A 288,358-nucleotide genomic window follows, 5' to 3' on the forward strand; every position below is an offset into this window, starting at 1 on the left:
CTCTCTCACACGCTCCTGCTCGTGCTTCCTCCCAGTATCCTGCTTCCCCACTTACCTCAGGGCTTTGGTCTCCTTCTAGTGATCTTCTAGTGAAAGAAGGATTGCTCTTCTGAGAACCTCCTAAGCCTGGACAAATTGAATTCCTAGTAGGGAAGGGTGAACTTGTTTTGTTTAATTTCTTAATGTAACTTGAATGCTGTTGGCTTTGCATTTGGTTTAGAAAGGGACAGAAAAATATCAACTGAAAAACAGTGCCAGGAAAGAGAATTTCAAATTTGCTTTCTCTAATACATATGTAAGGCATATTACAGATTTGTACACACAAATATTCACACTGGAAGTTTAATTACACTGTCATCCACTGTGAGAACAGAAGCGATAGTCTGTGATTAAACTGATCAATCATAACTAACCAAGGTAGCTCAAACTGCTAAAATTCAGAGAACAGTTGATCAAACAAATGTGTAGAAAAAATTCACTGAATACTGTTGAGGTTGAGGAAATAATAATCTGATTGCATATGTTTCATGAGAAGAAGAGAAAACCAAATTAATCAGTAAATGTTGCAACTTCTTGTTGAACTTACAAATTAAGTTCAATTTTACACAACAAGAAGTAATGACAGCCAGTGAGTGGGGAAGGTTCTGATCATTTAAGATCATGTGCTAGGCTTTGTTTTAAGCATTTATTGGTTCTTATATTTAGATTTTCATGAGTGGTTTTTAATGCTCTTTTTTGTCATTTTATTAAAAGCCATCCTCGATCTAACATGAAATACTAAGAAAAACCCCTAGAAAAATGAATATTTCACATTTATATTACAGTAATAACCATTGGTCCCAACTATGATGCTAACTGCTCCACAAACTCACAAGACAGTCCTTGCCTCAAAATGTTTACAGTTTAAGGCTCCAGTCTTGCAACTGGGTCTGTGCAGGTGGAAAAGATCAAAAGTATTCACTAATTTTGGGTGCCCAATTTGAGACACCTAGGGAGGATTTTTTTTTTCAGAGTACTTAGCATTACATAGCACTTCATGTTCAAAGTACAGCACCTATTGACTTCAATTGCAGCTGAGAATGCTCAGCACTTTTGCAAATTAAACCCAGAAATTAAGGAACGAACAATTAATGACCATCCTTGAAGACTTTGGTTCAAGTGAGTTGTCCAGCATCACATAGGAACTCCGGCAGAAACAGGATTAGAATCCAGTTCTTCAGGGCAATATTCAAGTGCTTTACCACGAGACCAGTTGTCCAGTGGTTAGAGCACTAGCCTAGGACTCACAAGGCCTGGGCTCAATTTTCAGATATGCCACAAACTTCTTATGTGGCCTCGGGCAAGTCACTTCTTCTCTAGACCTCCATTGTCTTCTCTAGATCACCCGCGACAATGTTTTTGCCCCATCAGGCACTGGGAGCTCAACCCAGAATTCCAGTTGGAGGCAGAGACTGCGGGAACTGTGGGATAGCTACCCACAGTGCAAAGCTCCAAAAGTTGATGCTAGGCTTGGTACTGTGGACGCACTCCACCGACTTAATGCACTTAGTGGGGACACACACAATCGACTGTATAAAATTGCTTTCTAAAAAATTGACTTCTATAAATTTGACCTAATTTCGTAGTGTAGACATACCCTGAGAGATGGATAGGAGGATGGGAAAGCAAGAAGGGGATACACAGGAGGGAGTATGGAAACAGGTGTGCAGGGGCAGAGCCACAAAAGTGGTGCAACAAGGGGAGGAGTGGAGTGAGGAAGCATTAAGCAACAGGAACAGGAATCAGGACACATTACGAGAAATTGGAACCAAAAATAAAATCCCCGGATTGGTTATTGGGGATGCAGGATAGAGGCAGTCTGTGTTAATAGCTGCATCACTATCCCTTACTCAACAGAACGCACACACATTCTGAGTTAGTGTCCTAACTCATCCCTTCAAGGGATTTGACTCAACAACAATAACAAACCATAAACCTCAGCCTAAATGTCTTCTTTGAGTTTGGCTTTCTCTAAGGCTTCCCTTCAGGACCCCTGTGTTTGCTCCCCAATTGCCTCTGGCCCAAAGAGACATTCCAGCCCCTATTACGCTCTTGATTAAGTTAACTGGGTCCACATGTTAACATGACTCAAAAGTGACTGTCCACATTTTGAATCCCACCCACCTGAAACTGCATGTGAGGGGAAAGAAGAAATACAATCTTCCATATAGGCCAAATGAAATCAAAGCTCTGCAAGAGACTCTGGAGAGTTTACTCCGTTAGCATTTAAAAAGCAGTTCTAATGTTGTGAGAGTATGGCAACTTGACATTCTGACATCGGTGAAGAAATTCAGCATGAGATGTTTACTGGTAAAAAGATGGCTCAAATGACAAAGAGTTTCCTGGCAGCAGGCTGTGCATTAGAGTTAATCAGAATTTACTTTCGTTGATCTTGATTCTAACCAGAGGTAGGCAGGCAAGCAACGTGATGTAGGTACCCTGAAAAATCCCCAACTACACTGCTGGTGCTTGTGCGTTAAGCCGCTTTTCAAGCTGCAGAATGAAACATGCTATGTCTTGTGTATTAGATTAACAGTGAGCATCTGAACATTTTTTACTTTCATTTAAAATATTATCGTTGTTCTGTGGCTTTCCTACTGAGTATATATGCAGTGCATCAGCACCTTGGGTCCTCATTCTTTCAAGATATTTGTAAAGACATTTCTGACAACCTGTGCAATAGCTCGTACAATTATAAACCAACTCTTGTCTAATCATGCAGTTTACCTAGATGAAAAATTCCTGTAGCTGATTAGTAATCCCAGAATTCACTAATGTAATCTACTGAGATATCCTAGACATGAACATGTGCGCTCTAGCTTTTAAAAGTACATCTATACTTAGCAGGTCTCTGCTGTACCTATGTTTACCTAAAGCCACACCAGAATCCCTCTGACAGATTGATTTGTTATCTGTCACACACACAGGAAGAAGTGATCTGCTTACAAATAATCACACAGGAAAACCACCAGTGACATACATTCATCTTTCAGAAATAGCAAGCGTGGAATCATTACTGGGAAGTTGGATCACCCTGTGGCTACGCACTTCAAAACACAAACCCACATCTCATTGACTTGGAATTTTCCCAGCAGGAAGGCTTAGATTCAAAGAAAGAGGAAAAAAAGAGAAAAATTCTGGTCTATGCAGTTCGAAGCTGTAAAAAACGGTATTTGTGGAACATCCTGCAGTTGTTCTCTTTGAGAATCATTCCCTCATCATATTCTGTAGAATATCACCGGTGTTGGTTCTAAACTGACGTTGCATAAGAGTGGTTGACCTGGCCATCTAGTGCATGGGGCTACCATGTGGGGTCGAAGTTTGACATAGAATCTTATCATAGAATATCAGGGTTGGAAGGGACCTCAGGAGGTCATCTAGTCCAACCCCCTGCTCAAATCTTGATTCTTCACTCCACGCTTAGGCTAGCAGAGGTTGGGAGCATGCCAAGGCAGTGCTCCCTAGGTCAGGGATCAGTGTTCGTCCTGCTCTCCTGGTAGTGCCTACTATTTGCACTGGGACCCTATCCTGAGATTCAGTAGAGGATTTGGGTCTTTTTTCTACCATACTGCATGCCAATGTCACTCGACTGACAAAGGATGAAACTGATGGCATTTCAGCCCTCTCCACTGAGACCAGAAATCTCTTCACGGGGTTTTGCATAGCGTGAGTGCAACAGAGTGGCACTCTATTCTGACTGTGACTTAAGCAAGTGAAATAGCTGCTTTCTCATTACTTCCTGTTGTTAAGACTAGGTATGTCAGTCAATAGACTGCATATAAAGACCAACATTTTCAAACGTGTCCATTTACTTTGGATGCCTAATCTGAGATATTAAGGGCCTGATTTTTTAAAGGGACTGAGTAGTCACAGCTCCTATTGAATTCACTATACCGCTTCACAAGTCATCGTATATTTTGTATGGGTTAAGACACTTCTTAATGTATCATCGGGTGGACAGGGTTTTCAACTCTTCTAATCAGATCTATAACATTAATGTTTGGGACAGCCACCCTTCCTTTGACACCTGTTTGAAATTAAAAGGCTATAAATCATAAAGAATGCTATTGTTACCCCACCTGTTGGTTTTAATTTCAAATGGAACCTCTTTTAAATGTACTGGTTTACTAAATTAAGTGCATTTAATGTTACCTTTGTTTGATTTTCTTCCTCCTTTGGCAGTTTCTAAAACTAATGTGTGTATCAACCTTTCAAGGACAAGAAGATAATCAGGTCAGCCTTCAAGCTGTTATAATTGTTCTGGTCTGTGAAAGAGGAAAAGAAATTGATATGGATGAGTACTATATTTCTTGAAATGGCCCCTTTCTTCCTGTTTAACAATAAATATGCTAGAAAAAGGAAGCTCGTATTACTGTTCAGATGAGTTCCCATTTATTCATCATGAAGATTTTAACGGTGGACAAAATCGCATTCTAGTGATCAGTGCAGTCTGATTTCCTCCTAAAGTTTGCATACAGTTTAAAAGATTAAAGAGAAATGCAATACAATGCAATAATACATTTTTATAAAGAAAAATAATAGGTTTAATTACTACAAAATATGTAATTATGTAATTACTGAATTACCAGGGTAAGTTCAATACTTATGGTAATATGGTTTAAGCTAAATGGACTTTTTGATTGTTGTTATCTGATGTATGAGGATGGGAAATTTACCCCTCTGAGTCCTTTATTGTTGACACCAAACAAATCAGAGCTGAATTTGTCCCCTATCCTTTAAGTGGGTGCAACTCTGAATTTAAAATTTGTAAACAAAAGTCTTTTGTTAAGCTTGATCATGTATTTCACTGGAGTCCAGCTAACACACAGAATGACATTGCATGGTCTTCACAGAAATTCTACACCTTGCTAAGAAAACCTGCCTTTTGAAAGTCTGGAAAAGAACACTTCAGGCATCCATTTAGTTTCCCCATTTCGCTAGAATCTTTCATCATATATTATCAACCCACGCAACATACCAGCCACCCAAACTTAACATTGCCTCCTAAAATTTGCGTATGTAGACACAGTAGTTGGTATAACAAAATTAAATGGTAACTCATCTGAAAATTGATATCTGAGCTGTCTTAAATTGATTGTTAAACAGTAAGAAAGAGGACATTTGAGCAAATATAGTAACCACCCTTATCTAATTCCTCTCCTCATTCATGCATCAGAAACATTAGAAGTACTTTTACAGGAATAAGGGAAACGCAGCCCTAGACATGAGAGCTGTGCATCTCTTGCTGGGTTTTAACAAACGTTCTCCTTGGTTTCAGTTCACATGGTTTCTTGCCTTTTAATTTGTTTTAAGTTTCAGGTTCATTCAAACCCAGTTGTAAAAGGATGACAAATAAGAACAAAGCTGTGTCTTTTTTTTTAAGCTCTCTGCATTGCTTACGGAGTCACAAGATTTGTGAGGTTTTATTTGACCCAGAAGATGTTTGATGTGACGAGCTATCTCCAGTTTGTTATTAAAACAAAACCTAACCAAGTAATTAGCTAGGGCTAGTTGAAAATGTTCAAAATTTGTAATTTTGACAAATTTCATTATCAAAATTTTAACTACCTAAATTTCAATAAAAATTCCATTGTTTTTTTTTTGACCAGCTCTACAATTAAGTTTCAAAAAATCCATGCGTATCTATGTATACCAAAAAGCTTCATGTTGAGATTCTGTTGAAGGGATGTGTGGCCCAAAAGAGAGGTTTTTGTTCAGAACTGCTGGATTCTCTTACAACTTGCAACAGGAAGTCAGCAGAGTTTTGCATGGGTTCAAGTTTTACTGGGCAATGATTCACAGTCCAGTCAGCTATCCCCGAGATACTGGAGCCTTGGGATTTCTGATGCCTTATTGTTCTGTCTTCTTGGCAAATTATGTTAAAATGAAAACATAAAATGAGATGTTGGTTTGGATACACTATGCCTCTTTTCTTTTTTAAGCATCTTAGCTGATTTTAAAGGGCTTAAAAAGGGGCCACTGGTTCCCAACCCCCCCCCCATGTCACTCTCTCCTGAACTTTTTATTTTCTTTCTTTTAGTCTATTGTCAGATTTGCTTGTCCCATCTCTTCCTTTCTTCATAGTATGTGTGATGGTGCTTCTGAGCAAGGGACTTGAAAGTGCTGCCTTAGGAAATCCAAATCCTGTGGAGAAAGGTTGAGAGGTTTCCCCACGCAAAAGGCAAAGGTAGCTGTGGGGATTTCTCCTCCTCTTCCTGCCCTCCAAAGCCCCATGTAGGTGCCTCTCTTCTCTCTGCAGCCGCTGAGATGGAGACCAGTTCCACATGACCAAGAGGGAATGGGGGAGCTAGGGGAACAGCTGAGCCACACATCATGTTGCTTTTCAAATCTGTGGGGGAAAAATGTCACCTCAGCTTCAGAGCAGCAGTGACTCCCACTCTACATTGGGTCTGCTTGTATAGGAATGATACAAGTGGCAATGCCACAAGGCTGGGTGGGAAGACTGGGAGAGGCAGGCTCTCTTCATTATTATGAAAACCTAATTGTGATAGTGGTTGGAAGAGAACTCAGGAGTTCTTGGTTCCCAGGCCTGTGTTTATTCCTTTGGCTGGTGCTGCCTTGATGGTTGGTGTCTCTCCCCCGTCCCCATTACTCCTTCCCCCCTCCCTCTCCCCACAAGTCTAAAAAGGAGTGAAGTCACATCCTGACTAGAATAAGGAAGTACCATTCATCTGATGTGCATTCTGTATATCCTGCACTATTGCATTTAGTTTGGGTAAAGTCAGACAACTGCTCCTAATCTGGATAAATCTGAATTTTAAAATGTTGAAGAGAAAAACTTCCAATGTGTCGGATAAGGAGAAATGTCAAAAACCAAAGGTAAGAGACTGTTATATAATAAAAGAGATACTTAACAGTTTGCAGAGAGGGTACTTTTGATGCTTGAAAGGGTTGAGCATCAGTCACTCATTTAAAAATACCATGTGCAATGGTACAGGCTTTGTAGCATCTATGAAAAGGTTGAACAGGAAAATCTGAAATTAAATAACACATGATCGTGCCTCAGGAGCTTCTAATACACAGACCTGTGCTTCATTACTGTAGTCTCCTGGCTCAGTTTGTATACATTCAGTTTAGTGGCTTCAGTTTACGGAATCTTCAGTACAGAACAGCCATTCACACCGTAAAGGGACAGAGAAAAATGTGGAGATGTCTGCTCAGAAGATTCCTGCTAGTGTTTGCCTAGTGGTGTTTGCCTGCTGAGGTGTTGCTGCTATTTTGACAATAGTCCCCTCTTCAACCTGTGATAAACCAATGATCTAGCAGGAAAATGTGTGCCAACGGTGAGGAGGGGTGACGGATTAGCAGGTGTGTTATTTTTTTCCCATTTAAACACAATTGCTGTTTCAGAATACTAAAGAAGGAGACAGCCCTTGGCAAACAATCTTTTAGTCAGCTGCACTTTGCTGGAAATGTTTATACTTTCAGCCTGAAAAAATATGCTAAGTCAATGATAGTAGGTGACATTGTTCAACTTCTGCAGTCTGAAGTTGGAGGAGGGAGAGTAAAGGCACTTGTAGGATGTATGGGAATGTCCTGAGCTAGGAATTGAGCTTCAATTCCTGCCATTGGGTGCACCCTGGCCCTTCCCAAAGTAAAAAATAAAATATCTTCAGAAATACTTAACTTACCCCATGGGCTCAGGAATCACTGGCAGATATGAAACATGAGACAAAATCTGAAATATCTACCCTTTACTTCAATTTGGTGGTGTCAAAATTTTAGCAAAGGGCCCCTGTGAGCCAGGGTGGCCAGACAGCAAGTGTGAAAAATCAGGCTGAGGTGGGGGGTAATAGGTGCCTATATAAGGACAAAGCCCCAAATATCAGGACTATCCCTATAAAATCAGTACACCTGGTCACCCTACTGCAAGCCCCGGCCAACATCTCACTGGTCTCAGCAGGATGCCCACTAACATGTAGAACTAACTCCCCATGGCATGGGAATATGCCTCAGCTTGTAACTCTCAGTCCTAAAAGATCACTGAAGACACTTGCTCATCAGAAGCATTTTCTGTTTTAATCACTGTTGGCCTTTCTGTGAGACACCCCCGGTTCTGTGGTCTGATTTAGGGACCATTGAGGTAAAGGAGAGTCTTTCCATGGATTTCAGTGAGCTCTGGATCAAGCCCTTCTTGATTCACATTTTGTTTCTATAGTTATATATTTTATGCTGTTAAATTATTGTGATGCATTTTATAGGCAGTGAATTAAAATAATGAACAGCTAGTTTTAAATAAATGGCACATGACTAAAAATAAAAAATGAGCATAAGAGAATCAGTTCCTTCTCATTTGTGGATGGTTTTGGTTTTCTTCTCAGAGATATTCATTAAGGGCCAAACATGACACCTTTTACTCCTGTGGAATGGTAACTTTCTGAACAAATAGTCCCATTGATTTCATTGGAGCTTTAATGAGAATGAAGAGCCCATACCTTTAATTTCATTTTATTCTCCAAATCAAATGAATTTTATATTCTCATTTATACCAGAAGCTCGGTAATACCTAGTATAATTGTACTGTTCGTATGTATCACTTTGTCTGTGATAGTATGTAGTTCTAGAACTTCAGCCTGAAAACAGCTTGCTTGTTCTGGGTAAATCAGTCTGTATCCTTTTCTCATCACATTGGCACTCTGTTCTGGATGCATTTCACCCATCTCACACTCACTTTGGACTCTGATTACACCAGCTGCAAGGCAGAGAAGAATTAGGCCCCGTTGTGTGAATGTCTCTCAATGGGAGCATTTTTCTGAGCATCTGAGGATCATAGTATTAAGAATGGAAAAAGAACATACTAACTCTAAACCATTGTTTGTCATAGTGCATTTTGTAACTCTAAGCAAGAAAGTTACCTAATTTATTCAGTGAGCAGTTGGGAAATGTACAGCACGCAGAGCAATGGCTTATGACAAAATCTACAAAATTTCATAACCGATTTCCCTGGATAGCTTCCTGGTTACCATGCTTTACCCAGTCAGCAGTCTCTATCTGTTTATGCACATTACAGCCAGTCACTTTTGTCATCATTTACTTTTGCACATTAATTTACAAAATTTCCATTACAATTCCCTTTTCAAATCTTTATTTTAATACAAATGTATCATGCATGTGGGGTCCATGAATAATGTCTAATATATGGTATAGACTGAGATTGTTGAAGGGAAATCATGTGAGGATGGGGTTGGAAAGCCTTTTCTAAACAGTCAGCTGCTCCTGCACTTGGCTAATAGAGGTGGTTGGCCAAGCAAGTGCTCCATAGAGACTCTGGCAGCTGGCCCCCAACTTGTAGTGAGATGTACATCAGAAACAGATTGATAGAGCCAGAAGAGTTCCCAGAAGTCACCTACTACAGGACAGGCCTAACAAAGAAAATAACAGAACACCACTAGCCATCACCTTCAGCCCCCAACTAAAACCCCTCCAACGCATTATTAAGGATCTACAACCTATCCTGAAGGATGACCCAACACTCTCACAAATCTTGGGAGACAGGCCAGTCCTTGCCTACAGACAGCCCCCCCAACCTGAAGCAAATACTCACCAGCAACCACATACCACACAACAGAACCACTAATCCAGGAACCTATCCTTGCAACAAAGCCCGTTGCCAACTGTGCCCACATATCTATTCAGGGGACGCCATCACAGGGCCTAATAACATCAGCCACACTATCAGAGGCTCGTTCACCTACACATCCACCAATGTGATATATGCCATCATCATGTGCCAGCAATGCCCCTCTGCCATGTACATTGGTCAAACTGGACAGTCTCTACGTAAAAGAATAAATGGACACAAATCAGATGTCAAGAATTATAACATTCATAAACCAGTCAGAGAACACTTCAATCTCTCTGGTCACGCGATTACAGACGTGAAAGTTGCTATATTACAACAAAAAAACTTCAAATCCAGACTCCAGCGAGAAACTGTTGAATTGGAATTCATTTGCAAATTGGATACAATTAACTTAGGCTTGAATAGAGACTGGGAGTGGCTAAGTCATTATGCAAGGTAACCTATTTCCCCTTGTTTTTTCCTACCCCCCTCCCCCCCAGACATTCTTGTAAACCCTGGATTTGTGCTGGAAATGGCCCACCTTGATTATCATACACATTGTAAGGAGAGTGATCACTTTAGATAAGCTATTACCAGCAGGAGAGTGGGGTGGGGGGAGGTATTTTTTCATGCTTTGTGTGTATATAAAAAGATCTTCTACACTTTCCACAGTATGCATCTGATGAAGTGAGCTGTAGCTCACGAAAGCTTATGCTCAAATAAATTGGTTAGTCTCCAAGGTGCCACAAGTACTCCTTTTCTTTTTGCGAATACAGACTAACACGGCTGCTACTCTGAAACCTATCAGGGTGTGTGTGTGGATAAGTGTTCACTATGAAAATGGTGATATTTCCTATTTGATAGCAATTAGGGTTGCTGTTCTCTGGGTTGTATAGAGGGGGTGCCTGTAGTACTGAAGCAACTTTAATTACCTTCCTACAGTCATAGGCCAGTGGTTTGAGCATTGGCCTGCTAAACCCAGGGTTGTGAGTTCAATCCTTGAGGGGGCCATTTGGGATCTGGGGCAAAAATTGGGGATTGGTCCTGCTTTGAGCAGGGGGTTGGAGTAGATGACCTCCTGAGGTCCCTTCCAACCCTGATATTCTATGATTCTATGAATAGCAAGCACTGTGTGTGTGTGTGTGTGTGTACATAATACACCCAGTCTATATATTCTATGTAATGTGAATGAACAGTAATGTTTTGAGCCAAAACTTCTCATATCTGGTCTCAAAGCTAAATGTTTTCTTTGAAAGTTTAAGAAAAACTTCTTCTCCCTCTTCTGCATTCTGTGACAGTTTTCTGCAAGTCTGCTTAGCAGGGCAATCGAATAGACCAGAGGAAGGGCCAGATCCACAGCTAATGTATATCAGTATAGCTGATGCATATCAATATAGCTGCATTAATATCAGTATAGCTAATGCATATCAGTATAGCTGCATTTACTTCCCTGGAGCTACACCATTATACATCAGCTGAGGACCTGGCCCAGAAACTTGATATTTTCTTCTTTAAAAACTGAAAGCTTAGAAAATTTCAGAATATTGCAGAATACAGAACAGAATGTGGAAGGACCCTACAGTTTGTGAGGTTCATTATATTTTTTTCATGCCCATACATATCTAATTTCTTTCTGTCTAAGTTCTTACATGGCTTCCTATCACTATGGTATCTGAGTCCATAATTAGAAGTGCATCTATCAAGACATATTTCTCTTACTCCCCACCCCCTTCTAGTCAGTGGGGACTGGACTTTGTTTATTTTGTGTTGCTGTTGTTCTAAAATGTCACATTGTGGGCAGGTTAAGGCAAAGAAAAATGGTGGTTTGCATTTAGCTTTGAAAGCTTTGAGCTCTGTGGTCAAACTGATCTCTCTGCGAGTAAACTTCATGGGCTAGTTGTAGAGACAGCTCTGTCTCCTCTCCACACAAGTTTCAGCTACTGCCACAAAAGAGATTAATTTTAGGGCAGCTAGTGAGGAGGTGAGTGGATGCTCTTTACAGAATGTGTTTCAGTGACACAGTTACAGGTTTACATAAACTCTCCCACCAGCAACCCCTCTGCCTGTCCCTGGACAGGGAGAAAGTGCGTGGTATCACAAAGGGCTTTGTTTAGAGCCTGGACCCTGAAGTCAACAGGAGTCTTTCCACTGACCTCAGTGGGCTTTTGATCACTTCCTTTAAACTCTGCTATAATCTTAGTAGGCACCAACTGTCTGTGCTCTGAAGTGATTTTTCAGTCATTTAGAATAATAATTTTGATTCCCACCCCTCCCCACCCACAGACCCACTCTCTGCCAAACCTTGAAAAGGGGCTATTCACATGCAACTGGTCAGACTTCAGCTGTGTTTGCTATCCTGGTGCAGGGGAAGGAAGGATAATTTCATCAGAATGCTTCTTCAGGACCTCACATTCCAATGCCATGCACCTTGTGCAGTCTCATATACTTGTGCAACATGAGCATAAAATGCTAGCAGTGTTATTAGGCAGTCTTTTACATCCACTCTGTACTTGCTTTGCCCAGGTGTACATGACAGCACAAGGGGAAGATAGTGTGTATTCTGTACTGTAACATAGCTTATAAAGTGCACAGAACTGTAGATCATAACTAGTCCATCTCTTGTTTCTGCTTCTGAAATTTATACAGTTAGGTAGAGAATGAAGGGATTCCTCTTGCTTCCATTCCAATCTGAAGCAAGCCTTACCTTATACCCTTTCCTTTGGACTTGGCGGAAACAAGTTTTGTCTTATATATTTATTTAGGATTACAGCTGCTCTAGCTTTATGTTAAAGCTAGAAGACATTTTGTTGTTTCATTCTGTTTTCAAATATGCTTCACCTCCATGGTGCATGAACCTCCACCTATACAAGGTGTGAGACCATACAGAATCATGAAGAGTATAGTTTCCCTGTTTATCTCAACATTTGTTCAAACTGCTTAATAAAGTCCCTCTGTGAGCTTCTTTGCAGGAAACACCGATATTATTAATTTTCAGAGCTCAAAAGGTACATATGAAATAACATGGCCAATCTGATGTGAGCTAAAATATTTCACCGTAAAGCTATTGTACTCTAGCACTATATCATGCCAATAGTTTCCTTCTTATACATTTTGTTGAAATTCTGGCCCAAGTGTAGTCAATGCCAGATATTTCAATGGGATCAGGATTTCATCCTTTATATGTGTTCTTGATGTAGAGAGTGATGCTGCAAACACTTACATAAATAAATTTGCCCACAGGAGTGGACTCATTACTCACATGACTAGTCCCATAGAAGCTGAAATATTTATTTGCATAAGTGTTTGCAGGATCATGCCTGTAGTGTGGGCAGATGTTAAGCAAGCTTCCAGGTGCTGCTTTTTCTCCTATGGGGATTTGAGCAGCACTCTGTAAGGGGAATACTGATGAGAGAAAAGAAAACCCAAAATAAAGGTGCAATAAGTCTTAGCACCCAGAATAATTCAAGTCATAATTAGAACTTCATAGATTCATAGATACTAAGGTCAGAAGGAACCATTATGATCATCTAGTCTGACCTCCTGCACAACGCAGGCCACAGAATCTCACCCACCTACTCCTGCGAAAAACCTCTCACCTATGTCTGAGCTATTGAATCTGTAGACTAAGGTCTGCAGTGTAGAGATTGTTCAGAGTTAATGAATATTAACTAGGGTTTATCCTTGAGTAGTCGAAGCTCAGCTTTTTAATGTTGGTTCAAAGATATAGCCTGATATGGTTGTGGAAATAGCAAGTTTTTATATGTTTTTTTCCAAAATTTCGAGTGCATAAATGAGCCCCTGCTCATGTCACGGATGCCAATTTTCACAACCATGACTGAAGTGGTGTTCGTTTTAATTTGCATTTCATTCTAACAGTGATGAGAGGTGATGAACTGATGATAAGCTGTTTTTGCCACAGTACCTGCTATGCAAATTTATGCTTGTAGGCAAAAGGGACACACAGTTCTGCCATTAAAGGTCTTTCCTGTGTTCCCTCTTGTGGAAAGACTTTGTCAAAATACATTTGAACTCTGTAAAGTAACCAGAAATTGAGGATATCTGGGATGTAATTTTAAAGATTTGGTTTATAGTGGAAATACCTGTAGGCCTTATCAAAAGAGGCTCATGTAAAAAGTATGTTAGAAATAATGAAACGTATAAGTGTGCCTACAAAAGATTGCAGGTGACATTTCAGAGGGATATTTCCTATTTCTCTCAGGCTTTATAAAACCTAGAACAAGCTTAGAGGGAACCATTGGTGATTTTTTTTCTTGCTTGCATGGAAGGCTCCACAGCCAAAACCCTACTACTTTTATCTCTAATTTTTGTCAGTTATTGGTATAAGTACCATTTTTTCACTGCCAAGAGAGCTTTTTTTTTTTGCCTTTCATCAGAGGAATATTTAGCAAGTTGTTTTCCGTGATGTTTGTCCAGGAGCAAGATGGGCTTTGAAACCCTGAGGTGCTACTCTCTCCCCAAAGGGTAAGACTCTGATCCTATGATGAGATAATAAGGCCCCAGTATATCCAACATCCCCATATGGATGCTCCAGTCAGAATTTAGGTGTGTTGAATGTTCATGTCACATGCCTGGATGCTCTAAAAGGGCCATATTTGAAAACTGGGTTCTCCATCAGACATACACATGTGCACACACTCATAAGCACAGGGGGGCAGATACTCAGCTGATGTAAAAGAGCTTGCTTTACTGAAGTCAATGGATGTACACCAGCTAAAGATCTGCCCCAATATCTGTTTTTCTTTCATTAATTGTATAGAGCATTTGACTAATTGCAATACTGTATTTTCAGGTAACACCAGATGCCTCTGAACCAAATGTGAATAAGGTGTCTGATTCCTGTAAAGTAATTACTTGAAAAAGGATTGTCTGTTTTGGGGAAGCAGTTGTGGCTTACAGTTTTTTGTATATGACAGCACTCTGCCAGTAATCTGTGTCAGAATATTCATAGTTCAGTTATCAGACCTGAAGTAATTGATGGCCAAGTTTAAGCAAGCATGGAATGGTATGAATGAATTAGCCAAAGACACCATCCATTATTGTACATACTGATTTGTCATCATGAGCTGATAAAAATGTTTCATGACTATACTGTGCATTGTCTCTCTGCATTGGATCTGCCCTCTTCAAGTCCAGAAGAGAAACTAGTGTGCGATAAGTAGTGTAACTCATATTCTGCTGTGCAGAGCTTGCTAGCACACAAGATGTTTTTCGTTTGCATTTGCTAGCTAGAAGTGAGTTAATTAAGATACTTCATTTTGGGCTCTGAATCCCCACGGACTAGGGGGAGAGTCTCCATGTGACTAATAGTGTTAATCCTCCTATATAATTGACTCAAGTGGTATGAAACCCACTCCTGGGACTGTGACAGATTGTTTGGACTGGAATGACAGGTGAAACCAGTGGTAGCAAGTTGAATGGTTCTGGTCGCTCTGTCCTCACATCATCTCCTTAACTGTGTTTTCTGAAAGTGGAGCGAAGAAGAGGAGGAAAGGACAGTGGGGCTGCTTTGGCTACTAATAGCAGTATTTTTGTTTTTATCAAACTGGCAACATCAGCATTTTTGCTGTGGACCAAGACATAGATGAGCTGATGTACATTCTCAAGGTTGTGTCAACAACACAGCAAAAAGTCTCTGAACAATTGGTAGTACAAAAATGAGTGAAGGCTATAGAAATACATGGCGGGGGGGGGGGTGGGGGGGTGTTATAAGAGGTGGAAGGTTTATCACCAGATGCCAGATTGTCTCTCAGAGGGGCAACCTGGAATATTTCCCATTTCATTTACCTTTTCTCTTTCTTCATCTCTTCTTCCCTTCTAGAAGGATTATTATGAGTCTTCCTCCTCCTAAGATTGATCACTAAAGTTCAGAGTCTAGCAAAAATGCTGGAGATTTAAAGTTTCTGCTGTCACCAATGCTGCTGCTCTAGATGCTTATATTATTATACATAATATACCCCATCCTGCCAATTCTGTAGCTTTTGTTATCTCTGCATATTTCCTTGGTTTGTTCCATGGATGGGGAGAAAGAGGAAAGGGTGGTTGAATACAATATAATTTGACGATAAGAAGGGCTGGCCTCTGGCCTTCACACATCATTCTCATTTGAATTGAAATGAAATATTTTTTTAAAAAGATCAGTTACCATTCTCTGACTAAACACCACTCCTAATATGTAGAACAGCTCCTTAGGGTGGGGTGTTGAGTCAGAGCCCACTCCTCTCCTCTAGCAGTGAATCTCCACTGCTGGGCGGAGTGTCACACCCAACATGGCACAGCCAGCCCAGCCCTCACTCTACGCTGAAGAAGAAATATGGAGGGACCTCCTGATGCCATACAGCATCACGTCACCTTTATGGAGAAGCCAAGCAACCCACCGCCTTTTCTTTCCAATCATGCCTGAGTCGCATTCTCATCTTCATGAGAATAACAAGGCAGTCCCACTCTCCCGTCCCGCACTGGTCTCACTTACAGCTTCATGAGATGACTGGATGGCCTGGTACCTATCTGGTGCTGCAGGAAGCAGCAATTCCCTCTATTGGGTCTTGCTGATCTCATTTAAAAGGTGTTCCAGGATTTATGCTTTGGAATACTGAATGGTAGAGTGAGATGATCCCAGAATATGGAATTCTATGTTGGATTTTTTTCTTTGAGGATTTCTTTTGCTTTCCTGAGCCTGAAAGATTATTGTAGGAGTGCCACCCGACAGAATGGTCATTGTTAAATGAAGGGAAAACTACAAACGAGACTGTTCCCTTTTCATTATGTTTGAGACAGAGATTATCACAGACAGTTATCCTGGGTAGTGAGATGAAGAAATCAACTTCACTTAGCAACAAAAAAAGTAAATGTGTGAAGCTGAGATGACAGGATGGTTGAGAGAGCTGAAGGAACTTGCTGGGTCAACTTCCTGCTGCTTTGCACCATATGTAGCCAGCTGCACCTGTGGAAAGTGGGTGTTAAGCTTTATCACTCCTGAATTGCATCCACTCTCCGCTGCTGAGCTGTTTCATTATGCAAAAGAGTGTTGCTCGCTGGCTCTGAGAGATGATGTGTAAGGTAGAAAGGGGTGTAGCTGAGAGCCAAAAGGAGAAACAGTTAACAAAAATCTATACTGAACTGAGTGATTCAGAGCCTGGGTAAAGCTGGTGAAAGTGGCTAACTATTGCAACCATAAGGGGGGCTCTAATCACAAGTGCAAAGCTGGACTTTGCTGACATCCCCTAATGAGACATGCTCTTCTTCAAGCTCTCATCTCTGTAATTACTTCTTTTGTACAAGATTATTGCCTGTCGCACAGACAATGGCCTGTTTACCTGTTTGCCTGTGTGCAATATTGGAAGACCATGGATGCAGCATACAAAAGTCACATAAGACTTGTGCAGACAGCAGATGTGAATGAGGAGAAAAAGAGACAATGCAGCTGAGCAAATTATTGGTTAGTAAATCAGTGTCCCCCCACACCCAGCTAGTGCGTGGCAAGAGTGTGCAAGGGTCTTGCCAGGCGAATACCTGAGCGCTGCACTAACACATGCTTTCGGGAACTTCGCAGTGTCTGTGCCGTGTGAGAGATTTCTCAGAGGGGCATTGGTTCTCTGCAGATTGCCCAGCAAGTGCTTTTGTAGCTGCTCTGCTCATTTTCACAAACAGACAAATAAGATCCTTTCTGCCCTCATGTTACACACCAAATTCCCTGAGCAGCAGTGACAGGATCGTCAGTTCAAGGCTTACAAGACCCCTGTGAGTGGCTGCAGCGGAGGTGAGAGACTGAACAGGAGTGTGTACAGTTACTAGACTCATATCTTTGGCTCCACCCATTGCCCAAAAGAGCTCCTGTGTGTATCTGCGCAGTTCTGGTGTAAAAACTACTGGAGAGAATCAGGATGGTGTAACGAATTCAATTAGACTAGACTTCCTCGTGAGACTGCAGCTGTAGTACTTAGTCTATTACAAGCTGCCCAGAATCAAACCTATTGCATCTTTCATGCCAAGAAATGTTCCTAGGCAGTGCTAAATGACTAGGATGCTATTAGCTGGATGTTCTTTCTGAGCCTACTTAATGATCCAAAGCCTAACATGTACTCTATGAACTCCAGTTCCCAACGATCAGTTTTCAAAGTCCAAAGCCTGTGACCACGTGCATACAAGTACCACATACAATTAGTGTATCACTGAACCCTGTGCCATTACAATGAAACATAATCTGGTCTTCACTGTACAGTAGTCAAATATTAGCCTTCAGTAACAAAGTGTAGTCTTTTTTTTTCTTTTTTCTTTTTTTGGTTTGTTTCATCATTTTCATAGGTAAAATAATGAAAATTGATTGCCATATAGATTTGCGATAACTCTAACATTAACAGTGACTGATAATAAATATTGGTTCAAATCCTGCCCTCAAACCCATAAAAGTGGTTTCAGCTACTGTTGCTAAAGATTTATTAATAAAATTGTACTCAGTAAGTTTGAGTGGATATAATCAAAGAACAAATTTGTTGGTTGGATATATTTCAATATATCTTATCCTTCAGTTGTTTTAGGCTCTGATCTTTAAAGGAGCTCCATCCAAGCCCTGGGGTCTGATTGTGTAATGTTTTCTGCAGGATCGGGCCCTTCATTAGCCGTGACTAAAGTCTTTTGTTTGATTATGCTTAACAGTTACTTTTTGTGTCTCAATAAACAGGTTCTAATTACAGTTATTTATCATAACAGACTACTAACAAGTTTCCATTAATGCATAAGTTTCAAAACATACTATCAACAAATCAATTAACTTGGTATTCTCCTATACATTAAGTACCTTTACAGATTTACAATCTGCTTTAACAGCCAGCAGTGAACTAGAAACAGAGATCCAATAATATCTGAAATAAATTTCCCCACCTTGTCCCCAAAGGTTGAAAGATCCCTGGATTCAAATAGACAAAGCCCTTAATCCTAGATTTTTTTTTTCCAAGCACCAGTCTGCAACATCAGCACAAACTGCAACATCAGCACAGTGCTAGTGGCTTCCAAAATGTCTCCTCCAAAGATCCTAAGAAAAGATTTACTCATTCTTTGCTCATTCTTTACTCATTTAGGATCACGTATTGTATATTTGCCCCACGTAAAACTGTCACTCTCTTACTTTAAAAAAAAAGTTTAGGTTCAAGAATTCTGGTGGAGTTAGAGGCTGTCTGAGATGGGAATGTTTATAAGCTCTATGATATTAACTGCAGCACTCAACCTCAGGTGACATAAAGCATGCAAAAAAGAACTTTCTGTCAGTTTTATTATTTCTAAAAAGGTTCCCCTTGAAGGAGAAGAGTGACCTTGCTCTGCTGAGCTGACATATGCCACTGAATTAATAGCTAAGCTTTGCTGTAGGGAAGCTTGCAGAAACATTACAACTCCAGTGGCTGAGTTTGCTGTGAACATTAATCAGGTGAACCAAAATGATGCTTCAAACACTCATTTAAAAGTAATAAAAACTCTTCTTTTTTTTAACTTCCTTAGAATTAGCTTATTGGTCATTACTTGTGGTCAAGGATATTGCTGCAGTAAAACCTAGCTGATTGGTTTTAAAAGTTTCTTCACTCTTCTAAAACTGAGCAAGCTTGGAGGACAGTCGCCTCTGACAGCGATGACTTGGGGTTACTATTTAATACCAATCCCCACTGGAAGCTTTAGCGGACGGAATTTTTTTCTTGCAGCTTCCTTCACCATTAAACTATGTTTTGATAATAAGGGATGTAAAAGCCTGATTGTGTTCTCAGTAAAGTCAATGGAGTTTTGCTACTGGCTGCGTTGGGAGAAGGATCAAGCCAATTTGTCCTGTGCATGAGTGATGTATAAAGTGTGCAAGGAGGTAATTAGGGGTAGCATGCAAAGTGGGGGGAATAAGTTGCTCTGGCCCTCCACCACTCTTGAAAGCATCAAGAAATGATGTCACATATGTAGTATCATTCTGAGGCACAGTTTTACTCACCTCTTCCTGTTGTGTAGAGATATATAGGTATTTAATGCCTCTAGTCTCAAAGGGCTCAATCCTAAAAACACTTAAGCGTGTGTGTAATTTTACTAACATGAGAAGTTGCATTGTAGGACCAGGGCCTAGATATGTTTTACATAAAACATTTTTTATGTTTTACATAAAACAATCCCACTAGAGACTATATTTATTTATATTTATCCCACTAAATAAGTTTAGGGAGGGTTTGAAAACCCAACAAGCTGGTTCTTTTAATATGTGAGGATATTTGAATTGCTCTGGATCGGGAGGGGAGGGGGGGGGGAGGAACTCACAGGAAAGAAGGAAGTTCATATTTAAGGATTAGGGACCAAAACCCAGATCCTCAAAGGTATTTAGGTGCCTAACTCCCCAGTGGCTTCTAATTCCCAATGGGAATTAGATACCTAAATAACCTTTGAGGATCTGGGAACTTAGGCACCAATACCTTCAAGGATCTGAGCCGAAATCTGAAGTTCTTACCAAGTGTTTAACCAGTCTTTACTCAGGCAACATGTTCCTTGACTTCAGGAGACAATTTTGCAGAGGAAGGGGTTCAGGACCTGTCCCTGGATGTTTTTTGCACATGTCTAAATGAAGGGCGAAAAGGGTAATGGTGAGGTAGATGTGCCCATCATGGCAAGTCCTGAGCTGTCAGTTTCATAGCTCCTGTGAGTTGGTCACACATCCTTAACCTTCCTTTAATGACATTTTCCTTTTTGTGTTTTTGTGTGCTATTCAGAATAGTTTTTTAATGAAACAGCGGAGAAAGAATTGTCAGAATTCCATAATTATTGCAAATACATGGGGGTGCACTGCATGTACAGTCTCAGCCAGACTGCCAGGTGTGCTCAGCAGATATAAGCGCCTGTTTTTCTGGATGGGAGCTGTGTGGTGCTATGTACTTTTCAAAATCTGCCTGTAGCCGTGCTACTTCTGAGATAATGTTGCTACAACAATGAGTGTTTTCTGGCCTCACAGATCTGTTATAACTTGTTTAAAACATTTTTTGCAAGGTGAAATTTGCTATTAGTTTAGTCTTTCCCATGTGCTTGGCATTAGCCTGTAGGAAGATGGACCCCAATCCTGCAAGCTCTTATGCCCCTGCTTAACTTTAGAAACATAAGAATCCCTGTTGAGTGAATGGAGTTGTTCACATGCATGTAGTAGTTGCAGGACCAAAGTCAAAGACCAGTGATACTCAGACTGAGGCTTGGGAGCCACAAGTGGCGCTTTAATGTCTCTCCTGCAGCTCTTTGGATCTATGATATTAAAACACTGTGTGGTTTAATTATTAACACATCTAAGTTATTAACCAATCAGGATGCTTTTACTATGTTATTAACCAGTTGTAGAATACTCAATCAGTCATTTTGTTGTGAGAATATATATTTATATATAGTAAATGAAACAATAAATGTACACTACTATGGCTCTTTTAAATAATGTTGATCGCTAGTTTGGCTCCTGAGCCACTGAGGTCTGAGTATAGACTCTAAACAACTGAAAAACAAAGTTTTTAATAGAAACTCTGACAACAGTGCTACCAGGTGCTACAAGTTTCACTGAACATTTTGGTGAAGGCTCTAGAGGTTTATGTGGGTGTTAGATAGACATGCTAATATAACAGCTGTTCAACATTTGCTTTAAAGAGCGATGTTTGCTGAGCTGTAGACGTGTTAAATATAATTAACACACAAATTTATACAGCTGTTTATTTTCTAGTGATTTTTCCATCATTAAAGTTAGTGTTTGCCCTGATGTTTCACAATGACAGCTTTGTTGAACAACCTCTGTCTTTCTTCCCCTCAGCCTGCCACCCCCATGTGATCTCTGAATACGAGAGCATACTGACAGAGTCTTATAGAGTAATTTTTAAACCAGTTAAAATGCCATTTCAGTAGCTTGCCCCATCTGAGTTAGCAAGAACAAGCTGTGTCATTTTTGTTGCTTTGCCTGGCAGGGTGCAAGATTTCACCATCTTTTGTTTTTTAAATGGACTAGAAAGTTATATTAATAATCAGATATTCTATATATGTAATTCATGTGTAAATGGATCAAATCCCTGAAGTATGGTGGGCCTTATGTTGCCTCTCTTAGCTCTTCTTTATACTTCTGATGGTTTCTGAATCAGATGTTCAAATTCTTATACTTTATACAGAAGTGAGAAACGTCTTCATACAGAACAGCCCTAAACTTAAAATATGGTATCTTGCTTTCAGGCCAGTTAAAAAAACATTTCCTGTGATCTATTAAAGAATGAAGATGGGCGGGCTAATAGTCATCTCTAGCTCTCTGTTTCATCTCCATAGTGACTGACACTGGATCCCTTCTTCTGAGGGACTAGAAGTATCATGGAATGGATGTATTCAGCCCCAACCTATGTAGGTGAACCTTGCCCAGCTCTACTTATCTCCATTGACCAAGCAGACATATTCTATCCTTTTGGATCTTCAAGTGGCTTCTTTCTCGGCAGTGAGGAAAGAACAGGGACAATCTAGAAACACATTACAAAGGAATAATCCTTAGTGGGGGGTGAAGAGAAAAAGAAAAGAGAGAAAATATTGGGCCAGATCCTCAGCTGATGTAAATCAGTGTAGTTTGCTTGAAATCACTAATCATGCTGATTTCCACCAGCTGAGAATCTGGCCCCATTATCTGAAGTACGAACAGCCTGTCAAAGACCTGCAACAGTTACCTTAAGCAATTTATAGCTATACAGTATAAACTGTAGACAGGGGCCAAGTGAAAACTGGAGCTGAAAATGAGTGGAGGAATTTCAAACAGGGCGACATTTACCCCTGTGCAGAGAGCCAGGATGAAGCCTCTGCACCACTTAACTCCCACTTAAACACTATATTGAAAGGAACTTTGGTGATGCACAGAGATTGCGCTGGCATTCTATACTCGGGGCTGCTACTCAGCAGGAAGAAACTGTGAATGTCCGTTGGAGCTATGACCGGTTTGAATTTCACCCATAATGACTATTTACCAAGGCAACCACCACCACTTGTGGCACATAGGCTAGTTTTTGAGATACAGAAGACTCTGACTAATTTGTCATAAGAACTACCTGCTTTGTACTCTAATTAGGAAATATATAGTTTATGATAGGAAGACACAGTATCCCATAGATTTTAGTGTCTGTTGTTTTCCATTTGCACGCCAATCATTTTGGTTTGTTTTCTATTCTTTGCCCTTCTTTTAACCTTCATTGAAGATTTTAAGAATAGCTCGCAGGGAAGGAAAAATGTGATTAAAATAAAAATAAATGTCTTTTCACCTCTTTAAAAGGATTATTTAAAGAATCCCAAATTTCTGGGAATGAAAGGAGCAGCGGAAGATGGAAGAGTCATTAAAAACAATTTGATATGTTTTCCTTTTCGCTTTATGTTTATTGGATACTCGAGCGCAAATGGAACGCAAGTCAGCAATGTTCCTTGGTGAATCTAAATAAATGATACAGGACCATTTGATCAGTCCTTCTGTGGAAAAATAAGGGTGTTTTTTCACATGCCTGCATTAGATTTCATTGTGCAAATTCACATTTGCTTAATGCACCCATCAGTAACTCCTGTGTGAATCCAGCCAGCAAAATCACTTAGTTTTATAAGATACTGGTATCAAAAATCAATGACATATTTTCATCTAGTAGATTTGCATTTGCTTTAAGAGCTTCCCTTAACCTGGAAATGAGGCCTACAGATTATGACTATGCCTTCACAAAATAGGTGTTCCCTGACACTAATGTGGTGACTGACAATACCAAAAGTAATAGCCTGTTCCCCTCCTAGCCCAGGGCTCCTAAATCTGCTTTTCTTTATCGGTATAATGGGGTTGAATACATTTTAAAAAGTGGTAGCTATTGATTACTTAATGGAAAAAGTTAGTATGGGAGAATTGCTGAAGCAGCCCTATTTAGTGCTCTTCTGTGCAACAAGACCATTATCTGGAATGGTGGAAATCATCCTGTAATCCTTATTAATATTTAATAGCTCTGAAGTAACACTGAAGTATACTACACAATAGCCTAAGGCGTCTGTCCAGATAGGATATAAGGTTGTTTCAAGGCTCTAAAAAGACTAACTGATTTCCCTGTGCTCAAGCTGTTTATGAGTAAGAGCAACAATAAACCCTTTTCCTCTGTTCTTTTTTAGACTATCTGAAGCACATCAGCACTTTAATATACAGTTGTTCCTAGTAGGCATCTTGAAATGATGGAATGCTACAGAAAGGTCACTGTATGTTTAGAGATCACTGCATGAGAATGTTTTATATTTTCCCAATATTGTTGTGAATCCCAACCTCCCTCTTTCCATCCCTCCCACTCTGCTGAGGGGCATATTTGGCAAGGCTGAGAAGTCAGTGAAAGGTGTTAATCCTGTCTAATAGACCCATAATCCTTGGGGCTATGTTTTATATCATACTATTGAGCTAACTCCTTGTCATATGCCAGGATATTGTTGATCTAGTAAATATAGAAGTTATTTCTGGGAGCTTTAAATAAAATTAAACTTCACAGACTAAACTGTCCTTTACCCAATTCTTAGTAGTTTTCTCCAACAGATTTTCTGATGGATTACAAGCAATTAAGATACACCACAAATAAAAAATAAATACCCTTTTTAAAATGACAAAGTCAGCAGTTGAGTGAATGAATATATTCAAATATATTTCATGTAATAATTTTGTAAACCAAGCTAATTCCAGAACAATCAAAATGAAATAAATAAAAATAACCTAAAAAACAAGATGATATCAGGATAGAAGACTCAACAAATATATGCCACAGAATGCCTTCTGGGCACTAGAACCCTATTATAAACCGAGGATCAGTAAGAGACCAACCTCACATTACTGGTAGGGGTCACTCTGGCTGTAAACTTTTCACTGAAACAATATTTTGGTGAGGAAAAAAAACATCTTTTTTGAAAATTTCCACCAAAACACAGATTGTTTTCTGACCAACTCCAAAAAGAAGTAGTGTGTATGTGTTTGGGGAAGAGAGGATTGGGCTATCAGGGAATTTTTAATCTGAATTGTGTAAAGGGTGATCCTGATATTTTTTTTTCTTTAGAAAAAAATGGAGATTTTAAGACCTTCTGTTTTCCCATGGTTTTCCACTGTTACCGCTCTCCCCTCCCCTCGTCAACTATTTTCAGTTTAAAAGTGACTATGTGAGAGAGAGAAGGGAGCTAAAATGGATAGTGACCCCATGATTTATGAGCAGGGACAGAATAAGATGGGGTCTTTCCTAGATGGAAATACCCAGGAGAGGTATATGTGTACACAGGGTAGTTGGTATAATTCTGATGAGCGCCATCCTTATGATCACAGTTGCTGACGCTGAATGTCAACTTGTCACCCTGTACAACAGTCAGGAGTATGACAGTTTTACTGATGAGACTCTTAGAGGGCTAACTATACCCAGAAAAAGAGAATATACAAATACAGAGAAGTAAACTGCAGCTCAGTAATTATGGGTAGAAAATGTACAGATCTGTATCATCACTCAGAAAATGACCATAAGGTTAAATTGTTACGCAGATCTCAACTCCAACAGAGTTGAATGCCATAAGAGCTTCAAATCCCCTGCTTTTAAGAACACTTCATGAAAGGACATGAGTGGTGTTCAGATAACACAGAAATGGGCATGATATCCGGACATACGCAGCAAGGGTTAGTTCATCTGTCTAGTTCTTGTAAGGCACCCACCACCGTAGTATACGAGTACTTCACAAACATATGAATTTATCCTCATGGTAGCATTATCCCCATTTTATAAATCAAGCACTGTGGCATGACGAAAATAAGGATAGTATTTTCAAAGTCCTTTTCAAAAGGATGGTATTTTCAAATTCTGCTCCTTCTGAAGTAAATGAGAATTTTCCCATTAACTTCATGTAAGCTGAGTTATACCAGTGTGGCGGAGGCAAAGCAAAGCTTTTGACATGCCAGTTCTTCACACTTGTGCCAGTGGTACAAATTAGCGCAGCCCCCTTGGCTGCTGCAATGCCATGGCCAAGCAATACAGGCTTCGGGAGCTGCAACAGCTCCCTGATATCAACCCATCCCTGTACTGAGCAGAGCTCTGGCACAGGAGGGAAGTGAGTCCATGTGCGTTTAAAAATTGGGCTCCTAACTGAAAGGCTATTTTTGAAAAATGTGGATCTTACTGATTACTCTGTTTGTTTCACTTGGTTTCATAATGTTCCCGCACAGAAATAAGCTTCAAGTTCTTTATTCAGAACTCTCTCTAAAGGGCCAATCCAATTCCCAGTGAAGTCAGTGAGAAGCTTTCCACTGACTCCAGTGGGAACTGAATCTAGCCCAAACTAAAGAGCCTTGAACAGTCTTCAGCTGTGGTTCCCAGTAGGAAGGATAAACTGTATAAAGTTAATTGAACAGCTACAGTAATAGAACTGGCATTCTCCAAAGCACCTACATTGTTTAATACTCAATGTAAATGGCCTGCTTGGGATCTCCCTTACCCCAAGTGTAAATGACGATAACTCACTGAAGTCAATGTAAACTACGGATGTGAAACTGGTGTATGTGAGCTCCTATAATCATATGCATAACCTAATTCCATGCATTGTTAACAGTGTCTTTGATTCAGATTGCTTTGTCTCCAGATATACACTCATACTTTGTCCCTGTAGGCTGTGTCTGTCTCTACTTAAAAATAGCATATTATGTTCCATTCATAGGCAAAGAAATTTTAACATAAGAGATTGTATTTGTATTTGTCTTAATAATGAAAAAGAATATTGTCAATGGGCTCAATTTTTTTTGTTTATTTTGTCTTATAGCGCACAAGTAGTTTTGGAAACTTTGACCGTTTTAGGCACCATTCAGTATCAAAGCCAGATGATTCAGTTGAGGTTTGTATGTTGCAATAATCTACTTCTGTTACTCCCTCTCCCTGTGACTGTTGTGGAATATACTAGGGTTCAGTGGTGTAAAACATGCATTGGTGCACACTTGCTCACATGCGTGCTCCTGTTGAAATCAATGGGAACTACTTGTGTGACCGAGGGCTTAGCAACAAGAGTAAGGTTTGCACAATCAAGCCTTTAATATTTGGGTAGTGCAAAGGACAGGGTCATTTCTGTTTAAAAAAAAGAAAGGGCAGCAAGAACTCAGGAAAACCTACACTTCAGAGGGCTGCTTCCACAATAGTGGCCTTATGATAGCAGCCTGGAGATATGGCTTTCTGTCTTCAAGCGTGTTAGGTAAATTCCCACCACTCTCATTTGGATCAGGGACAATAAATAAGGTAAGCATAAATTGGTACAGCATTTTCTATCTCCCATTTGTGAGCACTTAAGTGAAGTGCAAGCCTGTGATGTACATACAATTCCCCAGACAGTTCTAAAGCTAGAAGAACTGCTAATAATAACTTGCATGCACCTTACCTGAGTCCAAAATATCTCTCTGCAGTCTCTCATTCCATTACATCGATTTTATTTTCATGAGTAATAATTGTTTTGGGTTTTTTTAAATTTCCAATTAGATATGTGAAGTGGAGACTGTAAGTGACATTGGAGATCTGGAACAAAATAAAATGGCAAGTAATGGAGGAAGTCTGGGAAAGAAGATGCGGGCCATTTCCCTAACCATGAAGAAAAAGATGGGTAAAAAGTACATCAAGGCACTCTCTGAGGACATGGTAACTGTGGTTCAAAAAATCTTTGGATTTGTATGATCAATTACATTAGAAATGTTGTGTGTGTTTGTTTCATTGTTTTTAGGTAGCATGTTATGAACTGGCATTGATGTACCAGAGTTCAAGTGTATATAACTTAGTGACACATATTGAATTAAAACAGTAGTTACCTCAATTATATATCAATTCTTTCCCTCCCCGCCTTTCCTCCCCTGTGTACGCATATTCTCTCTCACACTCACGGACACACGCGTGCACACAATTTCACCCACCTGGGGTCCTGGATAGAGATGAGAGTTTTATACGATTGGGAAAGGGGAGATTTTGCTTTGCCAACAGTGAAAAGATTGTGTGCACATCCATCCATGAATATGGCCATTCAAGTGAGGGGAAAGCTCCTTAAACACGCCCCACTAACTGTCCATCTGTATACGGACCAGGAAAAATCTGATCCAAAATGAGGTACATAGAAATTACCATACTGACTCAGATCAGTGGTCCATTTAGTCTTGTATCCTGTCTCTGACCAAGGCCAATACTAGATGCTTCAGAAGAATTCTCACAGTGGACATTTATGGAATAATCTGCAAGCAGGAATTCTTCTTAACCCCTGTCAGGCTTATGTCCTGAAACATGAGGGTTTATATCCCTCAGACATTTTTATCTTATCTAATGTAACTGCAGATATTCTTATTATATAAAAGAATAAATGCAAAATCATTTTTGAATCTAACTAAACCTTGTTTTTCCTTATCTTGTGGCAGTGAGTTCCACATTTTAATGACATACTGTGCATTTAAAATGTATTTCCTTTGATTAGTTTTATATTTGAGTCTCATTTTCATTAGGTGAACAGTTTGTTTTTGTATTATGAGAAAGGATAAACAGAAGTGCCACATTTATTTCTGTGTAGTTAAATCAATTCTTCATACAAAAGAAACAGATGACATATGTACCATACAATCTTCTTTTCCCCTGTAACTAATATCATTCAGTGCTTCTCCACTGATTAACTAGTGCAGGGTACAATAGAATGGTGTAACTAGCATTCTCCCTGCTGGAAACCAATCATCCTTGATTTCTATGATTTGTGTAACGTGCATCTGCATGGGAAGAGGAAGTGAGTTTCTCGAGATTAGTCCCAAACCAGGGACCCTGAGCCCACTCCACAAATGTGCTATCACCTTTGCTCCACTCTATGAGCCAAATAACGTACGTTTAACATTTTCCCTAGTTTGATGCAATATCCCAGAGGGCATATGACATCCAGGTTACATCAACATGTCACGCTAAGTTCACACTATAATGCAATACTGTAAAGAACCAGCTTCCTTTGGAAATCATCATTGTTCCATTTCGCTATTACGTCTGCTTTAAATTAAGCGGTGACTGAAGCATGGGTCATACTTTCTAATCTTTGCAAACTCTATAAGCTATGCTTTGAGAGGTAGCATTTAATAATATAACCTCTAAGGTCCAGTACCCAGGCCTTAGATGATTTTGTGAGGGAAATGGGCCTATGTTAATTTTGTAAACGCAGCATTTTTGTTATGAGACTTGAGCAGCCAACTCAGGGAGTGAGGTAGCTGATCATCCACATTCCCATCTGGAAGGTTGGCTCTGGAAAACCCTGACCTTGGTTCTAGCTGCAGTAGGCCAGTAGAGTCCAGGGTCTGGGAAAGCTCTTTGCAAGACACAGCAGTTGCAGCTAATGGTTCCCTTCCTGCTCCTATGGGCTTCCTGAGTATGTGGAAGAGGCAGCCTATTTGAATTTGGCCTCCGATGATTTTGTATTTGCCGCCCGAACTTCTAAAATTAGCAAAGATAACTTAAAAAACATGAAAGGTGAAAAACTTTGGGGTAGATTCTGGCCTCTGCTCTGGTGAGGCAAAACAGCCAGAAAGTCTCTTTTCTGGCTATCTAGGGTTTCCCCTTGATAAGTTTCAGATGGATGTAAATGTCATTGTGCCAGATTCACTACTGTTGTAGTTCCACAGAGATCAGGGATGAATTTAGCCGGCTGTCCTTTTCTGGAGGGCAGTCACTGGGGAAATTGAGCCACAGAGAGGGTAAGTGACATGTCGATGGTCACAGGGTGAGGAAGTTGTGGAGCTGGGAATTGAACCCTGAATTCCTGATTCCCAGCCCCATGGTGTAACCACGAAAAGTGCTTCCTCCCTTGTAAGGGTTGGTAGTGAAAGAAGCTTTCTTAAACTGCAAGTGTAATCATATTTTTTTTAAATCATTGTGGACGGGCAAAGTAAATGTGCACAAGATATTGCATGTCAGCTGTTCATGTAAAATCTATTTCACTGCATCTAACCACTGATTTTTATTGCTGAAGAATGAAGAAGGAAAAGAAGGCTACTCGCATAGTGACCCTGGGGATGGCACACACACGGAGAAGGTCTGCTTAAAAGCCAGTGACTCCATGGACAGTCTCTATAGTTTGAATAGTGGCCAGAGCTCTTCTAGTAAGTACAAAAAATCATAGTCCTGTTCAGTCTCTTTCTTTATTATTTATTATTGAATACACCTCGAGTTGTTGGCCCTGGGGAACAGAAATTTGATAACGCAAGGATCTTCATTCTACCAGACAAAGCTACAAGAAGATCCAATGGCTGGATGTTAAAGCTGGACAAATTCAGATTGGAAGTAATGTGCAGTTTTTTAACCTTGAGATTAATTAACCATTGGAACAATTTGCCAAGACTTTTTCTGGATTCTTCACTGGCAATTTTTAAATCAGGATGTTTTTCTGAAAGATCTGCTCTAGCTCAAACAGGAGTTGATTCAGGGAAGTCATACAGCTTGTGTTATACAGGAGGTAAGAGGTACATTAGTACAGTGGTTCCTTCTGGCTTTACCATCTGTGAATCAGAGTTTGCCCATTTGAGTAATTAGAGCCAAAATTTAACCCCACAATAATTAAACTTGAGCTTTTCAACAAGCCTGACATCCTGCCTATTGATACAACAGTCTTAAATGTCAGAGGTGGCCCTAGGCATGTCGCTGCCATGGCCCCAGCACCTGTGGAGTGGTGTTTGCAGGGTCACCAACATACGAGCCTTCTCTTAGGCTGGCTGGGAACCCACTGCCCCCAGTCTGCAGATGGGTTGGCCAAAAGGGGGTACCCAGCCTGACTCTGCTGCTCTGGAGGAGGTGGGAGAACCCAGCCAACACAAAGGCAGCAGAGGACCAAGGTCTGCCTCCTTCCCAACCCACCAAAAATCTGCTACTCCCCCCACCAGGTAGCATAAGCTGGAGGTTTGGGGAGGCATATGACTCTCCAGTGGGCCATGGGGTTCCTGTGTGGCAGCCTCCTGTAGGAGGCTATCTGATGCCATGCTGTAAGCAAACTGCTCCCCAAGGATTCCGAACTGTACATGATGATGTTGCATTGATGTCACTGCATATATAATATGATCTGAGTGGGTTCCGTAGACATAGGCCATTTGTACTTAGTGGTTAGTCTGGCTCTGGGTTGTAGCTGTGCACTTGAACAACCACATCAAGTCAAATAATTTTTATGGTCGTTTTCTCTGATGTGATTTTTGCAAATTATATGGGAGTTTACTTCCACATACTGCTGCTCTTATCTAAAAACATACTTGGATGGGATTTGGCAGAACTTGCTTCAATTTGCCTGACTTACTCTACTGATGTTTTTATTACTCAACTTGGATAAAATGACAGGTAGAAATGTAGATAAGATTACAATTTCCCGCTGTAATGCAGGTGGGTTGAGGTCCTAGTTTATAATATAATGAAATAAAGTAGTTTCTGCAGTATTTGTTTCAGTTTCTCTGAATAAACAGGACAAGTTCAGCAGATATAATTCCCTACGTTGCAGTTTTAAAATACACATTATTAATCTGCAGAGGTAATATTTCAACAAGCTTATAAGTAAAATGAGTAGTCTATTAGCATCAGCATCATAAAGGATTATTGCACAGAATAAATTAAAGATCTCCAACTTATTTTGTTTAGCCTTTCATAGTATGTTTGATTATTGAATATATTTTTCTTGGAATGTGTTAAAACTTTCTGAGTACAGTCTTTTAATTCTGTGCTTTGCATATTGGCCTCTCAATTTCTATACAAAATTGAATATCCAGTAATTCAAGGAAGGGGATTTAAATCTTCATTCTCATCTCCATTAGGTGGAGTGACTAGCTGTTCAGATGGAACCAGCAACAGGGACAGCTTTAGACTTGATGATGAAGTCCCTTACACTGGACCATTCTGTGGACGAGCCAAAGTACACACTGACTTCACACCGAGTCCTTATGATAATGACTCTCTCAAAATCAAGGTGAGACCGTCATCAAAATTGCTTTGTGCAGTAGAGATATCTGAGACATTTATTAGGTACGGGGTCTGTTCATTCATTTCTGACTTTTAAGGTATATGGCACTTTAAAACAGACACAGTCATTTTTGCAATACCTTTGTGCAGGGCTAGTTCATACAGAGTTGTCAAACCTACTATTGCAGGGACCCTGAGTCATGGGACTCCATCCTACCAAGAACCAGTTGAAATGTCAGCGTGTGATGTACTCCTCATACTCCAGCCCCATTTGGTGTGGAATAAGTGCTGCTTCACACTGACTGAGAGCTCTGTGGTGATAGTCTCCTGGGAAATCAGGATGATTCTTTAGCTTTCCAGGCTTAGCTGGCTCACAGGCTCACAGGCTCAGCCCTCATCCTCTTACACAGGAAACCTCCATCCTAAACCTCCTCCCGTAAACCACTTCAGAAGCACATACTCAAGCTATGGAAATATGCCACATTGCATTTCTCCCAATCCAGAGGGTATGGCAGAGATGTTTGCAGCAAGTGAAGCTGGAGAAGGTTGCACAATGAGCTTTTGCATTGAGGTGGGCAGAACAACAGAATAGTATTACAAGGAGCCCACGCTTTACTTGACAAGGTGCTGTCCACCTACCATCTCTTCCAAAGCCTCCCTTCTCTCCACATTCTCAGTCATTGTTCACAATGCCACCATCTTCCCAGTCATTCAGATCTCTAATCCAAGCCACATTTTTGAGTTTGCCCCCTCATCCAGGGTGTATCCAGATCTAGATTCTGTCCATTTAAAATACTGCTCCCAAAATCATCTTTCTTGATTGTTGCTTTGATTGTTACCCCTGTAAGCTACTCTCCTTCTCCCCTGCATCAAATATAAGCTTCCTTCTGTCACCTTTAAACCACCACATGACATAGTCCTGCCCAGTTTATCTGTTACTCTATTGTATCCTCAACCTCTGCCTTTACTTGGTGATTGTTTTCACCACCAGTTAGTTCATTACTTCCCCAACCACCTAAGTGTTTTTTTTCCCCTTCAAATCAGCTATTTGGCGATCAAATGGCATAACATGAGGTCATGTACATTTTTCACTTTTAAGACAGCTTGTTTTAAAGTTGTGAGCTGTCTGCTGCTTGGGGCTGAAAACTTGTGAGTACAGGCCACAGAATTTCAGCACTGTTCAATCAAAACACAAACCCTAGTTCTGAGTTGGCTTTGAACCTCAGGCTGAACCTAATCTGGATCCAGATCCAAACCCCTTCCCAATATGTAGAAATTAGACCTTTCCAAAAACATAGTGTTTTCTTTTCCTGGGGCTGGGGGTAAACATTTCCATAGCTTTCATTTCATGTGGTTTCATACTTCTGAGTTTAGTGGTCAAACAAACTCAAAACCTGGTGAAACCCTGAACTTTGCATGATTGCAAAGCAAAACTATAATTTGGCTGAAATTTACTCAAAATGTTTGCAGAATTTATAACACACATTGTAATAAATTGGGTCTCAATTTCAAGTTTGTAACAAAATCTCCAAACCCCAGATGGATCTGGAGATTTGCTGCATATGCTTTGCAAACCACTGTTTGAAATACTGTGGTAAATTCTTATTTTAAGACAAAATTATGCATATATATAATTTAACAATTAAGGTCTAGATTGTGTATTTACAAACTGCCCAGAATAAAGGAGTTTGCTCCTGGGACAGTGCATAGTTACGCTGTCCCAGGAGCAAACTGGGAAGAGAATTGTTACTCTAAGAGTATGTTTTTACTGAAGAGTTAGCTTGGGTGATCAGCACCTGAGTAAGCCTAGCCCAGGTGTGAGAGCCCTGACTGCAAAGGCTTATCTTTGTTACCGAGCCCTCACCGTTTCTCACTTGCTTATTGTTGTCTGGAGCATATCCCATGTTTTGTTTTGGGGTTTTTTTTTGTGCCAAGGTGTTCTGTGATTCTTTTTTATCAGTTGTGGGAGAACTTGTCTACCCTCTGGGGGAACTGTGGGAAAGGCATTGGAGGCCTATCAGCACTTGAGTGATTTAGCCTGAATCCTTGCCGCAAAGTGGGTGGGTTCCAGCTCAAGTTAAAGCAGAGCCTGGGTTCCAACCCCCACACAAAGATTTGTAAGCTAGTCTGGCTTAAAGCACTCCAGGTCAAGTTAGAGGTTTTTCTGTGTGAATGGTTTGGGGGCAGGGTAGGAACCTGGGCTAAAACCTGGGTAAGAGTCCAGGTTAACTGTGTAGAGGAGATATACCCTATGAATGCCCCCTTGCTCCTTGCCAAGACTCCACCCATTCTCTGTCCCTTCCTGCCCACTGTTGGCCCATCTGCATAGGAAGGAAAATAGTAGCTCCACGGAGGCCACTTCCCATCCCATATGTGCATTGTATTGCCCACACAAGCAAGAAAGGGGTCCTTTCTGCCCCCTATTCCTCTGCAAGAGTTCGTAGGGCCAGGGCCAATCTTGCCACGCATTACTCTGCAATTGTTTTCTGAAATTTTGTAAAGCAAGAAGTATTCCCTAGTTGTGGAAGGAGAGTTTCTTCACTCTCGTTAATACTCCTGAGCATTGAAGTTGCTTCTGCTTGATGTCTGTTCTTGCTCCATTGAGGTAACAGGTTACATATCACAAATCATCTTCCTCAGATGTGGTGTGCCTTTTTTTTCTCTAGAAAGGAGACATTATAGACATCATCTGCAAAACTCCCATGGGTATGTGGACAGGCATGCTGAATAACAAGGTGGGAAACTTCAAATTCATTTACGTCGATATTATTTTGGAAGCGGAAACTACACCTAGGAAGATAAAGGTGCACAGAGGGAGCAAAAGGGCCAAACCTAAAACTCTGCAGGAACTTTTGGAACGGGTCCATCTTCAGGTCAGCAAACACATTTCCAGTTTTGCGTGGAGTGTTTTGTTTCTGTGCACTTGCTCTTATTTTTACATCACAGCCAGGGCCAAAATGGCAGGCTCCAGCAGCTCAGGAAATATCTTATCAGTAGCCCAGAAGATGCTACTTCCTTCCATTACCCAACTGGTGGGTATGTGGATGTGAGGGTGGTTGTTGGCAAAATGAGGCATGAGAGTGAATTAATCCTTCATTTAATATGCCTTTTTCTTAGTTGGTAAGGTCCTTGGGGAAGAGGCAGTCTTTTTTTGGTATAGATGTGTAGTGTGCCTAGTCCAATGGGCCTCAATTTCTGGTGGGGTGTCTAGGTATTACTGCAATACAAATGATAAATAAGAATAATCACAACAATGTTATAGCACTGGTATTTGTGTGGGAATGAATCACTTCTCTCTGCAGGAATACACACACACTTAGACACTGGGACAACACACACACAGTTGAGGGCACCAGGAGTAACAATGCATTAGTCCTACAGCCATCTACGTGGTTCTCTGCATGCTCCCTCTGGCTGGCACCAGTGTAAACAAAATACCCAGCCTGCTTATGGAGCTTTGGATTTGCTCATCTCATCTTTACATGGAAGTGACACTATGTGCTGTAGCCTTGCTGTCTTTGTGCTCTCACTTTTACACAACAAATTGCTCATCAGAAGTTTTCTTTGAATTAACACACAATCATTTTGCTGCTAAATTTCCCAGCCTGTAAAAGCACATTACCGAAAAAGAATCCCTTTGTGTACTTACCTTTTGGTTTATAACAGACTGGTACTTCATCTTCTTTATGACTGGAAAATGTTTTCTGGCTGGACTCAAATTGTTTTCTGGATACATAAAATTTGAATGCTGCTTCTTAGGCTGTTTTATCAATGGAATAATTATTGTGACTCAGACATAAAATAATAATGACGGTATTTATATGACACTGCTATTTCAAAGCAGTTTGCAAACCCTAATTAATCCTCAAAACTTCCTACTGCATGTTAGTGATGTAAATATTATTGGGTCAAATGTATCCCTCACATCTGAATTTGGCCACTGATCTTCATTTTACAGATCAGGAACTTGAGATGCAGAGAGGTTGTGAATGGCCCAAGGTCACAGCCTGAGATGGCAGTGAGTTGAGACTAGAACACAGAAGCTCCTGGTTCCATCTCTAGACTTCGTTTACTCTTATAAAAGGAGAGGAAAAATATGCTCAGAAAGTATGTTACATTAAAATTAAAAAGGGGACACAAGCTACAAAGGTCAGACCCAAATCCAAACATTTACAAAGTTTAGGGGTGAATGAATCTGGAGTTTTGGTTTCTCCTATTTTGGTTTGTCCTGTTTGGGCCAGGCACTGAAATTTGGGGGAATTGGAATGAAGGGGTTTGGTTCAAGTCCATCTCAATGGAAACTCTCTCTCAGTGTCTTGAAATATTATTTTTCCCCCTGACCTGTTATTGAATCATATTCTTGGTTCTGTGTCAGTGTTGCCCTTCCAGGCAATCCAACTTTAATTTAACAATAACTAATTAGAAAATATAAAGGACAATAATGCACTTAATTTCATTCTGTGACCTTTAGAATGGCTTATTTTATGCAGTAGACACTAAGCAATGCCTGTTATGGGTATGCGCTGCAGTTTCCAGCAGTCCACTGACGAAAATGGAAAACCTTTAGTTTCCAACAGGAACACCACACAAAGACTTCTATGAAACAATTCTCATGTTCCTCAAGTTAACATGGGAATGTTACAGACACTGGGCCAGATCCTCAGGTGCTGTAAATCAGATTCAATGGAGATATTCTGATTTACACCAGCTGAGGATCTGGCCCTCTGGATAGCAGTAGATTAAACAATGTTGCAGTTCAGCTACATAAACCCAATCTGAATGTAAAGTATTAGTATATCTGAGGTACACTGAGACACATTGCAGGGTGTCTCATGTTAGGGGCAGGACAAGGGCGGGAACACTAACTTGACAGCTCTCTTTAATACAAGCCCAGAGGCAATGTTACTGATTGAGAGACTTGGTGCTCCAGGAGTCATGATGACTTTTGTCTGCACTTCCGCCAAAAAAATGAAAAAGAGAAATTGTGGTTATATCTCTAACTGAACCTGCTAATTGCTTACTAAAGGAATTGTTTGCTTTTCCTTTTGTAGGAATACTCATCAACCCTCTTGCTAAATGGTTATGAGACTTTGGAGGATTTAAAGGAGCTACAGGAGAGCCATTTGATTGAACTAAATATTACAAACCCAGAAGACAGGGCAAGGTTACTCTCTGCAGTTGAGAATCTACAGGACTATGAAAGTAAGTGTGTAAACTTACATTCAATGTTATGTTCTCATTTTAATTGGAAACACAGACACATTTAAAATAATGGTGACTTCTGCTGAGGTCCACAAATTAGATTTTTTCCTCAAATAGGAAAAATTCCTGAAAAATTATCTCAGGTTTATCTCCAATTTAAGTTTGAACAGAGACTGGGAATGGCTCGGTCATTACACTAATTGAATCTATTTTCCCATGTTAAGTATCCTCACACCTTCATGTCAACTGTCCGAAATGGGGCATCTTGATTATCACTTCAAAAGTTTTTTTTCCCCTGCTGATAATAGTTCCTCTTAATTAATTAGCCTCTTACAGTTGGTATGGGTACTTCCACCTTTTCATGTTCTCTGTATGTGTAAATATCTTCTTACTATATGTTCCATTCTATGCATCCGATGAAGTGGATTGTAGCCCACGAAAGCTTAGGCCCAAATAAATTGGTTAGTCTCTAAGGTGCCACAAGTCCTCCTGTTCTTTTTTCTGATACAGACTAACACGGCTGCTACTCTGAAACCAGTACATTTCTAGGTTGCTAACTGATCATGCTGCACATTCTGTATATTTTAGCCTACACATTTTACATCAACAATTAACAAACAAAACAGGAACAGAAAATGCCAAGGTTATATTTTTACAAAGATTTTTTTATTGGTGCAAAGTATGAGTAATTTTAACAGGTTTCTGTAGTCATGAAATACTGTTCCGGTATGGTGTAATTATGATTTACTGTTTTTAATACTGAAGCGATAGCAAGCATTGCAGGCAGCCTTAACTATCTAAACTCTTTAACAGTCAGACATCAGTTAGTCTTTTAATCACTTGATGTTCTTCATGTTCCCATGCCAGCAAAAGTGCAAGGATCAGGGAAGAGTGTCCTTAACCTGACACAGCCTTTTCATATTCTTTTCATTAAACCTTGATTAATTAATCTTTGCCATCCATGTGTGGTCCCTACCCTCTGCCAGCATGGGTTTATGCCATTGTTTTTCAGGCAGAATAGTATACTTGAGGATATTTGTGCAGAAGTTTAACAATTGAAATACTTGTAACTATTCTGTAAATAATAAGTCTTGTAATGTGTTCCTTGTTTCAAGGCTACTGATGATGTTGGAGTATTAGATCCATGGATGACATGAATAATTGCTTCACCTCAGCTGTGAATACATGAGTATTTCAGTTCAGTCAAACACTGTTCTCAAAAAGCAGAATAGTGAATGGGCCTCAATTTAAGCATGTGCTTAATTATAAAGCTTTTATTAAGTCCCAGAGATGTCAATAGGACTTATGTATGATTAACTTTAAGCACACATTCAAGGAAAATGCTTTCCTGAATCAGGAGCATGGTGATGAAGCTGACCTTAACTGATTGCCATAGCACAGTAGTATTTGTCAGCGGATTGATGAGGAGAGAAGTAATGTGCAAGGGTTGACATGACACTCTAAAGTACAAAGATGTTAAAAACTAAAATTGATACAACTGCATAGAGGAATATAAATAAGCCATTCGGTCAAGTAGTTAAAACAAAAGAAGGGGAGCCAAGATGATCTTGGGGTTAAGTCCAGCCTGAGCATCTGACTCAACGTGTGACCTTGGCCAGTTCATTTGACCTCCTTGTGTTTCAGTCAATCCAACTGGAAAATTGGGTTGCAAAAACTGGACACCATTGTTATAACTGAACTTACATATATATGTGGTCATGAGCTGAAATCCTGGCCCCACTGATAGTCAATAGGAATTTTTCTAAAGCATACATTTAATTGTTTTCCTGAATCAGGGTTTTAGATTATAAACTCTTTTATGAAGGGATGTATCCTTTCAATAGTTCTGTAAAGTTCCATGCACATCTACAGACCCACCGAAATAGTGGTAGTAACAATAATTTCCAAGAGCTAACAAGTGGAAAAACCGCATATGCATCACAAATTCATTGTCAAAGACCTAAGGCCTAATATTTCTTCAATACTCTTAGTCTAATCCTATAGTTTAAAATAGCATTAAAACATTGGTTTTTGAACTGTGTGATGCAATAAGGTTATCGGGAGCCTCAAGGTGGGGTGCAGGGCTGGGACCAGCTGGGTGTCTGAACCAGGGCAGGGCAGCAGTGGAGAGAATGCACAGGGAGGGCACAACAAAAAGAAAAAGTTTGGAAAAAGTCTGTATTGGAATACGTGTCAAAATTCTGCATACTTGGACTCCTCTAACCTTATCTTAGACAGCTCTGACTGAAAGCTACATATCTGAAATGAAACAATTTACTGTAGAAAAAATAACACGCCTTCCATTTGTCGATCAGATAGTGAGGCCTGATGAATCTGCAACACTTAACAGTAGTTGATCTTTATCTATTCCTTTTCCTGTACAATGTATCCTTCACTGACATCCAGGTTAACCCCACAGACTTACCTTCAATGATAAAGAGCTTGACAGTGTATCCAGGTGGTTAAGAACAAGTAGGTGTAAAAGTCAAAAGTTAAAAATAAATATAGCTTTTGTTTGTGAAGTAGGAGAACTTGACATTTACCCTGAATCCATATATATTTATAATGCTCAATATTCTGTTGAGGCAGCTTTTGTATTTACTGCATGATAGTCAGAGTAGGCTGAAAATTTTCTATCAATTTTTTTCAGACAAAATTGGCCTGTTTTTCCTGAAGAAAATATTTGTTTTGTTTGAAACTTTCTGTTTTTTCAATGAAAAACAGAAAAATTAATATTTTTATTTTTTTCAGACAACAAACACTGGAACATTTTCTAAATCTTCTTTTTCCACAGAAAATACCATTTTTTTGACCAGCAATAATGATATAGTTGTGACACTGAAGTTCAGTGCTCCACCACTTCAGAGTCCCATTCTGTCTTTGTAGTGATTTAGTTTTTAGCTTATTTATCTCAGATTGATTTTGCTACAGAAAAAGTGTGTGCATATACTCTGCTTTCTAGAAAGTTACAGAGTTTACCCAAGACTACCATATATTCACATCACACAATAATTCAAAAGCCAGAGAAAAAAATGTATACATAGTCCTCTTACAGAAGTTTCAGCTCCTGCCATTTTTGGTCCAAATGTGATATGTCATTGTGACACCATGATGGGAAGACACAAATGCAAAAAAACCCCACAACAGATCCAGTTGTGCACAAGAAGTTATACTATTCAGATGAACATAGTTAAAAAGTCATCTTTAAATGAAAAGGAAACAAATAGGATGACCAAAAAAATGGAATTAAAAAAATCCAGCAATAACGGTCTCTTCCTGCTCACTTTAAGAAAGAAAGAAAGAAAGAAAGAAAGAAAGAAAGAAAGAAAGAAAGAAAGAAAGAAAGAAAAAGACAAAGCTTCCTCTTTCACCTCAATGATGTAAACAGAATTAACACTTTTTTAGGTCACTGCTTGATGGGACAGAGAGATGATTCTACAGAAGCTGATAAAAGCACTTGCAAGTGGTATTATAACTGATCACGGGATTACAGTTGAGGAATAGGAAGACATTCTGAGTTCAGCATCTAAGGAAGGGTTCATACAGTAACTTGCTGAATTCTGTAAGCACACAGTGACCAAGCAGACATGTTTTTTGCTGGCATTGGCTGAAATATAGCATGAGCTAATAGAAAAACTAGGTTAGGCATCACATATTTATCCTCGATTATTGTGATTAACCAATAATAATAATAATTAATAATGCTGATATAACTCCATTTAAGTAACTGGAGGTACTCCAGAAATTAACTTGGCCCAATATATTACCAAAAATTTTCCCTACAAAAAGAGGTGAAATTTCATATGACAAACCATCCTCTGTAAGGTGGGGAGAGGATGAAATAGTAACAGACACTGCCAAATCTGACCAAAGGTGCACCTTTTTAACAGTGAGGGTAGTTAACCATTAATTTTCATAGGGAAATGGTGGATTCTCCATCACTTGAAGTCTTTAAATTAAGAATGGATAGCTTTCTAAAAAGATAATCTGTACCTCAAAAGAGGTTATGGTCTTGATGCAGACGTGTTATGCAGGAGTTTCAGGGTAGATGATTACAATTCGAGCTGGTTGGAGATACTTTGATGGTACCATATTGTGTTAGAATACACAATTCTTTGAAAACTGAAATGCTTTGTGAAATCAGGTTGATTTTGCCAGAACTTTAGTTAGGAGAAAAGAAAAAGAAAAAAGTTCCAACAATGCCAAAGTGTCCAGTTTTTACATTTTTTGGAATGAAATATTGTGATTGTTTTGAAATGACTATCTATGAATCTTCCTTGAATGCCTGCCTTTTCCAGGGAGGGTTTTGCATCCAAAGCCATAATTCTTCCTGGTGCAGCAGCAACGCACACTGTAAATATAATCTGGACCCCAGCCTCCTGGTAGACATACGGTAGATAAGACCATTCTGTAAATGCACATAATCTACTCTACTTCCAATACACAGGATGCATGTTCACTATAAAGCTGTCATCATTAGCAAATGTATTAATTGAGAACAAAACTGATTTTTACATATAAGAATTTCAGAATAACTCTCTTATGACTATTCCTCTTTCCCCTTTTGCTCTCCTGATGGCTTTGTTTGACTTGTATGTAAATGTGCTTTTCTTTGTCTTTGGTCACACCTTACCTAATTTACATCAGAGACACAGACAAGTAGGCAGAACCACATTCCTTGTGTATCTTAATCCTGCTGACACATGTTTAGAACACAATTCTAGCACGTATTGATAAGCCTTTGTACACACCCCATGCATATGCCATGCAATGATTTTAAGACCAGTGTGTTACCAGTTCATATATGATACCTTATATGACAGCTTTTAGATACAGAATGCCAACAGTGTGTTTGGTGTAGTATGTCAGGCCTGATACGAGTTGCTGATAGAGTAGTGAACCACCTCTGTGTCAAATATAAATCAAATTCATGGCATTTTGGTATGTTCAGTGAGATGCCAGGTTGGGATCAGTTGATGTTCTTCCTGTTGAGGCTGTATGTCTTTTTTCTATTCACTGGCAGATTATTCATTATAGCGCAAGTGCTAAATAAGGACAAATGTTTTGAAAGAAAAATTTGCTTCTGTTTAATTTTCAATGGCATGAATGGGGGGATTTTCAACGGCATGAATGGGAGTTGTGTGACTAACTGCCCTTTGTGCCTTTGAAAATCTCTCTCGTCCTTTATTTATGTATGGCCAGATTTTCAGAAATGCTGAGCACCAGCAGCTCTCACTGAAAAGCTATGGTCCAGATTTTTAAAGGTATTTAGTCCTTGCTGCACTCAGCATTGCAAAGCCCAAGTCTCATTTTCAAAAGGGATTTTGAATTTCAATGAGATTTAGGCTCAGTGCCTAAGTCCCATTGAAATCCAAAGTGCCTAAGTCCCTTTTGAAAATGAGACTGAAGTGCCTACCCCAGTTAGGCTTTGCAATGCTGAGTACAGCAACACCTACACATCTTTAAAAATCTGATCCTTATTGCTTTTGAAAAGCTGGCCACTTCATTTTGGTACCAAAATGGGAACTGAGCTCTTTGGCAAATCTGGCCGTCTTTGTGGGCGCTTTTGAAAATCTTGCAGTTGTATGGCATGGTTAACATACCCAGTACTGTAAATAAATACACTAAGGCTTTGTCTGCACTGGCAAGTGAAGAATAAAACTTTTATCATTCAGAGGTGTTAAAAAAACACTCACACCCCAAAAGACAAGAGTTTTGTCGAGGAGAAGCACCGGGATAAACAGCGCTTTGTCGTCAGGAGTGCTCTCCTGCCAACAAAGCTACCACTGCTCGCTGGGGGTGGAAGTTTTTTGTCGGCCGGAGAGTTGTCTCCCACCAACAAACAGCAGCTACACTGCGCATTTGTTAGCGGCACGGCTGTAGTGACACAGCTGTGAGCTAAAAGCTGCGTAGTGTAGACACAGCCTAAATCCAGCGGCTACACTACAGTACACATCAATCACAGAAGGTTGAGGGCACATTGAAAACTGGAACGTTAGATGATACTGAATTGGTCTTTAAAAGGGTTTTGAAAGTGAGGGAAGGGGAAGAGTCAGGCATATAGGCCCCAGCATTGCAATGCACTTTGCACAAGCAGACCCTTGAACCAATACACAGTCCTTTTGTCTTCTTTGGGGTTCAGGTATCCACCTGTGAGCAATGTATTGCAGGATCGTGTTGATGTTGAGTGGGCTACAGTGGCTGTTGACATCCTGTAGCGATAACGATCAATCCTTTGATTTCTAAGGCTTCAATTTCTAACAGATATAAGGTACAGCGCTAATAGATCGGCAGTTTGCCAATTCAGTTTCTGCAGTGCTCCAAGAACAATCTTGTAATCATCTAAGTGTTGGTCGGGGGGGTTCATAACATTTTCATTTTCATTTTTTACAGCTGAACAAGAACATGAAAATGAGCAACAGACCCTGACCTTAAGGCCCGATCTCAGCTTTAACAAGTCAGAGGTAAATGACTGTCCGAGAGACTCTGGATGTTACATCTTATCGGAAAATTCAGATAATGGCAAAGAAGAGCTAGATCCAGAAAACCTATCTGACGTGCTACAGACAATCACCATCACTGAGACCAACTGATATATGTGCTTTTCTGCAGCTTTGCAGACAGGACTATCAGATACGTTAAGCTAACTTGCTAGTATGGCAGCACAATAATAGGTTGCAAATATTCTCAACATCGAAAGCACTCTTAGGGTTTCCAGCTGAAGTACAATATTTTTGACTTTATTCAATATATGGACACTGTGTACCTGAATCTTGGTTGACGAAAATAATGTCCATACTTTCCTTGTTTATTAATTCTTGAACAGTTGACTGAAGGGAAAATAAATAACTGCTATATATATAGATATAGATATAAAATCATTTTCTATTAAAAGAACAGGGAGTTATTTTTAGGCATTGGCACATAGTTCTGGATATGTTATCTTCTGAAACATTCTGAAATATTGTAAATAGTGTACATATTTATTTTAAAAGCTAAATATTAATTATTGTCCTTTTTTATCTTCTGAGGAATGTTTCTCTGATATTTGTACAAAACAGACTTTTCACCAGTACACCAGCATAATAAAAAGGTGATTAGGGTTGATATTCTACAGTACTATGAAAAATACTGGGTCTGACTCACATTTACATTAAAGCTGCTTTACACCACTCTGCTGTGTAATGTGGGCATAAAGGAAATTTCAGCCACTTGAAGGCCTCTTTACATTACCATGGTGCAAAGGGGCCTTAGTGTAAATGAGAATCCGGCCCTCTGTCTTCAGTAGCCTTTAGGAGCGACTTGCAGTTTGAATTTTGTACACATTTATCTTTTTATTACTATTTACAGTCTTTCTAAATATTGTGAAATGAAAGCGAGAGCTATTAGCAATTAACTGATATCCACAACTGAGCTTTCATTATTATTTTTGGTGAAACTCCTTCCTTCTGCGCTTAGCATGAAATTTGTCAGTAGAAATACTTGTTTGTATGCAAAAGCCAATAGCTAATACATTGGTATATATTATCAGTGTACTCCATACAACAGCTAATCATCATTTCCCCATGTATTTTACACTAGAATATACCTTTTATTTGCTTTTCCCCTCTTCTTGAAGTACTTCCTTTGACAATAAACAGAACTATGTGATTGAGACTCTTAAAAACTTTTTAATGTGGACACTAACTTTTCAAAGACTGTATGTTCATAATGGTAACATAATATATGAGACATCTACTGAGTATTTTTTATCATGCATAATCTGTATAAAATTAATGTAGTGACTTCCTCTCTCACCTGTTAGTCACACATTTTCATAAATTATATCTATGTTGAATAGTTTCCACTAGCTTGCTGACATTTTTTTTAAAATCACCCTTCAGAAGAGACCAAGTCTGGAAAGTTTCTCAAAAAGAGAATTTCCGAGGAAGTTATGAACAAGTGAAAATGGGAATTTACAATGAAAACTGTTTTGACAGCCTTCTCTCTACCTGTCACTAAATGCCATAGTGCAATGGGTGTGTTCATGTTGGCCTCAGAACCATAAGGTGTGGTTCTACTCTGAAAAGTTACTTTGTGAACACGGCATTGTGGGATTCCATACTCTCTGTATGTTAATGACTTCCATATCAAATATGCTGTGTTCACAAGGAGCAAGATAGGCTTAGGTTGTGTTTTCTTGTTAACTTCCAGCCCTGCAGACTGGAGCTGGCATCTGTATGTCAGGCTAAGTGGGTTCTCATATAACTACGGAAAAAGGATCTGCAATTAGAACTCACTTAACAAGACTTTGATGATGCATGAGCCAAAATGGAATTTCTTTTAGGGCATCTCTACACAAAAACTTGCACCAGCTTCACTAAATCAGTTTCCTAATGTATTTCTAATGAGTTATTTCAGTAAACATCTGTATACGGACACATACGGTACCGACATGAGCTAAATCAATGGTAGCAACTTTTGTTCCAGAGAAGCATGTTCAGGTGACAGCCAGGTAAGATCTCTAGGATAGCCTATGCGTGAGTGATTAGAGTCCACAAAGGCAGGCATATAGAGTGACACACATGTTCTGTGGGATATCTAATTGTATGGATTTATAGGAAGAGAGAGGACTCGTTTAATCAGTTACAGTGACACAGTTAGGTGTGGCTGTGTGTTTAGCAAAATATCCACCTGCCCGTTTTTTTACAGGAACCAACCCATGCACCAGATTCAGTTGATGGCAAGGGGGGTGGACAGTTATAATTGACAGACTGACTATTAGCCACTCATTAAAAGTGTGGATGTGAACTGTGTGTTTAGCTGTTTGTGTCCCAAACCAGTTAGAAACACAGTCAGTATCTGCCCAAATCGTTGTGTGTGCTGGAAAATGTGTCAAAGTAACTAAATTTATTTAAGCCATTTGCAACTTCCTGTGAAGGCTAAATGATTACATCTCACATTGAGAAATTTCCGCTCGCTCAAGCAATTCTGAGAAAAATGATGAGGAAATTGTACACCACAAAGCTTAAAAAAATCAGGTTACGGGCAACACGCATGTACAGCCTTCTTGCACCTCACAGCAATTCTGTTAATTGCCCTGAGCGTGGATTAAACCAGGAGTCCTTACTCAAGCAATCGCCTATTGGCTTCAATGTTGTCTTGTCTAAATATGGCCTAGGTAAAAAATGAGCTGCCCCAGTGGTAGCAATGTTGAGAAATTTTAAGAAAAGACTCATGTCAACTTGAGGAGGTTCCAAAGGCTGCCAGGAAGGTCGGGGGAGGGGAGCATGCTGCGGAAGCCCTCCCTTTCACTCCTTCGGGGCCGTTTTATGCTCTATTTCACTTATTGACGCCTCTGTGCCTCATAATTGAGGGAGTGTAGGATCCTCAGTCCTAGTCAGACAAAATGGGGAGCTCTACATTTCCCTTCATTGCAGGGTGTGTGGGAAGGAGCAAAACAAAGTAGAAATAGTTGAAGAGGCCCTGGATTTCACAGTGCAGAGTCATGGATGATACCAATGCAGAAGTCAGTGTTACTTTTAGCAGCATTGCCTTCTGCTCATCACTTTCCTCCGATCAAACGGGGAGAGAAGTATTTCACAGTCAGAGGAGTCAACAGAAACAGGACTTCTATGGGAGCTGTGCTTCTTAGGTGAAGGCTGGCCAGTGGCCACACAGCACCATAGGAGGAACCAACGTGTCACATAGAGGCCCTAAAAACCCACAGAGATTGGCCTGCACGACCTTGGAATCTACTCCCTGACTTCTCCTTTTGTTATAAATCTCTTGAAACTCAATGGGCCTGATTTGCCAATGCTTGGTTCCGTGCACATTCAATTAGCCGTGTACAAAGTGGGTGTAAACCACTGTAGGCAGTGTAGGTGACTGCAGAATTCTGATCTAGGAGCATTTTCTTCTGACTTTGCCCAGGTGACTACACAAGGTACAAGATAGAGGAGAGTTTGTAATTCATCGATTCCCTCTCTTTTTTATGAGATGTAATATAAATGATTGGCTTTCAGTGATGTTCCAGAATGGGGCAAAGTTGACATAAAGAGCAAGCTGAGGTTTCCTTTAGTAATGTGTATTCATTTTAAAAAAAAAAGGAGGGGGTGGGGGAGAAGGGTTCCAAACAGGTTGCTGTGGTATTGTAGTCAGACTTGGGGACTGAAATGTAAACAATATTTGTGTATTGTGCAGCTATAATTATTGACTGAAGTGGATTTTGGAGCATGCCTTGTGCCCATGCTTCAAATAAGCACCTTTTCTGGGTGCTGGGAAAACTCAGAAAGAGAGAGAGGTAGTTGCTACACTGAGGAGCTCCTGGGATGTAGGGCTAGGACACCAGACTGAGAGCCAGAAGCTGAGTTCTATTCACAGCTCTGTCCTGGACTTGCTTCGTAACTTTCAACAAACCAGTTAGGGACAAATTTTCAAAAACTCTCTCTACTCTTCTTGCTCAGGTTTTGAGTTATCATTTTTAAATGCTGCTGGCCTGGCCTCAAAAGTGCTGAGTATATGTGCAGTTCCCACAGACTTCAGCTGCACTTGTGAGTTCTCAGCAGACTCTCTGAACATCAGGCACCCAAGCTTTTGAAAGCATAAACATGGTACTCTTCAAGTATGGCGCTCAACAGAACATTATGCTTCAACCCTCTCTGCATTATCTGCCATATCACATGAGAACAGTCCCATACTGGCTCCAAGCACCATCTTAAATGCAGAGAGCTTTTTAAATATCTTCTCCACTAACATTGTACTTTACAGAGCACATGTGTAAATGGGAGGGCAACTCAAAGTTACTCAGGGCAGGACAGGAAAATCAGCTTTCTAGCAAAATGAAAAAAAGGCAAACCAAAGGACTCACGTTCCTTCATACAAATCTCTCCAACACACCACCTTACCATATCCTGAGTTGTCTCTAATGCTTCCCCTGTTTTGGAGGTTAATCACGAGCGTGTTTCCTAGAGCAGATATATTTAGTAAAATGAACAATATCAGGATAGCCTGCTACAGTAAATACCCACTTGGCTTGCTGTATTAATGAAAATTGAATTTATTATTTATTATTTTAGTATTAAATGTCAACAAGCTTTCTGAAGAAGCTAGACTATTAGTGTGACTGATGAAAGTGCTACCGTACGTTAGCACTACAAACATGGCTACACGACATTTAGCCAACTCCTTAGTATTTTCTTTTGCTAAACAGTAACAGTACTGACTTTGCTCAATTGTAATGAACTAAAACATATGATCTGTCATTTTATGAAGGGTTTCTGTCTTTTTCACTGATTATGGATGGAAAGCCATTGTGATTAGATCTGTGAAATAGCAAATGTCTGTCCCTTTGTTGCCTCCCTTCAGCTGATACCAAACTGGAAAGACACTGGTTTTTACTTCCCTAACGCAGCCCAGTTCTCTGAATTTTTTATTTCTGTGTTTGGTTCCATCTGTGTTTTTACAGACGATCCCCATGGTATGTAATACTATTGGGAGTCACAAGATGGAATTAGTACAGATAGTCTTACAATTACACGTAACTAGATATACAGGCAATTAGATGTTAGGAGAATTGCTACTGTTAAATGTGGTGCATTTCTTTCCAGAAACTAACCATATCATCAGTAAAGTTGATCCTCTCTGTCTGAGTCTATGACAGAAATTATATTTTGGATGTAGAACTGCTACCTACAGGGTATATTCATGCAAGGAGACAAAAACCATTACTTGATGTCAAAAAACATTAGAAGGAGAATCTGCATTAGTAGGTAGTAGGGTGGTTAGCGAGGAAGCGGGTTGACTGTCTACCAGTGGAAAGAACCTGTGCTTTTTGCATCCTGACCTGTCAGTCAGACAGCCCACCTATGGGATCGGTGTTGACTCAGGCCCAGATCCTCCAAGTTAGGTTGGTCTCTGCAACGCCATAATTTAATACCATATGCTGGAGAATTCATTTATTGTTGAGGAATTGGCACCGAATTTAGATGGTATTTGCCAAAAAAGCAAACAAATTTACAAGAGATATGAGTCAACAATATAAGATTCTAGATATAACAGAGTTACTGTACCTCATAATTTCAAAAGCAAGTAGAGGGGGTTCATCTAATTAAAACCTATTCAACTGAAAATCCTATTTATATGAAACAGATGTTTGCCCTACCTATAATATCAACAAACTTCACATTAGTAACCAGCAATAAACAACAGAAAGATGCACAATGAACGTCAATTAATACAATATGATTTCAAATAACTTGCACTGTATGTTTATAGCTTTACTTCTATCCTGAGTATCCACTCTAAAGGTCAGTTAACCCCAATTTCTGCTAGCCAGCTTGTACCAGAACAAAAGCAGCATAGGATCCTCTTTTTTTCACCAGCACGTCAGCAATTCCAGCATTTGGTGATGAAGAAATTTTCAGTTATGGATCTTTCCTAAAAGTTTTAGACTGAGGAGGGTCTGGAGAAAGAAGGTACTGGCTGAAATTGCATAGGTATCTCTTGAAATGCCGCTGCATAAATCTTTTGAAAAGGTTTCATTATTCAGCCTAGAATCATATGGATTCAGAACAAGAAAGGGCTGCAGCATGTGTGCCTGAAAGGATAAAATTCATCCTAGTAAAGCTTCAGCTACATACATTAGTCCAAGGCTATATTAGCATGTCTCTTGAAGTAGAAATCCATACTGAAAATGGCCTAGATGTTTTAAACACTCCAGTGGGGTTTTGTCCACCTCCACCACACCCCTTTTTGGCTGCAGAATGTCAATATTTTAAAGTCTGTCAGGTGCTTACATACTCTGTTTAATTAGGAAGACTTTTTACCAATGGTCTGGTGGCTATTGGAAGCACTCTTATGGAATTATGCACACATCACTAACTGAAAGGCCCATCAATGTTTTAGAAAGAATAGAAGCAAAGGCAGTTGGTTGATGTCTAAAGTATTGGTCTTTGGGAGAACACAGTATACCAAGAACTTTAAATGCAGATATTTGTAATTACAATGATCAAAGATGCAGACGAATCTAGGTCCCTTGTGCATAGGTGGAGATTTTGTTTCTTTGGACCTATCTATTTCTACCGGTCATTTTAAAGAGTTCTGCCTATTAGTACCCCTTACCTTGGGCCTGATCTAATGCCCATTAAAATCAATAGAAAAACTCCTGTTGGCTTAAATAGACATTGGATCAGGCCCTTAACCAACTGTTGGCATGTGACAGACTGTTGTTCCAGAATTCTGAAAAGAATGTGGAAAGTGAAGCTAGCAATATGAACCACTTTTATTAGCACAGCTTTGTTCCACAAACATGTTTCTTGTTCCCAAGTGTTTATGATCGTGACACTACTCGGGCAATCCACATGGTTCTTCTCCTTCCCTAGACAGAACAGCTACTTAAAATGGGGTAATAGGGAACTCTCTACCTCCTCCATCTTCAGTGCTCTTTAGGAACTCTGAACCTCATGTAGTCAGTCAGCACTTTCCAGATTTTTAAAGGCATTTAGGTACCGTAAATCCCTGGTGAGATTTTCAAAAGTCCATTGATTTCAATCCCACTAGATGCTGATCTACATCTCTCAATGCCTAAATACCTTTCAAAATCTTGCCCATGGTGCAATTTTCCTGATGCTGCTATTATTTACCCCCACAGAAATATAATACTCAACCCTGAAAAAACCTAGGCACAGACACTCAAAGTAGCCAAAAATATGTATTTATCTGGGGTGAAAGTCAACCCTGTGCAGAGGCTCAGCATGAGGCTTGTGCAACACTTGGGTCCCACTTCAAGCCTGGGCACTGAGTGGTGTATTAGCCTCTGTGTTAGGCCTCACTGTTGCAGTAATTTTCATCCCAACCACTGGCAAATGGACCAGTAGCCAAGTACTAAATGATAATGTATAGCTATCATTGCTCCTTGACTCTTCTTGATTCCTTGTTTAGCCCTTCCAAAGCTTTAATTATCATTGCCCTGCTACTGCAGATCTGAAAATCCAATACTTCTTTCAATTTGTAAGGGGAGATAAAGTAACAAAATAAAGAGCAGTTATTTTCATACCTCAGAGAAATAATCATCAGCTGACCATTGGCATACACAGTTGAAATCCAGCTATCTGGGATGAGTTGTTGTAATTTTCTCTCTTATCGCAGTATTTTTGTTTGTGGTTTTTCTGAGAAGCAAAACAGTTTAAAAGTGTTTTCAGTTGCTAAAAGACCTCTTAAACCATAAAATCATATTCCTGAACCTTGGAGTTATAGTTTCTTCATTATATAGTTGGAAATTAGATTCTTGGCTCCTACTAGCTAGAGATGAATGGCTATTCTGTACACACTGTGCTAGAAATGTCCTGCTGCTAATCCGTTTGTTTAATTTACAAAGGGGAAATCCAGCCTAAAAACTATTGATTTGAGATTTGCTGAGTTGCTGTATTTCCTGAAACAGAAATATATTTAGTATGACTTCTTGCCCATTGAAAAACTTCTCAATGAGACAAGTCTGTCCCCCCACAACAGATAGTAGGTGGAGGCAGGTATACCTAATAAATCATGCCTTTTAGTCTGATAGTACTACAAGAAACATGCCATCTGAGTAAGCCAACTTGGTGTAAGGTAATACCTCCTACAAGGCATCTTGAACATCGGGGTCTTGTGAAACAACATTTTGATTAGCTAAGTGAAAATGAATCACAAGTGTTGCCATAGAGTTATGCTACGATTTTATCCAAAGAACGATCAATTGGTTGCAGAGTGATGAAACATTAAACAAAAAAATCGATTCAAGACATTATATTCTTACAAGATTCCTAGATCCTCCACTCCAGGCCTTATAGTTTCCACAAGACTCATCAGACACAGATGTTAATTACAAGAAAATGTTAATTGAGGGCATTAAATCAAGCATGCACGCTAGATCTGCTATCACAGCGGGAACTTCTTCTCTGAGAACTGACAGAGAAAGATTTTCTTCTCTCTCAAATGGCACAGCAGTATCATCATCCAGCCGCTGGCAAGGTAACCAGTTCCATTTTAAATCTGTCCTGTCTACACCCTGTTGAAGTAATTCGGTTAATTGCAAACATCAGTCTTTGGAGAAATCTTTCATACTGCTTGGATGACTATCCTAGCATTCAAGCAGTGCCGTGGCACACTGCTGCCTGCTAGATCTGGATTAGATGTTATGTGGCAAATAGGCTGCTTAAGCACTGAGCATCTACGAAGCCCACACCATCACCTGGGCTTTTAAATGTCATAAATCACCTACGAAGAATGTATTCCATGCATGAATGGTCGCCAGAGCAGGCAGTGTTGCTATGGGGAGTAACTATCCAGGTTATGAACAGACAATGCAGAGACTATGACATTTTTTTTTCCAAAATATTTTTTCCATGTTAAAAACATTCCACTAACTAGTAAAGGGCAAGGAGAAGTCAGACAAAATATTAACTATATCAACTGAGATTCAGTTCCTCTAGCCCTCATGATATACAGAGTCCCGCATAAATTCCTATTTTTTTACAGAAAAGGTTAACCTCCCACAATTTACTTACTCATGAAATATAAGGTATATAAAAAGAAAAGGAGGACTAGTGGCACCTTACAGACTAACCAATTTATTTGAGCATAAGCTTTCGTGAGCTACGTTGCATCCGATGAAGTGAGCTGTAGCTCACAAAAGCTTATGCTCAAATAAATTGGTTAGTCTCTAAGGTGCCACAAGTACACCTTTTCTTTTTGCGAATACAGACTAACCCGGCTGCTACTCTGAAAGGTGAACAAAGACACTGATCCAAATGATCCAGTATATTAAAAAATGCACTGAGCCAGGAAACGTGCAAAGTTCTGTTATAAATTATTTTTTAAGGGCTGGGATGGTAGGTGTAATCAATGTGCCAAATGGCTATTAACTGGAATAACAGGATTTTGGAGGAACTTTGTAGCTATCTGGGTTGATCTCCAGAAGACAGAGGTGCTGTCCCTCCCACTCAGCCTTATTTATTTATTTATTAAGGATTTATAAAGTAGCCTAGCTAAGAGCTAGGGAGCAGCTGAATAGCGAGCTTGACATGACTTGCTGCAAAGGTAGTAATAATGGAATGGATCAAAATATATCTGGATGGAGAATGGCAGGGAAAAAAATTGTTTGTTGACTTTATAATATATAAAGATGGTTTCTACGATTTTAATTCTTTTTTCTCTGCTTGTTTTGCAGAGATATTTTTAATATAAATATGAAATATTAAGCCCTGGATCTTCTCCTTTTCCTGGAGGACTTAGGCAATACCAGAGGCTTGAACTATGATATTACTGGAGTCTGAAACATAAGACATGCCTCTGGTTATGTGAAGAGCAGTGGGAACATGCTGAGTGTTAGGCCCTGAGAGCTGGCAAGGAGTTCCAAAGCATATGCCTAACTTTACTCACGTGAGTAGTTCTACCGAAGTCAATGGGATGAGTCACATAAGTAAACTTAGGAATGTGCATAAGTCTTTGTAGGATCTGAACCTCAGACTCTGTAACTCAACATTGTTTGTATTTGTCCAGTTTCTACTGCAGTGAAAGACAACATGGCTTTCTTGCTCACTTCCTTGGTTTTGCACCAGTAGTAAAGATGTTAGTCAGCAGATGGTTGCATAGCTCTGGGGAATGTCTTAGTTAATTCGCAGTATGAGGAGCTCATTAATTGCTTCTGGTAGAATCCACAAAATAATGAGCTTTGTCTTGTTTGTTTGTTTTGTTCTACTAAAGTTATTAATGACAAACATAATAGATTTTTTTTTCTTCAACTGAAAGCTAGTTAGGGCCATATTCTCAGCTGGCTTAGGCCTATTGTCTCAGAGTTACACCATCAGAGAATCTAGCCTTTAATCTGCAGGATGTTTCTTCCTAGAGGAATGGTTGCAAGCCCACTGAACTCAGTTTAAATACTTCAATTGAATTCAACGGATTTTGCATGAAGCCCCAGATTATTATGATTTTAACATTAGTTTTAAACCAATTTATTGTCTCCTCTTCCATAATTTCCACTGCAAAGTGGTGACGGGTTCTTGAACTTTATTTATTATAGGATTATGGACAGAACTTTCCCTAGCAAAGCATAGTGTACATTTTTATGAGGAAGTGAAGCTTCGTAATAAGGGAAAAGGGAATCCCTAGACACTACAGAATCACAGCAGGATACAGTCCCTAGACAGTTTAAGTTCCATTTCATCAAAGTACTATGAGGCTTGATCCAGCACTTACTGAAGTGAATGGAAAGTCTCGATCATAGAGTGGGATGGCCTTTTAAAGAAAATGGGCTTTTCCCCAACCTGTGACTAATCAGTTGCCTTCTAGGTGGTAAGATAAGAGGCCGAGAAGCAACTCACTTAAAGGGGAGAATGGGGGGCTCTAAGGTCAGGAAAATGACATGGAGGAAAGGGGTTGCCAATGTACTTAGGGTGATCAGATAGCAAGTGTGAAAAATCCTCGGGGGGGGGGGGCATGGTGTGTATATATATATATATACAAGAACCCCTTTATATATATATATATATATACATACATATGTATATATATGACAAAGCCCCTACTATCGGGATGGTCCCAATAATATAGGACATCTGGTCACCCTAACTGTACTAGCTAGGTGTGGCTGGGGATACCTTCTGTGTAGCTGGCAGCAACCCAAGCCCAAGCCCTCTGAGGCACAGACCTTAGGGGGCAGTAGGTACCAGGACCTGGGTTACCTGTCTTGATTGATGCTGAGCTGTGTTTGAATGATAAATGCACTCCTTGGAAAAGGAAATGAAATATTGCCATCGGTGGGAGCTTCATTGACGCACTGGCTAGCAAGTTGGCTCTCCAATTTACATGAGTGGGGAAACTGAGGCAGAGTCTGGTGATGTGTTTGGGAGACCATGCTACAGTCTTCCATCGATTTCAGCGGAGCTGGATCAAGCTCTATTACCTCAGTTCTTGTTCCCATACTTTGGAGAGGATAACAAAGCTAAAAAAGAAATTAAACCATTGAATCTCCCAGTGTGGGATCATTTACAGTCGATGTCCCCCTATGTCCCCCCAGAAAGGAGCTACATCTGCTATGTGTTTTGATGCTTTCTGCTCAGAGTATATGGAGCTTTTTGCCAAAGTGAGGAAATGTCATGGGATCCTACCCTGTCAAGCACAGAGTGATCTAGTTAAGGTGTCCCCAGGTCAAAGTCAGGAGGCGCTGAGCTGCTTGTCAGACACAATTCCTTGTATATTGTGACATCCATAACCAAAACTGGAGCTTAATCTTCTGTTTCTGGCAGCAGAGAGACTGGCCCTGGGATTGGTGTAATTTCTCTTTCCTTTGCTCAAGCATTTTGAAGTCGGTGGGAGTTTTACCTTTCATAGTACTACATGGGCAGCCCCCAAGCAATAAAAGCTCTTGGCAGAATCTGCTGTATGTGATATAACAATGTGGTACATAATCACTATGTTTAACTTAGCTGATAATTCCCCCTGGGCCTGGCCCCTTCAGGAGATGACTCTTATTTGCTGTTTCAGTAGTTTTAGGGTCTAGAGTTCTGTATGCTTGTCCATTATGTTAAAGGTCCATTAAGTAGCATACTGATGCACTGACTGAACTGGAGAAATATAACAGTACGCGATGTTGGCTGCATTCAGCATGAGCTGTGTAAATAATCGGGGTGGGGAAATTCTTCACATAGCTCGGGAGGTCTGAGGGGGAAAAAGACTAGCCACATCACTGTAGCCAGGGATTCCTCAACACGAGGAAGCCCCGCCGATTGGTATCGCTAGCCCCGATGCAGAGGATGTGTCAGGAGTGAGGAGGAAGGAGATCGAGTGGGGAAGGGCCGTGAGGAGGAGTGCGCAGAGTTCAACGCTTTCTGGCTATGTTCAGCTGCAGATGGCTCCTTTGGGGCTGTTGCAGGTGCCACATGTTAGCACAGCTGCTCTAACCTGCACCAGGGCTGGGAGTCAGACAGAGAATTACAGAGCCATGACCAGCACCCTAACAGCATCCTGAGTCTGCTTCAACAAGCAGAAACTCAGCAAAGCAGCGACTTGGGCACAGTGCTAACAGCCCCCTTTACTGAGTTTGAAGGCTTGGAGGTGGGTGTGGTTTTTCACAGTCTGAGTTCTCCCTAGAAGTCTGCAACTGGGACTTCATGCAGAATTATTTCACTGAGCTGTTCAAGCTAAATGAATTGTCTTGGTGTTCTCATATAGAAGTGCACTTTTCCCGTGCTTTCCTGAGAATCTCAGAGTCCGATTCTGATCCCATTAAAGTCAAAGGGAGCCTTTTAAAGGGCGAGCTTTGGATCTCCCCCCTCCCCCACGAATACTTTAGAAACATGAAGAGTTCCACATAACACTCCTGTAAAATAAAGTATTATTATCCCCATCTTACAAATGAGGCACAGAGAGGCTACATGACTTGCCTAAAGCCACAAAGGAAGTCGATGTCAAGGCTGAGATTAGAACCTGACTCTCAGTTCCCTATTCTAACCTTTGGACCACATACTATGGGCATGGCTACACTTGCAGATGTAGAACTCCCGGAGTTAAACCAGCCCTCAGAGCAGGGAAAGCGCTGCCATGTGTTCACACTGTCAGCTGCAAGCGCACTGGCATGGCCACATTTGCAGCATTTGCAGTGGCATTGGGAGCTGTGCATTATGCAGCTATCCCACAGAGCACCTCTTCCTATTCTGGCGCTATGGCTTGTGGGAAGTGGGGTGGGGGGCGGAGGGTATCCTGGGTCCTGTCGCAATGCCACGTGATGCATCGCTTCACATCCCTGTGCTTCCATCCACATCTGGCGCCATCTTTCAATGGTTTTTATTCTGCACGCTCTGTCTTCCCTTTTGGTCTGCGGGAATGGAGCCCGAACTTGTGAGGAATATACTGATGGGTCTCGCCAGCATGTCGCAAATTGCAGTCGAGTTATTCCTCAAGTTACAAAGTGACAGTGAGGAGTCTGAGGATGATGTTGACATTCATAACGCATATGACATGAGATTGCTTGTGGCATTCATGGACATGCCCACCATAGTGGAATGCTGCTTTTGGGCTTGGGAAACAAGCACTGAGTGGTGGGATCACATCGTCATGCAAATCTGGGATGATAAGCAGTGGCTGCAGAACTTTCGGATGAGAAAAGCCACTTTCATGGGACTGTGTGCTGAGCTCGCCCCGACCCTGAGGCTCAAGGACATGAGATTGAGAGCTGCCCTACTGGTGGAGAAGTGCGTGGCTATTGCAATCTGGAAGCTGGCAACTCCAGACAGCTACTGATCAGTCGCTAACCAGTTTGGACCATTGGAATAGTGTTCATGCAAGTGTGCAGGACCATTTAATCACATCCTGCTCAGAAGAACCATAACTCTGGGCAACGTGCATGACATTGTGGCTGGCTTTGCACAAATGGGTTTCCCTAACTGCGGAGGGGCGATAGATGGGACGTATATTCCAATTCTGGCACCAGCACACCTAGCCTCCCAGTACATAAATCGGAAGGGGTATTTCTCACTGGTTCTCCAGGCACTTGTGGATCACCGTGGGCATTTCATGGACATTAATGCAGGCTGGTCTGGAAAGGTGCATGACACACACATCTTTCAGAATACAGGCCTGTTCAGGAAGCTGGAAACCGGGACTTTCTTCCCAAACCAGAAGATCACCGTAGGGGAAGTTGAAATGCCCACTGTGATCCTTGGAGACCCCGCTTACCCTTTAATGCCATGGCTTATGAAACCTTAAACAGGGAGCCTTGACCACAGCAAGGAGCGGTTCAACAACAGGCTGAGTCAGTTCAGAATGATAGTTGAGTATGCTTTTGGCCATTTAAAGGGCTGCTGGTGCTGCCTGTATGGGAAGTTGAACGTGGCCCTCTGACAACATCCCCACGGTTATAGCCACATGCTGTACCCTCCATAACATTTGTGAAGGGAAGGGTGAAAGTTTCACTCAGGCATGGACCACAGAGGTTCAACACCTGGAGGCTGAATTCAAACAGCCAGAGACCAGGGCTATTAGGGATGCCTTGAGGGAGCAATTCGATGCTGAAAGCCACCAGTAATGTTTGGTGCCCTGCACAGGAGTGAAGTGCAGTGGTTCCAATGCTAGTAGGCATCTGTGTTTGCTACGTATGATGCACTGACTTGCAGTGCCTGTTGCTTTCCTGGGCTACGCTATCTTTTACTTAATGCAATAAAGAATGTTTGCAAAGCCAAAAAATTCATTTATTGAAAAAAACATAACGGCTGGGGAAACAGAAAGGGCATGACACATCTCTGCTGTGTGAGAGGAGGGAAAGGTGTGGGGTGGGGAATGGGACAATCACAGATTTGCGTATGTCCTGTTATCATATTCAGCCTTCCTGTCTAGAGTGCTGTGCAATGAGTGCTGGACTTCAGGCTGTCTAAAATGCATAGTGATGGGGGTTGAGTGCAGTAGGTAAGGGTCGTAGTTTGCAGGGCTGGGTGGTGAAGCTACAGGTGTTGGAGGCAGCTGGTGGCAATAAGAAACTGGATGTTGGGGGAAGTAGGTTGGTGGTGACATGGGGGCAAAAGGGAAAGAGTTTTGGGACAAGGGCTGCCGGGGGGGGAGGGCTGGGGCTGGAGGAGGGGCGCGGATCTGTTCCATCTGCAGTGCTATGAGCGCCTGCATCGAGTCCACTTGGCGCTCCATAATGCTTAGGAGCCACTCCGTAGTTTGTTGTTGGCGAGCCACATTCTCCTGGCAGAGCCTCCTTTCGGTCTCCTGCCACTCCTGTACTTTTTCATTTTTCGTAAGGGACTGCTGCATGACTTCATGCAGAAGGTCCTCCTTGCTTCTTCGTGGGTGCTTCCTGATTCTTTGCAGTCTTTCGGCTGTTGATAACAAGGACGGCTGGGATCTCAAGGTTGCATCTGTAAAGCCAAAATGCAACATTTGACAGAGGCAGCAATGTTCACACTAGACAGAGCAATGATTCGGTCTAACTTAAAGACAAGCACAGTGCACGCTATAGCAAAAAGTGCCCATCCCAAAGCGAGTGCACATAACCCACAAGAGCCCTGAAATGGTGAGTAAGCACAGGGGAAAGGGGGAACTATTGTTTCAGGGCCATACTGTCCTCTGGGGTTCTGTGCATGGGGGAGAGCCAACAGCTGCAGGGGGACACTATACTCAACACTGTTCCCACATTTTCCACAGGATAAGTTTGTCCTGGAAGATATCTCGCTGCTGAGGGTGACCTGGGAAGAAAAGGAGGGTTTCTACTACAATGCGGCTTCTGCTTATGCAGCTTGACTGTGTGCAGCGATGGTCCCCCTGCCCCTCACAGCACAGTGGCGCGGACATGTTAGCCTGACTGGGCAAGAAGCACAGTAGCTCTGCCAAGGAACCTGCACAAGCGGACTGCCCAGCTTCTGCAATAGACCTTCGATGAGATCACTGAGGCCAATTACCGCAATGTGAGAGAGCACTTCAACACCCTATTCTGCATCTAGGCATGCATGCAGCCCTAACCCTTCTTTCTGCAACCCTCCTTGCCCCAAGAGCCTGCACCGAACAAATCCGTTCCCAAAATAAAAGCCGCTTACTGGGCACCTCCTAAGCTGTTTGTTCTTCCACAAGCACCATCCGCTGCGACTGGCTACCTTCCTCCTGGCTTGAAAACAGCTCCTGGCTGCATGCATCTAGGGATGCCAGGCCATATTCTGGCTCTGGATCCCCCTCCTCCTCAGCACCCTCGCTCCCGCTTTCCTCCTTCTCCTGCCTTGGTGAACTCTGGGCTGCCATGGCCTCTGAAGTGTCCATGGTCCTCTTTGGAGTGGAGGTGGGATCGCCTCCAGTATCACGTCCAGCTCTTTGTAGAAATGGCACATCATAGGGGCAGCACCGGAGTGGTGGTTTGCCTCCTGCACTTTGTGGTAGGCATTCCGCAGCTCCTTCACTTTAACTCTGCACTGCACTGTGTCCTGGTCATAGCCCCTTTCCGTCATGTCCCTTGATATCTGCCTGTAGGTATTGTTGCCGGCACAGAGTGCCCGAGGCAAGCAACAGCTGGGTTCGTTGCCCGGTATGCATCACACCAATGACCACAACGGGGTGGAAAGCAGAGAGATTTATTTGGAGCTCCAAATAGGGCGCAGGGAGACTGAGCTGTCTCAAATCCTGCCGCAGTGCAGCAGATTCCAGTATACATTTTATACCTTTGCCTATTTCACTACACAAGCTTATGCAACCAATTACCTGTTGCCCCGTACAATACCGTAGCCAATCAGCTAAAGCAGCCAGTTGCATTTTTCCTCAGTAGCATTGCCCAAGCCTTGCCTTATTTAGTCCTATTTGTTACTGGTTTTTGCTAAACATTTCTGCCTTATCTATCTGTTTCCCAGGCCGAAGCTGGCCTTGGCCGGCGAGCTGTGTGCAAACCTGTCTGTTTGTGTGCTAGCTTCCTCAGAGTTATGCAGGATCACAGAGGGTTCAAGGAGCAAAGGGGCCTTGGTTTATCCGGGCCTAGAGCAGGAGGGCTTCCTCTACACTCGTGATCTTCCACCCTCCCGAGTTACCTAGTGTAGTGCCCAGTGTCCCCAACAGTATCGTAATTCCTACAGCTGGAGCGCAGCTGGGACTGGACAGCTTCCTCCCCCCAAATACTGATGAGATCCAGCACCTCGCCATTGCTCCATACTGGGGATCGCCTGGCGCGTGGAGGCATGGTCACCTGGAAAGATTCACTGAGAGCACTCCACACCTGGCTGAGCAAACACGAAGGGGAATTTCAAAATTCCAGAGAATTTAAAGGGCGGGTCTGATAGTTGGTCACCTGAGGGCAGGGTAGTAGAGTTCAAAGTGATGACCAGAGTGGCTAAAACAGGCATTGTGGGACACTTCATGGAGGCTGATCAGAGAGCATTAATAGACCAGGGCGTCAACACTGGCACCATGGTACTCCAGCCAGGGCCCAGCAAGCTTTATGCTTCTTGTGGAGGTGGATTACCAGGGGAGCTCCAGCCGCGGAGTCCAGGAGCTCTACGTGCCTTGAAAGTGTGGACACTTCAAGAGTTAGGGCGCCCGGGGCTGATTTAATGTGCTCCAACTTGCAAGTGTAGGCAAGGCCTATAAAACCAAAGTCAAACGGCTAAATTCTGCTGCCAGTTACACTTGTGAACGTAGTGGGCCAAACACTACCCTTGATTACACCAATGCAACACCTTTGAACTCAGGGATTTCAAGGAGATTTCACTGATTTAATCAAAGGTAGAATTTTAGCCTAAACTCTTTGGCATTACTAGGTCTAGGCTTCCTCAGCACTGTCTGACAAAGCTTACTCAAAGATTGTTGTACCCTGGTGCTGTACTGTAATACTGCTACTGGAAGGCAAGACTTGTGCAGCAGTGTCAAAAAGCCTGACAGACTGGTAATTCTGGAAACTTGAGGGTACATAGGAAATGATCCCACAGCAAGTCATTCATATCACAGGCTCAAAATAATAACTGCCTTAAAAACAGATTTCTGAATTAAGACAAATACGTCCCACACTGGCTTGGGGGAATAGACAAGAAGAAATGAATGTGAGGGTTTTTTCCCCTCTCTAATTTCTATGAGTCTATTAATTTCTCTCAGTAACATCATGGTTGTAGGTATCCAACTTCTTGCAAACCTTTTTCTCTCATCTGTTTTACTCTCCCTCCACATATCTCAAAGAGCTGCAGCAGACTCAGGAAAATAGATGGCCCAATCACAACTGCTCACATCTCATCAGAGCTTGACTTTAGGTTGACCTTGAGACTGACAAGCCAAAAGGAACACTTGCACAGCTTTGCACTGCTAAACCTGAACTCAGTTAAAAAAAAAACAAAAACAGACACAGACTGGCAAGGGCACAAAGGTTTTTGCTGTAGATATCCAGTCTAAAAGGTGGCACTAGATGGAAAACAACACCTTAATTATAATATGCATTTGGAAACATGAATAGCTTTAGAAAAAAGCCTTAAAAGTTACTGATGTATATACCAGCTTTTTAATCAGAAATGAGACAAATTACTGTGGTTTACTGAGGCTATTTTCTTTTAGATTTTATGTGCTTTTTATTTTAAATGTATAGGAACTGATTCACTGAGGTGCACTGGCCAGCTAAACTGGATTTATGCCTGTTTTGCATCCCTGGAGTGGTACAAAGCAGCCAGAGTGTACTGGAACACCTGTCCTTAAAGTTCTGTGGGTGAACGAATGTCGTTGGAAAGTAAGGGACTAGGATCACTGGCCTGAGCCAGGAATCATGTGGTTAATACAAGCTTTCCTACACTACTACACTACTGTTGTGTCATTGAGTTGTCGCCCCTCTTGTGTAAATCCTGAGCTTTACTTGGGTGGAGCTAGCTGTGTGGCATTTTTGTTACGTGGACAAATAGGGATGAAACTGTCAAGCTCAGTGTCCTGTGTGAATTAAATTCCAGTTGAAATCACACTAAACATTCAAGGGAGGCTTCCAGCTCCTGTTAACTAAGTCACCCAGAGTTTGCACAGTCCTATCCAGTATTGTATATCAGATGAGTGCTGATCTCTATTAACTCCTTACAGCAGGGGTGGCCAACCTGTGGCTCCGGAGGTACATGCGACACTTCGGAAGTTAATATGCAGCTCCTTGTATAGGTACCGACTTCAGGGCTGGAGCTACAGGTGCCAACTTTCCAATGTGCCGGGGGGTGCTCACTGCTCAACCCCTGGCTCTGCCACAGGCCCTGCCCCCACTCCACCCCTTTCTGCCCCCTCCACTGAGCCTGCAGTGCCCTCACTCCACCCCCGAGCCTCCTGCATGCCATGAAACAGCTAATTGGAAGATGTGGGGAGGGAGGGGGAGGCACTGATCAGCGGGGCTGCTGGTGGGTGGGAGGCACTGGGAGCGGGAGCAGAGGGCAGCTGATGGGGGACTGCTGACGTCTTACTATGGCTCTTTGGCAATGTACATTGGTAAATTCTGGCTCCTTCTCAGGCTCAGGTTGTCCACCCCACATTACAGGGAAGCTGTCCGTTGTACAAATTCTGCCTCTTAGGGGCGTCCTGGTTGGCAAGAGAGAGACCAAAGGCTGAATATGCAATGACACTGAAGGTCCCTCCATAGGTACATGGGACAGGGGGTCTATAGTTTATCTGGCCCCTCCCATCAACCCTTTTTTTTTTAATAAGGGAACTAGGATTCTTTTCTTTTCTTTTCTTTTCTTTTCCCAAAAGCTTTACATTAAAAATGTCCTGCACCTCATGGGGTTATAATGGATGATAAGTTGCATATGAGTCAACAGCACTGTGCTCATGCAGAAAAGACAAATGCCACATTCGGTTTTGTTAATGGGAATATCATGTGCTAAACAAGCAAGATAATTATTCTGCTCTATTTAGTTCTGGTTAGGCCTCATTTGGGAAATTGCAATCATTTTTGGGCCCCACATTTTAAAACAGACAGAGAAATTGGAGAGAGTTCAGAGGAGAGCAACAAAAATGATTAAAGAGTTAATAAATAAGACCTCTGAGGAAAGGTTAAGAGAACTGAGCCTGTACAGTCTAGAGGAAAAAGGACTGACGGGAGGCATTACTGTCTACAAATATGTAAAAGGTTTTTATGCAAAGGACATTGGCCAATTATTCTCATTAGTGAACAAGGACAGAACGTGAAGTGATGGGTTTAAGATGCAGCAAGGGGAAATTTAGGTTTAGTATTAGGAAAATGTTATAGCTATTTGAAATGCTAGGCAATGGAACAAGTTAACAGAGAAGGTAGTGGAACTGCCATCACTGGAGATCTACGAGGCTGCGATTAAACACTCAGCTGGCAGGTGTAGTTTAGGAACAATTACATTCAAAATCCTGCTCCAGAGCTGGAGCTGGATCAGATTGCAACACCACCAAATGTAAGGTATATAATGAATAGGCTGCCGCTATTTAATGAGGCTTTGTATGGGTTTGTGCGTGTGTAAAGAACTTTACTTTTGTTCATACTCTATTCTGAAAGAAGCACACTGTGTAGGCACAGTCCCCATCCTTGTCCTAGGTTTACCAAAGCAGCGCCCCATATAAGTGACCACCATCATAAAAAGAAAAGGAGGACTTGTGGCACCTTAGATACTAACCAATTTATTTGAGCATGAGCTTTCGTGAGCTACAGCTCACTTCATCGGATGCATACTGTGGAAACTGCAGAAGAGAAACTGCAGCAGGAGAGTCAGTTTGTGTGTGTGTGGGAGGGGTGAGAAAACCTGGATTTGTGCTGGAAATGGCCCACCTTGATTATCATGCACATTGTAGGGAGAGTGGTCACTTTGGATGAGCTATTACCAGCGGGAGAGTGAGTTTGTGTGTGTATGGGGTGGGGGGGGTGAGAAAACCTGTATTTGTGCTGGAAATGGCCCACCTTGATTATCATGCACATTGTAGGGAGAGTGGTCGCTTTGGATGAGCTATTACCAGCAGGAGAGTGAGTTTGTGGGGGGGGGGGGAGGGTGAGAAAACCTGGATTTGTGCTGGAAATGGCCCAATTTGATGATCACTTTAGATAAGCTATTACCAGCAGGAGAGTGGGGTGGAAGGAGGTATTGTTTCATGGTCTCTGTGTATATATAATGTCTTCTGCAGTTTCCACAGTATGCATCCGATGAAGTGAGCTGTAGCTCACGAAAGCTTATGCTCAAATAAATTGGTTAGTCTCTAAGGTGCCACAAGTACTCCTTTTCTTTTTGCGAATACAGACTAACACGGTTGTTACTCTGAAACCACCATCATAAAAGAGCAGTTTGGAAACTGCTCCAAGCTCCATGCAGACAGACATCTGCATCCACCCAAGTGACTTCAGAATGGCATCCAGTGACTCCGGATCTGGCACCATGTGAGCTTGGGGGGTCTGCCTGCAAGGAGCTCACTCCAGAACTGGGGTCTTGGTTTGTAAACAAAAGAATGCATGGTGAAAGGTACTGGGATCACACTACTGTGGCTCAAACATCCCCCACTGCAGAATCACTACTCTCTCATATTACCAAGAGTAGATCTTCTCCATCCAATGACTGGTTCCGCTGAGATTCAGTAACTTCAAAGGCACAATTGTGGAACTTGAACTGGTGCTAATGGAAGCCCAGGGTCTTCACTCCTAATGCATGCAGCATTTATTATTACAATAATGTATTGTTTTCCTCTCTGGGATATTATTTCTTTGCAGAACTGTGAGGAAAGGGAGAAAATGTTAACTTGGAATGCTCTAGCACTTGTGTATTCACTACCACACCTGCACTGCCCTACCTTTACTTAATAAAAACATCTATATAGTTTGAGCAACTTTACAAGCAACATAAAAAGTGATTGCTGTACATTAAAGGATAATCAGCTACCAATTTTTGTGGGGGATTTTTAAAAATGGCAGTGGTTTCTCTTATTAATACAAATCCAAACAAGAAAGAATAAAAACCCTGGTCCCCTAGAACTCTCAGAGCTAGACCAATGATTTTGAAATTTGGTTCAAGTAACACAATTAGCTTCAGGCAGAGAGTTTATACCATTTAGCCTGGAGCAAATTTTTATGATCAAATTATAAACTCATTTTGGGGAAAATAAACAGTGAGAAGGAGGTTGTTTATAAAGAAAGTGCTAACCCAGCCATATAGCACTGGAAATGGTGATAATGTGGTAAAGGGCATGCACAACCTGCTAATTTGTTAATATACTGTAGTCACTTGGAAACATTCCTCTTCTTGCAGTAGGTCAGTGTTCTGCAAAGATTATCATCACTGAGACAGCTCTTTGCAATATTTTTTGAGGCTATCATAAAAGCAACCAAGAGGCATGTGCTGATAAAAGAACTGATTTGAAATGTCAGCCTCATGGAAAAAGGTGCCAGCAGAGCTGGCTTTCTCAGAGCAAGAGCAATTTCCCCGACCCCCTAAATCCAAGAGGATTAAAACTTGCTTGGCCAAGAAGCAAACCCTAAGGAAAAGAACTCCAAATGGCTGACAGAGCTGAGAAGCTCATAACCATAGCAATAAATTGTGTTACATAGAATTAATTACCTTTTTATTGAAAAACAAAAACAACAACAGACACCTTCACAAAACTGTTTAGAGAACTGAATTTGATGGTCTCTGCTTTTCTTTGGGCTTACAGAATATAGGAATTGCCATACTGGGTCAGCTGACTGGTCCACTTAGGCCATGTCCCTTCTCATGACCAACAGCAGCCACTTCAGAGGAAGGTGCAAGACTCCTGAAGTAGGTAGTTGTGATGGGATATGCACCCCACACCATTCTTGAAGGGGCGAAGGTAGCTCAGAAAGGGGTAATAAGCCTCATAGGCTGCACCTGCGGGGGCAATTTAGGTTTGATTGACATGCACTAATTGAAGATGGAGCCCATCTGGGCAAGAGTATGCAGGGTTTATATAAAGCCAGGCAGTGAGACCCCCCAAAGGGTGCTAGAGTGTGGAAGTTTGCAATTGCTTGTGGGGCCTAGGGTAGTGAGAAGGTGAAAACCTAGGGGAAATAGAAGCCTTAAGATCTTGACCCTGAGGGAAGCAGTTTACCAAGAGAGGTGGTGGAGAAGAAAGCTGCAGAAAGAGGAGTAGGAAGAAGCCCAGGAAAACTACAGCAAGGGTTGAGATGGTGCAGACCTTGGCTGCTGATTGTAGTGTTCCTGGGCTGGAACCTGGAGTAGCAGGGAGGCCTTGATTCCCCTTCCAGCCACTGGCAGAGTGGCACAGTTTTGAATTGGCAAGACTGCCTGGAATGGCACCTGACCTGTGGGTCTGGTGAGACTTTGTTACCCAAAAAGGGGAAAACCGTATAGTGACCCGCCAGAAGGCTAAGCTAGTGAAGAAGTGATTTGACTCCTAGAGAGCAAGAGGGGCCCTGGCATGATCAAGTGACAGAAAGGGATGTCAGATTGCACAGAGGTAATCTCCAGATGCAGCCACAAGCGGGGGCAGTGGTGAGTAGAATTCCTGTTACTATAGTCATGGAATAAGCTGCCCTTAGGGAAAGTTTCTTTCTAACTCCCATTTGTTAGAAGTTGCCCTGAATCAAGAAAGTTTATACTCTTTCCAAAACTCATTTCTATTCTTAATTTTCACTATAATAATGCTGGGTATTCTTGTTATCAATATAAATGGCCAAATCTGTGACACCAATAAAAGTTAATGTATTGTAGTGGGACAGATGTAGACAAATCTTCAGCTTACCAAATTTTGACAGACCCCATTGAGTTGTATTGCTGAAGCCCTTTATTTTGCAGGATAGAAACTGAAATGTAAAAAGAGGGAATGGCAGATGGACATAGGTTGCCTTCATAATAGACGTTCCAGCCATCCTTTCTAGTGTTCGGTCAGCACCAGAAATAGACAATGTATTAAGAACAAATTTAGTACCTTTATTAGTTAAACCCCCATCTACACTAATCATCAGCACTTTGTAGACATGACTTCAGTTTCTGAAACATGCACACATTGGTGGTGGTGAATGGACCATGCAGAAGTGAAATGGATGTACTCAATGAAATGTATTTTCTTTGTTTCTACAACTGTTTATTTTAAATACTTGTAAATATTTAAAGCAATACCCTAAATATATCACTCATCTTGCAACACATTCAGTAGTAAATTATTGTAGCATAAACTAAAAGTTTGTATGCTAATGCAGAAGTCTACATAAAATAGTTACATTTCTATAGCACTATTTTTCCAGAGGATCTTCTTGGACGGGACACATTTAACAAGCAGGAATTTTCACTCACTATTAGGATGAAAGGCAATAGATATTTTAGGCCTCATTCAAAGCCCATTGAAAACAATAAGAAGCAAAGCACTGCACGATAGCTCAGGATATGGTTTATTCACTGGAAACTGCAGGAGGAATTTTAACAAAGCAGAATGTATCCATCCAATTCTGAATTTGATCAGGATGCCATGGGACTTTTCATTGATAAGTAGTCAGGGGCTTGGCTTTAAATCTCAAGCAAAATATACCTCATCTAGCTGCACAGTGCCCCCTGCTATCATGTTTCAGGAACAGATTCAGCGTTGACTATGAGGAAAGAGTGTCACCAACAGTACCTCCTAGGAATTCCTTGAAGACGTACCACTGAAATGCTTGAAACAATGCACATGAAAGTCAATGGAAAAACTCCCACTGACTTCAGTGGAATTTGGATCAGCCCCTAAGTACTGAATCAGCCTGTCCCCACTTGCCTTGTGAGATCTAACAGGAACACAGCACAAAATGGTACAGCTGCATGTAGACAGTGAACTTATAATTCAAAACATGCAATGCTTTATTAGAGAAGACTTAATTGCATAAACTTTATCTGATAGTCTATTTTCTCTAATAGTCTGTTAGGCAATCCTGGGAACAAGAGGCAATGTCCACCTATTGCACCAATGAAAAATTCATTCCAGGGCTGTTCTTTCTTTATAATTGTGTTTAATGTAGAGTACTTGGGTACTATATCAATTTAATATCTGATATGGCCTCTGTCAAGGTATTATATTCTAATCTTACAGGATAATGGACTCCAATCTAATAGGGCTTTTCCATATCTAACTCCTATGATCCTCTGTCCCTTTTGCCATTCAGATGGAACAGTGTCTGCTCAGATGGGAAAGCAGAATGCAATATTCAGACTGAGAACATTTATTTTAGATTACAAAAATAAGACGGCCAGCACATATGGAAAAGCAGAATGGTGGCAAGAACTGGCTGAATCATTCGTGGATAATAAATTATCTAACAAATGTAGCCCTTTTCACGAACAGTCTGTGAATCAAACCTGATTTCTGTGAATGTATTTGCTATTTTTAAATATTTGTTGACTAGCTTAGACTGCAAAGAACCTGCTGGCTCATTACTGGGTTCACCCTCTCCTTCAGAATGAGCTGGTAGGAAGAAAGGATTATTGGCCCACATGTCCTTCTGGGGGGGTGAAAATGCAGTTCAGCATTTAGCTTGTAGAGGGCTCTGTGATACTTATTGAACTGAAAAAAGTATTGACCTCCACAGAAAATCAGCCTTAGAGAAAGAAAATTGTGTGTGAGGGCAAGCCACAGGCTAAATGGAGGCAGATGCATGGGAGCTACCTCTGGAAGGAAGGCAGACTATGAGCTAGGCGGCTGAGTGAGAAGTTGAGAACTGAGCAGGCAAAGGGGCTGTGGCTGGCAGCAACAGAAGAAAAAGGTGGATCAGCCTGCAGGCAGGAGACACCCCCTTGGGGATGTTTTAAATGCGAAGGTTAAAGGTGGTGTACGCTGGTGGCCCTTGTCCAACTGGGGATAGAGAGACAGCCATGCCCAGGTTAGATTTCATTCATTTTCTCCAGGGCTCTGTTTGTTTTTTTTCCCCAGACAAAGCAAGAAAAGCATATAAAAATACTGCCACCAACAGTCTGGTTAGGCCTTCAGACTGGGGTCCCCTGGCTCTGGTAGCTACTGGGTAGGACCCTTTCTGACCCCTGTGGGCCTGCCTGTCAGCTGAGAGTGGGCCAATCATGTGCTGGTCAGCTGATCCCCCAGCACCTGTCTCCTGGGCGTCTCTCTGGGTTAAGGTTGGCTGCTCCTGCCTCTTCCCTGTGGGGCTATTAAAGGAGCAGATGACCCTGTTACTGATGGCTTCATATGTTTGGGTTGAAAGAGGAGGAAGGGATAGGTAATATGGTTTGTTTGTTTAAAAGGGGGGTAGGGCTAGGTAGGTGTATCCTATGTATGATTTTCAAGCTTCAAAATATCAGGAATATCAGGTCTTGACTACCCTGTTTTTCCTCATAGAAGTTCTGAAGGCCAGAGAACGAGGGTGGGATAGTGACATCCTGACCTGCAGCTTTCTTGGCTTCTGACTCCTTCACAGAAAGAGGCTTTCTCCTGTTTGTCATGCATTTGAACTCAAATGCATCAACATAAATAAAGGTTTTTAAACAGGCCTCCAGCTTAGGGGCAAATTAATTCAGATTTCAGCCTACTGTAATGTCATTATCCCAATAGTTCTCCATAGACAACAAAGATATCTGGATTGCCCTTCTCTGGCTTTTAGGGACTGACAATTCAGGAAAAATAAATCAGCAAACTTGCCCCATATTCTCCTTGCCCATGCAAAGAAAGACAAAGCTAACAGATAGAAGGGCATTAAACTACTTAGCTTCAATAGCTGCCTGTAAGAATCAACTCAATGTTATTTATGGATGATCTACCCTAGGAGAGAAAGTTAGACAACATTTGACTATTTGAATCCCTTTCACATAGTATTTGGAATGATCAGGACACGCTAACCTCTTCCTAAATTCAAACTTTGTGTAATCAAGCACAACTATAATGACACAATGAGACACTGAAAACTACTAACTCTGTCTATGCCTTGCATAGTCTAAAACTGTTGTATTCCTTCACATTTTTACAGATTATAATGGGGACTTAGATACACATCTTTCAATTCAAATAATGTAGCATCGCATGACAAGTCTTTATTCACTACTAATTGCTTTTGTTGAGATATATAAGAGAGAGAGATTTGCCACTCTGGAAACTGCTAAACAATATTCCATTTCACTATCTGTATATTTTATGGTATGTCTATACTGCAAGTGATGGTGTGATTGTAGTATGAGTGGTCATACCTATGCTAGCTTCAATGTAGCTAGGAGGGGTACAGCAACACAGATGCATTAGCATGTGCTAGCTGCCCCAGAAACTAGCCCCATAGGGAGTTCATAGTATCTAAATGTTGCCCAGGTTGGTGCTCTTGTGAAAACAGATTACTGTAGCACACACACCTACATATAATTTTAAATCTCTAAAGGAAGCAAAATAGTTTTCCAACCTAGTCATGTCATAAGAGAAATGAGAGCTCAGTCCATGTTCCCAGATCAGGAGGGACATAGAGTGTCGTGAAGGAAGCATGCACAGCAGATGGAGGACAGGCAGCACCTTCTTTGTTGTCTGGTTCCCCTTTCAACAGAGTGAACGAGCAGTATTGATGGGCTTTGAAGGGAGCTTCGTCCAGCCTTCTTTATGGAAGCCGGGAGGGAGGGTCACTGCAATATGGGTGAGGGAGGTACAGACAAAAACGTGGAGGAGAATTGTCAGGCCTACAACTGGGGCTGTGAGCTTCCTCGAGAAGGGGGGAAAACAGAATAGTTGATATACTCCAGTTCTATTCACTTTTTGGGCCTGATCCAAAACTCATTGAACACAAAGGGTGTCTTTCTACTGGTAACAAATGCATGGACACAACACACCTAAAATAAATGCCCAGTGAGTTTATTATTATTTATTACAATCATGCCTAAAATATGCTGGGTATCTTGCAAATACAGAGGAAGGCACAATCCATGCTCTGAAGAACAAGTAAGTGTTTGATTTATGTTTCTTTATTACAAATTTTAAGGAGAAGAATGTCTATTTTTATCCCCATCACTATCGTGTATTAATGATATTGCAGTAGGCCTCAGAGCCTCTAATCATGGGCCAAAGCCCCATTGTGCTAGGCTCTGTATAACCACAGGATGAACAAACAGTCCCTGCCCCCAAAGAGATTATTTGGAAAAAGATTTCTGATAGCAAAGACACAAACATACTGTTATATTTTTAACTGTATCTTCCCTTTGGTGAAAACATTTCAAAGCTTAAACTGTGTTGCTGTGCATTACTGCATATCTTGTAAAATCCACTCCTGTGCTCATGTGGGCATATGCAGTAGCTTATTTTTCAAATAAGCAAGGGTATGCACTTGGATATCTGAAGAGCAGTACTGAGCCAAAAGGACAGGCTGCAAGGAGGTAAAGGTGCAATTCAACTGACCAGTAAACAGCATGATCAATCAGGACAAAGGTAGGAAGTTTGGGTGTGACTTTTATTGTGTTGTGATTGCACGTTAAGAGTTGTTTCTATTTCTGCGGTTAGATTATTTTCAGATGTGTACAGCCTTTCTAAAAAGGCTCAAACTTTGCAGGATCTGTTTTCAACAAACTTTTCTCTAGGCTAAACAAACACTTGCTACTCACATGCCAGTGTATGTGGGAGTGATGCTGAGAAAAGGAGACATGCAGTAGCTCACATTTTTGCTTGTCTTGTAAGAATAAGCTGACTAACGTCGGAATGATTCCATCAGTAGTGTCAGAAAGAGTTTTAAGAACCCTCTCGGCTGTGCAACCTTTAGCACAGGCAATGGCTAATGCAAACTGGATGCCAGATGACTAGAGGTTTCTAGGACAGTAAGAAGCAACTCTAAGGACCTTGACTTATGCTGATGAGTTTGTTTTCATTTTACTGATCGAAATGAGGTTCATACTATCATGATTTTTCTGCACCAACCCAGATGTTTGGTAAACATGGGAGACATTGTAAGGGATGCTGTCTGATGCCATCAGTTTCAAATAATCACACCCAGAGAGAGATAAAAATTAACTGAGTTTATAAAAACCAGCATGGTACTTAAATTTCTTTTTAATTTTTGAATTAGGCATTGATTAACTCAATCCTGCTCCTGAATTATGCTAGATATTCAAATGTAGGGATGCCTCTGACCAGCAGAGACACATGGAGATTGAAGATCAACAGTAAATACTACTATGCTGTGACCTGTATTGTGTCTAAGGCAGTGGTTCCCAAACTTTAACAACTCGTGAACCCCTTTCATGAAAATATCAAATCTTGTGAACCCCCTCCTAAAAATGAATATTTCCAGGGATTTTCTCCCTTACCTGAGCATAAATTATAGAAACAGTGATCTTGGAAATAATTTGTTTATTTATGACATGCTTATTACACACTATTTATTATTACATTATTATTGTTACATTATTAATTTTATTACATTATGCAAATGGCAACACACTTCCAAGATATCACTTTTGTAGCTCATATCACTTCAGTTAAGCCTCCTACATGTTTCATCAAGGAGTACCAGACATGAAACAGAATGAAGGTATTTAAGAAGCCAACTCAAATAAAGAGTTCCTCCCACAAGCATTCGGGTCTTGCGCAGTCCAGGCAAACAACGCACGACTACAACAAAGCTTAAACTTTTCTTCTGCCAAGAAGTCATGGTCATGGGGCTCAGGCTGCCGGCCCCCGCGTGGCTCAGGCTGCCTGTCCTCACGGGGCTCGGGTGGCCAGCCCCGGCACCTGGGGTCCCTAGGGATGGCTCTGTCCACCATTACAGAATTTTTTTCTGAGAACCCCCTGATACATTTTGCAAACACTCAAGGGTTCATGAACCCCAGTTTGGGAACCACTGGTCTAAGGCATAGGTGAAGACACAATTTCCACAGTATAGCAAAGAACAGTGGTTCTTAACCAAGGGTATGCATACCCTTGGGGGTACGCAGAGGTGTTCCAGGGGGTACATCAACTCATCTAGATATTTGCCTAGTTTTATAACTAGCAAAGTTGTTACAAATTAAAATTTCATATGGACAATGACTTGTTCATACTGCTCTATATACTGTACGCTGAAATTTAAGGACAATATTTATATCCCAATCAATTTATTTTACAATTATATGGTAAAAATAAGAAAGTAAGCAAGTTTTTAATAAGTCAGCTATGACACTTTTGTGTTTTTATGTCTGATTTTGTAAGCAAGTAGCTTTTAAATTAGGTGAACTTGGGGGTATGCAAAACAAATCAGACTCCTGAAAGGGGTACAGTAGTCTAGAAAGGTTGAGCACCACAGAAGACTAGCATTAGCATTGATTCTAATCTTTAAGAGTGGCAGAAGGTTGGTCTGGCGGTTGAGATGCTGGTGTGGTGTTCAGCATACATGGGTTCAAGTCTTACCTCTTCCCACAGTCTTCCTGTATGCTCTTGGATGAGTCGCCTTATACCTCAGTTTCCCACCTTTATAAAGAGGGATAATATTTTCTCTCAGCCTTTCTTTCTGGTCTATTTGTCCCTACCCCAAATTGTTTATAACCCAATCTGTTACTATGCATTTGTGCATAGCTTATAAAAAAGGGCCCTCTAAGCACAACTGTAATTGTAGTAAGAAGTTAAAATAATTAATTAAAATACCTTCTCTGTGCTAATGGAAAGACCAAGATCCCTCTCTCTTAAAGGCTAAAAATCCATTCAGTGCACTGCCCATGGACTGTGCTCTAGATACCTCTAGGGAAGATGGTGAGGGAACAGCTGCAAAATAACTCCTCCCCCATCCCATGCTGGGAGTCACAGAAAAAAAAACCCACAACTGATTTTGCCCCTTACCAGAGCCAGGATTTCTTAACCTTGTGAGTGCTGCAAAGCCCATTTCCCACCCGCTTCCGTTAAGGCCTACTGAGGGGAGCATAGATTGAGGTGAATATATTTATGGGCACTCTTTTGTCTGTTTGTTCTTTTTTAAGTGATAGGATAGATGCCCAGAGCACTGGATAAGTGCCTAGAAATCAGTTCTTAGAAAACTGAAGAAACAAATACAATAAACTAAATAAAGGGATGTGTTTTGATTGCACCACTGCAATGTGTGTGGGTCTGACATCTGTATGGATTTCACAGGCACAATTAACAGTATGAATGAGAAATTGCCCTCCTGGAAGACTCCAGTGTTCTTTGTTCATTTGACTTCAGATACTGCAGATCATGAAACCACCAGTCAGATTTTTTCCCTCTCTTGTGCTCTAGATTGTCTTCCCATTGACATCCAGACACTAATAATAAGCAACACTTATCTAGCATTTCACATTTTTCAAAGTGCTTGTACAAACAATACCTAATCCTCACAACACCTCTGTGAGGTAGGGAGGTATTATTATCCCTACTTCTAGAGACGGGGAACTGAGTCAAGGAGAACCTAAGTGACCACAGTAGGAGTCAGAACCAAGATGAAAATTCTGAACCACTAGTCCACATTGCCGCTCACTAAAGTGGGCTTAATCATTTAGTTGAGCTCCTCCATGTGGTGGCTGTCTGTGCATTCTGCACCTTAGCACAACAAGACTTAGACCAGAACCCCAGTAGACAGTTCATAGGCACTAGCTCTATTATTCAGTGTGCGGCGGGATTCTGTGCCACGGCAAACACACACTCAGAATTCATGTCCCCTGCAGATTTTTTTTCTCCGCAGAAAATACATTCTGCCGCAGAGGTGCTGCAGTTATGTCTTTTGCCCACCAATAGCTCATGAAAGCTTATGCTCAGATAAATTGGTTAGTCTCTAAGGTGCCACAAGTACTCCTTTTCTTTTCGCAATAGAGGGCAGTTGCTCACCAGTCATGACAGCCAATATGGAGAGAGCAGAAGCTGCATTCCTCGTAGTGCCTTGCCTATGGGGCCAGATGAGGAAGCACATGTGAGGGAAACAGACAAAGTGGGACATACAAAACTACTGGGGGGATCACAGACTGGGGTTCAGAAGGGCTAATGGGAGGGACAAACTGGGGCAGGGGCTGAATGGGAGTCAGGGTACAGGGCCACATGGGGATGGGGGAAGGGCACGGTGCAATGACACATGGGGACAGGGGCAGATGGCAAGGGGTCAGCAGAGTCTGCATGGGGGAGGCGTCCCAGCTCCCTAACAATTCCCACCCCCCTCCCCAATAAAACCCCACAACTGTTCCATACTTCTCCCAACAACCCTCCAGGTTCACTCCTAGGCTTCTTCCTAGCAATTACTTTCCTCTCCCTCACCTCCTTTGTTACCCTGACTCCCCCAAGCCTTTGCACTGCTTCTGAAAGGGGTGGGAAATACGGTTCTGTGTTGTAGTTTAAATAAATTATTACTCTAAGTTCTGTATTAATATGCCTAGTAAGGAATCAATTTATCAAAAAAAATCTTCTGAATTTTTGTTGTCTGAATTGTTACACATATTTGTTGACAGGTATTTTGAAATCAGTTACCAAAATAATTGAAACTGGAATGATTATATTGAGTTATTTTGACAACAAAAAATATGCAGTATTTTACAGAATTTTAAAATATTGTGCACAAATTTTTTTGGAGCAGAACTTTTTATTTTTTTGGCGCAGAATTGTTTCAGGAGTTGCTCTATAAACTAAGTCAAAATGGAGCCTCCCATTGGCAAAGCCAGTAGGAGCTGTGATAGGCCCATCTATCCAAATAAAGGCTCTTGGCCTCTTCCTTACATAGTAAAGTGACAAGGTGCATATTTAAAGCTCTTCACAGAAGATACAAACAGAGATTTAATTAGAGAATTATGAGATCCACCTATGTGAATTTACTGCCTCGGTGGAATGTTTGCCTTTTATATTTTTATTGGATTATATGGTATTGTTATTTCTACAGTTTTATTTGTGAAAGGGAAATCATGGATTTCATTGTTAACTTTGCGGGGTTCAGTGAAGTGGCTATAAGTTTAAGACAATTAAATATGGATAAAGACTGCAAAAGGTTGTGTGGGTAAACTGCTATTCAGAAATGTCCCCCTTCAAGAAGCTTTAACAATACTGCATTATAGAGACACCTGCTGGACAATGATTGTAATAGCTTCAACTGTCTGAATGCAAATCCTCCCAGATACAGAGACCATTTCCAAAGAGATCTCCTCTGTGTGGATAGTTGCTTTTTGATCAACTAAGCATTCATGGCATCCCTGATTGGGGACAGCCAGCCAAAAGGGGGGAAAATCAGTAAACCATATTTTGGAACTTATAATTACAAAAATTCTGTGCTTAACATAAGACCTTGACCTTGTAAGCCCTCACTCACATAAGGGTAGTGTTACATGAGGGTACAGCTGTGGAAATAACTGATTTTTCCAGCTTGCTGGCTGTACCAACAAATTGGCCGGGGGGGACAGGACACAGAAGATTTAGTTTTAATTTGGGGCTTTTTTATGTTTCTAACTTTTTAAAAATACAATTGAAACATTTCTAAATAAAGTCATTTTGAATTGAAAAATCAAAACCATTGTTTTGATATTTTCGAAACAAGTTTTCAATTTTTCTGGATTTTTTTTTTACCAACACAATTTCTTGAATCTGACACAAATTTTTAAATTATTTTGGTTGACCTAAATCTGAATATTTTGGTCCAAAAAAAAAAATTTCACCAAGAACTGCTCATGGGTATAGTCCAACTGAATGAATAAGGCTACTTTTGTAAATAAGGATTACTCAGGTGACTAAGGTTTTGCAGGATTTGACCCATGTAGTGACTTTAATACAATCTCAATATATTTTCAGTTATAATTTTTACACCTAAATTCAAGGTCACACATTTTTCTAGACAGCTTGAAGCCAAACAGTTTTAACATGAAAACTCAAAAAATTGCTCTTTCCCAATCACATAAAGGAGGATAATTCTCAATGTCTTAACTTGATCAAGGCACTATCAGTGAAGTTCCAGTGTTTCTATATTTTTTAACATAGAATCTTACGGATAGGTGAGAACTTGTTTTTGTCTAGTTTAAAAACAGAGAGATTCCAGGTTTCGGCACCTCAATAAATGGCCTGATTTCTGAGGTGTTTATCTCACACATTTCTTGGTTGGGTTCTCCAGCAGAGATGGGACCAAACTGTGTCTTAACTATCCTCCTGAACCATATGCTACAGCTCTGGATACTATATAGAAATAGCTGGTTAAAGCAGACAGAAACAGGAGGGAGGAGCTCTCACTGCACAAGCCAAGGAGGGAGAGCTATGGAAAAGCACTGCTCCTCCAAACCAAGGAGAGATGGGGGAGCTCTTCCTTTGAAGAGAGGGTGCTGCATTCCCCTGAGTTTCCTCTTCCTTTAACACATGAATATTGCATAGTTCATGAACACAATTAAAATATGGCTGGGTCCCCTTGACAACGGAAGGCTGAACTGTGTTAAACATGTCAGGAGTCTGCAGTATTGTAATGGGGTTCCCACAACATGACAGGTTTTACTACAGAGTCCTGCTCCTCTTTGATGGGAAATTGCTTTAAAGCCAGCTAGTCAGATTTTACATTAATTCTTTTCTTCTTCAAGCCACTTATAGACCAAAACATTTTTTCCACCACCTATCAAAACACAAGGGAAAAAACATTCTCGTCAAAGGAAATTAATCACTGCATAATTCTTGCAAAGGCTTTATATAGACTCCCGCCTGCATGAGTTGTAGCACTAATAAGCATAAATAAGCACTTGGTCATGAATAGGTAAATTATAGGCACAGTATTTCACTCCCACTGACATGTTGTCACAGGCCGGCTGGCCGTTTAAGGGGCCTTGGGTTAACTCAACCTGTGACTAAATTAGCTGCCTCCCAGGAGAGATTGTGAGGCCACAGATGAGCTGATAGCTTGAGGATCACCTAGGCCGCATAAAAGCCAGTAAGAGCTGCAAGACATAAGAAAGCTCTTGTAGCAGTGGGTGTGTGTGAGAAAGAACCTAAATCACATATGAACCTCTGGAGTATAGTCCTGCATTCAGGCTTGCTTTGACTTGACTCGACTTGACTCAGGCCTGTGTGGTGTAATCCTGTAGAGAGTAAATAGGCCACTGCAGGAGACCCTTGGTCAGGGGGGAAGGGGCATGACTGACACGTTAATTTTGTGTTAAATAGCTTTATTTTGGAGGGGGGGAGTTTGGGGAAATGAAGCTCTGAAGAAAAGGGGACTGGAATGCTGTGGCTGGAGAGTGTCCTTTAGTGTGTAGGCTGAGTTAGCTTGCTGATTTACGCTATCCATTTCTAATCCCAAGAATAAAAACAGCAAACACTTACGTCTGAAAAGAAATGTCTTATACACAATTCCCTTTTTCCTCTCCCCGCACCATGCAATGTTTTGTGACAGCCGTTTAGAGGACAAACAAGCACACTCCTGGAACTTTTACAGGAGCGTGGGGTTTCAGACAGGTCCACCTTATTACAACATTTGCTGGGCAGCAATGCTGTAATTATGAATGCAATACATTTTTTTATTGCATTGCCCCTTTTTCATTTTCACTAAAACTCTTTTCCAAAACTCTTATTCTCTACAGAAAGGCGAATGAATAGGTAAAATTATTCCATCTGCTTTTTGAGTGTTGTGAGGGTGGAAAAAATGCTGTAAAAACTCTCAGACCCTTTATTCCCTACCCAATAACTTAACAATGGCTGAGCTTTAAAACTTGGCATTTGAGGAGTCCATGGTAAGGTATTCATCTGTGATATATGAAAAATAATTTGATTGAATAAGCAATTGAAAAATCACATCTGAGCGTATCCAGTGGGTGGCTGCTAGGATTTTTATTTTAAATGGAGATTAATGAGGTATTACACCTTCTCTGACATGACATGGCACATTCTCTCTGGTCATTCTGACAGGCAAAGGACCAGCTGCTTGAGTAGTTTGCATGAGGGAGTTTGTAAATGGTTCACTGAAAAACCCATGTTCCATTATATCAGGAACAGGATGAAATCAACCATTATCATGGGCATGATGACCCATGTTTACACACCAGTAACAAGTAAATTGCTTTATTTGTTGCACATGGGTAGTCAGACCCATGACCTACAAAACTATAAGTAGATTATATCTGAAAGCTATAAATCTAATGTGTTTTATGTACTGGATTTATGAGTGATGAGTTGATGACATGTTGACTTGTGAACTAATGTGAATGGGCCCCCTTCTACCACATACATATGAAATAAAGTTGTGTGTGTGTTTGTGTGTATATGGCCAAACTCTACAAAAAGGAGAAGCTGCCCTTAAAGAGACACAGGAAAACACAAAAATGAGAAGAATCAGGAATGAATGTACATTACACAATGCATATTTGCCCTGTGGAATTCACAGCAGGAAGATATCCTGTTTGCCATAAAAGGTCATTCACTGATGTAATCAGTCAAGGTGAAACTGATCACAGAAGGAGTTAAGATGTCATACAATCACTGCATCCTGAAAGTCGTTAAGGAGGTGGAATGGGTTACCTCACGTTATTAGCCTTATGGATTCATCACCTTCCTATGTGGGGAATAACTTATACTAGTGTAACCAGTCCCCATCAGGGGAATTTACCATTTTTATATCTGTATAGTAGTTAAAGCAGTGTAACTTGTGTGTGTAGACCAGCCCAGTGCACGGTAAGCTCCAAGCAGTCAGTTTCTAAGTGTGAGTGTATGTGCATTGGAGGAGAAGTAGAAGCACTAGAGCTGCTTCAGGACTGGGCAAAGGCGACTGGCCTGGGGTTTCTCCCTATGTGCTTTTTGTTACCATCCGTGTTTCAGAAAACAGCATAAATGTACATTTTATAAATAAACTGAACTATGAACTATTTATTTTATAAATAAATAAATTGAACTTATTCCATGTCATCGGTTTCTGATCCAAATAGGAAAATGACCTAAGCCCCTGAAAATCTGCTGCTACTCACCAGAGAAGCAACATTATCAATAAGTAAATAGTTTAACAAGAAGCAAAATTGGATTTGATTTTGCTTCTTGTTAAACTATTTACTTAATTACTCAAAATTGGACTTGATTTTAACTAACTAGTTTTATTATTTATAGGTCCTGAAAACACAGAATTATATGAATTTCTATTCTCAGCTTTCCTAAACGTGTAGCCCTCAGGGTGGGGGATACAAACTGGAAAACGTGATCTCCACGGAGGCTTGCCACCTGTTCAGGTTTTACCTGGAGCATCCTTCTGGGTTTTCGCAAAAAGGAGTACTTGTGGCACCTTAGAGACTAACTAATTTATTTGAACATAAGCTTTCGTGAACTACAGCTCCCAGCAATGTTTGAAAACCAGGCAAGCAATAAACCAAAAAAACCCACCATTTTATTACCCGCCCTCCCCCCGTTTTATAACCAATCTGATGACGTCAGGGCCTGACCCATGCCTCGCGGCGCGGGTGGCCACAAGAGAGAATTGCTCGCAGTGCCCGGATAGAACGAATGAGACTACCCGCCCCAGCAGACACTGCGAGCCACGTGCCGGACAAGCGCCCTTTCATTGCGCGCATGCGCACTAGGACCGGACGCTGTTTTTGATGACGTTTAAGGCGGGGACGCACCGTCGCTCTCGCGACGGCTGCCGGGAGTTGTCGTTTCTATGGAGTCTGCGGCCCTGCAGCGGCGCTGGGTAGGGGGCGGCGAGCGGACGCCACCTCCCAGGGGGCCGCGCGGGCGGAGCGGGGGTTTCCAAACCTCTCCCTGGCAGAAAGGGAGCGTCAGCAAACGGCCCCGGGTGCGGAAGCCGGGCGGACAAGCGGCAGCTTGGAGCGGGCGGGCCCGAGCGCTGGGGCAATGGCCGGCGAGATGACGATGCTGGGTGAGTGAGCGGGGCTGGGGGCCGGGGGCCGGGGCCGGGGCCTGTGCCAGGGGCGGGGGGAAGAGTCCGGGCCCCCGGGCTCGGGAATGGGCCGCTGTGTGCCCGGGGGAGGTTCGCTGCGGGTCCCCGCTCTCGGCTCCCGCTTGGCCCCAGTGGGCGGCCTCGGGGGGCCTTCGCGGCAGGGAGGCTGGAGGCTGAGCTGCTCTGCCAGCCCCTCGCCTGCGGCCAGCGGTGGGGCTGGGGGGAGCTTGTAGGGCAGCAGCGGGCCCTATGTAGTAACGTGCACAAAGGAGCAGCAGAGTTGATGGACGGAGAGCGGTAAATAGGGGTGTTCCCCCATCTGGAAAAAGATAAATTGGAAAAGGTTCGGAAAAGGGCAACAAAAATGATTAGGTGTATGGAACAGCTGCCATAGGAGGAGAGATTAGTATGACTGGGACTTTTCAGGTTGGAAGAGAGATGACTTAAGGGGGAGATATGGTAGAGGTCTATAAAACCCTGACTGGTGTGGAGAAAGTAAATAAGGAAATATTATTTACTACTTCTCATAACACACGAACTAGAGGCCACCAAAGGAAATTGGTAGACAGCAGGTTTAAAACAAACAAAAGGAAGTATTTTTTCACACAACGTACAGTCAACCTGTGGCTCTCCTTGCCCCAAGACTATAACAGGATTAAAAAAAGAACTAAGTAAATTAATGGAAGATAGGTTCATCAATGGTTGTGGGCAGGGATGTTGTCCCTAGCCTCTGTTTGCCAGAAGCCAGGAATGGTTGATGATTACCTGTTCTGTTCATTCCCTCTGGCGCATCTGGCATTGGCCAGTGTTGGAAGACAAGATACTGGGCTAGATGGGCCTTTGTTCTGACCCAGTACGGCCGTTCTTATGATAACCTTTTCAATCTGTCACAGGTTTGTTGCTGATCTCCTTCCTGGGGATCCATGTGGGGAGCCCAGTCTTAGTGCCTTAATGGTCAATAGATCCTGAACATGGCACGTTATGGGGTTAATAGTAACACTCAGGGTTTGTCTGCCTTTGACAGTTCACATGGATTAAGCTAGGGCAGAGGTGGGCAAATACGGCCCGTGGGCCACATCCGGCCTGGCCTTTGAGCTCCCGGACGGGGAGGCTAGCCCCCGGCCCCTCCCCTGTTGTTCCCCCTCCCCTGCAGCCGCGCCGATGAGCGGGCACTGCTCTGGCCCACCGCTATTGCTGGGCAGCATGGCTTGCGCCCTCCCAGGCTTTCCAATAAGCCTGGCCTGCCGCTCTGAGCGGTATGGTAAGGGAGCAGGGGGAAGGGAGGGTTGGATAAGGGGCAGGAGGTCTTGGGGGACAGTCAGGAGACAGGGAGCAGTTGGATGGGGTGCAGGTTTGGGGGCGGTCAGGAGACAGGGAGGGTTGGATGGGGGCTGGGAGTCCCGGGAGGGGGCGGTCAGGAGACAAGGAGCAGGGGAGGGTTGGATAGGGGGTGGGATCCCCGAGAGTCAGGGGACAAGGAGTGGGGGGGTTGGATGGATTGGGGATTCTGAGAGGGTGGATAGGGGGCAGGGGCCAGGCTATTTGGGGAGGGACAGCCTTTCTTACGTGGCCCTCCATGCTGTTTTGCAACTTCAATGTGGCCCTTGGGCCAAAAAGTTTGCCCACCCCTGAGCTAGGGTGTAAATTTAAAGCACAGTAGCTGTTTCTGGTTACCTTCATGTGTGGATTCTCATTTTGGAAAAAGGATGGCTTGTTCCTGTTTAGTTTAACCCAAGTGGGTAAGTCAGAAACAGTTCTGTGTAGACATGTCCGTAGTCTTAATTCTTGCCTAATCCTGCCGTCAGAGTGCTGACTGGTACAAAAGTCTGTTGTTCTAATTGTATTTTATTTATTTTGCTAAAACCTCTTCCTTATTTCTGATCTGTTACTAGCGCTGAGCTTTCTTTTCATATGTAAATCTTCATGCAACTCTGGCCAGTCAATTCACAGGGATTTGTATGTATTCCTGGTCATGGCCTACATTTGGTTACAGCAGTATGGCTTCAACTTCAAAAGGTTCTCAAAGACTATTTTGTCTCGTGCTTTTGCCTGTGACATGTCAGAGATGTGGGGCACTGAATTTGAACATATCTGCCATAAACTGTCAATATTTTCAAGTCTAGGCATGAAGCTTATCTTCTCAAATTGGCTTTTCCGGATACTTATGCCTGAATCATTTCTGTTTGTGACATATCCATTTGGTACAGGTCTTATACAGAATATCACCCCAAAATCATCCAAACATAGAAAAGAAGCATAACTGTAAAAATAAACAAACACACAATTCCTTTCCCATCTGTCAGAAACACATGTTAACATCATCTTTGCCCATTGATCTTACCTTATTGCTCCTATCTTTAAATCCCTCCACTGATTCCACTTTGTGCAATTTATACAACATACATTTCTTGTTCTTGCATTTGAGCCCAGGCCTTGACCCTACCCAGCTCGCATATTGGGTCTCTTCTCTTATCATGTATCTTGGCTTTGTCAACAGTTTCAGCCTCACCTCTCCCATCTCTATGCCATCTTCCATGCTGCCTTTTATGCTTAAAATAAAGTCCCAATACTAGAACATCAGGCTGTTGCTCTCTGGAAGATATGACTAGTCTTTGACTGACATGGGAAGCTCATGGTTTGTATGTATATTTATATTGACAGTCTTCAAAATAAGCAGGAGAGCGAAATAGAGGGATGTCATTTGAGCCATGGACTAGTAGCCAGGAACTCCTGGGATCTTACTCTGGCTATGTCATTGATTTGTTGTGTGAGCAATTCAGTTAGCCTCTGCTTCGTTTTCAGTATCTGTAATGTAGGGATTATACTTACATACCTCACATAGAAGATGAGTATTTATTATTATTTGTAAATCACTTTGCAACATTATTTTGTTTTTTTGATTTACCATTCCTTTCTTTAAACTTTCACAAATCTTATGTCCTTGTCTGTTACACTTCAGTGGCTAGTAATTTGCCTGAATTGCCAGATGCAAGCTTGCTGCTGACTTCTGAGGAAATGAGACTAAGCACAAAGCAGTTTCACAATGTGATTTCACACTCTAATTTTACATCAGAGTAAATATATACTATATATATACTAAAATATATACTGAGTGGAATCAGTGGAGGGATTTATACACAACAGAGTAATATCATGCTGGCTGAGTGATTCATGGCCGTGAGTGTTACTTCAGGGCAGACTGTCAAAAACAGGGCAGAACACCCCAAACTGGTGGCATGTTCTATAATTAGATTTCATCAACTCAGTAACAAATATGAATTCCTGGGCCACTGTACTAGTCTTACTGTGGAGTGTCAGACCATCCCCTCGGGCTCCCCAGTCTATTTTGCCATCCGCGCAAGCTGGATTTAGTGATAAATGGTCACTTACATAAAAATCACGAAATATTCAGGTTGCTTCCAGTCCCAAGAGACCGGTCAGCTACCCCTCATTATCTACCCTTTGATCTTACACTAAAGACAACACCTGTAGCCAGTCCCATAATAAACTATCTAAAGGCTTATTACCTAGGAAAAAGAAATAAGAAAGTTATTTACAGGTGCTACCAAGCAAGCAAGCATACCATATATGGTTGATAAAGATGACAGGGATAGTAATCTGTCAATTCAGTTTCAGGGCCCTGGAGATCTCTGCTTTAGTTAAGTGTCTCTGACCTAGTGAGAGTTCAAACAGAAAAGAAATGAAAAATTTTCTTGTAACCTTATTTTATCTTTTACATTTGGCCCTACAGTCCATTTGAGAAGCTCCCTTGCATGTAGCATTTCCGAGGTGGGATAGGGCCATTCGCCAATCCTTTGTATTGTGATGTTTCTTAATGGCCTGTTTAATCTTGATAGGTTTTCTTAATATACAGTGGGGGGAAGAGACACACAAGTTTTACTTTATAACCTTGAAAATGTTTGCTCTGAATTTGTGAACGCAGGCACGGGAATTGTGTATTTCCCTACAGAATGGAATACAGATACTACAAGTGAGATTAATACGTGCAGCAATTTACGAGCATTTCATAGTCTAAACACTAAATATATTATAATACTAATACCTGTTTTGAACAAAACCAACATACAGGTGAGCTGGTTTGGCTTCCAGCTACGAGTTTGTCAGTTCTTATGGCCTTGGCAAGAGCTGGCACTCAATTTACCACTGTCACAACTAGTATTATAGCTATGAAGAACTTCCAAATTTGTTTGGATGGATGCTCTGTTACTGTCTTTTTATCGCTCTCACAGGTTCAGCTGTCTTGGCCCTTTTGTTGGCTGGTTACCTGGCACAACAGTATCTACCTATGCCTACACCAAAAGTGATTGGGATTGACCTTGGCACCACTTACTGCTCTGTTGGCGTGTTCCTTCCTGGCACAGGGCAGGTGAAAGTTATTTCAGATGAAAGTGGGCATAACAGCATACCAAGCATAGTGTCATTCACAGACACAGATGTGTACGTGGGATATGATGGCCTAGAACTAGCAGATTCTAATCCACAGAACACGGTATATGATGCCAAAAGATTCATAGGGAAAATCTTCACTCCAGAAGAGCTGAAAAATGAAAGTAGCAGATATCCATTTAAGGTAAACAGCAATCTTTACCAATTGTATCCAAATTACAGTTTTATATATATGGTGTTCAGAGGGAGCAGATCCAATTGCCTTTGTCTGGCAGGTTGATCATCAGGATGCAGAACCCTGAATGTAGCATTTCAGGAACAAAATATGGTCTTTGTGCTGGTGAGATCCAAACATAGAAATTGCAAAAAATTAAAATAAAGATAAAATAATAACATATATTGTACAGGTATTTATTCTTGATTAACTTTGCATTTGGCTGTTATACCTATGTTATTTTTATACCTATGATACTGGACTGTTTTGAGGCATATGAGTTTGAGGCAGAGAGAAGTGGGATGGAACTTGAGCAAAACAACTGGTTTCACAGCAGAAGGAAAAATCTGAGAGAAGAGTATTTGGCAATGGGAGTTGCTCTGTTGGCAAACGCCAAATTTGAATTTACTAGATGTGATGGTTTGTGGATACAGTACATACATGATCCTCTTCTGTTCTGAGCAGGAGGGTACTGAAACATGCAAGAATCTTCTCTCTGAAATGGAGCCTCCCTCTTTATTGAATACATTTATTTTTATTAATTCTAGTTTATACAACAAGAAATGCACTACAGGTAGAGAGTTTCTAGGGTACTAATCCTTTCCCCCCTCCTGTAGTTACTTGAGTATTAGCCTTGTTTTGTCACAACGCACAGAGTAGGACCTTATCTGATGATACTGTATAAGATGTAAACCAAAATAGTGTTTTTCAGTAAACTTCAATTGAATTGTAAACATTATGTAATACACAGCTTTCATAGTTCTCAGTGCATTTTTTTCATGATTATGGATAGCTAGTCTTTTACACTTACAATTTCCCAACTACCTTCAAGCATTCTTACAACTACAATACCGACCTGCTGAAGTGAAGAAACAGATTGACAGAGCCAGAAGAGTACCCAGAAGTCACCTACTACAGCACAGGCCCAACAAAGAAAAGAACAGAATGCCACTAGCCATCACCTTCAGCCCCCAACTAAAACCTCTCCAACGCATCATCAAAGATCTATAACCTATCCTGAAGGACCCATCACTCTCACAGATCTTGGGAGACAGACCAGTCCTTGCTTACAGACAGCCCCCCAACCTGAAGCAAATACTCACAAGCAACCACACACCACACAACAGAACCACAAACCCAGGAACCTAGCCTTGCAACAGAGCCCGTTGCCAGCTGTGTCCACATATCTATTGAGGGGACACCATCATAGGGCCTAATAACATCACCCACACTATCAGAGGCTCGTTCACCTGCACATCTACCAATGTGATATGTGCCAGCAATGCCCCTCTGCCATTTACATTGGTCAAACTGGACCGTCTCTACGTAAAAGAATAAATGGACACAAATCAGACGTCAAGAATTATAACGTTCAAAAACCAGTTGGAGAATGCTCCAATCTCTTTGGTCTCTCGATTACAGACCTAAAAGTTGCAATTCTTCCACAAAAAAAAACAGACTCCAAGGAGAGAATGCTGAACTGGAATTAATTTGCAAACTGGATACAACTAACTTAGGTTTGAATAAAGACTGGGAGTGGATGGGTCATTACACAAAGTAAAACTATTTCCCCACGTTTATTCCCCTCCCCCCCCCCCACAAGTACTCCTTTTCATTGTTTGTCTTTTTTTATGCAGTTCATTTATAATTATAAATGGACCTGAAAGTAGCAGTTCTACAAACCTGTCTTTCAATAATGGTGAAACTAGCACAATAAAATACTTAACAATGCGTACTAAGTCAGGCATCAGAAATCATTCTTTTGTCTCTGCTAATAGTGGGTGCAGGGAGTCTGCATAAAATAAATCTTCAGTGGTACAGTAGCACTCAGCAACTCCTTTGATGTGGACTGAATAAGTACCTATATACATGCGTGTCTGCTGAGACGTCCTGTATAATTTCTGCTTTAGCAGTAGAGTAGACCTAGGGTTTGCCTCAAAAGAACTGTTTTCATTCCTTAGATGTGCTGTTGTGTAGGATTATTAATTCTGATGTTGTGTGACCCAGCTTCTGGATTTTGACTCACTCGTCTATTTTGCCCAAATAGATCAAAGTACTGTAGGCACATTTTCTGGCAACTTGAATGCCTTCATGTCATATATCATTCATAATGGAAGGTAAAGAAAACTGGTTCAGATAGAATGTTTTAGGCTGGCAAAGCCACCACATAGTAGATTCTGGAGTAAGCAGGTATTCTACATATCCAAGTACAGTTTCACACATTCATTTTGTTTAATGAAAGATGGGCTGTGTTTCACACTTGTGGGTTTTGCTGTCTCTCTCTCTCTCCCCTCCCCCCCCCCTCAGATTTTCAGCAACAATGGAGCAGCTGAATTTTCAGTGACAACCAATGAAACATATAATGTCTCACCTGAGTATATTGGCTCTCAACTGCTATTGAAATTAAAGAGGATGGCAGAAGAGTACCTTGGCATGCCAGTTTCTAATGCTGTCGTTTCAGTGCCAGCAGAGTTTGATGAAAGGCAACGGAACTATACTATTAAGGCAGCTAACCTTGCAGGTGATGCATCTTTGTTTCTGGTATTTTCCCCTCTACTCTTTGAATTACCCTGAGGTTTACTCATCTCACTAAGTTGTTTGTGAAATGTAGAATAGCAACAGAGAATCAGTGGCAATCACCAAGAACAGCAGGGAACTCTCAAATGATCTGAAGTGCTGTTGGCTAATGCAAGTACAGATAGCAGTGTGCCCAAGTATCACTAAAGGAAATAGGTTTTTTGGAAATTTTCAATTTGAGAAAATTATACAGGAAACTTCATGGGAATAAATCAGACTCAAAAACAAGATAACAAACCATCCCACCTCACCTCCTCTGAGAAAGCACACTGAGGTAACTGTTCAATCAGTTTTCATTCTGACAGACTGCTCTAAAAGTAAATTTAAGAATGATATTCCAAGTTTATCTTAAAAACAAAAAAATGAAAGCTATGGCAGATGTAGAATTCCCTGTGAACTTCTCTTAAATGTCTTATATTTTACTTCAATCTGAACAAAAATTGACACTATTTAATGGAATATTTTCATAGAGTTTCTGTTTAAACATACAGTAGATTCCACTTAATAGCAACCCAGATATAACAGCTTTGGCTCCCAACAAAATGTTGCTACTAACCAAATCACGTCCCATTGACGTTTCTTTCCTGGTTGCAGCGCAGCAAACCTGCCTGTGGACAGGAGGTAAGGGGCTGTGGCCTGGGAGAGGATAGTATGGGCAGGGCAGTAGCAGAGAGAGAGAGCTGTAGCCAGGATCCTGGCACTACGCAGCATCTCTCCCTGTGCTTTCTGGATTGTGTCCTGCCAGGGAACTGTACCCAGGGGAAGAAACGCTGGGAGATGCTGAGCCTTGGAGAGCAGAGAGAAGAGGTCCTGTGCAGCTCTTTGGCCCCAGATAGAAAGCCCCAACTTTTGCACTGCAGCCCCTTTCTCTACTGCTACCCAGTCTGCAGGAGGTTTGCAGGGCTGCAGTGAGGAGGAGAGGTGCAGCTCAGTGCTTCCTTCTCTGGCTGCAGCCTTTCAAACCTGCCTTCCACTCATTGGCTATTGTTGGACAATGCCAGCTTTTTGCTGGCAACTGGGCTGGGTTACTAATAACTCTGTGTAGTACAATAGATTCCACTCATCAGTTGTGTGGAGAAAATGTTAACTTGTTTTGCTTTTTCAGGGTTGGAGATATTACGGGTAATTAATGAACCTACTGCTGCAGCTATGGCTTATGGTCTCCATAAAGTGGATGTGTTTAATGTTCTGGTAGTGGATTTGGGTGGAGGAACTTTGGATGTCTCATTATTGAATAAACAAGGAGGGATGTTTCTGACACGAGCGATGGCAGGTAAGGATAAGTCACCCTATACTTCAATGGAACATGTTGGTTTTTATTAAGTTAAAAACTAGTTCTATATAATTTCAGTGGATACATGGAAAAAAATCACCTGTAAAGGGATGCTAAATTGACATGCTGAGATTGACATACCTTAGAACTTTAGGTGGCCTACTGGTCCCCTGAATGTTATTTCTACTCTCCATAATTCTAAAATTAGGTTTGCAACTGATTTTAATTAAGAGAAATTCTTCCATTCTTTGGCTGATTTTAACATAAGAAGCTGTGGTCTAGTTTTCTGTCATTGTCACATTTGTGCACAGGTAACCTGAGCATTTGTGCTTTTACAATTACTGTGCCTGGAGCTAGTGGCGTTTCAAAGCATTCTACTACCTCCATCTGTCTGAGTCAAGGGGATTTGCCATATTATTGAAGGGTGCCTTAGAACAGTCCCCTTTTGTGCTACGCTGTAGTTCGGACATTAAGGGGTGGAGAGCTCACACACGGTCAACCCAGAAACAGGTTTTGTAACACAAATATGCCAAACTGATTCATCACTTGGCAAAGAATTCTGGCAGCAATGCTTTGTAAACCTATTTAGTGAACACAAATTGCTTTGCAGATGACCTGGATTCAGACAGATCTGAGGCTGAGTACTATTGTTGATATTCCCGACTCAATGGGCTTTGACATCTGCTGCGCTGTCTAGTGAAAGCAAAAGAGTAATAAATGCAGTCAGCCATTTCAACATGGTTCTGTTGAACAGTATGAACTCCTTTTTTCAGTTGAAATAAAAAGATGGACTGAATATTTATGGGTATTGCACATTCCATTGGAAAACTCAAGAGGCCAATCTTATGAAGAGCAGGCATGGGTATCCGAAAACTGTTGGAAGGATGGTTAAGGTGGAACTAACACATTAGGAGGGAAATTGGGATGAGTGCACTATTCCACTACATACCTATAAAGCCTAGTATAGGATGGGTCCGTTACCAGAGCTTGAAGCTCACTGATCAAAGAGCTGAAATAACTCCTACTGGGAATCAGCGTTTCCACAGGAAGAACTTGACAGAATAGATACCTTATGGCTCAAAAGTAGCCTTTATCGGTGCACATTAATGTCCCTTAGTATATGATTTTAATATGAAGGCTCTAAAATACAATAAGTCCTTAACAAAGTTCAGCTCCAGGAGTTGAGGCAGTAATCCTTCATGAGTTTCATCTTGCTGCTATTAGTGAAAATGTCTAATATGGGCAGAGATGTAGACAGTAACTAAGACTTGGAGTGTGAGTTGGGAATATGGAAAAGATTGACTTGCATAGTATCGCAGCAGGCTGCAAATATTTTCCATTTCAAATTTTACATTCTGCGAACCAAACCCCTTCCTAGTGTTCTCGTGGACTTTTTTTTTTAAAAAAAAGATACTTCCTCTAAAATCCCCAACCTCTTGCTTTTTCATTTATGCATATTGAAACAGAGAACCTGAGACCATTCTTGTCTTGTTTTGTGAATCACATTACAAACAAAATATCCCCAAGTGATTATACTTCTGATTGTGCCATTGACTGTTGGGACTATAGTTGTGAACGTTTCTTTTTCCCAGTCCCATGAGAATGTCCTGCACATGACATAAAGGGCATCTTTGTGCCTTCTGAAATGCTGTGTGTGACCTGATATATTTTTTTATGTCTTAGGTAACAACAAACTTGGAGGACAGGACTTTAATCAGCGATTGCTGCAGTACTTGTATGACCAAATCTATCGAATGTATGGCTCGGTGCCCTCCAGAAAGGAAGAAATACATCGACTTAGACAGGCTGTGGAAGCAGTCAAGTTAAATTTAACTCTACACAAGTCTTCTCCTGTCAGAGTCTCTCTTACTATGCCAGAAAGGAAGGACCTAAAAGCTGTTTCAGAAGGAGAACAGATAAAAAAAAAAAATTTAATTACAGCCAAATCTTCACAAATGGAAGACGGTATGATAAACCTTTTAAGGGATGACCTTTCACACAAACAGAGCCACACTGTGAAAGTTGTCTTTGAAACACAAATCTCAAGAAAACTATTTGAGATGTTGAATGAGGACCTTTTTCAGAAGATCCTTGTGCCCATTGAGCAGGTGTTGAAGGAAGGACATCTACCCAAGACAGAAGTGGATGAGATTGTATTAGTAGGAGGCTCTACACGTATTCCCCGGATACGCAGAGTTATTCAAGAGTTCTTTGGAAAGGAACCCAACACCTCTGTGGATCCTGATTTGGCAGTGGTAATGGGTGTAGCTATCCAAGCTGGGATTGTTGGAGGGTCCTGGCCCCTCCAAGTCAGTGCTGTAGAAATTCCTAATAGGCATTTACGAAAAACTAACTTCAACTGAACTTCATTGTTCTTGTCACATTCCATTATTCACTGTTTCAAAAATCTACTCATGACCATGCATAGACTTACCCAACAAACAGTGAAACTTAGTCTTAGCCATGTAATATATACCTTTTTAATTCTGTTCCATTTAAGTGTTGCTAGACCATTTATTGTGTGCTGGCTCTATCATGTTTTAAAGGTACTAGCAATTCAAAAATAATGGACACACACAACCCACCTCTGCTCCATTGGTTTGTTGTCTGGATGTGGGATGAAAACCTGCTACTGCCAATAAAATGCACACATTTTCTTGCTAAATTTTATTAGCAGACCCTGAAAACTCGAAAGTGGAATGTAATCATGAGCTTGAACCTGTGGTGGAGATCGTATGTACTGTGAGATGAGGTGTAGCAGTATTAATGCAGACAGCTCAAATAATGTTCAGCTTAAATTTATTTATTAAACTGATTCAGTTGAGCACTTCAAAGCACCTTTCTAAATGCAATTTTCCTGTTTTGAATACTGTCTATTTGTCCACTTCACTTAAGATTCTTGTGCTGCTGTTTATAACAGCACAGTGTTATTGCTGAAACTATTTGTGGATTTGTCGTCTCTTTTTAATGTAGACTTACTGCGGTCAAAAAAAATTAAGAATTTTTTTAGCTGTTTCATGCTGTTACGCTGGTGTCTGCTTTAAAATGCATTTTCCTAACGGATTCCTATGATTCAGTTTGTCATCAGCTAGAGAGGCTGCTGTGGTCCCTCTGATGTTTCTCCAGTGGGCAGACACCTGATAATATCATCATTACTGTAGTTCCTGCCATGCAGCCAAAAGATTTTATAAAGCCAATTTTATATTAAATGAAAAAAGCACATTAGGCTCTGGAAGGGTCCCATTCAAGTTCTTCAACCAGTACATCCCTACCATGAAATGCGTTGGTACTCAACTAAGAGAATTGCTACAGCTTCTTTTTATTAACTTTCTCCCTAAAAATAAAATGAATCCCAACTATTTTTACCTGGTGCTTATCATGTTGGTGTCTACATGTTTTCAGGTTCCTGATGCTTGCGCCCACTCTGTGAAGTGAACATGGAGTGATAATTGTGAGGTGTAGTCTGGTAAAGGAAAAACCATACAAGTAGCACAGGAACTGGGATGTAAATGTAGTAATATTGCAGCCTTTTGCTTTTGATAACGGTTTTGACTACTGGTGGGTTAATAAACACAAGGAGCAGAAGTTGACTCCTACAGTCTCAACTGTTGGAGGAAGGTTTTAAAGAAACTTGTCTAATTGTGTTCTTTTTGAAGGGATAAATTGAAATGCTGAATAGCCAAATGAACTCTTTTTTTATATATGTTGTTTTATCCTTAGTCAATGAAGAGGGTATTATCACCTAACTAATAACTAAGCAAAATTTGCTTAACAAATCTGAAATGAGTTGTATTTTAAATATGAGATTTAATAGCAAAATATTTAAAATGAACAGTTATCTGCTACATTTTGAGACTTTTCAGTAATAGGCTTGCACTTAGTAGGGCAGACCCATTCCATCAAAACAGTGTTTTTTAAACTATTCTAAAGTGGCCTTGTCTCTGAATTTGTAAAGTATCTCAGATGATACTGCTGGTAGCTTTTGACCTGTAACCAAGGAAAACCAAGAAGCTTTCTGTATGGAGAAAGAAAAATAGCAGAAATTCTTTGTTCTCAAGGGCCCTCATGCCCTGTGTTTATATGGGTCCTATTGCAACAAGAGGGGGAAATATTTTAATAAGTGGTTGTACAATTACAAAAATTAGCAGGGGTGGGTATGTAATTCTTGAAACTACCTTTTCTTTTTTTTTTTTTTACACGAATGACAAACTTAAAGTTGAAGTCCCTTCAAAGAAATAATGGACAAATATCAGTATGCAGTACAATTCTCTCAAATAATATGCAGATGCTATTTCAGGCCCTTCTTGAGCAAATACTTCTGTGTTTACTTTGCATAGATGCAGAAATCTCTGCAAGAATTAGGGCTTACCCTGCTGTAAGTCTTATTCATAGCTTTTTTTTTTTAAGGGTGTTAGAATTACAATTGGTCTTAAAATGCTAATTTTTGGTACTGTATTTTGGCACAAACCACTGAATTTTAAACAAAACAAAATATTGTACTTTGTATATTTTCCCCAGTGCACAACTTACTATCAAGGTCCTTCATTTAACTAAATGCCACTGTTTGTAGATTGGAGTTCTGTTTTTATGACTAGTCCTGTTTAAATCTTGATGCCTGTAGCCCTATACCACCTAACTTTACTTAGAAGAGTTTATGTAGCTGAGGTTCAAGGGAGTGCAGTCTTGGAAGTGGTGATGCCTCGTCAATATTTTAAAATCTTGTCAGTTTACAGGTTGACATGTATATCATCTGCATTTGGGGAAAATGTCATCCTTCAGAGATACTCATATACAGCCTTTTAAAATATGTTCTTAAATAAAGGTAACTGCATCTGGCCTGACAAACTTTTGTTTCTCTTTCCTTGGGACTTCCTTTTGGTCTGAAGCATTGCTGTTAGAAATGAAGCAGAACTAAGGGCAGGGAGAAGGAAGTGCACCAGTGACCTACAAAAGGTGGTAATATGGGCTAGGAAAGTGAAGGAGCAGCTCTAAACAACTTGATTTATCTGGAATTGTTGTGACCCTTTTTATTAAATCAATAGTGACAAATACGGTCACTAGAAACATACTGTAGAAATTCTGTATGGTGCAGATTTGGGCATTCCACAGACATTGTCCAATGAGGTTTCTAGAAAATGAAATCTAACTTTGCTGGATGTGGCCTCTTAGTAAAAATATTTAACCTTCTCAATATTAACTGCAGGAGTATTTGTCCTCTGGAGCAGTGGTTCTCAACCAGGGATCCAGTGGCTGTGAGCAGGTTCCAGAGGGTCAGCCACCCGTGGCAGGCATTAGACTCACTAGAGCCCTGGGCAGAATGCCAAAGTTTTGCCAGGCAGGACTGCAAGGAATATTGCAGCGCCCTGAGCCCTACCACCTGGGGCTGAAGCCTGAGCAACTTAGCTGTGCGCTGTAGGTCTCCAGGCCATTGTCCAGCTTGCTACTTCTTAACACTGGCCCTGGCTTTTATATACAGAAAAACAGTTGTTGTGCCACGTGTGGGCCGTGGAGTTTTTATAGCATTGTCACAGGGCGGCACAAGTTTCCTTCCCCTTGTTGCTGTGCCGGGGGCTTGGGCTGGCTAAAGAAAGGGTCTCAGATGTCTTTGGCAGGTGCTACACCTGTGTTCTTTTATTTACAGTGGCTGTACAGTCCCAATTCCCCCAACACCTGTCCCCGCTCTGACTCCTCACTGGGTCCTCTGGCCTTTGAGGCTTGTGTCAGCCAGCAAAGACAGAGCTTCAGCCCTCCTATCTTCCTGCCTGGCTCACCTCCTTCCAGAGCTCTTCCCTGGGTTTATAAGCCTTCCCAGTCATCAACCCACCTGGTTCCACTAGGCTCAGCAGATGGCACTGAGCCTGCCCTCAGTAGGGCCTGCAGCTGGGCTCCCTGCTAAGGGTCCTGGCCCATACACCCGGCCACCCTTCAGGAAAGCAGAGCACTCAAAGGTTTTATACCTCTGCCCTTCGACACACCTTCCCCATTTAATGAGCCACCAGGCTCAACCAGCCCTGGCCTCTTCTCAGCCCTTCAAAGGGGGGTTCATTTACCACGGCTGTGGGTTCCTGCGGGTCCTCCCTGGGGTTCTTTAGGTGCTCCCCCCGTCTCTACAGTAGGGGCAGGTCTCCCGCACATGGCCCTTAGCCTAACAAAGTCCACAGTCTGAGTGTTTCCTTGTCGTTGTCGTCCTCCTCCTCCTCCTCCTCCTCCCCCCCCCACCCCCACCCCGGCCCTCGCTCTAGCATGGTTGGGTGCTTAGGTACCCTGACTCCAGGGTCAGCTGCAAGGCTCCAAGTGCCTTGCCTTTCTTGGGCTCACAAGGGCTGCACTCCTGGCCCCCCTGCCGGGGGGGGGGGTCCTTCATTACCTCAAAACCAACATTTGGTGGTTTCTTCCCACTGCTGTCTAGGAGTTGCTACTTTTGGGGGGGGTCTACCAGCCCCCCATCTCCCTTCTCCTCCTTAATCAGGTTCTCCCTCCCACTTCCTCAGGATTTCCCTTCCGACTTCCTGTCTTGCAAGAAGGGAGTCCCCAATCGCTTCCCAGCAGGACTGGGTAGGGTAACCTCTCCACTAATCCTACCTGCTACCACCAGAAGCATCCCTGAACCTCCAGGGGAACTCAGGCTATCTGGTAGCTCCAGGTATCCCCATAGACACACAGAAAGACTACCTTTAGCCCCGGAACCATCCAGCATGTCTTCAGCCTACCCTTACGCACTAGTGAGCAGGTGGAGGCGGAGTCCACCAAACCCTTTCGGGGCTTCCTCCCCACCAACACGGGTATTGTGTTTAAGGGCTGATTTCCTGGTCCCTCCCACCCCCCGGTCCACCCGCCAAAGTCCACCAGCTCACACTCCATTTGAGGGCAGTCCTGTTTTTTTATGGCCAGGGCACCCGCACTGCCAACAGGTCAGCTCACAGCTGCAGGTGGGCCCGGGGTCCGCCCCGCTCTTGGGTGCAGATTCCGGTAGACTCTGTCCAGGTCCTGCTCCCCTAATGGGCTTCACCACCCTTCTGGGTGCCTCCGCTTCAATGTACTCTTCTGTCAGCCAGACTGCATCCACTACGTAGGCCAGCTGATGTCGTCGGACCCAAATGCGTACTGGGTCCAGGAACTCCTGGAGAAATTGATCCAGGATCATTATCTCTTCTGTCTGGGCCGTGGGCCTCAGCTACCTAGTGGCCCAGTCAGTCAACTTCTGGGCAAATGCCCTGGGCCTCAGGCTCTCCATCCAGCAGGATGCCCAAAACTGCTGCCGGTACTTCTCGGTTGAGAGTCCAACCCTGTCCAAGATAGCAGCCTTCACAGTCGCATAGTCTTTGGCTTGGGTCTCTCCCAAAGCCATAAACGGCACATGGGCTTCACCTCCCAGGTATGGGGCTTGCGGCAAGGCCCAACTCAAACTCTCCCAGCCTGCTGCCGTAGCCACCCATTCAAATGTCCCCAGAAAGATGTATGGGGCCCATCTTACAGGGCCCCCGCCCTGCTGTCTTGGTTCTGGCCCTGTTTGCCAGACTCACCACCCGCTGGAGGATCTGCTGTTGGGCCACCGACTGCTCCTTGATGAACTCTTGGAGGGCCTGATTTTTGTCCCCCTGCCACGCCATCAGGGCCTGCCTTTCCATCTGCTGGGACTGCTGCAGCTCCTGCACTGTAGTAACCAGCCATTTCAGGGTCTCCTCCATACGAGCAGCCACTGGTATCGATCGCTAGGAAGAATCCCGGACAAGCCCCCACTTGTCACAGGGCAGCACAAGTTTCCTTCCCCTTGTAGCTGCATCCTGTGGTTGGGCTGGCCAAAGAAAGGGTCTCAGATGTCTTTGGCAGGTGCTCCATCCGTGTTCTTTTATTTACAGTGGCTGTACAGTCCCAATTGTCCTCGCTCCGACCTCTCACTGGGTCCTCTGGCCTTTGAGGCTTGTATCAGCCAGCAAAGACAGAGCCTCAACCCTCCTATCTTCCTGCGCTCTTCCCTGGGTTTATAAGCCTTCCCAGACATCAACCCACCTGGTTCCACTAGGCTGAGCAGATGGCACTGAGCCTGCCCTCAGTAGGGCCTGCAGCTGGGCTCCCTGCTAAGGAGCCTGGCCCATACACTCAGCCACCCTACAGGGAAGCAGGGGGAAGCTGGCTCTTTAGCAGGGCACTCAAAGGTTTTATACCTCTGCCCTACGACAAGCATGTTGGGGGGGAGGTTGAGAATGCCTGATCTGGAGTCTTATTGACACCATGGCACTGCAAATGCATCACTGAGTGACAACTGAGAAAAGCAGACTTTTGGATGACCAATTTGAATGTGTATTAAATTGTATAGCTACTCTAATCAGTATTTAAAAGTTCCCTTTGAATGGCTTGTATTAGGGCGGCAACTAAAGGCATAGAATTAAAATACATATCCAACATTGGGGGGGGGGGGTTAAAGTGAACAGGACTTTTCTTTCTGCTAAACTATCAATGGACTGATGGACATTTAATAGTGCAAAGAATAAAGCTTTAAGGTTAGAATAAAGGTGTTGTAAGGATTTTGATGTCTAAAGGCCAATCTGAACAGAAGATTTTGGGAAGCCTCACAGTAACCTCCTGCTGGGTCCCCCCGTTAAGCCCATCTATCAGAGCTGAATATCAAAAACTACATACACACCAAATATAAAAGCCAATAACAGTTTATTTAATTAAGAGGAAGGGAGGAGAGGGGAATGGATTAACAACTCTGGAGACTTGAGATACCACTTACACACAGTCATACACTTAATGATATAGATAGATGTTTGTTTACGTGGAAGGTGGCAGGATCCAGATGACCGAAGCCAGCGATGGACTGATGAGCTCTGACCGTGGACAGCAAATGGAATGGACAGGTATGTATGTATCCCTATCTTAACTCCCACCCTATCCCGCTTTGTGTCGTCTGTGCGTGTAAGATTGAACTAACTACTCAGACTAGGTCCGTGTATGTCACTCTGCTTTCCCAAATAAAAGCATAAACAAACCCAAACCTATTAGTAAATAGCTATTGCAGGCCAATAGCTACTGCCAAGATGGTACTGCAGTGCGAGGAGAGCTGGACACTTGAACCTCTGACCACTTGAAAGCTCCAGAGACCAAGTGTGTGCCTAGCTCCTCCCCTCACACACTTTTATAGGGAGCTGTTGCCGGGCAAACCTAGTGTCCCGCCTCTGTGATTTCCCACCTTTTCTTGGTACCAAGGAACAAGAACCTGACACAAGATGGAGGTTACCTTGTCCTATTACCAAAATAAAATGACCCTTTAAGTTACAGATTTCAATAATTTGGCAGAAGTAAACAGGGTTTAAAACCAAAATTAACAGTGTATATATCATTAAAGATCCAGGTTTTTACACGGTATCAATTGCATATAATGCTTGTTGCCACATTTTCACAGGCCAATGAGAAATGAATAGTTTGCACCAGTTTTTTTTTATTATTATTATTATTAAACAAAGCATATCTGCGCTGTGGGTACACATGGAAATTGTCTGGACAAGGTTCAATGCTGGTAGTTGGCTGAATGTTGTTTGTGGGTCCACTTCCTATGGAAAATGCAAGTGCTCCTTTTCTCTAAGCAGTAACCGTCTATTGCTGCTGTGCATTGCAGCACTTACACTGAAATGATTCATAGTCTATCTGCGCTGGAGCCAAGGTTGTTTTGTGGGAGGGTGAGGCAGTACAACACAGGTTGGAGGCAGAGATGCTTAACCATAGATGTTAGGTAATACATAATGAGACAAAAAGAAAAAGGAGGACTTGTGGCACCTTAGAGACTAACAAATTTATTTGAGCATAAGCTTTCGTGAGCTACATCGGATGAAGTGAGCTGTAGCTCACGAAAGCTTATGCTCAAATAAATTGGTTAGTCTCTAAGGTGCCACAAGTCCTCCTTTTTCTTTTTGTGGATACAGACTAACATGGCTGCTACTCTGAAAACTGACATAATGAGACAGTTATCACTCTTAAGTTAGTCTCATTAACCCCTTTTCATAAATGTAACTGATGTCCCAAACTAGGAGAATCTGATGTGTTTGGCTCTTCTGTGGTCCTTATTAGCAGCATATGAGCATTTCTCAGATACATGAATGTAGTCACTCATCTTGTAAGACAGAGTATTCTCATCTCACAGATGAGGAAATGACGACACAGAGAGAAACTGAGTTTCTCAAACTTACTAATGAAAAGTTTGGTAGAGCAAGCACTAAAACATATAACTTCTAACTCCAGTCCCTTAACCTCAAGGTAAGCTTTTCTCTTTGTCAAAGCCCTCCATCAGCATTTGGTGACCACCAGAGAGAAGCCTGCCCATGGTAAATCCTCTGCTCTTGTTCAGCATAAGGGAGAGGAAGGAAAGCAAAAATATTAAATGTCCTTCAGAGGAGACACATTGCAGGGCAGTTCCCTTTCAGCACAGTTCCCTTTCCCTTACCTTGTATCAATGATGGTTGGGTCTCTCTCTACAGGAGAGAAATGCCAGCTACAGCATCATATCCTTCCCCTTCCTCAGTCAAGGTCTTTTCTAAAATAAATATTAGGGTGGGGGGTATCTTACTGTTATGAGACTCACACGTGATAGTTTTTCTACTACATTGCCTTCCTCCAGCAATGGACTACTTTTTTCTGTCCTCTGCTCCCTGGGGTCTTGTTAAGCAACATCTCTTACTTGTGATTTATTGCTACAAAAGACAAAAAGGACAAACTTTTTTTTTTTCCCCCAAATTGTTCAGTCTGTCTTTAAGGAATGTTAACTCTGACCTGATATTTTCAAGGGAAATAAACCTTGTACCTTGTAGTGGCTGTACACCTCTTAATAACCCTGAGAAAATAGGTAATGTTCCACTTCGTCCCTAAGTTCTTAGCTTTAGAGAAGCATGGTACTTGTACATCACTTCCAGACTTCATTATTTATTTCTCACTGCAATATTTTCCATCTTATTGTTTGCTCAAACATCTTTGAACATGCTCTTGCAAACTAGCATCACTTGAGTTTAAAAATAATTCTTTCCACCTGGTTCATTTAAGTATGTAGCTTCTTTAGAAGGAAGATAAATTCTATAGAAACAATTGCCTTGTGTTAATATTAACTTCCCTGAGAAGTTAAATGCAAGTGTGTGCTGCAGAAGTGGGCAATTATGAACACCCGTGTTTAAACAGAAGTTTGTATGTTTATTTTTATTTTTTAAAAAGGCACTACCAAGAAAGGAACTAAAGGCCTCTTCCCTCCCTGGTTTCATTCTGTCATACTCAAGTTTCTAAATACCAAATAGGCCAGATTCTTGTAGTTGTCTTAATAGAACTCAGGACTAAATTCAGGTGAATGAAGATGCACCCTCTTGTGCCAGCAGTGAATTAGGCCTACAGCTTGTAGAAGCAGCTGGGTTGAATTATGTCAACACCATCAATGATGTTTTACACACAAATAGCCTGATTGTTCATACGTAAAACAAAAGTCTGGTGCATAACATAGATCTTTTGAAGAAGCTTAATTCTGAGATTATAGCCAGTTGACAATGTCACAAAAAAAAATCTATTTTAAAAGCAGAATCGCTCACCTCATACAGAAGGCAAAGGCTTCAGCATGAAGTCTAATCTCTGTCAAAATTAATTTAGCTTCACCATAGCTACTCTATCCTATCTAATAGTTTGGTGCAAGCTCTAGCATATTAGTATATTTTAGGGAACTGTATTATATACAGCTGGCTATTATTGTCAGGGACAATACTGTACCTTTGAGATAAATTAAAAGTCGCAGGTAATGCCTGGGTCCTTCACTTACCCTTTTTTCCTGGGAGAGGCCCAAGCTACCACCAAAACAATGAAGCTGATGACTCTGCCAACATGACCAGAATGGTTCTACTGGTGGATCTCCAATGGGAAGAACTGATCACTCTTCTCTGCTATTCCTTGTATGGCTGCTGTGACAGGGTGCCCACCTCAATTTGATTACCAGGAGGAAGAGTGTTCAGTGCCTACTTGACCTCCTACAGCATTTATGCTACAGTAATGAAGCTGGGCTGGGGCCCAACGCCTAATCAGGCCCAGGAGAAAAATCAAGGAACTCTGTAAAAGTTGTTCCTCGGGTGGTACTATAGACCTTAAAGAGTACAGTTTTGGATAGAGGCTAGTTTGGTGTTGGACTAGGTGAACACCAATGTGGTCTAGCTCCATCTGTGTGCCTCTCAAGAAAATAAGGCAGGTAGGAGATGGTACATAAGATACAGGTACCCTGCTTCCACAGCTTAGATACCTCAAATGCATGCATAGGTTCTTATGGGGGAAGTAAAATGACTTCTCAAAGCAGAACTGTATCTGCTCCATGAATGTCTGAATTAGCACAAAACACCATTTCATTTTTTTCTTGGGTATTCTTTAGTACGCATTGTATATTCTTATGGAAACTTTCTTCTCTTCCCTATATCTTTTCACCCAGTTTAACCATAAAACAAGGCAACAAATTAGAACCATAACTTACAGTCCTTTATATACAGAAGAATATGCATTGTTAGCATTCCCATTAAATATGAAAGGAGGGTTCTATTGCCACGACTAGCACAAGAAAAGCTTGTACAAATGTGCTTTAAATATAAAATGAATATTTCCCAGAAGGATTTTCCTTTTAAGAATTCTGTCACAATTTGACTTGAGAATGCTCAGTTAGGTGGACAAAAATAAGTACTAATCGTTTAACTTGTCATTTATTTTAGGGTTTTCAAAGGCCATTTAAAAATATCTACCAAATATACCCCTAAAGAATTTTAAAAATATTCATGTACAGATTAAAGTCAGCACTGAACCCCTTATGTTCATAAAATGACAATTCTCAAATGAATTTTCACTAGCTCATTATTTATAACAGAGGATACTGGTTAAATCAGCATTATTTTCTAAATAATTTAAAACATACAAACTGATTCAACCAAAACAAGTGCTGAAGGTTCTGGAGTGTTAAGTAGTGTGGCTCACAAGCATTTATGTAGTCTCCAGATCATTTATTAAAGCAAAAGTCACTGTATGCTATGAAAAGCATAGCTTTATTATTTTGTAGTTCTAGTGAAAAAGTATATAAAATATTTTAAAGAAGGTTGAAGAGTGTGCAATACAGATCATAACAGTAGCAACCATCAGCTTTTATCCTACCACATGTAAGAAGTTTGTAGTGTTAAAACTACACAATTCCCCTAAACTGTGTGATCATTTTATAATTTCAAGGATACAATTAACCACACATCCCTGGAGCATTTCCTGCATTCGGAGTTCAGAATAACCAGCATTCTTGTCTTCACAAAAATAAGTTCATGAGTTATTTGTATCTTGTGTTATCCCAGCCTCAGAGACCATTTTCGAAAAAACTCCTTGCTGAAGTAATAAATTATGTGGGGTATCAAATTCTATAATTCTTCCAGAGCCCAGAACAAGCACTCTGCAATGCAGAAACAAAAAGGTGATGAGGAAAATTGAGCTATTTTTTTCAGCCATACTTTCCACCCCTATGAAGGTGTGGATTAGGTAGATTTCCTTTAATATGGGAAAATCTCTTTGCAGTAGATAACTCAGAGATTCATGAAGCTGTGAACTCCTGCACAAAAAAGTTTTTAGAAAATGAAACTTTGCCTTGTCACCTTAAGTTCTAGAGTGCAATCAACTTACTCTGGTAAATTAAATGGACTTGCTAGTAACTTGTGTTTGCAACTGGGATAAAATGGAGTTAAAAATTAATTCAGTAATTAGAATAGGCGAAACATTGTAGCACAAATATCAGTCTGTTTACTGTCAGTAACTACTACTAATATAAATATATATGTATTTCATGGTACCATAGATTATATGAGGAAAGTGTCAAGCCAGATCAGCTTTCATGCCTACCAACTTTGACAATGTCTAAATGAAACCACATGTTTTTTAAAACAATATTGAAACTTACCTTTCAGAATCCATGATAGTATGCAACCTGTGGGCTACAGTTAATACTGTGCAGTTGTGAAACTCCCTCCGGATGGTGGACTGCACTAGGTTATCGGTTTCCATGTCAACAGAGGCTGTTGCCTCATCTAAGATCAGAATTTTTGTCTTCCGTAGCAAAGCCCGGGCAAGACAGACAAGCTGCCTCTGCCCAACACTGTTAAACACATTTGAAAACGGTGTCATTTCAATAACTTTGCGAAAGCAATGCTGTGTTCCCACCCACAATAAATGCTAGATAATACCTTGATCAGGTTATTTTGTAGAGAGAAAGCAATGAGTAGGATAATTTTTCAATTGTTAGCAAAACCAGATGCTTACAATCTATTTTAGAGCACATCCCTGGTTCCATTTTCCAGATGGATGCATATTTGCATCCAGTTTCCACATTAACTTAATACCCAGTATTATATTCATGTCCTAATTTGGACATGGGATAAGTTTGAAAGAGACTGATACACAGCAGATGATTATTAAATTATGTATTTTACAAGGGTGGGAGTTGGTTCAGGATGAGAGTTTTAAAAACTCTTATGCTATCTTTGGAAGTGGCATGTCCCATTTTTTGCAGATGCATTCCAATGTATTAACTAACTTTCCATTTCTGCTCTGCTTTTTTAAATTTTGGATTGCCACTCTGCTGCTAAAAGCTTATCAAGCATTTATATAAATTTCTCAGATTTTTAGCAGACTGCAATGGCCTGACTCTTACACTCAGAAATTTTCTATCCTATAAAAAGTTGGCATATCTTTGAAATAACAAGGCACTGTAAAGAGAAACTAAACAGCTACTTAACTACACTAAGCAAATAATAGAAGATATAATACAGCGCAAACGATAAGTGTTCTCTTGGTTATATTTTGTTCCCTTTCTTTTTCTTCTTACTTTTTATATTGTTACTTTTCTCTCTGATTTCAGTTATTCTGTTTGTGGCAGTCCTTTCCCTGCCTTGGACTATTTGCTCATTTCTCAAACACCTATAATAGATTTTAAGGCCAGAAAAGACCATCAGATCATCTGGTCTGACCTCTTGTGTAACATGGCCATAAAATTTCACCCAGTTACTATTTAGCTAAGTGCCCACAAATTGCTTTACAAGACAGGTTTCAGAGTAACAGCCGTGTTAGTCTGTATTCGCAAAAAGAAAAGGAGTACTTGTGGCACCTTAGAGACTAACCAATTTATTTGAGCATGAGCTTTCGTGAGCTACAGCTCACTTCATCAGATGCATACCGTGGAAACTGCAGCAGACTTTATATATACACAGAGAATATGAAACAATACCTCCTCCCACCCCACTGTCCTGCTGGTAATAGCTTATCTAAAGTAATCATCAGGTTAGGCCATTTCCAGCACAAATCCAGGTTCTCACCCTCCACCCCCCCACACAAATTCACTCTCCTGCTGGTGATAGTGACAACTCTTTACACAAAGTGCATGATAATCAAGTTAGGCCATTTCCTGCACAAATCCAGGTTCTCTCACTCCCTCACCCCCCTCCAAAAACCCACCCCCATACACACACAAACTCACTCTCCTGCTGGTAATAGCTCATCCAAACTGACCACTCTCCAAGTTTAAATCCAAGTTAAACCAGAACATCTGGGGGGGGGGAGGTGGGTAGGAAAAAACAAGAGGAAATAGGCTACCTTGCATAATGACTTAGCCACTCCCAGTCTCTATTTAAGCCTAAATTAATAGTATCCAATTTGCAAATGAATTCCAATTCAGCAGTTTCTCGCTGGAGTCTGGATTTGAATTTTTTTTGTTTTAAGATAGCGACCTTCATGTCTGTGATTGCGTGACCAGAGAGATTGAAGTGTTCTCCGACTGGTTTATGAATGTTATAATTCTTGACATCTGATTTGTGTCCATTTATTCTTTTACGTAGCGACTGTCCAGTTTGACCAATGTACATGGCAGAGGGGCATTGCTGGCACATGATGGCATAAATCACATTGGTGGATGTGCAGGTGAACGAGCCTCTGATAGTGTGGCTGATGTTATTAGGCCCTCTGATGGTGTCCCCTGAATAGATATGTGGGCACAATTGGCAACGGGCTTTGTTGCAAGGATAAGTTCCTGGGTTAGTGGTTCTGTTGTGTGGTATGTGGTTGTTGGTGAGTATTTGCTTCAGGTTGCGGGGCTGTCTGTAGGCAAGGACTGGCCTGTCTCCCAAGATTTGTGAGAGTGCTGGGTCATCCTTTAGGATAGGTTGTAGATCCTTAATAATGCGTTGGAGGGGTTTTAGTTGGGGGCTGAAGGTGACGGCTAGTGGCGTTCTGTTATTTTCTTTGTTAGGCCTGTCCTGTAGTAGGTAACTTCTGGGAACTCTTCTGGCTCTATCAATCTGTTTCTTTACTTCCGCAGTGGTGTCTCGACTGACTTCCTGAGGAAACTTCAATCCATCGGTGATCTTCCTGATAACACCATCCTGGCCACTATGGATGTAGAAGCCCTCTATACCAACATTCCACACAAAGATGGACTACAAGCCGTCAGGAACACTATCCCCGATAATGTCACGGCAAACCTGGTGGCTGAACTTTGTGACTTTGTCCTTACCCATAACTATTTCACATTTGGGGACAATGTATACCTTCAGATCAGCGGCACTGCTATGGGTACCCGCATGGCCCCACAGTATGCCAACATTTTTATGGCTGATTTAGAACAACGCTTCCTCAGCTCTCGTCCCCTAAAGCCCCTACTCTACTTGCGCTATATTGATGACATCTTCATCATCTGGACCCATGGAAAAGAAGCCCTTGAGGAATTCCACCATGATTTCAACAATTTCCATCCCACCACCAACCTCAGCCTGGTCCAGTCCACACAAGAGATCCACTTCCTGGACACTACAGTGCTAATAAACAATGGTCACATAAACACCACCCTATACCGGAAACCTACTGACCGCTATTCCTACCTGCATGCCTCCAGCTTTCACCCTGACCACACCACACGATCCATTGTCTACAGCCAAGCTCTGCGATACAACCGCATTTGCTCCAACCCCTCAGACAGAGACAAACACCTACAAGATCTCTGTCAAGCTTTCTTACAACTACAATACCCACCTGCGGAAGTAAAGAAACAGATTGATAGAGCCAGAAGAGTTCCCAGAAGTTACCTACTACAGGACAGGCCTAACAAAGAAAATAACAGAACGCCACTAGCCGTCACCTTCAGCCTCCAACTAAAACCCCTCCAACGCATTATTAAGGATCTACAACCTATCCTAAAGGATGACCCAACACTCTCACAAATCTTGGGAGACAGGCCAGTCCTTGCCTACAGACAGCCCCGCAACCTGAAGCAAATACTCACCAACAACCACATACCACACAACAGAACCACTAACCCAGGAACTTATCCTTGCAACAAAGCCCGTTGCCAATTGTGCCCACATATCTATTCAGGGGACACCATCAGAGGGCCTAATAACATCAGCCACACTATCAGAGGCTCGTTCACCTGCACATCCACCAATGTGATTTATGCCATCATGTGCCAGCAATGCCCCTCTGCCATGTACATTGGTCAAACTGGACAGTCTCTACGTAAAAGAATAAATGGACACAAATCAGATGTCAAGAATTATAACATTCATAAACCAGTCGGAGAACTCTTCAATCTCTCTGGTCACGCAATCACAGACATGAAGGTCGCTATCTTAAAACAAAAAAAATTCAAATCCAGACTCCAGCGAGAAACTGCTGAATTGGAATTCATTTGCAAATTGGATACTATTAATTTAGGCTTAAATAGAGACTGGGAGTGGCTAAGTCATTATGCAAGGTAGCCTATTTCCTCTTGTTTTTTCCTACCCACCTCCCCCCCCCCCCCCCCCGATGTTCTGGTTTAACTTGGATTTAAACTTGGAGAGTGGTCAGTTTGGATGAGCTATTACCAGCAGGAGAGTGAGTTTGTATGTGTATGGGGGTGGGTTTTTGGAGGGGGGTGAGGGAGTGAGAGAACCTGGATTTGTGCAGGAAATGGCCTAACTTGATTATCATGCACATTGTGTAAAGAGTTGTCACTTTGGATGGGCTATCACCAGCAGGAGAGTGAATTTGTGTGGGGGGGTGGAGGGTGAGAAAACCTGGATTTGTGCTGGAAATGGCCTAACCTGATGATTACTTTAGATAAGCTATTACCAGCAGGACAGTGGGGTGGGAGGAGGTATTGTTTCATATTCTCTGTGTATATATAAAGTCTGCTGCAGTTTCCACGGTATGCATCTGATGAAGTGAGCTGTAGCTCACGAAAGCTCATGCTCAAATAAATTGGTTAGTCTCTAAGGTGCCACAAGTACTCCTTTTCTTTTTGCTTTACAAGAGTAATTCTATTTAGAATGAGGGAGTCACTTTTGTGACATGGAAAAATATTAGAATACTGTCATGTAGAATGTATTGAAGGAAAATCAAGTTAGCACACCAGAAGAGCTCCCTAGCCAGTAGATATTAAAAATTTTATACCTGAGATTTTCACCACCTTCTGAAATCTCATGAAGGAGTTTCTTTGGGAGTGACTGGACAAAATTCTTTAAGTCACACAACTCCACTGCCTCCCACAGCTCATGATCAGAATATTTTCCAAAGGGATCCAAATTAGATTGAAGGGTCCCAGAGAACAAGACGGGGTCCTAAGAAATAATATAAAATGCCCAAGCAGTAGCATCACAAATCTTAAAAAAACAAAACAATATTTTTCAACAAACAGTCACAGGAATGTTAGGATTTTAATGAAGGTATTCTAGAAATAATACTTTTTAAAAGGCAAATTATAATATTTGAAATCTGAGTGAAAAGGCAAAACTAGCTATGCTCAAATTATTTAACACCACAAAGCCTAAAGGGGAGGGAGAGAGTGGTCTAGTCTATGTCTTTGGTAAATGAAAATACATATTCAAAAATATGTATTAAAAAAGAAGAATGTGTACAGTTAGCAAAGAACATTGTTTGTTTTTTAAAAAATATCTACTAGCTTTCTATAAATATATCCGTAGATACTGTGGGCCAGTTTTTTTAAAGATATTTGGGCACATAAAGAGGCAGATAGGCAAAAGCAGGTAAGTGCTATTGAAAATCCCAGTAGGTGTCTATCTGCATCTTTAGGAACTTAAACCTCTTAAGAATCTGGTTTTGTACTTTTACATGACAAGGATTTAATATTCAATTGAAATCACCTACTATAAGGCTACTTTTGATTTTGCAATATGACCATTATTATTATTTGATTACATCCAAAGCTCTCTTTTCTTGGGGTATACCTGTTAATGAGTAACTTTGGAATTTTCAATATTAGCCATAATTTCAGTAATAATATCCTGATTTATCTTTCCTCTGGTGAATTGGTACAAAATGGGGCCTTTCTTATAGTTACAGTTTCAGCCTTTGGGATTTAGAATTTCTTCACAGATATGCAATAGCTAATGTTTGAATGAAAGACAAGTGTCTATTCGGAAACAGATTTTACCTGTGGAATAATGTTAAGATTGCCACGTAGATCATGTAGTCCAATAGTTGATATATCAATTCCATCTATAATTATTTTGCCTCCGTCTCGCTCTATAATTCTAAACAAGCAATTTGTGAGTGTTGATTTACCAGCTCCTGTTCTTCCTACAATTCCAACCTGGAACAAGATATTAGCTTTAAAAGAAAAACTAATAATGGAGAGTTTAGTAAACTAATGCCTTCAATTTCTTTTTAGTGACTTTAAACACTGTAGATAGATATCATGAGTTATAAAAGAACACTGCCCCTTTGTCCATAGCTCAGTGGTTTAGGTCCCACCTCAGATTTTCCTTAACTCTCTCACGCTTTGGTTGGGAATCATCATCAGGATCCTGACTGTCCAGTTTTCTCGGGGGTAAGAGGGAATTCCCAAAGAAGTGTTTTGTGGTACCCACTCAAAAGCTAACATTCCCATCTGCTGGCATTGCAGCAGCACAGAAATTTAGGGCCAGATTGTGATCCCCTGGCTCACCACAAGAGTAGTTCCTTTGGCCCATGACTTTGTTCATACTGTTTCTGGAGATAGACTAACCTAACTATGGTTGGTGCTCAAACAAGAAATAAAAGGATCTGTGTTAATACTGCCCTCATTAAAAACATAAGTAATAATTTACCATACATAAAAGACAAAAAAGAAAAATAAATGGCTGGAAAACATTTGTTTTCATGCACCTAAAATGGAGAGCAAAAGATTATTAAAAGTCATTTTACCAAAAAATTGGCTGCATAAGTTCCGTGTGAGGCACTCAACACTTGACAGGATTGGTTTCTAATTGGCATTACTAATCAAGCTACACTATAACTTGAAACTAAAGTCTGTCATTTAAAAGCCTTGGTCCAGATCTTCGGCTTCTGTAAATTAGAGGAGTCGTATTCAAGTCAGTTGAGCTACATCAATTTACACCATATGAGCATCTGTCCCCTTGTATCTAATGTTGCTATTAATAAAACTTAGATTAAAATATACTTTTCCCATTGGCTGCGCAAGCATTTAGAAAATAGTTTCACGAATTCTAATAGCTTATTATTTACATACCCAGTAAGAATTATCCTAATTTGGACTCCTTCAGTTATGCTTTTATACATGAAATCTATTGAATGTAGAAAGTTAAGGGGCCAATTAAACTATTTTTGATTATTTCATATTATGTACAATACCTTCTCTTTACTGTGCGTTTGGAAGGAGACATCCTGTAGGGCCAAATCAAGACCTGTTCTATACCGAGCTTGGTAATTAATGAACTCTATTATCCCTTTACTGGGCCATCCCATCGGGGGCCTTTTAGACATTATCCAGGGGGCCTGAAATTAAATTAACATTGTTTTAGTGCACTGTTTTACATTTTTACAAGCCACTTAGAATACTTTATGCAACCCACTTATAGTTTTAAAAATACAAGTAAACACATGATGATTACTCAGACTCAGTCTAATGCACTGAGAAGTCAGACAACTTCTTGGACATCAGGATTTTTAATTAAAAATACTTCACCAAATGCAGAGGCGTTGCATGATCCTCATCAGTAACCAGACTCAGACAAAGATTGCACATATTCATTTAGAGAGCAACCTTGATTATTCTACCAACTCACAGGCCTGAGTTTTGAAAGAGACTCAGGCTTCCAAGGCCCTGGCTATTAATACTTTGTAATACATTCACTATTCTCAGCAAGTACAGCCTGCACCTTTCTAACAACTTTATTCATGTCTGCAATGCCACTTACTTTGAAAAAAATGCATAGGACACACTGTTCAGACTATATCAGGAGTGAACCCATGCTAGTTAAGGTCAGGAATCACTTCGGCTTATTTGGCCCACTATGGGAAGTAGCAGTATTTGAGAATGACTGCCCTGGCTCTTGGAAGTCTGGAGCCCAAACCACTGAAGCCACCATAGAGGAGCTTAGACAGCAGAGAGGAGAGGGACATTCTGTGAAGCCAGCCCTTCTTATACCTCAGCAGGTTTGTTCTCCTCTCATGGAAGCAGAGGGGAACACTCCAGCCTAGAATTGTGATAGGTAACTATTATTCTAGTTACAGTAATTCATCAAATATCCACTTCTACCTTGCAACTTTTGTATCAGCCTAGTAGCAAAGGTTTTGATGATGGCAGATATCTCATGCTCTGTAGTGAATGGAACATACCATGTATCGTTGCACCGCTGTATATTTCTGAATTTCAATCATGGGGTGTGATTGCAACTCATGTAGACATACCCAAAGAGCTGGATTAGCAGTGAAGCCGTGACAGCATGGCTTCTTCATGGGCTGTACAAACTCTCCTGGGTAATTACTCTGGCAACTACCCCGCACTGAAGTCCATGCTGCTGTGACTTCACTGCTCCAGTAGCCAAGCTAGCTAGCTAAACTGTCTCAGGTTCATCTACCTGAGCTGTCATCACACTCCGTGACTGTAGTATAGATATACCCACAGACAAATTCAGATAGTAGTTCATGATGAGACTTACATAAAATAAATCTTAAATCTCTATTTGTTTGTTTCTAACTACAATAGCTACCACAAAGTCTGATGTCAAGAAACTTATTGGTCAACATTAAAAATACAAAACTGTTCTGACCATTAGTGTGAAGAGAAAGTCAAATACATTAGCTCATGAATGTATCACACTTTGAAAATGTACGTATATTATTAATTATAAGACGCCATTTGTATTAGTCATTCAATTTATTTTCTTTTTATCAGTTAGCCACTAGCTTATACACATATATGAAATAGTATCCAAATACTAAGTTTATATTCAGTCTTCTAAAATGCTCACCTCTTTGTCCATTTTTTCATATTCACAAACTCTTTCAATGGAAACTCCATTAGTTTCAATTTCACATGCTTTACGCACCCAAAAATTCAGACTTTGAGTTATCTGAAAAAGATAAGATATATTCATGAGATGGTCTAGGTTTACCTGGTCCTGCCACAGCATAGTGGGCTGGACTTAATGTCTTCTTGAGGCCCCCTTCAACCCTACATTTCTATGATTCATTTCACAGAATGGATTAAAATTGTTTGGTCTTCGTAAACAGCATAATATATTTCAGAAATGTATTATGGATAGTAAGAAACAGTATCAAAACACAATATCAGCTGCTTAGATAGTTCCAGAAGATGCAGAGCACAAGTCAGGAGTTGGTATGCAAAGCTGGCTTTAAGCTTCCACTTTCACTGCATTTATCCCAGTGTTACTCCGAGCACTTCTTCCACCATTTGCTGTGTTAGAAAAACTAGGTCAGGATCAGTGTAGGGTACAGGGCACCCTGGCTATCACCTTTTCCCCAGTAACCAAGCTCCCCTTCTGTGTTACCCTGTCTGAAAGAGGAAGTGTAGGTTTATGAACCTGTGTTGTATGTATACTGTTGCAGTATTCCCTTTACACTGGGACAATCCTCCCTGAGCCGCTTACACAAGTATCTTAGCAGCAAGACAAAAGGAGCTGCAGTGCACCTAGGGATCGGGTCCAGAGTGTCTGCCAAATCACTTCTATCCTTAAGCACTGAGAAGCTATTTTTGCAAGTACTAGTGCTACCTAGTCCAGTATTGGCAAGTTAATGCAGTGGACACTAATTTTATACGTCAATTCTCACAGCTGCCATGTGATGGCTGCTCAGTTACAGCAGTACAAAATTGGTCTATTTTAAACTGTTCTAAGACATTGTACATTATATATCAGCACTAGAAATGAAACTTTAACAAAACTGGTCAGTGACACAACGGGTTAATAAACTAGCCATCCTAGGTTAAATTGTTGTTCTGAGGTAGGAATATTTAATGATGAACCTAAAGGCTTCTTAACAAAAAAAAAAAAAAAAACACAAAAAAACAGCTATACTGAGAGCCCATATTTAACCAAATGTGTATAAGATTAAAAATACAAAAAAAAAATATTAACATTATTGAAAGCTAGTTTGTAATATACCTATCTGCAAAGACCTGAGTTCAGAGCTGTGATCCTCCAGTTAAGATGCCTGCGTTCTGGTGTTAAAGCATACAAGAAATGACATACCCTTTCCTGTGCTGATGCAATCTGTTGCAGGGAAATCACAGAACACTGAATTCAGATCTTAGTAGGTATAAAGTCTTGCGGTAGCCAGTATCATCTTCATGGGTATAGTGATATATGTCTATGGTACTTTACCCCAAAGAACATACATTCTTAATTTTAGACCACAGGATGAGTGAGAGAGAGCGGGAAAGTACACAGGTCATAGGACCAAACTATCAAGATATTGTGGATGTGTGAGTTTTTAAAACTCTTTAAATCATAAGGGTTTATTGTCTCTCTAGCCATTAATCAACATAGGTCTAGCCCTCCTTATTAAAAGGGACATGCTTGTCAAATGTGGTCCCAACTATGCTACTTTTTTTTTCTTTTTTAATAAAATAGGCCAGTAGAAATGTTTCCATTAAATACTTCAATACCAATACAAAACTCATTTTTAAACCAACCTCCTCCTTGCAATGATGGCAACCTAAATATTTCAGCATTATGCTAGTGCACCAGAACTAGAAAGTACGCATCTGAAAACACGAGTGCAATTGACTAGACTACTTCCCTTCTCCAAGCTAGCAAAATACTAAAAGTAAGCCATGCAGTGTAGTAAGTTTAATATTTACAATTCTGTTTCAATATTCCAATGTTTTGTTGTTGCATTTAAACCTATCAATATTTGAATTGTTAATAATACATAAACCTCCACAATTAGAGTAAATTCAAAGAAAAACACATAGTAGTGAGAGTACATTCTGCTCAGTTACATCCATGAGATTAAAAATTGCACAGATGTAACTGTGCAGAATTTGGCCTACTAAATTTTACCCCAATCATTCTTGCCTTCCATATGAAATATTGTAGAAGCATCAAAACTATACCATCACTTACATTCAGTGCATATGATATGGATAAACCCACTGTAGAGGAATTAATTGTATTTCCAGCCAGCACTGCAAACAAGGCAGCAAAGAAAACCATCAGGTTTCCTAAAAACTCAAGCCTGACAGCCAACCACCTGTAGTCAATGTAGCCAGGGAAAAAAAAAAAAGGATTTATCTAAAGAAATTTTATTATGGAACACTGATATAGTAAAATATCAACAATTATCTCTTATAGCACCTTTCATCAACATGCTTTACAAAGAAGGTAAGTATCATTATCTCCATTTTACAGATGGGGAAACTGAGGCACAGAGCAGGTAAGTGACTTGCCCAAGATTACCCAATAGGCCAGTGGCAGAGCTGGAACAGTCCAGTGCTCTGTCAGCTAGGCCAGACTTCTCCCCAATCCATATAAATAGACAGCAACTCCATAAGTAAGGCAGTTTATAATTCTCCTCTTCCAGCAGCTGTTAGTAGACTTCATTGTTGTAGAATATTCTCATCTCAGAGCAAGCATATCTATCTCCTATAAATTAATTGGATTCTTGCACACAGAGGACGACATACCCTATTGCTTAGATACAAACCAGGAAGCCAGTACTAAGAGTGCTGAACAAGTTACAGTGCTTACACACATTTTAGGATTATTTTAATCTCTTAACGAGCCTGCTAAATACAAAGCTTATTATTTTAGCCACTGATCTAAACAGGATCAGGATTTGGCCCACTGTGCATAACTTCTATAAATTCTAGATCGTTAATACAGTACCTGTTTGAGATAACATTGTTGTAAAAGCAAACCAAGTTCTCATTCACCACATCTTTGTTTTGTCTAATGAATCTTTCTTGGTGTCCAAATGCTCGGATTGTAGAAAGTCCTAAGAGAGTTTCACTGAAGTGGGAGATCACAGGAGAATGTGATGCCCCAGCTAATCGTCGGATTTGTCGTGAACTAGCTATGTAGTATCGCTAAGGAAACAACACATACAAAAGAGGCAGATTCTAAGTTACTATAAGGGTTGGAAAAAAAGTTTCACACAGCTTTGAAACTTCAAGTACAATTTGTGGATTATTTTCATATCATAATAAAAAAAGTCAAACAATTTTAGCACAAAACTTTTCAAAAATTTCTCTTTAATTCATAGGGGTGGACAGTGTCTGTGCCTTATTGTAATAACCAGGCATGTAAACTACTGGGAGGGCTAGCAGTAAGAGTAGTGTCATTTCCAAAATTGCCATCACTCCTGTTGCAACATACACCCTCTAAAGAGATGAACTAAGTTTTACACTGGAATTTCCTGACTTATGTTCAAATGAAGGCCCCACCTTAAGTTTCATCAGTATAATTATGTATATTCTCAAATCTTGATCGCCTCTCTGCTCCCTCATTTATATCTATTAGCATATACATTATGCTACATTATGAACATGTCTGACATCAACAGAGCCTGGAGCGGAGATAGGGAAGCCGATGTTTCAAAGGACAGTTTTTCTGACACATTAAAACGACAGTTGAAATTTAGTTAAGGGATTTCTCTAAGTTCCTGTTCCTCAATGCTATAATTCATATCTGTGCTATGTATTTTCTTGAAGCAAGCTACAAATATCTGCATGTGTTGTCCCAGGATAGCACACACCCTACTTCAGTTTTTGCTTTGACTCTCTGTCTTTCCATATCACATGCCCATTCTTTTGTCATACAACTTTATTGGTTTTCTTAGAGGGACTACAATATAATATCTTACAAGAGAAAAAAAGATGGGCAGGAAAGAATGGAAGTCACTAAAAAATACAGGCATTACCATGGTGGATAAAAATCAAGGATTTAAAAAAAAATCGTGTTTTTTTTAATTTAAATTGTTTTTTCTTGAAAATGCTTTTTGAGGAAAAAACCTATCTAAAGATAGTTTTAATTAAAATACATGATAGCTCAAAGATATCTCGTCATGGAACAGGGATTATAAATTCTAATTCTATAGTATGAGACAATATATTCATGTAATGTTTAAGAAAAGTTTTGTAAATGAGTTCCAATAGTTCATGGATTAGGGACCCAATCTTATGGGTTCCAGGGGCTTCTGTATAGATTATTTAGGTTAATCTTTCTATCTACCCAATGGGACTCAGGGCTAAGTCTAGAAGATACCATCACAGATGCTTAGTTTTGCAGTTCTCAAACTGTGTATTTGTGTCTCCAGAGATAACATGCTTGTTAACAGCAAAAATGTTTTAAAATAAATAAATAAATATATAGATGTGAGAAATAACGGACCTCAACCCTATTGTCCCTCTGCAAATTTGTATACACAGAGTTAGTCCCTTACCTCTCTCTAAATGTGCAAAGTTTCATAAAGATCAATGAACAGAAGATTGCTGGGGGCAGAATAGAGCCTTCATTGATTTGAGATCTACTATACCATTCTCTCACTAGAGGGAAAACCTATAATGGCAGCAGGCCATAAAAGAGACCCAGTTTGGGTCTCATCTATCTCTGAGTTGTGAAGAATATGTATTAAGGTTGTAACAACCAACAAGAATGCACTTTTATATAGACATCCATGATTAAATCGAGTCTTCCTGACTAGTGATTTAAATCAAATCCACCCTGGGCATTACTGTAGGAAACAGTCAAAATGTATTTGACTACTCTGTATACTTGAGAGAAGCCGGAGGATATTTTTAGGAGTCAGCTTTAAAAAGTGTGTGTGTGGGCAGGGAGGCAAAGATTTGGGTGGCAGAATACTAAAATATAAGTTTCTTAGGTTTCTACTTTGACTTTTCAGGCAAGATTTGAAATTTACACCCAATTGTTTTAAACAATGCTTAATGATGATTTTGTTTTAGTCTCTCTCTCTCTCACACGGAAAATACATATCTCTTATTGTAAAAATTTAAGCAACTTACTTGGATAATAAAATACAGGTATCCAAGGGGAATAACTACCAGTATGAAGAGAGGTGAAGCAGATATGATTACTAGAATGGTTCCAATAACATCTAGTGTACAGTTTAACCAGGTCCGTAAATAGTAATGGAAGCGTAGATCAATGATAAACATGTCCTGTGATATTACACACAAAAATTAGTTTTAATGTCTCCTTACTAAAACTGTAGACATTTCTCAAGAAACTGTCCTTAGACTCTGAACTCCAACAACCCAAATCCTTTTACTGCAGCAAAAATTGTTGGGGGAAAAGTTCTGGTGACATATGACAGACTAATTTAACATATTGTAGTCTGTCTATTACTACAAATAGATAGAATTACTCCCCTTTTCCCATCTGAACTTTGTTCAGTAGATGTTAGAGGCTTGTTGCTAAAATACCAGACTGTTCCATAGTTGGTGAGTATGCTCTAAAGCTTAACGCGCTAAACTGAACTGCCACAGACAAATTCATAGTGGCAGCTATTGCTGCTTTCCCCTCTCAAAATACTATTAGGCAAGAGAAGGCATACAAGACTGGGAACCAGAAACCATGAATTCAACTCTCAACTTTTCTATTCACTCCTGTTATTTCTGTTCCTTTTATAATCTGTATTATTAATCAAGGCCTCATAACCCACTGAGAGGTTATAAAAGCTGGGAGCAAAACCCTGATTCTCAAAAGGCAGATCCAAGTCTCATTTACTTAGCCACACTGCCTCTCAGAAAGAAGCTACCAAATCTAAGTACATGGTTATGATGTCTGTTTCAGTGCAATATGCATCCTCCTTGGGTCCAGTCCACAGAAGATAGCAGCCTACCAGTAATTGCACATCATCCTTTAGCTCAAGTAGCAGATGTATATGGGCAGTGCTGAAGCTTGTGGGTTCAAACTATGTTTATGAGAGGAACGGGCAGCATTATAGTTATATGAAATAGAATTCTTTTGTTTTTAAAAAAATGTAAGATGTTATATACAAAAAAGAAAAATTACAAATGTTAAGGTTGCAAAGTCATGCACTCAAAAGTTAAGAAAGGTCATTCCCTGAGCACTGTCCATTCTGTGCATTGAAAGAGGTATTGGGTGGGGGTTGGGGGGATCCTAACTTTGAGAGCTTGAATTTCACACCTTAGTGTTCATTCAACATAGTTTGTCTGTAATCTTTTATATCAAGTAGCAATGCATTAGCAAGATATAAAAATTATAATCTTTTAATATCAGTGGGACATTTCACTTCATATTCTTTATGAAAATATGCTTATGATATGAATGACATAACTGAGATATACTTTATGCCAGATGGCACATGTAAGATATAATTGGAAAAGTTATGATTTACTGAATGTGATTATCCAATTTGTATGCCAGTATCATTTCTGTATCTGAAGTTAGGAATATTAACTATGTATCTGTATTTCAAAATGCGTTACTTTGGGTGTCACCCCCAACCAGCCCTTCAGGTACAACAATGGAAAAGCCAGACAGGGCTAATGGGCCATTAGCAGAGACAATGAACTGTGAAAGAGCTTAGTGTTCCTGTGGATGCTCCAGACAGCCTATGAGTAATGGTTGCCACAGCCCTGCAGAGACATGAGGCTGAGTCACCTGGTACTGGACCCACCCCTTGTAATGCCAGTGTTCTTCCACTTGGAGACAAAGGGTTCCCGCCATACACAAGAGCTATATAAGGCAGGGGAGTGACATCATCATGTTTCTTCTCTGCCTCCGCACCCAGAGAGACACTGAAAAATGCCTGGAAGCAAGAACTAAACTTGGGGGAGAAGGGTTAAGCCTAAGCTGAAAGGGCATCTAGCTTGTGGGTAATAATATCTGAAGTCTCAAGCTACAGACCAGTGTAGCTACCTTTCAAGACTTTATCTAATCTGCCTACAACAATATCTAGGGTGAGAAATTACTCTTTGTAACCAATTTCTTTAGTGAAACAAGCTTAGCTTGTGTGTTTTGTTTTATTTTCTTAGTAATCTGCTTTGTTCTGTCTGTTATCTCTTATATTCACTTAAAATCCACCTTCTGTAGTTAATAAACTTATTTCTCATTTATAATATAACCCAGTTTGTGCAATTCATAACTGAGGGGGGGGATAAGAGGCTGTGCATACCTTCCTCCACAGAGGGAGGAGGAGGATTTCAAAATTTACCTTTGGGTCTGCACTCCAAGGGAGGTGGACACCTGAGTGCTGGGGCAAGTGCCTTAAGATGAGCCTTCCCAGAATTGATCTGAGTGTCTGTTTCATTCTGCAGTTGGGTGTGGCCCTGCCTGTGTGAGTGCTGGAGGAGACTTAACAGCCTGGCTCAGCAAGACAGGTAAAAGGGGTGCCCAGGCTAGCAAAACAGGCGGACTCAGTGGTATCTAAGCACATCAGATGGCATCCTAAGGGGGTAACCTGTCACAACCAGACTGAGCTCAACTCAGCTTAACACCTCAAGTTTGCAGGACTGTGCTCTGAGGTATGCACGCCCAGTGACCATGGGCAATAATATTAAAGGGCTTCAGTTGATAAAAGCTACTGGTGGTTTTTGCAGGAAAGTATTCTGTGGCATTTGTGAAGGCTTCTTTCTATACTGAAACTGATGTCTAGCATCTGGTATTACTCTTTGATTTTTAAAAGCATTAGATGGCATTAAAGTTGTAGTTCTTTGCAGTACATTTTCTAAAAAATGTGGACATGTTTTTCTTTTACCTTTGTGAATCTATTGATGATCTGACCTACTGGATTAGTTTCAAAATACTGGAGGGGAAGGTGCAGCACGTTGGCTAACATGTGATTATGCAATGTCCGAGAAGCACAGAGGGATCCCCGAGTAAGCACATATGCACCATAGCAGACCAGAAGACCTTAAGAATGAATGAATACATAAATAAATAAAATAATGACTGGTGGTTTTTTTCCTCTTCTAAACGGATTACACTTCAGCCTGGTAGGCCCACTATAAAGTTTTGTTTTACGTATTCATCTGTTCACATCTTACCCCTTCATAAGCAAGTCTAGCCTACCATTAGCAAGTGCGTATGATTCCTGTTAACACTAGCTGTGACATGGACACTGACATCTAACCCCACAAAAAATAGTAACACCTCATTAGCTAAAATGTGCACTTGTTCATACAACATTGACTTAGTTCCAAGGACAGCCATTTTACAAATTAGTCTAATCTGCCTTTTCAATAATTCCTTCACTTTACAGCTCCCTAGCTTGATCCTTTCTCCCTGCCACTCCCCTTGACCAAATGTGAAGTGATTCTATTCTGCTGCTATACACACCTCTGATTACAGAATTACCAATATAGTTTGTCTTTGTATTACCCCAATCTCCAGTCTCCATTACAGATTTAACAGAATGTAAAAGAACCCCAGGCAACTAAGCTTTGCAAATACAGAGAAAATAAAGTCTTGTATGCTTAGGCTTACCTTGTATGAATCCCAAAAGCCCATAGATACCCAGTTTGTTGTTTCTTAAGTGTTTCCACTCTGTGTGATCCTTATTTTTTTCTTCTTCTGCTGACCAGGTGCTAAGCCACAGATTTTGTCCTATGGCTACTGCATTTTGTCCCAAGTAAGCTGCTAGGGTTAGCCACACCCATAGCCATCCAAACGCTTGCAGGTATTTCAAAATAACTGACATTGACATCTAAATACAAGAAAAGCACAGGAGTTACTAAAAATGTCACCGTGAAAGACAAATTACAGTAAATGAACTGAATATACTAATTTCTTCAGACATTCATATAAATAATGAAATCTAATAATTTAATCACATGCAGTCATATTTTGGATCTCCAAAAATCTATTTCCCCACTTATAATACAAATTTGTCAGCTGTACAGGGCGGGATACTTTTAATATATGCTACACACAACATTAAAAAGAACATTAAGATTACAAACTCAAGCCTAAAAATGTTAGGAAATGCCAGAATAAAGGTTGCTTAATCACCTATAACTTGCCCCCTTTCTTCAAATGCATCATAGTACAATAATTAATTACATGATCACATACTACTCTTTTCAATAGGACCCTAGTCTCATTCAGGTGCACAGGATCGATGATGCTTACTTAATAAGCAATTATTCATTATTAGTTTTCGCTTCACTAAACAATGTGTGCTGTTGACCTTATTTACTTCATGCTATTCAAACACTGCTCTGAATACAGAATTATGAATTTTTCTCATGGTCTTTCCTATAATGCTCGTCATTACAGTATCTGAGTACTACACAAATATTTATTAATTAATTTTGATGACACTCAGGGCATCATCTCCATTTTACAGACTGAAAGTTGAGGCACAGTAAGATTCAGCTCAAAAGCATCCAATCGTTTTCTGTGCCTAATTTGAGACATCTCAGACCTGATTTTCCAGACTACTTAACATGATTTTCAGAGGCTTATAACTTGACCAAATATGGGCAGATTTTCACAGTGATCGCAAAAAACAAATCCCTGACCCAAAGGCCACCCTCTTGCCAAATTTCAAGCCCTGGCTCCAAAACATGGAGGCATTAGAACTTTTCAAAGAAGGGGTCACCAGAATTATTTTTAACACAGGCAAAACATGTTTTTCTCTAGCGCTGAGCTCAGAAACAGCTGAACTATTTGGCTGAATTTTTCCCAAAATATTCACCTTGAGGCAGGCACCTAGTATGGAAAATTTCAGCCCAAATGGTTAATGTTTGGCAAAGCTAATAACTGAAAACTGAGTCTTATAATGGGCAATGTCAGGAAATCTTAATCGGTGGCGCTACCAGCCCTGCCTATAATTACTTTAATACATTACATGTATATAGAAAACTACAAAGGTAATTTAGCTAATGCTTACACTGCCAGTAGCAACGTTTTCTTTCTTCATTGAGAATGCTTTGGTTTGTTCAAAGGAAGAACTAAAAATAACAATTTTAAATGTATTTTAATCGTAAATATGAAGTTAAACATCAAGAAAAACACATACACAGAATTAATCTTGAACAAAAAACAGTGAACTTAAAGGTCTGTGAATTCCTCTTCCTTGAAAATGCCACAGCGTATTTCCAAGCCCTTCCTTTTTATCATTAAAATGTTAGCGTATCCAGACACAATAACCACGATTGATGCGGTGTCCTAAGTGCACACAGTGCTTTACAAACTTGCAAATAGATATCCGCCCCTAGGAATTTACTCAGCTATCAAACAGAATACAGAGGCAATCTGATGTACACAAAAAAGCAAACCAAACCAATGTGAGAGAGCAGCATGAGTGCAAAGAAAAAACAAAGCCATATTCTTATGTTGCTTATGAACAGATGGAGACGATGCAAGAAGCCCCTCCCCTAGCCCAGATTTGCACCCAAATCTTGCACTGTGCACTCCCTAAGGCTGGACTAGTTCTAGTATCACATCAATTACCCTCCCCAAATCGGATCCTGGCTGTGTACTACTTGCTTTCAGTACTCACCTGTTTTTCTGCCCCTGGAGCTCTTTTTGAGGCAGAGTATTGCCTTTTTGACTCTCTTTCTTTAAAGAAGACACTATAGTGAAAAAATGGAAAATACTTTTTTTTGAGTCTTTATAGTTTGTTCAGACAGCTGCAATAATTAAGAAGCGAGGAATAAAAAGGAGAGAATGTAGGTGAAGTGGAAGTGGGGCTGCTCTATAACTATGTATGAATACTGTATACTGACCTGGTTATTGGGATGTTTACTGTATGAATATGTTGGTTTAAATTAATAGCAGTATCAGAGTTCAGGGCCAGCTGCACTTTTGACCCCCTCTTTAGCCTGAGTGAACCTTTTCAGGTGACAGACCCGTACCTTCACGTCTCAAAGAATGCAATCCTGCAATTCTTCCACTTTCAGAATAGGTTCCCAGGGTACAACACCCCTGTGTACTAACCCTAGTTACTCAGCAGACCCAGCTGTGTTCAACTACCTACAAGCCTTGTGCACTTCAGGATCCCTGTGACCAGTAGGTGAATACAGTGACTCCGAATAGCCTTTTCAAAACAGAAGTATTGTTTAAGCCCAATAGTAGGAACAAAGCATAAACAGAGAAATGGGGTTTTAACACAACAGATGGTCTACACATATATCTATCTTACCTAAAGGCATAAGTAGGACTATCTTAACCCAGACACCCTAACCTCTGAGGCCTGGGATTTAGTCTGGTCCCCGGCAGATTGCCTCTCCCCTCAGTTCTTCAGGTACTGTCCTTTTATCCACGCCAAAGTTGGGTGGATCCTCTGTCCTGTAGCTGCTAACCGGTCTGTTCAACTCAGCATGGTCAGAGGTAAAATTTGAAAGCAAATAACACCTGCATTGTCCTTTAAGTATCACTGTATGGGACTATCTGAAGCTATTGTCCATTTTCCTGCATATGTGCTGTTGACCCCTTGTAATCATGACAGAAAATGACATAACAATCTAACAGACCATACAATATTAATGAAATATAACAGCAGATCACATATCATTCACAAGCAGGCTGCAGGGAAAACAAGCAGGAAGCAGAACAATGGCATTAGAAAGTTACCTTTCTACCAACACTTAAGAGACGATGCAAGAGCCATTCACTTTGATGTCCTACCTCCCGCCCCCCACTAAGTCAACTGGACTAGTTTGTCAAAAAAGGTCAAACTTGGGAACACATGACTGAACTAGATGGAAAACAACACATTCCTTCAAGCAGGGGGAGACACAGTTAGAGGGAAACAGACTGACACCAAGACCGCAACAGTTACTGGGAACTGGTAAAGTGAGGCCTGCCTACTTGGCAAACCTCTAGGGGTGTGTGTGTGTATATATATATATATATATATATACACACACACACACACACACACACACACACACACACACATATATACACACACACACAGACAGATATAATATATATATATCTGTAATATGTCTGTATATCTATTTGTATATTCTATCTCTGTAATATATAGCAGCTGTTTTTTAAAGTTTGTGTGTTAATTATCTTTACTTACAGTTGTCAGGAGTGTCCCCTTTGAAGTTTGGCAATAATCTCTCTGTTGAATCTGGCCTATTTCATTATGCAAAAACTGATTTGCTTCCATCCCACTATTTTTCATAAATATATGATTACCCATAGAGGCCTTGCTAACCAAAAAACATGTCAATTTACACAGTAGCAGCATCATTTGCAATCTGAGAATACATTGTTTAACTAGTTTCAGAGTAGCAGCCATGTTAGCATAAGCTTTTGTGGGCTACAGCCCACTTCATCGGATGCATAGAATGGAACATATAGTAAGAAGATATATATATATATACACACACATACAGAGAAGGTGGAAGTTGCCATACAAACTGTGAGAAGCTAATTAATTAAGATGAGCTATTATCAGCAGGAGAAAAAAACTTTTGTAGTGATAATCAAGATGGCCCATTTAGACAGTTGACAAGGAGGTGTGAGGATACTTAACATGGGGAAATAGATTCAATATGTGTAACGACCCAGCCACTCCCAGTCTCTATTCAAACCCAAGATAATGGTATCTAGTTTGCATATTAATGCAAGCTCAGTAGTTTCTCCTTGGAGTCTGTTTTTGAGGCTTTTCTGTTGCAATATTGCCACCCTTAAATCTTTTACTACTATACAGAAATAGGAGATACAAAACAAGGAATTGTTTGTTTCTCAGCACTAGAGCAATACATTAAAAAAACCAAACAAACAATAAATTCAGAAATTTTCCATGTGAAATGTTTCCCAGCAACACTGAAAGAGTTGTCAGCTAGATAAAATGTTAAGCCTAAACATCCCTCTGAAAAGTGCAGGACACTTTCTTTGTATATTTGTGAGAGGAAGAGAAATGCTCTCAGGTTGACAATTCCTATGCCATACTTCTCCATAACATGTTCCACAAACTTATGGAAATGGAGGGGAGTTTCTAATGTAACACCATGTAGATTGGTGATGTACCAGCAGGTATTACTGTAATAACTAAAAATGACTATAAAAGTCAGAATTATTGAAGTGTCAGATACACCAAAATGAATCTTTGACTAAAGTCAATTAGGAGTTAACAGGACAAAAAAGCATAGGCAGAAAAATCATGGAACTATGTGGCAGTTTCCTGTTCCAGGAATTACTTATATTCACACAGGGCCTGGTCACAGGAGGGCCTTTAGGTGCCTGAAGTCAATGACTTATTATTCCAATAGTGCCTGAATTTTATTCCAGTTTATAACTTGGAATCTCAGTATCTAGACCTGCCTGCATTCAAACAAGTGATAGAAAGGTGAAAGCTTCTTTTACCAAATCCTTGTGCTATTCAATCCCCTAAAGGAAAAATATTTTCTTAGCAATTGATGTAGAAAGGTAAAACTAGGTTTTTGGAAAACATGGTATATTAAAAAATACTATATGTGCTCACTTTTCATTTGAGGTGTTTCTTCACTTTTATTTTCTGCACTGAAGACTTGAAGGAGCTCAGCAAAGTTAGCTCTTTCTGAGAGCAGCTCTTGGTAGGTCCCCATGTGTGCTATCCTGCCATCTTCCATTACAATTATAACGTCTGTCTGAGGCAGGAGTGTCAGGTTATGGGTCACTAAAATACGCGTCTGAAAAACACAAAACGTTTTATTTTTTACCATATGAAAATGAAGTGTATACTAACAGTACAAGGGAGTTTTTAAAAAAGGAGAGTTGCATATGGAATTGTCTTAGGAATTTATCTAGCTCCTTCTTTAAAGCAACCAAATAGATTTGAAGAAATTGTTACCATTGTTACATATTACAATAAACTAAGTAATGATCAAAGTACACATTATTATACTGCTGTTGCACACATGGTTCTTAAGGCATGTTGTATCAGCCTTACAAATAAAAATACTTTAGAATTAGGAAAGTGCTCATTTTTAATGATAACAGAAGATCATGAAAGCTCGAGTTTCTTGGTAAGAGTCCCTCTAAATACAACCTAGTACCATATCTATGTTGATAGCAGCCTTGTTCATCTTGTTTAGGCATCTGTCACTACTAGTGTTTTCAGTACTGGAACCTCCTTTTTCAGGTGTTTATTACCAATAAAGCAGGTGAAGAAGAGAAGGTTAAGAGGGAAGTAAAAAGAGGAACATCTCCACTTCCACCAATCCATGAATTCCATAGACATCAGCTAGCAGTAAATAATCTGCATAAATCAGTAATATTGTGGAAAGTTACTTTTCACCAAGATATTTGAATCTTTAACAAATTTTAGATGAGAAAACTCCATCCCCTGCCCACTCTTCCTCAGGGATTCCTTTGGTCACCAGAAAACCTTTTTGCCACTAACATTGGATGCAACTTCCTATCAAGTACATTTGGAAGTTGAATCTAGAAAAATTCAAACTGGAAATAAGGTGCAAGTTTTTAATGGGGACAGGTTGTGGTATAACTAACCATTGGAACAACTTCCCAAGGGTTGTGGTGGATTCTCCATCATGAGCAGTTTTTTTAAAAGATATGTTGTAATTCAAATAGGAATTTTGGGGAAGTTCTATGGCCTGTGTCTGATGCAGGATAACTAGATGATCGCAGTGGGTCCTTCTGGCCTTAGAACCTGTGAACCTTCAGCCCCCCTTTCAGGCAGGTGAAGGATCAATGGTGACCACAAGGCCCTTCCTCCCTCCTCACAGATAGAATCCACGGCACTCTTAAAATCTCTGTCAACTAACGAGCAAGGGCCAAGTTGGAAGCCCAAATATTATATGACTCTCTGAGACTGTATGGGTACATCTGTACTGCAATAAAAGACCCTCTTTGGCCGGTCAGCTGACTCGGGCTCAAGGGGCTAAAAAGTGCAGTGAAGACATTCGGGCTCAGGCTGGAGGCCAAGCTCTGAAACCACACAAGGAAGATGGGGCTCAGAGCCTGGGCTCCAGCCCCAGCCCAAACTTCTACACTGTGCTTTTTATCCCTGAGGCCCGCGAGCCTGAGTCAGTTGCCCTGGATGCTGAAACTCGGTGCCACAGGTTTTTTATTGCAGTGTAGTTGTACCCTTTCAGACTTCCAGGTCAGCCCAGGTTAAGTGTTAATTGTGTCTGTGTTCATAAGACTGCTTGATATGATTCAAATAGTATAATCAGCAGGGCTTCTTATTTAACAAGGTGCTCCCTCTTTTTACCATATATAACAAGCCCACTCAGACACGATTCAAGATTTTCAATTTGCCTGTTGTACTATGTGAAGACTGATTTATTTACCTTGTTTTTTAAGAGCCCTGAGGGCCCAATCAGCTTCTCAAAAAGATGCTTTCCAACATGTACATCTACAGCAGACAAGGGGTCATCCAGAAGATATAGGTCAGCATTGCTGTAAACAGCTCTAGCTAGACTCACTCTCTGCTTCTGCCCCACACTTATATTCACTCCCTAGGAAAATAAAAGCATTATTAGATCAAACCAGTCAAAAGAGATACACATGATTTACTAAAAAAGAAAAGGAGTACTTGTGGCACCTTAGAGACTAACAAATTTATTTGAGCATAAGCTTTCGTGAGCTACAGCTCACATCATCGGACGGAAGATACTGTCATTCTCAAGCAGCATGTCTAGCTCCTATCAGTTACACTATACCACTAAGTGAAAATAGACTGTGTAAATCACTTCAAGAGGAGATACCACATATGAAACATATTTGTGGTAGTTTTAATATATGTATATAATTTATTTTCCATTCTTCTTGAAGGTTATAGGGTTAAAAGTAATTGTTTACAGCTTAAAACTGCTGTTGTAAGTCAACCATAGAGCATGAAAGTAGGGACACAGCTTTACTTCAAAAGAGGAACTCTTTGGAAGTGGCTATAAATCCCCTTAGAGTTTTACAAATGTCCACTTAGCTTTATTTGAAAGAGTTTACAATTAAACTTTTCCATTCTGGTTCTCTCACTAACTTCCATACAGGAGCTCTAGCAAACTCCCAAGCTTAGGACTAGAAAAGGATATGGATGTATTTTATACAGTACATCTCCTTTGTGACAAACATACATAACCTTTGAAAAAACAAGAGTGATTTGTGATAGGCGAAGTATCCGCGTGTTTGCGCACAAGCTGGGAAAAGGGGTAGAGAGGGGAGAGCAATATTATGGACAAGGGAGGGGGGTTTTCAGAAGCAACCAGCATTGGCCTAACTCTGTTCCCACTGATTTCATTTGGGGCAGAGTTAGGTCTTTCTAGTATTTTTCATGTTTAATGTCAATTAAACTACGTCTACACTAGAGAGGTTGCAGCGGCACAGCTGTAAGATCTCTCATGTAGTCTCTCTATGCTGACGGGAGAGAGCTCTCCGTTAACACAATTAATCCACCCTCAACATGTGGCAGTAGTTATGTTGGCAGGAGAAGCTCTCCTGCCACCATAGCGCTGTGCACACTAGTGCTTATGCTGGCGTAATTTATGTCACTCAGGGGAGTGGAATATTCACACCACTAAGTGACATAAATTTTGCTGAAGGCAATGTAGTGTAGACATAGCCTTAGCAAACTAAATGCATTTGGAAGACATTGTGAACTACAGCTCAGCTGAGTGACTGCATGTGATTTTTCAAGTTCTCACCCTTTCTCCAATCTCCGTTTGATCCCTATTTGGTAACTGCTCCAAATCTGGTAGTAGAGCGCAGGCTTCCAAAACCCTCTCATAATATGGCCTGTTCAGATCTGAGCCAAAGAGAATATTTTCTTGCAAAATGGAATTCTGCATCCAGGCCTGCTGGGAAACATAAGCCACTGAACCCTAAATAAAGAGAAAAGGCAACACTCTCATTTGGACAGTTCTACATGTGGTAAGATAGCATTTTAAGAACATCTACTGTTCAAATTATATTTCAAAGTAAAGTCATTGGTTATTACTTCTAAAACATTAGCACAGTCAAACTGTTAGAATTCTAAAAAGTCAAATGTTCCAAACCAAGCTGTTGAAGATACTGGCTGAAATACTGTGCATGTTATGAGGGCATGTGCACACTATACTCTGTCACCCTTACACGAATTGAGTAAAATCTTACTCATTGAGTAGCCTCATTGAGAGCAATAGGACTTCTTGCATCCTAAGGTATTACTCAGTGCACTTAAAGGTAGCAAAACTGGACCTGTAGTTAGTACGTGGCAAATATAGGAAGATTATATTTTGGTTTAATTTGCGGTTTTTAATGTAAAGCCAGTTTTGAAGCATTGCTCAATTAGAATAACAAGGTGAAGTACTGCTTAATTCTGGAAACTCCTGTGGTTAGTTACACACTGCCTTTATGCACCACTGATGATCCAGCTAGATAAAAATGTCAACACTAGAAACTAACATGGTTTTATGGGACAGGAGTGATGATTTTAAGAGCTCCTGACTATATGATCATAGTGGATCCTTCTGACTTAAATGCATAAATCTATGAAAATCTATTAATTTTATTAAGAAATATGATGAGATTCATTGACATCATCCTCCACCCAATGAATCCATACTAACTCTTCAGTAGCTTACTCTGTATCAGGAATCGGCAACCTTTGGCATGCGGCTCATCAGGGAAATCCGCTGACGGGCCAGGCTGGTTTGTTTACCTGCCGCATCTGCAGGTTCGGCCGATTGCAGCTCCCACTGGCAGCGGTTCACCGTTCCAGGCCAAAGGGGGCTGCGGGAAGCAGCAGCCCCCACATCCCTCAGCCCACGCCACTTCCTGCAGCCCCCATTGGCCTGGAATGGCGAACCGCAGTCAGTGGGAGCTGCGATAGGCCAAACCTGCGGACGTTGCAGGTAAATAAACCGTCCCGGCCAGCCAGCGGATTTCCCTGATGGGCACGTGCCAAAGGCTGCCAATCCCTGCTCTATATAGTTCCCCGTCCTAAAGAGGCTCCCCATCACTTTTGTTGTTGTTGCTTTTTATTTCCACTAAAATGTACTAAATTGATTCGCTTGCTGTAAATTAGCAAGAGACTTCAGACCCCTCTTTATTTAAACATTAGTGAAAGGCAATATGGTCTAGCGGATTTACATAGGAATGGAAGAAAGGGACTAACAAATTCTAATCTTACTCCAAAGTGACTCAAACTCAGGAGTTACTTGACAACTCTGCATTTATCAGTATTATGGTGATTGGTTAATTTATTTACAGTGTTTGGTATGATAAGTATTATTATTAGTGTGGGCTATGTTGAGAGGTTATCTTTCTGCTTAGCTGTTTTAGCCTAATATAAGCCTCTTTAAATTCTATTTTATTGTGATGGGCACTTGGACAATTTCCTCACTCTGTTCAACCACAGAAAGAGTTTATGCCAAGGGAGCTGTTATCATTGAGAGGGGCAGAATGAACTTCCTTCCATCTCTGTCCACAACTCACTTTCCCCCATTTAAATGTTTTCTCTCCTTTCTATGTGTAAGCCATTGTGAAATGGCTGACTATCTCCTGCAAAACTATATCACTGCTCCAAATGAGTTACGGTTGTATCACTCTTCTAAACCAGCCACTGTAGGATGTGTAGGCTTGATGCATGACCTTAATCCTAAGGATTTTTGCAATAAATAATTATAAATATAAATAATTATAGGTTTATGAAAACTAAATCATATTAGTTTTAGTGTAGGTGGCTGCGAATCAGTTAACTTGACAAGTAACATGAATGCCACCAAGCCATTTTTTCAAAGAATCCAATGGTCAGCATACTAAAAGAAATGCTTCCATTGTCAATATATTTTATTATATTCACAAATAAACCATCCTCTATAAAACAGTCATATTGTAATAATATAACTGTGGATACAAGAAACAAAATCAACTTTACTTTTCTCTGGACTGTTCCTTCAAACTTGTTCATTTCTCCAAGAATAGCAGAAAGGAGAGATGACTTTCCAGATCCAACCTGCCCCACCACAGCAACTAAAGAGCCTTCTGGGATCTTCATGTTCAAACTGGAAACATTTAGGAAGACAAACAACAGTAATCCTCTATAAACACTGTACTGTGTACAGAGAAGAATCCTCTTTAGTGGACACTAAACGGCAAAAATACAGTCTACTCCACTGTGACTGGGGAGGTGAATATTTCAGTTTGGATACCTGTGACTAGAGCATACTCTAGAACCCTGAAAAGCTATGGACTTAAGGAGACTGTAGTGTCTCTCTGCATGTTAAAAATTCACCATATGCTATCAATTGCAGAATCAGGGCAACAGTGCAGTAGGAAGCCACCACACAGTACAAGATTAACAACAGTAAGAGACCATGTAAGTTCCGAAAGGAAAACAAAAACACCCTGTTTGATTTGTAGCTATTTTCACAAATGCTTTCAGGGGGCTCAGTGGTCCAGCTTGTGCAGCTGTGCGGAGGTACTGGGCCATCTTGTGCCTTCATGTCTCTGTTCTGGCTACCTGCATCATGAGTAGCAATGCGGTAGGAGAAGATGGCTCTGGTCACATAGCAGTGCCAGCACCTCAGGAAGCATGCGCTGTTACGGGTTTATTCCATTCCCTGAGTAGTGGGGAGATCCGGAGGGATACTGTGGTCTGGGGAGTCAATCTCCCACCTCGCTGTTCTGGGACATCACAACATGCTGCACCTTGCACTAGGTGGACGGTTATGTCATGATCTATGTAAACTCCGCCTAGCAGAATGTGATGCCTGTACAGATTCTTGTTCAAAGTTACTTCACAAACCTTGATTCTTACTTATTTAAGATTGAAGGTCCAGTCTTCTCCCATCGGAAAGAAGCACCAATAAATCCCACAGCATGATCTGTTGCAATAAAGAGAAATCAACAATAAGTTACAGAGGCAGCCCCTCAGCTGATATTGCTGGTTAATCAATTTGTTTCTGCAGACATTGAATAACAACAACAGAAACAACAACAAAACCCTGCTTACTTCCACTGTAGTTTGTGTTGATGTCTTGAGGGTCAAGGTCTTCAGAATACAGAAAATCCTCTAAACGACCCAGAGAAACCTTTGTCTGTAGAATGCACAAACTTTTATGCTATTTGGTTTTTTAAGCAATACTTCATATATTCTAGATTACACCAAGAAACAAGCATGTCTATTAATTTATTCTGAGATGGGAAATGAACAGAAAATGTTTTCCTTATGTACATTCATAAAGGTAGCTGAAGTTTTAGGCCAGTGGTCCCGAAACTGTGGGGCGCACCCTGTAGGGAGGCACAGAGGAACATTCCAGGAGGCAGTGTGGGACCTGGGCCAGCCCCCAGAGGGAGCGGAGCGGGAGAGCCACCCAGCTCCGCTATGCCCCCATATCTGCTCCAGCCCCACTCCGAGCCTTGGCCCCATGCCCAGCCTCAGCTCCTGGCTGCAGCTCCAGCCCTCTCCCCAGCCTTGGACCCCAGCCAGGGCTCCATTCCCAGCCCCATCTCAGCTGCGGCCCCAGCCTCAGACCCCTTACCCCGTCTATGTTCCTCCTCCCAAGCTGCAGCCCCACTCCCAGCCCCGGCTCTGGCAGGGGCACGGACAGGGTCAAGGAGGGGCGCAACCCTGAAAAGTTTGGAGACCACTGATTTAGGCGGACAGCAGTATTCACTTGAAACACCACACCCTGTTAGACAGCATTGATAATCGTGTCCCAGTGGGAAGTAGGCTCTGCTGACTCATGAAGGTTATGTCTTCACTGACAAAAAAAGGGTGCTTTAGCTATTATTCTACTGGAAAAACATAGTGGAGACAATGCACTTTAGTTTTATTTAAGGTAAATGAAGCGAAGTCAACCACATTGGGGTACAATGCTGACCTGCTAGCTACCAGCATTGGGGTACAATGCTGACCTGCTAGCTACCTTGTGGCAAACACTACGAGTGACTTGTTTCCACGCTCGTTAGTTATCTTGCTGTTTAAAAAACATCTGTGTGTCAGTGGAGACAAAGTCTGAGACAGGTTGTTTGTGGATTAGCTCTCCGGAAGAGAGAGGGAACATTTAGCATATAAACTGAGCAGTCGTAAGGCAGCAGCCACGCTTGGGGAGACTTAGCTCAATTTTGTTACACTACTGCTAATTTCTGGGTTAATAAAACCAAACCCCAGGAAGGGTTGAGTTCTGATTCAGCATAGTTTGTTGCCCATGTCTGACAGCAGGATGGAGAGGGCATCTGCTGACAATGGCCTTGCTACTTTCTTTACAAGAAACTGAACTACATATAGAAACAGTAGATAGAGCACAAGTAGAAATAGGAACAGTACTCATGCCACCTGCTGGTCATTCCTTATAATATGTTAACATACTTCAAAAGATAATGACAGGTTTCAGAGTAACAGCCGTGTTAGTCTGTATTCGCAAAAAGAAAAGGAGTACTTGTGGCACCTTAGAGACTAACCAATTTATTTGAGCATGAGCTTTCGTGAGCTACAGCTCACTTCATCCGATGAAGTGAGCTGTAGCTCACGAAAGCTCATGCTCAAATAAATTGGTTAGTCTCTAAGGTGCCACAAGTACTCCTTTTCTTTTTTCAAAAGATAATGTACTCTGAAACCCCCTCCAATACCAGTGCCTCTCCCACCCCTCAAAGACATGAAAATTTCAACAAAATAAAACTAGAAATAATCAGGTGGCTTAACCTTTATCTTAAAATAGATTAAACCACATGACACCCTGGAGATTAATAAAGGGCCATAAATGTCATCCTTTTTTGACACCTATTTGCATTTGATTTAGATTTTACCTGGGCTACGGCAGAGATCACTGTTGGCAAATCAAACAAAGGCAGTCGCAAAATATTAAACAAAGAAATAGATGTAAAAACTTTAGTTGCAGTTAGGACATTCTCTTGATCCAGCAGAAAATACACTCCAAACGTAGCCAATGAGACCTTTAAAAAAAAAAAAGGAGGGGAGGGGGTGATTATTTTTTCATTACTTTTCTCATCCTGCTTAGTTTTACTTTTCAGTGATTCCTGCTACAAAAATATGATGGTAGCAATTAAGAGCTGGATGTTGACTACAGCTTAATGCAAACTGAAACACAAACTGTGCTACTATTCATGCATTAAAACGAACATACTTCTGTCTTTAGACTAAATACAAGCTCTTATATCTTGTGGTATAAAATTCCATTTCATACTTAAGTTTGTACACACATAATATTCCCATTGGATTTCAGTCTATTTGAAGGTCTCAATAGTCTCCATTTGTTGATTGGCACTTGTATCCCCACTGTCTGCTTTTTCCACAGTATATTGGCACTGTCATTTTAACAAGCAATTGCATGCCTACTGACATAAACAAATGAAGGTGTTTCCGTTAGAATGGGGCAGGAAACAGATTTTTGGTCCTGAATTGGGACAAAAAGTCCATCTCACATATTTATGGACTGACAGTGTGAGGAAACATTCCATTCAGCGCACATGAAACACTGTGTGTCAATTTTGACAATTTTCGTTTTTAAATTTTATTTACTATAATTAGCTTGCATTTCAAAATGAAAAAAGTCATTTTGAACTAAAGAAAAGGACTTTTTTGTTTCAAAAATGTCAAAATGGGAAACTGGCAACTCTGAAATTTTTCCAATTTTTTTCCACAAGAAGTGTCAAAACTGTCCCTCTCCCATGAACAGGTTTTGTTTCAATGAATCGGCATTTTCTGAAGAAAAAGATTTAAGTCGACAAATTCCCAACCAGCTCTAGTTTCAGCCTTACTAGAAGGTCATGAAGGATCACCTAGGTTTTACTATTCCTAAAAACATGTGACATTCTAATAAAGGTCAAATTCTCAGCAGCTGTAAATGGACAAAGCAACTGAAGTCAATGAAGCTGCAGCCAGATATAAAGCAACAAAGAATTTGGACATGTACGTTTTACACGGGTGCTCTGAAAATCAAGTTAACTAACCCAGGCATTTCACACAGAATGGATATATTTTAAAGGCTTATGTTTTGTTAAAGATGATAAAAACGAGAAAAAGATACTTCTCTACTTTTAAAAAAAAAAAGAGGACTTTTGGCACCTTGAGACTAACAAATTTATTTGAGCATAAGCTTTTATGAGCTGTAGCTGTAGCTCACGAAAGCTTATGCTCAAATAAATTTGTTAGTCTCTAAGGTGCCACAAGTACTCCTTTTCGTTTTAGCGGATACAGACTAACACAGCTGCTACTCTGAAACTTCTCTACTTTAGTTTGACAAAACAGGACTTATCCAGGTGAGGATCTGGCCCATACTTTCTCCTATTTATTGAAGTGATTAAGTCTGAAGGGACAAATGCATTCCTAGTGTAACTCCACTGAAACGGAGTTGGGATGAAGTTGGCTAGAAGTCTTGTTATTTTTTTTTGAACAGTTTTAGTTTCTTAAAATTCAGAACCTTACAGTTCAGTGGCAGGGAGGGGAGTGGCAGAGAGGAAGGGAAGGGAAGAGAAGAGAGAGGAGGTTGCTAAAAACAAGGATTAAAAGCATCTTCCAAACTTTAAAAAGCAGAAAGGCATAATGATAACAGAGCTGGTCACCATATGACCACATGATTTTTCAACAGTGTTTACTTATATAATTAAATTGTATCATTTTCTTTCTTCTGCAGGAATTTAGGAAGGGATGAAATATGTTACTGAGGTAAATGCACAAATGTATTATGCAGTAACAGTTGCACTTCTGCAATTATTATTTAGTACTTTACAAATCATGCATCATAACATGGTTGTGATTTATAATACACAAATAAACATCAGTATCCCACTTTTACAAATGAAAAAACTAGCAGAGAAGAGTTAAAAGATTGGCCTAAATCCATACAGTAAACTGGAATTAACCCATGAGTTTCTGACTCCCAGTTATGAATTCAATCTACTAACACATGGTCCCCCAATTTTCCAGCAGATGTAGGCTTTAGCTCAGAAGATCAGGTGTGCTGCAGAAATAAATGTGTTCACTTATGTTGTTTTTGGTACTTTACTATAGCAATTGCTTGTTATGTGTAGAGCCTTACCAAATTCATGGCCATGAAAAATGTGTCGCGGACCATGAAATCTAGTCTCCCCCTGTGAAATCTGGTCTTTTGTGTGTTTTTACCGTATACGATACAGATTTCACATGGGACACCAGAGTTTCTCAAATTGATGGTCCTGACTGAAAACGGAGTGGGTGTCACAAGGTTATTTTAGGAGTTTGTGGTATTGCCACCCTTATGTCTGCACTGCTTTCAGAGCTGGGTGGCTCGAGAGCAGCGGCTGTTTACCAGGTGCCTAGCTCTGAAGGCAGCGCCCTGCCAGCAGCAGCGCAGAAGTTAGGGTGACAAAACCATACCAGGCCACCCTTACTTCTGCACTGCTGCCTTCAGAGCTGGGCAGCCAGAGAGTGGCGGCTGCTGATTGAGGTCCCAGCTCTGCAGGCAGCAGTGCAGAAGTAAAAGTGTTGTACTATGTCATCCTTACTTCTGTGCTGCTACTGGCAGTGGCTCTGCTTTCAGAGCTGGGCATCTGGCCAAGAGCCGCTGCTCTCCGGCCGCCCAGCTCTGAAGACAATGCAGACGTAAGGGTGGCAATAACCCCTACAATAATCTTGCGGAACCCTTCCCTCCCACAACTCCTCTTTTGGGTGAGGACCCCTACAATTACAACACTGAAATTTCAGACTTAAATAGCTGAAATTATTAAATTTACATTTTTTAAAACCCTATCACTGTGAAATTGACCAAAATGGACCGTGAATTTGGTAGGGCCCTAGTTATGTGGCTTCAGAGGAGGGAAAAGAAAAATTCCTATCTGACTTCTGAATATAGCTATGCTATCAGTAGGTGTGGAAGCGTACTAAACAGATTGTGACTTTTGTGAATAACTGCGAGAAGCTTTATTTGCTACGTAGGGAGTTTGATGGGGGAACCTCGAACAGATGCTATCAACTTCAAGGAGTGTGTCAGAGGGAATTTAGCTTCTGTCCTTCTCAAGTATATTATCCAGCACAGCCAGGCTTAAGTTGTCTCTATCTCACTCCGATGTAAGGTATCTTTTTTCACCCACAGAAAGTTATTCTTCTCAGAAGAACTAGAATGTGTACCTCTTTCCCCACCTCCACCCCAATCTTGTTTCCTTTTAAAAATCTGAGCATGGAAAAAAAGCAAAAACTTGTCTTAGATGCTTAATGGGGATATCAACAAGAATCAACGCTATTAAAAAAGAATGTGTGACTGTTCACATTACAGAAGGAGGGTCTTTGGATTAAGACACTGGACTGGACTGAAGAGATCTGGATTTCATTCCTGGCTCTGCCACAGATTTCCTGTATGACCTTGGAAAAGTCACAATCTCTCTATGCCTCAATTCCCCTATGTAAAACGGGTATTATAATAATACTTCCAGACCTCACAGAGATATTGTGGTGATAAATTCATTAATGGTTGTGAGGCTCTCAGATACTCTGGTGAGAGTGATAGCTAGCTACAAAAATGGATATTGTTAAGTAACGCACCATAAAAGGGATACAGGTTAAAGTTAGCATGGAGAAAGTTGTCAGGTACCCAGATGACTTCAGAACATCTATTTCATGTTCTCGTATTTCCACAACCTTCTTCTGATATGAAGGTTCCCATGCATAAAGTTTAAGAATCTAAATACAAATAAACAGAAAATTACATCTTAGTAAATCAACAGCAGTGATTGTTAAAATGAGTTTAAATTCCAAAAATGTATCTGCAAATGTTGAACAATACAAAACTGTAAATATCCAACACTTGCATTTTCCAGTGGATAGCTTCTACAAATGAAATATTGTCCCAGCAAGACCCAATATAACCCAAAATGACATTTGTTATGAAGAATGCTATAGTGTAGTCTCCTTGAGCTCTATACATTTCACTGTGCTCCTGTTTTGGTGGATTACTTATTATTCCAGATTACTACTATCAGCATTCACCCCATGTACATTTTAGTTTATTAAATTTATTCACAGAGGTGCCACCATCTGACTTCATTGTAACCCTCTTCTATCACTTTCTGATGTGGGAAAAAATCAGCTTGGTAAGCTACACGCTTATGTCATTTTTCTGGTGCACAGCATGTAAGACTGATCATCTCCAGGTGGTGTGTCCAGACAATACTGTTATCTGATAAGGAAGTAAATTTAAAGTGTGGCCAAAGGACTCCTAAGGACACCTGAAAACATCCTTTACTATTGTCCAGAACACCAGACAGAAGAATTTACATATACAAGTAGGGCCTAACCCTTTAGCTATGTGGGTAGTTTAATTGAAGCAAGTATGCCCATAGAATCTGGAAAGAAACTCTTAGGATCCATCTACATGAAAGATACTATATAAGGTGGTATTATGAATGAAAAGAACACAAAATGCCCAAGGAAGGAGAGGTTTCAAGCTTTGTATTGGCAAATAGCTACCAGTCCATCATACTAGCACTTTCATGATAAAAATATTCTCTATCTTACTTGCAACCAAGAAGCAACATCTTAAAGAAAGTATTATATACATTTTATAGCAGCACCAATGTCTGTGGTTAGAAATCCACAAAACTTCAGAAAAATGCAGAATGAACTGTGAATAATTTGAAGTACTGGCTACTTCAATATTTAAAAATTGAAGAAGCATAAATGACAAATAGATTTTCAGAAACAAGAACAAATTTGAAAAACTCAATTTTGTTCTTCAAGAAAAGTGAAGTTTAGTGAAGATTTCCAACCATCTAATGACAAACTATCTGTGCTGATTAAAAAATAAAACAAGAGAACATGATCAAAATATCATGGGTAATCTATATTTTATAATCACATCTCTTATTTTAATAATGCTTTAAAAATCCACTTTAAGTAGTTATATAACAGAATATATTTTCCTCTAAATTCTTCTTTCCTACATTATCAGTCGAAAGGTTCAGTGACAAAACCCTAGTTTTCTGAATAACATAGTCGTTCATCTTTATTAGGGAGAGCAATGAAACTCATTAGCTGCTGGTGTTACCTTTATTCCATGCAAGATTTCATTTAGTAGTTTCACTCGCTGATCTGTATTCTTCATTTGGCTTTTCTAGTTTAAAAAAGAGAGAGCAATGCTTACAATTTTTTAAAAAATATCAGAGATTCAAACATATTTTGTGTACTTCAGACAGTGAACACAGCTACTACTCTATTATTCGCAAAAAGAAAAGGAGTACTTGTGGCACCTTAGAGACTAACCAATTTATTTGAGCATAAGCTTTCGTGAGCTACAGCTCACTTCATCGGATGCATACTGTGGAAAGTGTAGAAGATCTTGTTATACACACAAAGCATGAAAAAATACCTCCCCCCACCCCACTCTCCTGCTGGTAATAGCTTATCTAAAGTAACCACTCTCCTTACAATGTGTATGATAATCAAGGTGGGCCATTTCCAGCACAAATCCAGGGTTAAACAAGAATGTTTGATGGGGGGGGAGGGGTAGGAAAAAATGAGGGGAAATAGGTTACCTTGCATAATGACTTAGCCACTCCCAGTCTCTATTCAAGCCTAAGTTAATTGTATCCAATTTGCAAGTGAATTCCAATTCAGCAGTCTCTCTGAATTTCAGCAGTCTCCCTGGATTTGTGCTGGAAATGGCCCACCTTGATTATCATACGCATTGTAAGGAGAGTGGTCACTTTAGATAAGCTATTACCAGCAGGAGAGTGGGGTGGGGGGAGGTATTTTTTCATGCTTTGTGTGTATAAAAAGATCATCTACACTTTCCACAGTATGCATCCTATGAAGTGAGCTGTAGCTCACGAAAGCTTATGCTCAAATAAATTGGTTAGTCTCTAAGGTGCCACAAGTACTCCTTTTCTTTTTGTGAATACAGACTAACACGGCTGTTACTCTGTACTCTATTATTGACTCTCTTGGAAAAAAATTCTTGTACTGTACACGTTACATTGTCAAATGTACTTCACATTTGGTATCTGACATGTATATCATTTTATCATCATATGATAAAAGGATTGGTATGTCCTCTCTAATAGCACTTTTTCTTTAAAAAATATCATCTTGATTTTTTTGTAATACTTCATGCAGCATGATTACAGTAATAACTGCATTTCTTAGATTCTAATTAAAAGCTTCCTAATTAGAGTTTCAGTTCTCAGTGTTCTAGAATTACAAAATAGATTAATCTTAACAATGCTTAAACATCTAAATTATGATTTATAAAAAAAATTGTGATGTTGATTCCTTAAAATCTTGAATAGATTATTCATTATATTTTTCCATGGAGTAGTAACCATTTGCAAATTGACTTTAATAGTCACTCACAAGGAGTCAAATCCTGCTCACCTACCACATGTAAGTAGTCCCAAAAAACTGCTGAAACTATTTCTGTGACAAAAGCAAACAGAATTTGGCCCAGTCTGATTTGTGAGATGTGAAGGAATACTTAGGTTAAAGAGCATATTTTGAAAAAGAAATTCCTTTCCTCTGTTACTGACAACATCTTTGATGACTAAAACCTGAGTTTTTAAAAAAATCCTCTCTTCTTACTACTTATGCTAGATTTAATTTGTGCATTTCACTCAATTTGCACAATGAAAACATGCTAGTCAGTTTCACTTAACACCTTTCACACTCTGGTTATTAGGATACTTAGGCAGAACACTTTGGGTTGCAAACAGTGGCCAAGATCACTGCACTCGCCCTCACTTTTCTCCTTCTCCCTTCACATCACTGACAAGATCTGTATGGTGAGGGGAACTTCTGTGTAAAAATCTGCCCTCCCCTTCCTCCTGGTGGAGGTCAGCTGTGGCACTGTTTTCACAGACACATAGACCAGACCTCTCCACAGGTTCATGGCCCTCACTGCATAAGCAGCTAGAAACAGGGTATGCTGGGGAATACAAATAGCTTCCCTTATAGCCCTGTAAAGTTTCCTTGGAAAAGATAATAGTTTGGGCTGTTTTTATTCTTTCTGTGGATCATGGGCAGCTGTGGCCAAGGGAAGTCCATGATAAAAGGGTGCCAATGGAGCTGTGGTATCAGGGAGCCAGAGAGAGGGGTTGTGGAGGCAGGTTTCAGAGTGGGTCGTGCAGCCTTTTCTGAGTATTGGGGGGGCTAATCTGCCCCCCCACACACACACACCTCAATGGGATGGTGTGAGTCAGAGCATGAAAGTGAAATCTCTGAGAGGATCCTCACAAAGATATCTTTTCCCAGAATTACCTCCTGCACCTTTTACTACAGATCATGGCCAGATCATTTCATCTCTGCTGAGGAAGGTCACTTATTCCACTTCCCAACCCCCACTTAAATTAATTATAGTAATCATGGAAAGGTTTGTAAAAGCTTTTTTGTTAATTAAACCTAGATTTAGGGCCTAAATCAAACGTGTATTATTAATTTAAATGTATTGAATTACTGGCACACTCACTTCTGTGACTAACTCTTCTGGTCAGTATTTCACACTGTAAGCAGAGTGTCTGGTTTGTGGTGTTTATCTTTAGGCATATGATTTTTTTTTTAAGACCTGCTCTTTACTGACAGAAGGGAAGCCATGTAACACCTATGTCAACATCCTCTGCTCCTGGGGATTAACACCCAAAAACGTATGGGCTACCTCTTCTATTTTCTTTTCCTTCTTCACCCCCAAACGAAAACTGTGAACAGGGAAAAGATATAGGCCCAAATCAGTTGCTGACTCAATAGCGCTTCGGGGACTAGATAGCAAGTGTGAAAAATCAGGAAAAAGGGTGGGGGGAAATAGGTGCCTATATAAGACAAAGCCCTGAATATTGGGACTATCCCTATAAAATCGGGACATCTGATCACCCTATTTAGTACTCCACATGGGTGCAGCAGTTGTAGGATTTGGACCTTTGGATTTTTGACTTCCATTTTATTTAATAACAAGCCCCTGAAAACACACCTTACTATTTTGTTGGTATGTTAGTCAGTTTTGTCCTAAAACCAGAAATCCTAACTATTGCCAGAAATTTGCTAACAGTGAGTTGAACAGGATGACTTGTGTGTAAAGTTAAGCACATGCGTAAGTGTTTGTAGGATTATGGCCTATAACACTTCTACAGATACACAAAATCTCTTCGGTTTATTGTTTTTTGTTTATAGATAAAGTTTAGTGATCTAAATATTGATAGATGATATACCAAAAGCTCCCCCTCCAACAAAGGAATCTGGTTATTTTGTGCCTACATTAGTTTTACGTTCTTCTTTAAAAATCAGCTCTTCATTGTAACACCACAATTGTTTCCAGCATTAACATTTAGATTTCTTACCCTCAGCCGTTTCACTTTTGCAGCAACAAAAGCATTTATAGGTATAACCAAGACGAGCACTGCAACACCTGCTAGCACTGATGGGCCCAGTTCTTGCCAGAGAAAGACTATAGCCATCAGGATCTGAAAAGGTGCTGACCATAGAAGGTTGAGGTTTACAGTCAGTTCCATAAGTTGTTGAGCATCTGCTGACATCAAGTTAACAATGTCACCAGTTGTATATTTTCTCCGTGAAGAATTAGCTAAGCTTAAAGCCTGCAACAATAGCAAGAAACCAAAGCGTACGGTCACAAAATGAACTACCTTTCTTAAATATGTACTTTATTTTAAAGGTGTTTTCAAAGACCTGTCTTAGGCATAATAAAGTAACAGCTAAATTGCACTCAATGGATGAGATTCCCCGCACTGCTTTGGCCCCCGCATATGAGCTAAAGGGGCCAGAGTGGCGTAAAGGGGTTTTACAAGCCCTATATGAGGCCGAGAGAATACCCCCCAGTGCAGAAACCAAGGAAGACAGACAGTTACAGGCTGTCTTAGGAGTGCAGCACAGAATCTCACCTAATGTTTGAGGCTAGTTTGAGTCTCCTGAAAGAGGAGGCTGTCTTTTGGACACATTAAATAGAGACAGTGAATTGTTTCAGCCCTTGCATCCTTCAGATTGTGCACAGTAAGTATAAGATGCACTGTGTAGCAACCCATGCACAGTCCTGCCTCATTCATTACACAGTAAATTTAAAAGGGGGAAAAAAGAAAGCATCTTTGCCTCATTTGCTGTGCACTACAGTACAGTAAATACTTTGTAGCTCACAAACTCAACATAGACCAGCTATAGAGATATCTTCTCTCTCTCCAGAAAAGTTCTTGAGCTTTATTAGCACCTAAGCTTCCTTGCGCTGAATGAGACAGGGCCTACTACATGTATTAGCTATGCACACATTTACAGAGTTCATCTAAAACATCAGGTGAAAGTTACTTTTAAAAAAACACAACCGTTCCTAAACTATTGTGCATACTGCAACTTTCAAATTAGCACTGCTGTGCCAAATCAAATCCAATTTTCACTGAAATGCTGAAGATCTCAACTTTTCTCCCCTAGAGAGGAGATTTCATGGCCAAAATTTCAACTTTCTGCTCCCACCACTTCAATGCTAGAGCAATTCAACGAAAAGCTGCATAAGTAGTTTTTCTGTTTTAAAAAGGCTAGGGATGGAGGGGAATTCAGCCTTCTTTTTGCTCAAAAATGGATGAATTATTTTTGTTCAAACTTACACACACACACACACACACACACACACACACACAGCCCTCCGCCTTTACACACAGACCAAGGCTGGAAACTTTCCGGTTTAAAAAAAAAAAAGTGAGTTTCAAAGAACAGTAAGCAAGTGAAAAAGGGGGTAGCTCCCAATCCAGCAACTTGCCCTACCCTAGCAGACCCCTATATCGCCACGGATTCTGCACTGATGCAGAGCTTCCCCCATTTAGTTGTAAGATAGGACTCTTAGAATGGAAACATGCAATTTTAACTTCAGCTGTTGCTAGTGATACAGTTATAGTTCAGGCACCTTTATTAATATTTTCATCAATCTACAACATCTTTGCTTTTGTAGCACTTCTTTTGTCTTTCAAAAGGGAGACATTTGCCCTTTTTGGAGATTAGCGGGTAATGTTAGAAGAAGCAGTTACCTTTCTGTATATCAGCCCAACAGCAGCAGTCTTAATTTTGACAGAGGTGAGCATATTGAAACGCTGGTATAACTGATGGACAAGTGTCTGAAAGACAACCACGACAAGAAGAGCAATGGCATAGCCGTATCCCTTCCAGCGTAAATCAGAGTGATTTTCATACAAAGTTATCATTTCCCTGCAAATGAAGGAATACAATGTTTTAAAATCTGTGCATTAATCAACAATATACATCTGGCAAACGGTTTCAGTAAAACGGATACATTTACAATCTGTGTAGTTATTACATCCACTTTGCACAGGCCAAAATGAGTCTAAAAAGTGCAAGACAGTGGAGAACCAAGATATTCAAAGGTTTCAGAGTAACAGCCGTGGACTTGTGGCACCTTAGAGACTAACCAATTTATTTGAGCATGAGCTTTCGTGAGCTACAGCTCACTTCATCAGATACATACCGTGGAAACTGCAGCAGACTTTATATATACACAGAGAATATGAAACAATACCTCCTCCCACCCCACTGTCCTGCTGGTAATAGCTTATCTAAAGTAATCGTCAGGTTAGGCCATTTCCAGCACAAATCCAGGTTTTCTCACCCTCCACCCCCCCCCACAAATTCACTCTCCTGCTGGTGATAGCCCATCCAAGGTGACAACTCTTTACACAATGTGCATGATAATGAAGTTAGGCCATTTCCTGCACAAATCCAGGTTCTCTCACTCCCTCACCCCCCTCCAGAAACCCACCCCCATACACACACAGACTCACTCTCCTGCTGGTAATAGCTCGTCCAAACTGACCACTCTCCAAGTTTAAATCCAAGTTAAACCAGAACATCTGGGGGGGGGGGGGGGGGGGGGGGGGGAAACAAGAGGAAATAGGCTACCTTGCATAATGACTTAGCCACTCCCAGTCTCTATTTAAGCCTAAATTAATAGTATCCAATTTGCAAATGAATTCCAATTCAGCAGTTTCTCGCTGGAGTCTGGATTTGAAGTTTTTTTGTTTTAAGATAGCGACCTTCATGTCTGTGATTGCGTGACCAGAGAGATTGAAGAGTTCTCCGACTGGTTTATGAATGTTATAATTCTTGACATCTGATTTGTGTCCATTTATTCTTTTACGTAGAGACTGTCCAGTTTGACCAATGTACATGGCAGAGGGGCATTGCTGGCACATGATGGCATAAATCACATTGGTGGATGTGCAGGTGAACGAGCCTCTGATAGTGTGGCTGATGTTATTAGGCCCTCTGATGGTGTCCCCTGAATAGATATGTGGGCACAATTGGCAACGGGCTTTGTTGCAAGGATAAGTTCCTGGGTTAGTGGTTCTGTTGTGTGGTATGTGGTTGTTGGTGAGTATTTGCTTCAGGTTGCGGGGCTGTCTGTAGGCAAGGACTGGCCTGTCTCCCAAGATTTGTGAGAGTGTTGGGTCATCCTTTAGGATAGGTTGTAGATCCTTAATAATGCGTTGGAGGGGTTTTAGTTGGGGGCTGAAGGTGACGGCTAGTGGCGTTCTGTTATTTTCTTTGTTAGGCCTGTCCTGTAGTAGGTAACTTCTGGGTACTCTCATAAAAAACCAACCTTCCACACAAACTTCCTCGTGGCTGGATTTTACTAAAACTAGACAAGCCATTTACAACGCACACTTTGCTTCTCTACAAAAGAAAAAGGACACTAAACTTTCTAAACTACTACATGCTACAAGGGGCCACAGCAATGGTTCCCTCAACCCACCTAGCAATATTGTTAACCTATCCAACTATACTCTCAGCCCAGCAGAAGCAGCTGTTCTATCTCGGGGCCTCTCCTTCTGCCCCTCCACCCCCATGAACATGATACAGTTCTGTGGTGACCTAGAATCCTATTTTCGACGTCTCCGACTCAAGGAATATTTCCAAAATACCTCTGAACAACATACTAATCCACAGAGGTCTCCCTACCAACACTACAGAAAGAAGGATTCTAGGTGGACCCCTCCTGAAGGTCGAAACAGCAGACTGGACTTCTACATAGAGTGCTTCCGCCGACGTGCACGGGCTGAAATTGTGGAAAAGCAGCATCACTTGCCCCATAACCTCAGCCATGCGGAACGCAATGCCATCCACAGCCTCAGAAACAACTCTGACATCATAATCAAAAAGGCTGACAAAGGAGGTGCTGTTGTCATCATGAATAGGTCGGAATATGAACAAGAGGCTGCTCGGCAGCTCTCCAACACGAGTTTCTACAAGCCATTACCCTATGATCCCACTGAGAGTTACCAAAAGCAACTACAGCATATGCTCAAGAAACTTCCTGAAAAAGCACAAGATCAAATCCGCACAGACACACCCCTGGAACCCCGACCTGGGATATTCTATCTACTACCCAAGATCCATAAACCTGGAAATCCTGGGCGCCCCATCATCTCAGGCATTGGCACCCTGACAGCAGGATTGTCTGGCTATGTAGACTCCCTCCTCAGGCCCTACGCTACCAGCACTCCCAGCTACCTTCGAGACACCACTGACTTCCTGAGGAAACTTCAATCCATCGGTGATCTTCCTGATAACACCATCCTGGCCACTATGGATGTAGAAGCCCTCTACACCAACATTCCACACAAAGATGGACTACAAGCCGTCAGGAACACTATCCCCGATAATGTCACGGCTAACCTGGTGGCTGAACTTTGTGACTTTGTCCTTACCCATAACTATTTCACATTTGGGGACAATGTATACCTTCAGATCAGCGGCACTGCTATGGGTACCCGCATGGCCCCACAGTATGCCAACATTTTTATGGCTGATTTAGAACAACGCTTCCTCAGCTCTCGTCCCCTAAAGCCCCTACTCTACTTGCGCTATATTGATGACATCTTCATCATCTGGACCCATGGAAAAGAAGCTCTTGAGGAATTCCACCATGATTTCAACAATTTCCATCCCACCATCAACCTCAGCCTGGTCCAGTCCACACAAGAGATCCACTTCCTGGACACTACAGTGCTAATAAACAATGGTCACATAAACACCACCCTATACCGGAAACCTACTGACCGCTATTCCTACCTGCATGCCTCCAGCTTTCACCCTGACCACACCACACGATCCATCGTCTACAGCCAAGCTCTGCGATACAACCGCATTTGCTCCAACCCCTCAGACAGAGACAAACACCTACAAGATCTCTGTCAAGCTTTCCTACAACTACAATACCCACCTGCGGAAGTAAAGAAACAGATTGATAGAGCCAGAAGAGTTCCCAGAAGTTACCTACTACAGGACAGGCCTAACAAAGAAAATAACAGAACGCCACTAGCCGTCACCTTCAGCCCCCAACTAAAACCCCTCCAACGCATTATTAAGGATCTACAACCTATCCTAAAGGATGACCCAACACTCTCACAAATCTTGGGAGACAGGCCAGTCCTTGCCTACAGACAGCCCCGCAACCTGAAGCAAATACTCACCAACAACCACATACCACACAACAGAACCACTAACCCAGGAACTTATCCTTGCAACAAAGCCCGTTGCCAATTGTGCCTACATATCTATTCAGGGGACACCATCAGAGGGCCTAATAACATCAGCCACACTATCAGAGGCTCGTTCACCTGCACATCCACCAATGTGATTTATGCCATCATGTGCCAGCAATGCCCCTCTGCCATGTACATTGGTCAAACTGGACAGTCTCTACGTAAAAGAATAAATGGACACAAATCAGATGTCAAGAATTATAACATTCATAAACCAGTCGGAGAACACTTCAATCTCTCTGGTCACGCAATCACAGACATGAAGGTCGCTATCTTAAAACAAAAAAACTTCAAATCCAGACTCCAGCGAGAAACTGCTGAATTGGAATTCATTTGCAAATTGGATACTATTAACTTAGGCTTAAATAGAGACTGGGAGTGGCTAAGTCATTATGCAAGGTAGCCTATTTCCTCTTGTTTTTTCCCCCCCCAGATGTTCTGGTTTAACTTGGATTTAAACTTGGAGAGTGGTCAGTTTGGACGAGCTATTACCAGCAGGAGAGTGAGTCTGTGTGTGTATGGGGGTGGGTTTCTGGAGGGGGGTGAGGGAGTGAGAGAACCTGGATTTGTGCAGGAAATGGCCTAACTTCATTATCATGCACATTGTGTAAAGAGTTGTCACCTTGGATGGGCTATCACCAGCAGGAGAGTGAATTTGTGTGGGGGGGTGGAGGGTGAGAAAACCTGGATTTGTGCTGGAAATGGCCTAACCTGACGATTACTTTAGATAAGCTATTACCAGCAGGACAGTGGGGTGGGAGGAGGTATTGTTTCATATTCTCTGTGTATATATAAAGTCTGCTGCAGTTTCCACGGTATGTATCTGATGAAGTGAGCTGTAGCTCACGAAAGCTCATGCTCAAATAAATTGGTTAGTCTCTAAGGTGCCACAAGTACTCCTTTTCTTTTTAAGATATTCAAAATGTGGGGAGGGGAGGCAAGAGAGAGTATTCATCTGTGTGCTGCTTTGCTGCCTTTGAAACAATTCTCAAATGCCACAAAGGGGGACGTTGCTGCTGATTTCACTGGTAATGAAGCACAAATACAGGGTGGTTAAAAAAAGTCTACCATTTTTTGTTAGAAATATAGAATAAAAAAAAATCAGTATTTGCCAAATGAAAAGGGTAAAAAAAAAATATCAGAAGTTAAAATTAAGTTTTGTTACTAGCCTGAAAATAGACTACTACTAACAAGTGACAGAGTAACAGCCATGTTAGTCTGTATTCGCAAAAAGAAAAGGAGTACTTGTGGCATCTTAGAGACTAACCAATTTATTTGAGCATGAGCTTTCGTGAGCTACAGCTCACTTCATCGGATGCATCCGATGAAGTGAGCTGTAGCTCACGAAAGCTCATGCTCAAATAAATTGGTTAGTCTCTAAGGTGCCACAAGTACTCCTTTTCTTTTTACTAACAAGTGAGTGTAATAAACAATGTAGAGTAGTTGACAGTGTCATTCTAACATTTCCTTTCAGACAATTGCAGATGTAGGTCTCAGCAAGGTTTATTTTTAGCAAAAATTGTTCCATAGCTGAGGGTGACAGCCGCAACAGTCTAAAGGTTAACACAATCACTTATGTTCATAAATTCTCTGACAACCAACCAGGTGAACAACCGTGTTAACCACCTTCCCTTTATTGATAAAAATCACTTCCTCCTCTCCCTTGGCAGAGTCATTTTCAGTCTTCAATTAAACCTGAATTGTAGTTATTATAATTTCACTGAACTTCCATGCTTTTGTGGCTGAGACGTAGGTTTTTCTTTTTTGTTCAAGCTGCTCCAGCAAACGAGAAAAATCTACATCTAAGCAACAAAAATCTGGAAATTCAGAGTTTTGACTCTGAATTTAAGCTAACACTTAATATGTACTTTTTGAGTTAGTCTGAGAATTAGCCTTCAATTAGCTTTGCATTTCATTTGTTTTTAGTTCTTGATTCAGATTCTAAATTTTGAAATTCTTAAACACAGATTGCACAGATGGGTTTTGCATTTGTCACAGTTCCTGGGCTAACTGCCCCTCTGATCCTCCTCTAAATACACTCCCCCTCAAGTCCCTAGTAGTTGCCTGCCTCTTAGGATGAACCACACAATTCTCCCACTCTCAGACCAGGCACTGTGCTGCAGTCCCTTGTGTATCAACCATGATTACCTTAGGATTGCCACCTTGATAATATTTAGAAACTGAACACTCCAGCAGGAGTGTCAGAACCTCCCTCACCCCGCCTCTTCCCCCAAGCTCCTGCCCCATCTTTTCCCCTGATGTCCCACCCCCACTCCTCTTTTCCCCTCCCCCAGTCACTCGGTGCTTTTCCCCTCCCACCCCCCACCACCCGGGTCAGGAGGGACTCGCCTGTGAAGCCAGGGCTGGGAGCTGCAGCTGCCTGATGCAGATAGGGGGCCGCCGCAGCTGAGTAAGGGCTGGCGCGGGCAATGACCCAGTGACACCCCACCTCCCCCTCCTGCAATAACTGGACTTTGGGTGTCCAGTCAGTAGATGTGACCAGACACTGTCAGGTTCCCTTTTCTACCAGACTTTCTGGTTGAAAGCCAGACACATGGCCACCCTAGATTGACTCAGTAGGTCTGATGTACGTCCAGACCCTACAATTCTGTTCCTTCCAAGAATAATGACAGTTGCAACCAGACAGCTTTTTTAAAGTGGAGTATTATTTATTAGAACAATAGATTTTTCTCTGAAATGTAATCATAAAAAAAAAAAAAAAAGCCAGTCTACACTCTTGCCTGTCTGTCCCTAAAGCTTAGCACTCCATGGACATGGGGAAAGATCCAACTCTTTCAGATTCCTCCTTAAAGTCTCTGTCACTGTCAGCCTCTCTCCCCTTGGGCAGCACCTGACAATTAACTCTCACTTCCTCTCCAGAGAAGGACTTTGTAACTGGTTTGCAGTTTGTTGTAAAGAGGACACAGGATCATTGAGGGTAACATTTTGCCTCATTGTCTTTCAAATGCCTGGATGTTCTTGTCTGGACAGCCATTGTGTTGCCTTCATGCACAGACCATGCTGAATTTTAACATTTTAAGCATATAATAAACATTCCACTACCTCCAATGTAAGTTAAATCAATTCTGACATTTAAGGAAATTCAAATAAATCCATACTAGTTACACAGTAACTTTACCTCACTGCCCAGGTCACATACAGCATTCATAAAATTGCTACATATCCGTATTCTTAGATCATTACATAGCAGTTCCATGATGGTCACAGCATTTTCACTTCAAGCATTTTTTAAAAAAAAGTTCCAATGACTTCATACCACAACTTGGTATATAACCTGAATTATGAAATTTTAAAAATATGATTCCTTAGCTTGAGCAAATACATTATTAGGGAACACTTACAGTTAATCATGCTAAGGAGTAAAGTACTGTTTATGGAGTAATTGTATCTGCTCTGATTAAGTCATATAGGGGCTGTTTACACAGCTGACCTGAAATCTACTTCAGAGTCAAAACCTTATGACAGGTTTCAGAGTAGCAGCCGTGTTAGTCTGTATCCTCAAAAAGAAAAGGAGTACTTGTGGCACCTTAGAGACTAACAAATTTATTTGAGCATAAACTTTCATGAGCTACAGCTCACTTCACTGGATGCATGCAGTGGAAAATACAGTGGGGAGATTAATATACACAGAGAACATGAAACAAAGGGTATTACCATACACACTGTAAGGAGAGTGATCAGGTAAGGTGAGCTCTTGTCAGCAGGAGAGCGGGGGTGGGGTGTGGGGTAACCTTTTGTAGTGATAATCAAGGTGGGCCATTTCCAGTAGTTGACAAGAACATCTGAGGAACAGTGGGGGGGGGGGGAACATGGAGAAATAGTTTTACTTTGTGTAATGACCCATCCACTCCCAGTCTTTATTCAAGCCTAAGTTAATTGTATCCAGTTTGCAAATTAATTCCAATTCAGCAGTCTCTCATTGGAGTCTGTTTTTGAAGTTCTTTTGTTGAAGAATTGCCACTTCTAGGTCTGTAATCGCGTGACCAGAGAGACTGAAGTGTTCTCCAACTGGTTTTTGAATGTTCTAATTCTTGACGTCTGATTTGTTTGAGGAAAGACTCATGAGCCTCCTTTTGACACATGATGCGTGAAGCTGCTACGTACCGGATGTACATTTTTAAAACATACTTTGGTGATTAAAAGGTTTCCTTCATTTCCTCTTCCTCCCCACAATCCTCTGCATTTTTTAATAAGACATGTACTAGTTTTCTGTAATACAATAATGTTTCAGAGATAGGTTGACAGGCCTGAGTTCAGGGGAAAATTTGGATAACTCCATGAGCCAACTCTCTTTTCTGGTGGTTTCTACCTTGTGTTTCTAGGAAAGGGAAACATTTGCCCCACCTCTCAGTAGATGAACCACTTTGAGTGTATTTGTATTTCCTTACTTTCTTCCTTCCCCCGTTGTGTGGAAAGGGATAATTTGCACCGTGATTTTTTATTTTTTTTTAGCTTTTGTAACTCAGGCTTCCCCCCAACACACACACTTTTAAATATTTCATTGTTTTCTTTAATATAGTAACATCTGATATTTCAATATCAATAGCAACATCATATTAGCCATGTAACACTGCAAAGAGAGAAATGCATCTCTGCTATCAATAGGGTTCATAATTCATAACTAATCCACATTTTCTTTGCCTTATTAGCTCCTGTACTATGATATTATATCAATGCAAGGCAGGAAGGAGCTCCCTAATTGGTAGTATTGATAGAATGCTATTTAGATCTACAGATGTAATAAACAATCAGCCAAATATTTAAGAAAATATGCATGAAGGAAATTACAAATTCAAACTAGAACTGTCAAACTGTGACTATCAATATTTGCATTTCAATACCTTCATGTGAACGGCTGCGTGCAATCTGCTAGGACATGGGCTGAGTGGAATTCAGTCAGAGACTCATTTCTTAATGACCTAACTTCTCAGTTTGTAAATATCAGAAGTATCTTTTGTTTATGTTGGTCACAAACTGGCATTAAAACATCCTTAGAGGAAGTTTGTTAATCCCCCAAAAATCTTATAAAAATATGTAATATGTGGATAATTTTAAGTTACAGAGACCTTTGCTCTAATAAACCTAGCCACTGAAAAGTTGTGTTAGCAGAACTAAATTTCTTGATATTGGGAATTGTTTAGCTTTATTATTATTGCTGTCCTGAACAAAAAATGGAGTACATTAAAAAAAAAAAAACAACTTACTTCATTATCTGTGGACTCATGAAGGCCAGAATATCAGCTGCAACTTTCAGAATGGCAACTTTAATCAATAAAAATCTAAACGTTTGCCACAGAGGGTAAAGCAGAGATGGTTTCTGGAAACTTGCTTTCTCTGATATCATCCCTTTGTCACAAGGAGCCTGTCAATTTACAAAAGAGACACACACAATAAAGACAAAGATTTTAACACAAAAATGCAGAGTGAACATTTCAGTCCCCAGAAAAATCATGGAGCAGGTCCTCAAGGAATCAATCCTGAAGCACTTACATGAGAGGAAAGTGATCAGGAACAGTCAGCATGGATTCACCAAGGGAAGGTCATGCCTGACTAATCTAATCACCTTCTATGATGAGATTACTGGTTCTGTGGATGAAGTGAAAGCAGTGGATGTATTGTATCTTGACTCTAGCAAAGCTTTTGACACGGTCTCCCACAGTATTCTTGTCAGCAAGTTAAAGAAGTATGGGCTGGATGAATGCACTATAAGGTGGGTAGAAAGTTGGCTAGATTGTCGGGCTCAACGGGTAGTGATCAATGGCTCCATGTCTAGTTGGCAGCCGGTGTCAAGTGGAGTGCCCCAGGGGTCGGTCCTGGGGCCGGTTTTGTTCAATATCTTCATAAATGATCTGGAGGATGGTGTGGATTGCACTCTCAGCAAATTTGCGGATGATACTAAACTGGGAGGAGTGGTGGACACGCTGGAGGGCAGGGATAGGATACAGAGGGAGCTAGACAAATTGGAGGATTGGGCCAAAAGAAATCTGATGAGGTTCAATAAGGATAAGTGCAGGGTCCTGCACTTAGGACGGAAGAACCCAATGCACAGCTACAGACTAGGGACCGAATGGCTAGGCAGCAGTTCTGCGGAAAAGGACCTAGGGGTGACAGTGGACGAGAAGCTGGATATGAGTCAGCAGTGTGCCGTTGTTGCCAAGGCCAATGGCATTTTGGGATGTATAAGTAGGGGCATAGCGAGCAGATCGAGGGACGTGATTGTCCCCCTCTATTCGACACTGGTGAGGCCTCATCTGGAGTACTGTGTCCAGTTTTGGGCCCCACACTACAAGAAGGATGTGGATAAATTGGAAAGAGTCCAGCGAAGGGCAACAAAAATGATTAGGGGTCTGGAACACATGACTTATGAGGAGAGGCTGAGGGAACTGGGATTGTTTAGTCTGCAGAAGAGAAGAATGAGGGGGGATTTGATAGCTGCTTTCAACTACCTGAGAGGTGGTTCCAGAGAGGATAGTTCTAGACTATTCTCAGTGGTGGAAGAGGACAGGACAAGGAGCAATGGTCTCAAGTTGCAGTGGGGGAGGTTTAGGTTTGATATTAGGAAAAACTTTTTCACTAGGAGGGTGGTGAAACACTGGAATGCGTTGCCTAGGGAGGTGGTGGAATCTCCTTCCTTAGAAGTTTTTAAGGTCAGGCTTGACAAAGCCCTGGCTGGGATGATTTAATTGGGGATGGGTCCTGCTTTTGAGCAGGGGGTTGGACTAGATGACCTCCTGAGGTCCCTTCAAACCCTGATATTCTATGATTCTATGAGTGTCAACAAAGAGTGTAAATCTACAGCAACGGGCACACCTATAGTGCTGTGGAGCATACTTCTTCCAACTCAGTGAGGGGGAGGGATAGAAATATTTCTGTGCAAAAAGAATTTAGACTATCTAGTAATCCTTTACGAAAGGGGGAATAAGGGTTCTGCAATCATCCTTCAGTATCACAAAAAGGCAATTTATTACCATGGGTAGGCCAACAACAGAAAAAGTCTTCCTCAAAAAATGATAGTTGGAACGTCCAAAAATCTGTTAGACATGTTGGAGGAAGCCTTTTGTACTGTATATAGATCTAGATAAGTAAGTGGCTTTTCAGTGTATCTTTTTGCTTTCCAGTGGGAATTGTAACAACTGCTATATTTAACAGGTTTCAGAGTAGCAGCCGTGTTAGTCTGTATTCGCAAAAAGAAAAGGAGTACTTGTGGCACCTTAGAGACTAACCAATTTATTTGAGCATAAGCTTTTGTGCGTTACAGCTCACTTCATCGGATACATTCCGATGAAGTGAGCTGTAGCTCACGAAAGCTTATGCTCAAATAAATTTGTTTGTCTCTAAGGTGCCACAAGTACTCCTTTTCTTTTTGTTATATTTAAGGTTGCCTAAGAATTTCTATTCTAATGGTGTGATGTTAGTTGCTAAATAGCTTTCTAAATCTTAACCTGGCACACTGCAATTTTCCAAGTTAAGTCTCTAATCAAAAATGAATATTCTTATAAAGTCTGAGCAAAAACAAACCTACCCTTCTTGGGTATTACAAGAGTGAGGGGGTGAAGGCAGAGAGTTCCACAAATCAGCTGGGGTTAGAAAGGTGGCATCCAGAAAAGAAATGGCCCTGTAAGGTCTGAAGCCTTTTGGAACATAACTCTGGGGCACAGCCCCAAGATCAGAGCTGCCAGACCTCAACACCCTGCCGACCATATCATGCGGAAGCCGGAGTCCCCTGATGATCTGATCTTGACTGGCCATCAAGAAAAGTTTGTCTGCCTTATTGGGAATGGTGAGCACTGTATGCTCCTAAGACTCTCAGGACAGAGGATCTTCATATAGACTTCCTAAGGTTATGGCAATCCTGCAGTATAAATCCATAATGTGAAACTTCAAAAAATAAACAAAAAACCCACAAACACCTATCATAAAACAACCCCCCAGGAAATTTCATTAAAACATTACACTGGAGCCTGCTCTACACTGCAGAATCTTACTTATGGTTGTAATACACCGGGCATCTACACATACCAGTGCTTGCAATGGTGCACAAGTGTTGCCAGAACCTTAGACAATTGCTTTTTGCTTAGAGCAGTGATTGTCAACCTTTTTTCATGTGTGGACCCCTAAATTTCAAATGGAGGTGTGGACCCCTTTGGAAATTCAAGCCGTAGTCCACGGACCCTTACCATAGAAGTCAGACTGAAAATTGGTTGAACATAGTTCAACTATAAATGTTGCATGTGCTCAGCACAGCAGTTAATGCAGCTTGAGAAAGGGCGCTGAACTGTGGGCATATATGGTAACGACACCACTTCCGGGCTTCGATCTGTTGGTGGGGGTATTCACATACTTTTGATTGATCAGAACAACAGAATGCCTTTTCTGGGAGCTGAAACATTTTATTTTCATAGTCATCTTTCCCGGACCCCTTTGACACAGTCTGCGGACCTCCAGGGACCCGCAGACCACAGGTTGAAAATCACTGGCTTAGAGCAAGACTCATTACCATTGCTAATGGGAGCTAAACATATACACTGAAGCACTTTTGTCTGGTATTCTGAACTAGTGCACCCATCAAGGGAGGGCAGACTATATGGAAATCTATGGGGTGCTTGTGAAGATATTTGATATAAATCATTGCAAGAATTTAATTAAGTTTTGACAAGGATTTTTCGGGATGCCTAATATAAATTTAGAAAAAGGTAAGGGTTAGTGATGTTACTTATTGCTATCACCGTTACCTTTAATCCTTTTGTTGCCTTTAAGAGTTCCTTCCTCCAATGCTTTTCAAAGTTGGGACATACAGTATATGGAGAGTCACTTTCATTCAATTCAAACAGGTCCTCTCTTTCCAATGGTTTCTTGTAGCCTAAAGTTATTATTCTGAAAGGAAAATACATACTTTAATAAGTGAACTATTACAAGAAACACAAAGTAGCCAAATCAAACAGGAATCCTAACTGAGAAGCTTTATACACATAATATAATACTTATAAATGAGCTCTACATTCACAATAATAAATAATGTATAATATAAAAGGCAAAATTGTGGAACCCACCTACAGTCAACTTGACTATACTGAAACTATAGTTATAGTAAACAAGGGCCCAATCCAAAATCCCCAGACCTGAACACCCTCAATGAGGAAAACCTGCACTTCAGCATTCACCTGTAGTTATGAAGTTAAGGAGAATAAAAATTTCTAGTTATTTCAACAGCAAATCTGGTTAGTGACTGTCCATTTATTATGATAATCTACACAGAAAATACAATGTGGAGTCCTTGTGGCACATTAGAGACTAACAAATTTATTTCGGTATAAGCTTTCGTGGGCTAGAACCCACTTCATCAGATGCATAGAGTGGAAAATACAATAGCAGGTATAAATACACAGCACATGAAAATATGGGAGTTGCCTTACCAAGTGGGAGGTCAGTCTAACGAGACAATTCCATTAACAGTAGGATACCAAGGGAGGAAAAATCACTTTTGTAGTGGTAATGAGAGTGGCCCATTTCAAACAGTTGACAAGAAGGTGTGAGTAACAGTAGGGGGAAATTAGTACAGGGAAAAATTAGGTTTTGTAATGACCCAACCACTCCTAGTCTTTATTCAGGCCTAATTTGATGGTGTCCAGTTTGCAAATTAATTCCAGTTCTGCAGTTTCACATTGGAGTCTGTTTTTCTTTATAATAGGATTCCACCCTACTGTGACTCATCCTTAACCAGGGTACGCAGGGACAAACAGAAACTGGGTTTTAGTATAAGTCTACAATAAGCTTACAATAGATCTTGAGTTGTTTAAATTTGGGGCCATATTATACCCTTTGCTGTTAGAAACAGAAGAGCTAAAATGGATGTAAATAATGGTCATAATCACTCTGAACCCACAGGAATCCCCCCCCCCCAAGAACAATGAAAGGAACCTGTAGGTTTTGGGAGTATGAAAGGAACCTGTAGGTTTTGGGAGGGGGCAGAGCAACCAAATCTGCAAAAATTAATGCTGATGTCAAAGTCAATTAATTTTTTAAGAAAGTTCCAAAAGTTTGGAAAGCAACAGATATGAAACAACCAGATGTCACTGCATAGGTCTACCGGGGTCCCAACATGGCAAGATTAAGGCATACATACTCTAAGTCATTGCTTAGAGTCCCAACCCCTGGAGTCAGGTGGTAAGATCAGAATTTCACCATTCATTTTACAAAAAAAAAAAGGTTCTAGACCTCAGGGATTCAAAGAAAATTTTAAAATGTGACCTGAGTATAATGGTACCTGTCTGACTCAGGAGAGAACCTGAAACAATACCTCTACGAGCAGTGAACTGCCCCACTGGTCTCAATTCCGAATCCTGGTGCTCCCCCAAAAGACAGAGGAGTCCCCTGAAGGGCCCAATGTGGGTTGTGCCTAAAGCCCCAGATTGCCTTAATCTCATTCTGGAAGCATGATGAAATGTTATGAGTTAGTTATATAATAATCAGTTTGAGATTTCCCAGTTCAGATTGCAGAAGCCTAATATTACTTAATCCCTAAGTGTCCTTTACTGGAGAGACAAGGTGGGTGAGGCAATATCTTTTATTGGACCAACTTCTGTTAGTCAGAGACAAGCTTTCAAGCCACACAGAGCTCTTCTTCAGGTCTGGGAAAGGAACTCCTAGCATCACAGCAAAATTGCAAGGTGGAACAGATACAGACAAACAGCTTAAACTCCCTTATAGCTTTCCACACTCTCTGGAACACTCTCACACTAGAATCAACTTCCTGTTCACCATCATCATCTTAAACAATGGAACCATTCAGATAATCATATAAAAGAAACCCACAGACCATCACACCCACCTTCATAGATCCAGTAATCACCCCAAGCACACCAATAAATTTGTTATCTACAGCCAGGCACTCAGACACCACAGTGTTGGATCATATTAAAGAAGTTCTGTATTAAAATCACAAATGAGTTTGATTCCCCATAGTTTAAATTCCAGGGTATTACTAATTAAGAGGTCTCTTGGTTTTTGGTACTGTTTTTCTCCCTCTATGTGTGAAACTTGCAAGCTGCTAATTGCGTTAGTACATTCTAAGACAGAGTCTGTTCTCAAAGCAATTCACAGAGAGAGAGACTCAAAGCAATACTCTAACAACAGAAATAGCATCCAGAGACTCCCCGCCCTTTTGTTGTATTAACAATTGTGATTAAAATAGAGATATGTATGTGGATGGATGCGTGGTGTGGATAATAACTGAATGATCAGGGAGGTGCCAGCCTAAGAATCCAGTGTCCATCGGCTGAAGAAGGCGTCAAGTGGAAATAACCAGAGGACCCCCGGAGGGCAGACTGGAATCCACCCAACAGCCTCAAGAATGGGAGAACCAAAGTGAGCTGTAGCTCACGAAAGCTTATGCTCAAATAAATTGGTTAGTCTCTAAGGTGCACAAGTACTCCTTTTCTTTTTGCGAATACAGACTAACACCGCTGTTACTCTGAAACCTGTCAAAGAACAAGATAACATCTAGCAGCACGGAGCCGTCAGGAATGTGCTATCTGCTGATTGATTCAGCAACAGCATGATGAAGCAATTCCCATAGACTGGCATAGGAAGAAATTCCTATAAAAATAGATTCTAAAAAGTGAGAACTTTGGGGTCTGATTCTGCAAACCAACTTCCAGGAGCATCAGATGAGCATCTGACAAGGCCCTGCTCCCCCCTCATGTCCAGCCACCTGGCCAGTGGCTTGGCATGAGCAACTCTAAGGCTGGTAACTATGATAACAACCTTGCAGAACCTGTGTGTGTGTTTGTATGAATGAATGTGTGAATAAATATGAGATTGAATGGAATGTTATAGCTATAACTAACTGCTTACTATGATTCTTTCTGTATTCACAATAAATGTGGTATTTTGCCTTTTTCTCTTTAATAAGATCCTGCTGGTTTTAATTTATTGGTATAACAACAGAATATGCTCACACGAGAAAGTTACTGATATACACCTTAACACACTTAAAATCGCCTCTGCCAAACAAGGACACTGCACCAGAGGAGTAGATCGCATCATGGAACAGGCCACCCAAATACCCTGAAAGAACCTGCTTCAATACAGAAATAAAACCCCCTCAGATTACACACCCCTAGTCATCACATATCACCCCACACTGGAACCCAGATTGTCTATCATCAAACAACTACAACCCATACTTGATGGGGATCCCATCCTGAAAGAAATCTTTCCTGAATGCCCCCACTTCTGGCTTTCAGATAAACCCCCAACTCAAGCTCATCGTCAAAAGCAAACTCCCCACAGACCAGGACACACCAACTCAAAGCAGCACCAGATGTTGCCAGAACAGCAGATGCAAAACCTACAGACATAGCTCCACTGCTACAATGATCAACACCCCCAATAACACCCCTTTCAAGATCCCGGGATCCTACACATCCCTATCACAACATGCAGTGTACCTCATCCAGCGCACTAAATGCCCCAACAACAACTATGTGGGTGAAACCAGACAATCACTACACTCTCAAATGAACTAACACAGGAAAATGATAAAAGACAAAATCACCACCTCTGGATGAACACTTTTCACAAATTTCAGAGTAACAGCCGTGTTAGTCTGTATTCGCAAAAAGAAAAGGAGTACTTGTGGCACCTTAGAGACTAACCAATTTATTTGAGCATAAGCTTTCGCGATGAAGTGAGCTGTAGCTCATGAAAGCTTATGCTCAAATAAATTAGTTAGTCTCTAAGGTGCCACAAGTACTCCTTTCCTTTTTACTTTTCACAAAGCGACATTTGACCTCTCAGTTCCCATCCTTAAAGGAAAGCTCCACAACACTTTCAAAAGATGAGCCTGGGAGCTTAAATTCATTACTCTGCTAGGCACAAAAAATAATGGACTGATCAGACACGCTGGATTTATGGCTTATTACAGGGTGGCCCAACTGTGGCTCACGAGCCGCATGCAGTTCTTTTACAGTTAAAGTGCGGCTTTCGGAGACCTCCACGCCCCCTCATCCCATTCTCCACCTACCAGGCCCGGGGGGTGGAGGTGGGGGGGCGAGGAGGGAAAGGGGAAGCTCTGGAACTCTGCTTTGCAGTGGAGTGGTGGGGTAGGGGCTTCTGCCCAGTGAGGAGAGGGATGTTGGGGCTTCAGCCCCACAGGGCACACCTGCCGGGGCTTGGGGCTTCAGCAGGAGCAGGGCCAAGTGAGCTGGAAACATGCCAGGGGTGGAGAGGGGGCTCCAGCTTGCTCGGATGGTCCCTGGCAGCTGGGGTGACAGCGGGCTGCCCCCCACCTAGGCTCTGCTGCCAGGGACAGGGGCCGAGTGAGCCAGAATCCCCCCTGTACTTCCCGGCATGTTCGGCTCCTGTCCCTGGCAGCAGAGTCAGGGCAAGGTGTAGGCTGCCACTGCCTCCCAGCCAGGCTCTCTCTGGCAGAAATGGCTCCGTCCCACTCCCCACCTGGCTGCCAGAGAGAGCAGATGAATATGCTGGTGGGGAGATGTAGGGAGAGAAGGACAGCGCTTCCCCCCGCAGGTAACCTGGTGCGGGGGAGACTGTGTCAGCCCTGGACTGGGCACAGGGTGGGAAGTCACTGGGCAGAGGAGACATGTGGGGCGGTCATGTGTCCTCCCTTTTAGATTGTGCCCCACCAGTATGGGGAGGCACAAGTCATCTATGCCCACCTTGTCTCTCTAATATCCTGGGACCAAGAAGGCTGCAACTACACTTTACTGGAGAGTAATACATGATTTATTTAGAACGTTATCTAATAAAACAACATTTTAAATAAGTCTTTTAGAGCTCTCCAATAAGGACACTTAAGTTTAAATAATATTGATTGCAACAAGTTGTGTAGTATTTATGTTACAGAAATCCTAAGGAGCTCCCTCAAGGAGATTATAGCATATATGCGCGTATACAGAGCACATGGATAACCTTTTCCATCACCAAGTTTTGCACAGACAGACAAGAAAACCAAAACCTTAAACAAAATTTGAACCTTTCTATTTTTGAAGAAAGTTGTGACCTTAATATTCATAAGTCAATGTCTGTAATAAAAGTGATGAGTTCTAAATTTTATGCAAATTGTGCAAGAACTGGAAACTTTAACTTGCAACACTACTGTATTCAAGACCATGGATTAAATCCTGGGTCCACTGAAATCAATGACAAAACTCTAACTTTAATGGAGTTAGGTTTTCACCATACAATGTGAAAGTTTGAAAATTAGGCTAAGCAAAAAAGAATCAGATACTAAAGTTTAAGAATATTACAATAGTAATGTAGAACAAAGCAAAAAACAGCTGTTACTTGTAAACTGACTTTAATAATATTTTTAATATTTCTCTTTCTCAGGACTATAGGCTTACACTATACACTTACGTACCTCACTGTTTATTTTGACTGACAGTATTTCCAGACTAAGCACGTGATGTAGAAGAAGTGCTAATAATGAGTAATGGTCAGGAGACAAAACGTGAAATTGCTTGAAATATCCTACAGAATGTTAAATGACAATAGGCAGTCCAACCTGAAGTAGCTGAGCTTTCTGTTCATACGAAGGTATGCTATACCTAAGGAGGAGAGGGGTTTTTAATCACTTGTTTAAATGACATGACTTGGAGGGAAGGAGAGAACATACATTAAAGAAGAATACACAGAAAATTAGTCATAACTGATCAACAGGGTTACTTGACTAATTTTCTGTAGGTCACACCAAAATATTTACTCTGGTAATTGTATTACCACACACAACACTGGGAAACATACATGTGTATTTTCTAATGAAGGGGATCTTGTGCATAGCTCCCACTGACTTAGAGCATTTTATAATTGTTAATTAAAGTGCTAAACATTATCTGTTTGTTATTAGTAAGAATCAGGCAATCTAAAACATTAGTATGTGCCTAGAACTACAGGACCAGTCCATTAGGAAGTAACTGTTAAGAAGTGACTTGTAGGAATTGCAAACTGTGGCTTTAGAACACTGTTTTAATAGCACACTCATTCTGGATTAAAATGCAAGGTTGCATAAAGGGATGGAATGCATGTATGACTTGTGCCTAAACCAACTGAGCATAAGCACTAATAAATAACTTTAATTCTCACCTGCTATACCAGGAATATGTTATCTTACTGAAGAAGGAAGCATTTTCTTCAGGACTGCATTTCTATTAATAAAAATAAACCAAACACAATTCATGTTATTTGAAAGGCAGAGGAAAATGAATCTGTACTTCACATTTTTCCTTAGAAACTTAAGCATTAAGAGATCCATTCTCCCCTGGATCAATGTTAATGTGAGTTAAATTTATATATCTCAGATAATAAACTCCAAGTCCAGTACACAAAGTTGTAACTAAAAATAAATTTTCTTCATATTTAATATTCCAGTGACATAACCTATATTTTCTAGGTAACACAGAAAACCTAGACCTCAATACTAGAATTTACTGCTATGATTTTCTCCTCGTCATGATCAAGTGCCACAACTATCTCCCTTCTCTCTTTAACACAGAAGACACATGGAATGAGAGAGAGGTTTAAGGCTACTTGATTCAATGGGCACAACTCATCTCCAGTGGAAAGTGGATGTAAAATGCTACCATTTTACATTGATCTGGTAGTGGTTTTTTACCCACTTTGCACTGATGTAAACAACTACAGCAACAGTGAATCAGGCCTAACATAAGTAAAACTACCTTAAAATTTCTAAAACTAAAAATTGTTGCCTTACTATTTGGCCAACTGAACTATCAGGGGAAAATAAATTAAACATCATCTAGTAAAAAAAAGGCATTACTCACCAGTTTATCAAATAATAAATGAAATATTTAAGAATCTAACCAGAAATAAATTATATAATTGCTCAGATAAATGTGTACAGATATAGTGTATCCTCCTGGTTAACAAAAAGAAGCTCCAAATTTAGTGTAAAGGCTATATTTAGTTGCAAATCAACATGTTTTAATGGTTACCAACCAATGAGGAAACAACCTTTCTTTAGGAAAATAACTAAAAAATACCAATGCAAAACAAGATTAAAATCAGTTACTTAAATGAAGATTTCTTTCTTGCTGATTTAAATTATGATTAAAATCTGTGAATGGATGTTCATCCCTTGCCTCCCCATTAATTCAAAGGGTGTATGTCGGGACAAGTTTACAGCACTGTCTCAGACTAGTCACTCACATTTTCACTTCCTGACACTGACCCTATTTAAAAGCATTAATCTAAAATCTAATCAATCTAAAAGTACTTTTAGATATTACACCTGTTCCAGAGTTCCTCTGCCAATCTTTCTGCTTTTAGAAGCACATTTTCCTATTTTAGTATTTTTCACTGTATTAAAGCCTCAAAACAATGGGAATCACTATTTTTGCAGTTATAATAATATTTGGTATTACTTTCACTGCTAGTTATTAAAAAAATCTGATTTTTGTTCAGTTTTATTATACAGCTTTACCATCTTGTTACATAGACTGGTTTCCCATTCCTAGCTCATGGAGGTGCTCTTCAATGAGCCAAGTGATATGGTGACTGAGCAACAAGATACATTTTAAGTCCTATGACTTGTTTTGAATTTTTAAAATTAGGGAAATTTTCCAATTTGGAGAATGAGGAGAGGGAAATCTGAAGTGAAGGCACTTTCTGATGATGATGTTGATGATTAAGAAAATGTTTCTTTGCTCATTTTTAATTTGTAGTATATACAGACCCTTAATGGGGTTGACTGAGTCTCCAAAGTTGCAGTCCAATCAAGAAAATCATTGCTCAATTGAAAACTTCTAAAAATATTTTATCCAGAGGCAACAGCACTTTTTACTAAGGATACAGGACATATTTTGAGTGCAGATGTTACCATAACACTAATGATACAGTGTCATCATCAAGGTAGATTGACTTAAATCATAGATTTTAATCATAATTTAAATCAGCAAGAAAGAAATCTTCATTTAAATAACTGATTTTAATCTTGTTTTGCATTGGTATTTTTTAGTTATTTTCCTAAAGAAAGGTTGCTTCTCATTAACCATTAAAACATGTTGATTTGCAACTAAATATAGCCTTTACACTAAATTTGGAGCTTCTTTTTGCTAACCAGGAGGACACACTATACCTATACACATTTATCTGAGCAATTATATAATTTAATTTATTTTTATTTAGATTCTTAAATCTTTCATTTATTATTTGATAAACTGGTGAGTGATGCCTTTTTTTTTTTTTACTGGATGATGTTAATTTTTTTTCCGTATGTGACTTGTGTCAAGCTGGAAATTCAAATTTAATCAGAAATGCACAAAAATGCACCATTTAAAATGTTTCAATTGTTAAATAAAATTACCTTAACTGTGCTGGATAAATAAGAAAAAAGTTTATCACAGTTTATCAAAACATGCTTGCCATTTAAAACTAAATGATTTCTTAAACAATCAAACAAAGTAGTATCTGTAGTCAGTGAATTGAACTGACCACATCCTTCAAGATTTTAGAACCACTAGATCTCATCCTCATGCATTTAGTTTTTATTCAAAGACTGGAAGAGGAAAACAGGCCTTCCATTTTCCCAGTTGGTTTCTTAACTTTTTAAGTGAACTAGTCATTGAACTTAACAGGTTGATTAAAGTGAAATAAGGAAAATGTACTCTTTGCCCCTGAAAATAAAAAAGCAACTGCTGTCAAAAGCTGGTTAGCTTCACAAACTCTGGTTGCAGGTGCTTATCCAGTGACTTACATCATGCCAATGGTTTGGTTTTCTTTACAATTTGGCAGCCAACAGATATTGCTTATTTTTTTAATTTAATTTAAATTATTGTAATGTATTATAATATGTTTTTTAGGCCATAACACATGCATTAATTTCACACCAGTCTCTCACTTTGATCCAAACTACAGCCTGCAAATCCTTGTACATGTGTACCACTCAGGCCCTGATACTGTAATTCTAATCTAAGAGCATAAACTGCTGGTTTTTTTTTTTTTTCATATTAAAATATCAACTCAGGTCCCATTGTGTTAGGCACTGTTCAAATATGTAGTGAGAGACCATCTCTGCCGAAAAGGCTTACAATTATACAGACAACACAGAAAAGGAATAGGAAGGGAAAGATAAGCACAGAAACAAAGCGTCCTCTTGTTGGTTTCTCTTACTCTGAAATCAGTTTACATTCTGTTCATGGAATTTTACTTATTCTAATACTAGCCTGAGGGAGGCACAAAAGAGAATGTAAAGGAGAGGAAAGAAAATGCATAAGACAGGGAGAATCCTAAAAAGAGTGATAGCAGGAAAGATTTACCAAAGTGGAGGAAGCAGGAAGTGCAAGGTTCCTAGCATGTTTTTGTTTTTTTGTTGTTTTTTTTTTAGGGGGCAGGGGTGTAAACCGGGGAGGGATGTTACAAGACCTCCCAAAGAAAGGTGATGTGAGACTCACTTGGAGTTATCCGAGTGAAGGGAGCGAGATGTGCAAGATACCTCGGATAAACAACGGCCAGAAGAAAGGGGATGCGAGACTCACTGGGACCTGACACAGTCCTGACCCCTATTTCCAAGACGGTATATTTACCTAACGTCACATTTTAAAGAGCCCTCAGAAGACTGCCCCTATCCCGCAATCACCTTCCTCCCCCCAAATCCTTTAACTCTTGATTAGGACCTTTTTACTTCCGCGCACTGCCCCTCCCTGGTTTTGCCTCATATAACGACCAGGTTTCCATTAAAAAACAATGGGACCAAGAAGCCCGGGATCCTGCCCCCAGCAGTGATCGCTGGACCGAGCCTCACCAAGCCAGCCATTAGGTGACTTTAGCCTGGGCCAGGCACAGACCTGGTGCAGGCAGCGGGAGCGGCGGGTCTGTGCGCTGGACACGGCTGGCGGGGGAGCGACCGGAGGGGGCCCAGCACAGGCCAGGCGGCCCTAGCACAAGCGCCCCTGTCCGCTGCCACGCCCCATCCCTGCCGGGCTGCACGGGCAGAGCGGGGCTCAAGTCCCCAGCCGGGCTCTCCACGGAACCGCCCCGCCAGTCGCGCCCGGCGGCTGCGGCCGGGACCCCTCGCCAACCCAGCGGGGCCGGGTTACCTTCTGGCTGAGCGGAGGGAGGAGCTCGTAGGAGCCGCCCCCTCGCCCGCGCAGGGCGGCCGGCATGATCCGAGCGCGTCCTGCAGCCCCGCGGGGCGCCTGCCGTCAGGGGCTCCGCAGCCGCTCGGGGTGGCTCTGGATGCGGGGCAGGGCGGTAGCAGCAGCCGCCAGGGCTCGGCTGAGTGACAGCCAAGGGGCACCCAGTGCCGAGGGCAGCTCGGGGAGCCTGGGAGGAGCTGGCCCGTAGGCACCACCCACCTCCGCGTCTTGGCCCCAGCCCAGGCGCAAGGCCGTCGCCGCACTCTGCCCGCAAGAGACGGCAGGGTCGGGTCAAGGGGGTGGGAAGCAACCCCCGCCTGTTCCTGCGTCCCCGGGGCTTAGAGACAGAGGCCAGAGCCCCTTGGAGGGAATGGGAGCGCTGCGCGTCAGCAGCGGGAGCCCCTGCCCAGAGCCGCGTGCTGGCTGACTGCGCGGGGGCGAGCACAGGCAGGGGTTAGGGGCTAACATCCCCCCTGGAGGCTTTTCGAGGTAGCGGTCCCGGCTTGAAGAGCAGGGCTCTCCGGTTGCGTTAAAGAGAAGGCTTCTTTATTGGACGCTGTGGGACACAGGTTAGGCTGGGGCCGGGGTCGCAGCTGACCGCCAGGGAGGGTTTCCTCCTGCTCATGTTGGCCCTTCAGGCTTTCCCAGGGCCTAATTCTGACCTCTTGCTTTTTTGTGTGGACTAGTATCTCATTCCCCAGTCTCACTGGGACTCCTTGCACACTAAGGGACTTACTACTCAAGGTTGGGAAGGGTGGCAGAAGTACGCCTGTAATACCTCTAATGGCTCCTTCAGCGTGTGCTTTGGAGGATCCTCCCCATTCTCCCTCTAAATTTTTTGGGGGCAGGGAGAGATTCACCAGGGACGCTCCTTGGTCCCCTTATCTTTGGGTAATCTAATCAGCAAACATAAATTCCACTACCAGCAGCGTGCTGAAAACTAACAGATCTACCTCTCTACTCCAGGCTGTCTTCTTCTATCCAAACTAAAATCTCAGCTTGTCTCTCATAGCTCCTTGGGGATGCTTAGTGTTCAGCTCAAGCTCAGCATAGCTGAAACAGAGTATTACTTTTTCTGTCAAGCCTTCCCCCATCTTCTTTCTCAATTACTGTAGCCAACACCACCATCCTGTCAGTTACTCAGACCTGTAACCTGGGTGTCATTTTCAACTCAGACCTCGCTCTAGATCCTCACACCCCTGCCACATGTAAAACATCTAAGATACTACCGTTCATCCACACAGCTAAATCACTTGTTCAAGCTTTCATCATCTCCCGTCTTGACCACTGGTGCATTTTCACTGGCCTTGACAAATACAACTTGCCCTACTCATGTCCATTCAGACTGCTGCTGCTGCAAAGATCATTTTCCTAGCCTGTCACTTTGATCATGTCACCCCTCTCTTTGAATCCCTCCACTGGCTCCCCCTTTTGTATCACATCAAACAAGCTGCTTGTCTTCACTTTCCCCACCCTATCATCTCTCATTCACTATCAAGATGACAATCACACCTCCAGTCAGCCCATGATGCCAGCCTATGCTGCTCACTTGTTAAATTTTCTAACATGTATCTTTGTGCTTTCTCTCATGCTGCCCCTTGTGCTTAGGAGAAGCTCCCCATAAACATTGGCAAACCAACCTCCTTGTCCCACTTCCAATTCCTCCCTAGAGCTCTCCTTTGCTACAAAAAACTCGACAATGTTGGAGTGCTGAGACCACTGCCGGTCATGCTGTGCAATATTTTCTCCTTGTACTCCCCATCTGGACTCCCCCATGTGTATTCTCTTGTCTTATACTTAGATTGTAGGCTCTTTGGGTAAAGGACCATCTTTTGTTCTGTTTGTACAACACCTAGCACAATGGGATCCTAATCCATAACTGGAGCTATTAGGCTCGACACTAAAATAAGTAATAATGTATTCCTCCATGCTGGAACCCTTTACTTAACTGCTGCCTGCTGCCACCTGTCACAGAGCATAGGCTGCTCTAAAATGACAGAAAGGGCTTTGATACAGAGACCTTGGGCCCAACTTTCTGATCTTATGAGCAGTATGTGGTTTAAAACCCAAGGGGCTGAAGGTGGGGACAAAGTTGGCCTTATGAGACTTGAGAATAGTTTTATCTCATAAAGCTCTTCAAAATGTTTGCATGCTATTGGCTCTCTGCAAACAAGTAACAATAACAGCATGCTAGCTTGCACACAAATGAACAAGCTGAGTAGTTATGGTCACTAGCTGGTAGTATTGCAGTCTCGGGAGACTGAAGTTACCCAGGCCCAATGCATTAGCTGATTGCAACTCCATTTTTGGAACCACCTGAAAATAAAATAAAGCTGTCCACGATCTTGGTCTTCACAGATATGGATAACTGGAATCTGATCCAAGTTGTGCCCTACTTCAGCTCCAAGCTCTGCCCTTAATCCCCTGCATGTTCCCCTATCTCATTGGATCTCCCTTTAGACCCATCCTTCCATGCCCCCCCCCCCACTCTCCTATCCCATTCCACTTTTAAAAGTTTGAAAATGTAAAGATTTATGGGCATGATTCTCAGTTACACTAAGGCCCTTTTATCCCATCCTGACAATGCAGAAAGGCCAAAGTGGGTGTAAGTTACATTTACACTTCCTTTAAGGTCCTTTTAAGGTCCAGTAACATTCCCAGAGTTATGTAAACAGGTCTTAGTATAAATGAAAATCAGGCCCCTATACCTATAAATATGCATAGATGGTTCATGTTTCCTTAACTAGTGACTTCCTAGATTTTTAGTAATTGTGTTGATGAGAAACATAATTGAGTAAACTTAAATGTAAACCAAGATAATTTTTGGAGTAGGAATTTTTCCAGTCTATGAATTATGACTCAAGACACAACTGTTTAATCTTAAGTAATGTTCTCTCCACTTAACCAAGATAAGTGAAGTTATACTTTGCACACAGTGTTTTGTGCTGGATGCATTGTTTTCCTTATGTGTATACTAAATAAGATATAATGGAAATTTTCTGCTTTACAATACATATAATGCACTGACTCAAACAGTTCTCAAACAGAATTCTTTTCCCTACTTCATTGATTCTAACAATCCTAAATGCAGATTGTGTAGCATACACAGCTCAAGGACACAGAATAGTTGTATTAATTTTCCATTGGGTCTATCTTGTCTGGCAGTGGCATATCTGGTAGTTCTGGTTAAACGGACATTGGCAGGTTACAGGTAGCATCCTTAAAAAACAAGTTTACTTACCGGTGATATATGATAAAATAGAAATATTTACAACTCTCAATTTTCTCTTCATCTATACTGTTTACTCTTTCCATCTCATTCAATTTGGGTACTAGAAATAATCAATTCTAATCAAGTTGAAAATGGTTTCTTTGCATTAATAAAATGTTACACTATTTGCTTCACAAACAATCCAAAGTGATATTTACATCTAAATGAACTGGATCAATTAAAAAGAGAAGATTAAAAAAAAACTAATAGTAATAGAAATATTAACAGTCTACATTGAGCCTAAACTTTTTGTAACAGAAAAATTTCAAAACAAAGTCATCCTTTCCACTCAATAGGATTATAGTATTATTTCTGTTGCCCTTTTCTTGCACAAAACCACAGCACTGTACATTTCTCTTTGTTACTGTAATGAGTTATACTTTGTTGCAAATATAAGCAAGGCAGTGAAAAATAGGAAAATTATTTCTTCTTGCATTATTCTGATTTTTCACAGTTTTGTGACAGTGATGTTTTCCCTTTGTTAAATAGTGGAATCGTTGTCTTCTTTTCATACAATTGCTGTAGTAATTCACTTGTCTTGCTGTTGGGTTAGAAATTAGCATTCCAGTAAAAGATTAAAAGCTACTCACAGAGGCAATAACAACACGTAGGTGACCTTTTGACCCACTGACACAAAGCTTGCATTCCTGATTTTAAAGCAAGCAAATAATATACAGAAAGATAAATTTATGGAAGGGTGACATCCTTTTTGTGGGTGCAAATCACACCCACAAAATGTGCATATAATCTTAATTATTAGTACATATAAGTAATCATGGGCACAAATCACATAGCTACAAGTGAAATGACTCAGATTTCCGCCCCAAATTATTTCGCAAATCTTAACAGTACCAATAACTATGGAAGGCCAGATCTTAGCCCAGCTGAAAATATACCCTTGGTAGGAAAATTAAATCAAAGCAGATTCTGACACCTGAAAAAATCTGTTACCGTTTTTGATACTTTAGCCCAGGGATCGGCAACCTTTGACAGGCGGCCCATCAGGGAAATCCGCTCGCGGGCCGGGACTGTTTGTTTACCTGCAGTGTCTGCAGGTTTGGCCAACTGCAGCTCCCACTGGCCGCGGTTTGCCATTCCAGGCCAAAGGGGGCTGCAGGAAGTGGCGTGGCCCGAGGGATGTGCTGATCATTTATACTTGTCTGATCCCTGCCTTAGTCCAAAATAGAGCTAGGATATGAAATCCTGAATCTTTAATACTGCTCAGCTTGAACAATTCTTGTAAAGCTACCCTACAGATTTCTTACTCCAACTCACATCTGTAATACTCTTGGCTGACTAAAGTTGAAAACTTCATGTATTAGTGGAATAATAGGTGTCATTGCTTCATGAAAAAATAAGGGAAACAAAAGTGCTTTTGTCCTTTATTAGGAAAAGTTCAACTTTTACAATACTTTTCCTATACCTTTTTTAGAAGGATTTCTTCCTCCAAATATGTTAACTGCAATGTCAGGATACTTTATACATACTACATTTCAAAAATAATAGTCATGAATCTTGTGAATCCATTTTTGTAAAGTGCAAAAATGAGAGACGCTCACTCTCAAATAAAAAGAACAAATAAAAGTGCAATTAAAAAAAAACTGAACTCAGTCACACAGTATTAGTGCCTTTTTTTCTTGACTTTACACTTCCGGTATTTTTGGCCATGTTCTCTTTGTTTTTTTCTGTCATTTTCCATGCTACTGTCACTATCACTAGTTTGCTGCTCTCTTTTTCTTTTACAAGCATTTTCATTAGCCAGGTATGATTCACAGTCGCTCAGCTGTGGAGGAACCCACTCAAAAGAGCTTTGCCCAGCTTTAAAATCCTCAACAGGATTCATATAGGGTGGCATGGGCAAAACTGAAGATGGTGGTGGAGTCATCTGATAGTAAGGAAGCTGCTGTTCCATTGGACTGTAAACAGCATACTGCTGTGTTAAAAAATGGCTCATCTGAAAAAACAAAAACTCAGTTATTAGTAGGGCTGTCAAAGGACTAAAAAATCACAATTAATTGAGAGATTAAAAAACAGTTACAATTAATCAGTTTTAATTGCACTGTTAAACAATAGAATACCAATTTAAATTTATTATAAATATTTGTTGTTTTTCCATTTTCAAATATATTGATTTCAATTACTACACAGAATACAAAGTGCACAGTGTTCACGTTATATTATTAGTTTTGATTACATATATTTTCACTGTAAAAAAGGTTAAAAAAAGAGCATGCTTCAACTTGTAGATTGCATTAAGGGGCATACTAATGTTTAGCATATCTGGCATGTAAATACCTTGCAACACTGGCTACAACAATGCCATGTAAATGCCTGGCCTCACTTTTAGGTGACATTGTAAATAAGAAGCAGGCAGCATTATCTCCCATAAATGTAAACAAACTTGTTTGTCTTAGCGATTGGCTGAACAAGAAGTAGGACTGAGTGGACTTGTAGGCTCTACAGTTTTACCTTATTTTGGTTTTGCATGCATTTATGTAAAAATTCTACATTTGTAAGTTGCACTTTCATGATAAAGAGATTAAACTATAGTACTCGTATGAGATGAGCTGAAAAATACTATTTTTCTTTCTTACAGTGCAAATTTTGTAATAAAAAATAATATATAGTGAGCACCGTACCCTTTCAATTCTGTGTTGTAAATGAAATCAGTATATTTGAAAATGTAGAAAAATATCCAAAACCATTTATAATAAATTTAAATTGGTATTCTACTGTTTAACAGTATGATTAAAACTGTGATTAATCGTGACTACTTTTTATCTAGTTAATTTGTTTTGTGTTAATTGCTTGAGTTAACTGCAATAAATTGATAGCCCTGCATATTAGACTAAGTTCTAACAAGACAAATCTTAATTTTGCATGAATCACTGCATCTATAATGAAAATGTTAGCACCATTTTACAACTATAAGTTATTACCTTATATCATGCTTTTCCATCTTCAAAGAGCTACAAAAATATTAAGTAGTTCTATACCTTTGTAGGATACTTTAATATCTCCATTTTACAGACAGGAAAATTAAAGAAAATGTTAGACCCAATGCGTCAGATTCTCTGTTCTAGATAAGCAGGAACAGGGATGGCAATACAAATTATAAGAGTGTGTGTGTGTGTGTGTGCGTGCATGCACATGCTGGGGGAAAGGGCTTGGGGCAGAAAAGTGGTTTTATGTCATCTTTGTGCCTTCCCAAATTCTAACTTTGGCCTTTGACTAAGTTAGGGCATCTCCAGTTTATGCCTGGGGCAGCTGTGACAGCTGGACTGCAGTGATGTTTCATCCACACTCTCCTAGCTATACTTTCAGCACACCTAGTGCTTCTCCAGATGAGACAGGAGAAGTATTCCCTAGTTTAGCAGATCCACTGTCTTTAATATTGGCAGCCTAATTGGACCACAGGGCAACACAGAATCCAGCCCACAATGTTTGCTGCCTAAAGTTGGGCATTAAAATCCATATCCAGGCAGCAAAATAAGCAACCTTATTTTTCAGAAGAATGGGGCTCCCTCAATTTGAGAGAGCCAATGTCAGAGCAGGATTAAAATTTTGGACTGGTAGCCAGGCACTCAAATTCTGATCAGGCTTCCATTTTAATGTGTTACACAAGCACCATGTCAGAAAACAAAATATCCAATTTTTATACTCCCTGGTATGCTAAGAATTTGTAACTTCCATCCAGACATACCTCTGTTATTTGGACATGGCGACTAGAAATTCAGAAACTATACTCTTTAATACATGAATTCTGTTGTCTTTCATTTCACACAAGTCATTTTGTTTTAATGGAAGGATCAACTATTAACCATATTTGTAACATTTAAGAAAACTTACCATCTTTTGAAAGACTGAATATTCCTGAGATAAACTATTGTTCATTGGAAAAGGAGTAATGGGAAATGGAGGACTGCCATAAGGCTCTTGATTCCTGTGAAAACAATCATAAATACATGAAGACGACTCTTATCAAAGATTCCTTTTTAAAAAAAAAAATCAATTATCTGAATTTTGGGGATATCACATGCAGCCGACTAGATGGATGATATGTTAAAACAGGAGTTTATTCAGCTTTTAACAGCTGAAGCTCCATGACAAAATTGTGTCAACTAAAGGAACTAGAAGAGAGGATTCAGCAAAGGACTGTTCCTGAAGCCCTGTTCTCAAAGTCAACTGAAGTCCATGGAAAGACTTACATAGACTCTAAAGGACATTGGATCAAGCCCTGAGAGCTTAATTTCCCTTAACAGTTCTGCCAGAGTTTTAAACAAAAGTGTTGAATACCTAGGCTGCATTTTCAGAGGTAAGCTCCACTATGATGATTTATGTTTTTATATTCTTATGTCATTTGTACATGTACACAAACTTGATGGGGTTTTAAAATTATTTCCATTATCACTAATTGCTTTTTTCTAAAAAATGTAGTTCTAGAGCAGGGATGGGCAAACTTTTTGGCCCGAGGGCCACATCGGGTGCCGCTGCCCCCATTCGCCCCCTCCCACTTACTGCCCCCCCCCCCCCGGGATCCCACCCCTTATCCAACACCCCCTGCCCCGACAGGTCCCCCGGGACTCCCACGGCCTATCCAACCCCCCTGTTCCCCGTCCCCAGACCACCCCAGAACTTCCACCCCATCCAACCGCCCCCTGCTCCCAGTCCCCTGACTGCCCCCCAGGACTCCCTACCCATCCTCCCACCAGCCCGCGCGCGCCACCCCCTTAGCATGCCGCTCAGAGCGGCAGGAGCTTGCAGCCCCGCTGCCCACGTGGCGGCATGGCTGTGGGAACAGCACGGGAGGGTCCAGGGACTAGCCTCCCGGGCCAGCATGGTCCCGTGGGCCAGATGTGACCCGCGGGCCATAGTTTGCCCACCTCTGTTCTAGAGGTTTTTTTTGTGGGGGGGAAAAATGCTCTGAAATAATTTTACATTTATACTTTCTTGTGAAAGAAACAAGGCATGTAAAATTCATTCTGTCTGGTTATTTTGGATTGACATAGTATCCATTCTAAACACCCAAATGTTTAAAGTAATAGGATCCAGGCCCAACCACCGTGATCTAAAAACCAAGCTTGCTGACCTGCGACTAGGCAGAGGTAACATGGTCCCCAACAGCTTGACTAGCTAGCAGGAATGGAGTCAAAATACACTACAACTGTTTATATATGTGGTATATACATACTGATCTCAGATTCTAGTATGGATTACAACTTTTAAAATACCAGATGTTTCATACCAAAAGGCCCCCACCCCTAATATAATACAGTAGAACCTCAGAGTTAACAAACACCTTGGAATGGAGGCTCTTTGTAACTTTGAAATGTTTGTAACTCAGAACAAAACATTATGGTTGTTCTTTCAAAAGTTTACAACTGAACATTGACTTAATAGAGCTTTACTATGCAGAATAAAAATGGTTCTTTTCCTTTTTTTTTTTTTTTTTTTAGTAGTTTACGTTTAACACAGTACTGTACTGTATTTGTTGTTGTTTCTGATGCTGCCTGATTGTGTACTTCCAGTTCCAAATGAGATGTGTGGTTGACTGGTCAGTTCGTAACTCTGGTATACGTAACTCTGAGATTCTACTGTAGAACCATTCAGGGTCTGGCACAGAATCAGAGAGACTGATCAATCCCAGGCACAGCAACATATACTGTATGTGTGGGGCCAAAAATAATATATTATGACCATCATTTTACAGGGTGAAATTTACTCTATTAGGTATTTGTTTCCTTGAAATACTTATAAAATGATCCTGGGTATTAAAGTGTCTCTTGCTTTACTTCTATAAAGGCCTACTGCTGTTTCCACATACTACAATGTAAGTAGGATTGGGCCCTCAGTACTTTAAAAATACATGTGGGGTTTTTTTTGGTGAAAGCTAATTCAACTACTTCTTCTCACCCACTGATTGTATTATCCCACTAGGCAGATTTCAATTAAGTGTTAAATAAAATTTTAATTAAAATAATGCAATATCTTGAACATTTTGCAATGATATTTTTACAGATGTTCTCCATTACCTATATGTTGGTGAATATATGTCAACCCAGTTCTCAGAACCTTGACTAGGGCTGTTTAACTCTGGTGAGTGGGAACTCCCTGTAAACAAAATAAAAATGGTAACATTTATTCTGTTTCATATGAAGACTATTACCTTAACTGGTTAAAAATAAATAAACTGTCCTAAATCAGTTGTGGGAGACACAAAGTTGGGTATATTTTTTTATACCAAGCACTTGTAGATGTAAGACACCATTCTACAGCAGGTTAAAGTTCCAGAGCCTGATTGTGACCGCATGAAAACATTAGCTGAATATTCATGTGACCCCACTTATTACAGTGGAGTTACTTCTGATTTAACAGTGGTTTAACGGAAAGCAGAACCTGGCCCACTTTGTTGTAGAAGGTATTTTCTTAACTCATGGGTAAGTTTTTCAAAAGTGGCTAGGAGACTCAGGAGCTTAAGTCCCTTTTCAAAAGAGATGTAGGCACTTAGAAGCCTAAATCTCATTGAAAGTCAATGGGACTTAAGCTCCTAAAGCACTCAGGCACTTTTTGAAAATGTTAACTTATGCCAACAGAACTCTTTTGATCTAGGACTCCTATTTTGAATGTAATTTTTTTTTATCCCATTAGTTTCAACAGACTAGAAATCCTATAGCTTTTATTTAGTATACAACATAAATTATTACCATAGTATATTTACATAATCCCAAAATGTTTAAATAATATTAAGGATTTGACTTAAAGGGACACACTTTCAACAAGTAAGATTCACTTTTTCTTCTCTTCACTTTTTGTAAATACTCTTGGTACAAGAGCTTGAAAATTAGATTTCTCTAACTAGTATTTCACTTTCTTTTTGCCAAATGTTTATTTTCTCTTTCCTGTGCTCTTTGTGGGGCTAAACAAATATTTTGTTTAATTTACAGTCAACTTCACCACAGTTTTCAGAATAGTTTTACTGTAGTACTAAAGAGCCTGGACATTCTGCTCTTAAAGTGGACTGTGTTGGTTGTTTCTTTTTGGTGACTCACTCAGAAGATGACTCAGTGACAGATTTTGAGTTTTCTAGAAAGAAATATAACATGCAGAACATTCTCTGTAACAAATTTTAATGGATTGATTAATTTTGGAAATAAACTGCTGGAAAGTGTTCTTTTCATCTTAAAAAAGTACAATCTGAAATGTCATTCTTAACTCATCACTGGGGTAGTTCTCGGACTGAGACTGAGGGGATATGGAGATCAAATCCTGATCTCACAGAAGTCAATGGCAAACTTCATTGGGACCAATCCAAGTACCCATGCACCGATGAAAAAATATGGGAAGAGGGTAGGAAGGAGAAATCACACCTAGTACATCTAGTACAGTACTTCAGCACACTTTTCTTGTTGGTTAGTCTGGCAGGCCATTATTGAGATATAAAGAAAATTAATAACACATTATAATTATATATCACATATATAGTTATATTTCACTGTGATATTAAAAGGAAATTATCATTTTCTATTTTGAAAGCACTTACCTATGTATCTTACTGCATTCTCCCTCCAAATTATTAAATTTGTCAATTTGAATGTCAAGTTTATTTTCTACCATTTATGATAGACTGACTTTCCATTCACAATTAATTGTATCTGACAGAATTAAGTAATAAATTATTTTACTGTGTAAAATACTTTTATATTCTGTATGATTAAATGACCAGCAAAGACTGTATCTACATTAGCAAACTTCATAGCTGTAACACACCAATGGTGCAACTTCACTAATGGTAAGGAACAGTATATGCTGTAGTGTCAACAGGATGCCCGGGCTAATACTTCAATATTTGTTTTGTCAATGTTTAAACTGAAATTCTTTTCAGACATGTTAGTGGAATCTACTAGTCACAAGTTTTACAAAAGTTTGAGTTTTATTTTCTTAAACACAGAATTAAAATTTGAACCCAATTTGACAGTACCCTTTTAATCACATTATTTTCCATCTCAAAAAAAAAAAAAAAAAAAGTAAAAACAAGCACATGCAAGCAGTCCACACATCCCTTTTTTGCCTCAGAAAAAAACTTGGCATGCAAACATGATTAAATACTCTACTGTAAACATTCTCAGCCAAGTTCTGCGTTCAGTTACACTGGTGCAAATTCAGGGTGATTCTACTGTCTCCAGATTTACATTGGTGTGATCAGAATTTTTTGCCATCTTGTTGTCCTCTCTGATACCTTACAAGTTATGTTCTGACTCCCTGGCCTTCTTTCCTTAATAAACTTAAAAACACAAATATTTTATCTCTTGCTATATGAATATGGACAATTTCTTCCTAAGAGAACAGATTGTGCTTTGTTCACTTGTAAACCACTTCTCAAAAAGACTACAACAAATCAAGAATTTGCATGTCGCACAGCTACTAAATCCATTCTACAATGACAGAGCAGAGCTAGAATTTCACATTAAAGGAAAACTAAAGTTGTTAATTCAATAGTTTGGGACTTACTAAACCTACCAAATCGATACTGTACTTTAATTGGTCTTCCATATAAACGGATTCCATTCAGCAGAGCTATAGCATAAGGCACTGATTCTGTGTGTTTAAAGCAGACAAATCCAAAAGACTTGGGTTTTCCTTCTTTGTCTTTACATATTGTCACATTGGTTAATGGTCCAGCCTGCAAGAAACTTACATTATTTTCTCATAAATCCTTAGTAGAGATTAGCTTTTAATTCTGTTTTGAATTTTTATTTCATTCATGAATATTTATTAATGGTCAGACCTAAACAATATGCAAGCATGTGCTATTTAAGATTCCCTACATCAGTCCGACTATGCACATCATTTTTTACTGACTGCATCCATACAGCTCCAGACCTGGGGCTCTTGCAAGTAAAGGTCAGCTATGCACCTGTTTGAAGGTAACAAAACATCTAATTGATGTGTGCTTATCACTGGTCCTGATCACCCCACTCACACTTTCTCTATCTTTTTAAATTATAAATTATTTGTGGCAGAAACACCAGCTTGCATAATCCAAATAGAAACATTTGGGTGCTGCTAGTGCAATTCAAATAGTGAGTAATACCAGCTACATATAACTAGGTACCCATCCATGTTGGAGCTTGCATAAGTTCAGGTAACAAGTAGCATTATTCAGTTTCGATCAGCTACTTAAAAAAAAAAAAAAAGACTGTGGTAGCAATAGCAAAGTTGGGTATGTGGCTCCACTGTTATCTGTAATTAAAACAATAGAAAAAAAAATCAGTTTTCACTGGAACATTGCCTACCTGTCATCACAAATATGTAACAAAGAAAAACCAGGGACACTGACAACCATTAGGGATACACTGTAGCTTATTAAGCATGAGGCCCACATGTCTCCATAGAGAAGGGATCCACCTCTGTGCCATTTGTTTCAGTAGTGGGTAAGCATATTTTTTTTAGAAGAACCAAGTTCAAAGTGATCATGCTTCAAGAAATGCTGATTATTGCACTTCAAATAAGTAGTAGTTTTCATAATACAGCATCCAAGACAATTGGCCTTCAGTACAAAAGAGAAGAATGAACTAGTATTTTAGTCACTGAATCAGCATTTCCTCCTCAGATATGCTTCACTTCTGAAATGTGATTTGGCAGAATGAGAGGAAATGGCAAGAGGAGCCCTCCTACCACAAACCAGGAATGCTTAAGAGTGGTCACACTACAGTTGGCTCATTTGTAGCAGGGACACATACGTAATTCCATTGCTCTCTTGGATTGGTAAAATTTCTGTTCAGTTCACTAGGTGGGGTCATGAAGCAACTAACTGGATGTCCAAATTATTGTTGTACAGCCACTAGACTTTTGGTCTTAAATGAGTGGCTTGCTTGTTGGAAGTACTGATGATGAAATGAAGTTTCGGATAAGAGCCAAAAAAACCATCAAAATCATGTACTACTTTAGGTCAGGTAGCATGCTGTGTGCCTGGCTTTTCAGCAATTGTTAACCTGCTGTTTCTGCACAAACTGCCAGAGGCTTATATTGCCACGTATATGCACAGGTTAAATGGAGAACACTAGAGCACAAAGGAAAATAAAATCAATCTTCGATTTTCTGTATTTCTACTTAATGTACTACTCAGCATTTTAGATGATCATTAGCAAAATACAAAATCAGAATTTGTCTGTCTAGGGAACTGATCCTTTTGATTCATGGTGCTGAGCTGACAGTCATGTTATCCACTCCATATTATCACACTGAAGACATTAAGGATCCTCATTAAGGACATTAGGGATTCTGGATTAATGTACTCTGATAGCAAGGCATTGTTGCCAGCTATCTATGAATTGGGACTAGATTAAATAAGATGACTGTACACACTTCTTTCTGAAAATAAAGTAAAAAAAAATGATTTTTTTTCAGAAGAAAATGGAGAATACAAAAGATGAAGGTAAATATGAAGGAACAAAAATAATGTACCATTTTTTTTTTCTAATTCTATCGCTGCAGAATGATGATCAAGATAGGCAGAAGGTTCAGTTCACGCTATCCTGTGCAGGGACTCTTCAGAAAGGTGATCTTGCATGATCAAACATCTTGAAGTATTTGGTTTTTAAAGGAAAGCACATTTCAAAGTAATGGCAAATCATCCACCAACTTTTTCAACTCTGCTTTATTTTTTCCAGAGTTGTTTGAATCTCGAAGCAATTTTTTTTCCTAATCTGCAAGTTTCCTACAGGTATCCAGTCTGCTGCTCAGGATTTGTCTAATGCAGATGATCTGGTTCTTCAAGAACTAGTAGTAACAAACCATGTGCTCTGATGATCAGTCTTTTATACGTAGATCTTCCTGTTTATAAATAAAAAATAATTTTGTGCTGAGCAAAGTTACATAAACGAATAGTTATAAAAACGAAAAGAGAATCAATTTTATAGCTGTTCTTTCTATTTAATGTGGTAAGAGAAAACACTATGATACAGGAAAAAAGGTTTAGGAACTAAAGCCTTCGGAGTGTTTTTGGACTATGAGGTGCTACCATACTGAATTCTACAGTCTCCATGAGAGAGGGGAGGACAGCACTTCTGTGGAGCACATCCGGCCACAATAAAAATAAGAGTAAAGGAGCATGTATGGAGGAAGAAAGGAGAATAAGGAAGAAGGAAAGACCTGCTTGGACTCCTGAGGAGGTGTATGACGGAAGCTACAGCTAATAGGTATACACTGTTAGCCAGGATCAGCTGATCAGGGTAGCTCATATACAAGATTCATTTCAGGGTGAAGGACTGCATGTTGGGAGTTTCATCCTATTTTTATTTCACTGGGACAGCATGATGGACTGTCTCACCAGGGAGCATGAGTAGTACAACATGGTTTAAATGTAGGGAGCAAGAACCAGAATGGCTGCTAAGGGGAGATGAGATGGATGCTTTTTTTCACCCCCATCTCTGGAAAAAGCTAATTCAAGGATTATGAAGTGGCAGAGGCAATAACAAAGGGTCGAACCTCCTAAAGTAAAAAAGTCTAGGCCTTGATGCTTTCTTCTATAATTGGCCTTTGTTTATTGTCAGTGAGGGGAACCCTGATGACAGTGAATTTCTGATGTGAACACTATGCACATGTGCACGCAGTCACACACACAGATAGCAGAAACTGATCCCTACCTCAACATTTAAAAGGTAACCGGCAGGAATTTGCATACATAAGCACCAAAAACATTTGAGAGAGAAAATTTAGACATCATGCTTCTCACTGGGAATGGATCACATGCCTCTCCTCCCTGTACTAGTTCCTACAAATCGGGGTAGCCTAAGTGTGTCCAAGGACCCAGAAGCAACCAAAGGACTACTGTTACCAACTCTTACAAATTCAATGCGTCTTGCAATAGTAGGTCTTCTTAATGCCCCAGTTTCTGAAGGCAGGTGATTACACGAGAATCTTAGCTTTCTCTTAACCTTTTGTGTTTTTGTACCTTTCTAACCTTTTCTGGTACAGAGAAATGCTGGAAAACATGACCCAAATGAATCAAAACCCAGAAAGCAAATAAAAAAACAAAAAGTTTATTAAGGTCACGTGATTTGGGGCCAGATTTACAATTTTTGAACGTTGGAGGCTGAGAATACCAGACTAGACAACGGGACAGCTTGGCCACCCTCCTCATAGACACAGGGTGGAGAGCTAAGGGAGCCAACGCCCTCAACCCCAGCTTGGGGGACAGAACAGGACACGGACCCTGAACAGGGGAGAGTGACTTCTTCAGCCTGCTCCGCTGGATGCCGGTGGGAGCCCGGCAACGCCAGGCAACATGAGGGGCAGCTCCGGTACTGACTGCAGCCCCCCACCGCCCATCACAGAGACACCCCAACCTGCCCCAGCCAGGGGCCCTTCCATTCCACCAAGCCCACCTCCCACCTCCCCAGGATAAGCCCCGCCCCCGGGCCCGGCCCCCACATTCCACCCGCCTCGCTCCCACCAAGCCCCGCCCCCACCTTCCACAGACCCCGCCCCCGGGCCATCCCCCACCTTCCACAGGCCCCCGCCCCTGGGGCCATGATCTCACAGTCTACCTCCCTGGATCCGCCCAGGCCCCGCATTCCACAGGCTTGCTCCTACCAAGTCCCACCGCCACCTCTTTGACCCCACCCCCTTCCCAGGCCCCGCCCCCACCTGCCCACTCATTCCACTTGCCCGCCCCCTTGCCAGGCCACGCCCCCTGCCGGCACCTGCAGGAAGAGCTCGTAGAGAATCTCCTCCCGCACGCGGCTCTCCAGGTTCCCTACGAACAGGGTCCGGTCCGGCTCCCCCGCCCGCCCCGGCGCGGACATGGCGGCCCAGCAGGGCGTCAGTCAGTCAACGCCAACACTCCATCAGCGCTAGCACGGGGCGGGGGGAAGACGGAGTGAACACGCACGACCGTCCGTAAAGCACCGGCCACCCGCCTCAGTAGCACGACAGGCAGGCGGGAGTGCTTTACCGCAGTTGCTAGGAGACGAGTGCCGCGCCTGGCGGCCGCCAGAACATTGCGTTTTCGGGCTCGGCGTCCTAGCAACCCTCGCGCGGGCAGGGGCGGAGCTTCGCAGTTTCCAACCCCGCCTCCTGAGGTGACAGGGAACCAACTGGAGACACAGTCGCAGCCTCTCCCCCATCTCGCCTCAAGGGCAACCGCCCCGCCCGCTCAGCGCCTGCGCAAAGGCCCCGACCCTGGGGCCTGGCTCTGCCCTCCCCGCTGCCGTGCGCAGTCCCCAAGCAGCGCTGCAGCCTGGGCCCAGCGTGGCCAAGAGGCCGCTAGGATTGTGCTGGAGACCAGATCGTGTTGTGTGTCCTCTTCCAGGAAGTTGATTCATAACATTCATAAAGCAGAACACGTCAATCTCTCTGGTCACGCGATTACAGACATGAAGGTCGCTATCTTACAACAGCAAAACTTCAAATCCAGACTCCAGGGAGAAACTGCTGAATAGGAATTCATTTGCAAATTGAATACTATTAATTCAGGCTTAAATAGAGACTGGGAGTGGCTAAGTCATTATGCAAGGTAGCCTATTTCCCCTTGTGTTTTCCTACCGCGCTCCCCCCAGACGTTCTTGTTAAACCCTGGATTTGTGCTGGAAATGGCCCACCTTGATTATCATACACATTGTAAGGAGAGTGGTCACTTTGGATGGGCTATTACCAGCAGGAGAGTGAATTTGTGGGGGGGGGGGGGCGGAGGGTGAGAAAACCTGGATTTGTGCTGGAAATGGCCCAACTTGATTATCATACACATTGTAAGGACAGTGATCACTTTAGATAAGCTATTACCAACAGGAGAGTGGGGTGGGAGGGGGTATTGTTTCATGGTCTCTGTGTATATATAATGTCTTCTGAAGTTTCCACAGTATGCATCCGATGAAGTGAGCTGTAGCTCACGAAAGCTTATGCTCAAATAAATTGGTTAGTCTCTAAGGTGCCACAAGTATTCCTTTACTCTTCCAGGAAGGCAGCCAACCCAAACTGGCAATCGTCTGTGGGCCACAGGCAGCCTGAGACCACCTCCCCCCTTCTTCCTGCTGCAGAAGGGGTCCCCGTGGGGAAATCGCAGGCTCAGCTCCACGAAAGGAAGCAAGTGGTGCCCAGAGACTTGTTACTTTTGAATACGCTTGTCACCAAGTTGCATTAGTTGTCGTTTACTTGGTGGCCTTGGTACTGCAGCCCCGTGCTCCCACTGGGACCTCTCGGGGTGTAAGCACCCCCTGAAAATGAAAAACAAAGCCTGTGCTTGACTTGCCATCATGTGGCTCAACTAGATATTATAAAAAGAACAGTAATACTTGTGGCACCTTAGAGACTAACAAATTTATTTGAGCATGAGCTTTCGTGTGCGACAGCTCACTTCATCGGATGCATTCAGTGGAAAATACAGTGGGGAGATTTATATACACAAAGAACATGAAACAATGGGTGTTACCATACACACTGTAACCAGAGTGATCACTTAAGGTGAGCTATTACCAGCAGGAGAGCGGGGAGGTTAGGGGGGTAACCTTTTGTCGTGATAATCAAGGTGGGCCATTTCCAGTAGTTAACAAGAACATCTGAGGAACAGTGGGGGGGGGGGGAGGGACATGGAGAAATAGTTTTACTTTGTGTAATGACCCATCCACTCCCAGTCTTTATTCAAGCCAAAGTTAATTGTATCCAGTTTGCAAATTAATTCCAATTCAGCAGTCTCTCCTTGGAGTCTGTTTTTGAAGTTTTTTTGTTGAAGAAGTGCCACTTTTAGGTCTGTAATCAAGTGACCAAAGAAATTGAAGTGTTCTCCGACTGGTTCTCAGACGTCAAGAATTATAACATTCAAAAACCAGGCGGGGCCCAATGAGGTCTCCAAGGGGAGCTCAGAAACGACCCAGTCACGCCAGCAAAAGAACTGATGCCAGGGTAGGAAGTGGCAGGTGCCCACCCTCCTAGGCTGCATACTTTGACATATTGTTTCACTGGGCCCTGGGCTGGAACCCGCTGGAGTAGGAAGGGCCTGGGTTTTCCTACCCTGTCTACTGACTCACCATCGGGTAATACAGCTGCAAGCAGTACTGACTCTCGCTGTTGGGCAACACGGTCCAGAGTATCTCCACCACATGATACTGCTGGCCTCAGACTCAAAACACCCCCTGACACAGTAGAGGAACACAAAGCCAGCCCAGATACTCTTGGTCTCTCGCTAGTCTATGAGGAATGGGCCCCATATGTTGTTCTGGAAAGAACATCACAAAATCACATCTATCCAATGGAACAATTGTGAAGGAATCTTTGCAAGGAAAACATCACTCAGATTTACTCTGCCTTTTTCTACTCCTGTGGGTTTTCCAACTGGGAAGGGTAATGAGGTCATAATTGACTAAGTCTCACAACACCTCTGTGAGGGTGTAAGTATTATTCTGTTTTACACATGGGGAAGCTGGCACACATTGAAGTTAAGTGATATGAGTGACTCTCAATTAGGGTGACCAGATGACCCGATTTTATGGGGACCATCCCAACATTTGGGGCTTTGTTTTATATAGGCTCCTATTACCCCGCACCCCATCCCAATTTTTCACACTTGCTGTCTGGTCACCCTACTCTCAATAACACAGCAAACCAGTGACGGAATCAGAAATACAAGTCAAGAGTTCTGACTACCAGTTCTGTCCTCTATAAAGTATTCCCCACTCCCTCTGTGAGTTAAGATTAGAGGGAGAATCCTTAGGAAAATCACAAAGTCAAATCAATCCCTAAGAATGCAATGGCTTTCTTTCTAGTCCTTACAGAGGAACAATTTTATAGCCAAAATGTGTTTTTGCTGCAAGTTGCTTTTGCCCATCTCAGCATCTTCTATTTCCACACTCTGCAGACCACCAGATGTATAACAGACGATCAAAAACAACCACATAGTCTGTCTTCCTTGGCATTTCATCTGAGCAGAGAGGGCAAGCAAAGTAATGTACAATTACTTCCACTCCTCCCTAAATTCCACATATCTGGCAGAGCCACCAGTAACGTACCACATCAACTACTCACAAGGTATAGACCCATGTTAGTCCAGTAGTTCCCAAGGAGAGAGAAGGAAAGGCAACTGATGATTAGAAAAAAACACAAAAATAACTCTGAAGGAATGGAATATGCATCACCAATTTAAGTGAGTAAATAGGAGGAGTCATGCATTGCAAAAGCTTAAACATTGGTTTTTGCCCTTTGCAAAGTAACTTCCTTCTCTTCACCACACCTGTTTTATCAGTGACGTTTAATTGTCAGATCGTAGTGAAAGCTAGCACACTATAAGGAAATACTAAAATCTTCTCCATTCAGTTGTGGATGTTACGTGTTGCTTTTCACCATTTCCATATGTTGAAGCTGTTTCTGTTCATCCTTTCGACGTGCTGGGTGAGATCAGGTAAGAGAGCCACTAAAAGTTCCTCTTGACTTTTTCCAGGCAAAGCAGACTAACTTTTCTAACTGCAAAATGACATGTAGATTAAACCTTCTGAATCACGATTAATGTAACAAACAATTAGTCAGGTGAACTTGACTGACTTGAAAGTAGGACAAAGATTTTCAGTGTAAGGTAAATAAAGAAAAAACATGATACTTTATCTCCTTCTGCATTTTTGTACACAAACAGAAGTATGTGCACTTTGTATTGTGGAAGTGTATGAGAACTGTAAAATAGTTTTTGCAAAATAGTTTTAAGCATAATCTGAAATTATTCAGCATTAATTTACTAGGTATAAAGAATTTCAAAGTATATTTTACAAATGTGTGAATTAGTTATTTTTATGTACGCTGTCATTTGTTTATTAAAGCCCTTCCAATCAAAATGTGTGTTTTTGTTGGTTCTCTCTGTCCTAGCCTCAAAAGCCACTAAGTGAAGACAAATATAAAAGAAATTTTACAAATTTAAACGGAAAAGGGTGAAATGATATATATTTACTGGAATAACTACAACTGCCCAGCTGATATTTATAATTTTTGCATCTGACAAAAGAGCATATTTGAATATTCTCATGAGGGTGTATAAAAAGCAATGTTAGTTATACAAACATGTTAGTTATACGTTGCATTGCCCTCATTAGCACTACAAAAGTAATTTTCCCTCTCTTGATATTCACTCCTTCTTGTCAACTGTTGAGAATAGGCCATTTCCACCTGAATTGAATTGGCCTCGTTAGCACTGACCCCCCACTTGGTAATGCAACTCCCATCTTTTCATGTGCTGTATATATATACCGCTTACTGTATTTTTCACTCCATGCATCTGATGAAATGGGTTTTACCCCACGAAAGCTTATGCCCAAATAAAATTGTTAATCTCTAAGGTGCCACAAGGACTCCCCATTGTTTTTGGTGATACAGACTAACATGGCTACCACTCTGAAACCTGAAACCAATAAATGTTGCCTCAAAAATGTGTGAAATCAAATTTGCAAAGCTTCCAGTTTGCTTAATAATTTACTGCTGAACGGTCTCAAATTATTTCTAAACATTTCAAATCCATTTGAGTTTTCATCTATTCCACAATATAAAGTATGCAGAAGTGTAGAAAGCAGATGCATTGTCCTTTTTCCTGTATTTACGTTTCAGTGAACACCTTTTGTACTCATTTCATACTTGAAAGTAAACATCTGAGATACGTTTAACTCATATGTAGCATACTTTTCAGCTAATAGGTTTCACTCATCTTTGATATCTCCACAGTATGCATCCAATGAAGTGAGCTGTAGCTCACGAAAGCTTATGCTCAAATAAATTGGTTAGTCTCTAAGGTGCCACAAGTACTCCTTTTCTTTTTGCGAATACAGACTAACACGGCTGTTACTCTGAATCCAACAGGATAGGCTTTTGTGTTTCCATTGATCTGAATCTGATCTCACTTACATTGGTTTCATGCCCATGTAATTCCATTGACTTGAATGGACTTATTTCTGATTTACACTGATGTAAGTGAGAGAATTGAGCTTCATGTGTAAAAATCAAAATAGTCCCATTAATATCAAGGAACATTTCAATATTTAACATATCTCATTGTAATTCACTATACAGGTTTGAGAAATACATGGTGATAATAATAATCTTATCTAATTGTAAGATAGTGATATCCATTTTGGATTTTCTAGAGGAAGAACAGCTGTTTCATAGTACACTGAGGAAAAATGTTGTACAGTTTAGCTGTGAATCTGAATATTTAAAACGCAATTAGATGTCTAAATAATATTTTTTTTTTTACTGAAACTGTCTCCAACGTGTAGTTGTGGGTGTGTGAGTGGCATGTGTGAGAGAGAATTTCTGTTTTAGTTTTCTCACCTTACCTAACATTGACATGATTTGAAAACCAGAAATTAAATTTGACAGATGATAACTTTTCAGGATCTTGCCAATGTAAGACATTGAAATAGGACCTTTTGATGTTGTTAGTATAAAGATCAAATTAATTGCATCTGAATCTGAACTGTTCTTGAATTTCAGAGTTCCTCACTTTACTAAGATTCACTGTATACAAGTCTATTAAAGATTATAGCCAGACGTGTCTTCTTTTATTAGTTATCTGATTTAGTGAGTCATATTAGTCCACAAAGATGTAACCTGTTAAATAATAACTGCAAATTACTTAAAACTAAAATAAAACATTTAACACTTTTATTCAGAAAAAAATTGGTATTGAATTTTAAAAGTCAGAAATTCCAAATATGTAATAATTATGGTTACAATAATTTCTAATGAGGTGACTGCATGAATGAGCAGGAGAAATATTGTGCCTTTCCAGATGATAGAGCAGGAAGACTCAGGACTTTTTGTATCCTGCTCTGTCACCTTATTTTGGTTTTCACTAACCCTGCATATATCCACTATTCTTTGCAACGTCGAGTCTATTTCTTGCAGTAACCTTGCTTTGGCCTGGTTATCAATGATTCCACAAATAATTTGACCTCTAATTATTCCATCTGTTAATTGTTGAAATTCACACGATTTATCTTGGTTATGTAGATTTGGAACATAGTGTTCAGCGATCTCACCTGTCAGTTGGTTTCTTGATTAAAACAATATAAAGGACCTTTTCAAGTGACATTCTTATGTGGATCACAGTATTCTTGATTTTAAAAAAACCAAACCTTTGTCAGCTAGTTTGTAATCCTCTTCATGCTTCCACCGCAATGCACTGTGTATATCCAGGGCCTCTGGACCTGCCATGTGTAGCTGTGTGGGTGATTTAACCAGGTCCACTTTCTCTGTAATGCCACTTGGTTCCAGAGAAATGTGAAAGTGCTGCAACCACTTCCTCCAATCTCTGCCAGATTCCCATTTATTTTTTTGCCTATTTATAGAATCCTCAGTAAACTGAAAACTTAGTTTAAATAAGCTTACAAGAAAAACTACCATTTAGGAACAGAGTAGTTACTATTCCTCTTCCTACTTCAACTTTCCAAAAGAAATTGACAGTTTGTATTTTTATACTTTGTTTTATATAAAGAGGCATATGACAGGAAAAACCGAGGAAGGTTTGTAAAAATATTGGGGGCCTAACCTTCAGTTGGGTAAATCAGCTTTGAAGTCCATGTAGCTGTGTTGATTTACGATAGTTGGGGATCTGGCCCCAGGTTTGTGTCGCAGAGTTGGAATAAGCACAGGCTTTAGATGAGTTCAGTGAACCCAGCAAAGCTGAGGACAAAGTGAAGGTGCTAAACCAACTAGTTTGTGTTTGTTGGGGAGGAAATAAGTTATTCAAAATGCTAGAATAAATGGAAGTACTTCACCCTTTGTGGACAATTAGAGAAAGAAAGAGTGTAGACGAATGGCCTTTTACAGAGTCTAACTGATCAAACAATTGTCTAACATTTTTATATTTTTCAGATACAGAACAAAAATGTGAAGAGTTCACAGATCTTAGCATACACAATGCTTTAGCTGGGACAGATCTAAAAGTGAAACTGCTCTTGTATACAAGGACAAACCAAAACTGTTCCGAGAGTCTCAGTGAATATAATACAACAGCATCTACATATCTGGATGTGACCAAGAAAACTGTCTTTGTAGTCCATGGCTTCAGACTAACAGGCTCTACACCAATATGGCTGAATGACATAAAAGAACTTCTGCTGTCTTTAGAGGACGTTAACCTCATTATAGTAGATTGGAACAGGGGTGCTACAACTATAATTTATCCTAATGCTGTCCACAACAGCAGAGGAGTTGCAGAAATCTTGAAGAAATATATTGACCAGATGTTGGTAAGGTAGACATTTACCCTGGAGGTGAATTATTTAAAATAGCATAGCTTTGGGTAGTAAAAAAAAAAAGTGTTCAAAATATAGTGGTCTCAGAAAGACCACAATAAATACCATACTTTGAAATGTCTGTACCAAAATGCTTACATTAGTGACTGCATGAAGTTATCACTGCATCACTTACATATCTTTGTTCTCACATCTGCTCCCACTGACGTCAAAAGGGGTTTGGGCACTTTATTTCAATGGAACTGAGGTTATATTTGAATCACTTTGTCAGCAAGGAGTTTCAGCTGCATTAAGCAAAGAGCTGCTATCTCAGAGGAGAAAGGTCATGTGAAGGATATGCAAAACTCTAGACCATTACATTGCTAAAAATTGTTGCATCAGGTACTCCTTTAAGTACTAAATGAGGTTCAAAGAAAGCCCACTTATGAATATTACTTATATGGAATGTTTATCAGAAATCATTGATACAAGGCAGTTAAAAAACAGTTCTCCATTGTACAAAATATTTTATATACCTCCCAGTGCTAACAGGAGCAGCTAAAACAATTGTTGATGAATAAAAGTCTGAGCCAGAGCCCACAAAGTTGGTGGAAAGACCCACCGATGTACTTCACTAGGTTTTGGATCAGTATTTAATTAAATGGACCAAAATAATTTAAAGTCTCATTTATTCAATTATCAATGTTATTGTCTGAAATTCTTCCATCCCCATCACTTCCCATCCTGAGCATTCTCAGAAAGTTTGAAGATTCTGTAACAAGAAAATATCTGCACAAATGTTAACAGAGAAAAAAATGGGTTGTGGTAAGAAGAGAGGACAGAAGATATGGCACACCACATGGCCTCTGGGATCAGCTAATGCTGATGGGGTTGCACTAGCTAATTTACAAAAATATGGTGGAACACTGACATAAGACTAAAATAATTATAAGAATGTAGGCACAGTCCCATACTGGGGTAAACAGGACTACATATTGCATAATCCCAGATCCCTGATGCAGACTACTGCTTCCGATGAAGTGGGGTTTAGCCCACGAAAGCTAATGAAAGCTCAAATAAATTTGTTTGTCTCTAAGGTGCCACAAGTACTCCTCGTTCTTTTTGCTGATACAGACTAACACGGCTGCTACTCTGAAACCAGGAAGCAAGTAGGCTACCTAGTGGAACAGTGGCTGCACCACATGCACTGAGCAGATCTTGCTCTGCTACAACTTGTGTTACAGTAAAATGTTCACAAGGGGGGTAAAAAGTAGGGGTAAAGATGTTAAGGCCCAGGACTCCAAACGTCATACTGACAAAATGATTGTTATGCAGCCATTTAGTTGTTAATTCACCTCCAGACCAGGAATAATATATCATACCTCTAGGACTGATTGAGAGAAGTTCTCAATCCCATGGCCTTGCAGGCTCTAGATCTGCTGGTATTGCCTCTGAGTCCTAGAATAGCTTTTTTTTTTTTTTTTTTTTTTAAAGTCACTTACTGAATGTGGTAAGCATTGCCTCCTCTCAGGAGTTCCTACTGATGTAGCCTTGCTGAACTGGCCATGTGATATCAGAGCTTCTTAGTAGTATTTTTTTAATTGTATTGGGATGGGGTCAGGGTTGCTTTTAGCTGACGGTTTTAGGAGTTCACCTTTCTAGAGAATCTGATAACACTCTGTCTCTTCTTCAAAAATAAATCAATGAGATAGCCTGGAAGAAAGGTTACCAGCCTCCTTCTTACATTTTTATAACTACTGTACAGTATAACTAGTTAATAAAAAAGACACTTAAAATCCATCATTTTTAAAAGTCAGAAACCCCCCCTAAAGTTTTAAGGAAAAGTAAATAGTAAAACTTAGTTTACTGAAGTCTATTCAGCTAACCATATTGTAAACCTTATGGTTAACATTTGTATAACCCATAATCACGCCTTTTTTTTTTTTTTACTGACAGGCAGTTGGAGCTTCTCTTGACTCTATTTATATGATTGGAGTTAGCCTTGGGGCTCATATAGCTGGATTTGTTGGAGAGATGTATAACGGTAAACTTGGCAGAATTACAGGTAAGACTTTTAAATCTGCCACCCCCATTCTAGTTTATCTTCCATCATTGTCTGAGTTAGCTGCATACCATATGGGTGCCAGCGTTGAAAAATCAACACATACGTCACGATTAAATTATTTAGTAAGACAATGGATCAAATGCATCCTTGATATAAATCCAGAGATTAATTTGACCCAATATAACAGTAGCATAAACAGTATTTAGAAATATGTTAAATTTTTTTTTAATCCACTACAAAAATTCAGCCTAGGATTTAAGTCACTTTGGGGGAAAAAAAATTGTGACCAAAATGTTCAAACCTACCGGACTAAAGTTAGAATCCTAAATGGGAGTTGCAAGTGCCTAGCACCCTCGCAGATTGGGCCACTTGCTTTAGAGAAGCTTAAATATGGATTTACAAACCTAATTTTAGGCCTTAGGGCCTGATCAAGCATTGTATGTATTTCAGAATTCCTGTTGACTTCAGTGGGAGGTTTGGATGCATGTTAATATCAGTGGAATATGGGTGCATAAAAATACAGCACGGAGACCCTACATTTGAGGGATTTGTGGCAGAGATGAACAAAGCTAAGCCATTTAATTCACCAAGTTTCAAGAAACTAGCTTCTTCTGTTTTGATCCTTGGGTGTTCACACCTGTCATTCTCTGAATTTCAGATTCACAAATACTAAATTTCAAATGAAAACTCAGTCAAAACCTGACTAGTTTCACCTGGTTTTGCGCTAAAACTGTTTAACCACAAATTTCAGATAATTTCAAAACAAACCTATAAATGGGGCATGGCTCGTTTGGAACCAGGACCACTGCAAATGTTATACCATGTGCTTTTGGTGTCACTGTCTGGAATTTTTTGCCTGAAATACCCCACTCACTTAGCAGACATTGTTTCTGTTGGGAAAGAATAAAGTGGTTCTACTGACTTAGAACCATGGTGTAGATCAGTGGTTCTCAAACTAGGGCCTCCACTTGTTCAGGGAAAGCTGCTGGCAGGCCGGATCGGTTTGTTTACCTGCTGCATCTGCAGGTTTGGCTGATCGGGGCTCCCACTGGCCACGGTTTGCCACTCCAGTCCAATGGGGGCTGCAGAAAGGGCGGCCAGCACATCCCTCGGCTTGCGCAGTTTCCCGCAGCCCCCATTGGCCTGGAGCGGCGAACTGCAGCCAGTGGGAGCTGCGATCGGCTGAACCTGCGGACGCGGCAGGTAAACAAACCGGCCCAGCCCGCCAGGGACTTTCCCTGAACAAGTAGCGGCCCTAGTTCGAGAACCACTGGTGTCGGTGGCTTGTTACTCCCCTAGATAAAAGTGAGGTGGGAGTGGCTCTTTGGGTGGAGAGAATCTAGGATGTGGACTGAGCAGCCCTGTAGTAGGAACCCTAGGAGATACTAAGTCTGGAGTGAAGGCTTGAACTGCATTGTTAATTTATTAATATAGACAAACCCAGAAAGGGATGAGTCTTTGTGCGTGAACTATGTGTTAAAGTAGATTGTCAAGGCATCTATTCAAACATGGGTGTTGGCGGGATCTCACAAGAAATTTTTTGAGGTCTCAGAGTGCAGCCTGTTATACCACCTGTTATACCCATAAAATAAAAACCAGCAGGATCTTATTAAAGGGACAAGGCAAAATGCCACATTTATTGTAAACAGAATAATAAAAAGAAATATATATAAAACTCACACTGTTATATTGTTACTTATTCCTTACTTAACTATATTTTCATTCATTCATTCATTCATTCATACCAGTTCTGCATAGGGGTTATAGTTACCAGCCTAGAAGTTGCTCGTGACAGAGTACTGGCCAGGTAGCCTGTACACGAGAGTGGAGCCGAGTCCGTGTCAGATGCGCATCCGATGCTCCTGAAGTGTAGTGGCAGAACTGGAGACTCAAAGTTCTCACTTTCTAGAGTCCATTTTTATAGGAATTCCTTCCTATGCCAATCTATGGGAATTGCTTCATCATGCTGTTGCTGAATCAATCAGCAGATAGCACATTCCTGACGGCTCCGTGCTGCTAGATGTTATCTTGTTCTTTGGTTCTCCCATTCTTGAGGCTGTTGGGTGGATTCCAGTCTGCCCTCCGGGGGGTCCTCTGGTTATTTCCACTTGACACCTTCTTCAGCCGATGGACACTGGATTCTTAGGCTGGCACCTCCCTGATCATTCAGTTATTATCCACACCAAGCATCCATCCACATCCATCCTCTATCTCTATTTTAATCAAAATTGTTAGTACAACAAAAGGGCGGGGAGTCTCTGGGTGCTGTTTCTGTTGTTACAGAGTATTGCTCTGAGTCTCTCTCTGTGTGAATTGCTTTGAGAACAGACTCTGTCTTAGAATGTACTAACGCAATTAGCAGCTTGCAAGTTTCACACATAGAGGGAGAGAAACAGTACCAAAAACCAAGAGACCTCTTAATTAGTAATACCCTGGAATTTAAACTATGGGGAATCAAATTCATTTGTGATTTTAATACAGAACTTCTTTAATATAATTCAACACACCAACTCTTGCTGGTGGCCACTCTGACAATTTTTCCTAAAATATTTAATTAACTTAAGGAAAAACAGATAAATATGGACATATACACATCCAAATCATTGTAATTTATTTATGTAAGTTTTTATTGCATACTCAGTAATAATAATGTACAGTTGCCTTATTTTTTACTGGACCCAAACAGAATAGAAACAAATAATGTACTTTGCATATTCTTGTCTTTTGTTGTTGTTGTTGTTTCTTTTGTTTTTTTGATTGCCTTATTTTTTAGACTTGCTAGTAAGTAAGTCTGTTTCTATGAAAAGTGATATTTGTAGATTTATTAACACTGCTTCCCCCCACCCCCGCATCACCACCCAGGAGGCTGTGGCCACACAAAAAGCCTCTGGTGGCCGCATGCAGCCATGGTGGCCACATTTGAGAAAAAATTAGATTAAAAATTATTATTGAAATAGAGCCCTAGAAAAATAATGCCCACATGATCCTTCTTTTCTTTCAGGTCTTGACCCAGCTGGCCCTTTATTCAGTGGGAAACCACCAAGTGAGAGATTGGATCATACAGATGCACAGTTTGTTGATGTCATTCATACTGATATGGATGGTAATGACATAGCTTATACTTTCCTGTTTGAGTTTAGGAGGAAATATACAACCTGGAATGCAGGAGTAGGAAAGAGGAGGGGAGAAAGTCAATTAGTAGCATCTAAGTAATGTTGTTCTGGTTCATACTGATAAACAGGAGCAGTTCTGAGTTGTTGCTATCGAAGGGTCTGATCCCATTGTACTCAATGGGAGTCTTTCCATTGACTTCAGTGGCATTAAATAAGTCCCTATGTGCCTGTTCAAACTGAAAATGGAATATGGCCTTTTACTAATGATATTTAGAGATGAAGGGCCCAATCCTTCTGTTCTTATATGAAGGGTTTGGTTGTCATCAATTGGACTATTTTGAGCGACCTAAGGGTTTCAGCTCTAGATCCAAAACTAATTAGTATCAGGACTTTTTTAATTTAAAAAATCAACAAAGGTGTAGGTTGATTCCCTCCCACACAACTCTCCTTTTGTTCATGGGACACTGAGAAGTAGACTATTTTCCAGTAATTTATGTCTATATTGTTCCAGTAAATGCACTTTGAAGGAAGAAGAATTCATGCAGTCTCCCCAGGATATCAAAATATGTGTAAATGTAATGGGTCAATTCACACTGTGTTCTTTGTAGGTTCTCTTAGTTAAGCATTAAGATAATTTGTACAATACTCACATCATGTCCATATACATACGAGAATTGTGAACACTTTAATACCACAGGACCAAATTCTTCTGTCAGATAGGCAACTACCACTCCTTTTGACTTCTGTGGAGGATGGTCTTTAACTGAGGATGGATTTAGAGCCATTATTGAGAATCCTGAGCAGAACCACATTAGTGTAATGCTGAAATCAAGATTTTTATTATACAAAAATCAAGAAAGTCAGTTAGGATTCCCACAGCACCATAAGCCTGCCAAAGAATAATTAGTTCTGATGATTTTTAAAAGCACAGAAAATCTTGCATCTCTGTGCTTTGGTCATATGTATCACAATAAGGTCTCTAAATAATAATATTAACAGTTAACATTAATGTATTGACTTACATATTAAGGCATATTTAAACATTAATCTTTAAAACACCTTGATGTTATAAACAAAGCTCATATGCAGTAAAATGAATAAGTATAGTAGAACCTTAGCGTTATGAACACCTCAGGAATGGAGGTTGTTCGTAACTCTGAAATGTTTGTAAATCTGAAGAAAATGTTATGGTGGTTCTTTCAAAAGTTTATAACTGAACATTGAGTTAATACAGCTTCGAAACCTTACTATGCAGAAGAAAACCAACTTTCCCTTTATATTTTTAGTAGTTTACTTTTAACTTTTTTTTTTTTTTGACTCTGCCGCTGCCTGATTGTGTACTTTCAATTTCAAATGAAGTGTGTGGTTGACCAGTCAGTTCAGAACTCTGGTGTTCATAACTCTGCGGTTTTACTGTATATATGTATGTTTAAGGTATATGGATCTAATCCAAAGCCCACTAAAATCAGTGAGAGTCTTTGGGGGGGGGATAGGAAGACTGGAAAGCAGTTCCTTTCCATTCTGCTACATTGTATTGTAGTCTGCTAGTTTGTCTCAGGGCTCAGTGTTGTGAGCATAGAATGAAAAACCCTAATTAAACTAACATGGGTGCAGAATTTTGATTGCTGAGGCGAACCAGAGCTCTGAATTTCCTGACCTTTGTGCAATTAAATCTCAGCCACAACACTACGTAAACATAGGGCTCTAGTCTTCTTTTATTCCATGCATGGCAATCTCATTGGTGTCAATGGGAGTTGTCAAGGCTGATTCCCCAGTCTGGTACTTCGAGTGCAGAAGATGGGGGCCCGCAAGGATTCTAAAAATTAATACTGACCAGTCCGGGCTTGTGTTAAACTCTCAAGGTTACAGCTTCTCTCTGATCTTGGATGGGTAGATGCTGCTACCACCCAACTGCAAACAAAACCCTTTTTGGAACCCAGGGAAGGAGCACTTGGGAATTCCTTCCTGTGGAGTACTCTCAAGCCCTTTCGCCCCCCCTCCCCTCCAGGGAAGAGATGAGAAAGAAAACAAAGGAAATCAGCCATTGCCACCAACTAATTAAACAACATATGCACAAACCTGTTAGGACACAAAAATCCAATCCTGTTCTTTAAAAAAAGGTAAATTTTATTAAAAACAAAAAAGAAAGAAAATACACTTGGAATTTAGGCTTTTTGCTAGATTAAAAAAAACAATTAGAAGGATTAAGCATCAAGATAGCTCTCTTGAGGTCCAGTTTAAAGGTTACAAGCAAAATAAAAGCTCCTGGGGTTAGCACAAGAGTCCACAAGCCATAAAGAAATAACAGAGATAAACCTAATCACATCTTCCTGGACATTTTCTGATCTACTTACATATCTGGGGTTTCAAATGAGTAGTTTTTAGGTATGATCTGGTGATTTTCATACCTGGCCCGCAGCTTTTTACAACATAGCTCCAGCCCTGTCTCTGCTCTGTCCCCTCTCTTCAGAGAACAACCACAGACAGACAAAGGGGAAATTTTTTCCCAATTTTAAGAAGTTCTAGCCTTCCCATTGGCTATTTTGGTCAGGTGCCCACTCTCTTCCTTTTACCTATGGACTTTTTTTTAACTCTTTACAGGTAAAGCAAGTAGAGAACAGCTACTAACAGGGATTTTATAGCTAACTGGCTGGATGGATGTCCATAAAAGGGAGCTACACCCTCCTTTATTTATCACAGGAGTACTGTGCAAATATCTGATTAGAATATAGCCCACTGATTTTTGCATATCATTACTTTTGTTTTTAGAGAAAATAACATGATTAGAAGAAAAAAAAAAGAGTGCAACTAGAAAAAAGGAACATATTCAGAGGGGTAGCCGTGTTAGTCTGTATCAGCAAAACCAAGGAGGAGTCCTTGTGGCACCTTAGAAACTAACAAATTTATTTGGGCATAAGCTTTTGTGGTTATTTATTAGTGTTATTTAAAGCTCATGCCCAAATAAATTTGTTAGTCTCTTAGGTGACACAAGGACTCCTCCTTGTTTTTGCGGAACATATTCAGTTTATCTCAATAGGAGAGGTATGTACGGAACAATAGGAAAATAAGCTCCAGAAACTTTTATTTACCTTTAAGCCTTATTAAACATTATTGTGCAATTATAAATTATAATTTGAAAAATCATTGATGTACTTTATTACCTCAGATGTTTTTACTTTAGTTTTCGGCTACAGGGAACCTTTAGGAAATATTGATTTCTATCCAAATGGAGGAGAAGATCAGCCTGGCTGTCCACAAACACCGTTTAGTGGTAAATAAAGATATGTTCATCTTAATTCAGAAAAGAGCATGGCAGAAGATGTATACAGTTACTCAACTAAGGTTTGGTAAGGCAAAACTGAACTCAGGGGGGTTTGCATGTGTAAGCAGTGTCAGGATGAGCTCCACCCTGACATCTGGTGGTGAGGTGTGGCAAGTTGTGGAAAAGAACTTCAGGGGCCGATCTCATTTGCATAGGCACACCCACCCCGCCTAGAATGAGGCCATAGCTGCCCAAATGGTCACTTTGGCTGCTGTGGGATCCCCAGTGTCTCTGTTATTGGGGCAGGAAGAATAAATTGTTATTACCCTGATTATGGGAACTGTGCTTGGAACTGTACTTGGCCTTTTGTTATGATGGAGGGACTCACCATCAACTAAGTAGCACTCGCTAGGCAAGGGTCATAGGTTTTAAAACTCTGTGAATTGAGATAGGTTGGGGACAAGTATTAATACTTGGTGGTATAGGCCCCTTGGTGAGGGCCTTACATGCTAATTGCACTTCCTCCATTCTCCACTGTGGAATATCAGAGCTAATTTTGATTCCATTAGGAGTCTAGTTACAGGCTGCTAAGCTCACTTTGGGCTAATGGTGCACCAGCACTGAGGCTCCCCTACTACAAGCTGAATTCACCAAAGAGCTGAACTGACTAAGAGCTGAAATCACTGAGTGTTGTGTTAAGTAGTGGGGGAGCCTGAAGATATATTGTGGAGCAGTTTGCGGGATGGCTGGAGTGCCTTGTGGACAGGCTGGTGGAGCAGTTCGTAGGACAGCGGGAGCTGCTGGTGGGACGCGGAGCAGTTTGTGGGACGGCGGGAGCTGCTTGTGGGCCACGGAGCGGAGCTGAGCGAAGGAGTTTGTGGGGCGGCTGGCGGAGTGGAGCGAAGCGAAGCGAAGGCCTATGGAGCTGTGGGGCCGTCAGCTTCAGATCATGTAAGGTGCCTCTTACCCCCGTCCCATCTCCACCCAGGTTGGGAGGTAAAGCTCCGCGGATAAACTTTCGAACTCTGGGGCTGCCCTGACCAGGGACAGAGACTTTTGGGTCATTGGACTTTTGGGACTTTGGGTGATTTGGGGTTGCTGGACTCAAGAACCAAAGGGAAAGGGGCATGCCCCAATTTGCTTGGGGTGGGGTTTTTTTGCTCATGGGTTGTGTTATGAATCCTGTTGGTGGTGTTTCCCCAACATAATGCCACATTGTTTCTCTCTGTTATTAAAAGGCTTTTTGCTACACTCAGACTATGTGCTTGCGAGAGGGGAAGTATTGCCTCTTGGAGGCGCCCAGCGGGGGTGGTATATATTTGTCCCAGGTCACTGGGTGGGGGCTCAAGCCGGTTTGCATTGTGTTATTGGAATGGATCCCCTAGATATTGAACCTGGCCCTTGTTGCTGCCAACTCTGATGGGCAGAAGGGTTACACATGTATAGAACTGTTCTGATGGCTGAGCCCAGTGTATTCTTTTTCTTTCCCACTCTGCTATTGGATGAATGAGAATTAGTCCATGCACACTGCTACCTAGAGTTTGACGAAAAAGCTCTCTGTGAGCAGATAGAAGAGGCTTCTCAGACCAAAATACCTGCTGTATCTTATTACTTACCATATATACGTGTGTGTAAGATGCTTGCTATCTTTGTATATGTAGTCATGACAGGGGAGGAATGAGAGGCTGGGGGTCCAGCAGTTGTACAACATCCTTCTCTCAAGGAGTTTACATTGAAAAGGTGATATAGTATTACAGGCTGCAGCTGTATTGCCTTTCCACAGACCCCTTCTGCAGTGGGGACCGCCCATTAAGAGGGATGTCTGTTGGGCAGCTGTGACCAGGAAGAGTTCCTGGTAGAATGGCTACAGCAGAGCCCCACTGCCAAGGGCCATGTGTAACCACAAGGGGCCAGAACTGCTGTGGTGGGCCCTGTGTGGGTGGCTCTGGATGCTTGAGAATCCCTTAGGATTCCCAGGCATCTGCAGTGTTATGGAAAAGTCCTACAGCCTAGTTTTTGGGGAGAGAGGAATTTTGCCCCTGTGACAAGTTTCAATCGGTCCACCGAGCCGCTAGGGGGCGATGGAGAGCTAGGGTCCCACGGGCAGGCCTTAGTCACACCTTTCGGGCGCTGGGGAATTAGCAGAAAAGGTATGCCGGCACGAGTCTGTAGCGCGCCCCTCGGGCAGGGGAGCGCTGATACGGGTTTGTAGCGTGCGATTCTGCTACCCAAGGCAGGTTGGCCGGGGTAGGGGAACGCAGGCCCACCCAACTCCACTGCGTTCCAGCCCAGGGCCCTGGCAGTGGCGGGAGGCGAAGGTCCCGCCGCTGGGTCAGCAGGGAACCATCCATGCCCGCTGACCAAATACACCCACCCCACGGTGCAGTTCTGCCCCTGGACTACTTCCTACCCGGTCTCTCAAGCGGGCCTCTCTGGTCCCTCCAGCTCGTCCGTGTATTCAGCTGCTGGCAGCTCCAGTTCCCCCTCTGTGTCGGGCTCTCACTGGCCCTGGTTACAGCCGGGCCTCTCCAGGTCCTCCGGGTACTCAGCGGCTGGCAGTCCTGGTCGCCACAGGCCTTCCTCCCGGTCAGGTTCCTCCTGGCCCAGGGCCTCCCCTGGGTCGGCAGCAGGGTCTGGAGGGAGCAGCCTGTGTCTGTCTCCCTCCCTGATGCTCTTCTCACTGGGCAAAGGGCCCCACCCTTTGTACTTCCTGACCCACCCCTCCCCTTCTGGGGATTGGTATAAACTTGGTCTGGCTCCGCCCACTCAGGCTGAGAGGGTGGCTCTTTACCCTCTGCTTCGGAGGGAAGCCACCCTGGCTCCCTACATACCCCACCCCTCAAATCCAGCTCCCGACCTTCGGAGCTGGCGTCTTCACCCTCTCCGAGGCGGGATAGGAAATCCGCATTGGCATTGTCCCGTCCCGCCCGATGGTGAATCGTGAAGGCATAGGGCTGCAGAGCTAGATACCACCGCATCAGACTGGGATTATTGTCCTTCAACTTATTAAGCCACTTCAGGGGTGCGTGGTCTGTAACCAGTATAAAGGGGGCACCGAGGATGTAGTAGCAGAGAGCATCGACTGCCCACTTAACTGCTAGGGCCTCCTTCTCCACGATGGAGTAATTCCGTTCTCTGGGGAACAGCTTCCGACTGAGGTAAACAATAGGGTGTTCCTCCCCGTCCACCTCCTGTGAGAGGACTGCCCCAAGGCTTACACCTGAGGCATCAATCTGAACGATGAAGTCACGATGGAAGTCAGGGCTGAAGAGTACTGGATCGCTACACAGCCGCTCTTTGATCATTCGAAAGGCCGTCTCGCACTCGTCGGACCAATGCACCTGGCGGGGGCTGTGCTTGGTCAGGAGCTCCGTTAGCGGGGCTGTAACGCTTGCGAAGTGGGGTACAAACCGCCGGTAATAACCAGCTAAGCCCAAGAATTGACGCACCTGCCTCTTTGTGGTCGGCGTCGGATATTCCTGGAGTGCTTGGACTTTCCTGATGAGGGGGCGGGTCCGTCCCCGGCCCAAGGTGTACCCCAGGTAAGTGGTTTCCTCCCACCCAATTCGACATTTTTTTGGATTGGCCGTAAACCTGGCTGCGCGGAGGTCCCGGAGGACTAACACGACTTGGTTAAGATGTTCCTCCCAGTTATTGCCATAGATGACCATATTGTCCAGGTAGGCCGCAACGTACTTTGTGTGTGGTTGCAACAAACGCTGGAAGGTTGCCGGGGCCCCATGGAGGCCGAAAGGCATCCGGGTGAAATGGTACAACCCTGAAGGGGTGGCAAACGTGGTCTTCTCCTTGGACCTGGGATCCAAGGGGATCTGCCAGTACCCCTTGGTGAGATCTAAAGTGATGATATAACAGGCCTCCCTGAGCCGGTCAAGGAGGTCATTGACTTGGGGCATCGGATAGGTGTCAAATTTTGAAATGGCGTTTACCCTTCAGAAGTCAATGCAAAACCGCCGGCTCCCATCCGGCTTTGGTACAAGGACGACGGGACTCCGCCACTTGCTCTGGGAGCGCTCAATCACACCCAGATCCAACATCGCCTGGACTTTCTCCTCTACAGCCTCCCGCATTTGTCTAGGCAATGGCCGGGTTGTCTCTCGGGCCACCACCCTGGGTTCAGTCTGGATCACATGGAAGGTGAGCATAGTCCGCCTGGGTTTCGTGGTGAATGTCTTGGGGAATGCCCTTACTAAGCAGAGTGCCTGTTCTTGCTGCTCGACTGTGAGTGTCTCTGCTTGCTGGGGCTCACCATTATCCGACTCCTCGGGCGGTTGGGGCCCCAAGTCTGGTTTGGGGGGGTACGGGGCAACTAGGAGTCCTTCCCAATCCTGCCAGGGTTTTAAGAGGTTTACATGATAAATCTGTTTTTCCTTATAGTGACCAGGTTGCCGAATTTCGTAGGTGACAGGCCCTACCCGGCAGAGGACCTCATACGGACCCTGCCAGTGGGCAAAAAGCTTGATTCCTCCAAGGGGAGCAGGAGGAGTACTCGGTCCCCTGGCACAAATGATCGAGCCTGGGCACCCCGATTGTAGTGCTGCTCCTGGGCTCTTTGGGCGGTGTTTAAGTTCTCCCTTGCGAGCTCGCCCACCCGCACCAGCCGCCCCTGCAGTTGTAAGACATATTTTAAGAGACCCTGTGTTGCGGACGGGTTGTGTTCCCAAGTCTCCTTCAAGAGGTCCAACACCCCGCGGGGTCGCCGCCCATAGAGAAGCTCAAATGGGGAGAACTTCGTGGACGCCTGTGGGACTTCTCAAATTGCCAGTAGTAAAGGAGGGAGCAGCTGGTCCCACTGGCGGAGGTCCTGGGTGGGGAAACGCCGCAACATTCCCTTCAGGGGCTGGTTAACCAGTTAACCAGATAAACCGTTCAACCAGTCCGTCAGTCTGGGGATGGTAGACCAAGGTCTGCAATTTCTTAATCCCCAATATGGCACATACCTGACGGACCAGCTTAGAAGTGAAGTTACTCACTGATCAAGGGACCATCTCCCGTGGGAGGCCCACCCTTGCGAAGATCTTCACAAGCTCCGCAGCGATAGTGCGGGCGGTGATACTTCTTAAGGGGACGGCCTTGGGGAAGCGGGTGGCATAGTCCATTAGGACAAGGATGTATTGATGGCCTGCCTTACGTTTTGGAAAAGGCCCGACCAGATCAATTGCTACCCGCTCAAATGGTACACCTACGACTGGTAAAGGGACCAGGGGGTCCTTCTGTACCCCTGCCAGGGCTGCATGTTGGCAGTCCAGGCACGACACACAGTAATCCTTCACCTCACAATGGACGCCGGGCCAGAAGAACCTGGCCAGGACCCTGGCCACAGTTTTTTCCTCCCTAAATGGCCTGCAGCCAGGATGTCATGTGCAAGCTTCAGGACAGCCCGACAATGAATGCGGGGGACCACGAGTTGGGTCCGGACCTCTTAGGTCTGGGGGTCTCGGTCAAGGTGGTAGAGCCGCTCGTGGTTGAGTTCAAACCTAGGCCATTGGGTGGTGCGCCGCGCCTCCACGACCTCACCATCCACCCGGACCAGCTGCTCATAGGCAAACCGGAGTGTAGGGTCCTCCCTTTGATCTCGGCTAAAGTCCACCAGGTCAGGAGGGGGACCAGCCATTGCCAGGCCATCCTGCCTGGGGGTGGGACCTTGGTCAGCTCCTGGGTCGGACCTCGAGTCGGGTCCTGTCTTCCTCTCAGGCGGAGCTCCCTTGAACACCTCTTTGGTGGGTAGGGGTTGGAGCACCTCTATGAAGTCTGGCCAGTCGTGGCCCAGAATCACTGGATAGGCGAGGGATGACGCCACTGCCACGTTCATTAACTGAGGTGCTCCGTTCACTGTGATGGGGACCTGAACTGTGGGGTACGATTTTACGTCTCCGTGGATGCACTGAATCCGTACTTCCCCAATGGTCCGCTCGGTGTCCGAGAAGAGCTCCTGGTGGACAAGGGTCTGCCCACAGCCCGAATCAACTAGACCAACCACGTGGATCCCGGCGACTTCCATGGGAGCTGTCAGTTTGGCCACAGAGGGCGGACGGGCCCGTCGCTCCCCGGTGCACACCAGGCCAAAGTTGCAGTCCATCGCAGGACAGCCCCATTGCAGATGACCGTACTTGCCACATCGAAAGCAAGGTCCTACCTCTGGGGAAACCGGTGCACCGGTGGGGCTGTAGACTTGGCCCGGTGGTTGGGTTAAGCATCTAGGGGCGGAGCGCAGTGAGGACTCGGGGCGTTGGGGAAAATCGGTCCTGCCGCCATCTGGTCGTCAGGTATGGTGGGGTGCGTTGGTCTGGGAGGTGGGCCCCCCTCCTTTCAAGTTTCTGTGCATTGGGTTCAGGGTTTGGGGGGCAGGCGGCCGGTCCTATCAGGGCCTCTGCCTCAAGAAAGTCCTCCATAAGCCCGATGGCTGCGCTCAGACTTTGTGGCCGGTGCCGCAACACCCAAGCCCTCCCCTGGGTCGGGTGGATGTACACAAATTGTTCGAGGATGACCTGTTCAGTCACCTCAGCTGCTGTTCGACGCTCGGGTTGTAGCCATTGGCTACCTGCGTCCTTCAATTCCTGGGCCATGGCCTGGGGTCTGGCGCCCAGTGGGTAGACCTTTTCCCAAAACCTTTGCCGAAAAGTCTCAGGGGTAACGTTGAAGGCATCCGAGATAGCCGTTTTCACTTGAGCATAAATGTGGGCCTCATCATCTGCGAGCCCACGGTAAGCCTTCTGGGCCAGCCCCGTCAGGTATGGGGCGAGGAGGGTCGCCCATTGGTCAGGTGCTGGGCCCCCAGGGTTTGAAGTAACTGCTGCTGGTGGGCACCCAGCTGCTGTACGAGTTGGTGCTGCTGCTGTTGCTGGCTCTCAGCCAGGAACTTGATAAGCCTTTCCATCTCCATCTTTCCAGTAGGGGAGCTTCAGAGGCCCCCTCACGCTAACCCCTTGCTGCAGGGATAGGGATCACTGCCCACATTCTCCACCACTTGTGACAAGTTTCAATCGGTCCTCCGAGCCGCTAGGGGGCGATGGAGAACTAGGGTCCCACAGGCAGGCCTTAGTCACACCTTTTGGGCGCTGGGGAATTAGCAGAAAAGTGTGCCGGCCAGAGTCCGTAGCGCGCCCCTCAAGCCCTGGGGCGCGCCGGCACGAGTCTGCAGCACGCCCCTTAGGCAGGGGAGCGCTGGCACGAGTCTGTAGCGTGCGATTCTGCTACCCAAGGCAGGTTGGCCGGGGTAGGGGAACGCAGGCCCACCCACCTCCACTGCATTCCAGCCCAGGGCCCTGACAGTGGCGGGAGGCGAAGGTCCCGCCGCTGGGTCAGTGGGGGGAAATCCACACCCCGCTGACCAAGTACACCCACCCCCCGGTGCAGTTCTACCCGTGGACTACTTCCTACCCGGTCTCTCAATCAGGCCTCTCTGGTCCCTCCAGCTCATCCGGGTATTCAGCTGCTGGCAGCTCCAGCTCCCCCTCTGTGTCGGGCTCACGCTGGCCCGGGTTACAGCCTGGTCCCTCCAGGTCCTCTGGGTACTCAGCGGCTGGCAGTCCTGGTCGCTACAGGCCTTCCTCCCGGTCAGGTTCCTCCTGGCCCCGGGCCTCCCCTGCGTCGGCAGCAGGATTGCGAGGGAGCAGCCTGTGTCTGTCTCCCTTCCTGGTGCTCTCCTCACTGGACAAAGGGCCCCGCCCTTTGAACTTCCTGTCCCACCCCTCCCCTTCCGGGGATTGGCGTAAACTTGGTCTGGCCCCGCCCACTCAGGCTGAGAGGGTGGCTCTTTACCTCTGTTTCGGAGGGAAGCCACCCTGGCTCCCTACAGCCCCCCAGAAGAACAGCATGGGGGAAATCTTGATGAGGAGATGCTCCCAGAAGGTCTTTCTCCCTGAGAAAAGTGTCCATGGGAGGGACAATTTGACTTGGGCCCATGTTTAATCCCAATAACTCTGTAAATTTTGCAAGAGGGCTCTCTACAATACTTTTTCTATGTACATTGCCCCCTTGTTCAGCAATTGTATACTCTCGCTCCTCCTTAATTCCTCATCTTTTATTTTTGGATAGGTATAAATCCATTCCTCACCTTTGAAAGCTAGTAGCCAAATAAACCATAAGTCAATCTTCTCCCTCTGACTGATTAAAAAAAGGCAAAACCCTGAGCAGTAGGGAATAATGTAGTCATTAGAAAGAACTGAAATGGGATTATTTTGTTGTGTGTCTAATATTGTTTCTCTTTAGGAATAGATAATTCAGTGTATATTCCTTGCATATTTAATTTTTCTTTTTTAATTAAAGGATCTCAGTTTGTTAAATGTGACCATCAGAGATCTGTTTTATTGTTCCTGTCATCCCTGAGAGGGAGTTGCAACATAACAACATACCCTTGTGATTCATACTTGGATTATAAGAATGGAAAATGTGCCAACTGTGAAGCTTTTCAACCAATGCCTTGTCCAGTACTGGGTAAGAGTTACATGGTGGTGTCTGTTTTTTCAGCTGGAAGGGCCAAATAATGTATTGGTGACTTTTTCATAGCAGTCTCTTAATTGAAAATAGTTGTTTCTCAGGTATCTTAGACTTTGTATCCATATTGCAGCCTGCTGTAAATATTACTGGAGACATTGATAGGATCTGTTTCAGAGTAACAGCCGTGTTAGTCTGTATTCGCAGAAAGAAAAGGAGTACTTGTGGCACCTTAGAGACTAACCAATTTATTTGAGCATGAGCTTTCGTGAGCTACAGCTCACTTCATCGGATGCATACTGTGGAAACTGCAGCAGACTTTATATATACACAGAGATCATAAAACAATACCTCCTCCCACCCCACTGTCCTGCTGGTAATAGCTTATCTAAAGTGATCATCAAGTTGGGCCATTTCCAGCACAAATCCAGGTTTTCTCACTCTCCACCCTCCCCCCCCCCCCACAAACTCACTCTCCTGCTGGTAATAGCCCATCCAAAGTGACAACTCTCTACACAATGTGATAATCAAGGTGGGCCATTTCCTGCACAAATCCAGGTTCTCTCACCCCATCACCCCCCTCCAAAAACACACACACACAAACTCACTATCCTGCTGGTAATAGCTCATCCAAAGTGACCACTCTCCCTACAATGTGCATGATATTTTATTTGAGCATGAGCTTTCGTGAGCTAGGATCTGTGGAAGAGGGTTGCTTGCAGAACTACCTAGCATCTAAAAATAATCTAAAGTTTTAATGCTATGACTGCTTTTTTAAAGGCCTCTAAATTCATTGCAGGGGTTAAATCCATATAAACTGTCTTCACTGGACTTTCTAGTCCAAAACAGAGGCAGGCAACAAAAATAATTAGAATCATGTAGAAATTTAAGGTTAGGGAGAGATTGAAAAGATTGGGACAGTTTCATTTAGAGAGGAGATGAATAAGAGGGGCATGATGGAAATATGCAAAATAATGAATGGTAAAGAAGTTAAATCAGGAATGCTCATGTACCCTCTTTCATAGCACAAGAATAAGGAGACAATCAATGAGACTAACTGGCAAAAAATTAAAAAATGGGTAAAATGGAAATACTTTTTACATTGAGTCCAAGAGTTTAGTAGGATTCAGAGTGGATTAAACATTTATAAAATAAAATATCCACAAATACATTACACAGGATAAAAACCCCAACATTCTTAGGAAGCATATCAACCCTCATAATTCAGTGATAAGCTAATTGATCATTTATGGGAAGAATAGGAAGAAACTTTACCTATGGAACTTTTCCTTAGTTGTTCAGTAGGAGGTTTCTTACATCTTCCTCTGAAGTAGTTGGTAATGGCCACTTTTGGAATAAGATACTAGCAAGATGGTCCCCTGCTTTAATCCAGAATGACAATTCTTATGATCTTAGTATAGCAGGAGAAGTATGTTAAGTGGCCTACCGAAGACTGAAAGGACATATATTATCTGTTGGACTGGTTGGATGATTTCTATGTTTTCCAAACCAGTTTTCTTTCCCAGTTAATGCACTGAAAAATTAAGATAAAATGTATAACCTTCAGTAATTTTCTCTTTTGTATTTGTTGCTATTTTGCTTAATAATGTAATGTTGAATTTATAAAATTTGTATTTCAGGTTATTTTGCTGATAAATGGAAAAAATATTTAATCCAAAAAGACCCTCTCGAGACAAAGGCTTATTTTGATACCTCAGGCCAAGAACCGTTCTGCAGTAAGTGACTGACCATGCATTACTTTTTTACACTTACCAAACTTGTCATTGATTATTAACTGATCCAGAAAAGATGACATGTTCTTGATTAAATTTTTGAACATTGTTACTATATGACTTGTAAAATACTATAATAAAAAGAATCTAAACCATCAGTTAAGTGTCAGTATATAGAATGGGGAAAGGAGAGGGATGATCTGGCCAGAATAGAAAACAATGAGTGAGCTGAACAGGAAAGAGAAAGAAATGCGGCTGCACTGGATAATGGGGAAAGATGGACTGTCAGGAGGGAAAAGGGAGCCAGAGAGCTAGGCTAGTTAGTTAGAGAGGAGAGGCTGGGTGATAGAACTTGCTTGGGTGGGAAAGGAAGGAAACATGGCTGTACTGTACATATATAGTAATAAGCAAAACACATGTAGCGGAACAAGAAGCCCTGACATAACTGGGCACAGTAAAGTACTAATAAGCAAGAACCAACAGAGAAATTAGACCAATAAATCAGTCAGGAGAGCAGAGTAATTACTGAGTGAAGCCTATGGTAATCCCTAGGAATTTGAAAAGGAAACGGGTTACTGAGGAAACAAATAACCAAGAGAGACTACGAAATAAACAAAAGAGATCAATCAAACTAAAAACCTAAGACACACATAGGGAAAACAAACTTAAAACATTTATATGAAAGTGAGACTTGTTTTTTGAGCAAAGAATATTAAAAAAACAAAATAAACAAAACAGTTTTAATTGAATTTAGTGCTTAAAAAAAGTATAACAGCCCCAAATAGTTTCTTTTCCTCTGATTATCCACACAACAGGTACTGCATTGGCAGCAACAATGCAGTCCAATTTCCTCCAACATTCTGGCAATATACCTCAACTATTTTCTGGAAGTTTTACTTCCAGAGGTGACATGGTTGCTTTACAACATTCTCATTCACTCTCTCTGGAGGCTGCCAACAAAGATGGCAGTTAGAGTCTGACCTCTCATTCCTTTGTCAGGCAGAGCTCCCACTGAAGTGAATAGAGTTTTGGCTGAGCAATGGAATACAGGATCAAACTCTTAATACTAGTAGTGCTGGTTGTTCTGTGATGTGCATCTGTAATGAGGTATCCTGGCCCTTTAGGCCTAGAGGAGGCCAGAAAACCCTGTTGCAGGGACACTGGAACTAGAAAAGGAGCAGGTTGTGGTCAAAGCCAGAAGAGAGAGGAAGGAGTCCCAGGATGTTAGTAGTTGGATGGGGAAAACCCAGGACACTAAGGGTCTGGAATCAGGAGCCCTGTGGTATAGAGTGGGGCAGAGCGCCCCTGTCTCACCACAGACCCAGAGGAGCTCTCAGTAGGACAGCAGTATATATGCTGCCACCTCCCTCAGACGCTTGCAGCAGAGACGCTGGCAGGAGAAGGAAGTCAAAGCTAGAAGGCTGAGCTCCTAGTAGGAAAGACTGCAAGTGGCAGACTGATGAGGAAACAGACTGAGATAGAGGAAGAGCTCCAAATATGGTAAAAGAGCCAGAACAGAGTATGAACTTTTGGGTAGTGGTGAATGGTTTTATTCGTGGGGTTCTGAAGACTGTTGTTGGACTGTTTTTGTTAGTAAACAGGCCCCAAAGGGAGAGTGGGATTAGCCACAAAAAAGACTGGGTAAAGTTCATAAGGGGTTCAGAAGAGGGGAAAGAGAAACAGAGATGGAAAACAACCTTTGGGCCCGAGGGGGTGCTTAGGAGGTGACCAGTCCAGTGACAGGACCATTTCCTTCTAAGAACTGGGGGAAGCCACTGGCTCTATTCACATAACTCCGAATAGCCATCATATGGAAACTACTTTAATTAATAGCCTCTAGCTCTGATTTGAACTAGTAACCCAGAGAGAGATAATGAGTCATCATCCTCATCTAATGACTCACCCAATTTAATAGGGAGAGAACAGGGAATTATATTCATGATGTTAAGTTCAATCTTTGAATCTTATTATTTTCTGTTTCTATTTTGCAGTGTATTACTACTTTGTGGATTTTATTACTTGGAACAAAAGCATTAGGAGAGGTTTCATTAGAATTAAAATAACAGACAATGCTGGAAACACAACAGAATCAAAAATGAATAGGTAAGTCATATTTTACTCAACAGGTTTTGTATCTTTTATTTATCTAAAGTTGTCTTACCTTGCAGCAGAATCTACTGGGATAGATTTAAAAAAGAAGAAGAAAACCATTAAAAGTTCTGTTAATGCAAGTGCTGAGTTGGGTAAATATAGGACAGTCTTATGTAGTAGAGGATCATTTGAGGTTTGTTCTGTTTTCAGATAAAAATGAAAAGCCATACTATGTCTAGAAACTTATCATGGTCCCTTTCACTGACAGATCTAAAATAAAAATGGATGCCACTATCATATAGAGTCAAAATAATCCCAGAATAGTGAATTAACACATTGAGGCAGTGACTGCTTACCAGTTACATTAAAAAGTTACTGAGTAAACTGTTTGTAGCAGTCAGTTCAATAGCAAGCTGTTTATTATTGAAAGTAAAAAATGTTCTTAAAGAGTATTTACCATTATACATGCAACAACAGTGCTGAATTAAGGCATCAGCAGCTCAGATTTGTCTTGGCTTTCATAGATTTGTTAGAACCTGAAGACATTTTCATGTAATATGTGTATATAGGCTTTTTTCTCCTGCTATCTACATAGGTGTAAACTGGGAGTAACGTTGTTGAAGTCAGTGGAGTGACACTCATAAAACTAGTAAAAAGAAAAGGAGTACTTGTGGCACCTTAGAGACTAACAAATTTATTTGAGCATAAGCTTTCGTGAGCTACAGCTCACTTCATCGGATGCATTCAGTGGAAAAGCTAGTGTGAGCTCAGAATTATGTCCTATATAAGTGACTTATATTTACATATCTTATGTCTGACACTTATATAGTGTTTTCTCATCCAAAAATTGCAATGAACTTTATAAACATTAATTACTTTAATCTCTCAAGGTAGGTAAATAATTATTATATTCTCCATTTTGAAGGGGAGGAAACAGAAGCACAGAAATTATGATCCTGCTGTTCAGAATCACAGAGCATACACAAAAATGTACTAATATGTACCTAATTTGTGTGCACAATTGCCATGATAACATACATAAATTTATAATTGTACACCTAATGGCAAGTGAGACATGTAATTAGCCATTTTGTGTATGTAATTTTACAGTTTGTATGCTCATCTGTAGAAGTTGTCTATACATAGTAGGTACACCATGGGATATGTTTTATTGAAAGTGTAATTGCACATACCTGGTTTTGAAATTTAGTCCCTAAAAGAGTTGCCAAATGTCTTGCAGAAGTCTTTAGCAGAGGCAGAATAAAATCTAGGGGCCAGATTCTGGCTTTGGCTGCTCTGTACAGTGCATAGAGTATTAAGGGTGTGTGCATATTAAAAGGTGGTTTAAAGATCCTATTGCACCTCTGTGCAGGGTTGATGACCATGGACTAGGTTAAAGCAGCCTAAGGGATGCTCTAATGTACACCAATGAAAACTGACTCACTGATAACTCAGCCAGGGATCAGCATGGGACAGTGACATCTCGGTCATATCTCCTCTGGCCATACCTCTTTTTCTGATCCCTATGCTAGCTCTGTCCCACAGGAGAATCCTCCTTTACACTGGGGTGGTGGTCCCTGGTCAGTTACAGCAGGGTAAGAGCCAGTTTACACATGTAATGTGGTGTAAAGTAGATACATGTACCAGGGAATCTGGATTCAGATCTCCAGACTCCCAGTTCTGAACTTAACCACAAGTCAAGACATCTTACCAAGATTACTTTTTTAATAACAGTGAATCTGACTCAGACAACAATGTATTATACTTTCTCTCTAGTGAAGCTACTACATTTCAGCAGTATAGACAAGCCAGTATCTTTGTTGGATTTTATGAGGATTTTGACAAAATATCAAGAATTTCCTTGACTTATTCTACAAGGACTCTAATTGGCCCAAAATATAAGCTCAGGATTCTCCGAATGAGGCTAAGATCTATTACAAATCCAGCAAGGTAAGTGGATGGTTAATAAAAAGGATACTTGAAGATTAGATTGTTTGAGGTGTTTCTGGAAAAATATTTATTGTGCTGCTTGTGGAAATTTGTGTATAATGCATAGTCCTAAATACAAGCATATTGTTGTCACAACAAATTATATCCTTGTCTAAGACATAATTCATCCTGTGAAACAGTTGATTTGTGCATAAATATTAAGTACACACTCCATGTGTTAAGCATACATCCATTGTATATGCAAGTTCTGTGTACATGCTGCTTACTTTGGCAGGATACTGCCATCCTTATGCAAGCAGTCACAATTAGTTCAGAGGGACCACTCCTGTGAGTGAGTATGACCTGCATTTCTAAAGTTTGCAAGATTCAACCCTTTTCTGTAACAGACATTTTAAAACATTATTTCAGCATTTTTCTATCCTCAGCAGTTCTGTATATAGATTTTCTCACATGCATGTACAGAACAAACCTGTTGATTTCAATGTATCTCCATGTGTGAGTAAGCAAATAGGGTTTGCCCCTGTTAGGATTCTACAGTACAAGAGCAAAACATGTATGCTATGCTTACTGACACTGATAAGTATGTATGATTTCAGTTTTAATGCTTAAATGTCATTTCCTAAGCTCCTTTAACTATTAATGTATTAATCAGTTCATAAAGTTGACAGTATCCCAGTAGCCATTCTTAAAAGCTCCACAGATAACTGTACAGACACCATAACATTTAAACTTTGCCTTTCCGTCTTGTGAGAACAAACCATTCACTACAATGTTGGTAGGAGAATTTTACTTCACAATTTATCCTGCATTTAATGTAGCAATATTTTTGCATTTTAATGTATTCTGCACACAAATGCCAAGTGCAGCAAAGGCAGAATTTCAAACAAAATCTAATATGAGTTCTGACTCTAACAGAATGAGTACTGAATGGAAAATATATACCATTGGAATTATGAGTCACTGACAAAAGTAGACTATTATGAATTAATAACAGTCCTAAATAACATACAGCTAAGAAGTCAGAACCTTGCTAATTTACTTGGAATCCCATGGCAAATTACGCTGTGCTGTTTTTGTTCTGTGCCTCACAGGGTATGTCTACACTGCAATTAGACATCTGTGGTTGGCCTGTGCCAGTTGATTTGGGCTCGTGGAGCTCAGGCTAAGGGGCTGTTTAATTGTGGTGTGCCCAAGCTCTAGGACCCTGGGAGGTGGGAGGATTCCAAAGCTTGGGCTGCATCCCAACCCCATACATATACACCGCAATTAAACAACACCTTGGCTTGAGTCCCATGAGCCCTAGTAGCTGGTCTGGGCCAGCATGGTTGTCTAATTGCAGCGTAGACATACCCTTATAGGCACAAAACAAACCTTGCAGCCCACGAAAAGTAGGGACAAAGATAGCTTTAAGCCCCCTTTGTACCCTCCCAATTCCGTGCTGCTCTGAGGGCTGAACCCTGGGTGTAACAGCATACCTATGCTGCCTGCGGGTAGCGCTGGCTGTCCTGAACCACTCTAAGACACAGCACTATGGCCCTTCTCCAGCCCCTAGCATGCCCACAGAGTGGATCTTGTGGGGCAGTTTATGGCAGCGTAACCCAATTAGCGTGCTGGGGGAATTCTCCCATGGCTGGCTCTGGGGCTTTTGGAGCCTGGTATGGTATCACAACAGCATATGGAGGCTCTAGTGGGGACCAGAATTGCTAGTATTCTGCAGATGCATGGTATGCACAGAGGGCCAAGCCACTCTTTATCCCCAGTAGAGCTGACTGCCTGTGTGAGGAGTTGTAAGCTGCACTCCTTAAAAGAGTATGTCAGTGGGCTTGCTGCCTCTGGGTGCACCAAAGCTCTCCAGCCACCCAAAGCAGAATACCCTCGCTGCTCTTCTAGGGACAGTGTATACTGAGAAATGAGATGTAATCTGGGATTTTTAATGCACTGTAGCAGGGGCCACATGGAATGTTACTATGCAGCAAAATGGTGCAATATAGATTGATACCTTGCCTTGCCACTCAGTAATTTGCAATGTAGACAAGCCCTTAGGCTCCTAAGTCATCTAAGCACTTTCGAAAATTTTACCCTAGAACTCAGAATTCCGACTCCTAGACAATTTTTTCAGTACTAAACTATGCTGCCTCCTGCAACAAACTAGTACCACGACTATATCAAATAACGCAACTTTCTATTTCATCAGCAGCTTCGGGGAAATAAAATATGTCAAACAATATCTTGCACCATATAAAAAGAATAATAGGTATTGAAGATGAGAGTCATTTCCTGTGCACAGATAGCAAGACAAAATGTGAAGCATGTAAGCAAAGAAATAGACAAGAAAAAATGTTTTGAGGTGCTGGCTGTCCCATGAAATTTCCAATTAAGATTTCATTTAGTGAGATTTTGAGGAGGAGGAGAGAGAGGGGATGGGTAAAATAATTCTTATTTTCTTTATGGATTTCCAGTGGCTCTGTTTCTAAAGAACTGTCTACAAAGCTTTTGTACCACTTCAGCTATACCTGTTTGAAACCAGTATAGCTAAAGGTGTACAACTCTCTAAAGTGGACATAATTTTATTGGTAGAAAGGTGCTTATACTGGTACAGCGTACTCCCATAAATTTAGGGGATAAACTATACAGGTATGAGGCACCCTTATAGCAGCATAACTAACTGTATCCACACATGAGATTGTACTGATAGAACTATTTTGGTAAAAAAACCACCTAACTGAAATAATTAAATCCGTACAAAAACTGTGTAGACCAGCTGTCATAAATATAAAGGGAAGGGTAAACCCCTTTGAAATCCCTCCTGGCCAGGGGAAAGCTCCTCTCACCTGTAAAGGGTTAAGAAGCTAAAGGTAACCTCGCTGGCACCTGACCAAAATGACCAATGAGGAGACAAGATACTTTCAAAAGCTGGGAGGAGGGAGAGAAACAAAGGGTCTGTGTCTGTCTGTAGTCGTCTTGGCCGGGGATAGACCAGGAATGGAGTCTTAGAACTTTTAGTAAGTAATCTAGCTAGGTATGTGTTAGATTATGATTTCTTTAAATGGCTGAGAAAAGAATTGTGCTGAATAGAATAACTATTTCTGTCTGTGTATCTTTTTTGTAACTTAAGGTTTTGCCTAGAGGGGCTCTCTATGTTTTTGAATCTAATTACCCTGTAAGATATCTACCATCCTGATTTTACAGGGGGGATTTCTTTATTTCTATTTACTTCTATTTTTATTAAAAGTCTTCTTGTAAGAAAACTGAATGCTTTTTCATTGTTCTCAGATCCAAGGGTTTGGGTCTGTGGTCACCTATGCAAATTGGTGAGGCTTTTTATCCAACATTTCCCAGGAAAGGGGGGGTGCAAGTGTTGGGAGGATTGTTCATTGTTCTTAAGATCCAAGGGTCTGGGTCTGTAGTCACCTAGGCAAATTGGTGAGGCTTTTTACCAAACCTTGTCCAGGAAGTGGGGTGCAGGGGTTTTGGGAAGTATTTTGGGGGGAAGGACGCGTCCAAACAGCTCTTCCCCAGTAACCAGTATTAGTTTGGTGGTGGTAGCGGCCAGTCCAAGGACAACGGGGGGAATATTTTGTACCTTGGGGAAGTTTTTGACCTAAGCTAGTAAAGATAAGCTTAGGAGGTTTTTCATGCAGGTCCCCACATCTGTACCCTAGAGTTCAGAGTGGGGGAGGAACCTTGACACCAGCCCTAATTAGTATGATGACGTATGTAGGGACTCTACTCTCAGTAGAGCTAGAATAGGGGTGGGCAAACTTTTTGGCCCAAGGGCCACATCTGGGTGGGGAAATTGCTTGCAGGGCCATGAACGTAGGGCTGGGGCAGGGGGTTGGGTTGCGGGAGGGAGTGTGGGGTGCAGGAAGGGGTTCCGGGCAAGGGGTTGGGGCAGAGGAGGGGTGTGGGGTGTTTGAGGGGGCTCAGGGAAGGGGGTTTGGGAGCAGGAGGGGTGCGGTACGGCAGGGGGCTCAGCGCAGGGGGTTGGGGTACAGGAGGGGTGCAGCAGGGGGTTGGGGTGCAGGAAGGATGTGGGGTGCAGCAGGGGGTTGGGGTGATGGAAGGGTTCGGGGTGCGGGCTCCAGTCCGGCGCCGCTTACCTGGAGCAGCTCCAGGGTTGCAGCGGCATGCACCAGGGCCAGAGCAGGCTCCCTTCCTGCCTGCCCTGGCCCCGGCCCCACGCTACTCCAGGAAGCGGCCAGTACCACGTCCCTGCGGCCCCTGGGGGGAGGGGAGGCAGAGGGCTCCGTGGGCTGCTCTTGCCTGTGGGTACCACCCGCGAAGCTCCCATTGGCCGTGGTTCCCCGTTCCTGGCCAATGGGAACTTCGGGGGAGGTACCCACAGGAAAGAGCAGCCCGCAGAGCCTTCTGCCTCCCCTGCGCCCTGGGCTGCAGGAACGAGGTGCTGGCCGCTTCCCGGCACAGTGCGGTGCCCGCGGCGCTACGGGGATGGCAATCCAGCAGGCCGGATCCAAAGACCCGAGGGGCCGGATCCGGCCCGCGGGCCGTAGTTTGCCCACCCCTGAGCTAGAATGATTTTACTTAAAAGCATTTACAGTGAGAGAGACTCTAAGACCTAAATTAATGTTGTAAATACTTTTCTATCCAACAATCATAAAATGAGAACCATTTCATAAGGTTTATCAGCATCCAAGTTTTTTTTTAAATTATTGCTTAATCTGGTAGAGTAGGCAGGCCATAAATAGACTGCCCAATCTCAGTCTTGCCTTGTGTTCTTATTTGTGGACTGCCAGAAGCTGGGGCTGGACTACAGGAGAGGGATCATTGGACAAATTGCCCATTCCTTTCATTCCCATTCATTCTGGTCCCTGAACTGGCCACTATTGGAAGACAGGCATACTAGCTAAATGGGTGATTGGTCTGACCCAGAATGGCCATTTTTATGTTCTTGTTCATGCTTGGAACTCCCATTAATTTTACTATGAGTTGCACATGGTCTATTATTTTAATGTTAGGATTCAATACTGTCCTGTTTTCAGATGCATATAGCTTAGCAGTGAAAGAATTATATCATCTCCTTCCCCACCCTCCAAAAATATGTTGTGTTTTTAAGTACAACGTAAACAAAACAAAAAAACAAACCAAATGGAGGAGCAGTACAGGAGCCAGCAAACAGCTGAAAACGAGAGAGTCTGAATTGAGCTCTGTTGAAGGAGAAGGGAGGCAAGCCCCTGTTCCTTAGGGACAATGGGTGAATGAGTTCTTCAGAGATAGCTTGCGGCTTCTTCGCCGATTTCTTTTCTGTTTTCAGGTTGCAGAGGCTGGTAGGGGACAGCGTGCTGTGAGAGAAGCAGAGTCTTGGATCACAGTAGAGCCGTGATTAGGTGGGCTATAATAGCAGCCAAGCAGCCAGCTGGGGACACAGGAACCAGCAATCAGAGTTGAAAACAGAGGAGTTTGAGGGGAGAACTGTTGGAAGGGAAGGGAAGCAAGTCCCTGTTCCTTAGAAGCCATGAGTGAGTTCTTGAGAGCTTGTTTGCTTGCTGGTTTGTTTGCTGTTTGCAGAGACTGACAGGAGGCAGTGTGCTGTAAGAGAAGCAGAGCCTTAGCCCACAGGGGAGCACTGATTATTGGGCTTATTAAGGCAATCAGTCAGCGGTGCAGAAGCTGCAGCACAATAGCCAGCAAACAGAGCTGAAAACAGGGGAGTTTGGGTGAGAGTTTGTGGGAGTGAGTGTGGTTGTTGTTTTAATTTGTGGAGTGTTTTTTCTCCTTGTCAGGGGCTTAGGTGTGATGGCTATCACAGTGACAGAGGCAGCAGTGGTAGTGACCTAAGGAATGGAAGAGACAATTAAAATGACTGGATGTGGAGCCTGTGAGATGTACATTATCCTGGAGTGAGCACCTGAAAGGTGCTTTGTATGAAGTGCTGCCTGATAGGGTTGACGGAAGAGAAGAGTCGAGGTTTGGAGATGCAGGTAGAAACTATGGTTGAGCTTTGAAGGTGATTTGAGCACATGATAGAGGGAAGGCGAGAGAAGGCTGAAGGGAAAACTCAAGACTTATAGATGTAAGATGGACTGGAGAACTGTTGGGATAGACTGCTGGATGAGGAAAGTGGTCAGTGGAAGCATGTGACTATCAGAACCAGGCAGAGGAGAACACCTGCTACTGAAGGTGAAATAGAGCAGAGGAACAGGTTTGCTGAATTGGGAAATGAAGGGGTGCAGCAGGCAGTAACAGAAGGTAGGAGGGTAAGGAAGAAGAGAAGAGGGGCTAGTCATACAGGAAGAGGGGAAGAAACAGTGGAGATAGCCAGTTTGGAGACCCAGAAGGATAGAGAATGACTCGCATAAGATTGCAAGTAAGAACAAAAGACAGAAAGAGGAAGGCTGGTGCACTGCACCATCACAAGAAAGAAGCAGGTCTATGTGATTGTGGACTGTCTTCCAAAAATGGACAGGCCTGTCACCAGAGCTGATCCAGAGAACAGAAGAGTGTACTGTCTGCCAGGAGTTAAGGTACAGCATGTGGGCCTGAGGCTGGAGAGGATCCTATTGGGAGCAGGAAAGAATCCACTGATGTTCACCTATGAAGGATAAAATGATACTGCTAGCTTCTTGCTGGAACGCATCAAGGGAGACTGTGCCAGGTTGGGGAAGATGCTTAAATAAATGAAGGTTCAGATAATTGTCAGTGGAATTCTGCTTGTCCCTAGAAGAGAAGAACTGAGGTGAGACAAGATTATGATGATCAACAGATGATGCAGGCAGTGGTGCTATAAGGAGCACTTTGGGATGTTCAACCACTGGGAGGCATTCACAAACAGAGGACTGTTCTCATGGGATGGATTCCACCTGAGTAGGGATGGAAATAGAATTCTGGGATGGAGGCTGGCACAAATGATTCAAAGAGCTTTAAACTAGGAATTTGGGGAAGATGGTTAGGAGATATTCATGTAATCTCAATGCCTGATTCTAATATTAAGTAGGAGGAAAAATCAAGTAAGAGGATAGAGCAATGGAGAAAGGAATGACAGATGGTAAGAGAATGGACATCAAGAGGAAAGATAGTGTCATTGGTATTACTGGCAGTAGAATTATTGTACCTAATCAGACAAGGAAGCTGGGTGAAACCAAGCAGAAACTACTAAGATGTTTGTATACCAATGCAAGGTATCTGAGTAACAAAATGAAGGAACTAGAAATACTGGTGCAGGATGTGAAACTAGGTATTATAGAGATAACAGAAACATGATGGAATTGTTGTCTTGACTGGAACACAGATATTGAAGGGTATGTGCAGGTCAGGAAAGACAGAAATAAAGGTAAAGGTGATGGAGTAGCATTATATATTAATGATGAGGTAGACTAAAGAAATTAGAAGTGATGTAATGGATAAAATGCAGTCTCTTTGGGTCAAAATCACATTGGGGAAGAAAGAGGTCCCACTGGGATAGTGCTTGGGGTATGCTACAGCCCCCCAGAATACAATTTGGGTATGGATAGAGACCTCTAATATTTTTAATGAAATAAATACTACTGGGAATTGTGTGATTATGGGAGACTTTAATTTCCCAGATATAGATTGGAGGATAAGTTCTACTAATAATGGTAGGGCCCATGTATGCCTGGATGTGATAGCTGATAGCTTTCTTCACCAAATAGTCACTGAACCAAAAAGAGGTGATGCCATTTTAGATTTAGGATTGGTAAGTAGCCAGACCTCATTGAATAACTGGTTATAGAGGAGAACGTTAGTTTGAGAGATCATGAGCTAATTCCATTTAAACTAAATAGAAGGATAAAGAAAAATAGGTCTGAAATGAGGGTCCTTGGATTTCAAAAGGGCAAACTTTTTTTAAAAATAAGGGAATTAGTTAGGGAAGTGGACTAGACTGAAGAAACCAAGGATCTGAATATGAAGGATGCTTGGAATTAATTTCTGCAACTGTGACTGAACATATCTGAAGCCTACATCCCAAGGAAGGGAAAAATATTCATAGGGAAGGGTTGAAGACCAAACCAGATAAGCAAGCATCTCAGACTGGTTATTTAGAAAAAGCAGAAAGCCTACAAGAAATGGAGCATCGGATGGATTAGCAAGGAAAGCTATCTTTTGGAGCTCACTAAGTGTAGGGTAAAAGTGAGACCTGTCAAAAGCCAAGCAGAGCTGGACCTTGCATAGGAAATTAAAACTAACAGTAAAAGGTTCATTAGCCATATAAATAAAAAGAAAACAAGGAAAGAAGTGGTACTGCTAAGCACTGAGGATGGATGGAGATTAAAGATAATCTAGGAATGGCCCAACACCTAAACAAGTATTTTGCCTCAGTTTTTAATAAGGGTATTCAGAAGTTTAGCAGAGTGGCTAATGGAAATGAGGGTATGGAAGTAGAAATTACCACATCAAAAGGTGGAAGTCAAACTCAAACAGCTCAATGGAACCAAACTGCAGGACCCCAGATAATTTATATCCCAGAATATTAAAGCAACTGGCACATGATATTGCAAAGCCAATAGCAAAGATTTTTAATTAATCCATAAACTTGGGGGTCATATCTATGATTGGAGAATTGCTAATATACTACCTATTTTTAAGAAAGGGGGAAAAAAAAGTGATCCAGGAAGCTACAGTCTAGTTAGTTTGACCTCAGTTGTATGCAAGGTCTTAGAACAAATTTTGAAAGTGAGACTAGTTAAGGACATAGAGGTAATTGGGATAAAATACAACATGGTTTTACAGAAGGTAGATCTTGCCAGGCCAACCTGAGCTCTTTCTTTGAGAGGATAAAAAAAATCAGTTAAGACAAAGAAAATGCAGTAGATCTTATTTACTTGGATTTCAATAACTTCCACACTGGGGAAATTAGTTAAATTGGAGAAGATGGGGATTAATATGAGAATTGAAAGGTGGATAAGGAACTGGTTAAAGGGGAGACTACACTGTGTCATATTGAAAGGTGAACTGTCAGGCCGGAGGAAGGTTACTAGGGACATTCCTTAGGGACTGATCTTGGAATCAACCTTATTATTCATTCATGACCTTGGCACAAAAGTTGGGAGTGTGCTAATAAAATTTGCAAATAGCACAAAGTTGGAGGTATTGCCAATACAGAGGAAGAATGGAATATCATAGAAGATCTGAATGACATTGAAAACTAGAGTAATAGAAATGGGATGAAATTTAATAGTGCAAAGTGCAAGGTCATGCAATTGGGGACTAACAACAAGAATTTTCACTATAAGCTGGGGTGTATCAGTTGGAAGCCACAGACGAGGAGAATGACCCAAACACCCAGGTCTATCACAGGATGACTATGAGCTGCCAGTGCTATGTGGCCATGAAAAAAAGCCAATTCAATCGTATGCTGCATCAGGTGAAGTATGTCCAGTAGAGGTAAGGAAGTTATTACCATTATACAAGGAACTGGTGAGACCTCATCTGGAATACTGTGTGCAGTTCTGGTCTCCCATGTTTAAGAAATATTAATTTACACTGGAACAGATGCAGAGAAGGGCAACAAGGATGATCAGAGGAATGGAAAACCTACTTTATGGGAGGAGACTCAAGGAGCGTGACTTTTTTAGCCTAACCAAACAAAGACTGAGAGGAGATATGATTGCTCTCTATAAATATAGATGGATAAATAGCAGGGAGGGAGAGGAGTTATTTAAGCTATGCACCGATGTGAACAGAAGAACAAATGGATATAAAGTGGCCATCAACAAGTTTAGGCTTGAAATTGGATGAAGGATTTTAACCACCAGAGCAGTAAAGTTCTGGAACAGCCTTCCAAGGGGAGCAGGAGGGCAAAAATTTAACTGGTGTTGATACATTTATGGAGGAGATAGCATGACAAGACTGCCTACAATGGCATGTTGCCCATCTGCAACTGCTTGCAGCAAATGTCCCATGGCCAGAGATGGGACACTGGATGGAGAGGGCTCTGAGTTACTGCAATGACTTCTTTCCCAATGACTTATCTGGCTGGTGGGTCTTGCTGACATGCTCAGGGTCTAACTGATTGTCCTATTTGGGCTTGGGAAGGAATTTTCCCCTGGGTCAGATTGGCAGAGGCCCTGGGGGGATTTTGCCTTCCACTGCAGCATGGGGCAAGGTTCACTTGCAGGATTAAACTAGAGTAAATGGTGGATTCTCTGTAACTTGAGGTCTTTAAATCATGCTTTGAGGATTTCAATAACTCAGCTAGAGTTTATGAGTCTATTACAGGAGCGGATGGGCAAGGTTCTGTGTTCTGCAACGTTCAGGTCAGACTAGAAGATCACAACGGTCCCTTCTGGCCTTAAAGTCCGAGTCTGAAATTTCAAAATAATTTTAATACAGATTTTATGATGCCTTTATTTGCTGTAATGACATAATTGCTCATGGTAATTCTGAAAATACCTCTAATTAGAGTGACTACACATTCACTTCATGTAGTTAGACATAATTATAATTACATAAATATGCCATAATCAGAAAGGTCTGAAATGTTCATACAGCAAAAGATTAGATTAAGAAAAGGGCACAGGTGCAGGGGGAGACCTATGGTGCTATGCTAATAGCAGACAGTTGTAGTCCAGGATATATCATAGATGGGACAGTTGTCACCTGGACTGATCCACACAGATGGTGTATGAAACTGGGTGTCCCCTGGGGCCACACCCAATTTTCAGGACTCTTCACCTGATCTCTCTGGTGAAGAGATCAAACTCCAAAATGAAGCTTGCAGTGTTGTCTGTGTACTGTTTTCTCTCCCATGGATAAGAAATATATCTTTAGGAGGTAAAAATTCCACTGATGGAATGGCAGGTCACATTGGAAGAAATGCCTATATTCACACATTTCTCTTAATTCAGCATTTGGTCCAGTATTGTACTACTCTGTGCTGGTACCTACTATCTTCAGGTACATTAAAATTACAGCACTATATAATTACAAGGCATATACACATCTACCCCAATATAATGCGATCCGATAGAATGCAAATTCAGAGATAATGTGGTAAAGCATTTCCCCTCTTCCCCCCTCACTCCCAGGCTTGCACAAGCCTGGGAGGGAGGAGAAGCAGAGCAGCAGCAAGTTCAGGGGAGGAGGCGGAGCGGTGGTGAGCTGGGACGGGGAGGGGTGTGTGGGGGGGAGGTCCGCAGCAAGTAACGGGGGGAGGGGCAAAGCAACTGCTCACCAGCTCAGCTCCGCCTCCTCCCCCAAGCGCACCGCTGCTCTGCTTCTCCCTGCTCCCTCCCAGGCTTGCCATGCCAAACAGCTGATTTGCGGCAAGCCTTGGAGGGAGAGAGGGAGAAGCAGAATGGCAACGGCACACTTGGGGGAGGAGGCGGAGCTGGAGCAGAGGTGAGCTGGGTCGGGGAGCTGCTGGTGGGTGCTCTGCACCCACCAATTTTTCTCCATGGGTGCTCCAGCCCCGGAGCTCTGACATGCTGCTCTGAGCGGGGTGTAAGGGGGCTGGGCTGGGGGTTGGATAAGGGGCAGAGGGTCTCGTGGGGCGGTCAGGGGACAGGGAGGGTTGGGGGTTCTGAGGGGCCAGTTGGGGGTGGGGCCAGGCTGTTTGGGGAGGCACAGCCTTTGCTACCCAGCCCTCCATAGCAAGTTTGATATAACGTGGTTCCACCTATAACGCGGTAAGATTTTTTGGCTCCAGAGGACCAAGTTATATCAGGGTAGAGGTGTACAAAGTAAACCTTGATATAGATGTACATAATGATTTGTTGTTGCAGCTTGGCCTGGAAGCTGTTCCATGAGTTCTTTGAAGGTCTCTTGTGAGGAGCTCTAGATGAATAAATGCTCAAGGCTCCAGCAGTAATATGCAGGAATTGCTTCTCTCCTGTTCCACAGAAAATTAAAGCATTATTAAAAAGATATGCTTTAGCTCAACTAGAAGTTATGGCTTTGATGTAGAAACTACTGGGTGAAATTCTGCAGAACACAGCTCATAGGAGGTTAGGCAAAATCAGGGGGAACCACTATATCTATAAACTCTATTCATTTGTCTTCCCTAGGGATTATTGAGTAGGGCCCAAGCTCGCTGTTCTGTACAACATGTTAAACCACTGTCCCTTTACTCAGATGGGTGGAGCTATAGCTGACTTGAAAACCCCACTTATAAATAATGAAATAACCAAAGAGGCTGTACATCTTTTCCCATTTTTTTCCTCTTCTCCATGTCATCCCCTAAAACCCATCCTACTATGGGACTGGATTGATTATGCCATTTAGGCAAAGCTGTGAATTAGAGGGCAGCACATAGCCACGCTGCCCCAAAGGGAGCACCAGTATATAGATGCTGCTGTAACACTCCTTTGTGGGATAGTTTCTTACCCCACACACATCCAGCCCCTTCTATCCAGCTCTGCTTACTCATGCATGAGGGGCAGGGCCATGGCCTCTTTCCTACCTTTGTGGGGCACTGTGTGCTCCTCCATGGCTCTTATGTGGGTCTCACATAGTGAGAGGGTTCTTATGCCCTCCTTACCCTATTGCACACCCATGCTGGGGCAAGGCAGAATCTGGTACTACAATATTGTAAGAATTTTGACTTCTTAATGTTGATGTGCCAAATTGACCCACCACCATCTATATAAAACCTTCTCCAATAGGCAGCCATTGCAACAAGAAAAAGGAGGAAATGGGATGACTTGGTTTTGCATTGCTCCATTCACTTATAACAGCCACATCCCTTCCTTAGGAGAATGTTAAGGAAGGATTACATCACACATATCTGCTAACCAGCCCCAGCTAGAAAGATATCTTTGTACCTCTGTGGGCAGGGGAACAACAAAATATTCAACCCTAATTGTTTCCTAGGAATTGGCTATTCTGTGCCAGAGCCAGTCATTCCAAGAGGATAGTTTGAATGAAGACTAAATCCACCCCAGGCTGAATGACAACGCCTATCTTTATTGGTCAGACTGGCAGGACATTCTTACTCCTTCCCTACAGCACTACCCAGCTTATTACCCAAGGAACAAGGACTAAACAGAGACAAAAAGACTTATCCCCTTGTCCTGAGCATATTTTCTTAAACGTGGTAAATGCCACCAACTTAATCATTCATATACTACAGTTTTTGAATGTGAATTAAAAATAGAAAATTATTTTATACTGAGAGCATGTTCTCTCTCCTTGTCTATTTATGCAGGCTGCAGATGTGCAGATATGATTTTGTACTTCTGGAAAACATCGAAACAACCTTCAAGCCTATTCCATGCCAAGAGAGGGACAAGTAAAGAGAGCCTCTGCTATCTTGCTTTCTTCTGTAGACAATATCACGTTTAATTCTTTCTTAGGATGAAGGCCTGCAGTGAGGAGGGAAATGAGTCAAAACAGGCTCAGTTTCTGAAGTCGGAATGATAATCTTCATTGCTTCCTTTGGGTATTGTAGAGTGAAGTTCAGCAACCAGTTCAGTCAAATTTTGAAAACATATGTATGATGGCAGAACACATACAATGATCTATTAGCCATTGTTTGTAAGTAGCAAGAATACTCCAGGAGTACTCTGAATTAAATATAACTATCTATGCTGATCATGGCAAATTAGTTGTCATGTAATATAAATGTAATTATTTTTTATAATTTTTCATATCAAGACATAATTATCTCTGAATTTAATATGCTACACTGATTATATACAAACCAAATATACAGCAATTATGGACTATTATAGTCACTGAATAAATAATTTGTATTTATTTTATGTGATGCTTCTATTTTTGGAAACCAGAATAGTTGATATTTGTGCAAATATATGTAAATTTGCTGTTTAAAGCAATTCTCTGATCTCCAGTGTCTTCTGTAGGTGAATATTATTACAAATCTTTAAGTGTTTGTCTATTAATGGGAATGGACAAGAGATTGGCATGCAGGTTTGAAGAAATTGGAATGTCTGCTTATGGCTTGTGTTATACAGAAAGTCAGACTGGATGATCACAGAGTCTTGGAATCTATGAAGCTTTGAATATACTTAGAGAAATTGTGTGGCATTAGGAATGGTGTCTACAATTACCAGATTTTACTGCTAGGTGGTATGAAATAGGTATAGAACTCTGCACATACACAGCAGTCTGTCTAGAAATCTGTTGTACCCATGCCTGTAATGCTCACTGAATGCCTATGTATAACTGCTGCCTTTTCTGTTATTGTGTAGCTCCAGTTTTGCAGAGTGCTTGAAAGACATTAGATTATATTTAGAAATATAGTAATGAAATATTTTTACTCACTTGATCTTAAAACATAACTTCCATTACTGTTAAAACATAACTATAAGCAAAATAGAAGAGTCTAACCATCAGAAAACAGATATGTTCCAAGAGTGAATTTAGAATCTTTAATTAGGCAATATATTGCAGTAATGCCAAAGGGACCTAATTAGCACTTACTTGTAGTATGTACTTAACATTGTGTTTTAGCCACATGCTAAGTGGTTTGGGAGGTTTAATGCAGTGTTTATGTTTAGCACTTACTAATTCACAGGAGGAGAAAATTGATAAATATGACAGTTTATTGCAACTCAATTTCTGATGTCAATTAATTTCAATGAAATTAATCCAAATATAATCTGATTTAGCTGAATCCACGTTTTCTCTTAACTATAACATTTCAAAAAAATATGATGAAAATATAGGGAGAAACCCATTCTAAATTGGTTAGGGAATGGAGTCAGTAAAGGAAAGATTAAATATACTGAAGATATTCTAATAGTTATATCACTATTATTTAACGGTGTCTTGAAGTATGCTAGTTTAAGAACAATTTTCACACAGACATGTGAGTAACTTTGCACACATGAACTATCTCACTCATTGCCAGGGGATGTGGTGAAGGCCAAAAATATAACGAGTTCAAAAAATAATTAGATAAGTTCATGGAGGACAGGTCCATTAATTGCTAGTAGCCAAGATGGTCAGGGATGCAACCCCATGCTCCAGGTGTCCCTAGCCTCTGACTGACAGAATCTGGGAGTGGATGACAGGCGATGGATCACTTGAGAGTTGCCTGTTCTGTTCATTGCCTCTGAAGCACCTGACTTTGGCCACTGTCAGAAGACAGAATACTGGGCTGGATGGACCATTGGTCTGACCCAGTATGGCCATTCTTATGTTCTTATCAATGGGACTACTCACCTGAGTAAAATTTAAGCATATGTGTAAAAGTTTGTAGGATTGGGCCTACATTCAAATGCAATTAGATAGGTTAAAAAAAGGCTGAAGGGGGTTTGATTTTCAAGGAAAAGTAAGCCCATTTAGAAACATCTCTTCTCTTGCAGCCCAGGTATTCTAAGAATAGGGTCATAGGTTACTTTTAGGAGGGGTGTTAATTATGACAAAATAATTAACAATCACATAAGACCTCTTTTTGATAGCCATAGGTTCAGACATAAGAAAAGCAGGTGAGCATTTAAATGCATGAGTTAAACCACTGATATACTGTAATTTTAAAAAAATTGGTTAACTTACAACTTTGAAAGTCTACTGCCTATCTCATGCATTTAAAAAATGAGACACTTCCTGTGTTTTAAACTATATTATCAGATTGGACTGCCTTCTGATAAGTATATGTAAAATGGCAGCTCGTTTAGAGGAACACCAATTGCCCTCACAATTCTGGAGATATTGAAATAGAGATATACACTTCCTTAAAAGAAAAGAAATTATAGTGCCAATAGCTGCTCTCTTCACTAAGAAGTAGTCCCAATGATTGCAGTGGGATTGCTCATGTGAGTAAGGAATGTGTGATTTGATCCAACATATAAACTTACATATGATGTAAGAGAACCAGTAACTGCAACTTTATGCTTTGAAGAGAAAACATTGACTGTTTCAGGGTCAAATTCAGCTCCTAGAACCCTATCAGGCCATGACTTCCATGCAGGTGGACTCAATATGAGGAATTAATTGCAGGAACTGGTGTCTAGCTTGTACTGTGTATCTTTGAAAACTAGAAAATAGTGTACATTTGAGGAGCAGTACCATGATGGAAATAAGTAGGTAGACCAATATCCTGCCTGACCCCAAAATGGCAACTCTCCAGAGCCTACTTAGGTGAGGTCTCAGAGGGGTGGCTTGGTGATTATATTGTTTAATGATTTGACTGGACCAATTATGTTTCTGTGATCTGCATAGTCACATATAAATTACTCAGTGTTCTCTCATTTCCAACTCAGAGTACCTTAGCCACACTCTTGCTTAATTACCTTTATCTTTTCTCTGTTTCTTGTAAAGTCTTGAATATGTGCATAGGCAAAATGCCTGTACATATATTGCCAATAAGCTGTACAGAAAGGTTGAAAGAGAAAAGGTTAGTGGTTGTGGTGGTACTAACAAAATAAATTTTAGAAGAATTAAAACTGTTGTCAGAAGAGGGCAGCCTTTTCACATAAATTGTAAACAAAACAACAAGGAAAAACGTGCCTTCAAATAATTTCTCTCATTGGGTTTCATGCGCCACTAACAAATCACCATGGAAAGGAGACTACATCAAATACAAGACTTACTAAACAAGCTTAATTATTTCTTGCACTACTTGATCTTCAGTGGATGAGATTGTTTGCTTTGTAACATTTACTTTTTTGTTGTACACAGAAAAGATTAAAATTGGCTACAAGGTGAGTGAGGGAAATACCTTAGTTCACCTGTTAGTTCCTGCCCCCCTAAAATGAAAGGCAAAGATGTTTTTCAGAATCTGATAGTACGTCTTGGTCTTAAGTGTAAGGTGTACTTGCTCTGTTTAAATGGTGATCACCTTTATAGGAGATGGCTCTCTGCAACATTAAGCTTTTATTGTGAGAACTATAGGTTAGTTTCAGCTGAGTTAAGAGCTAAAAAGAGCATTACCAGAGGAGTAAGCGCACAGTGCTGTATTCCTCTTATACTTTCATCAGAGGAATCTGTTTCCATATGTATTCCATATAAAATATGTAGCCATGAAAGCTGTCATATTAAACTCAAATGTGTACCATGATTTGTGAACTCTCAGTACTGTAGTATAAATTGACCATGTCTACAAGTAAGTTTCACCCATAGCCATCCCATAATCTTTCCTATAGTAACCAATGTACTGCAAAGGGGAGAATGCCCAAGAAAACTAAAATTAGGATGAAAAACAAACCATATGAGATCTGGTGCAGACAGCTGTAAAGTTTTTTTGTTGCTGTTGCTTTTTGTTTGGAAAGACCCGTATATAATGTATTTATGGCTCCACCACTGGTGAGTAATGAGATCCTCAACAAGTCATGGTACAATCCATGAAACAATGTAGCCACCTAAGTCCCTTTGTGTTGTGCCACTGTGATCCAAGATACTCCTGCTTAGCTGCTGCCTCACACTGTATGGACATAAACTCACTCAGTGACTAACTTTCTGTTGTAAAAGTTCCCTAGATGCCTAAGGTTTAGACCCTGGGGCATGCATGCTGTTGCCTCCCTCTAGATGCCCAGGTACCCATTTTCTGCCTATGCCCTGGGGCAATTCACACACTAGGGGAGGATAGGTGCTTATCCACCTCACTTGTGTGTGGGGCCTGATCTGGTAGGTGGCCTTTGAGCACACCTACTGGATTGGATCCCATTCAAAATCTGGCTGGAAGAAAAGGTGTTGGTGATGTCCACATTATAACTTTTAGCCCAGTGTTAGAGCAAACTCCTGAGATGTGGGAGATGCAAGTTCAATTCACCCTTCTTTGTGAGGATATTTGCATAGGAGGCTATGAGGATATTCTAATGTAGAGCTCCCTCAATCTCTCCTGAAAAAGTTGTTCCACTGTGGATAAATAATAAAAGAATGATGGGAACAGGGGAACTGGATCCATGATCTCCCACCTCCTGGCTGGTTGACCTAGCCACTGGACTACAGTCATTCTCTCTCCCCCACCTCCTGCCTCCCAGGACTATTAAAGTATTTATTCACAATGGAACAGTCACTGAGCCATAAAGAGAGCATCTCCCATTGGCTAAGTTAGGCAGCTGGCTGTCTGCCTAATGTGCTGGCTTTGGCTGATTGTGTTCTAAGGCCTATCTCTCCCCATGCATTGTGTAGAGAGCATAGGTGCCTAACTCATGCTTTGAGGATCACAGTATTGTTCATATGATTTTTCCAGGCACCTAAAAGCTAGGCATTGTGATGCTTAGCCTTGTAACACCTAAATCTTTTTTGTTGATCCCATCTCTCTGCCTATCTATTTGTGTTTTTATAAGGTCACCCATCACTGTGATGTCTAAGCATCTTCCATCAAAAGTAAACACTGGCACAATATTTATACACAGCTGTATCAACAGCTATCAGTATTGGGCAAGTGCAAGCTCATTCTTATGATGTAAGAACTGCTCATCACCCAAACTTTTTCCCCAAGACTTGAGTTTAACTGAACTCAAAGGGATAGATCCTCAGCTGATATAAATCTGTATAGCTGCTTGGACATCTGTGGAACCAGTTTATACCAGCTGAGGAACTGGCCCAAAATGTTTGAGGTTCTTAAATTCTTTGAGATGGACTCACCCCTGTAAGAGATCCAAAGTGGTCTCTAGTGTGATGTAATTGCGGAGTTATGGATGATTCATTTAACTCCAACCAGTACGTAAATGGAGGGATTGGAACCTCTCTCAGAAGCTGAGAGAAATAGAGTCTTGGACAAAAAGATCCTGCAGGAAAAGATTTGGAAATAGATGGAAAAAGCTTGAAGAAAACTTAGGTGGAAATTTATGTTGTGGTGTCATTAGTTAGGTTACCAATAAAGCCAAATCCCAGGAAGGGTGTAAATAAAGACTAAATACTAAGTCTATATACTCTGTTTAGAGCCAAAAATCTTTAGTAAATTAGATTCTATAGGATTTTGAAACAATGTAGTCCAAATATTATGTAATTCCTGGTAGAAGTGATTCAGGGAGCATTATGAAATTGGGACTATGAGGATGAAGTGATTTTAGAATTGAATAGCACTGGTTACCGGGTCATTGTCACATTTAGGTTTTGATACCATTAACGTGAATTTATTGAATTTAGTTTAGGATGAATCCATTTTACATATTTTCACTTTGCACAGAGCAGTAATATAACTGGACGGGGTGTCTGTTAATACTGTACCCTAATTCACCTTGCAGAATTACTGAATTTTTTGGAAGGAAAACATTCCATACATCTGTTTATAATTTCTGCTTCATGTGGCCTTAGGAGGACCTTCTAATAGGGACAGTTGAATTATTTTTTATAATGGGGTTGTGTGGTTAGGGAAGGTGTGTCTGAGTCATGAGGGAATGTCTGGGTTTGGCTGCCTATGCATCCTAAGGAAAAAGTCAGAATCAGGCAGCCAAAAAAAGTTAACAGATGTATGTGAACCAAAACACAGGAGTCTTATTCTTATTTCAGTTAAACCTGTGTAAATCAGGAATAACTCCACTGAAGACAATGGAGTTTACTAATGTAAAACCAGTGTAAGCAAGGAAAGTATGAAACATCAGATTTGGGCTTGTCTATACTTAAAACACTGTGGGTCTTCAGTGTAGACACTACCTATGCCAACGGGAGTAATCCACCTCCCCAAGAGATGGTAGATGGTTAACAGAAGAATTCTTCCATCAACCTAGTGCTGGTCTACACCAGGGCTTAGTTTGGTACAGCTATGTCACTTGGATTTTTCATCCCCCCAAGACATGTAGCTATACCAAAGGAAATTCCTATGGTACAGTAGGCCATAGGTTCATTCAGATCTAGGTTTGAGGCTGCAAACTTCTCAGAATGGCTTACATTGGAATGCCCGATCTGAGCACCCCAAACTCTCCTAAAGTTTGCCTGTTGATCTGAAGTATAACTCTCAGATTTGAGATTTTGGTTTTGATCCCTAAAAAGATTCAGAAGTTGGATCCAGATCTGTGGTTTGATGAAGCCCATCTCCATTTAACTGGGTTTATAGGTCCAGATGCAGGAAAACACTTGTGTATTTAAAGTCCATAGAATTTAGACGGATTTTTAAGGTTAAGCATGTATCTATACTTAAATATGTGCATAATCCATCCCAAAATCAGTACAGCACGTATTTTTTTTGCAGAATTTGAACCTTAATGCTCAAAACCATCACAAAAGTTAGTGTCTCAGACTTCAGCATGCTACACAAACCCATGTTGTTTCCAGATGAGAAACAAATAACCCAGCATACAGAAGAAGCATATAGGCTTTGCCAATCCTCCCTCACACTGGTCCCTGTGCCAAGTTCAGTTATGTCAGAGGTATGAATCTAGTCTCTAGAGTCCTTCCTTTAGGCAACTCTTGGGTAAAGGCTGACAGCTAACCTTACCATGGCATACAGCTCACCAGTGGGGAGCATTCTGTGTCTTTAGCTGGGATACAAGGGCAAACACTTACCCTTATGAAATGTGGCATGCAGTCTTTATTATATAAGCAGAGCAGATGAGACTTCAGTTTTTAAGTTCTTATCTAAAAGAATCTCTTGATAGTAAATTTTTTACTATCCAGATGATTTTCCTCAGAAGTGTAGAGAGCTGAGTGAATCTTGTACAAGACTTGTACTTGTGGTTCTAGGGGGGCTGTGGTATTTTACATAGATATTGGATTTAAAGGGTGTTATGTTTTGAATGTTTCTGTGAGAATCCATTCCCAATGCTCACTGGCAGAAACATGCGAGATATTGGCAGGTCTGCATCACTGAAGAGACAAATACGAACTAATCTGGATTTTTCCATAAACAATTTGACTCCTGACTGAGATCTGTCTCCTTTTCCTTCCATTACCAGACATCTGAACTAGGTTGTACCGGAGGCAGTAAACTCAGATTGACATACTGACCCAATAAAAGCTTCAGTCTCCTGCTGGGTACAATTACCTATTGTAAGGGGTACTGAAGCTAGCCTTGATTCTTTATGCACACAAGTAAATAAAAACTGTGCTAGTTGCTCCCATTTTTTAAACTTTCTTTTTGAATGACTAAGAAGTGCCAGAAAACTGTTCAGTCACTAAATTCCTAGGTCTTTCTTTGAAATCACTCAAGGAGTGAGAAAGATGATAGCATATTTACAGTCATTTGTGAAACTAGAACCATATTTTGAACAGAAATAATAATGAACACATAGGGCCAGATTTTCAGCCAGTGTAATTTTGTATAGTCCTATTAAAGACAATAGAGCTATGCCAATTTACAGCAGCTGGGGATCTGGCCTGAATACTGTAACTAAAAATATCCTTCCTGTGGTCTTCTGAATCCGACTCCATTGCTCCTTGCTGGCACTGTTATGCTTTTTCATTTGAAAACCTGCATTTTAGTTTTATTAAATGTAAAAAATTGAGAGATAACAAGTATATCACTGGATCAAATTTGTACTACGTTACTAGTGATTAAGAGTTGCGGGGCATCACACAGCCATTCAGTAGCCTATGTGAAAAGAGTCTGGTGGTCTTCATTACTTAAGTTCCCAGTCAAAAGTATCCATTAAAAAAATTCCAATAGGTACTAATCTTGTTGGCAGCCTTCCAGAGGCCAAGGATCAAATGGGAATGGAAACTAGACTGTACATGTTACACCATGTACTGAAATATTCCTTCCAGGTCAGAACTGAAGGACTTTGGTAGTGTGGGGTCTGAGGAAGCTAATGCTGACAATCCCCATACTATACTTGTTCTGTGGAGAGCCAGAGAATTTCATTCTAAAGTTGTTATATACAGTACCATTCACAAACACTAAGGGCTTGATCCAAAGCCCATTTAAATCAATGGAAAGACTCCCACTGACTATGTGTGGCTTTGGATCATTACTACATTCACAGAAAGATTATGTCAATATCAAAGTCAAATCCAAAACCAATGAGGGGGAAAAAAAAAAAAAAAAAAATCTATAAACACTTACAAACCCAGACAGCAAAGTTAATGACATTTGGAAAACTCAATCCATTATAAAAATAAAAATAAAGCTCATTTATCTACAAGACCATAAACATTATATGTAATTTCTGGTTCATGAAAGATTTTCAGAAAGCAGCTGTGCTTCACAGCATACATATTATTAGAAAAAGGATACAAGACTGTAAAAGATAATCTTGGAGTGATTCTTTACATGAAGACGGTTTTTGCCTACAGCATTAATCTTGGCATTTCTAAAATATAGCTGTGACGAATCCTGTGAACCTGCTAATTAATATGACTCTTTTCCTCATAGATTTCATTAACCTAAACTTTTCTGGTTTCCTGTAGATTGATTGTGTGGGTGCCTGTTTTTAACCTTTGCATGATAGCTCCTAATGTTATAATTCCTTTATTCCCAAAAGCAAAAGGACAATAATAACTTATTAGGTAATTCAAAGTGAGTTATGCATAATTTATACTGATTAATATTGTATAGTATCGCATTTGCCTTTTTCTGTAAAAAAAGATTTTTTTTAATAGCAAAGAAATAATGATTTATGATATTAAATGTGCATCTTTTCAAGTAGTTATAAACACAAAGAAACATTTCATTTATGCTTCCTTAAACAATACACAGTAGAATATTGATCACTCACCCATTGCATGCTGATATTCAACCTCCAAAGTGTTTAAAAATACATTATTGATTTGTTTAGCTCTCTCAGTTGATTACATTTTTATCATAATTTGTCTACCCTTTTTATTTTCAGAAGGGAGAGACGAGTCAAATAGTCCTTTAAAACTACTGTATTTCATGCTGATGTAGATAAAGGAGCAATATACTCCTCTTTACAATGACTACCTTTTTATGCCAAGCACCCCTAATTTTTCATAATGTTTCCAATGTTTAAGGTGACATTGTCCAATACCTTTTAATAGTGTTCCATGTAGATGCTTGAAATTGAAAAGAATATTTCTTTTCCATTTATGGAAACACAAGCATTTAGGGCATAATCCTGCAAGGTGCTGGGTGGAACTGAGCTCTATTGGCTCCCACTGTTAATATCAGTGGGAGGTGAAGGCACACAACAGCACTACCCAGAAGGTGATCAGCAGTTCTCAGGACTGGGCTCTCAGTGCCCCCTTTTATTTGGTGTTGAAAACCAAGGAAGTTCATGTTTACCTCTGCCTTGTTTTCTTCCATGTTGTCAATATTGCTAATGCCATCACTGCAGTTTTGTTAATTTGCATTCCCTCTGTGGCTTGGCTAGCTAATTCTGTAAGAGCAAAAATAGTCCCTTGAGGGCCCTCATGCTGGGACTGGATGAAATTGGTGAAGGACTTTTCACTAAATAGTCAGACATACAGAAGTTCACTCTTCCCCCCGCCCCCATGTGCTTTTTAAAAGTCAGACTTCTGTGCAGGATCTAAAACCTGACAGATCCAGGACTGAGTATTACCCATTCTAGGGCCTGATCCTGCACTGTGAAAAACAATGGAAGTTTTGCCATTGACTTAGGCCATGTCTACACTCAACTAGTTAGATCAAAGCTAACTCAAGCAACAAAAGCAGCAAAACTGAGGGAACATGGGTGGAGGCATGAGCTAGTCCATACCAGGGGTTCTGGGCTGGCAAGCCTAGCCCAGCCCAGCCTGCCATGGCTTCACTGCAGTTGTGCTGCATTAATTTTCCCAATGATAGTGTAGACATTACGTGTCACAGATGGAGGGTAACTGCACCTGTATTCCCATCTCTGTGGTCCCTTGAGGGCACCCACTTACAGGTTTCTGGTTCCCAGTTGTCACCTCTCCTGGGCAGGGATCTGTGTCTCACTCCCTCCTGACTGGGTTTTTAAGGCTGCAGAGCTCCCTGATCTACACAGTCATATCACCAGGAAACCAATCTGTCTAAAAGGCCATCACCTGTGCTTTGCTTTCTCTTCAAAGGCTATGAACAGTGTGTTGCCAGCAGTTACAAATTACTACACAGGTGTGGCTAAGCAAACACATTTAATCTTAAGGTAAAACATTACAGAGAAATCCTATAAAATCAGTAAAACAACCAACACATGTGTGGAAAAGCTTACCAGAGCTCACTCCCAGCTCCAGCATAGGGCTCTGCTAGGCGTCAATCCTGCAAACCCTACAACTAGGTTTTCTCTGCGGCTACAAGTTCATATCAGTCTTTACATCACAAATCAGAACAAAGGTCTTGAGTCAGTTTAAGCTTGGGCTGTTTATCCAAAAGTCTTTTCTTTGTCTGTTGGTCTCTGGAGAATCCAGTTTGAAACAGAATATGCATGCCTTCCTGGAAAGCAGTACCTCTCCGGTGGTGTTATAACCTGAATGATTTGTCTTAATCATCTCTTACTATTTTCACTTCCTGGAAGATCTGTGATAATCCTCCACCCTATGGAGTGGCCCCCATTAGTACATAAACCATTCACATGCTTAATACAATATGGTTTCCCAAATATATTGCAAAAAGTTGCCTTAACTATCTCCCTTACTGGGTGTGGGACTGAGGCCTTAACTTGGTGGGAATAATGCAGAAGAGAATTCCACATCTGAGGGAAAGGAAGGAAACATTCCTGTGACAAGTGACTTTTATTTTTTAAATGATAGTTGTTTGAATCAGAGATTTGAAATGTTAGAATAAAATCTGGGGATGACAGATGAGTGGGTGGAAGATTGGTTCATCAAAGGTTCGTGATAAACATTTGTCATGTATATGTGTGTTAGCAAACAGGCATGTCATGGTGAACAAGACTCTCAACAAAGTGCGTCTAAGGCAAATGTAAGTTGCAGATCCCTCTCTTTGGCTTTGCCTACATTAGCACTTTTGTTGGCAAAACTTTTGTTGGCCAGGGGTGTGAAAATAACACCCTCTTGACTGATATAAGTTTCATCGACAAAGGTGCAAGTGCGGAGAGCGCTATAGCCAGGGGTGAAAGTAAGTTAGAGGACTTACCGGTACACTGGAGTCCTGAGCAGGGGCATGGCCTCAACCGGAAGAGGCAGGACCTTATATCCCCAGGCCCTTTAAATCTTGATTTAAATTTAAAGGGCCAGGGCTCCAGCTGCGGTAGTGGCGGCTGGGAGCCCGGGGCCCTTTAAATCACCCCTGAGCTACCAGCTGCAGAGGCTGCTGGGAGCCCCGGGGTTCGGGGGCAATTTAAAGGGCCCAGGGCTCCAGCTGCTGCTACCGCAGCGGAGCCCCGGGCCCTTTAAATCACTGAGGAGCCCTGGGGGCTCCCAGCTGCCACCGCTACCCCAGGGCTCTGGGCTCTGGCAGAGCTTTAAAGGGCCTGGGGCTCCACTGTGGTAGCGGCTGCCGGAGCTCCAAGCCTTTTAAATCCCCGCCTGAGCCCTGCTGCCCGAGCCCTGGGGTAGCGGTGGCTGGGCTCCATCGGGGATTTAAAGGGCCCTGGGGCTCCAGCCACCGCTACCGCCCCGGCCCTTTAAATGCCCGCTGGAGCCCCACCACCACTACCCCAGGGCTTTGGCAGAAGGGCTCCAGCAGGGATTTAAAGGGCCGGGGCAGTAGCAGTGGCTGGAGCTCCGGGGCTCTTTAAATCCCCACCAGAGCCCCCACACCCCTACCCCAGGGCTTGGACAGCAAGGCTCAGGCGGGGATTTAAAGGGCTTGGGGCTCCAGCCGCCGCTACGGCCTTGGCCCTTTAAATCCCCTCCGGAGCCCCGCCGCCGCTACCCTAGGGCTCGGGCAGCAGGGCTCAGGCCGGGATTTAAAGGGCCCCGTTGGGGGTAGCAGCGGCTGGAGCTCTGGGGCCCTTTAAATCCCCGCCAGAGCCCCACCACCACTACCACAGGGCTTTAAATTGCCCTCTCTGAAAGCTGGTCCTGGTATGGCGCACCTGCTCTTACCGGTATGCCGTACCAGGGCATACCGGCTTACTTTCACCTCTGGCTATAGCGATGGAAGAGCTTCTCCCGCTGACCTATCTATCGCCACTCATTGGGGGTGGTTTAATTATGCCAGCGGGAGACATCTCTTCCACTGGCATAGAACAGCTACACAGGAGACCTTATAGCAGCACAGCTGAGGCAGGACAGCTATGCCGCTGTAAAGTCCATAGTGTAGATGTAGTCTTAGACAGACACTCGCTATTTAAAATGTTCAGATTATACCAAGGCAGTGAGCTAAACTAGACTTTTAATTTTAAACAACTGGCTATCTGTGTGCATGGAATGCTCTTGCCCACATTTGTCCCAGATGCTGTTTCTTTTGTGGAGTGCCCTGTTCACCATGAAATGTTTGTACAATGAATTTCTTCACAGTCAGAGGGACTCAGAGTTTTTCTAATCTGAGATAAGCAATCTTTCAGGTATCTAGCTGTGCACATCACTCTTTGAATTCATGATATTTTTCAGCATGCAGATGGCTGAGTATTTATTTGGTTTCCCTGTTTTAATATTTATTTTGTTATTTCCTCTCAGAATGTTCTGGCTTCATTAGTGTTTATTATTTAGCTCTCTACTAATTATAGGCTTGCATAATTGAAAAGCTTATGTTTTTAATGCCTATTATGTGTTAATTCGACAGTTCTTTATTAATTTTTCCAGTATGCTTTCACATTGTAATCACTCCAGAGAATATTTTCAAAAGTACTGTTAATATCTTTTAACTTGTTAAGGATGACACTTACATTTTGTTCTCTCTATAGCTTTTATTCCATAGCTTTTTTTCTGTAGCAATTTTGAAAAAATGGAATTAAAATGGTAGAGAAGCAAAAAAGAGTAAGTGAGCCTGTAATTATCTACATTATGTGCTTATGTTGTGAAATGTTCTATCATGAGCATAATAGCATCTTTGCAAATTTGTAGCATGAGTGCCTCATCTGTAAAGTGTATTAAGGTAACAAAAATTGGACCGAACAAGTCATCTTGTGACAGTTAGGATCTGCTCCGTGCAAGTCTTCAAAGTCTCATCTGTTTAGTTCACTGATGAAAAAAGGATTTACTGTTTTCAGTACTTCAGAGATAATTTAGACGTAGTTGAATAAACTGTATTCTATAATCTGTCGGTCTATTTTAGGCAGGGGTCAGATTTGGGGGGAAAAAGGGGGCAAGCTCTGCTGACAGGCTCTTCCAAGCTCTGCCCACAATATAAGCTCCAGTACGGCCAGAATGAATGCCACTCACAGTTCAAAATGTTCAACACAGGAAGAAGTATGACACTTGGTTCCTTGAGTTGTGGCTCTCCCCCTTGAGTTGTGGCAGTGCGGGCTGAACATACCCATGGTCTGTGCTGGGCTGCTGGTGCTAGGCTGTGTCTTTATTGGGGAAAATAATAAGCGTTGGTATCTCCCCACTGCCACCCACTTGTGGCACCAAAACGAGATGTCAGTTGTGTAGACTGTGCACGTCTGTGACCCTCCCTTTCCTTCCCTACATGAGAAATGAATAGATTTACAGGGCTAACATTGAAACGATCACAGTGGGCATCTGGATTAGTACCTAACTAAGGTAAATGGGGCACTTCACAGCTCTCAGATTCTCTGTGGACTCATCAGTTACATTTATCCACTTGTTTACTGTTTCATTTGCAACCATAACAAATAGAGACTTGCTAAACCCACTACAGGAACTTCATGGGTCAGAAAGGATGTGCCGGGGGGAATCCAGAGCACAGTGGTTCTATGTGGGGGTATTTCTATTGCAAAATCTCTTTTGGCATTCATGCTGCTGGAAAGAGTATTAATTTTCCTCCCTGGTTTCCACGTCCCTTGCCCTGCAACAGGAGAGGTAGTGCACAGCTGCAGGAGTCCCGTGAAGAGTATGACTAGATTCTTAAGGGAGCCATGCTGCCATGGGAAGAGTAAGTCATCCCCAGCTAAGATCTGAGAATTATGTCATTTGATTTATCTTGCAGATATTTGTGATTTGTAGAGTTTGCTAGCTATTCTACCTCCCCACTGTGCAGGGTGCAGGCTTCTTCTTGCAGGCCAGGATGCTATGCTACTAGCACAGGCCACAGCAGACCTGCTTCCTCTCTAGTATATATTTCCTCCTCCACAGCCAGCATCCTCTCAAATCCTCATATCCCCAACCGGACTCTGCCCAACTGGCAAGTATCCTGTATTTTTGCCTGGGTAGGCCAAAGATCTCAGCATCTGAAGCATACTTTGCCCTGAGAAAAGTTCCATTAAAATGAACTGAAGTTTCCATAAAGAAGCATGGAAAAGGGTCTTATCTAACTGCTGTAGAATACAATTTCTTTTGAAAAAATCAATACACAAAGGTATTAACAGTCATTCTTATTTTTTAACCTTCCTGAGCTGAATTTCTCCACAGCAGATTTTTTTTTAACTTTAAAATAAAGCTCACAATTTTCATTCTTCAGTTATCAGAGATGCATTAGGGGGATTTTAATTTTTGGGGGGCGGGGAGGGAAGTGAAATAAAAATTCTTTGAAATGAGAGCCCTTTTTATCTTTCTAAAGGTGTGTGCCATGTAAAAAAAAACAAAAGGATTAGGAAATATAAAACAAATTCCAAGAGACTGATCATTATAATCAGGTTTCCTGAAGCTGAAGTGGTAAAATTATCAGTGCAAGTGGTGGTTAGCTCTGATTACAGCCACTTGCATTAAGAATTCATAAGCAGCACATTTTATGAACAAGAATAATTTAACCAGGCAAGTTCAAAGCAGCGATAATGCATTTGATTCTTTGAGTTTATGTGATCTTATTACAGCTAGTAGAATTCACATGTTTTAATCAAAGATTGTTTAGGCCAGAGACCAGGGAAATGGATGATCAAGAATGCTGCAGAGCTGAAGAAGAATTCAGAATTTGGGAGCAAAGGAAAAATACCTAACCATGGGAGTGATCACTTCTTCCTCTGGAAAACCCTGCAGATGGGCTGGGAGAGAGGAAAACTCAGCAAGGTTCCCCATGTGGAGTTCCCCCCAAATTGTTCTCTTCTCCCAAAACAGGGGAAGAATCAAGAGAATCTCTAGGAGGCGAGGGCCATCCATGAAGAGGACCTGTATCTCTGCACCACATGTAGGCCACTCACCCTCCCTCTGGCTCCTGGATAACTCTGATGATACCAGGCAGCCAGAATTTCCTTTGCTGGTGGCTGCCCCTGAACCTCCTCAAATGGGGTAGTTAGCTTCACAGCACAGAGGAAGGCCATGGAAAAACTAATATAGTTTAAAATTTTATTCATTTTCAGGGTATTCTCCTGTGGACCTTGTGCATCTCCTCAGGCTCTGGTTCTCTAGACTGCATGATACCTGGACCATCAAGGAATTCTTTCAAGAGGAGAGGGGAAATGGTGCTGCAGAGAAGGGACTCCCCTTAGCAGGGCTGCAGCTAGATATTTACTGTCTTAAATAGATCCAAGCCTCCTCCCTGAAGGTTGTCCTGGCTGGTAGGGAGGGTGAGTCCAACTCAAAATCATGTTGGTGAGGCAGCCCTGTTCTTCACAACTGCTGCTGTTCCCTGGCTGGAAGGAATGCTGCGGCTTCCAGATCGGGTATGGATAGGGGTGGGAGTGGTTGGGCATAGCCACCTCTGAAAATTCAGCTACCTATGTGGGCTACCCCTAAGGCTGACCCTGTCCCAGATACCCTCTGCACGCAAAGGGAGTGGTCACAATGTGTATCTAAGTGGCTGAACCTAACCTTTGGGTTTATTGTGTTGTTTGTAGTTTCATTCATGACAGTACATAAATAGGGAAGGAGTCTTCCATAGGAGGACGGATGGTCCAGTGGGTAGGTCACTGGCCTACTAATGAGAAGATCTGGGCTCTAGTCTCTATTTTGTCACAGGCTTCCTGTGGGACCTTGGGAAAGCCAATTAGTCTCTCTGACCTGGACCCATAAAGGGATGTAAGTGTTGCAATGCTCAGCATCAAGAGTGCCTAACTTGTTAGGAACCTAAAAAATTCTAAGAACAACACTGTGATCCATAAAGTCTTCTTTTTTCAAGACTAAACAAGTCTAGTTTTTTTAACCTTTACTCATAGGTCAGGTTTTATAAACCTTTTATCATTTTTGTATCTCTCCTCTGGACTCTTTCCAATTTGTCCACATCTTTCCTAAAGTGTGGTGCCCAGAATTGGACACAGTACTCCAGCTGGGGCCTCACTAGTGCTTAGTAGAGCAGGAAAATTACCCCTGTGTCTTACATACAACACTCTTTTACTGGTCATTTGTTAACAGAAACAAACTCCAGGATGAGGATCAATTATGCGAGGTGTGTGGACTGTTTTTTGGAGAAGGTGGGAAAGATAGCTGCGTGCATTTGCCTTGAAGAATTCCTCAGAATAGGAAGAATTGACTTCAGTGGAACTTTTGATGAAGTAAGAACTACAAAATTTATCCTTGATGGAAAATGAGTGAAGTTTCAAAAAGTAGAATGGATTCAAGCTTGACTAGCAATTGATAGATTCTTTCCTGAGCCAGAGGTCCACTTGGTCTGGCAGAGTGGGAGTTAGAGGGACTCACAAAGGTAGTTATGGCTCCCTGTTCCTTAGAGCTGCCATCACTGTTGTAGGATCCTTAACAGACCCTGCATCACTGGATGATTGGTACAGAGGAAATTTTCTCTGCCTTGCCACCCAACATGCCCCTTCTATCCCCTGACATGCCCTCTATACAGAAAATGAGGATGGCCAGAGATGAAGCCCGGCAGAGCCTTCACTTCTAGCACAGGAATTCTGTGCTAGGAATTTGTGGACAGATAATAGCCTGTTCATGCCAGATGAGTGGTACAAAGGAGCTATAATACACAAAAGTTTGGCTTTTGGAATTATGATGTATAGAATACATGGCTGGCTCTCAGTGAGAGGAAGCCTAATGTAGGAAGCTGTAAGTTTTGGGGGAGCATATCTGACAGGGTAATGCTGCATGGGATCTTCAGGCATCCTGGATATTTCACACAGGAAGTCTGCAAGGGAAAAAATTATCCTTCCTGGTCTAGGGGGCATTTACAGTGTATTTGTGGGGGAGATAAATGTTTTCAGAGGAGAGTGCTTTGGAGCAAGACTCTTTTTGAGAAACGTGTGCATGTGTGGAGGCACCGCACATGGTAGCAGAAAGACACGTGCTGGAATTGGGGGGCCAGAGCCCACAATCTTGTTGCACCTGGCAGAGGAAAGGTAAGAAAGTGCTGCCTCCAGAATAAAAGGCCTTTGCTATAAGAGAACTACTAGGACAGACAAACTCAACAGTCTGCCCCCCCCACCCCGCCTTTGTTCTTACAGCTATAGTATGAGCTGATTTGTAATCACTAACTCATGTAATTAATATGCAGTTGTATTTTATGTATTGTGTAGTGGAAATAATAACCTGGAGCTCAGTTCTCTTCTTTCAGTGATGTAACTCCATGGACTTCAGCAGAGTTATTTCTGATTTACACTCGTGTAAATGGGAGGGGCATCAGGCTCATGGGTATTTCCACATCAGAAAAGAAAGTGATATCAATTAATTCAGCAGCACTGGATTAGAAGGATAGTTGTTTATTGACTATCTCAGGTAGTTAAATGTTGTTGTAATAGCAAGAAGACTATCATTAAAATGCTTATAAGTATAAGAAAGGAAGGGTATAGGTTTAATAGCCAAATATAATTGCTAAGTCAATACAGTTACACTGATGTAACAAGGATCAAAATTGCCTCACTACTTGTTTCCCCACTATATATGTCATTGTTTATTTTCCAGCAAATAGCCTTACTTGTGAGTTTTGTCTGGTAATTTCACAAGGATATATTCAGCCTTCCTCTTCTTGCTAGGTAGCTGGTAGATCATGCAACTTCTAAAAGCTCTTTTTTCTTAGTACTTCCAAGCAGAGAAAGATAGTAGCTATCCAGGTGATATACAGTTCTCTAAATTCAAGGCATCTATAGCCTGTGAGAAATGTTTATCTACTAGCATAATGAATCAATGCACTAATGTCAAGGCTAGTATATCACAAGATGTAAGTGTAGTATATAGCAACAATCTGGCTTTGAGTTCTGACAAAGATTTAACTGCTGAGAGTCAAACAATCAGTGGTAGTATTTTTATAGCATGTTAGCCTACAGTGGTAGTATTTTTATAGCATGTTAGCATTCCAAATACATTCATCAAGGGAAGATTTTTTCTTTTCTCTGTAAAATGTGTATCTGGAAAGAAAAAACAATGTCTGTGCCATTGCTTCATACAATATTTGGAGTTTCAGACGTAGATTAAACTATTATGTATTACATGTTTGGTTCATATTCTGATGGCTCTGGTAGTGCAGTCCTGATGCAAGGAAGTTCTCAATTAAGTCAATAGGAATGTTGTATGACCAAGGGCTACAGGATTTTGTTTGATAAGTATGACAGCACCCAGATGTTTAAATCACTGCATATAATAACATATGAATATAGGGCAGGAAGGGATTGTCTGTGAAGGGCTGTAACTGAGCCATTGTGCCTGGTTCATAATTGACTTATTTTTTGCTTAAGATTATTATTATTTTTCAAATCATTTCATGTTAAGCTTCTGTTAATGGGTGCTCAGCACAGAACAAATAAGTCTGAAAAACAAAAACATGTTGAACTGCTATGCAAAATAATATCCTAATGAAACCTGACACTTTCCACAGATGTACGCAAATATAAATGTGGCTTTTGTGTTTTAAATTTAAATTCTTAGAAATCTCTCATTTTAACGAGCAAGGGTCTTTTAGACTTTAATGATATAATCGTAGACTTTCACACAGTACACTACTAATTTGTAGTGAGTCTTTGAAGTGTAAATTATACATTTCCCACCAATTAGTGCAAAGGATGGGAAACATCAATTCACACTACGAATAAAATATGATTCCAGTTTGTCACAAGAAGAAAGGTTTTAAATTTGCAAGTTTCATCCACTAGATAAGGTGTTAATGAATTATATATTTTATCCAGATGGATATGTGGATTTCTTTTCAACTTGGTTACAGCACAACTACTAGAAAAAATAGCGAGGTTAGTCTCCTTGCTGTGATTTCTTAAAGTTCTTTTCCAGCTTCTGCTGCAGAAGACCTTATCTAAAGTTTGTTGCAGTCTATGGAATATTCCCTGGACTTTGTATCAGAGTTCATATGGCCCAGTGCTGCAAGGTACTGAGGCCCAGATCTTCAAAGGTATTGAGGGCCGAATTCCCATTGATTCGGAGTTGTGGGTGTTCGGCACTTCGAAGGACCCAGCCAATATGGTTTCCCTTAAGAAACATTAAGCAATATTTAATAAATTACACAACAGTCTTTGAATTTTTCTATATGAGTGTGCTTTTCTTTTGCTGTTATCAAGCCTGATCCTGTACCACTGGAGTCAATGGGAGTTTAGTTATTGTCTTCATGGGAGCAGAATCAGGGCTATGTGTAGCATGACTAGCATGAGTTTGACATCCTAAATACTGAAGCATTTTAGTAAACAATTATGAATTAAAGATATCACAGCCCATCAAAATATCTTGTATATTAAGAACTCAAAGTATTGATGTCACATCAGGGATGCTGCTTTACAATCAAGGGCAGCCCAGTTTCTCCTATTAACATAATAGAAGATCTAAAATATGAATCTTTTCATAGTAGTGCAACATTGCTCTTCTGTCCTTTCCAGTACCATGTGAATGTTAAGTATCTACAAATAGAAAAATGACAATACTTTTCATTTGCATAGTACCTTCTCATGTCAGGATATTTGATAAACATTAATTCTCATATCAGATTTTCTCTTTGGGGTATGTTATGTAAATAAATATTATTCAAAAACAAAAATGTGTTAAGATGGAGTTAAGGTTCAGAGTACATATTGGTAACTTACAGGTAAACAACATTACAGGGATATTGTAATTACCCCAGAATCAAGCATAATAACATAAGAATGGCCATAATGGGCCAGACCAAAGGTCCATCGTGCCCAGTATCCTATCTTCCGTACCTGGCAATACCAGGTGCCCCAGAGGGAATGAACAGTTAATCATCAAGTGACCCATTCCCTGTTGCTCATTCCCAGCTTCTGGCAAACAGAGTCTAGGGACACCATCCATGCCCATCCTGGCTAATAGCCATTGATGGACCAGTTCTCCATGAATGTATCAAGTTTTTTTTTGAACCCTGTTATAGTCTTGGCCTTCACAATGTCAGCATTATGAACTAGGAAATTCAGAGTTAAAGTTATATTTAAAAAGTATACAAACATGTTACGGTGTGCACATGTGTAATTAAGAAACCCCAAAAATCTTAGTCCTGCCTTTTTCTGAACTATTATAATTAAAAAGACAAGGTGGGTGAGGTAATATCATATTGGACCAACTTCTGTTGATGAGAGAGAAAATCTTGTAAGGCAATTTAGTGGTTGTAATTCCAGATTAGATTAAGCTAATTTTTAAAGACACAGACTTTTTCTTCATATTTGTCCCTCTGGCCGTTAATTTGCAGTTGACGTATTGTTTTAGCAGGCTGTGTTACAGACACTGCAGCTGTGTGAAAACAAGGCTCAGTGCCTGATTCCCAATATCTCTGCACTCAGCTTCTGCCTCAATGTGCAGTGGATCTGAGGCATCAGCCCCATTGGGAGCCTTGCAATCACTGATTCCCAAACTAGTATGTAGCCATGATACCTTTAAGGAGCAGAGATAGTTGCACCAAATAATCTAAAAGTGAGAACTTTTGACACATGTCCAGTCTCCCCCATACAACTGACTCATTACAACAAATAGAATTGTCACATGAAAATTAACTGTAGAGGATGGGTGGTGACTGATGAAGTTAATTCTGATGCCACAATATACATATTTAGGATCCACTGTACTGCTGACTTGACCCTGTCTGTAGCCTATATATTTGTAACAATTAGATACATCAGTCATTAATAACTTATCTTAGTTACAACATAACTTCTTCAACTGTAGCCTATATACAAAATTTTAATGAATTTTAATTATATGGGAAGTTTGATGAGTCTCTATTACTATGATCATTTGGGAGAGAGAAGAAAGAGATAGATGGTGAATTTCTTAATTGAACCATTTTTAACTGTACTCAAAAAGTAATTAATGGATTTACTTGTAAATTTTCAGAAAATTCATTCTCTGCTCAAGGATTATCTCGTATAACTTTTTGGGGTGGGAAGAGTAGGGAGATATTTTGTATCTCTTTTATACATAACAGAGTCTGGCTTCCTGGTTTGGGTGCAAAATGGAACACAACTCTAACTACGGAGCAATGACCCATACTTCCATAATTACTTGGGAAGGGTCCAGATTGGTATCTCATATCTGAACCAGACCAACCTTGAGTAAATCAACATGTGGCTTCCTATCTCAGGCTTATCACTGTGCTGTGCCCAAACTGGCATTCCTCCAGACACTTGCAGAGTTTGAATCTGGATCCAAACTTCAAGGCTCAGACATACATCTGATGAGCCTGAGCCATTTTACAAATGGGAAACTGAGGCACAGAGGTTGCCATTTTCCCCAGTCTGTGGAATAAGTCAGTGGGACAAATTCCACAAGCTGTTACAGCAGCATAAATGTAGAGCACTTCACTGATGTCAATGGGCAACTGCAGATTTATGCTGTTGTTAAGAGATGACTTAACTGAAATGTTTTCCCCAAATCTCTGTGCTCCGGTTTCCAAGTCAGTTAATGGGCTAGTAATATTTATTTACTTCACAGGATTGTTGTGACAATTAACTGTGTACAGTCCTAAAACTCACCAAATGCACATATCAACTGGGGTTTTGAGGGCTGCTAGGAGGGTTATTTGAATAATTGTTCCCTGCAAAACTCTTCTAAATGTTGCAAATAACCACAAGCAGAGGGATCCACTTTTCCTGCAGCACAAAGTTTGTGTGCATTGAGGGGGGCAGCGGAAGAAACTTAATGGCCCCCACACAACTACCCAACTTTATGTAAAGTGAGTTAAAGTTTCAGGTGTATGCCAAATAATCCTCTTACTAGCCTTCTCCAGATCCTAAAATATGTAATCATGGTAGACAGGAAGAGGGGGGAAGAGGACAAGAAAAAGTTATTTTGCAGGCTCTCTCAAAATCACTTAGTGCTGACTCTGATGTGGAGTTGTTGAAAAAATACTAATGGATAAAACAACTAATCAGTGTTAAGGCTGTGATTCTTTCATGGAGGTAATGGAAATCACTGATTCCGTGACTTTCTGCGACCTACATGACGTCCGCAGTATCCGGTGCGGCTGGCTCTGGGGAGCGCCCAAGCAGTGGTTCTGGGGTGGCTCTGACAGTCAATCCCCAGCACTGGAGCAGGACCCCCCTAGAGCAGTGGGGGTCCAGAAGGAGAGATTTAGTCATGGGTATTTTTGGTAAAAGTCATGGACAGGTCACGGGTTGTGAATTTTTATTTATTGCCTGTGACCTGTCCATGACTTTTACCAAAAATACCCGTGATTAAATCTTAGCCTTAATCAGTGTGCACATAGCTCTCGTATTAAAATACTTTTACTATGACAAATATCACTATTATACCAAATTCCAATATACCAAAAATATTCCACTAATTTACCTAATAAATGTTCTACTTAAAAGTCTGTTGCTGTGTTTCTGACTTTATTTGCCTGCAATTTATCAGATTTATAGAAATGACTGACTGCTCTGCTTTATAAAAATCACCTACAGCACATGAATTCATAATAGTTGCTCTGTGCATCTCTTAAAATGCCATGTAAACATGTATATTATGGACATAATTGCTTATAATGGATTTATTGTAGTCTATTGTGCCATTAAGTAGTTATAAACTCTGTATTAATAAGCAATGACATTAATTCATTACTGTCATGGCTGTTATTTCTTCAGTGAATCTGTTTTCCTCTCCAGATGTCTACATAATTGCCATAGATATTAATGGAAATTTTACAGAGAAGGGATATAACCCTTTCACCCTTACAGATTCATTCTTGATCTCTGGTATAAGGTTGTCTACCAACACATATCTTGTAAATTGAGCTTCTGGGTTTGGACTCACATTGCTCAACTTATAGTACAAGATAAAGGGCATGATAGCACCTGCCTCTGTTACTAAGAGCAGGATGAAACTGTAGATCCTAAAAATGCTGGTGTGCATGTTAAATACACCTCTTATGAGTATGTAGCACAAATAATTATGAGACAAGAACTTGCCAATATTTTTTCAAAAAATGTATTCATAGGTCATTTTAAGCAGGCACTTTCAATGCTGGCTTGAAAGTGTATCTTTGCAAATATACGATTTATTTTTCCCAGTACCTGAAGGATAATAAACTAAGTTTGATACTCTGCAGATTTGGAATTGTAATGAAAAGTGTAAACACATCAAATGAAAGTAGAAAAAATGCAGTAAAGTCTGCAAAAACCTTAAAATACAACATATTGCCAATGAGCTGAAATTGGAGTCCCTAAACTAGATCATACTGGGTTTGTAACTTATTGAATACTAATTTCTCACTGCAGATGTACTGATACATTTCAATGCATTGATAGACAAAATCAAAACAATTTTATCCAACTGTAGGCACCCCTGAACTTTGGTGGTTTAGGTAAATTGGAACCCAAATTCAAACCACCCTTGGGATAGGTTTTGCTAAACTAAAATCAGTTGACTTTTGCCAAGCTCCATTTCAAAATCATTGCTACAAATTTAAAATTTTACCTGATTGTTTTAAAGCTTTCCACATTTGAATCACTCTTCACCACTTCTCTACAAATTCATTTAGCATACACAAGGCACTGAAAAGCCTGTTCACTTAGGGTATGTCTACACTGCAATGTAAGGCCAGGGTTAGTAGGTATGAAGTCTCCAGACCCTGGGTGTACAAGCCCAGAGCTTCAGCATCTACGCTGCATACCAACCCTAGATTTAGAATTTCTGGACCTGGGCCCCAACGCAGGGTTCCAGTGTCCACACTCCAGTGTTCAGACCTGAGTCAAGCCATATCGCAGGTTCCTAATGCCTTCCCCAGCTGTTTCTGCTCTAGCCCTGGTTTGTGGTGCAGTGTGGGAAACTTGACTCTCCACCCTGCACTTTACAGGAAGCTGTTGCTCTCTGCCAAGTTCCCAGCAGATCCTGCCGAGCCATTTTTTGTGTTGGCATGGCTTGGCATACTAAAAGGGAGGCAATATAACATTCTTATTTTAGACACCCTAGCACATCTCTGTGAGAATGTGCAAGTTTCTAGAAAAAAAATTAAAATGCTTGTTTCACTGTTTGCACTTCCCAGTCTCCATTTTGATTCCAAGTGCTGATGATGGGATGAAACCAGGGCATGGGTGTGCAATCTGCCATTTGAGGATACATGTTGCTGCCTGCGGTTTGCAATAAATTTAGTTTTGGGTAATAAACCAGAAATCCTTCCCATCCCTGTATTAATAACAAACACAGAGCCAGAAACTTACCAGGCTCAGGAGCTACTTCTGCCTCTTGTGTTTCTGGTGCCGGTTCTGTGGTGGGCAGCTACCCTAGGGGGCATCGGAAAGTTTTTCCTAATAGGGACCCAGAATGTGCTACAGCTGCTCTAGCTGCAAAGATGCCTGATGAACCGGTTCAAGTACAAGAGTCACTTCAGCAGCCTGCACTGCCACTTGCTGGCTCCCCTCTGCTCCTATACTGGATTCATGGGAGAGAAAGTTGCCATCTCAACTGACCAGATTTCTGAGAAGTTCAGTACTTGGTGCAGTACCCAGCACTCATTCAAACTCCTCATAAAAGGGACAGGGTAGTGGCAAGGTCCCAGAGGTGTGGTTCTCATCCTTGGCTTTCCGGTAGTGATTCTTGAGACACTTAATTAGTTCTCTGAAGTGGCCCCTGGTTCGGTGAATCTGCAACACTGCTAGCTGCTTTGCTATTAGCTGGTGCATGTGGTCATTACTGGAGTTCTTGCTAAAATAAAACTGCTCGCTTTGTACCAGAGATATACCAAAATCTGGCTGTGCTCCCAAGATCAGCCAGCACTGCACAATTGGCAAAGGACTCGTTCATGTTGGTGGCCATTAGAAATGCAGGAGAAGGCTCACTCTGTGTGTAGCTCAGCAGTCAAAACAAAATAGAAGGGTTAAATGCAGAGCAGTTGTACTTGAACAAGGGGGGTTGTTTCCATTTCCTGGGAATCAATTGGCTGGTCTTGGGATAGAAATGACAAAATACACTGTCCAATGGGATTGTGGGATAACATTGGCAGACTCACAGGACCCAGCTCTGGGGGGACCTGGGCCTGAGCTGCATCCACATTGCCAAATAACATCAATGGGTTTGGGCCTGGGCCATTGTGGGCTCGAACCCTCTACCCCTGTGGCATCCAGATCTGAGTTAGGCAGAACTGTATGTAGATGGAAGGAAGGTTTAGGTTTGAGCCTTAGTCTGAGTCCAGACTTATGTTTCTGTGTTGATATACCTTTATATGCTTAATACTGACCTTATTACATACAATATGTCTCATAATAGCACAGTTAACTGCACCTCTGCTTCCTCCATAGCCTGTTGAAGAACACACCTTAAAGTCTCAGGCCTCCAGTTGTCCCGTCTCTCTGGGCAGGGACATGTGTCCATTTCCCTCCAGGTGGGGTTTAGGCTTTCAGACCACGTAATTCACTGTACTTAGCCTAGAAGGTCTGACCTTAGTCCAGTGTCTGCAGTTTGCTGACTCTCAAGGACTAATGACAGTGGTTGGATGATCAGCCAGTTTTCATAAAGATCAATACATTTATTTAGGAAAAAACACTGGAGAGAAAACAAAACATAAAACAATAAATGGTCTACACACATGCTAAGCTTACCAGGTATCACCCATTTTCCACAAGGAGATGCTAGTAGGTTCTCAAAGTCCTTTGAACCCTTCCAGCAAGTTTTTGCCCCCCTGGTTACAATTTCATATCATATGAATTTCATTTCATATCAATTTTCATATCATATTGCATGAGGGTCCCTCAATCACACTGGCTTCTGGGCCCCTTGAAGCCTGTCTGAACCAGTATATACCACCCCCACCATGAGGTAGTACTTCTCCCAAGTTATTTACATATCCAGAGATTTGCAGTAACTAACCTCCACTGCTTTTTAGTTCCTGGAGGAAGATCTGTAACTCTCCTCGATAGAGCCAGAATACAATCTTAGCTCACAAAGATACATATAACTTTATAGATACTGAAGTTTATAAATATTCTATATATGTGTGGCATCTGACATCATCTCAATATATTAGTCTTTTAAATTTTCCACGCTTCCAAGGTCTCTTATCTATCCCAATATGATACTTCAGTTTCTCAAGTAATTGCTTGCATAAAAGCCTATGGATTACATTTGACATGAAATCAGGGTAAAGTTTTGGACACTCCAAAAAAGTTGTAGCATAGTAGTATCCCCTTAAATTTGTAATGTCTGCTACCCATTGGCATAGCTAGGGGCCTGATCCTGCAAAGTGTCCAGTGAGGGTGAAGAGCAGGATCAGGTCTCAAATGTCTACATTTTTACTCACATTGATGTAAATTTCTGGACCTCTAACTTCTGACTTCCAGAGATGACATTTCAGCGAAGTTAATAATATCTCTGACTCCAAGTGTGGCAAGGGCATGATGTGTGTGTTTGTCATCTTTTTAATTTGGTGGGACCAATGGCTAATGATTGTCAGGACTTTAGAATTCTGTGGCAGCTTCTGCCGCTAACACACTTTTTGACTTTGGGCAAATCACTTAACATCCCTGAGCTTCAGTTTCCCCACCTGTAAAGTGGGATGGTAGATCTGAGTTGTTGTGAAGCTTGATTCCTTAACGTTTATAAAGTGTTGAGATGATTGGGCAAAATGCACTGTGCAAGTGTAAAGTTTTACTATTCATTGAAGTGAAATTGTTGTTTTCTGTTTGTTAGTGAAAAATCTGACCCAGAGATGACCCATGCCTGCTGATAGTGGTGGCTTCAATAGTGTTACTGAGCATGCTCAGTACAAGCCAAGCAGTAAATCTGGGGGGTGGAACGTGACCCTGCATGTCTCCAGACATGTCACTTCTGATTTGACCAAAGTATCTTTTATCTCTGAATCACTAGAATGTAGCTTTACTTGGAGTACAGTGTTCTAGAAGCTCTAAATATACCTCTTCATGAAAGTTGCTTGATTCAAAGCATGGATTCTGTATTTTAGCAAAATGGCAAACTGGTAACTGAAGCAAAAGGATGGAAAATAGGACAACAGATCTGAATAATAGTTGGTGACAGAGATTATAGCTAACAATCTTAATAATATAGTAGAGGTATATTCCTTTATATAAGCACATATCTCTGGTTATGCACTACTTTTGGATATATCTGATATACACTATTTAAAACAAATTGTCGTTTAATATTTGGAACTGAATAGAACTGAAGGAATACATTTCTTTTGGAGCCCTGCTGGCTCTCATCCCCTGATATCTCTTAGTCCATAATTTGGTCAGTGTAAAAGAATAAGTTTGACACCACTAGGAAAAGAGTTTTTAAATTGGTGTACAGTTTAGTCTCCTGTTTCTACCTTTTTTGCTTCCTTATCTTTTCCCTCTTCCTCTAAACTTCAAACAAGTGAATCACTAGAACACTATTTCAGAGGAAGTGCATTTTCTTTTCTTTTCAAGTAATTCTTTAAACTGGAGGTTGCCAAGCTCGGTCAGATTCTCATTTACCCTAAGTCCCCTTTACATTGCTCTTGTGTTTACACCCACTTAAAACTACTTTATTCTGCCAGAGCAATATAAAGGGGATTTAATGCAAATGAGAATCTGAACCTTTGTTTTTATCTCTACTGATTTTCTACCTAGACCTTTACACAGGTGGCTTTCAAAATATCATCTTTAACTCCTGCATAATGGTAGCCAATTACATAAGTGGGCCTTTGGGTACATATATATTCAGGCAATAGATAAAACGGATTATCTAGACAGACAAAATGTGCCTTTTTTGTTTTGTGTGGTCTAGCAGCTGCAGCAATAGGCTGAGTAGACATAGATGTATTTCTTTGTTCTGATTGGAGTGAGTGGTGGGTTGGTGCCTGAGCAGGTGGAATGAGCTTAGAGAACCTATATTTGACCCTGTGTTAGATGTCAAAATGTCATGGTCAAATGAACTAATATTGAATACAAAAGTACTAGAGCAGAGTGGGGAAGCAACAAATCTCTCTTGCTAATTCAATGGCAGGGGCAGCCGTGGCAAAAAGGACAGAGAGGCTGTCATTTAGGACTACAAGTGGCATCCATTGTCTGTGTAATGCCAGCAGCTGCCAGCATCTTATTGCCAAGAAGAAGCAACAGCTTTTGCACCTGACAGCATGTGTAGTAACATCAAGAACAGCAACAGCTTTACTTCTGTCCGTTCGTTTTAGGGAAACAGGCCTGAGCACAACAAGTTAGTGCCTTTACTATTGCCAGTTGTTTTTGGGTTAACAGGTTAAGTTTAGATGTAGCATTCTTAAATGATCCACTTGCCACTGATGCCATTGTAGTAGGTGATGGTCATTTACTGAACTGTTTAGTAGTGTTACGTATGCTAGCTAATCTAGTTGCACTTCCTGCAAATGGGTTTAGCCCATTCTGCTTCACTCACTGGTGTTATCAGCTGCTCTCACAATTCTAACCTTCACTTTTGCTATCAAAAATGGACCAATGACATGCAGAGGATGAGTCTTTGGGTGCTCATTGTTAACATCCATAATATCTCCTTAAGAATATAGTAAGAGCAAATAAGTACTGGGGTGGGAGGACAATTTAAGTTTGTCTAGTGCTAGCTCACCAAGGATTGTTTCTGATAGACTATGGTTTGTCAATCTGAGTTTTCCACACTGAAACTCCAGTGATAGTCTGGCACATAGGTACTAGACACACTTGGTACGGAATGAATAGTTCTTTCAGTTATAAAATTTCTTCATGCCAGTAACCTCAGTTGACTGCATCTTTAACAATGATTATGAATGTAGGTGTCCAGAATATGCTCTCTCACTACAGCACAGACCCCTCAGTGGTAGTTCTCCCCCTGTACGTCCCTCCACCAGGTGGTGCTGAATGAGTGCCATTTTGCATTTTACAGGAAGGCTTACACATAGTTTTCAGCATGCTCATGCTACCAAATATGTGAAATTGGCTGTCTCTGGTGTGTTCTTCCCGTTTGCATTATGCTCATATTTAGCTTTTATTTATATTAAAAAGAGACATGCACCCAAGCAAATCAACCCTGGTATGCATTTCTATATCAGAATGAGAATCACATAAATTCAGGCATATTTTTGGAGCCAAATATCAAAACCCCTGCAAAGACTTCTATTTAGCTAAGAGAGCCATGTGATCCTGTCTAATCTAATTTCAGAGTTCCAGCTGCACTGAGGTCAAGGAGAATGAGGTGAGAGAAGGAAAAAACAGCAGAAAGAAGGAAGCCATTAACTAATTGGAGGAAAAAAGGTGTCCATCCTATGGTCAGAGAGAAACCCTGATTAAAATCAGTGAAGGAGATTGCTGAAAAGTTATTGGAGAAAGGAGAGAAGGCTGCTTTCTCAAGCCCTTTGCTGTGAAAGGAAAGGTTAGAGAAACTGACAGGGCCTAAGGAGGAGATGTGTTTTCTTGAGAAAGAGGAAAGAGAATGGCAGATTTGACAGAGCTGTTGGAATTGTCAGAGGAAGAGATGGTGCTGACAGTGGTGGTAATGGGGGAGAATTACCAATGATAGGAGAGGGAAGGAGGCTGAGAAGGTAGCTTGCTTAATCGAGTGGCTGATCTCAGGATCAGGGACAAGAGAGGGCTCAGAGGAAAAAAACATATTAATGTGGGGATATGGTGGTGCCGGGGTGTATTTCTATAGATATACTACTGTGAGGTGTTAGGGCTCATACAGACTTTGAGGAGCCCCCTGTTTAGATTCTGCTACCAAATGATGGGAAGGTTAGTATGAAGTCTCTGCCTCACTGCGTGTCTGAATCATTCCCAACACAGGCATATACTATATGTCACCACAAGTGGCAATGTATTCTCCATCTCTCTACATTAGATTACTAAACAATATATCAGAAAAGTGAGGCCATTATTTTATTAAGAGGTTCCATAAAAGGTCCCCCTGTGACACCCCCTATGTGCTAGCTATAGAAGTGCTCAATGAGGAGAGGGACCAGGACTAGGGAATCTACTACTCTGTATTCCTGTTTAAAAGAAACCTGATAACAAAAGAAAAGAACAAAATCTCTGGGCAATAAACTTACACTAGCCTGTGCTTCGCTGGAAATAGATATACTTTTTTCTCCCTGAAAAAATATACTGAGGATATAGTTGTATATTACAGGGTTCAAACTGACATGGCTGAGGAGGAGGAGTAGCTTCCTCCATGATGCTTGCTGCTGCAAGCAACTGGGTGAGGAGGTGGAGAAAGGTGAAAAGCAGTACCTTGCCCTGCCTCCACTCATTTTCTGGCTGGAGTAGTTGGCTAGGTACACAGTGTGGTGAGAGCAAAGGGGCAGCAGGGGAGGAATGATGACTTTCTGAGTCACACAGTTTGTTCTCTGGTTTGCTCCTTTGGTGGTGCAGTTAAGCTCTGCACTCTACTCTTCTACTGGGAAGACTATAAAGTCACAATCTAGCCCTAAGGAAACAGATCAGCTGGACACAATGCAAGTGAGTGAGGTCACCCAAACAAGTGAAAAGACAATAAGAGGATGGCGTTTTTGTTGCAACACGTTCACAAAGTTTGTCACTTCACTGAGACTTTCAAAGGAGTAGAGTTTGCAAGACATAAAAAGTGTAAATGTTGTGTGCGGGGATGCTCCGCCACATCTGAGCTTGGCTCAGCACAGGTGAGTGGGGGCCATGATGGTTGGCTACACCAGGTTTGAACTTCCCTGTGGCTGCTTCATCCCTCAATGTAAATCAGAGCAGGCTCGGGCCACTCTAAATTCTGCCATCTAGTAATGGCCCACTAGGGGCTGTTGCTGGAGTGTAGTTTGTTCTTGATATAGTCCGTAATGGTTCTTACACACTGTCATAAATATAAAGGGAAGGGTAAACCCCTTTGAAATCCCTCCTGGCCAGGGGAAAGCTCCTCTCACCTGTAAAGAGTTAAGAAGCTAAAGGTAACCTCGCTGGCACCTGACCAAAATGACCAATGAGGAGACAAGATACTGCAAAAGCTGGGAGGAGGGAGAGAAACAAAGGGTCTGTGTGTCTGTCTATAGTCTGTCTTTGTCGGGGATAGACCAGGAATGGAGTCTTAGAACTTTTAGCAAGTAATCTAGCTAGGTACATGTTAGATTATGATTTCTTTAAATGGCTGAGAAAAGAACTGTGCTGAATAGAATAACTATTTCTGTCTGTGTATCTTTTTGTAACTTCAGGTTTTGCCTAGAGGGGTTCTCTATGTTTTTGAATCTAATTACCCTGTAAGATATCTACCATCCTGATTTTACAGGGGGGATTTCTTTATTTCTATTTACTACTATTTTTATTAAAAGTCTTCTTGTAAGAAAACTGAATGCTTTTTCATTGTTCTCAGATCCAAGGGTTTGGGTCTGTGGTCACCTATGCAAATTGGTGAGGCTTTTTATCCAACATTTCCCAGGAAAGGGGGGGTGCAAGTGTTGGGAGGATTGTTCATTGTTCTTAAGATCCAAGGGTCTGGGTCTGTAGTCACCTAGGCAAATTGGTGAGGCTTTTTACCAAACCTTGTCCAGAAAGTGGGGTGCAAGGTTTTGGGAAGTATTTTGGGGGGAAAGACGCATCCAAACAGCTCTTCCCCAGTAACCAGTATTAGTTTGGTGGTGGTAGCAGCCAATCCAAGGACGATGGGTGGAATATTTTGTACCTTGGGGAAGTTTTGACCTAAGCTGGTAAAGATAAGCTTAGGAGGTTTTTCATGAGGGTCCCCACATCTGTACCCTAGAGTTCAGAGTGGGGGAGGAACCTTGACACACACCAAGGGAACACCTAGCTGTCCATTGATTACAGCTGCAAAGATCCTCTGTGCTTCTGTGGGCACTCGAGGTTTCCAGGCAATGGAGACTCAAGCCCAAAGCGATTTAACATGATTTTACATATGTTCCAGGGGTCATTGAATCTCTTTTAGTACAAAAAAGGGGAAAAATTAGCAGGAGAAAAATTGCTGAGAAGAGGCAATCTGCAACTTACACATGACTGTCCTCCTCAGAAGTGTACTGCTGGGCCTGTCCGTAGGAAGGAAGAAGGGAAAGGGGCATAGATCTGAAGCATGCCCATCTACCTGCTGAAAAAACCACCCACACTCTTCTCAGCCCGGACCCTAGAGATTGGGATAGAAATGAATTTGAGGGTCCAGCCATGGAATGTGAGCCTCCATCATACCTACCAACTCTTGGAAATGAAAATGCAGTGAAATCTGAATATAACCAGGACAGTGAACAGCCATATTGTGAGAAATAAATTGAAATATTTCAAGTGCTAGCAGTTTGTGATGACACCTTCAGCTCTCTAAGATGTCTTCATAACTATGGATACCATGCTTGGGCTGCAACTGCTTTGTTTTACACGGCTGGTGTTTCTCCACATCCTCATCCTCCAGCTAAGGCACACATGTGGTTATTGAATACAGGTGGGCCTGATTCTTATTTCTACTAAGGGTCATTTACACAGCCAGAGTAGGCTAAAGGGTCCTTAGTGTAAATGAAAACCAGACCCAGATATGTGTATCCTTTTTCATAGGTGTGATTGTTTTACTTCTGTTTTTAAATTAAATTTAGCTGATTTCAGCTTTGAATGTCTGAATATCTTGTTTTTTTTTTTTTGCTTTAATGATGAATTTTTAATGAAAAAGGCATCTGACAAATGTGAAGGTTACTGTATTAAATATCAACTTTCTTTGATTCAGAACATGACAGTTGTTTTTAATTTGTGGTGGTTTAGCAGGTAAGAAGGGACATATCCCATATAATGAAGAAAAATAATGTTCCAAACTGCTATTTAATGTTAAGTAAGATGTTTCTTCCACCAGGATAACATAATGTGGGTGCAGTCAATACATCAAATATCAGAAAATGTTATGGACTGGGATGTTATTTTTCACTCTATTAATAGAAATTGGATATTTCCACTGGTATTGTTTGCCATACCCGAGCTATTAGACTTTCTGGAGTATACATCCAACTATTCCTATGGTACTTTCTTCAAAGCAACCTAGTGATTTATTCTATTTGTCAGTCACATACAAAGTATTCTGGTACATGTGACTCTCTTGAATCCTATTCCCTAACTTCCTGTTGCCATTGATTTTTTACACGTGTGTCAGATTTTTCAGAGTTAGCCTTTTTGCGTCTTTCTTTATCTAGTGTTTGTAACACGGAAAGCTGCAGAAATCACTTGAGGTTGTAGAAAAGGATAAAACCAATAACCGTATTTCTCTATTTCCAAGTATCATTCAATTTTCAAAAGTGTGCTAATGATGTTCTAGTACATCTAATAACAAAATAAAAGTAGCTGAGACTTTGAATATATAGTTTGAGATTTTTTGTTATCTTAATCAGGAGAAAGGTTGGTAAAACTCATAGAAACTCATCACTTCTTTTGGGTTAGATATTTTTCTTCTGTTTAGTTATAGTGCTTTTCTCCTATTGAATATCGTTTATAATGTTGAATTAATTTTCTTTCTACACTACAGACAGGCCGATGGTGTGCAAAATATGGACTGAAATACCACACTTAAATTTTGTATACAGTAGATGAGCTCAAGCAATTGCAGATCTCTATGGGCTGAAGTCAATTACAGATATTTCCTGGTTTCCAAGGTTTAGAAGCCCACACAAATACGCCAGAGCCTCATAAATTGGCTCCATATCCACCTACATAAGCCAGTAACAAACTCATTATTTTTCTTCATTGAATGCGAAGCTGTGGAAAGATGTAGAGCAGCTATGTTCCCTGCTAAAACTCTATCAGAGATGATTATGTACAGGACTTAGTCCAAAATTTTGTTCCCCTTAATAAGGTTAACCCTGATTTAGTGAAATCACTCACCAGCCTGGGAGGTAGGCAAATATCACTTTCATTTTTCCAAATGGAGTAACTGAGTCGCAGACCAGTAAAGTGACTTGCCGCATGTGGCATAGGAAGTTATCTGGGATGTTGGCTGTACTGCCATTTGAGACATGGCTGGGAGGAGAATAGAAGGTGGGTACAAATTAAAGCTGTCAGTCAAGGTGCCCACTGGATGACCTTTATGGACTGAGGCATGCGCAAAAGGGTCTTCTCAGGTGCAGAGTTGGTAACAATGTTGCAGTTATGAGAGACTACACTGAGTAGGTTGAAATGTCATGTATGGTCATGAGGCACTTGTTAACCAGTCATATCAATGGTTATCTCTGTGATAGTGCATGTAAATGTTATCCGGACCCTGACTGGTTAATAAAGTTCTATTATTAGTAGCTATAACCTGTAAGATCCTGTCCACGAGTTGGAGTTATCCGCTGGCCAGATTGCCCTATTATGACTCTGGCTGTTCAACAGAGCTCCAGTGTCTTTAGTTGCACATCCAGAATAAAAACTATTGTGTAAATAGTTACCAAAGATTCTAGAGTTGAGTTTCTCGGGCCGGGAAGGTAGCAGGAGCAAACCCAAAGGAGCACTACTGCCTGAGAATGGAAAAGCTCAGTAGTACCCAACACCAGACATCACAATAAGAAAGACAAGACCCCAAGGATGTGGTTTAAGAAGGCTGCAACTTTGTTAATTAACACATCCTGGAACTGTCCAGCAATAATTTGTCCAGTGCAGGTCACCCTTCCTTTGTAATCTGTTCACATAGAGTTCTGCTGTCAGCTCCTCATGTCTGCTCCACATGGTCCCAGCACTATTTGTGGGACCCCCCTCCCTCGTGTGAGGGGGAAGGGGATGGGGAAGAGGAGATTGTCTCCTGGCTGTGCCAGACATAAGGAGCCCCAACTCCTTTCCCTGCTTCTTCAGAAGATTGTGATGAGGTGGATAAACCACAGCCTGGAGAGTGCAGAAACAACTCTGGGTCCAGGAAGCCCTGCCCCAGCAGACCTGCTGGACATGTTCCAGTTGGAGGCGGGATTTAAAAGGGAGTCACTCCTGCACAGCAGGGTGGCAGATGGAGAGAGGCAGACCTGCACTCGCTGCTGCAAAGAGACTATGCCAGGAAGGCATTCCTGTGGGGACGTCTGCTACATGGCGCTGACACTCCCTACACTGCTGAGACCCATGGACCAGGTCACCAGGGACAACTACCAGCCACAGTGTGCCCCCAAAGGTTCAGGATAGAGCAGTAGGAACAGGAACATGGGAGAGTGGTAGTGGACTCCTGTATTATGGTGCTCAAGAGATCCTTAGGTCAGAACCCAGTGAAATTGGGGGGCCTGGTTCCCCTATCCCAGAAGTGCTAGGTGGGGCTGCTGACACGGACTGCAACCATAAGAAGGGGCTGCTACCATGCACTGCAACAGCTAGGCAGAGACGATCACTCCACTCACAGAGATGTTTCCTTCTAATTCACTTCCAGTTCCAGTTTATCAGGGAGTCAGACTCCCTATTGAACAAAGAGCTGAACTGGGCATGTGCCACAGGGAGGCACCAACAATTTGCTTAACTGCCTCCTCCTCTCTCCCCTGATGGATTCCTAGATAGTGAACCATATTTTTCCTCCACTGCCCCAGATAAAGTCTCTCCCCACCTCCAATATTTGAGGCCTTAGGAAGGGAGGCATTTGTGGCACAGCTGGGACAGAACCCAAATCCATGTGACAGAGACATGTCTTATCCTTTGGAGCACCATGTAATTACAGGGCCAGATCATCAGTTGGTAGAAGTCAGCACAGCTCATTGACTTCAGTGGAACTATTCCAATTTACACCAGCGGAAGACCTGGCCTGTAGCTTCTGACTATTTATTCTCAGTTACTGAAACATTAAAATTAAAGACTTTTTTGGGGTCGGGGGAGGGGGAGCGAGAAGGAATAACACTTTTCTAAATGCCATTGTTCAAAAGGCACAAAAACATAAAAGCATTCTTAATATATTCAAAAGAAAACCTGATTGTGCTGAGTCAGTTTTTTTACTTTTCAACCAAAGCATTTGAAAGCATTAGAAGAGAGGGAGACACTTTATCGTCTTCCTGGAAATAAGACTCACCCAACCATTAAAATGCTTTTACTGGAAAAAGTTTTGTGTGTGTGTGTGTGCATTAATTCTTCAGCCTCAACTTCAGGTCTATAAGATTTGCTTTTTGGAGTGAGAGCCCATTTTGCCTTACGAGCCTACTGTGATCACAGGAATGCCACTGCAGCAACTCCTATCAGGCAAATGGCACTTTTTGCTACTGCTCTCTTTCTAACAGTTGAACTAAATGCCCAGATTCAAAATATAAACAGAAATAATTGTAACAACATTTATTTTCAGAGATGATCTTAAGCCCCAAAAATTGGGTATGGATTTTGCCTACTTCCCTGCAACTCCCCAGAAAGGTGATTGCTTTTGGGGTCTAAGCTTGCATCAAAGAGATGACTCACATGGATAAAATTATTTGTTTCTAAAGCTGTAATGCTCTGACATGGCTTCAGGGGAATAAGCTATACTGACATAAGGTATCTTTATACCTGCATAACTGCATCCAAACTAGGGGTTGTACCAGTATAACTATTTTAGCAAAAATCACACCCTTAACCAACACAATTGTATCAGCACAAAAACTGTGTACTGACCAGGCCTAGTTTTGTGCAGTTTTGGGCCCTGGTACATACAGACAGGGGCTAACCACAACATTTTGAACTTGCTACATTTGCACATTGTGGGTTGTTCAGCACCAAGAGTCTGGTTAAGAACTGACCCCAAAGCTGGTAGTTTTAAAACTAATAAAGACATATATCTTACTAACAAACACTTTCAAAGCAATGTAAACAATGTATAATGGGTTTTTTTTGAAGTTCTTGCAGTTTATTTTGTGGTTTCATTTTACATTGGAATTAGAGCCAAAGTCAGACTATTTCAGCAATCTACAATCAACAGCTGAAAGAAAAGGAGTACTTGTGGCGCCTTAGAGACTAACCAATTTATTTGAGCATAAGCTTTCGTGAGCTACAGCTCACTTGATTGGATGCATACAGCTGCTAACTGTAATTTCCTTGAATACAAACTCAACTTTTAAAAAAATCCAATGTCCATTTACTCTAAATGTTTCTCTGATGGATGTTTTGTCCATGACCCTCTGATAGCTCCCCCCCCCCATAACTCAATTGGATGAAGTCGTGTGTTGTTGTAATAATCAATGGTGATATAAAATCAATTTCAGATTAGTCTGGCATTATGAAATTGAGATGGTGTATCAGATTCTACAAATCTAAGAAGTTAACCTTGCACACCAGGAGACCTATGAGGTGTTTTTCACCTAACAGCATAATTATATTAGTAATTAGGCAATAGTGTTACTAGTAGATTTACTGTGTTTGATATGATTCATTTCAATTGCCCTCTCAAAGTCTTTTCTGTTAATTTTGACTATTTTGAAAAAGACAGACAAATGCCACAGATAAATTCCTAGTTTATTATAACAAAAATACATTATTTTTATCTATAGGTTTGGTAAATACATTTACTTTGTGAATCATTTTCTTCATTTATTATGTAAGGGAAACAGGATGTCCTTCACAATGGCCCTCTTCACTGGGGCAGTAGAATGCAAGGCTTTGCACATTTTTATGTTGGTTGTTTAGTGTCAGTTTGGATTTTAGAAAACAAGCATCTCAAAACTGGCATAACAGTTTCAGTAACGATTTGTTAGTATTTCCTCAGAAGTTTCTTGATGGATATTGCCATGCACATAGGCTCTTTACAACACCACATGGCCAATGCCTTCCAAAATTGATGGGGTAAAATTCTGCACCTATTGAAGTCAATGGCAAAACTATAACTGATTTCAGTGGAGCCAGATTTTCACCCAGGGAGCCTAGATTATACAGTTTTCAGAGTAACAGCCGTGTTAGTCTGTATTCGCAGAAAGAAAAGGAGTACTTGTGGCACCTTAGAGACTAACGAATTTATATGAGCATGAGCTTTCGTGAGCTACAGCTCACTTCATCAGATGCATACCGTGGAAACTGCAGCAGACTCTATATATACACAGAGAATATGAAACAATACCTCCTCCCACCCCACTGTCCTGCTGGTAATAGCTTATCTAAAAGCCATTTCCAGCACAAATTATACAGTGTTGACAGAGATAGGATTCTGCTGAATTGTTGAATGGGAAGACGTTGCTGCTGAATTTGCATTCCCGTCTCTTTGACAGATTTTTGACCATTTGAGTGGGATTTCTGCTCCTTTTTACCCCTCAGTAGTAATAATTAGAATATCCTGAAGAAACTGTCAAACAAACAACAATTTACAATAGACCCCTGGCAGTGCTTGAGGGCGATTATTGTAGGAATCTTTTTATAAAGGCTTCTACAGCTAAAATAAAAGGGAATGATGTGGCTCATAATTTTTATGCAACAAAGAGGTATTTTCTTCCTGATTTGAACAATCAACTATTGCTCATCTTTATTCTTATGCTCTCTGTTACAGGCAGTTGATTTTACTTGCATCATCTGGAACAGCCTTAAAAACTGCAACAACCACCAATTCACAGACAGCAACATGGTTGTGCCACAAGAGTGGGACTGGCTAAATTTTGTTCTCCTTTCCTTCTGATTCATGCATTTTCCATTTTGCCTTGCTTCAGAGGGGAAGTGGGTGTCTACATTTTAATTAGTTGCATCTTTGCAGCTACATTATTTAAGCACTACTAAAAAGAATTGCATGACATCCTATTTCAACTAATGTTTTGGGATCACGGAGGGGAATGTGACCCCAGAAAATGATCTCTGGAGAATATATAAAATATGGAATAATTTGGTGCATTTTTTCTAGAATACTCTAATTCCAGCTCCTGTTTGAAGGATGAAACTGATATGATGCTTCCTTATTTCTAAACCAATTGCTCCCTGTCATCCCCTCTAGCACGAATCATTTCCCTTCAAATTTGCATCTACTCTCTTCACTTGGCTTGTTTCATTGGTGCTCAGAGCCCCAGTACCTGCTTAGATTGTTATAGACTCATTACAGTTCTTCCAAAACCAGGTTAATGCTATGGGTTGGTTTTTGAGTAGCATTCTTAGCATGGCCACCAGTCCGTCTAACCATTTATCAAGTGTCTATCACAGTAGTCTCTCTATGTATTGTATGTCTATTAGGAAACATTAACTCTGTCACTAGAGGATAAGCTTGAACATGCAAAAAGCTCTGTAATGTACACAAGGTGCAGCCTGTTGACATTACATCATGTGCCTTGTTATATTACAAACCAATTAAGTAATCTGAGTGATAAGTGTATGCACAAATCACATCATTTACAAAACCCAAACACTTAAAAGTAAACAAATTAATAATTAAGAACATCATGAAATTTACACTGGCCACACAATAAATACTGTATTCTTATAAAGTTCATTTATCTGCTTAGATTGAAAGCTTTTTGGAGCAGGGACCACTTTTTTGTTCTATGTTTGTACAATGGTTAGCACAATGGTGCCCCTAGATGCAAATACAGTATAAATAGTAATAATATGTAAAATAATGTGTATTTTATCACAACATAGTAATCCTAGTTTTGATCTAAAATGACTACTACTCATTCATCAGTAATTTCAAACTACAAGTATAACATAAAATCCTTTTGAATTGAGTGACTTCTGATTAAGTAGTCTTTCCCTACTAGAGCAAAACTGGCAGCAATTCAAGCAGAGGAAGACCCAAAGATTGTCTCCTCTAGAAACTGCTCTACATCCACAGATTCTGAAAACTCAGTCCAGAAGAGAATAACCGTACCTGCACAATAATATGATAACTCTTCACAATAAAAAAATAGTTGACTATGCTATAGAGTAGAGAAACCAAAGAGTTTCTCACTACCATAAACAGGACAACTAGCTGGGAATTTGTAAATGGCACGTGGAAGCAAAGAAACACTTCTTGCACAGCCACAGCTTGAGATTTCATACATTGTTTGTTGCCATTGGTTAACCCCAGTTCATGACTTTTGCCACCAGCACTCTAGCCATCTTCCTCCATGCTTCAGCTCTCATGCCATCTGTATACCAAGGTGACCTGTGAATATGAAGCCAAGGCAGACATGATTTGGGAGTTACAATATTGTTAATCATGGATTTGTATTGGACATGCTCCACAAGGCAAATCAATAGGGAGGTCTGTGACATCATCCACACATGTGACCAGACTCATGGGCACACCAGAGGGTCTGCTGCACTCAAGCTGTTTTGGGAACAACTTGCATGAAAGAGATAACTGTTTTATTGATGAACATGCACAGCAAACTCTTCCAAAGATCATATTCTGTAAATAAACTATTTTTAAAATTAGGTTACTAAATACCATCCTGGGATTTTAAGGTCTCTTCTCAATTTTTGCTCCATTCTATAATATGCTATAAAATAAAAGCATTTTTTCTAAATAAATGCATTATCTAGGAGGAGAGAAGCTTATTTTTTAAATGAACTTTAGACTGCAGAATACAGGAAAAATTGTGAGGAGACCCTGAAATAGTGGATATTTTCTCCTTCTACTTGTCATAAACTCTTGTAACTTAATAGATCTATTTTTTGAGCATTTTGCTATGTGTATAAATATGATATTTCCAGTCATCCACATGCAAATTAAAAAGTTCAGCTCTCAGAGAACAAGTAGTTAATTGCATCATTTTTCTCTATTACACTCTTTTTTCCCTCCTCCTTGTTTAATTGACTTCTACTTCAAGAAAGTTCCTCAAAACTGTTTACATTTCAATTTCTCTCTCTCTCTTTCTGTGTAAAAGAGAGAACTGAAAAACTATATGATACTTTATCATGCCCTTTGACAGGGTCACACATATTTATGATCAATTTAGCAAGTGGATTTACCTGTTTTTTAATCACAAAGATCACAATTTATCCTTTATCACTATGACTTGTGTTTGTGTGTGATATGTATAGAACAATTGTGCTAAATTCTGGAGCCGTATTACAAAATATATTTATTATTCACCTTGACTCCACCATTCTCATTAATTTATGTTCTCCAAACATTACTTTTAATGTTTCTATCCTCAGAACTCTTTCAACAACCAGTATGTTTTTGTTTGGATTAACAATTGATAGAGAACAGTTCATCCAGAAATGTGGAATTTCTCTTCCAGTGTTACTTAGTCATTTTCTGGTAGGGGCAATATTTGGTTAATGACTGGTTTAACATCCAATAGCCCATGAATCATTTGGGCTAAAAATAGGTACTCAACTCCATAGGAAAGTTGGAAATGTTGTTTGCTGGGGTTTACAAATCCTGCATCTCAGCCCCAACCCCAAACCCCTTCAATTTTGGGACCCTAAGAATGTCAAGGCTAATCTCATCTTGCTTATTCTTAGAATGAGTCTCTGGTCCTTTTAATTGCAAAGAGAGCCTTAAACCATAAACTGAGTTTTAGGATGGAAAGTTTGCCATGGTGACTTTTTTCATGATACTCATCTAGCCATCATACAGCCACCACCTACCATTAAACTTTGTGGCCCATGAAAATCACAATAGCATCTTCATGAATTTTTGGTGGTACCTTAAACCATATTATTTCAGGTTTGGGTGACTGAGCATGATTAAGGATGCTACAGTTGGTGATCAGCCACTGAGCCACTTCTCTGCTGTGCAGCCAGTACGGTCATTGGGCCCAAAGAGAGGAGTAAGGCATCAAATAGTCTGAGGAGAAATCTAGTCTATCAGACTAAGCATAGATCTAGACTCCTGTGGGAGCATGGCTCAGTTCCTGTAGCACCTTTGGCTCAGTTTCCCTATGTGTAAAATAAGGTTAATAATACTTATGTGCCTTACAATGTTATTTAGATAATCAGTTAGGTAATGATTGTATATCACAATATAACTTCTGAGTATTATTAGTGGAAAACTTTTAATGGTTCACCATTCACCCCTGGTGGATCAATGGTTAGAAGCTAATAATGGTTGGATGCTAAAGTTAGCCTAGAAATAAGGCACATTTTTTAACAGTAAAGTTAATTGACCATTGGAATAATTTATCTAGGTATGTGGTGGATCCTCTCTCACTTGAAGATTTTATATGCTCTAGCTCAGTGGGTGAAGTAATATCTTTTATTGGACCAACTTCTGTTGGTGAGACCGACAAGCTTTCGAGCCACACAGGGTTCTTCCTCAATTCTGGAAAAGGTACTGAGGGTGTCACAGCTAATACAAGATCAGAAAGAAAGTTCAGCATAGGTTTCAGAGTGGTAGCCATGTTAGTCTGTATCAGCAAAAGGAACGAGGAGTACTTGTGGCACCTCAGCCCTGGTCTACACTAGGAGTTGAGGTTGAATTTAGCAGCATTAAATTGATTTAACCCTGCATCCGTCCACACGACAAAGCCCTTTTTTTCGACTTAAAGGGCTCTTAAAATTGATTTCCTTACTCCACCCCCGACAAGGGGATTAGCGCTAAAATCGGCCTTGCCCGGTCGAATTTGGGGTACTGTGGATGCAATTAGACGGTATTGGCCTCCGGGAGCTATCCCAGAGTGCTCCATTGTGACCTCCTTGGACAGCACTCTCAACTCAGATGCACTGGCCAGGTAGACAGGAAAAGGCCCGTGAACTTTTGAATTTCATTTCCTGTTTGGCCAGCGTGGCAAGCTGCAGGTGAGTGCAGAGCTCATCAGCAGAGGTGACCATGATGGAGTCCCAGAATCGCAAAAGAGCTCCAGCATGGACTGAATGGGAGGTATGGGATCTGATTGCTGTATGGGGAGAGGAATCCGTGCTATCAGAACTCCATTCCAGTTTTCGAAATGCCAAAACCTTTGTCAAAATCTCCCAGGGCATGAAGGACAGAGGCCATAATAGGGACCCGAAGCAGTGCTGCGCGAAACTTAAGGAGCTGAGGCAAGCCTACCAGAAAACCAGAGAGGCAAATGGCCGCTCCGGGTCAGAGCCCCAAACATGCCGCTTCTATGATGAGCTGCATGCCATTTGAGGGGGTTCAGCCACAACTACCCCAACCATGTTGTTTGACTCCTTCAGTGGAGATGGAGGCAACATGGAAGCAGGTTTTGGGGATGAGGAAGATGATGATGATGAGGTTGTAGATAGCTCACAGCAAGCAAGCAGAGAAACCGGTTTTCCCGACAGCCAGGAACTGTTTCTCACCCTGGACCTGAAGCCAGTACCCCCTGAACCCACCCCCCGAACCCACCCAAGGCTGCCTCCCGGACCTGCCAGGTGGAGAAGGGACCTCTGGTGAGTGTATCTTTTTCAGTAGTATACATGGTTTAAAAACAAGCGTGTTTAATGATTAATTTGTCCTGGCATTCGCGGCCAGTACAGCTACTGGAAAAGTCTGTTAACGTGTCTGGGGATGGAGTGGAAATCTTCCAGGGACATTTCCATAAAGCTCTCCTGGATGTACTCCCAAAGCCTTTTCAAAAGGTTTCTGGGAAGGGCAGCCTTATTCCGTCCACCATGGTAGGACACTTTACCACGCCAGGCCAGTAGCACGTAGTTGGGAATCATTGCAGAACAAAGCATTGCAGTGTATATTTGCTGGAATTCAAACAACATCCATTCTTTATCATTCATGGTCACCTGGTTGAAATAGGGTGCTTTTCTTAAGGGGACATTCAGAGGTGGCCGTTCCTGCTGGGCTGTTTGCCTGTGGCTGAACAGAAATGTTCCCCCCTGTTAGCCACGGGGAGGGGTGAGGGCTGAGGGGCTTGCCACGTGGTGGGGGGAGGCAAAATGTGACCTTGTAATGACAGCACATGTGCTATATATGTAATGTTAACAGCAAGGTTTACCGTGAAAGTGTGTACCCATTGTTCTATAAAATATGCCTTTTTAAATACCACTGTCCCTTTTTTTTTCTCCACCAGCTGCATGTGTTTCAAGGATCACAGGATCTTCTCCTTCCCAAAGGCTAGCGAAGATTAGAAGGCAAAAAAAAAAGCACTCGCGATGAAATGTTTTCTGAGCTCATGCTGTCCTCCCACACTGATAGAGCACAGACGAATGCATGGAGGCAAACAATGTTAGAGTGCAGGAAAGCACAAAATGACCGGGAGAAGAGTTGGCAGGCTGAAGAGAGGGCTGAAGCTGAAAGATGGTGGCAGCATGATGAGGGGAGGCAGGATTCAATGCTGAGGCTGCTGGAAGATCAAACTAATATGCTCCAGCGTATGGTTGAGCTTCAGGAAAAGCAGCTTGAGCACAGACCACCGCTACAGCCCCTGTGTAACCAACTATCCTCCTCCCCAAGTTCCATAGCCTCCTCACCCAGACACCCAAGAACACGGTGCGGGGGCCTCCGGCAACCCAGCCACTCTACCCCAGAGGATTGCCCAAGCAACAGAAGGTTGGCATGCAATAAGTTTTAAAGTTTTAAACTTTTAAAGTGCTTTGTAGCCTTGTCCTTCCCTCCTCCTCCACCCCTCCTGGTGCTTCCCTCCTCCACCACCCCTCCCGGGCTACCTTGGCAGTTATCCCCCTATTTGTGTGATGAATTAATAAAGAATGCATGAATGTGAAGCAACAATGAGTTTATTGTCTCTGCGAGTAGTGATTGAAGGGAGGAGGGGAGGGTGGTTAGCTTACAGGGAAGTACAGTGAACCAAGGCAGGTGGGGGGCTCATCAAGGAGAAACAAACAGAACTTTCACACCGTAGCATGGCCAGTCATGAAACTGGTTTTCAAAGCTTCTCTGATGTGCACCACGCCCTCCTGTGCTCTTCTAACCACCCTGGTGTCTGGCTGTGCATAACCAGCAGCGAGGCAATTTGCCTCAACCTCCCACCCCGCCATAAACGTCTCCCCCTTACTCTCACAGATATTGTGGAGCGCACAGCAGGCAGTAATAACAGTGGGAATATTGGTTTCGCTGAGGTTTAACCGAGTAAGTAAACTGTGCCAGCGTGCTTTTAAACGTCCAAATGCACATTCTACCACCATTCTGCACTTGCTCAGGCTGTAGTTGAACCACTCCTGACTACTGTCCAGGCTGTCTGTGTAAGTCTTCATGAGCCATGGCATTAAGGAGTAGGCTGACTCCCCAAGGATAACTATAGGCATTTCAACATCCCCAACAGTTATTTTCTGGTCGGGGAATAAAGTCCCTTCCTGCAGCTTTTGAAACAGACCAGAGTTCCTGAAGATGCGAGCGTCATATACCTTTCCCGGCCGTCCCACGCTGATGTTGGTGAAACGTCCCTTGTGATCCTCCAGTGCTTGCAGCACTATTGAAAAGTACCCCTTGCAGTTTATGTACTTGCCGGCTTGGTGCTCTGGTGCCAAGATAGGGATATGGGTTCTATCTATGGCCCCACCACAGTTAGGGAATCCAATTGCAGCAAAGCCATCTACTATGACCTGCACATTTCCTAGAGTCACTACCCTTAATATCAGCAGATTTTTGATTGCTTTGGCTACTTACATCACAGCAGCCCCCACAGTAGATTTGCCCACTCCAAATTGATTCCCAACTGACTGGTAGCTGTCTGTCATTGCAAGCTTCCACAGGGCTATTGCCACTCACTTCTCAACTGTGAGGGCTGCTCTCATCTTGGTATTCTTGCACCTCAGGGCAGGGGAAAGCAAGTCAGAAAGTTCCATGAAAGTGCCCTTACGCATGCAAAAGTTTCACAACCACTGGGAATCGTCCCAGACCTGCAACACTATGCTGTCCCACCAGTCTTTTTTTCCTCCTGCTGATAATAGCCCACCTTAATTGATTCATCTCATTAGAGTTGGTATGGCAAAAGCCATTTTTTCATGTTCTCTGTATATATATCTGTATATCTATATATATATCTTCCTACTGTGTTTTCCACTGCATGCATCTGATGAAGTGGGGTTTAGCCCACGAAAGCTTATGCCCAAATAGTTTAGCATAGGTAGTCAACACATATTCTGAGGAATCATTCAAGGTGAAGTGGCCCATTAAGAACCCTGTAATCATAGGACAAAAGGGTGCTTGGGGGATAGAAGGTTACAGATTGTTGTAATAAACAATAAATCCACATAATTGTTATTGGGGACATTTAGTGCACTACATAACAATTTAAATAAAAATAATTTAGTGCATCATAATAACTGTATGGGTGACACCAGACAATCACTACGCTCTTGAATGAACTCAAATGGGGAAATGATAAAAGCAAAAACACCACATCATCTGTGGGTGAACACTTTTCACAAAGCACGCACTCTAAATTCAACCTCTCAGTCCTCATCCTCAAAGGAAAGCTGCATAACACTTTCAAAAGACAAGCCTGGGAACTTAAATGCATAATTTTCAAAGACACTAAAAATCACCATCTTAATACACTGGATTTATGGTTTATTATAAAAAGAAAAGGAGTACTTGTGGCACCTTAGAGACTAACCAATTTATTTGAGCATGAGCTTTCGTGAGCTGAAGTGAGCTGTAGCTCACGAAAGCTCATGCTCAAATAAATTGGTTAGTCTCTAAGGTGCCACAAGTACTCCTTTTCTTTTTGCGAATACAGACTAACACGGCTGTTACTCTGAAACCGGTTTATTATAACAATCTGTAACCCACTAACCCCTTCTTTTGTCCTGTAACTGCAGGGGTGTTAATGGGCCACATCACCTTGTATGGACCCTTAAATATGTGCTAACCACCTCACCTAAAGGATCAGTTCAATCTTGCATTTAGCTCTGACACTCTGAGTACCTTTCCAGACCTGAAAAACAGTTCTGTGTAGCTCTAAAGCTTGTCTCTCTCACCAACAGAAGTTGGTCCACTAAAACATATTACCTCACTTGCCTTGTCTTTCTAATATCCTGGGACCCACAGGGCTACAACAGCACTGCCTGCTCTAGTTCAAACAGAAGATATGACTGGACCTGGTGGAGAAATTACAGGATGAGATTCTGTGGTCTGTATTATGTGTGAGGTCAGATTATATAGTCATAAGGGTCCCTTCTGGCCTTAAAAGTCTATCAATCAACCATAACATTTTCTCATCACAGCTCAGAAGTTTCTTTTTTTATTACTTTAATATTTTGTAATTCCCAAGGGGCCCTGGTTTTGCTGGGGTCTTACATGGTTGCTGTCCGGTGCTGAAAAGTTGGTGCTTTTTCTCGCTTCTTTACGAAAGGCTGTTTCAGTGATGTTACTTTCAGCCTTGATTCCACGAATACATCTATTATGCAAGATTTCTTAAGTGAGATCATTAAATAAAATTAACCCCTCCCTTCAGTTTTATCACTGTCCGAAGCCCATATAAACTGATACTCTCCCCCTCCCCACAAAGTGGCTGACATTAAGACTGCACTAACTGCATTGTTTAATGAACTATTGACTTAAGATGTACTCTGTGAGTGTAAGTACCATCGAATTTCAGACGGATCTGTCAGCTACCCCACCTGGCAGCACGCTGCACTAATAAACTTCCCCATATAAACTTCAAGCTGAAATAAATTACCGCTAATTTCCTCCTATCATTTCACAATATTTCCCGGCTAATCAGCTCCTGAATGTGCAGAATTGGCGCAGCCAGTTAGTTGTGCACGCGCTCGGATCTCGCTAATTGACAGACTCCCAGCGCAAACCATCCTGGGGCGTTCGGGCACCTTCCAAAGTTCTCCAAAGCACAGCTGGTCAGGGGGGCTGCCTGACTGCTCCTGCTCCGACTAGGTCCTTGCAGAGCTGGCCGCCTTGGCGGGCAGGAGAAAGCAGCGCTGCTGTGGGAGAGGGGAGGAGGCTACTCTGCACGAAGGCGGCTCTCCCAAGCTGCCCCCTTCTGAATGCCGGGCATTTCCTTAATAACCCCCTCCCCCCCCCACACACACACACAAAAAACCCGGCGGGAGAGTCTCCCATTCGCTCACTGAAAGGCAAAGCGATCTCCTGCCTCCCAAGAGGCGGGAGGGACTTTTCAAAGCCTGGGAGGCTTCCCCTCAGACAGCCAGGCTTGGCGGGGCTGCGCACCCCCTGCTCTGCCCGGCCCCCTCCCCCGCCCCCAGGTGAGCAGTGGCAGGAGCCCCGCAAGCGGGCGGCGGGGTCTGGCTGGAGCGGGGCGGGCTCCTGCTCGGGAAGGCAGCGCCCCGCAGACCGCGCCGCCCCTCTCCTCCCCTCGGGTGGCAGCAGCAGGAGCGGCGGCGGCGGCGCCCGCTTCTCACCCCCCGCCGCCTTCTCTCTTGGAGGGGCCGGGGCACGCGGACAAGCCGAGGTGAGGCCCGCGGGGGGCGATGGACGGAGCCCAGCCCCGCGTGGGGGGGGAGGGGCAGGCTGGGGGAGCCCGCCAGCCGGCGGACGTGCGCTGCGGGCGGGTGGCAGGTGTGGTGGGGCTGCGGGGAGGCTGCGGGGAGGGCGATGGAGCTGAAGCAACTTGAAGGCAGCGCCCGGAAAGGTGAGAGGCGATCGGCGATGCCTTTGCTACCCCTGCCCCCCGCGGCCCCGAGAGCCGAGTTAAGGGTCGCTCAGCGCAGCACTCCGGCACGGGTGGGCAGGAGAGACCGAGGGGGGGAGATGTTCTGCCCGGGACAGGGCTTGTTGGTTTGCAGGGGGGACTTTTTTTTTCTCTTTTTGCAAAACAATTTTTCTGTTTCGGGCAACTGATTGCTCAGCCTTGTAGGTTGCCAATTGCTCAAGACTCCCCCGCTGCCTCCTTGAAGGGAGGAGAGAGCATTAGTTGAGCCAGTCTCTGAGATGTGGCAATCTCGTTTGGATGCTGTAGGGTGCTCTCATAGAATGTCAGGGTTGGAAGGGACCTCAGGAAGTCATCTAGTCCGATCCCCTGCTCAAAGCATGACCTATCCCCCAATTTTTGCCCCAGATCCCTAAATAACCCCCTCAAGGATTGAACTTACAACCCTGGGTTTAGCAGACCAATGCTCAAACCACTGAACTATCCCTCTCACTCCCTTTTACCCTTAGTGCATTGCTCCAAACTGTTACCTTCCCTCCAGTAACTTGCAAAACTTCCCCCTTTGAAAGATAAGCCATTGGGGTGATAGCAAGGCATCGGGGGCTGCTTTGCGGGGGAGGGGAAAGGAAATTTTAATGTCCAGATTTTTCTTGAATAGTCAGGCTGTTGTCTGTCCAGAGCCTTTAGACCTGATTGCGGAATGCAATGAGGGAACTGGTGGAGAAGTTGCTGGAGGGAAATGATTAAAAAAATCGTACACACATTTCTGTCCTCTTTGGTGTACAATTGCATTTTGTTTCCATTTCAGACGAGTCTGTAGTCCCCTTAAATTTCCAAACCAAAACTAATGAAAGAATTCATAAAGAGACGGTGTTTAAAAAGTATACAGGGATTTTATTAATTTATCTTAGTTTAGGTACAGTTTCATGGTTTTTAAAAAAGTGTCAAACAGTGGCATTTCAAGTTATGGATTACAATATACAAAACAGATTATCACATAATAGGTATTAGAGTGTAGCATGCAAGCTGGAATAGCAGATCTAGTTTATTAAGCCATGTCTAGCATAAAATGTTCAATTATGTTGATACTAATGGTAAGAAAAAGTTAGGTGGTAAAAACACAATTGTAATTAGTGTTGAGAAAAGTAATATACTAGTAAAGAATTTTGATAGTACCACTGTAAATGCATGTTTACGTATATATATATATATATTCAGGTCTTGCTATTGACCTGCTATTAACACAGCAGCAGGCCCTTCATTTTAAATGTACATGATTTTGGCCAAAATTTTTCCTATTGATCAACTAACTCTTTCAAAGGACAAAAAGAGAAACAGCTTTCATATATATAAATGTATAGCTGAAGAATGCAAGGGCAAGAAAGGACATTTATACTCAAGATTCCACACAAATATGTAGTTTATTATTACTACTTATTGGATACTTTAAAAAAAGGCAGGACTGCAGCATTAGCCTCTTTGTTTTAAAATATTGGGTCAGATCCTCACTGATTCTAAAGCAGATGAGCAGCATTGACAATACTCACTTGGTGAGAATCTGCCCATTATTTTAAAAGTTAAAGAATTTTCTTTATTAAAGGAAATGGGATTTTTTTCCTGGGTGAAGAATGTGATACTGGGCAATTACTCCAGATTTGAATTTACAGTACATGTGATTGATTAATTAAAAAGTTGTTGGTGATTGTTTCATCCTTCATTCCTTTATTACTATTATTAGATAATTATAACACATCATTGGGGAATAGTTAGTTACATAATTCTCTTTATACACTATTACAGAAACAGTGATGACAAATGTACAGGTGGTTGTATTACTAGGGTAGTTGCTGCACAAAGTAAGCTTGGGAAATAAGAACTTTTATGTAAACGCAAATGGAATTTTTTGACTAAAAATTATACATATACACAAATCTTTAACATTTATACTATATATTTGGCTGTAGATATCTCTTATCTGGTAAGACTATTAGCTCATATGCAATTTAGTTTTGGCACTGTTAAGTGGAAAACAAGACAATGATCTTGTCAGATAAGAAATCTACAGCCATATGTATAAATGCTTCTTTTCACTCTCGAGGTAACATTTGTCCCTATGCAGAGGACTGGCACATGGCCAATGTATCACTTAAGACCTCAAAATAAGGTTTAAGTGGGACTTCAATGGTGCACAGGCTTTGTGCTGCTTCGTTGCATAGGTGCGAATTTCAGTATTACTGTGCAGAATTGGCATGTTACTCCAATATTGTTTAAGTAACTCTTTGGGAGAAAATTTGCTCTATCATCAGCATAAATGTAGAGTATCTCTATTTAAGTCACTAGAGCTACTCCAGATTAACACTGTACAGAATTTGGCCCCTTAGTGCTAAAATATGTATTGAATACATAAAATTCATTGGGAAAACTCAGTCTATAGCAAGTTATATGAATGAATGTTGAGGGGAAAAAAGAATTCAATTGGTTGAAAGTGTGGATTTGTTTTATCATATTGAGCCAAATTCATCAAAATGTGACATAACAATCAGGCAAGGTTAGATTTAATTGGTGACCTTTCGGAGGTTCAAGTCTTAGATGTGGTATTGCTCCTTCCTCTTGTCCTTCATTGACCTCTTTGTGATGCTGAAACAAATACAGCTTTTCAAAGGTGAGAGGTCCTCATATTCTTCCATGACTGGCAATTACAATTTTCCTAACATAACTGAAAAATTGGAAGGCTAGGTTTTTGTTTAGAGAGTACTTTGAACTGGTGTTTTTCTTTCTCAGTGAACTGAGCAGTGGAAAAAGGCTTTGTCTGATGTGAGTTCCCTTAGAAGATTTAGATTGTTCTGTGAAGTAGCTGATCTGAATGATCTTAGGGAATTGACATGAGACTAAACTTTATCCATGGTTCAGCTCCCTGAAAAAGCTGAAGAAAACTCTCAGCTCTAGGGCTTTCCCTTAAGACTTTGAAGGTTGAATGCCTGTTACAGTGGGAGCTGAAAATGACAAGGAGAGTGTAAGGGTCCCTTGTGAAATACTATTGTGGGAGGCCGGAGAGTGTGTCTACACCTGGGAAACAACAGGATCCTACATATTTAATGATGTGTTTTTCTGAGTGTGATCACAGTTTGTAGTTAGTCTCTTTGATCTTCTGCTTTTTGGTTTTATTTTATCTTTTAAAAGAAAGAAACAAAACCCAACCCAATAAAACCCAAACAAACAGCCATAGAAACCTTTGCTTTCCCATCCTCTTCTAAAAATGTGGCCAGGGCCTAGATTAGGCAATATGAAGTTATGGACCAATGATAGGTTGAAGATTTCATATCTCACAGCTCATCATAGTCAGAAATGGGAACTTTATACTTCCAAAATGTCAAGAATCATCTCTGAATTAGATGTTTTTAGCCCTGGTAGATCATAAGAGATCTCTCCTTTACATCATGATATTGTTATGCAGAAAAACATTATTTAAAGCAATTTTTAGAAGTTTCTCAAATTTATTAGCTATCGTGTTTGTTACCCCCAGCAGGCCCAGACAGCTGAATTCTGGGGAGTCAGTCCATATTGACCGAGGGGTATAAAGGTAGTCAATAAAATATTGAAACACACTAAACTATTTCCATAACACTTTTCACTTTTCTGTTAAATATTTAGAAAACATTGTGAAGTTGTCTAAAGTTTTTATTGGCATGTGTTCGGGATGACCTACCTAACTTACCTATGCTTTTCTGACTCAGAGGCTATTCCAAGGTCATGCCAATACAAAATTATGTTCGCTTATATCCAGTTCTGAAATTTCCAAATGTTGCATTATCACTCTTATCTGGAAACAATAACACTGCAGGATTTTAAAGATACAATTTACATAAAGCATATGTCATGGTTATGTTTTGTAGCAAATATGTTTCAAAATTAGATTGTCATTCAAAGAGCATTAATTACCCTTCTCAAGCAAATGTAGCAATAAAAAAATTCTTATTTGTTGTCCTATTTTTTTAAAACAATACTTTTTTCTGTGTTGTAAATTGGAGGACTGTGTCATCTGAAGAATTCCTTTTCTGTTATCAAAACCATTATTTAGTGTGAAATGCCGTTTTGATTGATTTACTGCAAATTAATTTTTGCTGCCCTATATGTTTCTCCCTCATTTTTCTTTAAATTATGTTGTAAAATAAAGTGATGTGTTTTAGTGGTTGTTGTGAAGAGAGCATTGTCCTTCTTACTCCCTCATCTGTCAGAAAGAAACCATTAAGAAAAGTGTAAATTAACGTTGTCTGATCACACTAGTGAGACTGATCTTTAAATCCATAATTTTTTTCAAGAAAATAGCTAATTAGTTCCTGCAATTGGTCAAATTTCAGAAGGAAGTAAAAATCTATATATCTGCAGATAGATTATGTTGTTGGTTCTTTATTTTTTAAATGGCACTGTTGTATATGCTATATATTTCATTTTCTGGATTTGTGTGTACGAATGATAGATAGTCTACTTTTTCCTCAAAAAAGATGTTTGCATGTTTAAAAAATATGCAGTTTGTACAATAGTACCTATATAGAATACTATAGGTCTGATTCTCAGTTATACTAAGGCCCTTTATATAGCTCTGGCAACATAAAGAGGACTCAGAGTGGGTGGAAACAGCTCCTTGACAATGCAGAGAGACTCCCCAGCCAGTATAGTACTGGTGAAAGAGCTCTGGACCAACCCTGCTTTCAAACTCCAGTGATTCAAAGATCCCAAGGCTGGAAGGGACCCATTATGAAGATCTACTCTGACTTCTTGTATAACACAGGCCATAGAATTTCCCCAAAATAGTTCCTAGAGCATATCCAATCTTGGTTTTGAAATTGCCAATAATGGAGAATCCAGCACACCCATTGGCAAGCTGGTCCAATGGTTGATTACCTTAATGGTTTAAAAAATATGCCTTTTTTCAGAATGAATTTGTCTATCTTCAGCTTCCAGCTATTGGATGGTGTTATACCTTTCTTTGCTATATTGAAGAGCCCATTATCAGATGTCTGTTCCCCATATTGGTCCTTTTAAGCTGTGATGAAGTCACTTCTTAACCTTCTCTTTGTTAAGCTCAATAGCTTGAGCTCCTTGAGTCTATCACTATAAGATGTTTTCTAGTCCTTTAATTATTCTGGTTACTCTTCTCTCTACCATTTCCAATTTTTTAGCATCCTTTTGGAACTGTCAGCACCAGACAGAATTGGACACAGTATTTCAAAGTAATTCAGTAATTACAAAAGTTGTACCACTTGTAAATACAGAGGTGAAATTACTTTTCTATTCTTACTCGAGATTCCCCTGTTTATGCATCCCAGGATCTCATCAGTTCTTTTGACAACAGTGTCGCATTGGGAGCTCATGTTCAGTTGATTATCTACCATGGCCTCCAAATCTTTTTCAGAGACACTGCTTCCAAGGATAGAATCTCCGATCTTGCAAGTATGGCCAACATTCTTTGTTCCTTGATATATACATTTTACATTTAGTCATATTAAAATGCGTCTTGTCTGCTTGCACCCAGTTTACCAAGTAATCAAGATCAGTGGTTAGACTACTCTGGTGGGCCGCATGTGGCCCATGGGCTGCAGGTTGCCCATCACTGATCTAGGTTGCTCTGAATCAGTGACTTGTGCTCTTCAATATTTACCACTCTAATTTTTGTGTTATCTGTAGACTTTATCAGTGATGATTTTGTTTTCTTCCAGGTTATTAATAAAGGTGTTAAGTAATGTACCAAGAAGGGATTCCTGCAGAGATAGTCTAGTTTTTTAATTAAAATGTCGTGTGGTATCAAGTCAAACACCTTACTGAAGTATAAATATATTATGTCAATGCTATTACCTTTATCAACCAACCTTGTAATAGCATCAAAATATCATATTAGTTTGACAGGATCTATTTTCCATAAACCCGTGTTGATTTGCATTAATTACATTACCCTCCTTTAGCTCTTAATTAATCAAGTCCTGTATTAGCCACTTCATTATCTTGTCCAGATTGATGTCAGGCTGACAGGGATATAATTACCCAGGTCATCCCATTTACTCTTTTTAAAAATTGTCACATTTGCTTTCTAAGGTTACTCTAACTTGTGCTCTTCTTCTTTGTGGACTCAAGAAGTGGAGAACAGCTACACTATAGGGAACTCTATCCTTGGAAGCAATAACTCTGAAAAATATGTGGGGGGATCATGGTGAATAATCAGCAGACCATAAGCTCCAGTGCAACCATGTTGCTAAAAGAGCTAATGCTCTTTTGGATCCTTGGATGCATAAACAGGGGAATCTCAAGAAGGAGTATAGAAGTTATAGTAGCTTATATTTGCAACAAGTACATTTTTTTGCAATCATTGAAATATTGTTCAGATTTGGAGCCCACAATTCAAGTAGAATGTTGATAAATTAGAGACAGGAGCTATAAGAATGATTAACGGATTAGAAATCACGCCTTATAGTGAGGGACTCAAGGAGCTCAATCTATTGAGTCTAACAAAGAGAAGGTTAAGGGGTGACTTAATTACAGTCTATAAGTACCTACACAGGGAACACATAATTATTAATGTGCTCTTCAGTGTAATAGAGAAAGGTATAACAATCAAATGGCTGGATGTTGAAGCTAGAAAATTTCAGACTGGAAATAAGGCACAATTTTTTAAAAGAATAATTGGCCATTGACTCAATTTATTAAGATAAGTGGTGAATTCTCCATCACTGACCATTTTAAAATCAAGATTGGATGTTTTTCTAAAAGATCTGCTCTAGGAATTAGTTTGTGGAAGTTCTATGACCTGTGTTATACAGGAAGTCAGACTAGATGATCCCAATGGTCCCTTCTGGTCTTGGAAGCTATGAACCCTGAGGTTTCTCTGATTTACACCAGAGGCCGGACAGGCCCTGAATGTGCCAGAATATGATGTGGCAACTGAGAATCAGGCCTGCATGTTTTACTGAAGTTAATAAAATTAACGTTTTTTGTACCAGAGATGGGCTGAGAACAAGACACCTGACCTCCACAGGTACCATCAAAATACTTTAGCATAGTTCGGGAGTGCCTCATAGCATGTACTTTTTTTTTTTTTAAAGTATGCGTCTGTTATCTGTGACATCACAGCCAGTATGCAATCAGTTGTAGGACTGGGGAATTTATTAATAATAAAACACAGAAAAAAGAGTAGGGGAAAGAGACACAATGTTAAAGCAAAGCATAAAAACCATAATGTTGACCAAATGTCTTATTTTTATTATTTTTGTTGATCCCCCCTTCATTTGTGTTTCTATTAGAAGGTAATGTAAGAAAACTTACTTTTCAATATTTTTGTTTTGTATGTTTTTTTTGGTTTTTGTGTGTGTGTTTGGGTACATTTTAATTTAAATTCCTCATCCTATTCTGTAATTGTGTGTTTACTCATCTCTTGATTTTTTTTCCTGTGTGTGTGGGTGTGTGTGTTGTTTTCTCCTACCCTATTCTTATTTTCCACGTTACAGCTCCTCTAGGATGAGGAATGTGATATATAAAGCAAGTTGTTAGGTGGCTAAGTTTAGAGTGTGTCTTGTTAGTGCCAAGTTTTGATGGATTCCTGTTTTCATGGTACAGAGGTATATAACAACTTCCAGTTCTTCACAGCATACAACTCTTCACAGCAGAGCATACATCTCTTATTCAATCTACAAGTTTGACTGGAGAATTCCTTGCTATATCTGGTCACAATGACATCCAGTGGAAGAATAGTCACAAACACATTCTCTGCATTGTGTAATACACATGAGGCACTGCAAGGGACATCTTAGCAAATGGACAGAAGCTGTCCCTTCAAGCAGTCAGGAGTGTGATTGGTGGGACAGAGGAGGTGAAAAGAACCTCTCCAAATAGTAGTTGGGAATGAAGGGTGAGCATAAGAGATAGTTGTGCTATAAATATTACATACTGTGCTAACATCTAGAATAATCATATCTTTGTGTTGAAATAATGGCATTGTCACAGCACGTGGAGTCAGGTGTTCTCAGTTATTCCGAACAAAGTTGCAGAGAGACACTACATCTGACAAATGTGTGGATTATTTTGTGATTAAGACATTTCTTCATAAATCACTGGATACCATGTTAAAGTGGACACCTAATTGATTTTGTAGGTATTTCTACATCTCATGAGGCTAATATTAAAATATTTTGAAGCAGATGTATTTGTGCATCATTCCTTCCTTATATCATTTTCACACTGCTTTAGACAAACTGCATGTTCTGAAAAATATCCGGTGCCAAATTCTGTACTGATGTAGGCAATGTCCAAAAGTATTTTCAAGACTTCATGTCTAACCTTCAAATATTTTATCAGGTGTTTGCAGAGTGATAGTTTTAAACATATGAATGTAATTCAACACAACTTTTTCTGTGTGATGGCCTCCTATTTCAGATATGTTAGCATGGCACTCCTATTAATCATCATAAAGATAATTCATGAAAAACCCAAAATAAGTATCCAAGTTCTCTGATAATTGTGATTACAGCATATGGAACCATTATTATCACTCACCAACTTCAAGAATTTCAGTGCTCACATTTTCTCCCTTGTAGGCACCATTTACTTGTTCAGAGTGACCAACAGTTCATGAAAAATGTATTATTCCTCTACTCACTCTTCATTCTTCATATTGTATTGACAGCAGTCAGTTGTCTGAGATTTCTTAATGCATCATAACTTTCTCTTGCTGTATGAGATACCAGATTAAAACAAAACAAATGGTTTTACGCACCAGGAGCTGATTATATTGATTTTGAACTATTAATGCAAAAGTAGATTGTGTGAATGATTGCACTTAGGAAACCCAAGCTTACTGGTCACACTTTAATTTACTCCTTGCTTTTGTTTTTTCTCCTGTCAGTAACATGCTTAGGCCAAAAAAATCAGAGGAGTGCAAAACTTGTAGAATTAAAGCTACAAGCAGATAAAACACCAGTTGTTTTAGGTCTTGCTACAAAACTGAAGCACTGGGCAGATCCAGCAAGGTTTGCAAATACTTTGAATGAACTTGGAACAAGTTTTCAGTGATAGGAAGAAAGCTTATAGTTTGCTGTAAGAAACTTTTAATTCAAAACTTAGCCATTGTGAGATTTATTTTAAATGTGAAATTCAAAACTAAATGCATGTTTCTAAAGAGAAAAGTTTTGCAAGAAAATGGTTGCAAAAATCTGAGTTTTTCACAGCTGGTTATTACAAATCTAACCAATACATGGTGTTGTAGTTTGTGGTATGTTAGTCACATATGAGTGTTGTGGGGTTTTTTTTTGTTTTTGTTTTTTGTTTTTTTAAAAGGAAAGATGGAGTTCTATACATTTGCTGTTGACAATCAACCATGTTTTATTTTCATTCTCTCCCCCGAAATGGACATATCTAACTTTCTGTAGCCAACTCTTGCTATTTTATCATGAGTCTTGAGATACTTGGTATTTTTCTTAAACCCCCAGGACTTGGATTCATGGGATACATGAGAATCTCAGCTGTCAAAAGTCAGTTCCTGGCCATCATGGTTGTTGGAGAAAAGCTTGAAACCATGAATGTTCAAAATGTTCAAAGCTGGATGCCCAATTTTAGGTTCCCAAATATATATTTGGGATATCTATAGTATAGGTGGGTTTCTTTATTTCATGTTAATTTTTATTTTAACTAAGTGTTGTAGGTGCCTAGTGTGTCTGAAATGTGTCCTTTTTGGTTTTAAATCTCTGAAGAAATAAAAATATTTAGACACCTATTTTGAAATAAGTTGGCGTTTGTGCAGATATCACTAGTACAGTAGCTATCGTATAGCTGTAGGTTTTTTTTGTTTCATATATCAATCTATTATTTCATTTACATCTGTAAACAATCTGATGTTAAAGAGCAATTGCAATCACAAAAATAAGGAAGTCTGGCAACTTTGCGTTTTTATGTCACATTTAAATTGGAGAGTATAGAAGAATCAGTGACTACTTGAATTCTGCAAGGTTCTTGGAGCAGATTTTAGCCCCTAGTAAATTACTGCATTAATCATTGAACATATTGTTGAATAATCATTAATTACTAAGCGATGTTCTTAATCACAGTTAAATGTGTTTTTGAAAGTTTGTAATTACTATATATAATTTTATGGCTGACCTATTTAACTCTGAGAGAACCAGTACAAACTACAGAGGACTAGACTGTAGTTTCACCATAAGCTTTTCCCTAAGCATCATGATTCAGAGAGTTCCCTCTAGGAAAGTAATCTATGCATGCTGAATACCAAGTGCAACTGCACTGGATGCCATCCTGCTGATCCACTCCATACTCACCTATGTGAACACTGGAATAGTGGTTCCATGAAGGCTACTGTCCCTCTTGTGCTGTGATCCACTATGGTATTCCTAGTGCAGGGTAGTAAGGAGATACCAGATGCTCTCTTATCAGTATGTGTACACAACTATGGTTACAACTGTGCCCAAAGTGACTGATGTGGCTTTCTAAAGGGCACAAGTTACGTACAAGGACCCATTCAGTTAAGTTCCATATGCTAACTGGGAAATTTAAAATGACATATGGAATTTCACTACAGAAAATTTCATTTATTTGTGTTAAGGATCTGCCTTGAGTCCATAACAACCACCATCACTACCAAAATGAAAGCAATTGGATGCTCTGGCTTGGAATCCTGCTGTAATGGCAATAAAAGCACAATGCAGTGAAAAAGGGATGGTCAAGCCAAACTTGCCTTGCTTTTGTGGGTTTAAATCAGAAGAACCTTAGCATTACTGTTGGTACGTATGGTAAATAAGATCTTGACCTTGCAATGAGCTCTTCATGGGTAAATACCTGCTCCCCCAGAGAGCTCACTGGAGGATCAGGACCTCAAATTGCAATATCTTTCATCTGGTCATGCACTAAAAGGAGGGAAGCAAAAATACAAATAAAAAAATCAGTGAGATAAATCTCTTGCGAGACAAAGTCAAAATCAACACCAAAGTAATATTTTTAATTCAGATAATTATTTTTTAAAGACTTGGAGACGGAATCTTCCTTCATTTTAGAATTTGTATTGTGTGCTTGCAAATGTCTAACATTGACATGAATGTCTAACATTGACATTCCCTCAGGCATCAATGTTTTCTGATTATAACCTTCAAAATGTTTTGAAGATCTGATTTTGATTTTTTTTTAAACAGTACATTATTTTTGGATGACTTGGGTAATGCTGCACAGCCCTGATATGTGACAGAAAATCCTGTTTGTGAATACCGTTTGGAGGAAGATCCACTTGGATGGCAAATTGTGGTGGCTGCCACTTCCTGATAGCTACTGACCAGTAGAACAGATTGCTGGGAGTTTTAAAGGACAAAGGGTAGAAGGCAAAATCTGTTCTGAACCTGTGACTTAGATATTCTTTCTCACCAGTTTAGTGTGTTAAATTTAACAGTGTGTTGAATATTGACCTTTTTCTTTCTATGGTAGAATTACCCTGCTTCTATTGTGGTTCAATAATATGCCTTTCCTGTACTATGCATTGATGCAAATTTCAAATAAGAAGGGCTTAAAAGAGGCTACTCAGGAGGGAGATGGCTTTATGTTTTCTGAACCAGGATACAAGTAACTCCCACAGTGCAGAATACAGAATCTGTCACCAAACACAGATGGGGATTTTGCTTGCGTGATTTGCAGTTTCTAGTCATGAGAATTAATAGCACTACCTGGTGCAGCAATCTGCACCAGAGGATGTGACCTCAGATTTTAATAGGGATAGCAGTCCAGGAACCGTGTTTGGGGTCCTACAGGAAGGTCTAGAGATGTTGTTCAGGTTCTTGGAGTGACCAGGTAGCTATTTATCCACAAAGATTATCTGTTTATATTTAGTTATATCTTGCCTACTATAAATATCATTTGAATTTTCTTTTTTTCAACCACCTGTTAATCAGGATTCACAGGCAAATGTAAGCCAGACACAGGCTATGACTTTATTAACTTAGCCCTCCTCCCTGTTTTTATCCACTTTCCTTCTCTCACATACCAGGTACATACATCCTTGCTTTAACAAACCTCTCGGGATCCAAGCCTTTTGTTGGTTAGAGCCAGGGGTTTGTTATAGCAAAAGGACAATAAAAAACAACTATAAACTTCTGGAGTAAGTTAATTAAGTTGCCTTGGATAAAGGCTTTTAATTAATTATTAATAATAAAAATAAAGCTAGGAGTTGGTCATGGTAGTCACCGATTCTGTGATTTTTTTTTTTTTTTAATTTTTTTGTGTGATCTCTGTAACTTCAGCCTCAGATGGCAGCGTTGTCAGCCCCCTCTGGGCCATCAGCCCCTCACACTGGTGGGGCTGTGGCTTTGGCTTGATCCCGGGTGGCAGGAGGTGGGGTGGGGGTCCACTCCTCAGTTTCTGCCTGAGGGCTCAACCTGTGATGCTGGATAAAAATTGTGCATATGTGTGATTTTTTTTTTTTTTTACAGTACTGTACTGTAGTTAGGATCCATGGACTCGGTTCATTATAGCAAAAAGTTGATAATAATGAAGGGCATTATAGTGAGGGTGTATTGTATTTAATTGGGTCTAGTATGGGGTTACAGAGCTCCCACTATATAATCAATAATGCATTGTAGATCTTCAGCCTAATCCTTAGAACTTGGCTCACTTCTGAATCCTCTTGCCCTACCCCACCATGAAGGGGATAAAGGATACCAAGGGGGACTTTGCTCTGTGAAGACTTCAGCTCTCCTCTTTTGCTTACAGGCCAAAGTTCTCCCTGCCATGTCTGGGAGCTGACCCTTTTAGCCTTTATCTTTACTGGACACAGGTCGTAAGTTACCATGAACTAAACATTCCTACATTACCTCCTAAAATTGGAATTCCAGGTCTCACTCCTTTTAATCTAAGATGGCTTCCACAATGCTCCAAGGAAAGCAAAAATCCCTTCTGACCCTTCTAATATGGCCCAATAGGGAAAAAATCCTTCTTGATACTGAGAACAGGTGATTGGTCAGACCCACAGGATCCTGGAAATGCAGCTCTGTGTACCACGAACTAGATCAGAGTTTCTCAATGAGATCTCCCTGACACAGTTTAGGAAGTCAGCAAGCTGGTCCCTGGTATCAAAAGGCTAAGAAATACTGAACTAGATGACCTCTCCAGGTCTCTTCCAGTTCTACCTCAAATACAGGGAAGGAGGGCAAGACAGCAATCTCAGCATGGCCCCAGCTTCCTTGGAAGGCTTTAAACTAAAAGATGGGTAAAAACGAATCAATTCCCCTAATCCCTCCCTGGCTTGCCAATGGGAGGAATAGGAGCCCCTCCTGCAGGCCCACTCCCACATGCAGTTTGAAGCAGAAGGAGGGGCTTGGTTCTAGCATGTTTGTGCATGTGTTCTCCTCCCCCTCCTCCAGGTGTTGGCTACACCATGCTGGCCTGTCCAAACTTCCCTCTGCACCCCAGTGAGACAGGGAAGGGTATTATCCTTGTTTGTGAATATTAGTGGTGCATTAGATTGTAATGTAGGACTTGTGGCCTGGATCCACAAAAGGACTTAGATTTTGTAGTGCCTAATTTGTAGGTGCCTAGAAAATCACTGGAATCCATAAAGCCTGACTGAGGTGCCTATGCTCCCTATATAATAAATGTTGAGAGATTCCTTAGAATGGGATCTACCAAAAGCAAGTATGCTAGGTGGGGAGCTGCCTAAGCTAGACAGTGGGAGATGCCTATGAGAT

General features: G+C 41.3%; 5 protein-coding genes across 8 annotated transcripts; 3 read left to right on the forward strand and 2 right to left on the reverse strand.

The window, feature by feature from the left end:
* Nucleotides 1-6,749: 6,749 nt before the first annotated feature.
* Nucleotides 6,750-44,646, forward strand: SAMSN1 (SAM domain, SH3 domain and nuclear localization signals 1). 2 transcript variants are annotated; one of them, XM_077819926.1, is made up of 8 exons: nt 6,750-6,879; nt 26,438-26,509; nt 27,142-27,297; nt 29,639-29,768; nt 31,458-31,609; nt 34,269-34,475; nt 36,654-36,804; nt 43,198-44,646. In XM_077819926.1, the coding sequence occupies exons 1-8, from the start codon at nt 6,823-6,825 to the stop codon at nt 43,395-43,397; spliced, it is 1,125 nt and encodes a 374-aa protein (XP_077676052.1). In that variant the 5' UTR covers nt 6,750-6,822; the 3' UTR covers nt 43,398-44,646. The 2 variants fall into 2 exon arrangements, with proteins under 2 accessions (XP_077676052.1, XP_077676057.1); XM_077819931.1 differs by lacking the exon at nt 26,438-26,509 and having other exon boundaries at nt 6,788-6,879.
* A 36,180-nt stretch (nt 44,647-80,826) lies between these two features.
* On the forward strand, nt 80,827-94,278 carry HSPA13 (heat shock protein family A (Hsp70) member 13). The gene is made up of 5 exons (XM_077819939.1): nt 80,827-80,950; nt 85,222-85,562; nt 87,900-88,113; nt 89,275-89,442; nt 91,126-94,278. The coding sequence occupies exons 1-5, from the start codon at nt 80,926-80,928 to the stop codon at nt 91,803-91,805; spliced, it is 1,428 nt and encodes a 475-aa protein (XP_077676065.1). The 5' UTR covers nt 80,827-80,925; the 3' UTR covers nt 91,806-94,278.
* A 5,045-nt stretch (nt 94,279-99,323) lies between these two features.
* LOC144266513 (multidrug resistance-associated protein 1-like) lies at nt 99,324-166,334 on the reverse strand. 2 transcript variants are annotated; one of them, XM_077819949.1, is made up of 28 exons: nt 166,205-166,324; nt 162,234-162,295; nt 155,861-156,002; nt 152,333-152,490; nt 143,577-143,754; nt 141,891-142,145; nt 138,617-138,682; nt 137,116-137,253; nt 133,386-133,532; nt 131,590-131,674; nt 131,395-131,461; nt 130,513-130,639; nt 128,300-128,476; nt 126,950-127,117; nt 125,140-125,326; nt 122,197-122,269; nt 121,585-121,645; nt 120,177-120,396; nt 119,449-119,603; nt 116,729-116,884; nt 114,594-114,793; nt 113,832-113,958; nt 111,717-111,818; nt 110,095-110,238; nt 108,896-109,054; nt 107,896-108,062; nt 103,376-103,570; nt 99,324-102,874 (listed from the first exon to the last, which is right to left on the reverse strand). In XM_077819949.1, the coding sequence occupies exons 1-28, from the start codon at nt 166,268-166,270 to the stop codon at nt 102,748-102,750; spliced, it is 3,909 nt and encodes a 1,302-aa protein (XP_077676075.1). In that variant the 5' UTR covers nt 166,271-166,324; the 3' UTR covers nt 99,324-102,747. The 2 variants fall into 2 exon arrangements, 1 of the variants encoding a protein (XP_077676075.1); XR_013346482.1 differs by lacking the exons at nt 99,324-102,874; nt 103,376-103,570 and having other exon boundaries at nt 107,937-108,062; nt 108,896-108,995; nt 166,205-166,334.
* A 2,856-nt stretch (nt 166,335-169,190) lies between these two features.
* On the reverse strand, nt 169,191-182,419 carry RBM11 (RNA binding motif protein 11). Of its 2 annotated transcripts, XM_077819969.1 has the most exons (6): nt 182,219-182,369; nt 179,979-180,347; nt 178,032-178,194; nt 175,547-175,625; nt 173,364-173,457; nt 169,191-171,468 (listed from the first exon to the last, which is right to left on the reverse strand). In XM_077819969.1, exons 2-6 carry the CDS (start codon nt 179,979-179,981, stop codon nt 171,136-171,138), a joined length of 672 nt encoding a protein of 223 aa, XP_077676095.1. In that variant the 5' UTR covers nt 179,982-180,347; nt 182,219-182,369; the 3' UTR covers nt 169,191-171,135. The 2 variants fall into 2 exon arrangements, with proteins under 2 accessions (XP_077676095.1, XP_077676088.1); XM_077819962.1 differs by lacking the exon at nt 179,979-180,347 and having other exon boundaries at nt 182,219-182,419.
* Nucleotides 182,420-185,825: 3,406 nt separating this feature from the next.
* Nucleotides 185,826-225,594, forward strand: LIPI (lipase I). The gene is made up of 10 exons (XM_077807277.1): nt 185,826-185,904; nt 189,357-189,733; nt 191,675-191,783; nt 194,785-194,886; nt 198,078-198,167; nt 206,445-206,612; nt 208,253-208,348; nt 210,337-210,448; nt 212,213-212,386; nt 225,507-225,594. Exons 1-10 carry the CDS (start codon nt 185,826-185,828, stop codon nt 225,592-225,594), a joined length of 1,395 nt encoding a protein of 464 aa, XP_077663403.1.
* The last annotated feature ends 62,764 nt before the right edge of the window (nt 225,595-288,358 follow it).

The sequence above is a fragment of the Eretmochelys imbricata genome, chromosome 1, assembly GCF_965152235.1.
Source record: "Eretmochelys imbricata isolate rEreImb1 chromosome 1, rEreImb1.hap1, whole genome shotgun sequence".
NCBI lineage: Eukaryota > Metazoa > Chordata > Testudines > Cheloniidae > Eretmochelys > Eretmochelys imbricata.

What these genes read in the sequence shown, in the direction of transcription:
- HSPA13 (XM_077819939.1), top strand. Translation starts at nt 80,926, where the DNA reads ATGGCCGGCGAGATGACGATGCTGG. An exon ending in GTAGCAGATATCCATTTAAG is followed by an intron (nt 85,563 to 87,899) that starts GTAAACAGCAAT and finishes CCCCCCCCTCAG; the next exon opens with ATTTTCAGCAACAATGGAGC. An exon ending in TAAGGCAGCTAACCTTGCAG is followed by an intron (nt 88,114 to 89,274) that starts GTGATGCATCTT and finishes TTGCTTTTTCAG; the next exon opens with GGTTGGAGATATTACGGGTA.
- SAMSN1 (XM_077819926.1), top strand. Translation starts at nt 6,823, where the DNA reads ATGTTGAAGAGAAAAACTTCCAATGTGTCGGATAAGGAGAAATGTCAA. An exon ending in AGAAATGTCAAAAACCAAAG is followed by an intron (nt 6,880 to 26,437) that starts GTAAGAGACTGT and finishes TTTGTCTTATAG; the next exon opens with CGCACAAGTAGTTTTGGAAA. An exon ending in ATGACTCTCTCAAAATCAAG is followed by an intron (nt 31,610 to 34,268) that starts GTGAGACCGTCA and finishes TTTTTTCTCTAG; the next exon opens with AAAGGAGACATTATAGACAT.
- RBM11 (XM_077819962.1), bottom strand. Translation starts at nt 182,320, where the DNA reads ATGTCCGCGCCGGGGCGGGCGGGGGAGCCGGACCGGACCCTGTTCGTA. An exon ending in TAAAGTACAGTATCGATTTG is followed by an intron (nt 175,626 to 178,031) that starts GTAGGTTTAGTA and finishes TTTTGTTTACAG; the next exon opens with GGAGTTCCCACTCACCAGAG. An exon ending in ATATATTCACCAACATATAG is followed by an intron (nt 173,458 to 175,546) that starts GTAATGGAGAAC and finishes TTGTTTTCACAG; the next exon opens with GAATCAAGAGCCTTATGGCA.
- LOC144266513 (XM_077819949.1), bottom strand. Translation starts at nt 166,270, where the DNA reads ATGCCGGCCGCCCTGCGCGGGCGAGGGGGCGGCTCCTACGAGCTCCTC. An exon ending in AAATCTTGCATGGAATAAAG is followed by an intron (nt 137,254 to 138,616) that starts GTAACACCAGCA and finishes ATTTGTATTTAG; the next exon opens with ATTCTTAAACTTTATGCATG. An exon ending in AGAAACACCTCAAATGAAAA is followed by an intron (nt 122,270 to 125,139) that starts GTGAGCACATAT and finishes TTTTCACTATAG; the next exon opens with TGTCTTCTTTAAAGAAAGAG.
- LIPI (XM_077807277.1), top strand. Translation starts at nt 185,826, where the DNA reads ATGTTACGTGTTGCTTTTCACCATTTCCATATGTTGAAGCTGTTTCTG. An exon ending in GACGTGCTGGGTGAGATCAG is followed by an intron (nt 185,905 to 189,356) that starts GTAAGAGAGCCA and finishes TATATTTTTCAG; the next exon opens with ATACAGAACAAAAATGTGAA. An exon ending in AGGCCAAGAACCGTTCTGCA is followed by an intron (nt 208,349 to 210,336) that starts GTAAGTGACTGA and finishes TCTATTTTGCAG; the next exon opens with TGTATTACTACTTTGTGGAT.